The sequence below is a fragment of the Bos indicus x Bos taurus genome, chromosome 2, assembly GCF_003369695.1.
Source record: "Bos indicus x Bos taurus breed Angus x Brahman F1 hybrid chromosome 2, Bos_hybrid_MaternalHap_v2.0, whole genome shotgun sequence".
NCBI lineage: Eukaryota > Metazoa > Chordata > Mammalia > Artiodactyla > Bovidae > Bos > Bos indicus x Bos taurus.
In genome coordinates, this window is record NC_040077.1 from 124,905,582 (window position 1) to 125,160,969 (window position 255,388).

Below are 255,388 nucleotides of genomic sequence, written 5' to 3' on the forward strand. Positions count from 1 at the left end.
GGCAATTACACCTCGTCAAGAAGATCCCAAATATTAATACAATCCAGGATATGAAACACATATAATAAACTAGCCACAATCTTTATGAACAATTGAACCACATGCCAGGCATAGTTCTAAGAACTTTATAAGTATCACTTCTAGGTATCAAAACATATGATCTCCCCAACAACATTATGAAGAAGATACTGCTAAGTCACTTCAGTCGTGTCCGACTCTGTGCGACCCCATAGATAGCAGCCCACCAGGCTCCCCCGTCCCTGGGATTCTCCAGGCAAGAATACTGGAGTGGGTTGCCATTTCCGTCTCCAATGCATAAAGTGAAAAGTCAAAGTGAAGTCGCTCTGTCGTGTCTGACTCTTAGCGACCTCATGGACTGCAGCCTTCCAGGGTCCTCTGTCCGTGGGATTTTCCAGGCAAGAGTACTGGAGTGGGGTGCCATTGCCTTCTCCAGAAGAAGGTACTATTATCCCCATTAAACAGATGAGGAAATGGAGGTGCAGAGAGATGGTCAGTGATGGAACCAGGATTCTAAGCCTTCCAACCACCAACTGCACCTGTTACTTCACCAGCTGAACAATACGAAGACATAATTCCCTTCTTACAATGAGGAAAATGAGGTTCAGAGAGATAAAGTTAAAAAATGTACATAAAGCCACCTGGCTATAAAGTAACAAACCCTTGATTGCAACAGATCTACAACTCTTAGGCCAAACTTCCTCCATCATCCTGCCTATGACAGTGAAAAAAAAAAAAAAAAGCAGCTTTATTGAGATAGAATTCACATTCACCTATTTAAGGTGTACAATTCAATGGTTTCTAGTACGGTCACAGATATGTACAACCACCACCAAAGTCAATTCACCCACTATAACTTTCTGCATAAGGTAACTCTGTCCCTGAGAAGGGAAGTGACTAGCCAATAGTCACAGCGTGTGTAGTTGGCAGAACCCAGAATACTGTCACAACCATTATGACAATGTTTCTGGAAACCCCCACGTGAATAAGTGTTTGTTAGAAAAATGATGGCTCATTGTGGTGTGATGACATGGACAGCAGAGCTGGGAGGAGACAGGACAAGAAAGCCCCTACCCCATGGAGACAGGAAAAGAAAGCCCCTACCCCATGGAGACTGTGCAAAGCCTGAACTCTGGGCTCTGTGACCTCCCCTGCCTTGCCTCTTGTCTTGCTTCTCTTCTTTATTCCTCTGACAGATACCTACAGTCTTAAAAGCCTCAGATCAAATATTTCCTCCTCCAGAAAGACTTCCCTGATTCATACTCCAGGTTGGGCCACATGCTCTGCCATGATGCCAGCTGGACAGCTTTCTCTATCTCAGTAGTATAGCTCTTCTCTGTCTTGGCCCCTCTGCTCTCTTCCCCCGGTGCTAAGTGCAGTGACTTTGGACCCAAAAGGGCATGGATTTAAATCCATGCTCTGCTGTCCTACCTAAGAAACCTCGGGAAAGCACGTAGTAGGCCCTCTACAATTCTCAGGTCCTTTTACCCTTCCCTTCTGGTTTCTCAGAGGGTGCTTATTAAGCCTTAGTTTGACTTGGAATCCCAGCGATCATGGCATCTGGTCCCATCACTTCATGGCAAGTAGATGGGAAAACTGGAAATGATGACAGACTTTATTTTCTTGGGCTCCAAAATCACTGCAGATGGTGACTGCAGCCATGAAATTAAAAGACGCTTGCTCCTTGGAAGAAAAGCTATGACAAACCTAGACAGCGTATTAAAAAGCAGAGACATTACTTTGCCAACAAAGATCTGTCTAGTCAAAGTTATGGTTTTTCCAGTAATCATGTATGGATGTAAAAGCTGGACCATCAGATCAGATCAGTCGCTCAGTCGTGTCCGACTCTTTGCGACCCCATGAATCGCAGCACACCAGGCCTCCCTGTCTATCACCATAAAGAAGGCTGAATGCTGAAGAATTGATGCTTTTGAAGAAAGGTGTTAGAGAAGACTCCTGTGAGCTCCTTGGACTGCAAGGAGATCCAACCAGTTCATCCTAAAGGAAATCAACCTTGAATATTCATTGGAAGGACTGATGCTGAAACTGAAGCTCCAATACTTTGGCCTCCTGATGCAAAGAGTTGACTCATTAGAAAAGACCCTGATGCAGGGAAAGATTGAAGGCAGGAGGAGAAGGGGCCGACAGAGGATGAGATGGTTGGATGGCATCACTGACTCAATGGACATGAGTTTGAGTACTGGGAGTTGGTGATGGACAGGGAATTCTAGCGTCCTGCAGTCCATGGGGTCACAAAGAGTCGGACTGAGCAACTGAACAAAAACAACCCTCAGGCTAGCCTAAGAAATCGTCCGTTTTTCACTGTTACTCTTGTTTCTTTGGTGTTATTTTTCCTCACAGGCTCTCAAAGTAGTGATTCCTTCAATTCTCCAAGTAGTCCTAACACTTAGCAGGGTTTACTGAGGCTTTAGTGAAACAGAAGGAAAAGTTCAGCACAGTAGCACACCAACTTAAAGTTATTTACAAGACACCACTGTCCTAGAAGTTCATGGACCATTACTGCCAAGAGGAATTTCTTTCTGGCTCTATCCCTCCTTGGGAGTCAGCCTCACTCTAGCTTCATTCTAGTCTCCAGCAGTCTGTTCCAAAACTTTTCTTACTCTATGCTGCTGCTGCTGCTAAGTCGCTTCAGTCGTGTCCAACTCTGTGCGACCCCACAGATGGCAGCCCACCAGGCTCTGCCGTCCCTGGGATTCTCCAGGCAAGAACACTGGAGTGGGTTGCCATTTCCTTCTCCAGTGCATGAAAGTGAAAAGTGAAAGTGAAGTCCCTCAGTAAGTGTCCGACTCTTCGTGACCCCATGGACTATAGCGTTCCAGGCTCCTCCATCCATGGGATTTCTTCTCTGCTCTAGATTAAGCCTCAGGGTGAAACTGACCCACTGAATACTCATTAAAGTGCTCTTTGAAGGAAAACCCTGGTTGTCCAGTAGTTAAGACTAGGCACTTTTACTGCCATGGGCCTAGGTTGAATCCTTGGTTGGGGACCTGAGATTCCACAAGTTCCTTGGCATGGCAAAAAAAAAAAGGCCCTTTGAAACAAAGGGTACTTGAAAATTATAGAGTTCTTTTTTGTTTTTCTTTAGCAAAATTAAATTATTCAATTGGGCTCCCTTTCCACCAGTTTTGGGAAAGTTAAAGAGAATAAATAATTCTTCGATTCCAAGCATTATTCCAGGGATTATGGGATCCCTCCCACCACTTCCAGCTACACAATCACTAGTTGTCCCCATGTGTTTGTATGTATACACAAACACACACACACACACAAACACACACACACAGGCCATGCCACGACACATGCAGGATCTTAGTTCTCCAACCAGGGATTGAATCTGAGTTCCCTGCAGTGGAAGCGCAGAATTCTAATCACTGGACAACCAGGGAAGTTCTATATTTTCTAGTAACAATTTTATTTGAGGTAAAATTCACATATCACAAAACTTACCATTTTAAAATGACTAATTCTGTGGTTTTTAGTACATTCATGCAAAGGTTGGCAACCACTGTTACTAACTTCAGAACATTTTTATCATCCCCCAAAAAACCCTGTACCCGCTAGCAAATTCCTATTTCCCCCTTCCTCAGCCCCTGGCAAACAGTAATCTTAACAATTGATCTTAAGGTAAAACATTCAATTTTTACTATTAAGTACTATTGTGCTATCTGTGGGGCTTCTGTAGATGACATTCATCAGGCTAAGAAAGAGCCCTTCTATTCCTAGTTTGTTGAGTGTTGGATTTTGTTAAATGTTGGATTTTGTCAAATTTTTTATGCATCTGTTGAGATAATCATATGTTTTGTCCTTTATCCTGTTAATATGGCATATTACGTTGACTGTTATATAAATATGAGCATATTTTTAACACACTCCATGTTGCTATGTTAAATCATCCTATAGGCTTATAAGCTCAGGTGGTTGAACCTAATTTAAAGAAAATTTGATAGATAACAATACAGAGTTACACAATTATATGCTTGGGTACTTAGGTTATCATTTTTTTTTTTTTTCGCCATAGTTTTTCTGAAGGAAAATGTTCACTGTGAAAGCATATAAAATATACTGCAAAAACATGTGTTTAGTCTTCTTACAAACTATCTGTTTGGGGCTTCTCTGATAGCTCAGTTGGTAAAGAATCCGCCTGCAATGCAGGAGACCCCAGTTTGACTCCTGGGTCAAGAAGATCCCCTGGAGAAGGGAAAGGCTACCCATTCAGGGATTCTGGCCAGGAGAATTTCATGGACTGTATAGTCCACGGGGTCGCAAAGAGTCAGACACGACTGAGCGACTTTCACTATCACTATATATTGATGTCAGTCTCTCTGCGGCTGAGAAAAGCCACAGCACGCATGATGACAGGTTGTCCTGGGCAAAATGGTCCCCAGCGTAAAGTCTACTGCCTCTATGGGGCTTCTCTAAGTCACCAAGGCATCTGTGGGATATATTGCTGGCCTCTAGGGGGCAGGAGTCTCCTGGCTAGAAAATAGAATGAGGCTTGAATAAAGATAGCAGTTCAAGAGTCCACATTCTCCTTCTGTCTTTTCTTTTTAAAAAGTTCTCTCTTCTGAGACTTCCCTGGCAGTCCAGTGGTTAAGAATCTGCCTTCCAACGCAGGGGGACACAGGTTTGATCCCTGTTTGGGGAAACTAATCCCACAAGCTGTGGGCCGATTAAGCTCGTGCGTCACAAATACTGAGCCTGCACACTGCAACTAAGACCTGACACAGTCAAATAAATAAATAATTTAAAAATTCTCTTCTGGAACTTTCTGTGCTGAGAGAAGTTGTTATAGCAGATCTTGGGGCAGACGGAGAGAGCGGTGCATTCAGCTTGGCCAGTTACTACATTGAGGACATCTATTTTGTCCATTGTTCTTTCCTTTGGGGAACTTCTCTCCCACCCCCACCCTATGTGACACTCACAAGGCTGCCAATCATAGGACTACCTCTCTGACCACAGGAGTGACTCAACTCTGAGTCAACTAAACTTTCTCAGGACTTTGCAACCTTGAGAGGAAACACTTGGGGATGGAAGGTAGTTGGTGCTGAATTATTTGATGTGTTTACCTGGAAAAGTAGTTCTTATATGTGGTCCCTGGATCACCAGCATCAGCATCTGGGAACTTGTCAGAAATACAAATTCCCGGACCCCACCCCACATCTTCTGAATCAGAAATTCTGGGTGGAGGCCCCAGCAATCTGTGTTTTAACAAGTCTTCCAGGTGATTCTGACCTAGAAGAGACTAGATATTTCTGCTAGTGGGATTCCCAGAGTTGACTTGGATCTTGTCCTTTCCTAGAACTCGGCTGTAAGATCTTCCCTGGATGCTTTGATATCCTCGGTGTCCTTCTAATAAATTTCTTTTTGGTTTTGCTGTATTTAAGAGAGCCAGAGTTGCCTTCTGTCCAGGTTGCCTGTTTACAACCTAAAGACTCTGACTGATGGCCGTCTCACCTGATTCAAAGCTTCACAGACCCTTCTTCAACCATGGATCTTTGCATCATATACAAGGTTGCACTGTTCAGCTTCATCTTGGTATTTGTGTTTAGCTGCAGCCCCAATTCTAGCCAAAACAGAGCCCAGCAGGGCTTCTGACCGAGCTCCATCAATGCCCTGCCTGTTATAGTTCAGTTGCCTCCCCCAATAACACAGGCTTTTGTATTTTCCAAGAACTCTTTATAAAAACCTCTTCTCCCATTCCTGCACTTATTTGATTCCTCTCTTCTTTCATCTTAGCTCCTAACTCCCTTTCTAACTATTAATGACAACCATTAGTATCATGCAGTTTGTTTTCTGTATTAGTTGAGGAACAGAATAGCTGTTTTAATAAAGAGATTAAAAATACAGAATACTTTAAATATGTATATCTTGTTTAATAGTTGCTGCTGTTTTATCTCTTTAAGCCTCTGAGTGGATCAGAGTGAATTCAGAGGTGAGTGCTTCTGCCCCAGGTGTCACTGAAGGACACTAGTTCCCTCTCTCTTGTTGATCTGCCTTTTCCTAGGACTTTGTTATTTCTGTTTTCCTTTGTTTGTTTGTTATATATATTTTTCCTAGGACATTGCTGAAACAAGCTCTCTATTGCTACATCTACATTCCCAGCCTGTGGGAAAGGGGGGCAAAGAGGAAGTAGATGGCTAACAATTTCCTTTTAGGACATGATGTAGAAGAAGTGATGCTCATATCCATTCTAGTAAGTACCACTGACTTTCAGTACCACCGAATGTCCGTGTAACTCAGTCAATGAGAGGGTTAGAGAAGTATACTGGGGGACTTCTGGGAAAGCTTTTGCTTTCCTAGTAAAGAGTTAGCCGTGACTGGAGCTTCCCCTTAGCTGTTCTTCCTTCTTTGAAAGTGCATGTGAGGCCTGGAGCTGGGGCAATCATCTATGACTATGGGGTAGAGAGCATGAGGGAAAGGACAAAATTCCTGCAGTGGTACTGAGCCGGAGAGAACCAAGGCCAGAGCTTGCCTTAGCATCTTGTTATGTGAAAACAAGCAATCAAAAATCCCAGAAACACATACCTGCTTGTTTAAGCAATTTAAAATGTTCTTTTCACATCTTTTTTGATCCACTTCCTAGAGTAATGAAAATAAAAACAAAATAAAGAAGTGTGACACAGTTAAACTTAAAAAGTTTTACATAGCAAAAGAAACCATAACCTAAATGAAAAGACAATCCACAGAAAAAAATATTTGCAAATGAAGCAACTGAGCAGGGATTAATCTCCAAAATACAGAAACTGCTCTCATAGTTCAATATCAAAAAAACAAGCTGCCCAATCAAAAATGGGTGGAAGATCTAAAAAGACATTTCTCCTAAGGAGACATACAAATGGCCAAAAACCACATGAAAATATGCTCAATTTTTAGAGGAATGCAAATCAAATGGCCTTCCCTGGTGACTCATACAGTAAGGAATCCTCCCGCAATGCAGGAGACCTGGGTTCAATTCCTGGGTTAGGAAGATCCCCTGGAGGAGGAAATGGCAACCCACTCCAGTATTCTTGTCTGGAAAACTCCATGGATGGAGGAGCCTGGCAGGCCCCAGTCCATGGGGGTCACAAAGAATCAGATATGACTGAGTGGCTTCACAAATTAAAACTATAATGAGGTCAGAATGGCCATCATCAAAAAAAAAAAAATCTACAAAAAAAAATAAATACTAGAGAGGGTATGGAGAAAAGGGAATCCTCCCACACTGTTGAATGTAAATTAGTACAACCATTATGGAGAACAGTATGGAGGTTCCTTAAAAAACTTAAAATAGGGATACCATGTAATCCAGCAATCCTACTCCTGGGCATATATCCAGAGAAAACCATAATTCGAAAAGATACATGCAAAACGTGCACTGCAGCACTATTTACAACAGCCGAGACGTGAAGCAACCTAACGTCCATCAACAGAGGAATGGATAAAGAAGCTGTTGTACATATATACAGCAGAATATTACTCAGCCATAAAAATTAAATAATGCCATTTGTAGCAACATGGATGGAGCTAGAGATTGTCATACTGAGTGAAGTAAGACAGACAGACAAATACGTGATATCACTTGTATGTGGAACCTAAAAAAAAAAAGAACTTACAAACTTATAAAACAGAAACAGAGTCACAGATGTAGAAAACAAACATATAATTACCAGGAGAGAAATGGGGGAAGGAATAAACTGGGAGATTGGGATTGACATATACACACTACTGTATATAAAACAGATAATTAGTAAGAACCTACTGTGCAGCACAGGGAACTCTACTCAATACTCTGTAATGGCTATATGGGAAAAGAATCTGAAAAAGAGTGGATATGCGGATATGTATAATGGATGCACTTTATTGTACACCTGAAACTAACACAGCCTTGTAAATCAACGATACTCCAACAAGTTTTAAAAAATCGGTTTATCTGAACCTCATGGCCACTCAAAACTGATTAAATCCTTCCAGACTTTTTCTATATGTATAGTTACTTTGTAAAAATGTGAACTGCATATACTATTCTGTAATCTGTAGATGTACAACAAATACTGTGCAATATTATACGGTATTAAACTAATTGATGCTTTTGAACTGTGGTGTGGAGAAGACTCTTGAGAGTCCCTTGGACAGCAAGGAGATCCAACCACTCCATCCTAAGGGGAATCAGTCCTGAATATTCATTGGAAGGACTGATGTTAAAGTTGAAACTCCAATGCTTTGGCCACTTGATGTGAAGAACTGACTCACTGGAAAAGACCTTGATGCTGGGAAAGATTGAAGGTGGAAGGAGAAGGGGATGACAGAGGATGAGATGGTTGGATGGCATCACTGACTCAATGGGCATGGGTTTGAGTAAACTCCTGGAGTTGGTGATGGACAGGGAGGCCTGGCGTGCTGAAGTCCATGGGGTTGCAGAGTCAGACACGACTGAGCAACTGAACTGAACTGAAACTGAAAATAATGTTCAACATTGCAAGCAGCTTTTCCTGTCACTTAGTATTGTTCCATATTTTTCACTTTTATAACAATAGATTATCCACTGCAGAACTGTAGCATAATGCACTTAATCAGCCTTTATTTATCACTGGACATTCAGGTAGTTTACAGGTTAGCTGTTTTTGTTTTTGAGGGGGAGGTTTGCTATTATAAACAATTCTATAGAATATTCTTGCAACTAACTTACAAACTTCTGAATATATCCTTGTTATTATTTTTCTGATTATTTCCTTAATTTTCTGGAAATGAAGTGATAGGTGAAAGGGCAATAAACAGCCCTCTCTCTTAAGAAATGTGATACCGTTGCCCTTGGTTCCATTTCTGCTACAGTGAGTAACCAGTCATTCATTTATTCATTATCCATTCACTTAACAAGTTTGAGAGGCCTGGGCTAGTCACTGAGGAGTACTAAGATATGAATAAACTGTGCTCCCCATCTTCAAGGCACTCCTAAGGGTCTGGCAGAGACAGGCAGGACAACAGGCAGTGACAGGAAGGAGTAGGAGTGATATTTGTAGCTGGCAGCTTCTGACAGGCTTCCAAATGATCCTCACCTCCTGCTATTTATGACCTTTAGTGACTCCCTACTTATGAGTACGAGCTGGACCTAGTCAGTTGCTTCTAATGAGTGGAATATGACCAAAGTGCTGGGGTGTCACCTCTGTGACTAGGTTACAAAGGACTGTGACTTCTGCTTTGCTGCCACTCTCTCTTTTGCCCTCTAATCTGCTTGCTCTGATGAAGCCAGCTGCCATGCTTGCTGGCTGGAGAGGTCTATATGGCAAGGAACAGCGGGAGGCCTCCGGCCAGCAGCTCTTGAGGAACTGAGGCCTCAGTCCAACAGCCTGAGGAATCGAATCCTGCCAACAATCGTGTGAGCTGGGAAGCTGATCTCTTACAGCTGAGACAAGATGAAACCATGCCCGGATGCCTCATCTACAGTGAGATAATGAGTATGGTTTTAAGCCACTATATTTGGAGAAATGTATTATACAGCATTAGACAACTAATGCACAGGTGGAGTGGTCCATATAAGCACTGTGCGTGCGTGACAGGTGACAGGTGAGGTGAGGCCCGGAACCACTGCGGCAGGGGAAAGCTGTATCTGGTGACATGTCTGAGGAGAGAGCACGCTGCTGTTGTGTTTTGCAGGCTAAAAAGGCATTCGTTAGGGGAAGAAGGCGTTGCCAGGCAGAGTTTGCAGAACAATCAAGCTTTGGGACCATTTCCCAAATCTGTTAACAGCTCACCTGTCACACCATCGACTAGAGGTAAATTTACTTGATAGAGGTGAAATCAATAGAGCTTCAGGGTCCCTCACCTGAAGTCCAGAAAGGGCCCTACTAGTTTTGTGGGAATAATTTAGCATTCTTTTAAATTTAACTTTATATTTATTTATTTTTTTGGCTGTGGGATGTGGGATCTTAGTTCCCCCTAACCCTAACCTTAACCCTAACCAGGGATTGAAACCACACCCCCTGCATTGGAAGGCAGTGTTAACTTTTGGACAACCAAGGAAGTCCCTTGCATCCTTTTTCATAAAGAAATTCCCCAACTTCAGGTTACTGCCTCAGTTAGACCTGCCAAGACCCATCCATTGCCCTGTCCCAGATTCATCCCTCCCAATCTATACCATTAATCTTCTACTATATGTTTTTTTGTTTGTTTGTTTGGCTTCATCTCTTTGGAAACAGTTTTTCAGCAGCCCTGCCTCCCCCTCCTGCACCCTGCCTTAATCCAGGTTCTGTAGTCTTTCCTCACGGGCCCTTTGCTCTAACTCTTTAATCATCTTTACTGCTGTTTTTTAAGTCTCTCAGAGTTTTCCCTTAGGTAGTGGTGCCCAGAACGGATGTGTTTTTCTAAGCAGCAAGTCTAGTTCCTGACCAGATGGCATCTAAGCAGGGCCACTTTGGGGCTGGCTGAGTCCCAGGACCACCTCTCTTTCCTGTGTTGCCCCACCCCCAACTGCAGAATGACTGAGTTTCAGAGAAACAAAAGGTGTAAGGAAGAGGTAGAAGATGCAAGAGGAGAGGGGGAGCCTTGCTATTTTCTTAGAGGTGGGACCTCTCTGTTAGGATCCTCATGGCAGTATTTTAAGATGGTGATGGGGACATCCCTGTGGTCCAGTGGCTGAGAATCTGCCTGCCATGGAGACACGAGTTCGATCCCTGGTCCAGGAAGATTCCATATACTGCAGGGGCAACTAAGTCTGTGTGCCTCAACTACTGAAGCCCAGCAGAGCCAATTAAATTAAAATTTAAAAATACAGTGATGGTCTGCTTGAGGAAAGGAAACTAGCCTTATCCTTGCCTACTCTATGCCAGGCACATGGGTGTTACCGTTGCTCTCTTATGGATTCCTCATTACATCCCTGCAGATTAAGAGCCAGACTCTTCATTTTATAACTGAGGAGATTGAGGTTCAGAGATGAGAAGTAGTGTGCACACCTCATGGCCAGCAAGTGCAGGGTCAGGCACTGCTGACTTGAGGCCTAGGCCTCAAGGGGCCTAATCACCTACATTCAAGTTTTAGATAAAAACTGCTGGACATTGCAACAAAACTCTGTGTGTGTTAGTTGCTCAGTCGTATCTGACTCCTTCTGACCCCATGGACTGTAGCCCATCAGGCTTCTCTGTCCATGAAATTCTCCAGGCAAGCATACTGGAGTGGGTATCCATTCTTTTCTCTAGGGGATCTTCCTCACCCAGGGATTGAATGCGGGTCTCCTGTGTTGCAAGCAGATTCTTTATCATCTGAGCCACCAGGGAAGCACAAACTCTACCTGGAAATAAATTTTATAAATAAAAATGTCAGGCAGCCTAAATTCTTGTTCCTGAAGAACACCCACCAGTGAACTGGGACAAACCTGGGTTTGTATTCAATTCCAGAGAGAAAAGAAAACAATTGACAAGAGAAGGCAAGAGATTTAGGCCCCAAAAAATCAAGGTTGAAGGGCTGGGCAGATTACAATGTGGGGATAACAGTGAAAGTAAGAAAAAAATAACAATTATTGTTTATAAAGTGCTTACAAAGTGCATTGCACTGTACTAGATGCTTTTTATAGGCTAGTGCATGTTATCCTCACAACAGCTCTACTTTAAATGTAGGGTTATCATTCCTAACTTTAGGTTAGAAGCCTGAAGATGAAGAAATTTACACACGGGTGGGCAGCTGTGACAGAGAAGGCAATGGCAACCCACTCCAGTACTCTTGCCTGGAAAATCCCATGGGCAGAGAAGCCTGGTAGGCTGTAGTCCATGGGGTCGCTAAGAGTTGGACATGACTGAAGAAAGCTGAGCGCCGAAGAATTGATGCTTTTGAACTGTGGTGTTGGAGAAGACTCTTGAGAGTCCCTTGGACTGCAAGCAGATCCAACCAGTCCATTCTAAAGGAAATCAGTCCTGGGTGTTCTTTGGAAGGAGTGATGCTAAAGCTGAAACTCCAGTACTTTGGCTACCTCATACGAAGAGTTGACTCATTGGAAAAGACTCTGATGCTGGGAGGGATTGGGGGCAGGAGGAGAAGGGGACAACAGAGGATGAGATGGCTGGATGGCATCACCGACTCTATGGACATGAGTTTGAGTGAACTCCGGGAGTTGGTGATGGACAGGGAGGCCTGGCATGCTGCAATTCATGGGGTCGCAAAGAGTTGGACACGACTGAGTGACTGAACTGAACTAAAGCGACTTAGCAGCAGCAGCAGGCAGCTGTGATGCAGGGACTTGAACGGTGGTATATCTGGCTCCAAAGCCATTGCTTTTATCCATTCAGCTTTACAAGGTAAAGGCAAATGGGAGCAGGAGGAACCTATTTTCTGTGGATGAAGTTAACACCCTAAAGCAGGGGTTGCTGCTAAGTCACGTCAGTCGTGTCCAACTCTTCGCGACCCCATAGACGGCAGCCCACCAAGCTCCCCCATCCCTGGGATTCTCCAGGCAAGAACACTGGAATGGGTTGCCATTTCCTTCTCCAATGCATGAAAGTGAAAAGCTAAAGTGAAGTCGCTCAGTCGTGTCCGACTCCTAGCGACCCCATGGACTGCAGCCTACCAGGCTCCTCTGTCCATGGGATTTTCCAGGCAAGAGTACTGGAGTGGGGTGCCATTGCATTCTCCGAAGCAAGGGTTCAGATCAGATCAGATCAGTCGCTCAGTCGTGTCCGACTCTTTGCGACCCCATGAATCACAGCACGCCAGGCCTCCCTGTCCATCACCAACTCCCGGAGTTCACTCAGACTCATGTCCCTTGAGTCAGTGATGCCATCCAGCCATCTCATCCTCTGTCGTCCCCTTCTCCTCCTGCCCCCAATCCCTCCCAGCATCAGAGTCTTTTCCAATGAGTCAACTCTTCACATGAGGTGGCCAAAGTACTGGAGTTTCAGCTTTAACATCATTCCCTCCAAAGAAATCCCAGGGCTGATCTCCTTCAGAATGGACTGGTTGGATCTCCCTGCAGTCCAAGGGACTCTCAAGAGTCTTCTCCAACACCACAGTTCAAAAGCATCAATTCTTCGGTTCTCAGCCTTCTTCACAGTCCAACTCTCACACCCATACGTGACTACTGGAAAAACCATAGCTTTGACTAGACAGACCTTTGTTGGCAAAGTAATGTCTCTGCTTTTCAATATGCTATCTAGGTTGGTCATAACTTTCCTTCCAAGGAGTAAGCGTCTTTTAATTTCATGGCTGCAGTCACCATCTGTAGTGATTTTGGAGCCCAGAAAAATAAAGTCTGACACTGTTTCCACTGTTTCCCCATCTATTTCCCATGAAGGGATGGGACCGGATGCCATGATCTTCGTTTTCTGAATGTTGAGCTTTAAGCCAACTTTTTCACTCTCTACTTTCACCTTCATCAAGAGGCTTTTTAGTTCCTCTTCACTTTCTGCCATAAGGGTGGTGTCATCTGCATATCTGAGGTTATTGATATTTCTCCTGGCAATCTTGATTCCAGCTTGTGTTTCTTCCAGTCCAGCGTTTCTCATGATGTACTCTGCATATAAGTTAAATAAGCAGGGTGACAATATGCAGCCTTGATGTACTCCTTTTCCAGTGCGTTAACTTGGGAGGGTGTGGCACCTAGTTCTTGTGGGTAGCAGAGGTGACTCAGGAGACCCTTAAGAGCCAGGAATTGAGTGCTGTGGAAGATGTCCGCAGAGGAAGCTCCTTGGTCCAGAGTGGGTAGAGAAGAGTGCAGTCTTTCAATATCCATTGACTGCTCTCTGGATTGGCTCAGGAACTTGAAGGGGAGGGGCTTAGGCCTGTGGGATGCAGATCTGAACCGGAAGCTGGAGCTCACTTGCCCTCCTGGTGTTACTGCCCCTGAGCTGTAGTCACATGTCTGAGTTTGGATCCTGCTCCTCTTCCTGAGTCTTCAACTTAGAGATTTAACAATCTTGAGCCCCAGGTTTCTGTAAAGTGCGGATAATTAGAGTATATATAGTCAAATAACATAATAATTTTGCCGTTGGGAGAATCCAGTGAGGTGATGGATACGAAAACCTAACACAGTGCCTGGGGCTGTGGGTGGTTGGTAAATGCAGCCATATTATCCTGAGATTCCATCCTTGGCTGATGGAATCATCATTTTTCTGTTTTCAGCTTGCTTTCACTCCTATTGCTTACTGAATTTTTTAACTTGTCTTTATGATTCACAGCTCATTTCATTTCATAATTGCAACTTGTCTCTGGCCTGGAAGATACTAACCATCATATAAAAGCAGTAGCTTTTTCATGCTAGGAATTTTCTCTATGCGCTTTTTCTATGAGATTTTTTTCTTTCTTATTTTGTAGACAAAACATTGGATCAGTGTTAAAATGATTCACTGGTCAAAAACAGTGACCAATTTTGGTTTTCATGATAACAACAACAATATTTTATTTGAAAGAATGGAATAGCTCACTGAGGCAAAAGTAAATGTTAAGCCTCAGAAAAAGCACACAGGCTAGCTCTAGGGAGTTGGGAAGTAGGAAGTGATGAGCAGTACCTCCAGGTGGTATCAGATGTGCCTTGTGTTAATCTACCCAAGGTGAAATTCTTACAAGGGAGCATTTGATTGACTTGGCTTGTGCACCTACCCCCTTGTTCTGGGAGGGAGAGGATCCTTATTAACAGATTGAAATTTAGAATAAGTAAGTATACACCAGGGGAGGATAATACCCCAAAAGCAAATGCAGGTACTATTACAGGAAGAGGAGTTTGGATGCTGGGTGAGTGCAAACAGCAGGTGTTCCCTAAAAAGGGCATTCTCCCTGTGATGAAATATCAAGATTCTGAATTTTTCAAATATTTTCAAATAGGCAGGATAGTTGAAAGAATAAAACAACGAGCACTTATCTACACTTTAAATTCAACACCTGCTTCCATTTTGCTACATTTGCTTACATTTCTCCCTGAATTTTTAAAATTTTGTGAACTATTTGAAAGCCTCAGACATCATGGCCCTTTGGGCTTTAAATATTTCCTGTATCTCCCGAAGATAGAAACACTGGTGTACATAAATGCAATACTATTACTGTAACCAAAAGTGGGATCCTGCTGATTGCCACTCAAAATAGCCACTATAGAGGGCAGGTTGGTGGAAAGGAAAGTTTGCTTTATTTTGAATGCTGGTAACCCTGGGAGAGGGGTGGGGTGGTGGTGGATGCCTGTCCAAAGGCCAGGTCCCCCCACCACACACATAATCAGAGGGCAAGAGCTTTTACAGATGGAGGGAGGGTCTACATGTAGAAACAGTACAGTCAGCTCTGACAGTCATCTTGAAATTGGTCATCGGTGGTCTGACCAGCATCATCTTGATTGTTTAACTGCACTTAAGTACAGTTAAACTTCAGCTCCATGATTGTTTGTTCTCATTTCCTTGAGGCCAATTCTTGGAATTGTAGCAGCTTATATCATGACTACAGTATGGTCATCATGTAGTTAGCTTCTTCCACCTGGTGGAGGTTTCTATCTATAAGACAGTTCACTGGATATGGCTCAGAATATTATCCATAACCCTTGAGAAGGAACTAAAGGTCCTTGACTATGCCTAACGAGTACATTACTATTCATATTATTTGGTCTCCTTTGACTATTTTCCTTTGTTTCTGCAATTCCTTACTTTTATGATTAAACTTATTCTTTGGCTAAAGTTTTTCCACCGACAAAAGGCAGGCAGAGGACATAAGGGGCAAAGACCATAGGGTCCTGCTCTGTCTCATTATCAGACCTAAGAAAGTTAATAAATATTCCATAACATCATCTCATTGCAAATTCATGTTCAAATTCCCTCAGCTGATACAAGAATACATTTTATAGATTTTTTTTTCAGATTAGGATTGAATAAAATGTCACTCATTACACTTGGTTTTAGGATCTCTTTATTCTCTTTTAATTTAGAGCAATTCCTCTACATTTTTGGATTTTTTTTCATGTCATTGACATTTTAATCCAGGCTAGTTGTGTTACAGAAAATTTTACATTGTTTCCTCTGAATTGCTTTTTTTTTTGTATAGTATTTTTTTTATTTTGGTAAAATATACATAACATAAAAGTTGTCATTTTAACTGTGTTTCAGTGTACAGTTCAGTGGCATTAACTATATTGGCAAGGTTGTACACCATTACAACTATTTCCAGAACTTTTTCATCATCCCAAACAGAAACTCTGTACCGATAAATGAACTCTCCACTCTCCTTTTCCCCAGCTCCTGGTAACCCTGGTAACCTCCATTCTACTTTCTGACTCTATGAATTTGCCTATTCTAGGTGCCCCACCAAGTGGAATCACACATTATTTGTCCTTTTGTGTTTGGCTTATTACTTGGCATAATACTTTCAAAGTCCCTCCATGTATCCGAATTTCATTCTTTGTATTGCTTTTTAAACTTAATCTGTTAGAACTTTATATTTAATTTTTTATAAGATAACTTTTTATAACTTTTTAACATGAAGGAATATTTTTAGATGCATTATCAAATTTAAGAGAATCTGCTAAAATTTATACTGGTCAAGTTAATTTAGATCTAGATTAGTGGGGTCATAGTCAGGTGGTTAGTTTATCACCAAACTGGAATAAAATTAAACCTTCTATAACAAACATAATTTACAGCTTAGATTAATAATCACTTGTTTTCTACAACAAACAGTTTTTAAAACGTAGTTTTCTATATTAAGATTTATTAGCTTCAGGGCTATAAGCACTTACTGAAATTATTAAACTAAACATTCCAATATTACACAAAAGCTGTTTGTCTTTTTAATTAAAAGATGTAGACAGTCTATTTTTATAATTACATGATTCAGAAGTCATATGGATCTGTTAAATTTTATGGTAACACGTATGTAAAAATTCATTAGCCTTCTTCCTTATCTTTCTAAACAAAGGAAGATAAGCCTTCTTCCTTATCTTTCTAATCCAGTGCTTGGCATCCTCTAATGCACTTGGATTAATAGCTTCTCGTCTTCTCAAGTTTCCTGATAAAGATCAGGACTTTAGGATTTATTATCATTTTTGTTTCTGTATCTCTAAACTCCTGAAAGCTTCATAATGTACCTTCTATATCTTCATTCTATTCTGATTTTTAATCACTTATATAGATATGTATCTATAATAATTCTAAGCCATTTTATATATTTAATCCTCATACAACCCTCTAAGGGCTTTCTTCTCTCTCTGTTTCCCCCTCGTCCTCCTTCTTCTTCGATAAGTATTCTTGCAAGTTTCCATTTTACCAGATGAGAAAAGTAAGACACTGAGAAAAAGTATTGATACTTGACCTGCCCAAAGTCACACGACAGTGGGAGAGCCAGGGAGTTCAGAGAGAGCGGACACAATCTCCTTCCAGAGCCTTTGTTTTTAACCTCTACACATTCTCACTGCTGCTGCTGCTAAGTCGCTTCAGTCATGTCCGACTCTGTGCAACCCCAGAGACGGCAGCCCACCAGGCTCCCCTGTCCCTGGGATTCTCCAGGCAAGAACACTGGAGTGGGTTGCCATTTCCTTCTCTAATGCATGAAAGTGAAAAGTGAAAGTGAAGTCCCTCAGTTGTGTCTGACTCTTAGCGACCCCGTGGACTGCAGCCTTCCAGGCTCCTCTGTCCATGGGATTTTCCAGGCAAGAGTACTGGAGACACATTCTCACTCGAGTTAAAAACAAAAAGCAAAGTTTACAGATACATATAACATAGAAATGAATAGTCTCTTTAATCCTACTCACAAGAAATATTCATTGCTAACAGTTTATGTTTTAGTTTCAAATCTAGAGTACAAGTAACATAACTAACAAGGATAACCATAATTAAAAGCAAAAAATTAATCCATTTTCTGGTTGGCAGGAAGCTTCCAAGAGGCTTCAGTTTGACCCGGGTCCAGCTCTCCAACTGGACAGGGCTAAGGGGTGGGGATGACTCAGCTTGGTTGTGGGCAGCTGAAAATGACCCTCACAGCAGGTGGCCACCTGAACAGGAGGGGGACCACAAGTGGGTGAGATTAATGTTAAACAGGGTGAAAGCAGGGGCCGAAACCAGGTATCCCAGGCAAGTCCAGCCAGAAAGAATGACCCAGCAGCAATAAAACAAGGGACTGGATGGGTCTAGTGTTGCCCATGAAGACAGTTCATAGTTATGTGGAGTCCCAAGGCTGTGCCAAGACAGCTGCTACTGGACATCTGTTCCAGAAGATACTGTCTCAAGCATGTTAGTCAAAATAGAAAGGCATCCTCATAGACGAGTGTTGGACACGGCAGGGGTATGACCATGAGTGGGAATCAGGCATCTGGAAATTGTTAGAGTGGGAGCCATTATAGATAGCACCAGAATGGGTGTACACAACAGTTCTCAAATGTTTTTGCTTCAGTACTTAGCACTACTAAAAATCATTGAGGACCCCAAAGAGCTTTTGTCTATTTGGGTTATAGCTATTAATATCTTCTTTTGTAGAGATTAAAACAGGATTTTAAAATGCTATAATTTTAAAAATGAAGAATATACCAGCACATATTCCATTAGCCATCAGGGCAATGATGGCATCACAGAGTCTCTGGAAAACATGTTTTTGAGAGAATAAGGGTAAAAAAGTAAAATGCTGCATTAATATTATCATCATTATTGTTTAAATGGATTTTAATTACTTTACAATGAGGTGTTAGTTTCTGCTTACAAGGACATGAATCAGCTATATCTATGCATATATCCCCTCCTTTTTGGACCTCCCTCCCATGTCCCTCCCATCCTGCCCAACTAGGTCATCACAGAGCCCGGAGCTGAGCTCCTTGTGCTATACTGCAGGTTCCCTCTAGCTATTTATATTACGTATCTATATTAGAGTTTTTATGTCAAACTTGATCTCCCAATTCATCTTGCCCTCCCCTTCCCCTCAATCCTGTGTCCGCACATTTGCGTCACTGTTCTGCCCTCAAACAGTAGTTTGATTTCACTTACTCCTTGATAGGGGCTTCCATATAGCTCAGATGGTAAAGAATCTGCCTGCAGTGCAGGAGACCTGGATTTGATTCCTGGGTCAGGAAGATCCCCTGGAGAAGGGAATGGCAACCCACTCCAGTATTCTTGCCTGGAGGTATCTCATGGACAAAGGAGCCTGGTGGGCTACAGTCCACGGGGTCACAAAGAGTTGGCCATGATTGAATGACTAACACTACTCCTCCTCCTCCTCCTTGACAGAGTCTCAGAAAGCTCCACACTTTAAGAACAGCTAGTCTAGATACTAGATAGCATCTTATATTTGTGTAGTACTGTATAGTTTATGAAGTGCCTTGAATCAGGAAAAGTATTTTCATTCTCATTTTATAGCTTTAAAGCACACTGCTGGGAATTCCTTATGGTCCAGTGGTTAGGACTCTGCACTTTTACTGCTAAGGGTGTGGGTTCGATCGCTGGTAGGGGAACTAAGATCCCACAAGCAACAAAAAAGCAAAGAAAAGCACATTCCTGTGGAGCAGGGAAGGGACTAGGCTGGTCTGTCTCTCAAGATGAAATGCTGAGGTGGTACCCTGAGATCCTTCGCTTCCGTGATTGCATTCCCCAAGCTTCAAGTGATTCCTGGGACTTGCTCTCTGCTCTAACACTTGGCATTCTGCTTTTGGCTTTCTCTCTGCCAGGTGCCAGATCAGGTTCACCCTGTGCCTAGGAAGCTGTAGAGCTTTCTGGGAGGAGTCAAAGGCAAGAACATCAGATGCTCAGATTTCCACTTGGGGGATACTAACGTAACAATCAGATAAATATGGGGGGGTCTACCTAGAAGGCAGAGATAGTGGGTACTGAGTATTTCAATTTTAATATCATACCTTCTCAGTCAGTTTTTAGCATAGGCAACAGAAATCTTTCTAGGTGTTTAGGACAGTGAAAGTGAAAGTATTTACTGGTGAGTTGTGTCTGACTCTTCGACCCCATGGAGTGTAGCCCACTAGGCTCCTCTGTCCATGGGATTCTGTAGGCAGGAATCCTGGAGTGAATAGCCATTCCCTTCTCCAGGGGATCTTCCCAACCCAGGGACAGAACCTAGGTCTCCTGCACTGCAGGCAGATTCTTTACCACTAGCGCCAATTAGTTTCAGGAAATTGAATGCTTACAAAATCATTGTAAATCATTGAAAATCTGGAGAAAAGAGAATCAGAGGTCAACTCAGGAATGACTAATTTTAAGAACATATCTCTACAACTAAGACTCAGGGGTCAGGGGGTCAGAAAGCTAGAGCTGAGTAACTCTGCCTTAGTGGCCACTGTGGCAGCCATTGCCTTTCCAATTCATGGAGCTGGAGACGGAAGCAAAAGATTGCTGGAGGAGAAGTCCAGGTCTCCAGTGATGACCCTACTGGCCAGTAGACATGGTCAAAGCTCAGGAAAATGGTCTCTTCCTCATTTCCATCTTATAAATCTTACTCAAGTGCATCTAATTGGGAATACCTAAATTTCATCCAAAATCTGAGTTGTAAGGGAGCCTGAGAAATGCCATCTTAACATTCCCACTTCTGCAATATGGGAAGTCTCACTAGGAGAAAGTGGGAATGGATGTTGAACCCCAAGTGAACATACTCTACAAACACAAAATTTTCTGACTATGTCTTGCTTGGAATGTGAGCTCCGTGAAAGTAAAGGTTTTTCTCTCAATTTTTTTCTGCTGTGTCCTCAGAGTCTAGAATTTACAGAGTAGTTACTAACTAAACAGGTAGATACACATCAAAATGAATGTTTCCTCAGGAGCTCTTTGAGTGACCATCAGAAAGCTAACCATAGTAGCAAGAGGTCCAAGTTACTGTGCCAGTGTCTAGGGGCTCAGTTGCATTCCTTGAATCTAGATGAGCTTTATGATTGCTTTGATCAATGGGTACAAGTGATGCTGTGTCAGTTACCAGGCTGTTCTTAGGGGACTAGCAGCTTTCAAGACCTGTCTCTGCCATGTAAAAAGTTCAACTACCCTGATGGAGAGACCACGTGGAGAGGCTCTGACACTACATGGAGGGCAGCTATACCCAGGCATTCCCACCAAGTGCCAGGCATATGAGTAAGGCTGTGTTGGACCCTCTAGACCAACCTGCCAGTTACAATGTCATCAACTAACTCTGACTGATGCCATATAGAAGAAAGGAATCATCCAACTCAGGCCTGCCCAAATTCCTGACTCAAAACTTGTGAGATATGATACAGTGGTTGCTTTAAACCACCGAGTTTGGGGATAGCTTGTTACATAGAAATAGAAAACCAGAATACACTTCAAGTGTGATCTTAATGAATACATAGCTGCCTGCAGTAAGGATGAAGAAAATGCTCCATTTACTTCACTGCCAAAATCTTGGCTCCCTGTACACTAAGGACAAATAGAAATACGGAGACAGAGATCTAGAGGCGAGAGAAAGAGTAGCTATATTTCTTTGCCAGGCAAAGAGGGAATACAGCAAGCTAGCACCTCAAGAACTGTGCCCTACCCTCTTCCCTGGAGAATAGGAAGATAGTCTCAAAAGTAGGTGATAAGTCTCAAAGTAATGAAGGTCTTGCATTTCTTTCATCCTGCAAATTTACAGGCAAAGCTGGCATCAAAGCTGGCATCAAGTGGCTCAGCAACCTGCTCTTGTGTCCCTGAGGTTCTCAGCCTATGACCTTCTTTCTGAAATGAAGAATGCTGCAAGGGAGAGTGGTGGTGGTGGTGGTGGTTTAGTTGCTAATTTGTGCCTGGCTCTTTGTGACCCCATGGACTGTAGCCTGTCAGGCTCCTCTGTCCATGGGATTTTTCAGGCAAGAAGACTGGGGTGGGTTGCCATTTCCTTCTGCAGGGAGTCTTCTCAACCCAGGGATCAAATCTGTGTCTCCTGCATTGGCAGTTGGATTCTTTACCACTGAGACACCAGGGATTTCCCACAAAGGAGAGTAGGGGAAGGAGAATGCCGGGTGCAGAGTATAATTCATAAGGAGTGAGAGAGTTAATTAGTTTTATGAAGGACAAGTCTAGCTACAAGTGGATTTTAATGGTAACAGCTGAAGAATAACCAAGATTTGCTTAACTCTTTCAGGCTTGTTTATGCTGTTTCCCTAGCCTGTTTATTGTTTCCTTATTTTCTTTGTTTATTAGAAAAGTCTCATTTCCATTTTTGCTGCAGCACATTACCCACTGCTAGTTCACTCCCTTCATTTCAATGGAGAAAGGGAATCAAGTATTGTTCTCATCTGGCTGAGGACAAAGCTTCAGTTTTATTCCATTTGACAAACACCAGTTGTTTGGCCCGGGGCATATCTATCTCCTACTTCAAATTCTCATGTAGATTTCCAGGGCTGTAGTTTAAATTCTGCCTGGTGAGGTGTCCTAAAACACCTGAGTTTTGTTCAAAACTCATTCTCTATAGTGCAACAGATCTCGAGTGTTTCCAAATGATAATGATTTATTGGGGAGAAATATGAACAATAATAATAACCATGTGGAAAAGATGTCTGTGGTTAAACCGAAGATAATATGTGCAGGAGGCTGGAAATGCTTTGCTCTAAAGATAGCAAAGGTTACTGCATATCTTGGAAATGTGAATTTATCCCACTCCAAAGGCTTGTTACCTGTGTAAATTTGGACAAAACTGTGAAAACGACTCTAATAATGTCCACTCAGGGCCAAGTAGGCATAAAATGACCCACATCATTATTACAGTAATGACTAGATTACTGTAGATTTCTTTTTAAAAATTAATTGTTGTGGTAAAAACATATAAAATTTACCATCTAAGACATTTTAAGGGCTTCGCCAGTGGCTCAGTGGTAAAGAATCCACCTGCCCATGCAGGAGGCCAAAGAGATGTGGATTCAGTCCCTGGGATGGGAAGATTTCCTGGAGAAGGAAGAGGCAACCCACTCCAATATTCTTACCTGGAAAATTCCATGGACAGAGGAGCCTGGTGGGCTACAGACCATGGGGTCACAAAGAGTTGGACACAACTGAAGCACACACTCACAAAACCATTTTAAGTGTGCTGTTCAGTGTGCATTTAAACAGTTGGTTTAAGTATATTGATGTTTTTGTGAAACAGGACTCCTAAATCTTTTTATCTCACAGATTTGAAACTCTATACCCATTAAATAATTCCCCTTTGTTCCCTCCCTCCAGCCACTGGTATATTTAGGAATTTGACTACTTTAGATAGCTTAGATAAGTGGAATCACAGTATTTGTTCTTTTTGAAGAACAATTTGACTAACATTTCACTTAGCATAATGGCCTCAAAATTCAGTCATATTATATAGCATGTGACAGAATTTCCTTCCTTTTTAAGGTTGCAGAGTATTCTAAAGTATCCACATACCATATTTTGCTTATCCATTCATCTGTCAATGGATATCTGGGTTGCTTCCACCTCTTGGCTATTGTGAATAGTGTTGCTATAAACACGAGTGTGCCAATATCACTTTGAGACCGTGCTTTCAGTTATTTTGGCTATACACTCAGACGTAAGATTGCTGGATCATATAGTAGTTTGATGTTTAATTTTTTGAGGAATGGCTATACTGTTTTTATAAGCAGTTGCACCATTTTACAATCTCATCAACTGTAGATTGCTTTTAGAGGCTCAACTATCATGCACACAATAAGGTATTGCCTTAAGTACCTTAAGAGAAATAAACAGAAACAAAACCTAGACTATTATCCTCTAAGATCAACCAGGAGGGTTTAAGTTGATACCTATTCAAAACACTGATTCATTATGTCTTTTTTAGTGGAAATATATAATTTACAGACCTTATTTTTAGATAGTTGTAGTGTAATTAGGTTTGTGTTTTGATTTACAATTGGCTTTTGTTTAGAAAGACACAGCTATAATACTTTTGGACTATTTTAATAGCTTTCTTTTGTGTTAAAATTTGAATGAAATATTTCCAAATCTACAGAAAGAGTATCACAAATATCTAAATAGTTATAACTAGGCTTGAACAAAACCATATTTTTGATCTATTTCTTGAGATCTGTCCCCAGGAATAGTGCAGTAGGGCAGGGAATACAACTCAACAAACTTTTCCAGTCTTGCTGACCATCACAGCAAGCAAAATTGTCTGAAGTCAGAGAAAAGAAACTTGTAAGCAAATGAATCCATACTCGCTCTGCCTGTTATTTGAGAGGCATCCTGGACTCTGAAGTCCTGCAAACCTGGACTAAACTCCTGGGTTTACTTCTTGCCAGTTGGGTGGTCTTGAGCAAGTTGTTTAACCTACCCCTGCCTCAGTTTCCTCATCTATAAAATAGAGATAATCATAGTATTTCACAAGATCGCCGGCAGGATTTAAAAGAGAAACAGGAGTATTTATATTTACTGTGTATGGTAAGTAACACATAGTAAAGCTTCAATAACTATTAGTAAATATTTGTTTTGTTTATTGAGTACCTACTATATGCCATGAATCTTTCCCAGCATCAGGGTCTTTTCCAATGAGTCAGTTCTTGGCAAAAGAAGGGGGCGGTAGAGGATGAGATGGTCAGATAGCATTACCGACTCAATGGACATGAATTTGAGCAAATTCTGGGAGATAGTGGAGGACAGAGGAACCTGGCATGCTGCAGTCTATGAGGCTGAAAAGAGTTGGACACAACTTAGTGACTGAACAACAAGTCACACTTCTAGTGCTGTGCTGAGACTTCAGCAATGAATAAGAGTGAAAAAAGACCCCTGAGGAGCTTACTTTTCAGTGACAGACAATAAATAAACAAGGTCATTTCAGACTGCGATAGTGACCCTGGAGGAAAGATAAGGTAGGGGAAGGAAATGCAGGAGCTGCTTCAGACAGGAAGAAGGGGTCATGGGTGCGGGTGGGGGAAGGGGCTGTATGAATCTTTCAGAGGTGTTATTTCACCGAGAGAAACAGAAGAAACCATTCTTGGGAGGTTCGGAGAAGAGAGTTGGAGAGAGCAGGAATAGTATTTGTTTAGACCCTGAGGCAAGAAGGCTAGTTTTGTACAAGAAGCAGAAAGAAGAGAAGGATGGCTGTTCGTGAGGGTTGTTGCTGTTGCTCTGTTGCTAAGTCGTGTCCGACTCTACAAACCCCATGGATGCACACTCCTCTGTCCTCCACTATCTCCCAGAGTTCGGAAGTGGAAATTCGAGAGTAAGGGAGTTACATCTGAGAGTTAGGAAGGGAAGGCCAACAGGGCCTTGTAGACCATAGCAAAGAGCTTGGACCTTATTCCTAGGGGACTATGAAGACATTGGAGGGTTTTTATTAATAGTAGGTCCAGCACTCCAGTACTCTTGCCTGGAAAATCCCATGGACAGAGGAGCCTGGTAGGCTGCAGTCCATGGGGTCTCACAGAGTCGGACACGACTGAAGCAACTTAGCAGCAGCAGCGGCCAGCACTCTTTGCTCTGGGGAGGAGTTGGTGTGCTTTCTGATAGCTGTGTTATAGAGTTGCGTGGTGCATGTATGTTCAATCATGTCTGACTCTTCACAACCCGATGGGCCATAGCTCCCCAGGTTCCTCTGTCCATGGCATTCTCCAGGCAAGGATACTGGAGTGGTTGCCATTTCCTCCTCCAGGGGATCCTCCCAACCCAGGGATCGAACCTGAATCTCCTGCGTCTCCTTGCACTGGCAGGTGGATTCTTTACTACTGAGCCACCTGGGAAGCCCCACATTTTGGAGTTATGTGTAAATATATGCTTTAGGAAGAACTTCTCTGGGAGTACCACACTGGTTACTCATGGGCTCCCTCCTGGTGGAGTTGGTGGCTCAGCTTGTATGGTTTTGGATGAGCAAAAGCAAAGTAAATGAGCAATCTATCCTTTAAGCCAACAAACATTTATTGGGTGCCCTCAACATGCCAAATTCTCTTCTGGTGCTGGCATTTCTTCTGAAATACATCTGTGAACAAAACAGGAGCTCACATTCTGGTGAGAGGAGAATGGGGAGAGGAAGACTGAGGGGTGGGAGTAGAGATGTTAAACTAAATTCACTAGCAAATTGTTAGAATAACTGTTATTATAGAATAATTAAGTGAGGGAACTGGGCTAAGAAATTCAGGAAGGATGGTAATGTTTCAATTTTAAATACAGTGTCTGGGAAAGTTTTCATTTAGAGGGTGACATCTGAACAAAGATGTAAAGGTAGTGAAAGTGTGAATGATGCTGTTATCTGGAGGAAGAGCATTCTAGACAGAGGGATCAGCAAGCACAAAGACCCAGAGTGTATGTGCAGATTAGAGAAATAGCAAAGAGACCAGTGTGTCTTGAGAGGAGGGATAATGGAGAAAGTCAGAGATAAGGTTACTTGTACTGGGCAGTGTCAAATCTTGAGGGTCCTCTCAGCTTATATAAGGATTTTGGTTTTCATTTTAAAATAGGGATCCACTGGAGGAGGGACCTGGTATGATTAAGGCTTTAACAGAAGCCAACTGCTGCTGTGTTAATAGATCCTGGAAGGGCAAGGGTATAAAAACAGCAAATGGTCACACATTGACTGTAGCTCGTACCAACAGAGGCAGGAAATAGTCTGAATCTGGACAGATTTTTAAGACAAATTGTGTAGAATTTACAGATGAATTAGGTGTGCAGTGTGAGAGACAGGAGTCAAGGATCTCGGTAAATACATTCCTTAGTAAATTGCCATAGGAAAAGGAGATCAAAGAAGATACAGCCAAAAAACGTAGGAAAAAAGTAGTTCAAACATGCACGTAATAGTACTTGTAGTGCTTAATTCTTCCGGACTTTGTGTTATTTATGGAATTTTAAAAACTTTGTAATTTGCGATTTCTTTTCTCACATTAAACATTCATTTTTTATACCTAACATTGTTATTTGTAATTGTGGATTTCCCTAAAGAGGGAAATTGTGTTCTCTAAAGAGAGTCCTCCAATTGAATAAACTTCAGGCCCCAACAAAACCTGAAATCAACCATGCTCCTTGCCCATGATGGGTTAGTAATTTAAAGTTAACGAAACATGTAAAAATTGTTTCTGATAAAATTATTACATAAAATATTGCGCACAAAATAGAAATGAATTGTAACCTCAATACAATATTATGAATAAACTGATACTGGGAATAAAACCATCCCCTTGGTCTAGCCTCAAAAGTGTCTTCCAGCACTTCCCAGCCATTCCTCCTCCCACAATTTTTCTAAATCTACTAAATACATCCAATATTTCACGTTCGTTTTAGAGAGAGAGGGATTGCACGCATTTTAAAAGATCTTCTTGAAACCTGAGCGCTGTTTTTTTTTAAGCGGGCAGTTTGTGCCTCGGTGGTACCTTGGTCTGGGAGCTGCGTGAACCAACCAGCCTATCCACACACCAAGCGCCACCCAGACGCCGGGCGGGGCGTAACCAGGGGCGGGGTTCCCAGGACGGCCAGGTGGGCGGAATCTAGGCGTTTTCCCCGCCCCGCCCCCTGAGGCCTGACACATGCGCCCGAAAGCTTCTGGTGGAACGAGGTGTGGATTGTGTGATGACCCTGACCGCCAACTTCCGGTTCCTAGGGATGCGCATCCGGGTCACACTAACGCCGCCGTTTCCTCCAGCCGCTTGGTATTCCTGTGTGTTTGGACCAGTCCCCATGTCCTACTGTGGGGCCTCTGCAGCCTTTGGGTGAGTCTCCGCTGCGGACAGGGTCTGAGTGCAGCCGGTCGGGTAATGCCTGTAGAGGGACGGTCAAGACTTGTGTCCCGGTCCCTGTGGGTGGGGTTTCTCTTTGCTTGTCCCTTGTCCCTGCAGAGCCTCCTGAGCTCACTTGGTTCCTTTCTCCCACGCCGGCCTCGCCTCTTTCACCTCAGTTTCAGCCTGTGTCGTCGCTGCTCACTTCTCGCCTTGCTTTTTTCCCTCTGCCTCATCTGCCTTTTAAAAGCCTTGGTTTTCTTGCCTTTTGCTTCAGCCCTTCCCTAAGCCACTGCCTATCGGTTTTGCCCATATTCACTTTCGCACCTCTCCTCCCCGACCTGTGGTCTCAGGATCTTCCTATGTTTTCACCCATCAGGGCGGCCCACCTCCTCGTTGTGCTCACCCTGCTCCAACTACGAAACTGAGCCTCTCTCAAGGTTCCTGGGTCTGGTTCCCCAACTTTCTTCACCCTTGACGCCTAGCTCCTCCCGGGACGAGTAGGTGACATTTGTGTTTCGCTTGGGGTTCTCCCGCCTTTTCTTAGCTAGAGAAGGTCTTTGCCCAAGTCAGCATCTGGGCAGATTTACCCGGCCTGGGGCAAGTTTTCCTTAAGGCGCTAGGTTGGATTGAACTCTGGTAGCTTCCGTAGTTAGGAAACAACAAAGGCGTTCCCGGTTCTTCGCTGGAGCACAGTTTAGGGGGCTTCGCTAAAGCAGGCTAACAGGTGGCAAGCACGCGGAACTGCTGGCAGTGGGGCCTGTGTAATCTTGTTAATCGACAGGTCATCAGGACGTCCTGTCATTTTTGTGTTCTCTATCCCATGAGAATGGATATGTACAGCCGAGGCAAAAATGCGGATGTTTTGAGACGATCGGCTCTGTTTTCTGTACGAACTTTACTTATAGAACAGTTGCTGTGATGGAAGACAGAGTTTCTTGGGAGATTATTAGCCCGATTTATAAGTTTATTGCCAAAAATTTTAGTGTGCTCTTACTGAAAAATTTTATGCTTAAAGAATTCATTATAGTAATTTCAAAGTACCTTTTCTTTTGTTGAACTTAGCGTGCATATATCTTTGTCTGTTGTATATTGTCTCTTCATTTTACCATATTGACAAGTTTTCTGTTTTTCTTCTTGTTTCTTAATAAACCAGACATTACAGTATTTGATTACTTAGCCTGTTCTATTTTTTCTTTACTGTTTTCACCATAAACCATCTAATTTGCTAAACTGTTTCAGCCTTAGAACCATCTTTTTCTCATTTTTGAGGCTAAAGTTTCTTGTAAATTTCTTAAATGACTCTGTAGGCTCTTAGTCATCTCTGAATTGAAGGGTTGGTTTTAATAATAATTGTGTGGTGTTTTCCAAAAATTGTTATCTGAGGTATGTTTTGAGACAGAGTTGGATAATTTTTATTTTTGTCTTTCCAGTGTTTATGGTGTATGTCTCACACTTGATTGTAAATGTTTTGGTGTGATCAGTTTCTGTACTCATGTAAATTGTGCTCTCAAATTTAGTACTTCAGCAAGCAGAATAAATACAGCATTTAGCACCTGCTTTTCTTTTGACTAATAAGTTGTAGAAAAGTGTCCCTCATTATATGAGACATATGCAAGCATAGCATAGGCCTTGGCTTATTCCAAAATTGGGCTGATCCCTTAAGCTATTTTTAGCAAAAGACTTTGGAGCTTGGCCATATTAGTGCTAGAAGCCACAGAGAAGGACCCTTGTGGTTGGCTTGCAGGACTTTTTTAAATACTGAGGAAAGCTCTTTTGAAAGCTCCTTACTGCTACCTCCTCCGCAGCACCTAACACTGGAAAACTCTAGCTTCTGTTCAACCTGACCTCATCATTTCCCAGTCCTTAAAATCTAACCCCAATGAGTCTGGTCTGACATTTCTGTGTTTCCTTATCTCCAGGATGGTGGGCTCTTTTTTCTTTTGTACACACATATACCCATATTTGGATTGATGCAAGGCTGTCTTTCAACCTTTTTCATTTCTGAACTTTTTACATCTTCAGCATGTCTTGAGTTTAAAACCTTGATTGGGTACTGTAGTTTACAGCTGGAGGGGACCATAGAGTTCAAACTTACCCTTCATTTTACAAAATAAGGAAATTAGGGTTTATTGGTGATGTTTTTTCCAAGGTCATTTTTTGCAAAAGAAGTCCTCTTCAAGCAGCTAGAGAAATGGGTTTTAGTTCTATCAAAGCTGTAAGCTGGAGAGCACAATATTGTAGTTAGTGATTAATGTCAGTAAATTTATGTCTTAGGAATAAAAGTTTTGGGATAAGAAATCTACGATGTGGAATTTAAAATTCAAAGTGAAAGTTGCTCAGTTGTCTCCGACTTTTTGCGACCCCATGGTCTATAGAGTCCATGGAATTCTCCAGGCCAGAATACTGGAGTAGGTAGCCTTTCACTTCTCCAGGAGATCTTCCCAGCGCAGGGATTGAACCAGGTCTCCCACATCGCAGGTGGATTCTTTACCAGCTGAGCCACAAAATTGAAGACTTAAGTCATTTTTGCCTTCAAAGAGAGACTTCAGAAAGAAACTGTGTTGTATGGAAGTAGAGGTTGAAAAGTCTTAGGGAGTCTCTTTCTCTCTTTTCTCTAAAATCACTTTGGCTTATTATGATAGAAATTCTGCATGAAAGCCCTTACATGAAACGAACATCCTGTGGTCTCATTGGAGCAGTTGTGTTCACGGTCTTGTTCTTTGCACAGAATAGTGATAGACTTTCCATTTACTGAAAAGCCTGCCCCTCTTACCTGCCAAAGGAAAAAAATACCACTGGAGACGACTGACTGTGTGTGTTTTTAAAGTTGAGGAGCGGAATCACTGTTGGTTTTCCATAAAACTTTCTGCTTTAGTTTGGCAAAGTCCTAGTTTGTAAGCCTGTTCGCTTAATTTAAGATAACATTTCTGCATATTAGTTTTTTGCCTGCAGGGTTTTTCTGTTTGGATTTTGTTTGACTCTTTTTTGATTTTGATATTTTGTCATTTTACCGGTTACTGCACTTTGTTTTACATACTTTCATTTTTATCCTTGAATCCTAGGATATGTTTTAAGGAAAATACAGTTTTAAAAAATTTTAATTTTTACAATGTCCTGGTGATTTGTACCTTGCAGTGTGATGGTTCCTGTGATCTGCATAAGCCACCCCATGACTTCATTCTTTTTGTTTTGCTTACAGACAAAAGGCTCATAGATCATCTTTTTTGGTAGTTGTTTAAAAGATTTTTGTGTTCTGCATATAATAGCAAGATATTTTAACTTATGTGTGATTTAAATGGAGGAAGAACAAAAATAGTTCAACATAAAAATAGTTCAAAATGTATTTAAGGTTATTAGAAATAGTTCCCCCCCCACATTCATTTAATTGGTTTATACCAAGGGACCAAATTGTTCTATTTATAGTAAAGGGAAAAAATAGGTGGACTTTCTGTCTGCTGATTAACTTAATACAGGTTTATGTTCTTCCACAGAATATATGGCTTAAGCTATAAATTGTCTTATTGATATGTTTTATTTGCAGAGAACATAGCAAACAATGGAACAGCAGCAACATCATCATCTTGATATTTTTACTTGATCACATTAGCCCAAGTTCTAGAGCAACTAATTATTAAATGTAGAAATAATAAGGATATTTTCTCTATTATTTGTAATATATTAAAAAAGATATTTGAAATATGGGCTTCATCAAATTTATCTTTGCATCAAAGATACCCCTTTTAAATATGTGGTAGTGTTTTAACTCAGAAGAGGAATAGTAGTTCGTGCTGACCTATTGTAAGTTAACAGATCGGCCCAAGGCAGTCCGTGCTTAATATCTTAAAGATCTTGTTGCAGATTGTGTTGGATGCACTTTAACTTATTAGCTTGGTTAATATTTGTACTAGGTAGATAGGTTTTTGTTCACCCTGGAAAATAGTAACAATCTTTGTAAGACATTCAGCAAAAATGTTTGATACCTGCTGTATAGTACAGTTATATTACATATATAGGCAGTTCATCTGAAGTAGGTGACATTATACAAGGCTGACATTTACACTTAGATTCTGAATGTGCCTTTATTTGTATATATCTGAATTAAAATATAAGAGTAAACATAACTTATGGTGTAGAGGGGAAAAAAAATTAGAATCAAAATAAGCTTTAATCCATCTTAGGAAAGTGCAATTATTATTGCACTTATTAGTGCAATGGCATACGATTTTTTTTTAAGTATTTTTATTGATTTATTGGCTGTGCTGGGTCTTCGTTGCCGTGAGGACTTTTCTTTTTTTTTTTTTTTTTTTTATAAAGTTTTATTAAAGTATAAAGGAGATAGAGAAAGCTTCTGACATAGGCATCAGAAGGGGGCAGAAAGAGTACCCCGGACTTTTCTTCAGTTATGGTGAGCGGGGGCTACTGTCCAGTTGGAGTGCCTAAGCTTCTTATCACAGTGGCTGTCCTTGTTGAGGAGCACTGGCTCAAGGGCAGGCAAGCTGTAGTATTTGGGGCTCCCAGGCTCTAAAGCACAGGCTCAGTGGTTGTGGTGCATGGGCTTAGTTGCTCTACGGCACATGTTATCTTCCAGGACCAGGGATCCATCCCGTCTCCAGCATTGGCGGGCAGATTCTTTACCACTGAGCCACCAGGGAAGCCCCGGATTTTTTAAACTAGGTTTTATGATTTTTAATTTTCAAAATACTCAGTGATTTCACTATTTAAGGTTCTTGTATTAATCTTTATTACAGCTTAATATAAAGTCATGTTTTTTCTTTATACATATAATTAAGTAATTTTCATTTTGGAAACTTTTTCACAACTGAACTGTGAAAATCTGTATTAAAACAGTAATTTTTTTTTTTAAGCACATTTTATGTAGTACTTACTCTGTGCCAGAAATTACCAAACGGTTTACTTATAGTATTAACTCTTTTATCCTTACAACACTGTGAAGTAAGTACTATATTTATCTCCACTTACAAATGAGAAAACCAAGACACAGAAGTTACATAATTCACCCAAAGTAACACAGCTAGTTGGCAGGAGAGCTGGATTTGAATTTAGTTTTTGTAGCTCCAGAGTTCATGACCTTTTTGTACAAAGTTCCACTGGTTTAATGAGTTCTTCCTTCATAACAGTTAAAAAATCCAATTTTTCTGAAACACAGAAGAATACTGCTTTTGGTTGGAAACTTTACCTGGTCGTTTTATAAATGCTGGCTTAAGGTAAATTGCAAACCATTTACTACCTAGGTTTTTTAGATGACAAAAACCACAAATTGAAGCAAATCATTATCCGTATCCTTCCCTCTTAAAAAAGTACTATATGGAAGTTCATTACTTGTGAGGTGTTTGCAGAAAAGGGAGTTTAACAAAATGTATTTTCTGTTACTAAAATGTTTACCTCTTGACATTAATTTTTCACTTTCTCTGATTTGCAGAATATTAAATAAATTCATGTAATAGTCTTGAACTTTGAAATCTTACTGACCACAGTATGAACTTAACAACTTTGAAATATAAAACAGAAAACTAAAACTGAAATTTCTGACTTACCTCTAGTCTCATTTCCAGATTTGGAAATTTGTGCAAAATTAAGTGCACCCATCTGTTCAGGACTACAATATTTAGAGTAATACATTTAAATTAGTGTTTTTATTTTTACTTTAGAAAACTGTTTCATAAAACAGTTCCTTTTTTAATTGAAAATGCAAATAGTTATTTAGAATATTGTTAATCATATTACTACAACTTTTTTGTGTGCTTTTATTATTTCCAAATTTAAAAATTTTGTTGCCTCTCTAAGGGAAGGAGATGATTTAATATTAGTTGAGGTGCATCTGAATGCCAGAGCCTGAAACTTATATGTGATGAGAAGTTATTTTTCTGAGTATTTCAAATATAACTGAGAATCATGGGATCTGGTTAACAAAAAACTACATTGTTTCTGGTCAGAAGTGATGCTTGGTTACAGATACTGCTTATTTTAATTCTTATGTATTAATCCCCCTTATTAATTCAGACATGTTAATTAAGTATACTATTTTTCAATGGTGGCTTTTGTCTTGATTTTTTTTCCCTCTTTGTCAGAAAAGTATTATTAAGTGAAAAGTATAAGCATTGCTATGGTGACTGACTTACTGGTATTTAGAATGTTCTTTGATTTAAACGTTTGATTTTTATTTCAAAAGGGGCTTTCTTTTATATGTGGGTTTGATAATCAGTTTAGTTTCTAAAATTTCAATAATTTTCTTTCACCTGAAATTTAATAATGTAGCAATTACTGAATTTAGGAAAATTGGCAGTTTGTTGCTGTCAGTACTGTTACTATGGGAATAAATTAGAATGATTAACTCTTAGGTGAAATTGAACTTATTCTTTAGTTTCCATAGTAGTTGAAGAAGATTTAGGTCAGATTCACCTGTTCCTTTTTTTGAAAATAAGAGGGCATTTTAATTTAACACAATGATGTTAATTTTTTCCTACTAGATTGATGATATTTATGATAATCGCACTCTCTTTACTGACAGCATAATCCAAAATGTGTGTGTGATTTTCTTTTTTCTTGAAATATTTCAGAATTTAGAGAACAAAAGGCAAAAGGAGAAGTGGGCAGCAGAGGATTAGATGGTTAGATAGTATCACCCACTCAATGGACTTGAATTTGAGCAAACTCCAAGGAGGTGGTGAAGGAAAGGGGAGCCTGGCATGCTGCAGTCCATGGGGTTGCAAGAGTCAGACACGACTTAGAGACTGGACAACAACTTAGGATACAAAATAGCACACGTATATCTTATTAAAAAACATACCCTTGTAATTAACGTATTCACTGAATTTTTCGAATCTGTTTTTCCTTTTCACCAGTTCTTAACTTTGCTATAGGTTCAGTTCAGTTCAGTCGCTCAGTCTTGTCCGACTCTTTGCAAGCCCACGGACTGCAGCACGCCAGGCCTCCCTGACCATCCACACCTCCCGGAGTTTACTCAGACTGATGTCCATTGATTCAGTGATGCCATCCAACCATCTCATCCTCTGTTGTCCCCTTAGGAAGGAGTGATTAGATAACACTGAAAAATAAATGTTCTTGAGAGTGAGTTCTATAGCTTTTGCTTATCTGTCGTATTGGTGTGGTATTTAATAGCTAGACGAACTGAAACTATCTCATTTCTGTGTATCTCCTGTTAGTATATATTTAGCTCATTTCTGTGTATCTCCTGTTATATATTTATTCAGTGTTGGTACCTCTCATGCTGTGAAATTGTTGTTTATTTGGAATAATTATGATAAACTATTGATTATTACCCAGATGGTTTATTTTCCCCTTTTTGTTCATTTTCAGAGGCTTGCCTTAAAAAAAAAAAAAACTAATTTAGAGAATCATTAAAATTTTGAATGTTTTATCATGCGTAGCTTGAAGTGGATATTTTTCTCCTTTTTGACTAGTTTTTTTTTCCCTTAATCTTTGGGTAAAACGGCAAACTTTTTTGATCACAACCCACCATAAGATGCATTTTTCATTGTTATCCAGTACTTATACACATATATGTACATATTAATATTTAAAATTGAAAGAAGTTTCGTGAAACAATACTTATCTTTAATGTTGGTAATGCATTATAATGTTTAATTTAATTTTGTTTTAGTTTTGGTTGATTGCATTGGGCTTCCCTAGTGGCTCAGTGGTAAAGAATTTGCCTGCAGTGCAAGAGTCACAGGAGACACAGGTTCAATTCCTGGGTCGGGAAGATCCTCTGGAGAAGGAAATGGCAACCCACTCCAGTATTCTTGCCTGGAGAATCCCAAGGACAGAGGAATCTGTCAGGTTACCGTCCATGGGGTCGCAAGAGTCAGACAGAACTAAAACCACCACCAGTTGCATTTCACTCAAAACAAGCTATTAATAGCCACTAAATGGATATGATAATCTAATAATGAATTGAACCTACAGTTTGAAAAATTCTAGTGACTACTAGATTTTTTTACCAGTATAAAATTTTTTTGGAATTGAAGATGCTTGGATTTATTGGTTTTTTCACCAAAATGTATTTTGATTCTCTTAAGCTTTTAACTTAAATAATTGTGCAGAGCAGTTGATTGAAGGAGGCCTTGTTTACTGTTTCCGTCACCTCTGTCTTAGGCACATCATTTTTAAAAACTGCAGTAATATAGATTCATGAGGTTGACACTGCTTTGGTAGTATGTAGAGCTTCTATCATTAGAATCCTTTTTTAGTTTCCATCTAACAGTCAAAGTTTAGTTTGATTAAATTGCTTTTACAAACTTTACTTGTGCTCTTGGAAACTGGTCAGAAGGTTACAAAGGTGCTTTCTTCTGCCTTTTTCTGGCTCCCATCCAGTCTTTGGAAACCAAAACAGAGAACAGAGGAGCGAAGCAGTTTGCTCCTGTGTATGTAGTCATGTGAAAGCAACACGACTGGAAAGTCTTCAGGGTTTGTTATAGTGGATTTATTTATTATCCCTGTTCATTTCCTGTAATCATAAAGGGGAAATACAGTAGAGATAGCAACAGTTCCTAGCATATCACAGCTATTAGAATGAGGCAGGGTCAGCAGGCAGACTCTACTATTTTTACCATTATCGCCTCTTAGCTCATAATGAGCACTTACTATGTGCCAGGCACTATTTAAAGCACTTCACTTGTATTAACTCATATTTACTTAGGAGGCCTTGGGGAAGAACAAGAATGAGAAATGATAAAGAAGAAAACTGGCCTTCTTAGTATCTTCTCGTTATCTAACTTGTGAATTCTGGCTGTTTATGACTATAGCACAGCATAGCATACATTTTTAGCTTGATCAGCTTTTTAAAATCATTAGTCCTGTCTGTGGTGTTCTAAACTGAGGCACATAGCTGTGGTTTAAAACCTCAGGCTTTGAAGCTAGGCTGCCTGGGCTTGAATTCCAGGTTGATGAGTTACTGTCTGTGCTGCAGTTTTCTCATCTATTAAATGGTAATAATAATAAATAGTGCATATCTTAGAGACTTTTCAAGAGGATTAAATGAGTTGATATACATAAAGTACTTAGAACAGTGCCCAGCCCATAAAACAAATTACATAAATGTTAGCTATTAATAACACACAGTTGAATCTCCTGAAAGTGTTTGTGACCATGATGAGTTCATATCACTAAATAACAGGACATGTTTGACATTCAGTGTTCTCTTGCCCAGGAGCTTGACAACAGCTTTCCTTGAGGACTTGGAAGTTCTTGTGTGGTGTTGGAATCAAAGCCAATGACAAAGGTTATGAGCTGTAGACCCATTCTGTTGCCTCTCTTGCAGGAATCTCTTGTTACATGGACCTTTAATAATATTAATATTTTGCCCTTTGAAAAACTAAGAGAAACTAGTAATGAATTGACTTTCACCAAGACCAGTTTTCTGTCCTGAGTCTGTTAAAAAAAACTTTTTTCTTCAACACTTACATTATGCTAACTATGTGCCAGACACTGTTCTAAGAGTTTTACAGATACTAACTCCTTTGAACCCATGACAAGCTTTTGAGAAAGACACATTAGTATTTTTCCCATTTTACAGATGAAGTAAATGAGACTCAGGAAAGTTAAATAACTTGTCTAAGCTCCCACACCGCTCATCAGTGCCAGAACTGGGATTTGAAGATAATGGCACCCCACTCCAGTACTCTTGCCTGGAGAATCCCATGGACAGAGGAGCCTGGTGGGCTGCAGTCCATGGGGTTGCTAGGAGATGGACACGACTGAGCGACTTACTTTGACTTTTCACTTTCATGCATTGGAGTAGGAAATGGCAACCCACTCCAGTGTTCTTGCCTGGAGAATCCCATGGACAGAGGAGCCTGGTGGGCTGCTGTCTATGGAGTCGCACAGGGTCGGACACGACTGAAGTGACTTAGCAGCAGCAGCAGCAGCAGCAGTCAGACTCCATGGAGAAGGAAATGGCAACCCACTCCAGTATTCTTGCTTGGAGAATCCCGTGGACAGTGGAGCCTGGCAGGCCACATAGGTTCGCAGAGAGTCAGACACATTTGAAGTGACTAAGCAGGCACAGTCAGACTCCTGAGGTCATGCTCCAAGCTTGCCAAACCTGCCTCTTACAGAGGTGAATTATGTTGAAAAAGGTAAAATAACAAGTGTTAAAACTTACTTCACTACTCTTTACTCTCTACACTGAATGATTGGGTGATTATACACTGGAATTATGGTTGATGATGTTTGGTCTGATGGATTTTTGAAGGGGCAAATAAATTTGAAGTAAAATATTAATAAAAGATCTGAACCTAGATTTTATAGTTTTGACAGCTAAAGACTTATGTTTCAAAAGACTCAGTTCTGTTAATACAATGTGTAGTAAATTTTGTTTGAATACTGGAGAGCTGATTAATAGATGTGATGTGTAGATATATAGAATGCTATATAGGATTTTGAGTTTAGAAAATGGATAGTGTAAGGTATAAATTTTTCTATATACCTGGAAGCAACACATTTATAGAACATTCATGTTGGAGAATACCATGGGTCAGGTCAGAGCACCTATAGAAAAGTATATGATTCTCTTAGAAATGTTAACTTTAGATTAAGGGAGGGTAGAGATAAAGTGTTGGAGGCTGAGAATTCTGTGGAGTCTGGATCTCCACACATTAGAGAAACTCGTGCTTTGTGAATGACGTGACATGTTACTGAAAACTGAAGAGAGATTTGAAGAGGGTTGGAAGGAATGTAGTAGACCTGTGGGATTATTATTAAGGTCACTTTGACACTAATTCAGGTTGTCTCATCCCTTCTCAATACTTTCTACTGTGGTTTTGGAATTTTTCCTGTGGAATACTATCTCCCAATTTTATTGGAAGCTTGTGGGGAAAAGTTTGTGTTAATTTACAGACAACTTCAAAGGATGATTTTCCAAGAAGTAAGGTTAGAAATTGTGAAAACAGTTTTTCTTAGAGAATCTATTCCTGATAAAATATTTTTCCTAATAAGAATTTGGTACAGCCTAAATGTGTTTGTTTTTTTTTTTTTTTAATTCTTTCTCAGTAAGTTCTGATTAGCGTATTTAGTGTAAAAAAGTTACTGTAAATATTCCTTGGGCTGACAATACCATGATACATTAGTCAGTCATGCCTCCCAATAAAGTAGCCAGAAGAATTCACCAGCTTTACCACAGTCAGTTGACTGGGCTGTTTATTTACAGAAGGAGTTAACCAACGTGATGATGGCTTTTGTACGTCCACATCAAGTCCACAGGGAAGGTGTAGTTGTTTCCAGGTTTTTTGGCCACAGAAATGTGATTTGTGCTGATGCCTAAATTGTGAGAGCTGAAAGGCTGTCTTATGGTTACTTTAAAGGGAACCTTAAGGGCAGCTTAGTATAGGTCTGCTGGATATTTGTGTCTGCTTCAGCAGACTCCAGGGTACAGAGGACTCTTGAGTGGTTGTGTTAATGGGTAAGTTAGATAAGTATTTTTTATGAGGTAAGGCAATGGCACCCCACTCCAGTACTCTTGCCTGGAAAATCCCACGGAAGGAGGAGCCTGGTAGGCTGCAGTCCATGGGGTCGCTAAGAGTCAGACACGACTGAGTGACTTCACTTTCACTTTTCACTTTCATGCATTGGAGAAGGAAATGGCAACCCACTCCAGTGTTCTTGCCTGGAGAATCCCAGGGACGGGGGAGGCTGGTGGGTGCCGTCTATGGGGTCACACAGAGTCGGACATGACTGAAGCAACTTAGCAGCAGCAGCAGCAGTACTTGAGAAAGGTTGCCATCAGCTGGTGAGACTTTAGTGGATTTCTAATTGGATTGATAGGAGAAGAAATCATGCCATAAAGTATATGCAGAAGTTTCAGAAATACACCAGACTTCAAGTAAAAGAATATGGAGAATGGGAGGGGGCCTGGAGGTTCATCAGTTTCTTGGCTCTTACTCTTGATTTTGAGCATCTGGTGTTCGTCTCCTGGATAAAACCCAGAGAAATGCTTTCGAAACATATAAAACAATCTGCTCAGGGAGGGCTTACTTTATAGTCTCTCTTCTCCCCATGGCATTTGGCATATATAAATCAAAACACATCACTCTCTTGCTTGAAGCACCCATTACCTCCCCAAACTGCTCATCATGTGTTACAAGGCTCTGTGTCATCTCCCTGGTTGCCTGCTTCTCGGACTCATTTCCTGTCACCTATAATTTGCAAAAGTCAGCCTTTTTGCTATTTCTCAAAAGTGCTAGGTGTTACCCTGTTAGTTTCTTTACATTTGTTTCCTTCTGAAAGCCTTCCTGTACATCTTTTTATAGCTTTCTGCTTTGCATTATTCCCGGCTTTGCTTAAATGTTACCACTTCAGATAAATTATCACCTAATCTGAAATAGCTCCCCTGCAGTCATGCTCTATACTTTACTTTGTTTTATTTTCCAAAGAATTATTACTTTGTGAAATTATATTACCTTTTGCATTTGTTTTCTTCCTGTGAGAATACAAAATTCCTTGAGGCTGGGGACTTTGTGTTCATCACTGAATTCCCAGTATCTACAGTAGTGCCTGGCACTATAGTAGACACTCAATAATTATTTTATAAATGAATGAATGAATTTTGAGGTTAGAAAGAAGCAAGCACAGTCTGAAGCAACTATAGACTTCCACAACAAAAGCAGCAGAAGCAAAAAGCAAAGTGAGTAGCTAATTCCGGTGTTTCTTGCCCAGATAAAGCTATGATAGGTATTCTCTAGAGTAGAGTCCTGGCATGGGAGACCAGATATATCCGTGGTAATTTATGTGATATTCAGAAGAGGCAGAAATTCATATCCAGAAAGCAAGTGACCTGCAGACACTGCCTACCTGCCTCTTCCATAGTCACTAGAAGTCATTGTATATAACTAGAACCTGTGTATGATAATAGATGAACAAAGATTCTCGGCCACTCAGAAAAAAATGCTTAGTTGAAACTCCTAACTACAAATATGAACTAATAGTAACCTAGATGTATCAGCCACTTAAGGAAACTTAATACTGTGAAAGAGAGGTACCCAATGCATCCAGCACTAACGGAGATAGTGAACAGTGTGAATTTAGTATAATGTAATATAAATTAATATAAAACACTAAATTTAGTATAATGTAATACAGATTTTAAAGGTAAGAATTATTTCAGAGGAAATATAAAAGGAAATAAATATTGAAATTTTAAGAATCATAAAGGGTGAACAGCACATTAATAAGTGTAAAGATTGAGTGGAATTCAAATGCAGAGGATATCAACAATAATGGCAGAGTAAGAACCTCTGAAAATTCTCCATAAAAGCAATGAGGATACTGGCAAAAATAGTCAACGCTTTCAGGACTCTGAAAATTAACTACAGGCTTGCAGCAATCTGAATCTTTAGTCAAGAAAAATAGCTGAATCTCAGCAAAAGCAGTGAACTTTGTAGCATTTTAGCTTGCCTTGTGCCCATTCTCCTCTCTCTAGCTCCAGCCTTGGAAACCAACAGCCCACAGTCATGGTGAAAACTAGCATCCTGGAAGCCACTGGAAGGGGCAGAACAAGAATGGAGCTCCTTCAAAGCCCTGTTCCCAGAAAACATTATTATTTGACCTTCTAGTGGTTCCTTGAAAGACCTCATTTGCAAGACTGTATTTGACCTGAATGGGAACTCACCCTGTAAAAATAGCCTTTCCCCTCTCAAATTAGAGATAGTTATTGAACATCATGGATTCAGTACCAGAAAACAGATTCAACAGTACGTTAAAAATAATACTCTATAGTGCAAGAGGTTCATCTCTGAACTAAGTGCATTATGTGGTTCAATGTCCGAAATCTAGTAACATACTGTATTAATAGTAAAGAGAAAACCCATATGGTCATTTTTGTGGATGGCAGAAAATCACCAGTGTCACGCTTAGTAGTGGTATGCAAGATGTATTCTTATTAAGGTGAGGAAAAGAAAAGAATGCTCAACAGTTAGCAGTTACTTAATATTATAGTGGAGGTGTAAGAATATTATTAGGCAAGCAGAAGAAATAAAGAGGTTAATATTGGGGAAAGAGGAAGAACTATTTTTATGCAGATGGGGAAAATATATACATGAAACTCAAGAATCAACCATCTTATTATTCTCATTGTTAGAAACAATAAGAGACTTTGGTAACAGGGGAGATTACAAAATTAATGTGCCAATATTAACAACTTTCCTATATATAAAAAGTAACTTCTTTAGAAAATATAATGAAAAGTATAACAAAGCAAAAAGATAAAATGCCAGCACAAAGAAATGTAGAGGATCTGCTAAGAGACTAAAAAAAATATTAAGTAACTGGAAATACATACTCTGTTCTTAGATAGAACTCAGTATTGTAAACTCATCCTTAAATTAGACCTTCGTGGTCTAATGCAATTTAAATTACAATTTTTTTTTTTAAACAAAACTTTCATAATGTTATCCTGAAATTTGTTTGGTAAGCATATACTTTTCTTTTAGTGATTTAAGTTTAATTTGTATATCATCCTTTTTAAGTTGCTTTCAGAGAAGATTCCAGAGTTTGAGACTGCTGGCCTCTGTGGATTCGATTCCTTCATTTTAGAATAACCAGAAAATAATAGTCTCTGGGGAAATTATTTCAGTTAAGAGTCTTTATCCAGGAAAAGAGTAAATTCCTAAAATTTACTCTTGTTTACTTTGTTGCTTGAAGTTAACATTAACGGCTTTTACTGGTTCAATTAATGAAGCCTTTATATTTTTACTCTGTTTGATATATACATTTTAGTGTTTAGTTAAATGGCATTTTCAACACTGACATGAATTTTTGAAAGCAGGCAAAACACTCTAAGTAATTATGATTTCTTTCAGAATATGTCTTTAAATACCAGCATATTCTATCCTGTGTTCTACTTCAGTATTTTTCTTCTGGTTTCAGATATTCAATGAATATTTTATGTTGAGAAAGAATTCTAAGGCTGTTTCCAGGAAATACAAAAAAGGGAGTTCCAAAGAAAGAAATACATGCAAAAAACCTAAAAAGATATTTACTAAGTTATAAAAGTCACATTTTTCTAATGACAAAAATTTCTGATTATCTAGTATCATTCTGTATAATCTATTTATTAATTTTCTTGATACAGTGCTTAGCATAGTGTTACAAAATTTTAAATTAAATGTTTAGTAAATGCTTTTATGAAGAAGCATGCTACTCTCTGGGCTTCCCAGGTGGCGCAGTGGTAAAGAATCCACCTGCCAGTGCAAGAGATGGAAAAGATATGGGTTCAATCCCTGGGTTGGGAAGATCCCCTGGAGTAGCAAATGGCAACTGGCTCCAGTATTCTTGCCTGGAAAATTCCATGGATAGAGGAGCGGGCTACAGGTCATGGGGTTGTAGAGAGTCAGACATGACTGAGCAACTAAGCAGGCATGCACGCACGTACAAACCTTAAGACATCCAAATTGTATCCCTTTGTATCTGCTTTTGAGTCTTATTAAACTATTATTATAAGCTATAATCAGTGTAAAATCTTACCTTTTTTTTTTCACCTTTTAAATGGACCTGTATTGAAATAGGTTACAGCAAAATCCTTGGTGATCCCTTGGTTAAGACTCTACCCTTCCATTGCATGTGTGTTTGATTCCCAGTCAGGGAACTATTATAAGATACACCTGCCGCTTGGCACAGCTTAAAAAAAATTTACAATTTCGTTTAATACAGAATGTAGAATTACAGCTTAGGTAAATCTCTCCACATGTTGATTGTTTCTAATTTTTAATTTCTGTGAGCAAGAAACACTTAGTTTTTAAAATAAATTTAGCTTTTACCCCTGTATTTAATTTTGGGGGGGAAATCCAAGAAAAGTTAATCAGGCCACGGGCAATTTTATGACATCTTTTATACTCTAACCAGAGAACAGTCTGAAGATACATACAGTTTTACAACAAGGGCCTGAATATTTCTTTTCTTCTTATGTTTCAGATAACTTTAGGTTTTGTTGTTTAGATTATTTTTGTAGTTTAATATGTGTGAAGTGGTTTTTTTTTTCAATATTAAAATTTATTCAGTTAGTAGTGAGAATCTTTTTTCCCTGAGTGCCGACTTGATCTTTGTTGTTACCTAAGTTGTCTGTATCCTTTTGCCCCACATAGAAGATGGGTAAAATGGCAGCCCACTCCAGTGCTCTTGCCTGGAGAATCCCATGGACAGAGGAGCCTGGCAGGCTGCAGTCCATGGGGTCGCAAAGAGTCAGACACAACTGAGCGAGTTCACTTTCACTTTCTTTCAAATGTTGTAGACGTTAAGTTTTATCTGTCATAATTATTGCAGGTATTGCTTCCATTTGTTTATATCCTTTTACTCTTACAGTTGTTATTTTTCATTGTGTTAAAGTATGTTTTACAAAACCAGATCTATTGATTTGTTGCTTATGCTTTCTTTTATTGACCCAAATTTAATCTCTTTCTCACAGATGAGATAAATAGGCTATTCTGTTTTCTCCAGTATTATTTGAATGCTCAGTTCTTCATGTATTTAGAATTACTCATAATGTATGATGTGGATATGTTTTTCTCCACATTATCCTCAGTTTTTCTGACAATATTTAAATAAGGATTTTCTGCACTTTAAGCACTTTTGAAATTTGATCATTATTTTGGTCTTTCTAGTCTCGTGGATCTTCTTGTATTTTTTTTTAATTGTGGTAAGTATACATAACAAAATTAATAATTTTAACCATTTTCAGTATATCATTCCACAGCATTAAGTACATTTACAATGTTGCACAGCCATCCTTCACCACTATCCTCTACTATCCTTATTTGATATAGTTCTGCTTTAAGCTGAAACACGATTGCTATTAACCTCAGGTAGATTGTTTAAATTTCTGAATTCCACTTGTCCTGTGCCTAGGGGATATGAAGATATACCAATTGTGTTTTAAGATGGTTGTGGAGATAAAATTAAGACAACGAATGTAAAAATATGTAGTGGGTTTTACATGCTCGGTAATCAATAGGTCTCTTATCCTTCCCACTATAGTTGGTTTTCAAGACTGGTGTAGGACTGATCTTTCTTAACTGACTTTGTTATTCTCCTCCAAGGTACCCATCATTATTTTTGTCTAATTTCAGTAAGAAGTTTGTACATATTAGAATAAATCTTTGTTTATTTATTTGAAACATCCTGATAGATTGTATAGATTATGATACCCAAATTAGCATTTAGTATCATCCCACCGATACTTACTACTAAGTACTGTTCTGCAAGAGACCGTTGATATGTTTTCTTATGTTTTGAGCCATTTTCATTACATCTTTTCTGATTTTGCTTTATGAAGCCTCCTAGTTTATAAATTAGAATTTAATGAGATATCTTTAGGCTTTATCATGGTACTTTAGGTGTTAGGACACTTGTTTCTAAATTAATTGATAGATCCCCTTTAGAAGATTTCAGTTACTGTTGAATAATAGTACTTGAAGCAGTTTTCTTCAGGTCACATAGAAGAGGGTATTTCGCTATTTGTTTTCATTCTTCAATGTATATATGTAATTATATTTGAGGACAGCATGATAAACATTTGCCAGTTACCTACTTCTTGATAACTTCTTCAGGCTCCTGATGCTTATAACTATTATTGCTGAGATTTATTTAATTTTGGGAAGCAGGCTGTTCATTTTCCCCTGGGAAACTTCGATAGCCTTTTCTCCTCCAGGGGATCTTCCCGACCCAGGGGTCGAACCTGTGTCTCTTACGTCTCCTGAATTTGCAGGCAGGTTCTTTACCACTGGCACCACCTTTAGTTATAGTTTTTCCAGATTTCTGCCCATGAAGGCATGTGGATATAAACTCTCTCCAAAAATGGTGGTAAAAGGGTTTAATTAAAAGTCGATAGTAAGAATTGAAACTGGAAAATTATGAAAAGCTGTTACTGTCCAAATGCCTTGAAAGTACTTAAAACAAAAATGCACTCAGGATATGTTTTGTTTGGCTGTTTGAGTAAGTTGTAATTACATTCATTTACACTACGTTAAGAATCTGCTTTCCACTTTTAAGTCAAACCATTGTATATTATTGGATATTTTAATTCAGAAGATATTGGATATTTCAAAAGATGAGATGGTTGGATGGCATCACTGACTCAATGGACATGAGTTTGAGTAAGCTCCGGGAGTTGCTGATGGACAGGGAAGCCTGGCATGCTGCAGTCTTCCATGGGTTGGAAAGAGTCAGACACAACTGAGCGACTAAACTGAATTTAAAAAGATGAATCTCACTGAATGTAAAATAATGTCAGGTTATATTAATGGTTAAAAGAAACACCCCAAAACAAAAAGACAAAATATGCAGTTAAACTTCAGAGCGAGTACAGGAAAGCAAGAAAACTAAGATTTGTATGGTAATTCTGTACTTTTACTATTATCAAGTACTGGAACACCTTACAACACTTTCATTTGGTGGTTAGTAAGTGTGACTTTCTATTGTAAGCATGTGCCACTTGCTGAAAATGATGTAAGGTCTTAATATTAAAAGTTTTATTAGCACATTTATAAATGCTAGGAACATGATAAATACTTGTGTTCTTTTATTTAGTATAATTCAGATATTTAACAAATTATTGGAAAGAAGGAAGAATATTATATTGATGGAAAGTATCTTACATGGGGCTTCCCTGGTACTTCAGTTGGTAAAGAACCCGCCTGCAATGCAGGAGACCCCGGTTTGATTCCTGGGTCGGGAAGATCCCCTGGAGAAGGGATAGGCTACCTACTCCAGGATTCTTGGGCTTCCCTGGTGGCTCCAACAGTGAAGAATCCACCTGCAGTGTGGGAGATCTGGGTTCGATCCCTGGGTCAGGAAAATCCCCTGGAGGAGGGCATGGCAACCCACTCCAGTTTTCTTGCCTGGAGAATCCCATGGACAGAGGAGCCTGGCAGGCTATAGTCCATGGGGTCACAAAGAGTCGGACACTACTGAGCAACTAACCACAGCACATCTCAGTATCTTACATGCATGGTGTAATAGAATCACATATGTTATAGTCATTATTAATATATTTTATATACAAGTGTACCAGAGTGTATGTTTACAGACTTCAGATATATCACATGCCAGCAGAATCCCAGAAATTCTGCAGCACTAAGCCATATGCATCCTTTGTAGTTTGCTTTTTGTGTTAACTGTAAAATTATCAAAATTATTGGTGTTCATTGATTACTTGATCTTTAAAGTTTTTTAAAAATGTAAAAATTATCTATGATCCTTTTATTTTTCTCAGTTGAACAATGAAAAAGATAAAGGTAATTTTTAAGATGGAAACAACCAAGTGTACTTGTTTTCAAAGAAAAAAGTAGAGGTAGAAAGATTGTCTTCCAATTGTTCTTTTAACGAAAGTTTTCTTGCAACCTGCCATAGGATTTATCTCAAGAAAACTAGGAAGCTATTCCCTTTCTGTTGTAAAATCACTGTAGTATTACCATCTTTCTAAAAAACAAAATTCAAGATTTTACCATTTAGTTTTGTATGGTTTGAGAATCTATTTCCCTGCTATTAAGAGTAGTATCTCTTTTAAAACCCATGATCCCTTTGATCTATAAAAGAGATCTGTGTTCTCCTTTAACACTGTTCATATTTTTAAAATCAAGAAAATAAGGAAAGCACATGTTATTGAGTACCCTCTTTTTTCTTTAAAAAAAACACTGTTTTTCTTCCCTTCCTCTTGCTCACGAGTAGATTTATAACCCTTCCTCCAAGAGAAAGAATATCCGTTTACTCTCCTTTGCTGAGAATCTACTGATTAGAGATTCAATCATTACAGTTACAGCCTTCAATTAAGTAAGACATAGAATATTATCACTTTTTGTTTAGGTGAGAGCTGGTCACACAAAATTTTAACAAATAAGGTATTTAAAGGCATTACATTTCTCTAATGATTTGGTTCTATTTTCCTGTTTCGGGATAAAGTCATATATGTACATTATGTACATTGGCTCTGTAAAAATCCCATAGAGATAAGACACTTCATTTTAAAACTAAATCAGATATAAGCTGGTAAAACATGAAAACGTTTCATCTTTCATAATTGTGCATCAGCTTCACGTCACGTTGGTTATGCTCTCCTGAGTAGAGCAAAACAAGTGCAGGGAAGATAGCTCCTGTGAGCTTTGGTTATTGCGCACTGTAATTCTGCAGCACTAGTTATCTGCGTCATGTAGTTTGAGAACTTAGCTTTTGAGGCTCTGTGAATGAGCTACACGTGAGTGCATTGAGCATCAAGTGCTTCTGACCTTCAAACTTTTTTTTCTTTTGACATTTTAGATCAGGGCAGGGAGGAAAGCTGTGTCAGAGCTGGACAGTTGTGCATCTGATTGCATCCCTTACACGTGTTTTCTCTCCTTTCCCCATTCCAGAGTGTGCCCCTAAAGTATGTTGTATTGTACCAGGATAGAGCAGTAGAAGCGGAGTGGTGGTAAATGGGCACGATTGAAGCTTTTCAGTTCCCTTTTTATTCATTACATCTGCAACAAGATTCTCTACTCGCTTTATTTAGCTTTGTGTGTGAAGTTGGTTACAGTGGTTGGTAAAAAGTGAAAACAGGTGTGACCTTAATTAGAAGCACAAACAATCATGTGTTTTGGAGAAGTACTATTCTCATTTTTGTTAAATAGAAATGAGGAGTTTTTAGTTTTTATAATTATTTTGCTTTCTAACATCTTTCTGTTCTTCTGGCAGCAGGACACAAAAACGTGTTCTTACCAGTAAGTGTGGGTTTCCCTGGTGGCTCAGCTGGTAAAGAATCCGCCTGCAGTGCAGGGCACCCCGTTTGATCCCTGGGTCAGGAAGGTCCCCTGGAGAAGCGGAAGGCTACCCACTCCAGGATTCTGGCCTGGAGAATTTCATAGACAGTATAGTCCATGTGGTCGCAAAGAGTCGGATACAACTGAGCCCCTTTCACTTTCTTTTTTTTCAGGGGCTTAGAGTCCTGTTTTTCTTCTCTAGTTTGGAAATCCGAACAGGAAGAGCAGGGGCTGAGAAAGTAAAGGTTTTGCTTTAATAATTGACTAAGTGGTAAATTTAGTGGAGCTTGTTATTTCAGGATAAAATGGTTCCTAGCTTTCATTTTTATTTTCCTTAATTCTATGATTCAATATTTCACTTTATTTATTTGCATTATTAAAATAGATCCAAAAGTTTCCTTTGTGTTAATTACATATATACAGATAGTTGGTTGTGAAAGTATTTACTCGATGTTTCAGTTTACCTACTATTTAAAGTGATCCTGTGTGTGTTAGCAGTTATGTAAATAGTCCATGTTAAAGCAGGCTGGATGTTATCGTAAGTTATTGACTGGCTCGGCTAATGTTTAAAATTTTTAATATAACCCAAATTTTTAAACAATTGTGTCTTAGTTCATTTACATGGCTGTTACAGTGTTTAATGCCTTGGGCACTATAGCAACCGTGTTTTAAGTACAGCAGAAGTGGTTCCACGTGTTGGCTTTTGCAAGGTATTATAAAGTCGGGTAAACCTACCTGACTTGGTGCAGCATGTCAATTTTGAAAAGCCACGTGCAGATTTGAGATTAGAGCTCACGTAGAAAGACTGAGGTAGCAAAATATTTTAAAAATTATTCTCTGATGGCCTCAATGATAATGCTCTAAGAGTACATAAAGTGTTGAATCCCCGTTCTTTTTTAAACAGATTGTGAAGACTGCTGGGGGATACTTGCAATCCAGTCACAAAAGTGTAATAAAGAAATATTGGTCCTGATGGAAGAAGAGCAAGATTTACCAGAGCAACCAGTAAGTATTTCCTTTAACAATTTAAAGTTGATTGTAGAAAGGCTAATTTTAAGAAACTTTAAATATTATTCAGTTATACTACAGATTCTAAGTTAGAAATAAAATTGATGAAAGGACTCCTTAATAATATTCTTCTAAGAAAAGTGTACTTAAATTTATATTTTGCTGACTTAATGCCAAAGAGTCTGCTTAGAAAATTCAGCTTTACAAAGTAAGTATTGTATTTAGAAATGCCATTTTAAAAAAGCAGTGGCTAATTTGCAGCAATGGATGGACCTAGAGATTGTCGAATTGAGTGAAGTAAGTTGGACAAAGGAGAAATATCATGACATCCTTTTTGCTGCTGCTGCTAAAACATGACTGTCGCTTCAGTCATGTCTGACTCTTTGGGACCCTACAGACTGTAGCCTATCAGGCTCCTCTGTCCATGGGATTCTCCACACAAGAATACTGGCATGGAGTTGTCCTGTTCTCCTCCAGGGGATCTTCCCAACCCAGAGATTGAACCCATATCTCTTATGTCTCCTGCTTTGGCAGGTGAATTCTTTACCACTAGCACCACCTTGGAAGCCCTGACATCCCTTACATGTAAAATTTAAAAAGGAATGATACAAATGAACTTATTTATAAAATAAAACAGACTCACAGTCTTATGGTTGCCTGTAGTGAAGGACGGGGTGAAGGGATAGTTAGGGAGTTTGGGATGGACATGTGTACGCTGTTATATTTAAAATGGATAACCAACAAGGTTCTACTGTATAACTCAGGGAACTGTGCTCAATGTTAGATGGGAGGGGACTTCGGGGAGGAATGGATGTATCTATATGTATGGCTGAGTCCTTTTGTTGTCCACGTGAAACTATCACAGCATTGTTGATCGGCTATGCTCTAATATAAAATGAATTGTTGTCATTTTTAAAGCAATGGTATTCTTAAAGTTTATACAAAATAAAAGAGGACATTTACCAAACAGTATATATTATTTCTGCTGGAAAATCTAGTTTTATTTTTGCCTAAATTTCCCTGACTAAATTTTTTAAAGTAGTAATAGTTGAAGAAAATATAGTTTGACCACTGGCTAATTCTTTAAAATTGATAAGACCCTCGAGAATAAGTTGAATTCTTAATTTCTTTTAAATATTTAACATAAATTAATTTTAAATGTACTTGGGTGCTACAGATTTATTGCCTTACCATGGTTTCTTTTTTTTTTCTTTTGGTCTTTTTAAGTGTTTTTTTTTTTTTTCTTTTTTAACCCATAGCATTTAAAAAAGGAAGACATAGTAATCATTCTCTTAAAATACTTTTTTGTTAAAGAATCTTTTCCTTTTACTTGAGCTTCTTTTTCTGAAATAAGATAAATACTGATTCAATTTGCTCTCCTGAGTAAGCCTCTTGCATTTTAAGAGAATAGTGAGTGGTACATTTTTATCTCTCAGTAAAAGTCCAGCCTAAAAAACTTTGAATTTTGAAAGAAGATAACAGAGTATGTTTTTATGTTCTACATGTGTTCTTTACATCAGTGAAAGATGGTCACCTGCTTCCATTTAAATGATAAAGTCCTCTAAGTATTTTAAGTATTATACTTTATGTTCAGACATGCACATCAGTGATTCTTTTCCTATTACTCTTTTAGTCCCCTCATTTGAGTATAAAGCTAGGAAGACCTAAGCAGTTGGTAAAATGACCTTTTGAAACATTTAAAATGTCATTCCCCTATCCCTGGTGGAACATTAATAATCAAGGAAATGGTAGGGTTAAAAATCATCCTCAGCGATGTTTCAGAGATATACACTGTGAGAACAAATAGCTGAGTTAGAGACACTGAATGTACCAAGGAAGATTGTAAGACAAACGTCTAGTCATAGTTTCAAAAGGCTTATGTAAATGTTGACATCCTGCTGAAATGAGTATTGTTAGTTGCTCCTTACCTATTTAAGGTAGTGAGAATTGTGAAGCTGACCTGTTGGTGAGTCATTTTTCCCCCTCTGCTTCATCTCCTTGTCGTTCTATTTAGTTTCTATAACATGACGTGCAAAACCTGATTGTTATTTCAGAGAGAGGTGAGAAATTAAAGTGGTTTAAAAGCAGATTTTCTGGGAATTCCTGGTGGTCCAGTGACTGGGAATCTCCACTTACACTAACAGGGGCATGGGTGTGATACCTGAGACTAAGATCTCACAAGCCATGTGGCGCAGCCAAAAAATTTTTTTTTAATTAAAAAAAATAAAAATTTTCTGCTGACTGTAGATGGTGATTGTCATGGGACATCTTTTTTTTTTTAATTGGTTTGTACCAATTTATTGTCTTAATTTATTGTCTTAATTGTCTTAATTTATTTGTCTTAATTTATGAAGGTGACTGAGTGACAACACAAAGAGATCAGTGCCATTGAGAGAAAAGTTTACTGTTATAATTGTCTTAGAAATAAGAGACATAGCATGCCACAAAGGGTCCCAGGGAGAGCACCAGTGTCATTCAGGAGGCAGAGACACATAGAGCAATCCTAGAATGTATCGTAGGGGAATGCATAGGCCACACTCGTAATTGAGGTTTCTACAGGCAAGGTACAAAAAAGATCTTCACGACCCAGATAATCACGATGATGTGATCACTCACCTAGAGCCAGACATCCTGAAATGTGAAGTCAAGTGGGCCTTAAAAGCATCACTACGAACAAAGCTAGTGGAGGTGATGGAATTCCAGTTGAGTTATTTCAGATCCTGAAAGATGATGCTGTGAAAGTGCTGCACTCAATATGTCAGCAAAGTGGGAAAACTCAGCAGTGGCCACAGGACTGGAAAAGCTCAGTTTTCATTCCAGTCCCAAAGAAAGGCAATGCCAAAGAATGTTCAAACTACTGCACAGTTGCACGCATCTCACACGCTAGTAAAGTAATGCTCAAAATTCTCCAAGCCAGGCTTCAGCAATACATGAACCGTCAACTTCCTGATGTTCAAGCTGGTTTTAGAAAAGGCAGAGGAACCAGAGATCAAATTGCCAACATCCGCTGGATCATGGAAAAAGGAAGAGAGTTCCAGAAAAACATCTATTTCTGTTTTATTGACTATGCTAAAGCCTTTGACTGTGTGGATCACAATAAACTGTGGAAAATTCTGAAAGAGATGACAATACCAGACCATCTGACCTGCCTCTTGAGAAATTTGTATGCAGGTCAGGAAGCAACAGTTAGAACTGGACATGCAACAACAGACTGGTTCCAAATAGGAAAAGGAGTACGTCAAGGCTGTATATTGTCATCCTGCTTATTTAACTTATATGTAGAGTACATCATGAGAAATGCTGGGCTGGAAGAAGCACAAGCTGGAATCAAGATTGCCGGGAGAAATATCAATAACCTCAGATATGCAGATGACACCACCCTTATGGCAGAAAGTGAAGAGGAACTCAGAAGCCTCTTGATGAAAGTGAAGGTGGAGAGTGAAAAAGTTGGCTTAAAGCTCAACATTCTGAAAACTAAGATCATGCCATCTGGTCCCATCACTTCATGGGAAATAGATGGGGAAACAGTGAAAACAGTGTCAGACTTTATTTTTCTGGGCTCCAAAATCACTGCAGATGGTGATTGCAGCCATGAAGTTAAAAGACACTTACTCCTTGGAAGGAAAGTTATGACCAACCTAGATAGCATATTCAAAAGCAGAGACATTGTTTTGCCAACAAAGGTCCATCTAGTCAAGGCTGTGGTTTTTCCTGTGGTCATGTATGGATGTGAGAGTTGGACTGTGAAGAAAGCTGAGCGCCAAAGAATTGATGCTTTTGAACTGTGATGTTGGAGAAGACTCTGGAGAGTCCCTTGGACTGCAAGGAGATTCAGCCCGATCAGTCGTGGGTGTTCATTGGAAGGACTGATGCTGAAGCTGAAACTCCAATACTTTGGCCACCTCATGCGAAGAATTGACTCATTGGAAAGACCCTGATGCTGGGAGGGATTAGGGGCAGGAGGAGAAGGGGACGACAGAGGATGAGATGGCTGGATGGCATCACCGACTCGATGGATATGAGTTTGGGAGAACTCCGGGAATTGGTGATGGACAGGGAGGCCTGGCGTGCTGTGATTCAAGGGGTCACAAAGAGTCAGATACAACTGAGTGACTGAACTGAACTAAACTGAATAGGCAAGGTAAGGCAGGGTAATTGTTTATTTAGGATTGGAGATTTGAGGTACAGAAACTATCACTAGGTATCTGGCCCTGGGTTTATTTAGAGCAGGGGAATATAGTTCAGACTATGGTTCAAAATATAGGCTCTGGATTGCAGGGGAGATGTAAGCAACTTTGGCTCTTAGTTTGGCCCTGTGATTAATGGGTGTGAAATAGACAAATACAGAAAATGTAGAAGATGTATTAACTGTTAAAAATAACTAGGATAAGAAGAGTTAACATCAGATACTGAGGAAAATTTTCACAGACTGTTCAGTTCAGTTCAGTTCTAAAGCTTCAGTGGAAAGAATGGTCCTGTCCCAAGTTGATAATGATGAAGTCATGATTTTTTTAAAATTTTATTTTATTGAGGTGTGGTTGGTGTTAGTTTCTGGTGTACTGCAAAGTGATTCAATTATACATATGTATAATACTTTACATCTGCTAATCACCAACTCCCAGTTCACCCCTCTCCCACTCTCCTCTCCCTTGGCAACCACAAGTCAGTTCTCTATGTTTGTGGGTCTATGTCTATTTCATAGATAAATTCATTTGTATCATGTTTTAGATTCCAAACATATAAGTGATTTGGTGTCTGGTAAGGGCCTGCTTCCTGGCTCATAGACTGCTATATTTTTCCTGCATAGCAAAGGAGGTCTCCTTTATAAGGGCACTAATCGTATTTGTGAGGGCTCCACCCTCATAATCTTATCACCCCAAAAGCCCCACTTGCACATTTTATCATATTTGGGATAAAATTTCAAAATATGAATTGGTTTGCGGGGGGCGGAATACAGATACTCAGTCTGTAGCATCCTGTGTAACCAGGGAGAGGAAGAAGACTAGTGAATATTTATATGTGGATCTACCCTAATCTTTTCTTTGGGTCACCTGTTTGATTTTCTGATGTAAAAAACAATATGTAACTCCTTTCCCTATACATTTCTCTTAAGAGGAACAGCCCCAAATTCCATCCATTGCTGCATCCAGATCCAGTCCAGGTTCTGATGCTCACTAGTTTCTACTAGATCCAGTTGTGACCTCTTTTGAACTGGTAGCCTGTGAACTTAAAAAGACACATTTCTTGCCTCCCATTGCAAGTCATGCTCCGTATGCAGTGGTGGAACAGGCAGTTGTCTCTGCCACAGGTATTTACCTTTCTAGTCATTTGGAATGCTTGTTCTCACCCCCTGTATGCTGATTTCCTTATATCAAGTTCTGGAAGTCAAATTAATAATTAGGTGACTATTGGTAAGGGCTTCCCTGGTGGTTCAGCTGATAAAAAAATCTGCCTGAAATGGAGGAGACCTGGGTTTGATCCCTGGGTTGGGAAGATCCCCTGGAGAAGGGAATGGCAACCCACTCCAGTATTCTCACCTGAAGAATTCCATGGAGAGAGAGCCCTGGCAGGCTGCAGTCCATGGGCTTGCAGAGTCAAACACAGCTGAGCAACTAACGTTGCCACTGCCCGTTGGTAAGTGTGATCAAAGAAAATAATATTAAATTTGTGTGTGTGTGTGTGTGTAATTTCATCTAGGTTATGATCAAACTCTTTCCCCTACTAGAACATACAGTATTACTTTCTAGTAAAAAGAATGATATGCTTTGTTGGACAGTGGTGGATAAATTCTGACACAGACGTCTTCCTTTTTAAGACTTCATGCAGACTTCTGTTGGATTTATTATTCCCAAGATTACAGTTTATCAAGCTCTAGTATGACTTAGCCTCTTGTTAAAACTTAAGAAGCATAATAATTATATACTTGTAAGGCATCTCAGAATAATTCTGGAGTGACATTTGAGATGCATAATATAATTTTCTTATCTAGAAAGTGGTATTTCTTAATATAACAGTTGTATATCAGTTTGTCTTTTCATAAACTGCTCACTCATTCTTTCTCTCCCTATCCACTCCCTTTCACCAGTTTCATTTTCAAAGCAGGTCTTTGAAGTAGATCAGTTCAGTTCAGTCACTCAGTCGTGTCCGACTCTTTGCGACCACATGAATTGCAGCATGCCAGGCCTCCCTGTCCATCACCAACTCCCGGAGTTCACTCAAACTCATGTCCATAGAGTCGGTGATGCCATCCAGCCATCTCATCCTCTGTCGTCCCTGTCTCCTTCTGCCCCCAATCCCTCCCAGCATCAGAGTCTTTTCCAGTGGGTCAACTCTTCGCATGAGGTGGCCAAAGTACTGGAGTTTCAGCTTTAACATCATTCCTTCCAAAGAAATCCAGGGCTGATCTCCTTTAGAATAGACTGGTTGCATCTCCTTGCAGTCCAAGGGACTCTTCAAGAGTCTTCTCCAACACCACAGTTCAAAAGCATCAATTCTTTGACGCTCAGCTTTCTTGAAGTAGATAGTCATGTTGTATTTTCAGAGAGGTAGACACACAGTGAATTAACTCTCAGAACTGAGCCTTGAACCTGTATATTCTGAATTCATATGTTGTGTTATTTGTATTCCTTTGCTCTGCTGTATTTAAAGCATGATTTTGTTGTTATGTTTTTAAGCAGAGGCACAAATAGAACTCTGATTCATGAATTTGTCAGTGTATCTTCCTCTAGTAACCTTGAGTTATACCATGCCCATAAGATTATGTCATTTTTTAAATGACTGCTCTATTTATTGAGATATAATTCACATCCATTTTAAAGTGTCCAATTGGATGGTTTTTAGTATATTCACAGAGTTTTGCAGCTGTCACCAGAGTTGATCTTAGAACATTTTCATCAGTCCAAAAAGAAACTGTACCCATTAGCAGTCACCCCTCATTCTGCCCTCGCCGCAATCCTAGGCAACTACTAATTTACTTTCCTGTTGACCTTTTGTGAGTATTTCATATAAGTGGAGTTATAGTATGTGGTCCTTTGTGACTGGCTCCTTTCACTTAGCATAATCTTTTCAGAGTTTATCTGTGTTAGCATGTGCAAGTATTGATACTTCATTCCCTTTTATTGCTGAACGTTTGATTATATGGATTTATCATTCATCATTTTTATTTGTCATTATTGTGTTTATCCATTAATCTATTCATGGACACTGGGTTTCCCCTTTCTTGCTATTTTGAATAATGCTGATATGAACATTCATGTCCAGGCCTTTGTGTGGGTATATGTTTTCATTTCTCTTTGGTTATATAGTCAGAAATGGAATGGCTGGATTCTATGGCAGCTTTATGTTTAACTGTTTGAGAAACTGCTAGACTGTTTTCCAAAGTAGTTGCACTGTTTTACTTTTTGTCCATTTCTGGATTGTATTATTTGAACCCATCCTTTTGTAATCCAGTGAAATCTGTATCCTTTGAGATAGTTTAATTCCTCTATGCCAAGGTACCATATTTCCTATCCCTGACTTACAGGAGGACGGAATTGCTTAAATCAAAGTGACAGTGGGTCATGAAAGGTACAGAATTAGCTGGGAGCACATTTTCCACCCCCTGACTTCTTTGTTTGGTAGACATGTCTTTAGGTTCATTTTCTCTGTTTCTATTTGTGTGTATGTACTCTACTGAGGGAGAAGGCAATGGCACCCCACTCCAGCACACTCTTGTCTGGAAAATCCCATGGGCGGAGGAGCCTGGTAGGCTGCAGTCCATGGGTCGCTAAGTGTTGGACACGACTGAGCGACTTCACTTTCCCTTTTCACTTTCATACATTGGAGAAGGAAATGGCAACCCACTCCAGTGTTCTTGCCTGGAGAATCCCAGGGACAGGGGAGCCTGGTGGGCTGCTGTCTATGGGGTCACACAGAGTCGGACACGGTTGAAGCGACTTAGCAGCAGCAGCACTGTACTGAGCTGGCAATGTAGTAGATAAAAAATGAAAAAGCATAGTTCTTCCTTGAAAGGCCATTATGAATATATTTTAAAATTTCGCTCCAGGGCTTTTTTTTTTGAGAGTTTTCTAGCTAAATTTGTTACACTGTGGCTCTAATAAAATGAAGACTGTGGTAAGTTAGATTCTTCATTGCTCTAGTTTTCTTTGTGTAGGTTACTGTTTGTAAACCATAGACTGTTTTAACTTCATTTCTTTGATTGCAAAGAGAGTCTTTGGGTGAGCTAAGCATAAATTCATCACCACTATTGGAAAATTACTTTATTATCTGGCATTATGTAAATACTGTCATCTTCAGGTGGGAAGGACAGCACATTTTCTTATAAGAGCCTGTATTAAGTTGAATTTTTCTTGTCTTAAGCCTTGCAGTTTCCAGTCAAAACAGTTTTCCAGCATTATTACATGAGTGCATTTTTCTCCCATACCTTTCATTGAGGTTATGTCATGCATTTGTAATACAGTTAAATTCTTTTGTCACAGTGTAGATACCGTCCTGTAATTGCTTTACCTCCTGGTTGGTATGGTATCTTTTATCATATGGAAGTTTTGAATTTTTGTAAAATCAACCTATTTTCTCCTTTATGGCTTTTTAATTTAATATCATGTTTACTAAGGGTTTATCTACCTCAAAGGTTTTGTCTTTGTTTCCTTTTTCTTCATATACTTTTGTAATTTTGTTTGTAAACTTAGAGGATTTTTTTAATACCCCTTATTAATTTTATCTTTATTGGCACCTATGAAAGTTAAGGCAGCATTATATAATGTCAGTTGATATGCCATAAGCAAGGATCCAAGAGTATTTGGTTCTATTTATTTTGTCATGTTTTCTCATGAAGAATACATGTCCATGAGAAATTGAATGGACCTGGGATTTATGTTGTATTTATTATTTACTTTGAATTTTTAAATTTAATCATATTTAATAGCTATATTCCCACCTAATATGTTTGTTTAAAATTGTTTATTAGCAGGGACTGCGCTGGTAGTCCGGCGGTTAAGACTCCAAATGCAGGGGGCACAGGTTCAGTCCTTCGTTGGGAAACTAAGATTCTGCATGCCTAAAAAAAAAATTGTTGAGCAGAGTTTCTGCCTCTGTGCATACCTAACTCCTTGTAGTGGGTTGGCAGTACTCTTTGTACTTTGCGAACTTGAAATACTTTTTAAGTATTCATAATTTGTATTGCTAAGCACACTAAGCTTACTTCTGTAACTAGTTATTCTAATTCAAAAACTCTAAAATCAGATTCTTTGTAATATTTAAAACAACAACAACAGGGAAAACCATTAGTAATGTTAACTATAGATCTTCTATTTGTGACTTCTTAAACTGTTTCAATGGGAATACTTTTACCTTAGAAGGATTTAGAGAAGATGAAAATATGGGAAAAAAACAGAATAGTGTGAAGCATATTTTTTAAATTACTGGTAACTTGATAGGAATTTATTTTTATTTTTGGTATGTAATATAAATATAAAGGTATTTCTATTAAATAAATGGTTAGATGATTGCAAAATTACCATACTTACTGTTTGAAAATATATTTATATGTCTGTTAAAATTTTAAAGTAAGCAGTTTGATTTCAAGTTTGGATACCTTATCCTGGTAAACAGTCTGTGTTGAGTAAAAATCCTGGTAAACCTTTTATTTTACGTTGAGTTTAGAAGACACTGTTTTCATTAAAAAGAAAAAAGAGAGCCCTATGTGAAAAACAAGTCCATCTTTAAAATATATCAGGGGTTAATGAAATAAATCTAAGTCTAAGCAAGACAAAAGGAAACAGTTACCCTGTAATTTATTAGTTAATCTGAGGCTGCCATTTGAGTAGCTAGATGATTTTAAATACAGATCATGACATTGATGCTTTTGTATATTTATTTTACAGGTGAAGAAAGCCAAGATGCAGGAATCAGGAGAGCAAACTTTAAGGTATACAAAGTTGAATTTCTTTTTAATGACCTACTTATAATTTGTTTTTACCTGCTGACCAGTATGTGGACATGATTTGGATTGACTTACCCTCATTTTGGTTTTCAGCATCAGTTTTTATGTTTTGAAATTATTTGATTTAAGGTGAAAATTATCCTCTGAAATTTTGTCCTTAAAATAAAGTTTGTCCTTGAAACATGTAAGTGCTGAATTTTTCTCCTTTTTTATTCATTATTTATTCAGCATAATGTACCAATCTGATGTTATCACTCAGATCCTGTGATATGTGAAGGAGACACAATGGTGAATATTCTTCAATTACATATACATAATAGGAAAAATAGAAATAAAAAAATCCAAGAAGTTAATCCTTAATTACCAAATGGACATGGGACACCTTAATCATTAGCTCTGCTCCCCTTACAGAAAAGAGGCAGCTCCTTTGCATGTCATACTCTGGCTTCCAGAGCACCATGATTTTCAGTTGTCCACAGTTCTTACCTCCTGTTGTTTGTCAACTAGCCAGATGAACCAATAACACCCTAATATCTTAATTTCAAGAATCCTAATCTTGCACCTCACACACTAGCATTCCGGCTCATTTATTCTATTGTCACACTAGCCCTGTGTCTTACTCTACACTTCCACTTATAATGACAATGAACTATCATATTTTCACTGTCAGGCATTGACCCTTCCCTCAAAAAAGACTTCCATATCTTCCTGTGCTGCTCAAAAGATAAGATCTATTACTTTAATCAGTTTTTCACAAACATTCGTAACTTCCTCTCCCTTTTCCCTGTCATCCTTCCCTAGCCTAACCTAGTGTTTAAAAACCCTAGTTTCATCCTTATCCCAATCATCTGAACACTGATAGGAAAACATAAAACTGCTCACTGGTCTCAGTTTCCAGTCATGATTACATCTCAGTGGGCACTTAAACATTCTTGGTGATCTAGTCACCCTTCCTGGTTTATTTCACAGTGGTAAAATTGTTTCTCTTTCCTCCTTACCTTCCTTCATTCCTTCTCTCCTTTCCTCCCTGCCTCTCAGCCTGCCTTCCTTTCTTCCTGCCTCCCTCCCTCCCTCCCTCCTTCCCTCTTGCTGCTTCCTCTCCTCACCCTTCCCCTTCTATTTACTCAGCTGGGGATCTGACGCCCTACTCCAAAGAGAAATCAGAAGTGGATAGGAACTGCCTTACTTGTCTTATCACCGAATCTACCCCCTTAACTGCTTCAGTGCTTCTAATATTCTCTGCATCCCTTTTCTCTGAAGTTAATTCCCTTGCTCATCTCTCTCCAGTTATACAATGGAGCCTATCAGCTTCATCTTTTCCTGCTCTTATTCCATCTCCTTCAGCAACTGCTTTATTGGGATAAAATACAAATAACCTGAAATACACCATTTCGGTCATTTTTAAGCATATAATCCAGTGGTACTAAGTACATTCACATTGTTGGGCAATCATTACCATCTATCTCCAGAACTTTTTTTATCTTCCCAAACTGAAGCTTTGTATTCATCAGACTCTCCATTTCCCCCTTCTTCTAGCTCCTGGCCACCATCATTGGGCTGTCTCTATGATTTTGACAACTCTTAAGTACCCTATATCAGCACAGTCATAAATTATTTGTCTTTCTGTGACTTGTTTGTTTCATTTAGCCTGATGTCTTAATGGCTTATCCATTTGTAGCATGTGTCAGAGTTTCCTTCCTTTTTAAAGCTGACTAATACTCCGTAATAGTCCATACCACGTTTTGTTTATCCATTCATTGGTTGATTGTGTTTGTTATTGTCAAGAGTTTCATTGAGGTCTACGGCCATACCACCCTGAACGCGCCCGATCTCGTCTGATCTCGGAAGCTAAGCAGGGTCGGGCCTGGTTAGTACTTGGATGGGAGACCACCTGGGAATACCGGGATTAAAAAAAAAAAAAAAAAGAGTTTCATTGAATGAGAAAGAGGTATTTGTGATGCTTACTTTTGGAGTTGGGTGTTTTTGCTCTTTTTTTGGAGGAGGGAAGTTTTATTTTGGAGTATTTTTTTTTCCATCATACACATGTTAAGTAAATTTTATATAACTGAGGATAATCATATTTTGAGATAGTAATTTTTCTAGATATAATTTCAAATATTTAACAGTGCTAGAGTTAATTCACTGTCTTGGTGCTTTTGTTTCTGTTTAATCTCTAGATACTTAGTTGAATACATAGGAGACTTTGCTGTAAGAATCCAGGACCATAGGGTTTTAGGAACTTGTCCATTGTACACCAGATCATACAAGTATACCTTCTACAATACAAGATCTAGAAATAGTCTTTCAACAGTTGGTATAACAATGATCCCCAGACTTACTCAGACTAGTCTTACACATAGAAGACCAGTCATTATATTCAGAAATGTGAAGTTCTTGTCAGGGTTTATACCATTCTCCTTGGAATCCTATTTAATTAGGCATAAGATGGGGCTCAGAAGTCTGTATTTTTACCAATCATTCAGGTAATTATAAGAAATAAGCCATTTGGGAAACAGTGATACAATTATCTTTCAGTTCCCATAGTCATATCTTGGTTACTATATTAAGTGCTATTTTGAAAGTACAGACATTTGAGTAAATAGATTAAGATAAACTTCATCTGGAGATTTACTTTTTAAAATTAGTTACATCTGAGGAAAACTTTTTTGAACATTCAGAATATACCAGGGAAAAAACCTTTATTGATACTATGCTTGAATATTAAAGGTTCATTCAGAAAAGATATGAGAGCTTTAAGAATTTTGGTGCTTTGTACTTTTTTTGAATAAGTAACATTTCTTTTTAAAATTTTCTATGTAGAAACTATTCTTACTGTTTATTAGTTTTATCTTTCCAAAAAAAGAAAAACTGGAAAAAAATTTTTGATGATGGCATAGTGTTCCCTTGAATGAGGATATGTTACATATTTTTTACCCAGTTCTTTAACCAGTTGGACATTGGTTTCCAAAATTTTATGTAACAAATCATGTTGCAATGAAAATACTTCTTCATTAGTTTATACACACCAGTTCCAGTTACTCACCCACCATGAATATGTAACCATAGTTCTTTTCATACTTCTCCAACATCGTGTCACAAACTTTTTGTCTTTGCTAACTTAGTAAGTGAAAATAAAGTTTTATTCTAGTCTTTAAAAAAGTCATATCTTTCCCGGTATGTGGAGTATCTGCGACAGTGACCTCCGCTTCTTCCTAGAGTGTAGAACAGCAAAGCAAATTTCTTGCTGCAGGAACATGAATGTGGGAAGAATACCTGGACTGGGGAGAAGTTGTATTATAATAGTACTGGCTACAGTTACATGTGTTTACTCTCTTCTAGTCTTTGCTCTAAATACTTTTCATGTATTGACTCATTAATCCCTACAACAGCCCTGAAAGGTAGGTTCTCTAATTATCCCTCATTGACTGTTGCAAAAACTGGAGTACAGAGAAGTTCAGTGACTTGCCTAAAGCCATAAAGCTAGTTTTGACAAAGTGCAATATGAGCTCAAGCAGTCTGGTTCCAGAGTCTGCACCCTTAAGCACTGTACTATACTAGTGGTTGAGGGAATACGGGGAGAGTTGGAAAGTAAGGTAAGAGGAAGAGGGAGAACATTGTGAAAGTCAAAGGGTAATCTCCATTTCAGAATCTCACTGAGGATCTGCCCAACATTGAAGTATCTAACATAATGATTTATCCTCCTAGTTTATATGACTTAGTCTTTTTCAGTTTCTCTTAACTTGTGTTATAAGTTTTTTTAAAGAAGATTTTGCTCAGTTTGACGTATAAGAACAAAAATGTGTTTTTAATTGGGGGAAAACAGAAGTGCAGTGTAATGCACCATCTTCAGGTTCAGAACCCCTTCTTGTGTAAGCATGTGTAATTTGCAAAAGCTTTTCAAGTGATTGTGAGGACCATTGTCTGAAGTTAATCATCTCCCTACATTCCTTTGGTACTTTGGAAATAAAGTGAGAGCAGTTTTAGGTTGCTGTAGAGTTTTTCTTTTACCATGTGGTCTTTAGAGAAAATCTGAGTTGCCTGTTGCTTACATGAAATTTCCACGTGGTATAAAACCAGTCATGGTCTAGGGATGTGACAAAGAACTGGAATGCTGAAGGTACTAGGCTTGGCCTTAGCTGTTAGGTAGCTGATAAAAACCAAGAATAAGGACTTCATGAAGTAGACTTACCTTGCCCCTTATCTAGGAAGAAATTGATTTGATTTAATCACTTTTAGCAATGCAGCAGATCAACCAGAGGCTAATGTATTCATTTTGGTTTTCCCAGTCAAGTAAGCAACCCCGAAGTCAGTGATCAGAAACCTGAAACTTCAAGCCTTGCTTCAAACCTTACCATGTCAGAGGAAAGTAAGTACCATATTCTGTGCATCATGGACGTATTCCTGTGACCAGGTGATGCTGACCTTTTATAACTGGTTTTCACTGATTGCCTCACTTGTCTCAAGAGTATCCAGAATCCTTTCATTGCCTTGTATGTGTGTTCATCCTTATGCCCTCCTGTAAACTTTATTACATACCAGCTAAGGAGCAAAATCACATGGGATCCACTCCTAGGGATTGGTGATTGTGTTTTTGTTTTGAGATTGAATGTTCTTCTAAAGGTAATAAATAATGCTTTACTCAAAATCAGAAAAATTTGTGGGCCAGCCTCTGACTCCTTCTCTGGATGGCTTGATGTGTTTCCAGCTTTCTAATAACCGAATGATTCTACCTATCCATCTGGACAAAAAAAGAAAGAAAAGTAGTCCCCTGAGAGCCCAAGATTGATACTGGGCCCTGAGGGAGACCCATCTCAATAGGATACACCCTCTGCTTTCCAAACCTTAGCCAAAAATTTGTAGAATGTTCTTTTTTTTTTCTTGTGGAGATCTAAGTTTCTTTGGAATATCATGGTGGTATGCTCCATAGGGCAGATAGTCCTCCTTGAAATTAAATAGCTATGCCCTTTCATATTATACCACACACTTCAGAAGAATAAATTTGTGTACGTTGCTTTATAAAAAGACATTTGTTTAGGAGATATATCTTAAGATGCTTAATCTTAAATAATTCCCATGTAATAAAAGATGGTATGCCTTTAAAAAAAAATGGTTATGTCTTGAGTTGTATATATTGCTTCCTCAAAGATGCTGTTCCAGTAGTTCTCAAACTTCTAGCATACCTGAGAGTTACCTGGAGTGCTTATTTGTAAGGTAGCATTCTAGCCTCATCTTCAGTGATTATCATTTAGAAGACCTGTTGTGGATGAGAATCTGCATTTTCAAGAAGATAGCTAGGTAACTCTGATACATATGGGAACTGCTCTAATCAACGAAAGGAGTCTCTAATTGTTTTAATATCTCACTCCAGTATTCTTGGGCTTCCCTTGTGGCTCAGGGGTAAAGAATCTGCCCGCAATACTGGAAACCAGGGTTTGATCCCTGGGTTGGGAAGATCCCCTGGAGAAGGGAAAGGCTACCCACTTCAGTATTTTGGCCTGAAGAATTCCATGGACTGTATAGTCCGTGGAGTCTCAAAGAGTCGGACATGACTGAATGACTTTCACTTCACATCCCCAAGAAAAAGGTCTGTTCCTTATATACTTCAGGGCCCAGAAGTAAGTTGAGTGTTCTTCTTAAAAATTATTTCTCTTTTTTTCCTTCAAAAACTCTAGTTCCTTTGAAGTCTATATGTATGCCCCTTCCTCCAGCTTTCTTTTTACCTCAGACTGAACTCCTAGTCATTTTGCTCTTTAGAGACTAGATCTTTGTTTTCTTCTCCATCCAGACCTTTATTATTTTTGGTAATTTGAACGTCCGTGTAGATGACCTATCCAACACCCATAATGTCCCTCTTCTTTTCCTATCCCTTTTTACTCCACATGGATTCTGCAGTTCTTTATTACAAGTACTCCCTTACTAATTCCTTCAATAATTTTGCCTCTTGTACTGTCCTTGCTAAACCCCAATCCTGATTTAATCCAACTGTCCACGTTCTCTGTAAGTATTACATTAAATAGCTGAACATTACTGGGTAGTTTATACATTTAGCTGACTGTTTACTCACAGGGCCTCAAGTGGGCACCCTACTACTCTTTACTCATGAGTTTTACCTTTTACAATTTATTTCCTCTCAGAGCACGCATACTACTCACCTTTCTTCATATTTGACTGATGATTTCTTCTCAAATAGAAGCTGTCTGACAGGAGGTTCCCTTATTAACCTATCACCACCAAGTCTTCAGCCCTACTTGTGTTTGTACCCATGTTACCTTGTTTTATTCTTGTCAGAATGGAAATAGTATTCTTGTTCCCGTGAAAGGTAAGACCTTTTATTTGTGCTTCATATCCTGTCTGTTCTCACCTACCCCAAGGACTTTGGTACTGTGATTATCCTAATACCATTCTTGCATTGTCTTATTCTTCTCTTCTTAATCCATCCTGTCTGTGGAGACATGATCCAGTATCTTCCATCTTAAAGCACAAACAAAACCCTCCCTGAAGTCCGTATTCCCCACCAGTTACAGACCTTCTCTTTGTCCCATGACCCGCCTTGGAAACTCTGGAAAGAGTTGCCCTCACTTGTTCTGTCTGCTCCCATTCACTCTTCATCCCTCTCAGACTTAACTTTGTCACCGTTCTTCCAGTGAAACTGCTTTTGTCAAGGTCATTAGTTCCTTTCAATAGCTGAAAGTACTAGTTCCAGTGGGTATTCCTGTCTGCTTGTATCCTGCCCCTTACCACTCTTTCTCCCACCTTTCTTCTTTGCTGGCCTTTCTTCTGCTGTCTAATCTCTGAATGTTAGTGGGTTTGGTTCTAGTCCACCATCTTTGTTCTTTCTGAATTCTGTCACCCATTTCATTACTTTAAATATTTGATGTGTAGTTAATGAATTTCAAATTTGTGTTCCTAGTCTGACTTCTTGCTCTAATTTCGTTTTTGTATCCATCCTACTGCCTACTTGATATCTCCACTTAGATATCTAAAAGGAAAGTCATACTTAAAATATGTAAAAGCTTTCTCTGCCCTTCAGTTCAGTTCAGTTCAGTAACTCAGTTGTGTCAGACTCTGCGACCCCATGAATCGCAGCACGCCAGGCCTCCCTGTCCATCACCAGCTCCCGGAGTTCACTCAGACTCACGTCCATCGGGTCAGTGATGCCATCCAGCCATCTCATCCTCTGTTGTCCCCTTCTCCTCCTGCCCCCAATCCCTCCCAGCATCAGAGTCTTTTCTAATGAGTCAACTCTTCGCATGAGGTGGCCAAGGTACTGGAGCTTCAGCTTTAGCATCATTCCTTCCAAAGAAATCCCAGGGCTGATCTCCTTTAGAATGGACTGGTTGGATCTCCTTGCAGTCCAAGGGACTCTCAAGAGTCTTCTCCAACACCACAGTTCAAAAGCATCAATTCTTCGGCGCTCAGCCTTCTTCACAGTCCAACTCTCACATCCATACATGACCACAGGAAAAACCATAGCCTTAACTAGACAGACCTTTGTTGGCAAAGTAATGTCTCTGCTTTTGAATATGCTATCTAGGTTGGTCATAATTTTCCTTCTCTGCCCTTAGCCTTCACCAAAGCTGTTCTCTTCCCCAACTTCTTCATCTTTGGAAGTATTTTCACTATCCCTCCAATTTCCCAAGCTGAAAATCTAGAAATTATCCTGTATTCCCTGTTTTCCTTATTCCTTAATTCAATTCATCAGAGTCTCCTGTTAATTTTACTTTCAGAGTATATTTCTAGGTTTTTGCCTCGTTTCCACTGCTGTTACCTTTTTTTTTTTTAAACCAGTGCAGAGTTGAACACATCCAAATTTATTTACACAATGATAAAGAAATTTGAGTTCTATTTCCATTTTTTGGAATTTTATTCTGGGATCCAACTTTGTTGTATAACTGACAGAGGTCATTGAAACTTGATTATCCCACCTCACATGCAATTTTCTGTCTCAAGGGAACAGAAAACTTGGGTTTTTAATGCACATACAATAATGATCTTAATACTGCTTTACAATTTAGTAGGAAGGCAGCTGTCCCACAGCTTGAGGGGGAAGAAGGGTAGGCACAGAAGTTAAAATTAAGCAGATTATGCCTTGACTCTTTCTAATCTTTTCATAGTTCCCAAGTACCACAAAGATTAAGGCTCATTCATTCTCTAGAAAAGTAAAAATTGGCCTAGATCTCCTAGAATGTTTTGCGAATCTCTTCTCTGGTGGCTCAGACAGTAAAGCATCTGCCTGCAGTGCGGGAGACCCGGGTTCGATCTCTGGGTTGGGAAGATCTCCTGGAGAAGGAAATGGCAACCCATTCCAGTACTCTTGCCTGGAAAATTCCATGGACTGAGAGGCTCCTGAGAGCCTGGTAGGCTATAGTCCATGGGGTCGCAAATAGTCGGACACGACCGAGCGACTTCACTTTAACTTTTCAGTTTCTAGAATTAAATGAGAGAGGGAGAAGGATTTGGGTTTTTGAAAATACTTGTCAGCAGAGAAGGAACCATTATGTAGAAATCAAATGAACTTCTGTTCTATGTAATGGATGATAAGAACCTTGGATCTAACTGAGATTCCCTTCATTTTTGTCAAAGTGATTAATGATTAGTATAATCTACAAATTGCTATGAATTATTTTCAGAGACTGTGAACAGTGGCAATAGGCAATATCCATGATAAGCTCATTCGCAGATGGTTTGTGTTACTGTTGGGCATGAATTGACCCCACATCTGATCTCTATCAGTGTTCCCTTTGGGGGTAAGACACTTAGAAAACCCAGCTAGAAGAAAAAAAAAAAGAAAACCCAGCTAGACATAAAGTTAGTTGGTTCACCCTTAGTCCTTATTCACAATAGAGCAACCTCCCTTATAATAGATAGTGGAGGATGTTCTTGAACAATTTAGGAATCTGGTACAAGCTCTATGTGTTGTAGCTCTGTCTATAATATGGACTGAAATACTGCTAATGAAAAGGATTCTGCTACCTGTCAAACTTGAGTTGAATATTTACAGTATTTATCCCGAATGAAATCATGAAGATTAAGCCTCATGACAGTATCTATTCTAGATGAAATCATGAAGGTCAAGAGGGCAGTAGCTGTGAAAGTCCCTTTACTTGATGGTTTATCAGAGCGTTACATCAGTTCCTCAGGTCTGTCTCTGCATTACCAAACTTAAAGCTGTATTACAAAGCTGAAAAAAATAATAGTATAAAAGCATGCTTGCATCTTTCTGCTGCTGATTATATATAGCAGTAGCAACAGTTATTGGATACTTTTTCCAAATCTGTCTTCCTGCAGGTCATCCTTATGACCTTTTACTCAGAATAGGGTAAGCATCCAGAGAATGAATAAGCTGAAGAAGTATAATGTGGCTTCCTAGACATGGATCTTGCATTTTAACCTCACCTTTGAGCATAGATGAGAGCTTAAGAAGTTGCTTCATTTATGGTTTTAAAACAGTGATGGTGATGGTAAAGATCAATCGGTACTGGGAATTCCCTGGCGGTCCAGTGGTTAGGATTCCACACTTTCGCTGCTAAGGGCCCAGGTTTGATACCTGGTTGGGAAACTAAGATCCCACACACCACACAGCACAGCCAAAAATAGAGATCAGGTGGTACTTACCTTCAGCTCTTTTCTATACTGCCTTCATTCTAGATTCTTTTACTGTCTCTAAAAGTCTCTATAAACTCATTATTAGAAGAGTGAGGTATTTCTACTGTGTAGTCTTTTTAAATTTCTGATGTCCAAGCTTTATTCTGTTCCTTAGTTTGAAAGACTATACACACTGAGACATGAAATTTCTCCCTTTAATTTTTGGAATGTTCTAACTTTTTACCTGGTGGTATCTTTCTTTCAGTTATGACATGCACCGATTACATCCCTCGCTCATCCAATGATTATACCTCACAAATGTATTCTGCAAAGTAAGTTGAATAATTGTTTCAAAAATCTGTATGCTTTTTCTCTAGATTCATTGCAAAATGTAACTTGATATTTAAGCTATTAAGTTGACATTTATTTTCACCTCTCTTGTTCTCTCTGGCCCTACTCCAGTTTTTTTATTCCATGTAAATATAGTCTAGGTATCATCCTTTTAAAAAGTTAATGATTGTCTGAAATAGATCACTGTTACCCAGGGGCTTTCTCAAAGTGAATAGGCACTGAAAAGTGTAAAATACCATTAATGATGAAAATATATCACTGCTTAACCTCTCATTATTCTCTCTTTGCTCCGCTTTAAAAGAGAGATCAATTAAAAAAGCTAAAGCCAGCCTCAGACTGGGACTTCTGGGCCTAATCTGTGTTCATCTTACGGCTTTAGAAGCTTATTCTTTTAGAAGTGTACTCAAGTAGAAAGTTGGCTGAGGTTAGACAGGTTTAGTGAATTTAAATCACTGAGAGGCAATATTTTGGGCCTCATGAGATAAAATCAGCATTTAAGATCCACTAAGCTAATCATCTCCAAGATGAGTAGGTGCAGAACAGTGTATATATCAAGCTACCAATTGCACATTGATAAAGGTTGAGCCTGCATATATAGATGCGTACAAGCGTGCTTTATTAACCTAGGATAAATTCTTACGTACTTACATAGGCAAGTTACATAAAGAAATTGGTGACAGAGGTGAGTAATATGTCTGGGTCTCTTGTAAAAGAAAACTTTCCTTTTTGTGCCCATTTGTATTAAGTGCCTTTTGAATTTTGCATCAGTTTAAAAAAAAGAAGCTGATTGAAAAATCATCTCAATGAATTCTACAAATTCTAATCTAGTATTACCATTAACATTAATAACATCCTTGGGCCAGTCATTTTCTGTGTTTTTCTTCTGTGAAATGACTGAACCTGTTCTCTGAGGTCGTTATGAAGGTGATGAAATAATTTGAGCTATAAAGACACTAAATAAAAAAGATTTTATGATCTTTATCATATCTGGAGATTAATCCATTTGAAGTTACTAAGATTTTAAATCATTCCCACATGATTTGATTAACAGCTACAGCCTGAGCTATTTTCTGGTCTCAGGACTGGCTAAAAAGACTAGAAATTTTCAAATTCAGTCTTTTAGAGTCTACTGAGATGTGAATATAGCAAACTCCAAATTCATTCATTTATTCAAAAAAGTATTGTATACCTGTTGCACTCAGGACACCTTGTTAGCTTTCTACCTTAATGTAGACCTCCTTACCCAGAGAAGGCAATGGCACCCCACTCCAGTACTCTTGCCAGAAAATCCCATGGACGGAGGAGCCTGGTAGGCTGCAGTCCACGGGGTCGCTGTGAGTCAGACACGACTGAGCGACTTCACTTTCACTTTTCACTTTCACACATTGGAGAAGGAAATGGCAAGCCACTCCAGTGTTCTTGCCTGGAGAATCCCAGGGATGGGGGAGCCTGGTGGGCTGCCATCTATGGGTTCGCACAGAGTTGGACACGACTGAAGTGACTTAGCAGCAGCAGTAGCAGACCGCCTTACCACTTATCTAAACCATTGCATTTTTTAACTGTCTCTGTTTCAAGTCCCCTTCCCCCATCCATTTTTCAAAGAAATATCAAACTAATGTTTATTAAAGAACAGCTTTGATCTTGTCATCCTTTTCTCAACAATTTCAGTGACTCCTCATTGTTTCAGATTTGTCTGAACACTTTTAGCCTGGTTCAAGGTCTTTGCTGTCTGTCTTATACTTTCCCTTAGTATAATCTCTGCTCCTTGTTGGCTGAAGCCCTGTCTGTACCCTTGGCAGAGGCTTTCTCTTTTTCTAGAACACCTTTTCTCTCTCTCATTTTTGCACATTCTGTCTGCTCACAGATCACTTCTTTATGGCCTTCCTTCATTTTCTTCTCTCCAAAAACTGCAAAAAAAAAAAAAAAAAACTTTCCTCTCTGAAACTACCTCCCCCCATTATTTTATTGTTATGACCTACATGGTACATATGACACTTACTTTCTTACTTTAAAGTACAGGATAACTCACTAAATAAAATAACCCATATCTAAAAATTCAGTGCATAAAATGTGGCGCCATCTTATTCCATGGATGAAATGAGCAGGTCTGCTATCTGGTTTAAAATCCCGGAAGTGTCACTGTTGAATTCATCTCTAGCTAAACCAACTAGTGGCCGTATACGCTGGCTTAAATCCCAGCGGGGCAAGTCAGTGTCCTGTCTAGGACTTCCCGGATTTTATTAGTCACTTGACTCTTGATCTTATAGGCTCGATCTAGGGCCATTGGGCCACATGCCTGATCCTGGTTTTCTAATATGGTGGTTGCCTGCTTTTTCTCTGAAGGTCTCACCCTCTTTTCCAAGTTCCACTTTCACTCTCAAAACTTTAGTTTGGCCTGGAGGGCTCCATGGGGAATGGAGTCAGTTGCCAATCTGTTCTATCCAGTTGTGTGTCCTTCCAGGATTTTATTCTGTATTTAGACCTAAGGGCATAAATGAGCTTAGTCAGTACCTGTGTCTCACACAGGGCCTTGCACGTAGCACACCAGAAGTGTGTGTGGTGTGATTGGACCTTTGGAGGATGTTTGAAACTGTTGATTTTTCTATAAAATTGTTTGTTAGGTAGATGATAAGTAGACCTGAAAAGGAAAAAATAATTCTGCTTTCTGACTATAGTAAGAGGCATTTTATGTGACAGGTTAGTCTACTCATTATTGATTCTTTGCTGTTAGTGATATTAGCTGTTTTTTGTTTTTCTTATGTGAAATTTTTTGTTTTCTTGAACTTTTCTAGACCTTACGCACATATCCTCTCAGTTCCTGTTTCGGAAACTGCTTACCCTGGGCAGACTCAGTACCAGACTTTGCAGCAGTCTCAACCCTATGCTGTCTACCCTCAGGCAACCCAGACGTACGGACTACCTCCTTTTGGTAAGGCATCCTGTTGTAAGCAGTTTCTAAGAATATTGACTTTATCCCACAGAAATTTCCATCTTTCCCCCAAAAGCAAGCATGGCTAATCAGGAAGCTGAGAGAAAGCAAGTTGTTCTTGACAGCATCTGCTTGTTACAGGTGTGATAGAAGTTGGGTGTGCTTTTCCACAGTGTATTTGATGCATGTAATATAAAATCATAACTTTTCAGTACTCACTTATTTATCTGCCATAATTTAGATATTTCCAAGGTGCTAAGTCTTGACTGGAAAAGTTGGAATCTTCATGTTTTTGGAAACTGTTTGAGGCATTGCTATTGATTTGACTTACTTCGTGGAAAACATGGTACCATGACAAATATATTTTGAGGTGGCTAATTTCTTACTAAAACTAAGTAATCTACATATCCAGGTAGAATGTACCTCATAGTTCTCTCTCTCTCTGTCAGTTTCTCCCCTTCCTTCTTATCCCATACCACAAAGTGATCAGTTGTTGCTCTGCTGAACCGAAAAGTCATCTTAGAGGGGGAAATCCCTGATTTTGTACAGCCTTATCTTGTGCATAGAGAGTTCTGTTCTTTGGTTTTAGGTATCTTGGACTGAACTATAAATTAGAATGATTTCCTAGAAGTCAGTTTGAGGTTCTTTGAGCACTTAATATCTGCTGATTTTTCAGTGTGTGTACTGATATGTTCAGTGTGGTTTAGTGCTGCTTTGCTAGAACTGATGTCAGGAAATTGAAAGAATACTGTATTTTTTAAAAAATATTCAGTATGTTAATAAAAGTATAACTTGGTAGCCTTTATTGCAACTAGCTGGGAATTAGAAAATCTTTCTAACAGATTGCCACAGATTCTGGGTGTTGCTTGCTTTTGGTTTTGACATTCCTACTTTTCCTGGCCTATTTGGCTACTCTTTTATGGTAGTTACAACTTTCTCACTTTGAGACTTGTTAGCATTCCTTGGCTCTTGATAACTACTAGAAACAAAAATGGGAGATATGTTTAATGGTAGTGGTAGCTGATAACTTCATGAAAGAAAAGAAACAGAAATGCTCATTTTCCTGTTTGTACACCCACGCCTCAGTGCCTGTCAGTGTCAGCAAGGATACTAAAACCTTATGTTGCTGATATATTTAACCAGCCAAGACTGGGCAGTCCTTTCAGATGCAGAACTCTCTGTGAATATGTTTGTGTTTATTTCTTTTTGTATATATTAAAGCTAATTTACCAGCAGCTGGCTAATATCAATAGGCTAGCGAGTATAAAGCATTTCATGTTTTTTTTTTTTCACTCTCTGTTTTGATTTAAATTCTTTATTGGAAAGCCAAAAGCCCTTTATGACATTGTTGAACAACTGTTTATTCCTGCTGTTCAGTGTTGGGTAAAATTCTGGTTATGTCTCTAAACTCCGATTATGGAATACATAGCACAGTGCCATGTGCATGTAGGTCCTAGATATTATGGTATCTTCTGTAATCACTGCGTTTCCTTCATATTAAGGAAAGAAAATTTGTAAAGTAGATCCCTGTTAAAAACTTGAAGGAGACAGTATTTTATAAAGAAATATTGGTTATAATAGGCTTTTATTAATCTGTTTCTGTTTAATAATTGGGATGAAGGAAACTTGTTTCTTAAATTCTTAACAGTAGTTCAGAGAGACCTGTTCATTAGCTTAATTTGCCTTTGAATGATAGGTATGGCATATCCTCAAATTTCATAAAGGAAATTTCAAAGAAATACTTGTAATACTTTTTATGTGTATGTGTGTGATAACTTTAAGTGACTGTATTTTTAAAAGATATTTTCTTATGTTTTACCACCTGGCTTTTTTTGTTTTATATCACTCAGATATAAAGCACTCCATTTCTTCCTGTATAGCAGAGGGCATTATATCCAATATCTTAGAATAACTTGTGGTGGTGGTGGAATTGCTAAGTTGTGTCCAAGTCTTACTACCCTATGGTCTGTAGCCTGCCGGGCTCCTCCGTGCGTGGGATTTCCCAGGCAAGAATACTAGAGTGGGTTACCATTTCTTCTCCAGGGGATCTTTCCAGCCCAGGGGTTGAACCCAGGTCTCCTGCATTGCAGGCAGATTCTTTACTGACTGAGCTACCAGGGAAGCAAAAAAACTGAATCACTATGCTATACACTTGAAACTAGCATATATAGTAAATCAGCTACCCTTCAGTTAAAAAAAAAACAAAAAAACTCCATTCCTTTTCTTGTGAAAAAGTGAAGTGCAAGTTGCTCAGTTATGTCTGACTCTTTGCAACCCCATGGACTGTACAGTAGATGGAATTCTCCAGGCCAGAACACTGGAGTGGGTAGTCTTTTCCTTCTCCAGGGGATTTTCCCAACCCGGGGCTCGAACCCAGGTCTCCTGCATTGCAGGCGGATTCTTTGCCATCTGAGCCACAAGGGAAGCCCAAGAATACTGGGGAGTGGGTAGCCTATCCTTTCTCCAGTGGATCTTCCTGACCCAGGAATCAAACCAGGGTCTACTGCATTGCAGGTGGATTCTTTACCAACTGAGCTATCAGGGAAGACCTTATTCTTGTGAAGGTTTCAGTAATTTTATTCTCTTACCTTTAGCACTAACACTCAATTAGCTAGTCTGTTTTTTATTTCAGATGTAAACAGAGCTTTAGAAAATCTTATTGTAATAATATGACTTTATATTAATATATTTATGCAATAATAATAATAATCAGTTCAGTCGCTCAGTTGTGTCCAACCCTTTGTGACCCCATGGACCACAGCACACCAGGCCTTCCTGTCCATCACCAACTCCCAGAGTTTACTGAAACTCATGTCCATTGAGTCAGTGATGGTATCCAACCATCTCATCCTTTGTCGTCCCCTTCTCCCAGCATCAGGGTCTTTTCCAGTGAGTCAGTTCTTCTCATCACATGGCCAAAGTATTGGAGTTTCAGCTTCAGCATCAGTCCTTCCAATGAATATTCAGGACTGATTTCCTTTAGGATGGACTGGTTGGATCTCCTTGCAGTCCAAGGGACTCTCAAGAGTCTTCTCCAACACCACACACAGTTCAAAAGCATCAGTTCTTTGGCACTCAGCTTTCTTTATGGTCCATCTCTCATACATGACTACTGGAAGAACCATAGCTTTGATTAGACGGACCTTGTTGGCAAAGTAATGTCTCTGCTTTTGAATATGCTATCTAGGTTGGTCATAACTTTCCTTCCAAGGAGCAAGCGTCTTTTAATTTCATGGCTGCAATCACCATCTGCCGTGATTTTGGAGCCCAAAAAAATAAAGTCTGACACTGTTTCCACTGTTTCCCCATCTATTTCCCGTGAAGTGGTGGGACCAGATGCCATGATCTTAGTAAGTTATTAAATAAGCAGGGTGACAATATACAGCCTTGATGTACTCCTTTCCCTATTTGGAACCAGTCTGTTGTTCCATGTCCAGTTCTAACTGTTGCTTCTTGACCTGCATACAGATTTCTCAGGAGGCAGGTCAGGTGGTCTGGTATTCCCGTCTCTTGGAGAATTCTCCACAGTTTGTTGTGATCCACACAGTCAAAGGCTTTGGCATAGTCAGTAAAGCAGAAGTAGATGTTTTTCTGGCTCTCTTGCTTTTTCAGTGATCGAGTAGATGTTGGCAATTTGATCTCTGGTTCCTCTGCCTTTTCTAAAACCAGCTTGAACATCTGGAAATTCACATACTGTAGAAGCTTGGCTTGGAGAATTTTGAACATTACTTTGCTAGTGTGTGAGATGAGTGCAATTGTGTGGTGGTTTGAGCTTTCTTTGGCATTGCCGTTGAAATAATAACGAGTGCTTACTGCGCCAAGCAATATGCTGAGAATAAGTACTTCACACTTTACATTATTTTCTTATTTAATCCAAACCAACAGTCATAAAAAGTAAGTGGTAGCATTATCCCTGGTTATAGATGAGGAAACACATTTAGAAGGATTAAGTGACTAACCTGTAAATGCCTTGGATTAGAATTGCACCCCAATCTGTTTAAATCCAGAAGTGCTCATAAATTTAGGTCTGTATGAAAAAATTAATATTAGAGTTGAGATGAAATTAAAGTTTCCTCCTTTTAAAGAAGTGAGAAAAGACAAGGAAATCTAGGAAGCCCATATTATGATAGATATTTAAAAGTAAAGGAATAGTGGTCATCTTTTCACAGCTATATAGAAATGATGAGATGGCAGAATAAGGATTTGAGGTTTAACTTCCAGTGATCTGATTGAATATGTGTGAGGGAAAGGGTACTTATTTGTTCTTAGGAGCTCACAAAAGATTGGCTTAACCTCCATTGTTCTGCCTTCTTTTAAAAGAGGTTTAATATGAGATGGAGACTTGACAGTAGTATTAAGAGTCTGAAGGATGTTCATGTCATTTCCCTCAGTAATCCCTTCTAGGGATTTATCCTAGGAAATTAATTACAGATAACCACAAAAAATTACTGCCAAGATACTCATCACAGCATTATTTACAATAGCAAAAGATTGGAAACAACCGACTTATTGAATGGAAAGATGTGTGTTAAATTGCAGTGGATTCATAGAATGGAAAACTGTGTAGCCATTATAAACCATATTCTTAAAGAATACTTAGTTGTTGAGGTCCTTTAATGGACCGGAACCTGGTGGTCCGGAGTCCATCGGTTTACTTTAAGAAAGTAAAGGAGAGAGAAAGAGGCTGATATTCCTTGGTTTATGCAGAAAACCAATAAAGCTCCTGACACGGGGCTTGCGCTGTTCACGAAGGCACCTGGCGCCCTCTCGATGGGGGGAGGCACAGAGCGCCTTCTCGAGAGGGTCTTAGAAGCCCGGGCAGGAAAGTGAACACAGCAGGCTTCTGCGCTCCAGATATAGCCTGAGAGAGAGAGAGAGTGGGAGAGAGAGAGAGAGAGAGAAGACACAGGGACCCAAGCTCTGATGGAGCAAGGGTGTTTTATTCAATATTGTGTGAGTATTTATACTGTCTTACAAGGTAGCTATTTTCAGCAGAGATAAAATCAAAACTTACAAGTTATCAAGGAAACATGAGGTCATCCATATGAAAGAGAGAGGGTTGTAAATAATCACTTTTACCCTATGGTTCATAAAAAGGAAGAGGGTCGTAAATAGTTACTTATCACCGTGTATGGAAAAGCTACATTTTTTCCATATGTATAGAAAAACTTTATTTTTTGGGGCTCCAAAATCACGGCAGATGGTGATTGCAGCCATGAAATTAAAAACTGCATGCATTCCTAATTCCTGAATATTCAGAAATTAATAAGGGACAGAGGATTCATGACAGATCCAAACAGCACACAGGAAGCCTCCTGTTAAATGCTTCCTGACACTTAGTGTCTTGAAAATATAGCTCATTATTAATTAAAAAAAGCAGTATATAAAACTGAAAATACAATATACTAAGTAGTTTGTTAAAATACTACATAAAGAATAACTTGGAAGAAAAACTGAATGTTAACAGAACGGGCAGTACAGGTCTGATCTTAGTTACTGAAGAAGCATGCACAGTTCCACTGTGCACCGGTTTCAGTTAACACAGACCCGTGCAAAAAGTGAGAACTGCCTGTATTTTTTTCTATATGATGATACTATGCAGTATTTTTCTTTTCACTTTCTGTAGTTTCCCAATTTTCTGTGATATACATCTACTTATTTTATTATTAACAAAGTACTCAGATTACTTAGTATTTATAATAGCTCATCCTAGTGAGCTATTAAATCAACCAGATATTTTTTCATATATTTTTTTCCTAGCATGTACATGTACTTCAGTTTTTAACCAAACTAATCTTCTCTAACTTGGAGAAGGAAACCACAGCCCATTCCAGTATTCTTGACTGGGAAATCCAATGGACAGAGGAGCCTGGTGGTCTATAGTCCATCAGGTTGCAAAGAGTCGAACATAACTTAGCAACTGAGCTTGCACAGTCTTCTCTAAAGGTCCACTGCTCTGATATACGTTACTGCAGAGTGAGGTGCTCAGATTAGTTTGGTTAGTAACTAACCCATAGGGAAGTATTTGGGCTGAGAAACATGGGTAGAGTTAGTGATGAGACCCCACTGTGGGGCAGCAGGAGCATAGCACTCAGAGACAAAAATTCCTTTACCTTTTTTTGATCAGCTATTGCTCTACATCAGGCTCTTAAATGCTTAAATGACTTGAGAAAGTCTGAACTTATGGGCAACAGTGGAATAGGAGTCAGGAAGCCAGGATTTTATTTCTTTGATTGTTGGCAGTAGTGATCTGCAGTCAGACTGGTCATGCTACTTGTTACCTGAAATTCTAAGAAGAGCACTTTTAAAGGAAGGGCTTAAAGAGTAGGGCTACAGTGATGCCGGATGGAGAAGGCAATGGCACCCCATTCCAGTACTCTTGCCTGGAATATCTCACGGACAGAGGAGCGTGGTGGGCTGCAGTCCATGGGGTCGCTAAAAGTCGGACACGACTGAGCAACTTCACTTTGACTTTTCACTTTCATGCATTGGAGAAGGAAATGGCAACCCACTCCAGTGGGCTGGAGAATCCCAGGGACAGAGGAGCCTGGTAGGAGGCCGTCTATGGGGTCGCACAGAGTCGGACACGACTGAAGCGACTTAGCAGCAGCAGTGATGCCGGAAGCAGTGTCCATGTTGTCTTTTATTCCTTTATTCTTTATAAAACAGTATTAAATATTCTTCATGTTTATACTTCATTTTTCTGGCCCAGAACATTCAAAACTAGCTATTTCCTCTAACTTGTCTTGGACATTTTGCTCTAATTTTTGACTTTATAAGAAAGACCAATTTATAGAAATTATACATTTTGAAACTTTTTAAGAATACATACTAAATAATGAGACTAGCAAAACCCTCTCAGTTAATATTATTCTTATTTTAGTACAGTGTAATAATAAACATATTCAGAAATCCAGCACCCCAGGTTCAGAACCTATTTAGAAAAAAAAAAAATTGATTACAATAAATTTGAACGTTATTGTGACACTGGAATGGCAAGTTGTTTCTAAAAACTGTGATAGTCAATCACCAAGAGTCTTAGCACTGATATTCAAATTTCACATCATGAATGTTTAAAAAACTACATTCTGAAATATTTTTTATTGTTAAATGTCAACCATAACAAGGACTTTAGCTGTGGCTTACCTGGACAAGACTTAAAATCATCATAAACTAAGTAAGGAGGGGGACAGCCCTTCTAATTCATGCTAAGATGTTGGTGTTTCTTAACCTCTTCAAATAAGTTACTTGATATGTTTAATAGGTGAGAAAAGACTATGACTTTTTAATGCTTTAAGGGTTTGATAAATTAGGAGTTTGGGATTAACATATACACACTACAATATATAAAATAGGTAAACAACAAGAACCTATACTGTATAGCACAGGAAACTGTACTTAATATTTTATAATAACCTATAATGGAAAAGCATCTGTGTGTGTATATGTATATATACATGTATATATGAATCACTTTGTCATACAGCAGAAACTAACACAACATTTTAACTGTACTTCAATTAAAAAAATAATAGTTTGAGACAAGGCAGTTACCATGTTCCATTGTCAACCTTTTAAGATTTTCACATCTCCTTTTACTGTTCTTACATTTATTTATCAACAGATTTTATAGATCTGAGTTACACTAAGATATCTGAATGCCCTGGTGAAGCAGAGGTCTTTACTATCAAAGCATTATATATTTATAAATTTCTTACCAGATTAAGAGTATGTGAAATAAGGTAATACTGAATTTGAAGCTGTGGCTGACCTTCATACTGATTTCCTACCTGGAATGTGTTTCATTGATGAATCTTATTATTATCAGCTTCAACTATATTGATCCAGTAGCCATAACTATTCAGAGCACAGTGAGGTTTTTCATAGACTTTTGCATAGCCAAAATTATGACAGAAACAATTCATGCATAAAGGATATCCTGAGACTCTCATGTAGAAGCATGCTTTTCTTATGGTTTCCTAGTTTAGTGCAGATGAAAAAGGAGATACAGCCAGAAACAGAAGATTGTCAAGAAGTGACAGATCACAGAGGAAAGGCAAAGCGATATAAGAACCTTCAAATCATAGAACTGTAATTGAGTTCTCCTTAGTACTAAGCAGATGTTTTGACATATTGCAGTAGTCTCTGGGGATGTTTCTGTAATGTACATAGCACAGCACAGCACAGAAGAGCTCTTGGAAACAATAATTCTGGAAAAAGGTATGTTCCCCCTGCTAAGAAGATAGGAAAGGGTATGTATATATTTTTAAAAGATTACCACCTAGGAGCATTGTGATAAAAAAAAAAAAAAGTGAATAGCTGTGATATCTGTCAGTGTGAGGTGGATTTTTATGTTCTGACAGGGAGATGTGTCTCTCAGATATTACGTGGAAGAGCAAATTATGAACAGCAGGTAACATCCCATTTTTATTAAAAAGGAAAAACAAGATTGTAAACAGAAGAAATCTTAGTGGCTCTTATGCAAACTGAATAGTGGTTAACTTTGGATGATGGGGTTATATGTGACTTTATTTTTTCTAAAAAATTAGGAATTACATATTTCTGTTAATGTTTTCAATTTATGAAAGTAAGCAGGTATATCTTTCCTAATCAGAAGAAACAAAGGTAACAAAATAACCAGCTTAAGGAGGCAGAGAAGTATATAAACATTTTAGAAAAATCTGGTTCTTATTTAATGGGTAAGTGAATTTTAAACGTATGTGGAATATCTCCCACCTTGACAATGCACACAAATGATTTGAATGTCAGACACTCTTTACAACAATGCTTGGGTGTCAGTAGCTCTTTTTCTGACTCCTGATCAATTTCCCCCAACCATCGAGGTGAACTTATATATGTATATTACTATTGGGGTTTTTGACAGGATTTTAATTTCTATGGCCCCACTCCCAATTCTTTGAAATTGTATTTGCTTGTGGTATACTACAAGTGGGAGATTGAGTAATTTTCTCTTACAAGCAAATTTATTATTGTTTTAAGATTTAGATTTTAAACCTGCTGGCTGATATGCTCCTCAGTCCCAGTGTGTTGTTTGTAACTGGTCCAATTTATCTGATTCAGGTGCATTGTGGCCAGGTATGAAACCTGAAAGTGGTTTAATTCAGACTCCATCTCCAAGTCAACACAGTGTTCTTACCTGCACTACAGGGTTAACCACAAGCCAGCCAAGCCCAGCACATTATTCTTATCCCATTCAAGGTAAACAGGCATGGTTGTGTGTGTTTCATTTTTTTAAAATTATTACTGTTTTTTGTTTTTAATCTACCTGTATCTCCAAACATACTGGGTAATACAGGATATTTGCATTTGTGCATGCTTTTTGTGTTAGACAAACCAGAACTTAGGAGTGAGGTTCATAAGTAGTTTAAGCCTTTGTGAACTGCTTAATAGAATTGAAGATTCCTCTTTTGCATGTTGGTGTCCAGAAAACCTGTCTGATTTTGTTCTAGTCTGTCTTCCGTGACATCTTGTCCTGTAAATGAGCAGAAGACTGTAGGTTAGAGCTCTGCTGACTTCTTTTCTGTGCAGTGCAAATAGAATGGAACGTGAGATGAGTGCTCTGTAAGATGTGTGCTGCTTTTCTGCTGTGGTTTTTGTCATACCTCCTCCCCCATTTTGTACTTCTTGGTAAGCATTTTTCTTCCCAAAAAATTCAGTCTTGTTTCTATTTTGTGATGAAATGCATAGCATTAAAGCTTGAACTCTAAACCTCTCTGCCTTCCCGAATTTTTCTTCTGAAAGGTTAGCATTAAGACAGGACTATTAGGAATGAAGACAAAGAAACTCGAAAGGCACTATGGAGTTAATTCCCTATCCTTTCAAGTCCAATGCAGGGAATTTGTCATTGCTCCAAATAGGGAATTAACGTCCATCAACTTGGCTTCTCATCTGCCTCCTTTCTCCCAGCTTTTAAATATTATTCTTTATAAAATGGTGGTGCTAGAGAGATGAAGTTAGGACAGCGACAGCTGGTCTGAGGTATTCTTAAGATACACACTTTGAGGATAAAAAATGTTTTTATTTAGATTATGTTAAAATGTTTTGATTTTCAGTGTTAACTGTTTTCAATAAAATGATTAAGAACTACTTTTTCTTGGTCTGTTGGAAACAGAACTGGTTACGTTCCTAAGACCTTACTCTGAGCTACCTCTATCTCTTATTGCTTAGCAAGTCTCCTCTTTTCTTAATTATTTTACCGTGTCTCCTCTTTTCTTATTTTCCTTTCTTTTTTTTCCCCCCGTTTCCCCCTTCTTTCTTTCTAAAATAGGAACAAGCCAGAAGGGAAAAACTTAAGAGCATGACTTTATCTTCTCTTCTAACCCTCTTCATTTTTATAAAGTGTTTCTCTAGGTTGGTAGGCTTTGGGGTCCAACTACAGGCAAGTCTAGTAGGCAAGTCCCTCCTAAACATTTATATGTCTGATAACTACACCTTGGTCATGAAAGAAAAGCAAGTTCTCTTCTGTTACATTAATAATCCTCTTCCAAGGTGTAGAACCACCACTCCTGTGTAGTTGTATCTTGAATTTGTGGAACCTGGTAGCTGAGCTTAACTTCTCCCTCCTTGTAAAACAAGAACCACCACCTTGTGGGGGTCTTTTAAGACCCATTGCTTTAAAAAAAAAAAAGTCACAAAGCCATTCTGTGGCTTACTTTGCCACTATCCTCATTTCTTTACCTTTTATGACATTTTCTCCCTTTAGATCAGTTAACCCGGTTTCCTCCATTGTGCTAATGATTATTGTTGGTGTTTATTAAGTTTGTATTGTATGTTTAGCATTGTTTTAGCAGCAGATAAGTGTTACTCGTGTAATCATAACACACCTATGAGGGAAGTACTGTCATTAATCTCATTTTACGGATTTGGCACATAAGACACAGTGGATAAGTCAAGGATATAAGCTGGGCAGTCTGGCCCCAGCACATGAGTGTAATGTGTATGATTTTCAGTATTGAAGTCTTGGTATCAATATCAGCTCCCCAAACTGAGAACCTATACTAGCAAGTATTTAAATTCATTTCCCTTCCCTTTTCTGGTTAATCTATTGGCCCTTTACATTCTTCATTAGAGCTTTGGCACAGGGTAGAAATTAAGGCAGAAATTAACCATCAAGTTGTCAATTTTTGCTATTTATTCCAGCGAAAAAGAAAAAGTTGGTAGAAAGAAGGTAGTAACAATTGGCTGAAATGAAATATGGATGTTTTGGCACATTTGAGTACCTGAATTCTCCACTATCAGGATCACTCTTCTCACCCCTACTTTTCATTTCCGTTAGCTCGGCTAATGAATGTTATTTAGCTCTCCAGGGCTTCGTCTCCCCCCATTTCCCACCCACTCCCGTGTAACTACCCAGTCACAGCATGGAATAAAAGGAAGGAGCATTGTACTGATCTTTTTTTTTTTTAAGTAATCAAAATGGCAGTGTCCCCTCATCCCCTCCAAAAGCTTTCAACAGTTGACTATAGCCCATCTTCCCTGGAGAAATTAGAGAAATTATAGCAAATTCCACTTCTGGCTTGATCAATTCTGATCAAAACCTTTTGTTTAGTTTCTCCTTCAATGCTCATGAAAACCCTTTGATTAAATAGATTTGGATTCTTTATACCAACCTTTTTCTAAAGTGTCTGTGACTATGTGGCCAAGTCTCTGGTTATTATCTTGAGTTGAAATGGTTAAAATAATTAAAATTCAAATAGTAAATTTAGTTTTAGAATTTTCAAAATTAATTTTAACCCAGCCTTGATGTTCAGTGAATGTCTTTGGGCTCGACTAGTGTTGGTGACACATAATAGTCTTCTGTTGACTAGATTTGTTTTGTATTTTAATAGACCCTATTTTTTATTGATGACAGATGATAGTTATATATCCCCTTTCCTACACGCAGTTTTCCTTATTAATATCTCACATTAGAATGGAACATTTGTTATGATTAATGAACTAATATTGGTTCATTATTATTAATTAAATCATAGGTTTATTTAGATTGCATTAGTTTTTACCTGATGTCCTTTTTCTATTCCAGGATCTCATCCAGGACACCACATTTCATTTGATTATCATGTTTTTCTAGGCTTCTCTTGACTGCAGTTTTTCACACTTCACTTGTTTTTGATAACCTTGACATACTATTATTCATAAATCCCATGAGTATTTATTGAGCATCACTTATTACAGACCAGGCATTTTGCTAGATGTTGGAGGTAATGAATAAAATAGCAAGAATCTGCCTTCATGGAGCTTACGAACTAGGAGGGGAGGCAGAGAACAAAGAAGTAAAGGGAGAAATAAATTTTGAAAAGTGCTCTGAAAGGGGAAAAGAACTGGCTGTTGTGATTGGGAAGACAAGAAAGGAGTTCGTTCTAATAGAGGAGTCAGAGTCTCTGTGGATGTAGACATGCTGAGTGGAAACCATCAAGCTGGAGGGCAAGAGGGACAGGCCAGGGAGAACAATCCAGGCAGTGAGAGCGACATTGCAGAGGTCCTCAAGTGAGAAAGAGGGTCTTGTTTTCACTAACTCGAAAGCTGGGGTGAGCAAGGGTGGTGGAGAGACATATATAAAAGTAGTGAGGTGGGCAGGAACTAAATCTTGCACCAGCTTCTATGTGCCATTAACCCTTGGGTTACCCTCCAGCTGTGGGATAATGTCACATAACTGTGCCTTTCACAGTTCTGTAACCACAGCCTTCTCATTAAAGCTGTCTGTGTATCCTGACTGTTGCAGGTGGACCTTGAGTGGGGCATGGTTCTCAGAAGCTTATCGTCCTATGATTTCATAGTTTCATTGTCAAAACAAGAGTGGAAACTATCCAAAAACAGTTGGCCATCCCATTGGCATTGGGGAGCTAATAGTCTTTAGATATATATATCAATAGGAGTTACCACTTGAGTTTTAAATGATCCTTGAAATTTATTTTTTAAGTCAGCAGTTGAATTTGTTGTTGTTGAGAGGTACGTATATATTTCTGTGGGATGATCAGTGCTTTTTTTTTTTTTTTTTGAGGTGCCTGACTTTTTGTCATAGTGCAGGAGGTAGGGCATGTAGTGATTGTGTATATTTTAAGGTGAGTTTAGCTTGAGTTCACTGCTGGTTACAAGAACTAAATAAATATTGCTTAATAGTTATCTGACTTATATCACTAGAATTTAAATAACATGAGGGCAGGCATTGTCTTCACTCCTCTATTCCCAGTGACTGAAACAGTTTCTGGGCACATAGTACACCCTGGTTTGATGAACACATGAGTAAATGAATGACAGTTTAGGAATGATTTGATTGAGATGAGGAAAGAACTGTTAATAAGTCCTGTAAACTTTCTAGGTTAGCAGACCAACATTTTCTGTAATGGAAGCCACTATTGCTGAGAGGAGTTTGTGATGTTTAGTACTGTACTTGTTGAAAACTTGATATCAGCAATTAGCTAATCAAGACATTGAACTTCCTGTCACGGATAATTAGAGTGTGTGGCCAGTTGTTTTTTAGGTCTACCTTTTTACCTCCAGTGAGCGATCTGAAAATTGTTAAATTTATAAAACTACCTTGTCAGAATACCTTTTTCCCTGTGCGTGTGTAGGGATCAGATATGAATAAGTTGAACCTCTAACCATTTATAAATTATTAAGAAGGTAGAACAGAATTAAAGGTAAATAGGAGGAACAGATATAGAAGGCAATGGCACCCCACTCCAGTACTCTCGCCTGGAAAATCCCATGGGCGGAGGAGCCTGGTAGGCTGCAGTCCGTGGAGTCATGAAGAGTCGGACACGACTGAGTGACTTCACTTTCACTTTCCACTTTCATGCATTGGAGAAGGAAATGGCAACCCACTCCAGTCTTCTTGCCGGGAGAATCCCAGGGACGGGGGAGCCTGGTGGGTTACTGTCTATGGGGTCGCACAGAATCAGACATGACTGAAGTGACTTAGCAGCAGCAGGAGGAACAGAGGAGTATATGCTAGGACTAGAGCTAAAGAAAAAGTGATCTAGAAACAAACTTTGCTGGAAGAGATAACCTTGAGAGATTAAGTAAATTCTTCATTTTCTTCCCTACATTAAATCACCTATGTTCAGCCAACAGGCCTGCCTAGCATAATGTACTAGTAATAGAATCTGGAATGTACCCAAAATTCTTTTCCTTCAAGAATAATTTAAAAGCTACTTACAGAATCATCTAGCTTATATACAGTAATTTCTTAGGACTTCCCCTTAGGAAGAAAAATATTGATGGGAAGAAAATATTATCTATAAGACTATAAAATCTGTTTCATTTAGTTGTTGGGTTTAAGAAAGTAAATAATCCTTTCATTTACCTGAGGGAGGGAGTACCATAGAAAAGGAAATGTCCCTGAGTAGTGAGGAAATCTGATCCCTAACTCAGGAAAGAAAGGGCACTGAATGAAGAATTGGGAGATCCCAATTATCGTTTGGCTATTTACCTTGAACTTCGTGACTGTAAACAAATGAACTCCTCTTTGTCCCAAGTCTTCTGAAGCTACTGTTGCATCAGTAGCTGTTCCTTATGTCTAACTTGCTTCAGTCTCTTCTAGACTTTAAACAGAGTAGCCTTGGGGAAAGGGATAAAAATTCCCTCTGATTTTGACCAGTACTCAAGTTTCTGCCACATTTGTTCGCCTGCACTACTGTTAATGGAGATTTTCCTAATACCTTTCCCTCTGAGGACTTTGTCACCAGTGGGGTAGGTAGTCAGACAGTCTGATGGTGAATGTGTATTGTGTGTGTGACTGCAGTAGGAACCAAGTGTAAGTATGTTTATGATGAGTGAAGGAAAAGTCCAAGAGCAGTGAGTGCCTCACAATTTCACTTATATTGTCTGCCTGGAAAAAAAATAATCAGTGTGGCAAATGCTAGTCCCTGAGGATTTGATTAAAACGCAGGTGGAATTTGTGATAGAAGGGTGTGAAAAACTTAACCCAAATTCCTTGTCCTGACACAGGCAGCCTAAGTAGCTTAAATTTTTTACCTGACCAGAATAGTGTTGAATACTTTCCGAGTTTTTCTGGGCTCATTGGTGAAATCATTAAATGCCAGAAGCTGGTGTTTGTTGGAGCAAGCCCAAACACTTTAGAATTTGGAGAGCTACCTCAGTTGCTCAAAGTAATTGTGTTGCATCAGAAAAGGCATCATTTGGGGCAAGTGACAGTAAATATCACAGTATAGGAATTACATGTGGATTTGCCAGAGCTTTTGTTGTTTTTACTGGTGTCAGTAGGTCACACTGCAGGTGAGTTATTTTGCAGCTGCCAGAGAAGATGGACTGGAATGATTTGGTTTAGCTTCTTATTTCCTTAGTATCATTAGCATGAACCAGGGCATTGTGTTGTGTCCTTCTAGGACTTTAGTAGGAATAGTGACTTTAGTAGGAATAGTTGAAGACTCAAGCTGAAACAGGAAAAATGTGTGAACTGCTTTATTTCTAATTAAATCTCAGTTAACGTATGGCATGCAAAAGAGCAAAACTGGTATCTAGTATTTATTTCCTTTGCCAATGTTTCTTATCTCCTTGTCAATCTGTTTACTTAGGACAGAATATATTTTCAATTTCTTCGAGCCTTTCGCATAATATCTTTTAACACTTTCAATCTTATAGCTTCAAGCACAAATGCCAGCCTGATACCCACTTCATCTGCTATTGCCAATATTCCAACAGCAGCCGTTTCCAGCATCTCAAACCAGGTATGGTGCTCCTTTTGTTCATCCTACTTGATACGGTTCATCTAACTAGCTCTTCCCTTCTTTTCATTATCAGTTTGCCATTTCTAAGAAACAACCAGTATGGGCCATGGAGAGACCTTTTCCTGGATGCTCCCAGAGCTAGGACCTAAGATGGTTTCTCAGGCTACTATCTAGTCTCTCTCATTCCTCTGCTAAGACTGAATGATACGATTGTATCTGCTCCCTGTTTAGCCACTCATTTCATTGTGAATTCCTTGTGGTCTGGTCTTGATCACTGTTGTGCTAACTTTATGTTTAGATCACTGGTAACATCTTCAGTGTTTTAGAAGTTTTTTGGTTGTGTTATGTTTTTACTTGTTTTATCTGTAGCAATTAGTATTATTAACCACAGTCTCCATGGATCTTTTCTCCTGGCTGCAGTTAACTATTCTGGTTCACATTTTATGTTTGACTTCTTTTGTATTTGTTCATTCTTCTAGTCCCCAAGTATTTATTGAGTTCCTGCTGTGTACCTGGAACTCTTCAGGGTAACGTCTCTCTCCTTTTCATATCCTAGCCTCGGTCATGGACAGTCTGTATTTAGGTTTCCACATGTTTACTAGTTCATCCCCAGGAATGTTTACACAGTCACAGTGTCCATTTACTACTTCCAAAATGAAGAGTCTAGTCCTGACCTCATGATATCTACAGGCTTCCTGCTGATTGATTGGCTTTTTTCCTTTAATATCCTGTTGTTTCCCTAAGTTAACCATATCTAAAACCAACGTTTCTTTCCACCCTTTTGCTGTTCATTATCTTCCAAAAGGAATGCCGCTTTTTCCTACGGTGTCTCAATTCTTGTCACTTAACTACCTGTCAGTGCAGGAGACATAAGAGACACATGTTCGATTCCTGGGTCGGGAAGATCCCCTGGAAGAGGGCATGGCAATCCACTCCAGTATTCTTGCCCGGAGGAGCCTGTCAGGCTACAGTCCATAGGGTCATAAAGAGTTGGAAACGACTAAAGCGACTTAGGATGCACACTATTTTTTAATATACCTACACCTAAAACCAGACCAGTCATTGTCAGTTTTTTTTTTTCCTTACCCAGCCCTGATCCAACCATTCCTGGAATTCTTTCTTGCTTTTCTTTTTTTTTTTTTTTGGCCACACCACACGGTATATGGATCTCTGACTAGGGATTGAACCATGCCCCCTGCAGTGGAAGCTCAGAGTTTTAACCACTGGACTGCCAGGGAAGTCTCAGCTTTTTTGTTTTTTATCGCTAACTTGTTGGAAGTATTTTTGCTTTATATCCTGCTAGATTTTTAACTCCCTGAGTTCGGCTAGTATGACTTACTCTTTTCTTTAATATTTCTTTTTCCTGTCCATGCACCCCCCCACACACACCCACACACACACAGAATTATATTTGGCTTATGGTAGATGCTCAGTACTCTTTATAAATAATCGATCTGATCAATTAGCATCTTCCTACTTGTCATCAGTATCAATATCAGTGGAATTTTTTTAAGGTGTGTTTGAGCTGTGCATCATATCCATTTTTTACAGCTTTTTAAAGGTTTAATTGACATACAGTAAACCACACAGGTTCCAGTGTATGACCTGATAAATTTTGTCATGTGTGTGCCTATGTAACTACCAAAAGTTCCCTTCAAATATTTTGAAATAACTTTATTTTTAAAGAAAATGTGATTTTTTTTTTTTTTTTTTAAAGAGAGATATACTCAGGTTTTGGAGAAGGCAATGGCAACCCACTCCAATACTCTTGCCTGGCAAATCCCATGGACGGTGGAGCCTGGTAGGCTGCAGTCCGTGGGGTCGCTAGGAGTCAGACACGACTGAGCGACTTCACTTTCACTTTTCACTTTCACACATTGGAGAAGGAAATGGCAGCCCACTCCAGTGTTCTTGCCTGGAGAATCCCAGGGACGGGGGAGCCTGGTGGGCTGCCGTCTCTGGGGTTGCACAGAGTTGGACACGACTGAAGCGACTTAGCAGCAGCAGCAGCAGCATACTCAGTTTTTAAACTGGGAAACTGTGTAGGATATGTGCTTTTTTTTTTTTCATGCTCATCTGTCCTTAAAAGCACTACCGTCTAGTGCAGTGGTATATAAACTTCTTAAAGTGTAGAATCTTTCCTTCAAAAATTCTATGCAAATATTTATGCAGAAATTCTGTACATAAAGTAGGAGAAAAAGAATATTATAGTAGAAAATGGACATTGTGTGTACAATGCATGGGATACTTCCCTCTCAGCCTTACCCTAGCATCTTCTCTTTACTTTTGGGTTTCCACAGAATGCATTTTGAAAATCACTGGCTTAGGTGGAAAACTATATAGGTACATAAACGAGAAGTCAAGTTAATATTTTAAGGAAATAATTATGAGACAGAGGGACATGAAAGTCTTTGGTGTTGAAATTCGTGTTTTTCTCTTTCTGAGTCTTGTTTTCCTCCCTTATTCCCTTTGACCTACAGGACTATCCCACCTATACCATCCTTGGTCAGAGTCAATACCAAGCTTGCTACCCCAGCTCCAGCTTTGGAGTCACAGGCCAGACTAACAGTGATGCTGAGAACACCACCTTAGCAGCAGCCACATACCAGACGGAGAAGCCCAGTGTCATGGTACCTGCAGCTGCAGCACCCAGACTCTCCTCTGGTAAGCTCTGCAGCTCTAAAAACTTTGGCTTAAGGACATTTCATCCAGCCAGTGATGGTGAAGATTATTTTGTTCTTATCTAAGTCACTGTTACCATGCTCTTAGCTTTCCCTCTCAGGTGAGAGGTATTTTTAACACTTATCCAGACTGTGATGAGTCATTGGCAGACTGAATATAAAACTTGATGTTGTGAACAGAAAAGGACCAAAAATGAAAAGACTTTATTTCTGACTCCCACTCTACCCTCCCTGTAGCTTGTCACAGAGAACTTCAGAATCTTAGCACATTTTGTAATAGCTGGAGAAGTCCAGTTTTAGTCTGTGCATCATTTGGACTTCTGGTTACACCTCAGGGTGGTAGCTCTTAACTTTTTCTATATCATGGATCCTTTTAAGATGTTGAGAAAAGCTGTAGTCCTTTTTCCCCAAAGAAATACATAGAATTTAACCTACAAATTTAAATTTCTACCTTGGCAATGAATCAGTGAATTATGATGTCCAGATTTTAATATTCTGACATAAAGACGTAAACTTTCAGTAAACATATGCACATACTTTTTATTTATCTCTATTTTTCATGAAAATTTGGTGGTTTGCTGTTACATCCTATAACTTGAAGGAAGACTGTTTATCGTTAACACTGACGCATTTTTAAAACCAGTGGTCTGCGTCTCCTAAAGCAGTCTTCTGTGCATCTTGCCTCTACTAGTCTTCTAAGTAGATGGGCGTACAGATGGTCACTGCTTCAAACCTGCATAACGTTGCAATCATTCCATGCGTTAATACCTTAGTTTTTAATTCATTTCTCTAAATAGCTTTGTCCTTCATAACAATTTTAACTTTTTAATAATGGAGAATTTCAAACATAGGCAGAAGTTGTCAGAATAGTATAGTGAACCCTTATATATCTGTCATCCAACTTCAACAGTTAACAACTTATAGGCAGTCTTGTTTCAGCTATGTGTGTACTAAGTCACTTCAGTTGTGTCTGATTCGTTGTGACCCTGTGGACTGTAACCCACCAGGCTCCTCTGTCCATGGGATTCTCTAGGCAAGAATACTGGAGTAGGTTGCCATTCCCTTCTCCAGAGGTCTTCCTGACCCAGGGACCGAACCTGTATCTCTTATATCTCCTGCATTGGCAGGCAGGCTCTTTACCACTAACATTACCTGGTGACCTCAGTTCAGTTCAGTTGCTCAGTCGTGTCCGACTCTTTGCCACCCAGTGAATCACAGCACACCAGGCCTCGTGTACGTCACCAACTCCCAGAGTTCACTCAAGCTCATGTCCATTGCGTCAGTGATGCCATCCAGCCATCTCATCCTCTGTTGTCCCCTTCTCCTCCTGTCCCCAATCCCTCCGAGCATCAGGGTCTTTTCCAATGAGTCAACTCTTCACATGAGGTGGCCAAAGTATTGGGAGTTTCAGCTTCAGCATCAGTCCTTGACCTGGCATGTTTCAACTATACTTCTAATTTCCTCCTAATTTCCTCCTCAAATTCCAGGTCTCACGTCTCTAAAAGATAAATGCTTAATAACATAACCACAATGCCATTATCCCATATAAAATAATTCAACAATAATTCCTTAATGCCTAAGGGTATTCATATTTCTAGTTTTCTCATAAACGTTAAGAGTCTTGTTTTTGTTTGAAGTCCAAGTAAGGGCTTCCCTTGTGGCTCAGCTAGTAAAGAATCCACCTAAAGAACCCACCTGCAGTGCGGAAGACCTGGGTTCAATCCCTGGGTTGAGAAGATCCCCTGCAGAAGGGAAAGGCTACCCACTCTGGTATTCTGGCCTGGAGAATTCTATGAACTGTATAGTCCATGGGGTCGCAAAGAGTCAGACATGACTTTCACTTTCAAGGTCCATACATTGTGATTGGTGGATATATATTTTGTTCTAACCTATAAATTCCCCATCTCTGTTTCTTTCCTGTGTAATTTATTTGTTGAAGAAAGTAGATTGTTTTCTCAATATCAGTTCAGTTCAGTCACTCAGTCCCAACTCTTTGCGACCCCATGAACCACAGCACGCCAGGCCTCCCTGTCCATCCCGGAGCCCACCCAAACCCGTGTCCATTGTTTCAGTGATGCCATCCAACCATATCATCCTCTATCGTCCCCTTCTCCTCCTGGCCTCATCAGGGCAGCATCAGGGTCTTTCAAATGAGTCAGTTCTCCACATCAGGTGGCCAAAGTATTGGAGTTTCAGCTTCAACATTAGTCCTTCCGGTGAACACCCAGGACTGATCTCCTTTAGGATGGACTGGTTGGATCTCCTTGCAGTCCAAGGGACTCTCAAGAGTCTTTTCCAACACCACAGTTCGAAAGCATCAATTCTTTGGCTCTCAGCTTTCTTTATAGTCCAACTCTCACATCCATACATGACCACTGGAAAAACCATAGCCTTGACTAGACGGACCTTTGTTGACAAAGTAATGCCTCTGCTTTTTAATATGCTGTCTAAGTTGGTCATAACTTTCCTTCCAAGGAGCAAGCATCTTTTAATTTCATGGCTGCAATCACCATCCGCAGTAATTTTGAAGGCCAGAAAAATAAAGTCAGTATAAATTTCACCAATTAAAAGCTCAGAGGGTAGCTTGCTGCAACCTACTGCTTTCTGTATTTTATTTAAATTGGTAAATAGATCTAGGGTGGTGGTTTTCAACTGGAGGTGGTTTTGTGCCTCCTGCTTCCACCCTAAGGGCCCCACACCCAGGGATATTTGGCAATGTGTGGAAGCATTTTTGGTTGTCACACTGGGAAGGGGGTGCTACTGGCATCTAATGGGTAGAGGCCAAGGATGCCGCTTAACCAAACATCCTAAAACGTACAGGATGTCCCCTCACAACAAAAATTGTCTGGACCAAAACGTCAGTTGTACCAAGTTGAGAAACTGATTGCAGGCTTAATTTTTTGGGTGGGGCAAAATGACTTTATAGGTAAGTTTTTTCATTGCAGAGGCAGGCATGCAAATGCTAGTTATGGCTCTTCATGCTGTTAGGTCTGAATTTCCAAATTCCCAAAGTAAAGTTTGGTTTCCCAGCCTTTATCCCTGCAACATGATTCTTAAAGGCAGAGAGCCTGCCCTGGTTTTTAATAGCCTGTGACTACACTGGCAATAGCAGTGTCTTACTTTTCCTTTTCAGGAGACCCTTCTCCAAGCCCATCTTTGACCCAGACCACACCAAGTAAAGATGCTGATGACCAGTCCAGGAAAAACATGACTGGCAAGAACCGGGGCAAGAGGAAAGCTGACGCCAGCTCTTCCCAGGACAGTGAATTAGAAGTATGGAAGAAACTCATTTGAGTTACCACCTGCTTTTTTCTTTTCTCTTTTCTTTAAGTTTGTCAAATATATTTCTGAAACTCATGGATATTATGTGGTTCTATGTTGTGTATCATTTAATTCCTGAGCAGTAGAAAATGAATTGGCCAAGTGTGAAAAGAGAAGTGTAAAAACACATTTCTCTGTGCCCATATTTTACCATATCACTTTCAGATCCTTTTAACCAACAAATTTGAAAAAGCTTTTTCAAATTTAGGTAGCCAGGTAACTTTTTAAGGGAAAGAACAATCGGGAAAGAACAATCTGTTCTGTATTCCAGGTTAGAACAGAAAGAACATTGCATCATATTCAAAAAGCAAAGGGTATCACAAACAATGTCATACTGTTCTCCATTTCAAAATCTTAGAGTAAAAGGACAGAACTGAAGTGCTTTAGGCCAAGTTTCTGTGAAACCTGCAACCAGATCTGGTAACTTGTAAATGAGGTAGATTGGCTCTCACTTACTGTGTAAACCCTATAGAAATTTATTATGGATATACATTTGGCTTCATTATTAAAAAGACTAGAAAGCCATACAAAATTCTAATAATAATGGAGTTTTGATACTAATCTTTTTGTTTTCTTTCTTTAATTTTTCTATAATGTGATTGTTTAATGAGAAGAAAAAGCCATATTTAAAAATGAGTCCATTGACAGTTGTTCATAAGACATTGGTAAATTGAGGCTATGTTTGGAACCTCTCTTTCCTTTTGTTACTAGGAGGATGGGAGTGGGCTGGGAGAGAAAGAAAGAAAATGTAAAGACCTGATATATTTCATGGGAAAAACTGAGAATTCACTTATTTGTTTTAATTGTGGTAAAGTATATATAAAATTTACCATTTTGTAAGTGCAGTTTTAAGTACATTCACAGTGTTGTTCAGAAGTTTTTCATGATTACAAACTGTGTACTCATTAAGCAATAACTTCCTGTTCTCCCCTTCTGTTAGTCCTTGGTAACCTTTTTTCTACTTCCTGTCACTGTAAATTTTCGTGTTGTAGGTATTTCATAAAAGTGGCATCATACCAAACCCTTCCTTCTGTGTCAGGCTTATTACTTCCCCTAGCATAATATTTTCAAGGTTCGTCTATTCTGTAGCATGTTTCAGAACTTCATTCCTTTTTATGGCTGAATAACTCCATTGTGTATATATAGCACATTTTGTTTATCCATTCATCTGTGATGGACACTTGGGGGTTTTCCACCTTTGAGCTATTGTGAATAAAGCTGCTATGACACTGCTGTCCTCAAAAATATCACTTGGAGCTCCTCTTTTCAATTACTTTGGGTATAAACCTAGGAGTAGAATTGCTAGACTATATAGTAGTTCTGTGTTCAGCTTTTTGAGGAACCACCAAAGTGTTTTCCAAATGACTACACCATTTTACATTTCTACCAGCTCTATACTAGGGTTCCAGTTGCTTCCCTTTTCTATGCATTCCATCCTAATGGGTATGAAATGGTGTCTCGTGGTTTTGATTTGCATTTCTTTTCATGTGTGAATTGGTCATTTGTGTATTTTATTGGAAGTAATGTCTAAATCCTTTGCCCATTCTTTAAATCAGGGGGTTTTGTTTGTTTTTGAATCTTAGGAGTTCTTTATTCTAGAGTTTAATCCCTTAGCAGATATATAATGTGCAAATATTTTCTGTGCACTGTCTTTTCACTCTCTTGATGGTTTCCTTTGATGGTTAACAGTTTAAAATTTTGAAGTTCTGTTTTGATTACTTGTGCTTTTCGTATTATACTTAAGGGTTTAAGGTTATGAAAACACCTATATTTCTTCTAAGCATTTTATTGTTTCAGCTCTTAAGTTTAGGTCCTTGATCCATATTGAGTTAATTTGTACATAGTGTGAAGTAAGGATCTAATTTTATTTTTTTGCACATGGACCTTGTTTTGGAAATGGTTTCCTTTCCCCTTTGTTCATGGTATCCTTGCAGAAATAATAATCAATTGACTCTCTGTCTCTCTCACTTTATATATATGCTATGCTAAGTCACTTCAGTTGTGTCCAACTCTGTGTGACCCCAGAGATGGCAGCCCACCAGGCTCCCCTGTCCCTGGGATTCTCCAGGCAAGAACACTGGAGTGGGTTGCCATTTCCTTCTCCAATGCATGAAAGTGAAAAGTGAAAGTGAAGTCGCTCAGTCGTGTCCGACTCTTAGTGACCCCATGGATTGCAACCTAACAGGCTCCTCCGTCCATGGGATTTTCCAGGAAAGAGTACTGGAGTGGGGTGCCATTCTGGGCTCTCTCTGTTCCATTGGTCTGTGTGTCTGTCTTTATGCTAGTACCACACTATTTTGATTACTGTAGCTTTGTAGTAAGTTTTAATATCAGGAAATGTGAGTCATCCAACTTTGTTCTTTTTCAAGACTATTTTGGCTCTTTAGGGCCCTTGCGGAGAAGGCAATGGCACCCCACTCCAGTACTCTTGCCTGGAAAATCCCATGGACTAAGGAGCCTGGTAGGCTGTAGTCCATGGGGTCGCTAAGAGTCGGACACGACTGAGCGACTTTGCTTTCACATTTCACTTTCATGCGTTGGAGAAGGAAATGGCAGCCCACTCCAGTGTTCTTGCCTGGAGAATCCCAGGGACGGGGGAGCCTGGAGGGCTGCCGTCTAATGGGTTCGCACAGAGTCGGACACGACTAATGCGACTTAGCAGCAGCCGCAGCGGGGTCCCTTGAGATTTCGTACAAACTTTAGGTTAGTTTTTCTATCTCTTTAAAAAAGTGTTGGAAAACAACAACAACAAAAACAGTGTTGGAATTTTGATAGTTCAGGACTTATATACTAAATACCTATCAGTTAAATTTATTCCTAAATATTTTATTATTTTTTATGCTTTTGTTTAATTCCTTTTAGGATTATTCATTTCAAGCTTATAGAAACAGCTGATTTCTGAATTCATTTTAGTAGCTATCAGTAATTTTTTGTGGGTTCTTAAAGGTTTTCTCTGTGTGAGATCACATCATCTGTGAACAGAGATAATTTTACTTCTTTCTTTCCAGTTTGGGTACCTTTTTTACCCTTTTCTTGGGTATTTCTTTTACCCTTATTCTGGCTAGAATTTCCAGTACCATGTTTGAATAGAAGTGATGAAAACAGAGACATACTTCTTTTATTCCTAATCTCAGGGGTAACACTTTCAGTTTTCCACCATTGAGTATAATATTAGCTGTAGGTTTTTCATATATGACCCTTATCATGATAAGGAAGTTGGTAGTATATTGAGTGTTTTTATCATGAAAGTGTGCTGAGTTTTGTCAGATCAGTTTTGTCAGATCAGTTTTTTCTACATCAGTTGAGATGACCATGTGGGTTTTCTCCTCTGTTCAGTTAATGCAGTATATTACATTGATTTTTTTTCCCTACACTGAACCGTTCTTACATTCTGGGAACAGATCCTACTTGGTCCTGATGTATAATTCCATATGCTGCTGATCTTTGTTTGCCGCTGTTTTGTTGAGGTTTTTGCATCAGTGTTCAAATGAGAGACTGGTCTGTAGCTTTCTTGTCTTATCTTTATCTGACTTCAGTATCAGGGATTTGCTGGCTTCACAGAGTGAATTAGGAAGTGTTCCTGCCTGTTCAGTTTGGAAGGTCTGAAGGATTGTGTTTGGTAGAATTCACCAGTGAAACCATCTGACCCTGGCCTTTTCTTTTCTTGGGATGTTTTTTGTTATTGATTCAGCCTCCTACCAGTTAAAGGTCTGTTCAGATTTTCTTTTCCTTTTTGAATCAGTTTTGGCACATTGTATATTTCTAGGAATTTGTTGTTTCATCTAGATTGTTTATTGATGTATAACTCTTCATAGTATAAAGGATTATAAAATCTTTTTTATTTCTTCAAAATTGGTATAATATCCCCACTTTCATTTCTGATTTTATTAATTTATGTCTTCTGTCTTTTTTCTTAGCTAGTCTAACCAGACGTTGTCAATTATATAGATCTCTTCTAAGAACCAACTTTTGGTTTTGTTGATTTTCTCTATTTTTTTCCTATCTTCTGCTTTTTCCTACCCTTTTCTAACTTTATTTTTTCCTTCCTTCTACTGGCTTTGTCTAGCAGAGTAAATTGTGCAGTTTGGTTATTGATTGAGATCTTTTTTAGGGTACACATTTGGAACTATAAATTTCCTTTGGGACTTCCCTGGTGGTCCAGTGGTTAAAACTCCCTACTTCCAATGCAGGGGGCCCAGGTTTGATCCCTGGTTGGTTGGGGGACTAAGATTCCCCATGCTGTACAGTGTGGCCTTAAAAAGAAAAGAAAAAAAATGCCTTCTTAACTGTTTCCACAGCATCCCATAAATTATGGTACATTGTTTTTTGGTCTTCATTCCAAGGTATTTTCTAATTTCACTTGTTATTTCTTTTTTATCCATTGGTTGTTTAAGATTATATTAATTTTTACATATGTGTGAATTTCTCAGTTTTTCTTCTGTTATTGATTACTTGTTTCATTCTACTATGATTTAAAAAGATGCTCACTCATTTTTTAAAATATTTCCCTCATTCAGCGGGTATTTCTGTGGGACTTAGATGAAACCATCATCATCTTCCACTCCCTTCTTACTGGATCCTATGCCCAGAAGTATGGAAAGGTAATTTGAGTCTTTCTTCCTTTGTTATAACTGTCCCTCTCTATGCGTGCAGGTAGCCAAGATCACTGTCTCTGTTATCTCCATCTTACCTATTGACCTTTCACTTTTCACATAGAACTTCACCTGGTGGCTTATAGCAGGCAGACTACATGGTCAAGCAGAGTTTATAAAGCTGGGAACTAGACCTTGGACTAGTACTGAAAGCTGAAGTTGGTGAAGGGTGGTAAAGACTAAGTATGGGACTGAACTCAAAACAGAGTGGAGTCTCAGGATTACATGCTCCAAAGACTGATCTGTTGTCCCTTACATCACATGAGACAGTCCCAACTGAGCATTTCATTTAGCTGAGAATCTGCGAGATCTGTACATTTAAAATATTAAATAACTTTCTAAAATAGATTATATAGCTTCTTAAATGAAAATGTACCGAGCAGAATTTAAGTTTAATCATCAGTAGTAACATCAGTTTTGATAGAGGGATGAGCTGTTTTTGAGGTATTGTCGGTATATTTCTATACTAAATTACCTCCAGTTTCCTTTTTTTTTTTTTTTTTAGTTTCTGTGAATAAATTTTATAAAAATATCTGCCTCATTTACCATCCTACTTTATCTACCCCTAATTAATTCTTATTGTCACTGTTTGTTTCTAGTAGAAGTATTTTCCGTAGGCTTTTAGTATCTAGGCTGGTAAACTAACATAAGCTTATATACTCTATAACAAGACTGGTTATGGAAGTATACAAAATAAGATCATACCACCTCTAAGTGAAGGTCTGATAGTTCCTTTTAAAGCTATGTGCATTGGTTTTCCTACAAATATTTCTTTACTGATTTCCTGGTTGTTTAGATTGTCAGATTACTGACTTCCAGCGTTATACTGTGTGTGTGTGTGTGTATTTGTGTGAGTGTGTGTAAGATAATGAGTATTATAATAGCAATATTTTAGCAATAGTTAGAATTTCTGCTGAAGCAGGGAATTTTTCCGAAATTTGTTTTCTTTTTTTTTTTTTAAGTGGGTTAAAGTCCTGAAATTTTTAACTTTGCACAATCTAAGCTTCTTACACCTGTGAATGAAATTGCATCAGTAATAGTGAGAAGCACTGTTGTGGGCCAATGTTGTTTTGGCCTTGACCTCAAATAATTTTGAAACATTTAGAGGTAAGAACTGGTGCTGTAAGTGCCAAGTCAAACAAATTCTCTTATTGCCTTTCAGGACCCAACAGTAGTGATTGGCTCAGGTTTAACAATGGAAGAAATGATTTTTGAAGTGGCTGACACACATCTATTTTTCAATGACCTAGAGGTATGCATTTTAAATTGTTTCTGTGCTTCAGTGAAACACTTTGTTCCATAACTTATTTATTGAGACTGTGATTTTTGCATTTAGAGGAAGTGTGGTTAAACAGGGTAGGTATGGTAAGGCCAGCTGGGCACTTAGGTATACATAGTCTTGAAGAAATAGTTCCTTGGTTAGGTCAGCACAGTCTTGTTTCTGGGCTTCAGTTTTATTGGCTCAAAAATTTGATTTTGTTAGCATATTTGGAAGTGATCTAGCTCTAGGGGCAGTGCCATCCCGTCAGGTAAAGCACTGATACATAGACCAATATTCTAATTTACTCATCTATATTAAATAATATATAGAATGTGGCATTGGTTGTACTCTTAATTATATTTTGACTGTTCTTCAGTTTTACCTTCTTAAAAGATAGTCTCTTGATTTGTCAGATCCGTAGAGGGCTACTCTTAACTTGTTGTATTTTGTACCTGCTTATTGTCCATGTGTAAGCCGTGAAGTCCAGATCATTTTATATTTAGGTGGAGGGAAACCTGGAAACCCTGAGAGCTTCTTGGTTAATTGTTTTGTTTGACATTTGAGTTCATCTTTGAGGTAAACATGGTGTAGTGGAGAGAGCACAGGACCAGGAGTCAGAGGACCAGACTCGAGTACCAAGTTAGGAAAGTTATCTCCCCATTCTGGGCCTCAGTTAAGCAGTTACCCTATACAAGGAACTAGTAACAGTTGTTCTGTTTGAAGATAAGAATGCCTTGCCAAGACACTGAGGTGGGAAGGAGCAGATTTGTCACTTAATGTCCTTTTGAATTTTGAACTCTGTAAGACATGTATTACCTACTTTTTTAAATAGTGGAAATTTTAAAGTAAAATAAACACAAAGTAATCCTCTCTCTTTTCAAACACAGTCTAGTTCTACTCAGCAATTCTCCAACAAGTTAAATTAGTAGGGCTCTAAACTCCAGTACTTTTATGTAAGCTCCACAGTGCTTTAATCTTCCATCAACTTCACATGTTGATAAATTGGAACATTATAGTTTTTATTCAGCAAACATTTATTGAAAACCTACTATGTGCCAGTAATTGTTGCCAAATTGTATTTGTAATGATTTTCTAGACATAGTCCTCACTCAGGACTGAAAGTTCTGTGAAGAATTTGACCTGAATGTGTTCCTGCCCCCCAGGTCAGTGGTTCTCAACTTTAGGGGGCATAAGAATCACCTGGGGAGCTTGTTAAAAATGAAGACTCTAGGACTTCACTCACAGAAATTCTATTCAAAAATATGCATTTTAAAAAATCTTCCCCAGAGGATTCTGATGCAGGTGGACACCATGGCACCGCCCTAGGTGGTGTCAGAGGAATACATCTGTCAGTTAGGCAGTGGGTGGTATTTTACCTCAGTAGTAGTGTGGGCTTAAAGAACCCGTGCATTCAAATCGAAAGACCTAAGCTCCTAGTTTCTTTCTACCACTCACTAGTTTTATGACCTTGGGCCAATCATTTATCTCACTTTTAGAATATGAGGAGATTGACTTAGGTGACCTCTTCTAATTCTGAGTTTGAATTTACAAATTTCTATTTCAGTCATTCTCGGTTTTGATACTGCACACACTCTACCAGCATCTTTTTTGTCTGCAAAAACTTACTGAGTACATGCTACATAAGGGCACTGGACTAGACTGGAGGGTTCAAAAGGAGATGTAAGATATGGTTGTGCCATAAGAGGCCTACACTGTGATAGAACTTAGCCTAATGTAGGACATAGGCACACCTGACAATATAAGGGAGCTTGTGCTTATACCCATGGGCTGTGGGGAAAATGAACTATTGAGATAAGAGTAGAACTGCGGGCTGGTATGGCTAAGGAAGATTGCATGAAGACTGAGGAATATAAATTAGGCCTTTAAAGAAGGTGGACAGCAACGGGGGTGAGACTGATCCTCCACACATAAGAAACCATAAGGTATTTCATCATCCTGCCATTGTTTGTGGTATTTTTACAATATATCATGGTGATAATAGAACTGCTCTCTGGGATGAAATAATGGGTGGTTTTGTCTTTTAACAGGAGTGTGACCAGGTGCATGTGGAAGATGTGGCTTCTGATGACAATGGCCAAGACTTGAGGTAATAAAAACAATGATATCTTAAACATCAGTATACCTGTTATGCACGAGACACTGACTAGGTTCAGAGGCAAACAAAGGTGATTAAGACATGGCCTAAAGGAGCTCACAGTCTATTAGAGAAGATAGAAACAAAGACAGCTGATGATGGCATGCGGTGAGAGAAGGTGACCGTAGAAAATGTGAATGGGATATAGAGTAGAAAGTAATTCCAATGGTTGTGGGAAGCCAGTGGTGCCAACACTGGAGTGGCCTTCTCAACACAGTAGACTTTGAGTATAATCTTAGAGATTGGGGAGCATGATGGAATGAGACAAAAGCATTCCAAAGTAAAGGATATACTAGTTTCTCTTTGGCCAGATTTTCAGTCAAGAAAAGTGTGCTTCCAGATTGGTTAGTCTTAGATAGAAATAAGCATCAGGTAATTTCACCAAGGAAGTTATACGGTAGGGGTCTGGTGGTGTCAAATGACCGTATGGAAGACAATCTTAAACATTAATATCACAGTGAACACTAAACCAGGGAGGTCTCAGTGGCAAAATGCTTGCTCAGTCCCCTCCTGTCTCTCTTGGCTACGGTCTTCTAGCCCAGTAGTTTTAGCTAAGAATAATCCAAAAATTTGTCTCCCTTATATCTAAAGACTTTTAGAAAAAAAAAATTGTCACATCTTTTCATGTTAATTTATTTTATTAATGTTTATCCCTTTCCATAGGCAAAAAGTTTTTCCATGTGTCTACCCTAAAATTGTTTCCTCTGTGCATTCTCAACTCTAGAGCAGATCTGGACACATCACTTAGTAAGGACACAGACAGCCCTGAGGCGCTGAGGAGGAGGAGAGGTTTCCCTTCGGGAGCAGCATCCAGCCGTGCGTGTTGGGTCTTGCACAGCTGTGAAGGGCACCATTCTTAAGAGATTTTACTTACTTTAGGAGAAAGCTTGGTCTGAAGCAGTTTACAATCCACTCTGAGCTCTAGTGCTCTTTTGTTTCTCGTATACATATGTCTGGGCTTCCCTGGTGGCTCAGACGGTAAAGAATCTACCCACAATGTGGGAGACCCTGGTTCGATCCCTGGGTGGGGAAGATCCACTAGAGAAGGGAATGGTAGCCCACTCCGGTATTCTTGCCTGGAGAATTCCATAGACAGAGGAGCCTGGTGGGCTACAGTGCATGGGGGTCACAGAATCAGATAAGGACTGAGCAACCAAGCACAGCACATACATATGGCTAACTAGTAATGGCCTATCTTTTTATTGGCAGCTTTTCCTTAAATATAGAATCTCACACTTAGGGAATTCTGTTTTGATTTTTGAACCAAGTTGTCCCTAATCCCATCAGTCATTTTTAATCTTGACTTAGGAAGTAGCCATCCCGCCCAGGCTTTAACTGTAACACCTGTCTATGGCTGTGTAACAGATTACTCCCAAGCCTAGTGGTTTAAAGCAATGACCATGGATCATCTCAGTGTTTCTGTAGTTTGGGAACTTGAAAGTAACTTAGCTGGGTAGTTCTGAATCAGGGTCTTTGAGGTTAAAATCAAGATAGCTGGAGTTAAAATCATCTGAAGGTTTGAGTGGAGCCAAGGACCTGCTTCCAACCTGTTGTGTGTGGCTGCTAGCAGGAGGCCTCAGGCCTCACTGTGCCCCTTCACGGAGCAGCTTGAGTGTTCTCACGTGACATCTGACACTTAGAGCAAGCCCTGTAAGAGAAGTCTGGTCTCTAAAGCCTGACACCATCAGTTCCACCACATTCTATTTACATTCATATACAGTCTGTACCCGAAGGGAATGGAGTTAGGAGAGGAGTAGTGGCCCATGAACTTAACGAGTCGACAGATCCCTGAAGGAGAACATTCCCATTTTCTTACTGTTGCTAGAACTTGGGGTTCATTCCTCCCATTAATTTTTCACATTTCTCCTTTTTACATAGTTGCAATCATATTGTGGGTGTGTACAAAAAATTTTATATTCTGAAGGCTTTTTTTCACTGTAAGATGTCATCTATCATTAGTGAAAGGATGGTCTATCTGGAGCCAGCCTCTAGGGGATGCTGACGCTCAAATTGTTCCTGCCCCTCTTGCTCTCCCTCTCCATCCTTTCTCTGATAGAAGTAACAGGGGTGAGATGGCGGACCGATGGAAGATAGCCTCTGACATACAGAGATTAAGGAAGAAGAGTCTCACGGCTTTGATGTCAGATGCCTGTGGATTAGGACAGAGAATCTCAGGTGGCCTTCAGCTGAAAACTCTGTGCGGTATAGATTTTCATTTTCATCATCCTCTCTCTCTGCAGCAACTACAGTTTCTCGACAGATGGTTTCAGCGGCTCGGGAGGCAGTGGCAGCCATGGTTCGTCTGTGGGCGTCCAGGGAGGTGTGGACTGGATGAGGAAATTGGCTTTCCGTTACCGAAAAGTGAGAGAAATCTATGATAAGCATAAAAGCAACGTGGGTGGTAAGTGTGGCATATAACCAGCTAATTTTCTCTTTTGTTCTGATTTCCTGTTTTCCTTTCTAGGGTTTATCTTAGAGCTCCTGGATTATGAATTTGTGACACAGGGACATTTTAACTCTGTATTTTAAAAATGGGGTTTGATTGAAACCCTGTGGGGAGGAAGCTCTGCATTCCTCATGGACTCTTAGCATAACTTCACCAAGTTCTCTTGTTCTTTTTAGACAGCTTTCCTTTTTAAAGGAAATGTGTTCCATAGATCATGTTTAATGGCATGTGTTTTTTCTGGATTCACAATTACTGTCAGTAATATTTAAGAGGTTGCCATATTTTTGGACAGATTTATCTAGCCATCAGGACAAGTCAGGTAGAATTAGCGACCAGGTTTATAGTGGATGGAAAACTAGGTCCAGCTTGATAGGTTGGCAGTATCCATCCATGCATCGTGATTTGAAGGACCTTGGACTTCCTTTCTGCCCAGATATGTCCCACATATCAGGTGCCATTATGCCTAAAATTCATATATTTGGAATTAATTAGCCATAGATTGTTTGGATGAGAAGAGACATTAGTAGAGAACTAATCTAAATCCTTCATTTTGCATTTGAGAAAACTGATGGTCCATGATGAGGATCACAAAGGCCTGTCACGTAGCAAGTTAGTGGCCATACCATGACTGGACTCTTGGTCCAGTGCACTTTACATTCATACAGACCCCTCTTCAGTGACATGCCCTTGTGAGAAAATATTGAAAACTGAACCATCACCCTCAAACACCTACATCCACACAGAACGTTGCGTGGTGTTTCAGGGATTCCCTGGACTGCCTAGAAATATATGACCCTGGGTAAAGAGAGGCCCCAGTACTTTTTATTTTGGCAATCAGGTCATTTTGTTTTTTCTCTCTCACAGATATTAGCCTTTCTTTTATTAGTTTTCATATACAACCTCTGTGTCTGGTCCATTTTCTGCCCAGTGAGTGTCTCGACCTGGTTTCCTGAAGTGCTTTATAACCCTCTGTGAGAATCCTTGGAGCCTACCCTGGGAAACATATTAAAAGTAATATCCACCTGTATTTTTTTTTTAAGTGAATTAACAAAAGTGCTACATCCTAGTAGTTAAACCTGTGACATAGGCTTGCTTGTGTATGTCATACATGACATGTATTTGTTTGGTTTTTGTTTTATCAGAAATATTGAGAGTCATCAAATTGCAGGCTTACATTGTGAAACCATCTGTCTGAAAATAAATTATAAACAGTTATACTAGATTTCTGTTTTTATGGCGTACTGGTAGTAGAATTTCTTTTTACCTTCACCGTAGAAAAATTAGAGCCAGATTTATTATTTGAATATACTAACTCAAGCATCTGATAACATGTTCCAATCAGATGAACTCTTTTTTGTTTTGTGTTTAGTTATCTGATCTTAAAGCAGTGCTTCAGTCTCTAATCAGCTGAAGTTGTTTCAGAAGTAAGTACAGTACAGATGATCAGAATTTGGTGATTCAACCTGGAATCTCAGGTTGATGTGTTCTGAAGAAGGTGAAAGCACCATCATCGCCTTGGGAGCAGTGTATGTCAGTGGGAAGATTTCTGAGACCAAAAGACATCAGTTGCTCTGTTGTTTTCTTTAGAAAGAGACTGAAAATGCCGTGGGCTTTTCCATCTGTAATTGTTCCCCCTTTTTTTGCTTCTTGATGTCATGTCTATACCAGTGCTACTCAAAGTATGGTCCACCAGTCTGCAGATGATGTTACTGGTTGGTTAATGAAAGAATGAGCTTGAGCCAGATCCTAATCACAGTGTTTCTCTCAGCTGATTTTGTTGTGGTTATGCCACACCAAGCGAAAGACTCTGGTGGAAAGAGTCAAAAAGGCATGTTGAGTAGACTACTCCAGGGCCTTATCAAGGAGAGAGAGGTGTTAGCTCAGTAGCTACTTCAGTAACACACTATTTCCAAATTAAATGTAGAAGTTGCTTTCTCGATGCCAGCACGGATCTTGTCAAATGATGACTGTGTCTTCTTTTATTCCCAAAGGGCTCCTCAGTCCCCAGAGAAAGGAAGCACTGCAGAGACTAAGAGCAGAAATTGAAGTTTTAACAGATTCCTGGTTAGGAACTGCCTTGAAGTCTTTACTTCTCATCCAGTCCAGGTATGGAAATGCTTTTTCTAGGTCTTATCCTCTCAGAGAGATTCTTTCTCCCACCCTGGTCCAGGATAAGGCCATTCCCGAAAACAGGCTGTGGGGAAGGGTGAGAGGAGTTCAGTGATGCAGGCAAGGATTCACAGATGGGAGGCAAGGCCATTTTACTCTATCAGCATGCCTTAGAGTTTTGAACATCTTTTTCTTTTCTCTTAACTTTTTGCTCACAAAATTATACTCAGTAACCCAGAGTGTCCAGCACTGGAGGTGGATGCGCCTGATAACATTGAAGAGTACATGGAGGAGACTTTACAAATACCCTGAATACAGGAAGCTCCAAAGAAATGTAGCGCAGCCTACTCAGAAAGGCAGGATTCAAAAAAAAGGGTACATTAAGCAGATTAAGGAGATTTGAGCTCAAAGCTTAGAATGGGAAATAAAAACATAGCCTTATTCATCCCTCCTCCAAAGCAAGAATTCCAGACGAACAGCCTAGTAGAGTAAACAGAAACTGACACCCACGGATGGATATCTGTGAAGGGAAAAGACTTGTGAAAAGAAGGTATATTCTGACCTGTGTGTCGCCGTTGTGTGCCGAGCAGAGAGGACTGAAGTCGCGTCTCCTTTAAGGGCTGAGCTGCACTGAGATGAAGTGCCACTGCTGCTGAAAGCCTTGCTGTGTTTTCTGTGGTGTGGTGTCAGTGCCGTGGGCTCGTGGAGTCTGCCAGCAGTGCAGTGAGCTAGAATGCAAATGAGGGGAGAGCAGAGGGCTGTTCTGTGTCCACCACAGAATCTCTGCCTTTTAATTTGGAAGATGAGTAAACCTGAGCTGGAGCAGGAGCTGAGCGTTGGCGCTGAGCAAATGCCACACCAGGAGCTTTGAGGTTCATTTTGCACAAGTAGATCCTACAGAGAAGACTCATTTGAGTTCTTGTTCCCAGGTTGGTTTGATTTCACTTTTTTATTGTCTTTTTCTCCCTTACAGAAAGAATTGTGTAAATGTTCTGATCACTACAACCCAACTGGTTCCAGCTCTGGCCAAGGTTCTCCTATATGGGCTAGGAGAAATATTTCCTATTGAAAACATCTACAGTGCTACCAAAATTGGTACGGTGTCAATTCTGTTTCTTGTGACTGGCCTTACAGTAATACTTGCTACTTAGGATGCTCTTATTATTTACCAGTCCTGCTGTTAGACACTTTACATATGGGTATATCTATAATCCTCTGCTTTCTTCTGACATTACTGATGAGACAGTTCAGGTTGACTCAGGACTTCACAGCTTCACAGGATTCAAATCCAAGTCTATCAGACTTAAAATGTATTGTGCTCTTTTCTTTTCCATTTGAAAGAACATAATACCTAGTTTAGAAATCTACCTGTGCCTCATTTCAGATTTATCTTTCATAGAGTGCTGCAGTATAGTATAATCAAAAAAACCAGATTAAAAATCAAGGACTAAGCTATGTACTTTAAAATAATTAAATCCCTCACACCTGTTAGGACAGTTGCTATCAAAAAAACAAACAGAAAATAATGTGGCAAGAATGTGGAAAATTTGGAACCCGTGTGCACTTGTGGTGGGAGTGTAAAATGGTGCAACTGCTGTGGAAAACAGTCTGGCTGTTGCACAGAAATTAAAAACAGAACCGTCAGGTGACCCAGCAGTCCCACTGCTGGGTACATAGCGAAAAGACTACAAAGCAGATCCCAAAGAAATATTTGCAAGCCTGTGTTCATAGTAACATTATTCTCAAAGGCCCCAAGGTGGAAGCAACCCCAAATGTCCATCAAATGAATGGATAAATGAAAGGTGGTATATACTTACAGTGGGATAGTAGCCAATCTCAAAAGGGAAGGAAATCCTGTCATATGGGTATGTATGAACCCTGAAGACATTATGCTAATAAGTCAATCACAAAAAGATAAATACTGTATATTTCCACTTATATATAAGGTTCCTAGAGTAGTTCGATTCATAGAAACAGAAAGTAGAATGGTGGTTAACAGAAGCTTGGGGAAAGGGAAAATAGGGAGTTGTTGCTTGGTGGGTATAGAATTTTAATTTTGTAAAATGAAAAGTTCTGGAGAACTGTCACTCAACAATGTGAGTACGCTTATTATTACTGAAAAATACATTTTTAAATGGTTAGAAAAAGAAAAAAAAACTGAGGACCAGGATAGAGTCCTAATTCCCCTGCTTATTAGCTCTTCGGGAAATTACTATATCTCCTGAGCCTCAGTTTCCTCATGTAAGATGAGAAACTAACTACCAGAGAGGTTTTGAAAATCAAACCAGACTCTGTATGAGAAGGTATTTTTATCCGCTAAAAATGTATTCAGTACTAAGTATATGAAATAGTAAGTACTTGATAAGTATGTGCTGAATTGATAAAACTAATTGGCACCAGGTTTGAATAAAACCACCTTGTTCTGCTGAGAAGGCAGCGCACTCTAATCGTATGTGCTGTACAAGGCCCAGTGACAGCCGTCTCCTGCCCCTGCAGACGCTTCAGTCTGTGTCTACAGTTCCTGCTTCCCTGCCACAGCAGAGGAGACAGCTCTAGTGTGAAGGTGAACTCTAGGTATCCGCTAGATTAAAAGATGTCAGGCATTGCCAGGGCACCAGGAATATAGCCGTGACAGAATCCTCTGTCCTCATGGGACTTACCCTCAGTCAGTGGTGCTAGAATAATTGGTTTTCTGTATGGGGGGAAAAAGCAGAATTGGATTTCTTCTTTATGCTGTTTGCAAAACTAAAATTCCAGGTGGATAAAAAATGTAACATGAAAAGCAAAATTTGCAATTTTAAAGAGAAATATAAAACTATCTGTATGACCTTGAGGTAGGGAGGGATTTCATTTAAGAGACCCAAAAAATAGTGTTAAAAAAACAAAAAAACCAATCATTTTGGTTGCATGGAACTTTTATATACAGTGAAAGATGACATAAAGTGACAAGCCAAGTCACAGACTGAGAGAAGATATTTGTAATACATGTAGTTATTAATTAGTAAAGAACTCCTGCAAATCAATAAGCAACATAATTAAAAAAAAAAAGTAGGCGTAAACCTTGGAACAGCCAGTTTGCAGAAAAGGAAACCCAAATTGTTAGTAAATGTGTATGAGAGGTTTTTTGACCTCATCGATTAAGGATCTGCAAATTAAGAAAATGCAAATTAAAATATGATAGGTTGACAAAAACTAGGTTGACAAAAACTACTTTGAGGGTCTTGGACTACAGCCACATACTGAATTCTGCCCACTGCCTGTTTCTGTAAAGTTTTATTGAAACAGAAGCCATGCCTGATCATTTCCATAGCTGCTTTCACAGGACAGTGCAGACTTGAATAGTTGCAACAGAGATCATATGACCTGCAAAGCCTAAAATATGCCAGCTCCTTCCCTTGAGTGATTCTCATTTGCAAAAGGAGGTACATGTAAGGACTTTTTTTTATGCAGTCTTATTCATAGTAAAAGATAATGAGAAACAGCAGGTGAACCTGTCTGTGAACAGAAAATAGACATGAAACAATGGAATACTATAAAGCACTTATAAGTAAGTGAACTAAACCTATATATATCCCTAAAGATTAGTATTAAAAAGTGTTGAACACAAAAAAACGCATTGCAAATAGTATGTACAGTATGCAAAATTTACATAAAAGTAAAAAAAAATTCAAAATAATAACCATACACTGTTTATAGATATATAGAGAAAGGAGGAGGAAGAATAGCGTCAAGTAAGTAGGCATACATCAAAAATTTCAGATTGTATGATCTCATTCTTATTCCTTTATATATATAATTCTTTTTACTTTTGGCTGTGTTGGGTCATGGTTGCTGTGTGGGCTTTGCTCTGGTTGCGGCCGGCACATCTCCTCTGTAGTTTCGGTGCTCTGGCTTCTCATTGCAGTGACTTCTCTTGATGCGGAGCACAGGCTCTAGAACACAGCCTCAATAGTTGTGGCACGCAGGCTTCGTTGCTTTGCAGCATGTGGGATCTTCCCAAACAGGGATTGAACCCATGTCGCCTGCATTGGCAGGCAGATTCTTTACCACTGATCCACCAGGGAAACCCTCATTCTTATATTTTTTTTTTATCTAAAGCAACTCTATAGTGTTAAGGTTTGACAAAGCTGGGTTGGTGGTAGATGTACAGGCATTTGTTTTTTTTTTTTTTTTTTGGTTTTAATTTTATTTTATTTTTAAACTTTACATAATTGTATTAGTTTTGCCAAACATCAAAATGAATCCACCACAGGTACACATTTGTTTTTATTGTTCTTTTTTTGTGTGTTGAATTATTTCATTTACAAGGGCTTTGATAGGGGAGATACATCTGAAACCTCCCCTCAGAGCTCGCTCCTGCTGCTGCTTTACTGCCTGTTTTGTAAGAGCTCTGATCATTCACTTAGGTTCCCACACCTGAAAGGGGGATTTCTGTGGTGCTTGATTCTGCTTCCTGGCACTCAGAGGCTCATCAAACTAATGGACGTGACTTTATTCCTTCTGACAATAAGTGTGCTTATTTGGTGATTTTCTCATTTCGTCCAGAGCTCATTAGCTGAGCTCCAGTGGTACCTGGCACCATGGTAACCACAGTGAGAGGCTTGAGGCTTGCCTTCACAGAGCTGTAAGATGAGAGTGGGCAGAGGAAATGTTTGTTCAGTTCCTCTGAAATTATTTCAGAATTGCAGTTCTCTGCGTGGCCACTCTGTGATCTGGACATTAAAGAGAATTCTCAAGATCATTTCTGAAAATGTCAACAGTATTTCTAATAGAGGAAGCCCAGGAACCTAAATCTCCACAGGCCTGGGCGTCTTGCAGTTACAGCTTCTATTGCTTGACATTTGGTAAGCTTATCACTCATTGGTCTCATCCTCCCGAACAGGAAAGCTCATCTCTAGGATTATTTTGAAAGTATAAAATGAAAATGTATTTACCAACTATGTTGGAATTATTTTTTCAAATGGCTACTACTTTACTCTGAGTTGTTAATAGCTCATTCTTAATCCTTTTAGAGGAGACATTCCTAATTGTATTTCTTCCTTGATCGTTGCAGGCCAGGACAATGAAAACATCTCAGTGTCTCTGACTTCTAAATATAAGACTTTCCCTTTGTTAGGTCTTAGGAGAAATTTCTAAAATTCTACTGATTTAGGATCCTACTAAAAGTTTTTTCTCTAAATCATAAATTTGACTGTGGCTCTAGCAGAGGTTGGATTAGGTAGTAAGGACATAATGGTTGGAGTGGGATTAGACACACAACTTTTAGCACTTAATAAGAACATATATTAACTCATTATTAGTTGAATCATTTAATGCTTAAATTGGGGCTGAAGATCTGGACTAGTGTCATCCCCTGAATCATTTGTGAAATTAATGTGTATTTACTCAGCAAACATGGTTTGAATGCTTGATATCAGAGTAAGGCGTGACAGTGCTGTTGTAGTGGGAGCGTTGAAAAGGACCTAAGTGCGTCTAAACCAAGCCTTGTATGCAGTGGGAGGTTGAAGCCCCTTGTATTAAGAGTGCACCAGAGTCGGGTCCAGGTTTGAGGTGCCCCCTGAGCTAGGCTTGTCACAGACTTGCGGTTGCTCAGCTGTACCACCCAGGATTTCTGAGTATGGGTGTAAGGTTCTTGTTACTTATGTTTTAGTCATCTGAGCTTTATGTATTTCCTGTATTTGTATATTTTATTACAACAGTTTTCCAGCAGATGGCATTCAAGTGCCTTGAGGAAGAGGCACCTTTTTCTTATTCACACAGGAGCCCTGATGTTAAGTCACTTGAATCGGGAAGGACAAGAAGGTTAATGGAGCAGAATAAAAAAAGGAAGCAGAGTTAGGGCCTTACTTAACTGAAGAATATGGCAGAAATAGAAATAAAGCCTAAGAGATGGTGAAGGGAGAGCCAAGAGAAATAATTTTATTTACTGGTGCAAATAGTGTCTTTGCCATAAGCAGTGTCATGTGTGTGTTTAGATGTTGGTTCCAGGTGAGATTTGAGCTCGGATACATTACTGTGTTTCCAAGAACTGTCTGCAGTGGGTTTAAATCACCCGTTTCCCAAGGTCACTGAAAGTGATACAGGGTCTCAGTTGTAGTTACACAGTATGAGGGAGGGAATTCCAGCTGTGACAGACGTCGCTGCCGTATTCACTGCCATATTCATCTATACTCTGGCTCCTCCCCTCCTGAGAGACAGAAGGCCCATGCCTAGAACTGTTTCTCTCGGAAATGTAGGGTTGGAAGGAAATGCCTGTTTGTCCCATTACTCACCAGGAATCAGGGACTTCCTCATCTTTTTCTTTCACTAATGGTGTCCCCTCAAAAATCATCCTTTCTTCGTGGCACAGTGACCAGAGCCTAGACTTAGAGTCAGAGGCTCAGAGTCTAGCTACTGGCTTGTTTGTAATCTGGGGCAAGTTGGGTGTATTTCCATCTACTGAAATAGAGGATGGATCTCATCTCACCAGATTATCTTAAGTGGAAGAATTACTTGAAAACTGCTCTGTATGCCGTGAAGTCCAGGAGCTGTGGAAGAGGGGGGAAGTGTGCACAGCTCTCACCCTGTGTTTATAGAAACCCCCACTCTCAGATCTTCGGGACTTCACCCTCACTGCTAAAGTGAGAACCTAGAGAGCCAGTGCCTAAAAAGTCTGTGGTGTGAATGGAACTATTGCACACTCTTTGGGCAGAGGGCCTGCTGGGTCTCTAGCTGCCACCCTGATTTTGTCTAAGCACAGGCAGGTGAACCTAGCAGCATCCCTTTTCTTTGATATTGAAAAAAAGAAGGAATGTCTTAAGAGCAAATGTCTTTTTCTTATCAGGTAAGGAGAGCTGCTTCGAGAGAATTGTGTCGAGGTTTGGGAAAAAAGTCACATATGTAGTGATTGGAGATGGACGAGATGAAGAAATTGCAGCCAAACAGGTAACCATGGCAAAAAACATAGTCTATATGCGAATACGTTGAACAGTTAGGAGAATCCTAAAACTCGGAAATTATACAATCTATTGTGCACTTACACTGTTTCCCTTCCTCTCCCATTTTATCTTTTTTTTTTTTTTTTTTTAATTTATTTGGCTGTGCTGGGTCTTAGTTGCAGCATACAGGGCCTTTTAGTTGTGGCATGCAGACTCTTATTTGTGGCTTGTGGGATTTAGTTCCCCGACCAGAGGTTGAACCCAGGCCCCTGCATTGGGAGCATGGAGTTTTAGCCACTGAACCACAGGGAAGTCCCCATTTTTCTTTTATCAGAAAAAGCAAAAGGGTCATTTTTCCCCCCTCCGTGCAGTTTTCCCTATAAGTTATTAGATCCTCCCTTTCTCTCTCCTCCCTGCCATGCTAAAAATCTTAAAATCTTTGAGCCCTCCTACAAGGAGCCCACATGATTAAACCTGATGTGGGCCTCATCTTCATCTTACAGGGCAATGCTTTCTCAAGAGGGTGAGACTCCACTACCAAAAAGACCAATCATTCAGTCTTTCCTAGGCTTTGGATTCTCAAAAAACCAGTGTGATCAACTGGGAGTTGTTTAGAGAAAGTCCTGCCTGCTCCTGAGCCCTGGAAAAATTATCCCGATGTTAACCTCCTTGCTAAGCAGTCCCAACTCCAGGTCATCCCTTTTTAATACAGGGAACAGCAGATGAAAAAGTCTTGGCTATGAAGACACGTTCACGTCTCATTGCATCCATTTAATAGCTCTGTGACTTTGGACAGTTTACTTAACTCTCTTTGAGAGTTTTCATCTGCTAAATGGACCTACAGAAGTTCTTTCCCTCTCTACCTCAGTTTTCTTCCAGCAGTTTCTTAGACATGGAGGTGCTGGGTTGCCAGCTAGAACCATTTGCCCTGAGTTTTTTCCATCTAGTTAACACACAAACCTTCAGCAGTGGTTAATGAACTACGTTTGGTAGTCAGTGGCATTATTACCTAATTATGTTTTCATTTGCCACTCTAGGTAGCAATTCAAGGACTTTCTTCAAGGGTTTGTTTTTGGGTTTTTTTTTTTTTTTTTTTTTTTTCATATGTTATCTCCAAAACTTTAATTTTAAAGTGCTTGTTGCCCTCTGGGGAAGTCACTAGTGGATGTAGGCGCTGCTGCTTCTTGGTCTAAAGAAGGGAGTGGGGAGGATAACAACTCAAGTGTTATCAGACTTCATGTCTCCAAGTAGATGCCCTAGACTATAGCCATTGGAAAATGTCTTAGAGCTCCATCCAGGTCAGTCTCCTCCCTGTGAGGGATCTTTTCTGCAGCCTCTTTGCCAGAAGACTTTCTGTCAAGTCCTTGTTTGAGTATACCTAAGGATGAGGAAACTGCTTCTCAGGTATCCTGTTCCACTGTGGAGTCGTTCAGGTTCTTAGAATGTTCTTCCTTCCATTGAGCTTAACCTTTCTCCTTTGCTTCCTGGTCTTAATCTTGCACTGCTGAGCACAAGTCTTCTTCCTCTTTTTTTTCTTTTTCTTCTTTTTTTGCTGTGATGGGTGTTTTTGTTAAAGTGTGCAAGGGCTTCTCTGTAGTTGCGATACTCAGGCTTCTCTTAATTGCTGAGCACAGGCTCTAGAGGGTGCAGGCTTTAGTAATTGCAGCATTTGGGATCTTAGTTCCCTCACCAGGGATCGCATTGGAAGGTAGATTCTTAACCACTGGACACCAGGGAAGCCCTCCTCTTCTGTATATTAAAGACCTTTTAAAATATTATATGTGAGCAGTAGGCTTGAAAAAGCACTGAGCTCCATGCCAAAAGAACTGTGTTCTCGGGACTTTCAATATTCCAGGTAACTTGCAACCAGTCTGAACAAGATGATTGGTAAGGCTAACCACCATCGACTTTATCGGAGAAGGCAGTGGCACCCCACTCCAATACTCTTGCTTGGAAAATCCCATGGATGGAGGAGCCTGTTAGGCTGCAATCCATGGGGTCGCTAAGAGTCGGACACAGCTGAGCGACTTCACTTTCACTTTTCACTTTCATGCACTGGAGAAGGAAATGGCAACCCACTCCAGTGTTCTTGCCTGGAGAATCCCAGGGACGGGGAACCTGGTGGGCTGCCATCTATGGGGTCGCACAGAGTCGGACACGACTGAAGTGACTTAGCATAGCATCAACTTTATAGAACATGTTTTCTACCACTCACATTTTTCAAAGCGTTTCTTTAAAATGTGGCTTCCAGAATGGCACACAGTATTCTGTACATGACTGATCACCTAAGATAGTGGGATTATTATTTCCTTTTCTTTTAATATAAATTTATTTATTTTAATTGGAGGCTAATTACTTTTTTTTTTAATTTTTTAAATTTTATTTTATTTTTAAACTTTACAATATTGTATTAGTTTTGCCAAATATCAAAATGAATCCGCCACAGGTATACCCGCGTTCCCCATCCTGAACCCTCCTCCCTCCTCCCTCCCCTACCCTCCCTCTGGGTCGTCCCAGTGCACCAGCCCCAAGCATCCAGTACCGTGCATCGAACCTGGACTGGTGACTCATTTCATACATGATATTATACATGTTTCAATGCTATTCTCCCAAATCTCCCGACCCTCTCCCTCTCCCACAGAGTCCATAAGACTGATCTATACATTGGTGTCTCTTTTGCTGTCTCGTACACAGGGTTATTGTTACCATCTTTCTAAATTCCATATATATGCGTTAGTATACTGTATTGGTGTTTTTCTTTCTGGCTTACTTCACTCTGTATAATAGGTTCCAGTTTCATCCATCTCATTAGAACTGATTTATTCTTTTTAATGGCTGAGTAATACTCCATTGTGTATATGTACCACAGCTTTCTTATCCATTCATCTGCTGATGGGCATCTAGGTTGCTTCCATGTCCTGGCTATTATAAACAGTGCTGCGATGAACATTGGGGTACACGTGTCTCTTTCCCTTCTGGTTTCCTCAGTGTGTATGCCCAGCAGTGGGATTGCTGGGTCATAAGGCAGTTCTATTTCCAGTTTTTAAGGAATCTCCACACTGTTCTCCATAGTGGCTGTACTAGTTTGCATTCCCACCAACAGTGTAAGAGGGTTCCCTTTTCTCCACACCCTCTCCAGCATTTATTGCTTGTAGACTTTTGGACCACAGCCATTCTGACTGGCGTGAAATGGTACCTCATAGTGGTTTTGATTTGCATCTCTCTGATAATGAGTGATGTTGAGCATCTTTTCATGTGTTTGGGCCAAAGAACTAAATAGACATTTCTCCAAAGAAGACATACAGATGGCTAATTACTTTTCAATATTGAATTGGTTTTGCCATACATCAACATGAATCCACCACGGGTGTACACGTGTTCCCCATCCTGAACCCCCCCTCCCACTGCCTGTCCCGTACCATCCCTCTGGGTCATCCCAGTGCTCCAGCCCCAAGCATCCTGTATCATGCATTGAACCTGCACTATTATTTCCTTGATCTCTATGTTGTGCACCTTGGTCATGAACAAGATTTGGGCCTGAAGCTCTGCACCTAATAGAAAATAGACTATTTGTAAGAAAATGTTCAGTTCAGTTCAGTCGTTCAGTCATGTCTGATTCTTTGTGACCCCATGAACGGCAATACACCAGGCCTCCCTGTCCATCACCAACTTCCGGAGTCCACCCAAACCCATGTCCATTGAGTCAGTGATGCCATCCAGCCATATCATCCTCTGTCATCCCCTTCTCCTCCAGCCCTCAATCTTTCCCAGCATCAGGGTCTTTTCAGATGAGTCAGCTCTTTGCATCAGGTAGCCAAAGTATTAGAGTTTCAGCTTCAACATCAGTCCTTCCAATGAACACCCAGGACTGATCTCCTTTAGGATGGACTGGTTGGATCTCCTTGCAGTCCAAGGGACTCTTCAAGAGTCTTCTCCAACACCACAGTTCAAAAGCATCAATTCTTCGGTGCTCAGCTTTCTTCACAGTCCAACTCTCACATCCATACATGACCACTGGAAAAACCATAGCCTTGACTAGACGGACCTTTGTTGGCAAAGTAATGTCTCTGCTTTGTAATATGCTGTCTAGGTTGGTCATAACTTTCCTTCCAAGGAGTAAGCATCTTTTAATTTCATGGCTGCAATCGCCATCTGCAGTGATTTTGGAGCCTAGAAAATTAAAGTCAGCCACTGTTTCCACTTTTTTCCCATCTATTTGCCATGAAGTGATGGGACTGGATGCCATGATCTTAGTTTTCTGAATGTTGAGTTTTGAGCCAACTTTTTCACTCTCTTCTTTCACTTTCATCAAGAGGCTCTTTAGTTCCTCTTCGCTTTCTGCCATAAGGATGGTGTCATCTGTATATCTGAGGTTATTGATACTTCTCCTGGCAATCTTGATTCCAGCTTGTGTTTCTTCCAGTCCAGCATTTCTCATGATGTACTCTGCATATAAGTTAAATAAGCAGGGTGACAATATACAGCCTTGACGTACTCCTTTTCCTATTTGGAACCAGTCTGTTATTCCACGTCCAGTTCTAACCATTGCTTCCTGACCTGCATACAGGTTTCTCAAGAGGCAGGTCAGGTGGTCTGGTATTCCCACTCTTTCAGAATTTTCCAGTTTATTGTGATCCACACAAAGGCTTTGGCATAGTCAATAAAGCAGAAATAGCTGTTTTTCTGGAACTTTCTTTTTTGATGATCCAGCAGATGTTGACAATTTGATCTCTGGTTCCTCTGCCTTTTCTAAAACCAGCTTGACCATCTGGAAGTTCATGGTTCAACGTATTGCTGAAGCCTGGGCTTGGAGAATTTTGAGCATTACTTTACTAGCATATGAGATGAGTGCAATTGTGCGTTAGTTTGAGCATTCTTTGGCATTGCCTATCTTTGGGATTGGAATGAAAACTGACCTTTTCCAGTCCTGTGGCCATTGCTGAGTTTTCCAAATTTCCTGACATATTGAGTGCAGCACTTTAACAGCATCATCTTTTAGGATTTGAAATAGCTCAACTGGAATTCCATCACCTCCACTAGCTTTGTTCATAATGATGCTTCCTTCCTAAGGCCCACTTGACTTCACATTCCAGGATATATGTGAAAATGTAATATTATAAAATAATATTATATTAATACTGATTTCTTACATGGGTCATCTTATTTGATCTGAGTGTCCTACATAGTAGCTAACAAGTATATCTCAAAGCACAGGGTTACCACTGAAACCTAATTAAAATCGCTCACATATATAAGTGTATACAAAGTCCCTGTGTGCATGCTCAGTCACTCACTCATGTCCAACTCTGCAAGCCATGGACTGCATGCAGCCCACCAGACTCCTCCGTCTATGGAATTTTCCAAGTAAGAATACTGGAGTGGGTTGCCATTTCTTTTCCAGAGGATCTTCCCGACACAGGGATCAAACCCATGTCTCCTACACTGGCAGGTGGATTCCTGACCACTGTGCCACACGGGAAGTACAAAGTCCTTATACATATTTGATGAGTATAATGATCTCACAGTGTAGTAGCAGTAGAGAGGGCTCCGAGTACTTTGGGGAGAGGTCTGTGGAGGAAGGGGTATGGATGAATACGAGCTCCCGGAAGAAGTTGAGTTAACCAGTTACCCCTGCTCCCGCTTCCAGCACAACATGCCCTTCTGGAGGATCACAAACCACGGAGACCTGGTGTCCCTCCACCAGGCTTTGGAGCTTGATTTTCTCTAAAAACTGGAATGAAGAGCCTTCCCCATGAGCTCCTTTTCACTCCTTGAAGGGAGCCAGAGACCGGAACCAACTGGGAATTCTCTCTCTCTTTCTCCATGGAATGCTGGCGAGAACACAATCAAAACCAACAGCTGCAAGAGATGAAGCTGATTTTTGCTGTGCGTGAGCTGCAGCCCCGTGTTCATCCTTGCACAGGAGCGGGAGATAGTTGGATTGAGAGAACAATAGACTCACCGCAGCTACAGTGCTTTTAATTCTTCTGGTTTTTTGTTTGTTTGTTTGTTTTATCTTGTTTCAAAAAAAATGAAGAGAAGGAAATCCTTGGGGCAGAGTTGCACTCTGCGTCCATGACCAGATTGAGAACTGCTATTAACTTGTGGTGATAGGATAAACGCAGCAGACTTTTATAACATCTCTTGCAGTCTTTGTAATCTCCTTAGCTGTAGAACATACTCCCAGTGAATGTATATGTTATTTTTATAGGTAAGGGTCTGGTCTCTCTGAAGCAGATTCCCCTCCCCCTTTCTTTTTCTAGCAAGAAAGGGGTGTGTAAAGTTTCCTTGGAAAATCGTAACTGAAATATCTGAGATACCTCTCTGTGACAGTAGCACCTCCTTAGCTGCTCCAGTGGTCTGCTCTCAAGGGTGGGCTCCTTCCCACGCTTCCACCTCCTGGTTGGCTGAACTGTGGGGCCTGGGACACTGATTAATTTTAGACTTTGCTGTTTCCCATCCTAGAAGCCTTAGTCCCCTTCCCAATCCCTCTCCCTTTTTGACCAAATGGCACAATCCTAGAAACTCTTCTTAGTAAATTTTCAGCCTTCAGCTTGACTCTTTGTCAAAGCTAACGAGGGCTTACCTTCAAACTGGAGAGAAGACCTAAGGCTTCTTAGGAATTTCCACTTCTTTGGCCCTTGAAACAGGAAGATTCCAACTTTTCCTCCTGCAGGAAAGCACCCTTCCCCAACAGAGGCCATCCCCACCGGGCCTCCCCCTTCTTAGTCATCAGTGCCAGGCTAGTCCACCCTCTGCACCTCATATCTACCCCCACACAGCTCTGGCCTATCCCCAGGCTTTGGACCCAAGTAGTCAAATCAAGTCTGAGAAGAGGCTCATAACCGCATTTTGGCCAAAACTACTAAGGAATTGGACTTCATGCTCTGAATCCTTTAAGCCCTGTGAGTGGTGTTCTGGGCATGTATTTACCCAGATCTCGGCCTGAAACTGAAGACCAGATGGCTGTGATCAAAGCCCAGTTTTCCTACGGGATCCGCTTCCCACTTCTCAAGTCCCTTTCTAAAATGGGAAACTCGAAAGCCAGAAAGACTCACCTGATTTAAATGAGGTTGTAGATCCCCTACGCCATGCCTGAAAACTCAACCGTGGGCCAAATGCGGGAACATCTCCCAACCTGACCTCTGGGAAGTTGGGTGGGTGCCCAGGTACGAGTCACAGCCTTCAGTCCAGCTGTATTGGTGGATGCCCCACCCTCCACAAGCAGCCTGGGCACGTGCTCAGGCCGCATAAACTTCCTTAGAGCTCAGGAAGTTTAGCTTCTCCCAGGTTGCACGGAGAGAGGTGATTTTATAAGCACCTCAGAGAGATGCAGTCTGGGTCCTTAGCAGGCGGAGTCCTTGACCAACAACAGCCATCACTGCTTACCCTCAGAGGTTTAGCGTATCCACTTGCAGATGGTCCCAGCACAGAAGGGGCCAGATTCCCTCTAATGCCAGATCACCCAGAGAAAGGCTGGTGTACACATTCCTTCAGAACGAATTGAGAAGGTGCTTCATAACTCAGTTGTAGGTAAGAGGTGTTTGGAGAGGAGCTCAAATCAGTGCTTATCACCAAGCTGCCTCTTCGGGCTGTTTCCTTTGGATGGGGGAGGATATATAGTCTGAGGCGGACCTTCTTGGTCCGAGTTCACCATAGTTGCCCGGATGCTGCTCTGTCTTGCTTGATAATTGATCTTAGCGTGCTCTAGGGTGCACGGTCGATCTTTACTTCCAGGCCCCTCCACCCCACCCCATCCTGGCAGTAGGGCTGTTGGTTTCTTGCCCTGCTCCTAGGCCACCCGGTTGGTGCTGTGCTTCAGGCTGCTGAGACTGCAGAGCAGTCTGCGCATCATGCTCACAAGTACGCGCACGCACACACTCACATACTTTCCTCTGCTTGCCTGCTGGGAGTTCTTTACTCCTAGAGTATGAGTTGGGACTCCTTTTCCGATGGCCTTTTCCCTCCTGCTCTGACTGCATAGCTTAGGTCTTTGCAAAAGGAACTTGAAACTGGCTAAGAGAGGTGAGGACGCTCCCTGGGCAGTGCCGTCTTTGCTCTTTTCTGGTTGATCAGAGGGCAGACAGGAAATGGGAGCTTCCTGGCTCCTCTTTGCCAAAATGAATCGTCCAGGGAACCCAGTGCTCTTCAGTAAACCTGCTTTCCTCCTCCATGGCACAGAGATCCGGAGAGGAAAGCAAGTGGGCAGCGCAGCAAGCTCTTGGAGGCTGAGGTCCAAAGGATACTATGGGTCCTTCTCGTTTAGGGGAAAGCCCTCTACCAAAAAGAGTCCCCACCTGATGAGTCCCTTTCCCAGCTGGGCACCATGGGTTCTGTAAGATGGGTCTGCACATTTCATGGTGAGAGCTGGGCCATCTGTAGTAAGGGATCTGGAATTGCCAGCCGTGTCCTGGGTCTAAGAGGTGGTTTTCCTTTCGAATGTAAAACTGACTGTGCCTTAGCATCACCCTGTCCGGTGCCCCTGGGGCAGCAGGTGGTGGCCAGGAGAGTGGATGCCTGCTCCAGATCTAGATGCCTAGTGGGGCTTTTATTTGGTTTGGGGTATTTCTGTCTTCTGCTCTGCAACTGGGAGGAGCAAACCTAGTGTCCCAGGAGACTTTGTGCCACAGCTTGTTCGCAGTTTACACAAACTAGTTCGCGTTAAAGCTCCAAGCAGAATCTGATGGGCCAACTCCAGCTGCAGCGTATGGAGCTTCTCAATGTTCACTACCTTGAATGGGTGTCAGTGCCACTGAACCAAGAGGGAGAGGGGTTTAGGGGTGGAGCCACACACTCCCTCTCCCTGGGGGAGCGATGGCTGAAACCATGGGGTGGTGAGCTTCGGGCCTTTCTCTCCTTGCTCCTGCAGAAGCGGGCATTAGGAGCCCTCTTAAGCCAAGCTTCTGTTTCTCACCACTAAATCGGTTTCCCTTTTCATTCAAAAGTTGAAACTTCCCAAGTACTCAAGCTGTAGAAGCCAAATCGAAATTCTTAGATTTTGAAATATCTTAACCACAAGACAACATCTAATTCTGGCCCACCTCTGATCAGCAGGCCCTGTCCCTTCCTCTCCCGAGTCAGAGAGCTCTAGCATGCAAGGTTACTTGGCTAGTTCCTAATGCACTGATGGGAGCCATCCCATTAAGGACGACTTCTACTCGAAACATGACCCTCTGGACTTCAGGTGCCTCATTTATCAGGAAAAGGCATTGATTGGATATATTTATGTGACTGCGGGCATTTGTGGCTGTCGAGTCCTTGACCATAATGTTATATGTAATGGGAACTATCTTATAAACTTGAAAAAATAAAGTTTTTATTTTCTATATGGTTTGCTCCTGTGTCTTTTCTGAGTAGGATCAACCCAGTTGCCTAGCTGAGTATGCTCCTGAGTCAGGCTTCAAAAAAAATATGCAGAGCTCATTAGAAAGATGGCACCCTTTCAATAACTTCATCATTAATTTCACCAAAAAAAAACAAAAAACACTAGCCGTTCAGTACAGATAAATGAGAAAATAAATATTTTAAAATAATTTTCAAAGGGAAGTCTCAATTGTTTCTAAAAATATTGCTTTTCAAAGTTTAGGACTGGAATGCCAAGAGATTTCATTTGCTGTCAAATGTGCTGAAATTTAATTACTAAGAAATCAATACCTTGCTGTGCTGAGCTTCAAATGCAAAAGCAATAAAGCCGACAAATTGATAATCAAACTGTTTGATTGGCTTGTTTTCATGTTAAATTAGCTACTTTTTCTCTTGTCATTTTTTTAGATTTGAGTCTGACTTTTCATTGGTCTGGAAAACGAGTCCTTTTGCCTTTTATTCCAAATAAGATTAGAATTGGATTCTAGCTTCCAAATACCATCCATGTCAGACTATAAGATATATTTTTCCCCAAATAAATTCCCCCAGAGAAGAGGAGGCTGCCTTGTATACTGGGGCACTAAATCTTTTGCTCAGAAGGTGCATATTTTGAGCCACATCGTGTAGCTGAAGTAACCTTGCTCATTGGTCAGAAGTACATCAGAGTATCAGTTACCTTTTGAGCCCAAAGAGCAAAACATCTCCTCTTCCAAAAGGTGTAATATCTGCACATTTCTCAAGAACCTTTCCAGTGGCAAGTTAAAATGAGCAAATCAAGAGCTGCTTTATTCTTCAAAAACAAGTTTCTTAACATTTAAAAAAATAGAAGTCTTTGAAAGAAATTTTTAATTGCAAGTAATAACAGTCATCTTTTTAAAATTCTTGACTCTGTACTTATTTACAAATGAAACCACTCGATTCCACAGCTTTTTAAGCTACAGACCTATTAGCCTCATTTGACAGTTTCATCTAAAGGGAGTCTATGCAGATGAGAGCTTAGCCGAGATGATCTCCCCTGAGCCTAGTCTTTTCCACATATCACAGGAAGAAGTAGAGAAAAGTAAATGAAGCAAGTATTTCTATTTTACTGAAGTATAATTGATAGCAAGTATTCGTTTGAGTGGACTCCTTAAGAACCTCATGTTTGCGGCTAGGTTGGCCACTTAAACCAGGAATTTCTAAAGGTCAGGCCTGCCCTCTTGAGGTCTCACCTTGATATTCCCTCTGAATTGAGAAGAAAAGCAATTTTGCTTTTGTGTGTGTGTTTAAATATATTCAATTAAAAGAATGGTCTTTTTTTGAAGTTATATCCTTTCATAAGGTAATATAGATAATAGATGATGGTAGTTTTTACTGCCCTTTTATATATATATATATATATATATAAATAATACATGCATAGTATTTTTTAAATATTTTATTATTTGGCTGTGCCAGGTCTTAGTTGCGGCATGAGGGATCTTCAGTTTTCATTGCGGCATGTAAACTCTTAGTTGCAGCATATGGGGTCTAGTTCCCTGACCACAGATTGAACCCAGGCAGGCCCTCTGCTTTGGGAGCACGGAGTCAGCCACAGGACCACCAGAGAAGTTCTTACTACCCTTTTTTATTAAAATTAACTTGGCAAACATGTTGGCCATTTTACTGGTTCATGAAATTCAAATGTCTGGAAATCATTGAACTATGTGATCCTGGAGATGCTTTCTGCCTCTACCATTCTGTGTGTGTAAAAAGCACCAGCATCATCTTCCCAGAGCCTCTCTGCACCCAGCCCTCATCTCCGTCCGCCTTGGCCCCAGACCAACATGACTGCTACAAGCCCTCCTTCATCCAGGCACTGCTGACTTGGCATCCAGGATAAAGCACATGTGCACCCTCACCTCCTTTCAGTTCAGTTCAGTTGCTCAGTCGTGTCCGACTCTTTGCAACCCCATGAATCACAGCATGCCAGGCCTCCCTGTCCATCACCAACTCCTGGAGTTCACTCAGAATCATGTCCATCGAGTCAGTGATGCCATCCAGCCATCTCATCCTCTGTCGTCCCCTCTTGCTCCTGTCCCCAATCCCTCCCAGCATCAGAGTCTTTTCCAATGAGTCAACTCTTCGCATGAGGTGGCCAAAGTACTGGAGTTTCAGCTTTAGCATCATTTCTTCCAAAGAAATCCCAGGGCTGATCTTCTTCAGAATGGACTGGTTGGATCTCCTTGCAGTCCAAGGGACTCTTAAGAGTCTTCTCCCTTAGGGCTCATCAGTTTCTCAGGGAGGCCTTCCCAGCCATTCTATATAAAATTATATCAATAACTCCCACCCCTAACACACATACTTCCCCTACCTTTTTTTTCTTTAGCACTTAACACTGATACACTGTTTATTGTGTCTCCACCAGATGAATGAATAATAGACTCTCCTAGGTCCCCTCCCAGTGTGATGAACCTTTCCTTCTGTCTCCAGCACCCTTTTCCTACTCCTTGTTTCTCCAAACCACAGACCTCCCAGAACAGCAAAAAGTTCCACCTCCCCGACACCATAGCCCATATCCACATCCCCTTTCATCACTACCACACTCCCACTGAGCTCCCAGCAAAAAGGTCTTTCTTCATCTGCGCTCCTGTATTCACTTCCTGGTACCAAGTGTTGTGGCTACTCCTCCAGGCCCAGCAGAGCTGATTAAGAGCACACAGATCTGCGTTCTGATGCTCACCTGAATGGTCATCCCTACACTGGCTCACCAGCTCTTGATGCTCAGAAGACAAGGTGGAGAGGTCTTAGCTCAGCCAGCCCTCCTCTCTGGCCCCAGGGGCTTTACCATCTTTGAGCGGTGGATTGTGTGTCCCTGACCCCTTTTTTCCAGGCAGCTTTGAACTTGGCAGTAGATTCAATGACACAATTAGGCTGGAAGATACCATGAGGTTTTAATAATAATCTAATAACACTGTTCAACCAAAACAACATACATGTGTCTCTCATAGAGACATAGAAACACACACCTCTTCCTCCCGCACAGACTCTGAGGTAGAAAATAACACCGCCTGAAGTATAAAAAAATACTCAACAGGCTGAGCCATGGCCCAGACCACAGGTTCACAAGGCACTTGGCTGAAAGGTTGCCCCTTGAGAGCGGGGGGCAGAGGCTAGGCCAGCTGCACTCCAGGCAGCTGGGCATCCCTGGCTTCTAGCATGAAAGCCTGCTCTGGGGAAGCTGGAGAGGGTTAGGGGCTGAAACGAATGGCAGCTGATCTGCGAAGAACAGAATGATGCTCCTGGCGCGTAAAAGGCCTTTGGTAAACATCTGCTGAATGAACTGAATGACTGGAGAGGAACAATTCCAAATACATCCTGGAGGTTCTGGGGCCTTTCAGCCCTGGGCAGGGCAACCAAGGGTGAAACAGCACCTCCACGTCTGAAAGGTAGCCAAGGTGGCAGAAATGCCAACACTGGGATGCTTTGGTCTATGTGGGTGGGGGAAGAGTGCAGTGGAGGGTCTCTTCTTTCTTCCCAAAGTGTTTCATACATAACTGGGGCCCTCGACCCAGCAGGGCCCAGCCCTTCTCATCTAGTTCTCCTCCTTGATGGCAGACCTCTGTCTTAACTCTGGTTTCCAGTACCTGGCACAGATCAGGCATCAAGGGCTCATTGAGTGAGTCAAGGCCCATAGCAGCATTAGTAGCTTATCTTCATTCTACCAACTGATTCCATCTGGCCTCAAGTCTCCCTGGCTGGGTCTGACCCTGCCTTAAGGATACCATTCATCTCTCCCTTCCATGGCAAAACAGCTTCATCCCTCGCCTTGGGGAAAAAGTTCTTAGCCAGGTGGGCCATGCGTCTGTTCTGCAGGAGCTGACGCTCCTCAAGGGAGTGGAGACCCCAGGTCCCGTCCACCTGGTCAGGCTCCCAGCGGCGGCTAGGGTGCAGCCAGCAGTAGTAGGCCAGCCGCAGAGCCAGCCCCAGAAGGAAGCAGACGCCAGCCGCAGGCAGCAGGCTCTGCAGCAGGCGCCCGCTGGGCAGCCAGGCGCTCTGAGTCGCCCAGGCCACCACCAGGAGAAGGCTGTCGTTCAGCAGGAACACCAGGTGGATGGTGGCGCGGCCTCGGGTGTGGCCCTCAGCCACGTTGAACCAGGAGAAATACAGGATGGTGGCCACGGTCGCCCGGTACAGCCACTCAGAGTGGGGACCTGGCATAAAGTCCGTGCCCTGCAGCCAGACCCAGAAGAGGAACACCAGCCACAGGCCCAAGAAGTGCAGGGCCACGTAGCGGGGGAAGAGGGCTGAGAAGAGGGCCACGACCAGCACCCGGGGCCACAGCAGCAGCAGGTTCCACAGGAAGTAGATCACGGAGGCGCCCGGTCCCAGGAGAAGCTTGGCGGGGAGGCAGGTGCGCAGGGCCCGGTGGTAGTCGAGCAGCGCCCACGAGATACCCACGAAGGACGTACAGATGCTGACCCCTGGGAAGAAGAGCAGACAGGTGAGCCCTGCGGGCAGCCTGCAGGCGTCCCCCGAGGTGGTGGGCACTGCGGAGGCCTTGTAGCCATGCTGCAGTGGGTATTAGAGCTCCCAGTTTGTTGAAAAGTACAGCTGGAGCACAGTAAGTTCACACAACCCTACCAGAGCTCCCATCCACATGGAGTCTGTCCTTCACCACAAACCTTTCAAGTGCTACCCCTGTTACATTTTTCAAGGGTGAGACTTTGTGACTTAACACTCTCATCAGCACCCGTCGCCCAGCATCGGGTACCCCCTGGGCCTTGGCCCCACCCCGAGCACATTCTGAAATCCTTCCTTTCCTTAAAGAGTCCATGCCTTTCTTGAATCAGAACCCCAGTAGTCCAGTTCCCCTTTTCTTAACCTCAGAAAGGGAAGCAGGAAATCCCACAGGGTGACGACAAAGCCTCTAGCTGAAGCCACCTCCTGGGGGCCAGAAGGGATGTCCCCGCTACGCGGCTGGAACAGCCCCTACCCGTCTCCCTTCCACCCTCGGACCAGGCTTCCAGTTTTGATTTTCCAAGACATCCGCCTCCCACCTCCTGGTTGCCCATCCTAGACTAGAAGCACCAGGCCCTCCAAGGAGGGCTGGAAGCATCTCTAGACAGCTTCCTCCCTGCCCGCCTTCCTACCCCATTCGGTCAACAGATGTTCTCTGGGAACCTGCTGTGGGTCGGGAACCCACTCCCAGCCTGGAATCAGCTCTGTGGCCTCTCTAACTACCCCACCCTCAGGGTCTCTGCCAGCCTGATGTTCCTCCAGCTGCCCCACGTGCCACATTCTCTGACCTGACAAGCTGCGCCCTTGCTTATTAGAGAGACCCACTCCCTGTTTCCTCTGGCCTACTCCTCCTTACCCTGCAAGTTCTGGCTTGACTATCCCCTAGAGTCACCCATCCTGACACCACCCCACCCACCGTGAAGGTCCTATAACACCCCACCTCTGTCTGGAGTCTTATTTCCTTATCTCTGAGCTCCTTCAGGGTAGAAAACAGATTTTGCCCCCCGGGGATCCCTCAGCAGCCTAGTAGCTGGCATATAGCAGCAGCTGAAGAAATGTTTGCTGAACAAAAGTTGGGAAAGTCCACTTCTTCCCTCAGTTTCCCATCCCCACCGGTCCATACACACAGGGCAGATGGTCTCCACGTAGCCCTGGTCCTGGATACCCACTGGCCTCAAATAGACAAAAACACAGTCATCCCTCAGAATCCACAGGGGATTGGTTCCCCAAGTCCACAGGCGCTCAAGTCCCTAATATAAAATGGGGTAATGGGGTTGGCCCTCTGAATCTGCGGGAGCAGAATCCACAGAGAGGGCTGACGGTATGCGCCCAATGAGTGCTGTGTGTCCCAGGGAGAATCCCGGCACCTCAGCCCCTTTCCTCGCGTGTAAAATGGAGATAGAGGGCGCTATGAATGTAACGATGACGTAGCACTTTGCACCCGTGCGGACCAACAGCAGGGGCTCAATCGTGGCAGCTGCTGCTGCTGTTTTGTTTTTCCCCAATTAATATTGCAGAACCAGATGAGCAAATGGAAAGGACCCTTGAAGATGGAGTCCAACTCGCCAACTTGTACGACCGTGGAAACTGAGGCCAGAGAGGAAAAGACTCTCCAAGTCCCACAGCGAGTGTGGCAGAGCTGGGACTGGTTCCTCGGGAGGCTGTGCCATGTACGGCAGCAGGTGTGCGAGGGTAGAGACGGGAAAGTGGAGATCCTGAATCAGATGTGCACGGGAGTCCTAACTTGACGGCCAGCTGGCATGTGACCTTGGGCAACTCACTTCCCTAAAAACCCCTCAAAGCTGCTCATTGCACAAACCTCTCCCGTGGTTTATGAAGCCACCCGCTTTCTTCCTTCTTAGATCGCTCCACTGGCTTTACTGTAACTGCACGCTTTACAGTCTGTGGTCCTGGCAGGCCAGGGGCCGTGTCTGTCTGCTTCTCCACTGTGGTGTCCCTAACGCAGACAGGCCTGTATGGAGGTGCTCCATAGAGACTTAAGTGTACAAAGGTGCTCAATAATTTCTCTGTTGATTAACTGATTCCTTATTAGACATTAGACACCCAGCATACATTATCTGTTATGTTCAAACTAGTAAAAATTATACTGTAGAATTATCAGGCACTAGGCCTTCTATGCATCACTTCACTTAAAAACTTTTCATTCACCTTATGAGGAAGGATCATCGACTATGTCCATTTTACAGATGAGAACAATAGCTCAGAGAGATAGAGTCCTCTTTGTCCAAACTCAAGGCTGGAGCATGACTTTGGATTGGAACCCAGACCTGCCTCGCTAAAGGACGATTCCCCTATTTCCTAAACAGCCTTTATGAAAAACAGAAAACCTTTCTGACGTTTGTGGGCAACTTTCCCAAGGCGTGAAGGTGCGGAGGGGTGTGGGGGAGTGGTGGGCAGGGGTGGCTGGCCTTGGGCCCGACACTTACACTGGTAGTACTCAGCGCTGCCGCTCTGCAGTATGATGGCCAGCACCAGGGTGAGCTGCGGCGTCGTCTCCAGGAAGGTCTCGAAGAGTCGCAGCATGCTGATGTCCAGGGAGAGGAAGTCGGCGTAGGCCAGGTCGAACTCAGAGGGGGCCTCCTGCCGCCACACCAGCAGCCCCTGCTGCAGCCCCTGCACACACCTAGGCAGCACACGCGATGCCCCAAGGGCCCCAGTTAGCATCCAGTGGCATTCTTCCTTCCCTCCCCACTGAACAGATGCAGACAGCCTCCAATCCTGGCTTGTCACGTACACACAATGAGACCTTGGGCAAGCGACTTAACCTCACTGAACTTGTTTCTTCATCTGTGAAATGGGGATAGATTACTGCTCCTGCTCCTACAGTAGCCACCATTCCAAGCTCATCACTAACCTTGTCTCATTTCCTCCTTTACAACATCCCCATTTTACAGATGGGGGAAACAGGACCAAAGAGCGAATGAGCAGTGGAAACAGGATTTGGACTCCAAGCTGTCTGAAGTTGAAAGATGTACCATGAAAGTGCCTAAAGTGATCATTCTCAAATTTCAGCAAGCCTAAGAATTTCTCATTGGAAAAGGCCCTGATGCTGGGGGGGTTGGGGGCAGGAGGAGAAGGGGACAACAGAGGATGAGATGGCTGGATGGCATCACTGACTCGATGGACGTGAGTCTGAGTGAACTCCGGGAGTTGGTGATGGACAGGGAGGCCTGGCGTGCTGCGATTCATGGGGTTGCAAAGAGTCAGACACGACTGAGTGACTGAATTGAACTGAACTGAAGAATTTCTTAGGATCCTGTGGGAAAGGGGAGCCATGGAGAGCTTCTGAGCACAGATGAGACAAGTCCTACTGTGCTATAGAAAGAGCACACAGGGATCCATTGGAGAGGCCTGTCCAGAGTGATGGGAGCAGAGACAGGGCGGAGTTAAGAGGGTCCAGAGAGGTCTTCCCTCGTGGTCCAGTGGCTAAGAATCCGCCTGCCAATGCAGGGGATACAGGTTCGATCCGTGGTCCCAGGGAAGCTGCCACATGCCTTGGGGCAACTAAGCCCACGCCCTGCAACTACTGAAGCCTGTCTGCCTAGAGCCCGTGCTCCACAAGAGAAGCCACCGCAATGAGAAGACTGTGCACCGCAACGGAGAGCAGCCCCTGCTGGCTGCAACCAGAGAAAACCCACACAGCAAGGAAGGCCCAGCACAGCCAGAAATAAATAAAAGTTTTTTAAATGAGAGAGAGGGTCCAGAGGTTGGACAGACGGACCTGAGTGGCCCGTTGGCCTGAGGGAGGTGGAGGATGCACCAGGATCTCGCCTGCCCAGAACTGATCTCACTTGGCTCTTGGAAGGCGAACCCACTCACTCATTTCTAATTCATTCATTAGACATTTACCCTCGCTTCCCCTGGATGGTCTTGACAACATGCTAAGAGAACAGACAGGCACACCCAGGTTGGGGGTTGTTCCCCAGTGCCCCGGCAGGGGCCTCGGCCTAGTCACAGGCTAGAACAGAGACCCTGTTTTCTCAAGCAAAGCTCAATAGTCTGTCCGACCCGTGCTCAGCAAAAATAGAAGATACATGATGCAGTTATCGATTCAGGGCTCATTGCAGGCTGCCAGGACTGTAATATCTGTGCCCCTTCGTGTTCATCCGATGCCTGGCCAGTCCCTCAGGCGAAACTGCAACATTCAAAGCTCCTCTCGCCCAGTCCTGGAGACTCAAGGCAAGATCTGGACATCCTGACTTTGTCGCATGACTCTGACCCCTTCGTTTCACTTTCCCCATCTCCTGATGGTCCTGCCACTTCTGAAAAGCAGCACAGCCCACACACAGATTTTGTAGGCTCCCCCCACCCCCACAACCCCTGCGGCCAGCCCTGTTTGGCTCCAGGAACATACATGAGTCAGACCCCATCTCTGCCCTCTTGCTTGGTCCTAGGGGTGAGGGGGTGGGGTGGGGAGCAAGTGCTCATGGAGAAGGCAGCTGGGGAAGATAAGGCGAGACCAAGTGCTTCTCTGGAGGTCAGGGCTGCTCAAACTGCTAGGTGACCCAGCTAGCTGATCATGAAGCGAGCTGAAAAAGCTGCTGCTCAACCTGCACGGGGGCAATTCACAGGTCTCATTCCATTCAATCCTTACACTGGGAGCCTCTGGAACACTGAGTAAACAGATCTGGAGGGGGGTCAAGTGACTTGCCCAAGGCTCCGACTACAGCTAAAAAGAACTGCTGGGTTCCGTTGCCCTTAGAGCAGAGTCCGCCCTGGCCAGGCGCTGCGCCCTTCACAACGGGTTTGCCCGCCACGCCCACCTCCGGATGACAACCTCCTTTTAACAGAGGAGGGAACTGAGGCTCTGAAAAAGCCTGGAAGGAGGCCACAGATGGTAAAGCCAGGAGTGGATCCCAAAGGGCCTGACTCCCAAGTCGTGTGCCTCAGTTTCCTCTCTAGGTCCCCGTTTCTTCACTTGTGCCAGGAAGCTCGAGTGATGAGCTCTGAGGGCCGTCAGCCGGAATTTTCCTCCATCAAGGGTCAGGAGTTCAACTGGTGGGAGGGGCGCCCTCTAAACTAGGAGGTGCTTAGCTTCCTTCCACTCCTGGGTCGCAGTCCTCTCCCCTCCGCGCCCCCGTGTCCTAGAGTCAGCCCAGCAGCAGGACGTGACGTGACCTCCGTTCCCCCCTCTCGCTCCCCAGGGGCGGGGCGCTCACCTGTACAGGTAACCCAGCTGGAGGAGATGCAACAGCGCCAGGTGCCGGCCAGGGGGCTTCGGTGCCAGCGGGCTGGAGACGTCGGAGTGCAGCCAGATCCAGCTGAAGAGCTGCAGCGCGACCGAGGCGAGGCCTAACAGCGCCAGCACCAGCGCGGCCCACAGGTAGCGACCGCTGAGCACATACTGGCTCGCGGCCCACAAATCGGCGCCCAGGTCGATCAGGAAGGCGAGGGTGCCCAATATTCCAAGGACCAGGTCCCTTAAGAGCACGGCGCGGGGCGACCAGGGCATGACCCGCGAGCCTCTCCCCCCTCTACTCTTCTGGGCTCAGGCCCGCCCTCCCGGCCCAGGGTCGCAACCGGCCCAGAGGCGCAGTGGCAGGAAGGAGGCGTGCACAGCCCTCGGAGCCGCCCAGGACCAGACCGCTAGGCGGGACTTCCCTGTCCCGCCCCGTCCGGGGAGGGGCGAGGCCCGCAGACCCCGCGGTTGGGGCGCCCGCGGTCTCAATGCTTTCTGGCCCGGCAGCCTGCCTAGGGGTTCCCCGCCCCCGCCCCCTCCAAGCCTAGCTGAGCCCAGAGGGCCGCGAGAACCCGAAGACGCACCGTCCGAGGTGCAGTGTAGCAGGCTTGTTTTATCCTGGAGGCCCAAGGAGGAGAATATGGCCCGCAGATGAGCGCCCCGGTTAGAACTGCCTTGTCTCACGTCCGCACTGCTGCAAAACCAAACCCCAAAGCCCGATCCGATCCCTGACTGGATACCTCGAGGCCAGGCCATGTGCCAGGGGAGACCGAGGGCACTGGGTCCACCAGGCGCATCTTCCTGGCATCTCATTTTACTCGGATTATCCGAATAGGAGGAGGGGAGGACGTTCAATAACAGGGCAAGGGAGTTACTTTTATAAACATGATTTATAAATTAATAACATGCATGACGAGCAGAGTGTTTTGGATAAAACATGAAACGTGAAAGAAATGTGCTCCTGATGGGACCTTCGGGGCTTCATTTCCTGATCATCTGCCCAGTCCCAGTTCATTCTGCTGTCGCGGGGAGGGGAAAGGGTGGGAGAGTCCAGCTCTCAGGGGTGATGCTGCCTCCATTTTACCAAGCGCGTAGGCCGTTGGTCCCCCAAGGTCAGGACACGAGCAGCGCGCGCAGGCCCAGTAGCGCGGCGGGCAGGAGCGCGAGGCGGGGCGCGGGCGCGACGCCGGGGGCGCGCAGGCAGACGGCGTACCCGTCGAAGGCCACCTCGCGCAGTGCGCACACGTGTTCGGCGCGGCACGCCTCGTCGCAGGCCCGCGTGTCGTAACTGACTGAGTTGTAGACGTAGTAGCGCTGTAGCGCGCCCTGGTCGCTAGCGATGCGGCCCAGCGCCGCGTGCATGGAGCGGGCGCCTGCGTCCGGCACCCCGTAGGCCTCGGTCACCCGGTACTCGAGCTCCCAGCGTGGCGCCCCCAGCGCGTTCACCTGGCTCAGGTTCAAGAAGTAGGTCACCATGTCCTGCAGGGGAGCGCGAGGCGGGCGGGCCGTGAGCAGCTGTCCACTTCCGCCCCCAACCCTCCACCTTGCATTTGATCCCGGATTCTAACAGCTGTAATCAGGACCACTCTTAGTATGCTTGGCAGACATCAGCTGGTCCAAACTCCTGAGGTAACTGCATTATCATTCCCATTTCACAGATGAGGAAACTGAGTCCTAAAGAGGTTAATTCATTTGGCCAGTCTCACAGGTGCCTGAGCAGGATTGGAACCCAGGTTGTTTACTCCATGGCTTGTGTATTTTCTGTTCAAGCAAGTTCCCGGGTGCACAGAAGATTCTCAGTAAGTATTTGCAAAAAGAACGGATAAAATGAAATCGAAAAGTAGAGGAATGGAATGCCTGGCTGAGAGAGGTTATAGAATTGTGTTTTGATGGGGGCTTGGGATCCACCCAAGACATCTAGAACTCAGGTGCATTTTCTGGACTAGAATGTGGAAGGCTTATCTGTCCAATACTTTCCACCTAAGTTTGAGGATCTGCTTCAAGTCAGCAGAGGTTGGGTAAGAGGGGCTGCCATGTATGGATGGCAACTTTCTGCTAGGCATCTACATTATTTCATTTCACACCCACCTTCGGGCCAAGTGCCCATGTGGACAACAGACCATACTCTTAAAAATCCTCAGCCTGCTTCTACTCTAGAGTCAAGGACCTAGTATCTCAGGCAGTCCCTGGTTTTAAATAGCCTTTCTCAACACTGAGGTTAAGTCTCTGCACCCACCTCTTTCTGGAACTCCAACTTGAACATTCAGCTGCCTCCTCCCTTGGCATTTTCACTTGGATGCCATATAGACATCCCAAAGTTAACAGGAAAGCCAGGGTTCTGATCTTCCCTCCAAAACCTGCTCCTCCCGCAGTGACCCCGTTTCAGTAAATGGCAACCTCTTTCTTTTAGGTGCTCTGTTCAAAGCCTTGGAGCCCTCGTTGCCGCCTCACTTTCTCTTCCACCCCTCATCCAGTCCACCAGCAAATCCTGTCCACTCTGCCTTCAAAATATACCCAGGACTTCCTTGGTGGTCCAGTGGCTAACACTCCGTGCTCCCAATTGAGGGTCCCTGGGTTCAATCCCTCGGAGAAAGCAGTGGCACCCGACTCCAGTACTTTTGCCTGGAAAATCCCACGGACGGAGGAGCCTGGTGGGCTGCAGTCCATGGGGTCGCTAGAGTCGGACAGGACTGAGCGATTTCACTTTCACTTTTCACTTGCATGCACTGGAGAAGGAAATGGCAACCCACTCCAGTGTTCTTGCCTGGAGAATCCCAGGGACGGGGGATCCTACATGCTGCAGCTGAGAGTTTCTTCCATGCCCCAACTAGAGATCCTGCATGCCACAACTAGGACCTGACGTAGCCAAATAATAAAATTAATGCTTTGAAAAATAAATCTATCCAGGATCTAGCTCTCCTCATGAGCTGCTGCAGCCACCCTGGCTCATACCACTGTCACCTCTCAGTGGTTGTAGTCGCCTCCTCACTGATCCCCCCGTTTCCACCCTTGCCCCCTACAGCCTGTTCTTCACCCAGCAGAACAGTGATTTTTTTTTAAAAATTCCAGTCTTACAGCCTATGTGACATGATTTCCACTGTGACCCCGCAGGCCTACTTGCCCCTCCCCACCCAACACACCCAGTTCGTGCCTTCCTCCTCATTCCGCAGACATTCACATGGCTCACTCCCTGACTTAACTCGGAGTTCAGATGTCATCCTATCAGTGACACTTCCTCACCCCATCTATCTGACACCACACACATATGCACGTGCCCCGTAACTGTCACCCACTGCCTCCTCACCCTCTTCTCTTTTCTCCTTAGCACTGATTTCATGCCGCACTTAACTTTACTGTGTTTGTTTATTGCCTGTCTCACTCCGGTAAGGATGTTGGCTCTGGGAGAGCGGTGACTTTTGTTCACGTCTGTGTCTCCTGAGCTTAGCACAGGGCCTGGCACATGGCAGGTGCTTAACACATTTTGTTGCCTACATTAAGGGATCGTACTCCTTTGTCATTTCTGTAGTCACCAGCACATCCCAGGAGGTGGGGGATTGCTCGATGAGTAGGGGCCTGCTTGGCTGCAACCCAGCCGGTGTAGAGAAGACATGGGCAGCGGGCCTGCGGTCACACTGTAAGAGACTGTGACCGCCAGGCCAAAGAGATCCGACTTGTCTGGGGGGCACTGGGGAGCCACTGAAGGTTTTTGAGCAGGAGAGAGACAAGAGTGCTTAAGAAAGATTAATCCCTTCTGCTCTGCTGTACCAGATGAGCTCCAGCGGGGCTGGGCGGGAGGCAGGGAGACCAAATAGGAGGCCCTGACAAGGACTGGGGCAAAGGGAGATTTGGGGGAGAATTGATCTGACCTGGTAGCAGGATTTGGAGGTAGCTCCAGGGTTCTAATGCTGAGCTCTCAAAGGGTGGAAGTAACTTGCCCTTCCTGAGGCTCTGGTGAATTAGCTGGGGAAGGTGGTGATCCATTTAGGTCCCTCCCCCACCTTCTCTGGCCCCAGCAGACCCAAGGCTCCTGACCTGCAGGCTCAGCGTAGCTCGGTCGTACTCAAACACCCGGATGCCTGGATTGTTGGCTCCGTTGATCACTCCAGGTAACGTGGTTTTCCACGGGGTGACCCCAGGTGTAAGGAACATGACACTGATGGGGGTACCTTCCAGGAAAGAGACAGTGGGGCTGAGAGTTTGATGACAGAGGGAGGGAAGTGGGCTGGCCGTTGCCTTCCAGGGTGGGTACCTGCCCCATCATAGAACATCCGAAAGCTGTCGGTGTGGTGGTGCCCGAAGAACTGCCCTGCGATGACTCGATGATGCCTCTGGACCACCTTCAGGTACGCCTCGTTGAAGCCCTCTCGGAACCACGCTTTGTTCCGTGTCTTCTCAAAGAAGCCCGGGGGCACGTGGCCAATGATGTACACCTATGAAGAAGGGGTACCCAGCGGGGGTTCAGAGCTGCTTTCCCCAACTCCTCTCCACCTCTCACAGTCTACCCATCTCCCCAAAAGCAAGCAACAGGCTCCAAGGGACCCCCTCCCCCTTCCCTCTCCCAGGTGATTCTGGCATCTCTCTGTACTCAGCAATGAAGGTGCTGCATTTGCCCATACTATGCCTGCCACCCAGACCACCATTCTTCTGTTCACTTCTGTAAATTCTGACTTTACTGTTTAGTCGCTCAGTTGTGTCCAGCTCTTTGTGACCCCATAGACTGTGTAGTCCGCCAGACTCCTTTGTCCGTGGGATTGCCCAGGCAAGAATACTGGAGTGGGTTGCTATTTCCTCCTTTAGGGGACCTTCCCGACCCAGGGATCGAACCCATGTCTCCTGCACTGGCAGGCAGATTCTTTACCATTGAGCCATCTGGGAAAGCGAAAGTGAAAGTTGCTCAGTCATGTCTGATTCTTTGCAATCCCATGGACTATACGGTCCATGGAATTCTCCAGGGCAGAATACTGGAGTGGGTTGCCATTTCCTTCTCCAGGAGCCATCTGGGAAGCCCTCTGTAAATCCTGCCCATGCTTCAAAACCCTTCTCATGAAATCTTTCTGATCCTTCAGATGAATCTTCTGTTGGAGAGCTCACACGCTGTAACCAAAGCTTCCTTACATGGTTTATAACCTCTGCTGTGTAGCAGTAATGTGTGTTCACATCTTACGTTCATTGAGTCACTCAGCTGTAATGACAGTGCCTGGGCCCTTGGCCCCCACTGCGAGAGGTGGAATGGCGGGGTGGGGCAGTGGTGGCTGGTAAGGAGGGCAGTGAAGAATGTGAGCTTTGGAGAGAAACCATCGCTGAATACCAGATGCGTGTCACCTCTCTGAGCTTCAGTTTTCTCATCAGGAGGGCTACCTAACTGGTGCGGTTTTGAGAGTTCATATATCCATATAAAGCACTTAGCAACTTATCTGATGTATAGCGAGGACTCAAAAGCACCAGCAATGAGATCCTGCCGGGATACACTGGCCAGAGCAGGGACTCAGGCAAATGAGACACAATGCCAGTCGTCGGGGGCTGCCAGCCCAGCAGACTAGAGAGACACCTCACAGAGGACTAGATGGGCACCCCCAAGGGCAAGGCGTATCTCTGAGGTCTGGCCCACACTGTGGCTGCAGCCAGACTTGGCTTCTGGAGACTGAGCTTCTAGTCTCAGCGAGTGAATGATAGTCTCTCAGGTGTGTCCGACTCTTTGCGACCCCATGGACTGTAGCCTGCCAGGCTCCTCTGAATTCTCCAGGTAGGAATACTAGAGTGAGGAGCCATTTCCTACTCCAGGCGATCTCAGCCCCACCACTCATTGTGTGACTTGAGACCGTCATTGCCCCACCAGGAACTTCACAGCACAATCGGTCCCAGCCTCAGAGGCTGTTGTGAGGATGGAAAAAGCCCTCTCAGGTGTCAAGCTGATGAAGGACCCTCTGTGTCGTGAGCATCTTGAGTGAGTGGGTGTGTGTCTGTGCCAAAGTGGGGAACTTGTTCAGGAAGAGACCCCAGGGAGGGAGGAGAGGAGCAGGGAGTCCTTACCATTTCCCCAGCCAGGGATGCATTGGTCAGCACGTCGTCCAGCCACTGGAACTGCTGGCTGGGGTCCGCCATGCCGGCCGTCTGCTCATTGCTGGTGTAGTACAGGTTGGTGTTGAGGACCACGATTCTCCCAGCCCCGCTCAGCCCCGGCAGTTTCTCAGAATAGAAGGCACCTAGGACATCACAGCCATGGGGGATCTGAAGGGGTCTCTTGCCTCCAGGCAGACACACTCTGTCCCCTGTTACTTCACTTGCCCACCTTGTCCTTCCTTGGCATCCCCCCTTCCCTTCTTTCCCACAGGATGAGCATCGTGGGTAGGACCAAAGGCTCTGGAGCCAGGCTGCCTGGGTTCAAGTCCTGGTTCTATCCCTTACTACCTGTGCCACTTGGGCAAAGTTCCTTAAGGTCTCGATGCCTCAGTTTCCTCCTCCATAGAATGGGAATAACATGGAGGTGTGTTTATCCCTCTGGATTCACTGTCAGCCCTTCTCAGCTCTCTGCCCCAGGAGCAATGGATTAAATCAATGGGTTTCTGTGCTACTGAGGGAAGGAATGAGAGGAGGTCAGGTCTCCTTGGGATGCTGTGTCCCCCATACCAGTGATTCTCAACCTGGTGATTTTGTCCCCAAGGGGACACTTGGCAATGTCTGGAGATGTTTTGGTTTTCACAATGGGAGATGTTACTTGCAACTAGTGGATAAAGGCCAGCGATGCTGCTGAACACCCTACAATGTACAGGACAGCTCTCCCGCAAAGAATTACCCCTCCCCAAATGTCAACAGTGGCAAGGTTCAGAAACCTGGCTTGAACTGAAGGTCACTGCCCCTGCAAGGGCTGTTGTGAGGAATCTAGCAGTGGACTGAGGGCAGTGCCAGGCACACAGAAAATGCTCGAGGAATATTCACTTCTGATTCTCATTAGTGCTGCGTGGTTAAGAAGATGGGCATTGGGATCAGCCCTGGATCCTGCTCCTGAGGTGGCCTCCTCTGTTGCCCTAATGGTCCAGGAGCGAAGAGAATGAAGACAGAACACAAAATCTGGTGCAATGGCTCAGGGGACCTGCAGCCTCTATTGGACTGAGGTGCAGAGTCTACTCTGAGTCCAGCTTTTATTCCTAACTGCAGACTACAAGACTTTCTCAGATCTTATCTTTCTCAAGACACATGCCATATCAGTTGAAAGTGAAAGAAAGTGAAGTCACTCAGTGGTGTCCGACTCTTTGTGACCCCATGGACTGTAGCCTACCAGGCTCCTCCATCCGTCCATGGGATTTTCCAGGCAAGAGTACTGGAGTGCCATTTCCTTCTCCAATATCAGTTACATACTCCTAAATATCATGGACTTGGACTTCCCTGGTGGCTCAGATGGTAAAGCGTCTGTCTAAAATGGGAGACCTGGGTTCGATCCCTGGGTCGGGAAGAATCCCTGGAGAAGGAAATGGCAACCCACTCCAGTACTCTTGCCTAGAAAATCCCACTGGCGGAGGAGCCTGGTGTCCATGGGGTCGCAAAGAGTCAGGCACGACTGAGCAACTTCACTTCACATTGACATAGTCCAGATCTCCTTGTGTTTACCCCATGTCATTCCCTTCTGGGCCAGTCTCGGGAACAATTAGCAAGTGCACAGGCAGCATTCATGCCTGACAGAGACGGAGGATTCCAAGGCCCATGCTTTTATGATCCCTGTCATAATCCCTTCTGGGTCTGGCCCTGGCATTTTTAACATGGCTATAATTCTAAGACATGAAAAATAATCATCAATATAGTTTCTCTGTGAAATTTCTCAAGGCTGTGAAAGTACCTTATTATGAATTCCCACTGATCCTCTAAGCTAGGTGATCTTGGCCAAGTGACTTAGTATATTCAAGCCTCAGTCTCCTAATCTGTAAAATGGGGATAAAATCAGTTCCTATTTCATGGGGGTGTTGTGAAAATGAAATTAGATCCGACTTTGGCATAAAGGGCTCCTTACAGTAGCAAATGATGTTAGTACCTTCTTTGAAGAGAGTGACAGATTCGTTTCTGAGCCAGGGTCGCCACAGCTCTGCCACCTGGTTGTAGATATTGTTGCTCCCTGCAGGTAATTGGTTTTTGGGGTGAAAGTCATGATTTCCCAAAGCAGCATAGACTTTAGTATCTGGGAGGAAAAAAGAAATATAAAAAAATATATGGGGGACTTCCCTGGTGGTCCAGTGGCTAAGATTCCACGCTCCCAATGCAGAAGGCTGAGGTTCGATGTCTGATCAGGGACCTAGATTTCACATGCCGCAACTAAAAAAAATCCTTCATGCTGCAACTTAAGATCCCACACGCCGCGATGAAGATCAAAGATCCCTCATGCTGCAACTAAGACCCAATGTAGCCAAATAAAATCTGGAAACACTGAGCTCTGCCAAAGGAGGAGGTCGTAGAATTCCCATGAGGAATTGTCCACAGAGCCAGAAGTCATACCTATTAACTGCCTGGGAAAAGAACCTCCTCTGTAATACAGATGCAAGCAGACATAAGCATTCATGTAAGAGAAAACACAGATCCTTGGAATCCCAAAGACAGATGAGAAGGGAGGAACCCTGTCCAGTTTATAATCAGATAAGGTGGGGGTCCCCAGAGAAACAGGACCAGACTTGGCTTTCTTGACCTAAGAGAAGGTATTTTGGGCCTAAGCCATTCAGGGATTTAAGCCTGGCCACAAGGCTTGCCCTTGAACAGATCTCAGTAATAAAGATCTTAAGGGAACAAAAGGACAGACCCCGTTAAGAGGGAAGAGAAGAAACAAGAGCAAGATAATGAATCAGTTGTAAAGACTCTTGAGTTCTGTTTCAAAGGTAAACACTAGCCTGAAGCACTTTCTCGAGCTGTTTTACAGAATTTAACCCCTGCAGTCTCAAAAATGACAGAATAATCTCTGTTCATTTCCAAGGCAAACCATTCAATATCACAGTAATCCAAGCCTATGCCCCAACCAGTAACGATGAAGCAGCTGAAGTTGAACGGTTCTATGAAGACCTACAAGACCTTTTAGAACTAACACCCCAAAAAGATGTCCTTTTCATTATAGGGGTCTGGAATGCAAAAGTAGGAAGTCAAGAAACACCTGGAGTAACAGGCAAATTTGGCCTTGTAATACGGAATGAAGCAAAGCAAAGGCTAATAGAGTTTTGCCAAGAGAACACACTGGTCATTGCAAACACCCTCCTCCAACAACACAAGAGAAGACTCTACACATGGACATCACCAGATGGTCAACACCGAAATCAGATTGATTATATTCTTTGCTGCCAAAGATGGAGAAGCTCTATACAATCAGCAAAAACAAGACCGGGAGCTGACTGCAGCTCTGATCATGAACTCCTTATTGCCAAATTCAGACTTAAATTGAAGAAAGTAGGGAAAACCACTAGACCATTCAGGTATGACCTAAATCAAATCCCTTATGATTATATAGTGGAAATGAGAAATAGATTTAAGGGACTAGATCTGATAGAGTGCCTGATGAACTATGGACAGAGGTTCATGACATTGTACAGGAGACAGGGATCAAGACCATCCCCAAGAAAAAGAAATGCAAAACAGCAAAATGGCTGTCTGAGGAGGCCTTACAAATAGCTGTGAAAAGAAGGGACGGGAAAAGCAAAGGAGAAAAGGAAAGATATACCCATTTGTGCCGGGAGCCGGCGAGAGACATTCCACTCGTGACAAACGTCATGAGGAAGGAGGCTCGGCATACGCAAAGGCAGGATCGAGGCTCAGGAGTCCCCCCGGATATTCTCGAGCATTTAACCCCAAAAAACCAGAGTCTGCCTACTTTATTGCTTTGTGCTCTCACCTCTGACTTTACTGGGGGCTGTCCCCCACCACCATCTCGCTCTCTCTGTCAAAGAGTTAACTTACAGCTCCAATTAATAAAGTTCCTGGGCAACTAGGAGTGTTTAAATCCAAACCCCTCAGATGGCTCTCTAACTCGCCTGACAAGTTTACCTGGACTCCTACAGCTATGCATACGATTGTTTACAGTCTCCCAGCCTGGAGAGGCACGGGAAGCTTAAGATATTCGAATAGCTTAGAGCCTCTCAAAGAGTTAGAAACTGTCAGAATAAAACTAGTAAAAGATTTCATTGATGAGCCAATGCTTGTTGCCAAGTTTTCACATCCCCTGAATTGTATCCTTGAATATGTATTAATTAATAGTTGGTATGTAGAAAAAATAAGTAGTGGCCTTGGTGTTAGTAACTTTAGACCCTTAAGGTAATAAATTCTTTCCTTTGTTGTAAACCCATTACACATCCGCCCTATAGGAATGCAATTTTATCTTCGGAAGATGGCGCCAAACCTTAAAATAATTACTCTTAGAGAAAATAAGTCTTACGGTTGATAAGTCTTTGTCAAGAGTCATAAAATGTTGATAGGCCTTCTGGCCAGAAGATGATGTAAATCACCTAAACCATTTGTATACAATAAATTTGCAGGAAAGAAACCCTGGTTTTTGATAAGGATCAAAAACTGCTGACTTTGCATCCCCTATTATCCTCTATGTGTAACTTAGGGTATAAAAGCTAGTGGAGATGATGGAATTCCAGTTGAGCTATTTCAAATCCTGGAAGATGATGTTGTGAAAGTGCTGCACTCAATATGCTAGCAAATTTGAAAAACTCAGCAGTGGCCACGGGACTGGAAAAGGTCAGTTTTCATTCCAATCCCAAAGAAAGGCAATGCCAAAGAATGCTCAAACTACCGCACAATTGCAGTCATCTCACATGCTAGCAAAGTAATGCTCAAAATTCTCCAAGCCCAGGCTTCAGCAATATGTGAACCGTGAACTTCCTGATGTTCAAACTGGTTTCAGAAAAGGCAGAGGAACCAGAGATCAAATTGTCAACATCCGTTGGATCATGGAAAAAGCAAGAGAGTTCCAGAAAAACATCTATTTCTGCTTTATTGACTATGCCAAAGCCTTTGACTGTGTGGATCACAATAAACTGTGGACAATTCTGAAAGAGATGGGAATACCAGACCACCTGACCTGCCTCTTGAGAAATCTGTATGCAGGTCAGGAAGCAACAGTTAGAACTGGACATGGAACAACAGACTGGTTCCACATAGGAAAAGGAGTACGTCAAGGCTGTATGTTGTCACCCTGCTTATTTAAATTCTATGCAGAGTACATCATGAGAAACGCTGGGCTAGAAGCACAGCTGGAATTAAGATTGCCAGGAGAAATATCAATAACCTCAGATATGCAGATGACACCACCCTTATGGCAGAAAGTGAAGAACTAAAGAGCCTCTTGATGAAAGTGAAAGAGGAGAGTCAAAAAGTTGGCTTAAGGCTCAACATTCAGAAAACTAAGATCATGGCATCTGGTCCCATCACTTCATGGGAAATAGATGAGGAAACAGTGGCTGACTATTTTTTTGGCCTCCAAAATCACTGCAGATGGTGATTGCAGCCATGAAATTAAAAGACACTCCTTGGAAGGAAAGTTATGACCAACCTAGACAGCATATTAAAAAGCAGAGACATTACTTTGCCAACAAAGGTCTGTCTAGTCAAGGCTATGGTTTTTCCAGTGGTCACGTACGGATGTGAGAGTTGGACTGTGAAGAAAGCTGAGCGCTGAAGAATTGATGCTTTTGAACTGTGGTGTTGGAGAAGACTCTTGAGAGTCCCTTGGAGTGCAAGGAGATCCAACCAGTTCATCCTAAAGGATATCAGTCCTAAATATTCACTGAAAGGACTGATGCTGAAGCTGAACTCCAATACTTTGGCCACCTGATGTGAAGAGCTGACTCATTTGAAAAGACCCTGATGCTGGGAAAGATTGAAGGCAGGAGGAGAAGGGGATGACAGAGGATGATATGGTTGGATTGGCATCACCAACTCAGTGCACATGAGTTTGGGTAAATTCCGGGAGTTGATGATGGACTAGGAGGCCTGGTGTCCTGCAGTTCATGGGGTCAGAAAGTGTTGGACACAGCTGAGTGACTGAACTGAACTGAACTGAACCCCTGCAACCACTAGGTCCTGGGGTCACTAAGACAGGACTTAGCGACTGAACAACAACGATCACCAGATCTACTGAAACCTAAGGGATGATGATTTTGACCTTTTCTGACCCTCATGACTTCAATCAACCAAAGCATGGACTCTGTCAACTTTGCCCTAATTCTGTATTGAATTCTCCTCCTCAGGCCGCTTCATGAATATATGCATATATATGAATATATGCATATATCCCTCCCTAGCTTACAACTGCCCCAATTTTACTGTTCAGGGAACCACTGATTTGGGAAAGATTCATGGTGTTCTCCTTATTTGGTGCAAGTAGTAAATCCTTCCTTCTCCTGATGTTTGGCTTGGTTGTGTCTTTTGGCCTAACACCCACCAAGAGTCGAACCTTGTTTTGGGGTAACAGGTTTTTGCTGTGTCTATGTGTTGGGCACTTCTAGAAGCTCCTTACAAGCATAAACTCCATGGGGGCACCACCTGGCATCATGTTCATGACCAAGTTCCCTATCCCTAGAACGCTGTCTCACCCATACTAGACACATTTGTTGACGGACTAAATGAATGAATGGGTTACCTTATTTAATCCTCACAACAGCCCTCTGGGCAGGTACCATTATTTTCCTCATGTTGCACAGGGAGAACACCGAGTGTCCAGGGCGTGGCCCACCTGGAGCGTGGCAGAGCCTGAACTGGGGCCCGAATCAGTTTGCCTTGCACACCCATGTGCCCCATCGGCCACAGTGGAGAGGCAGGGGCCAGTGTTCACAGCGACTCTGATGAGGAACCCAGGTGCATGTGGCGAGAAGAACTCACGACATGGAACCAAAATCTCAAATTTCAGCCTCTTCCTCCTCTCCAACTTGTTGCTTCAACTTATTTATCTTTATAATGGGGAGTGTTCTGCTTGACCCACGTCACTACCATTCTCAAATAAGATAAGGCCTTGTTTCACCTCTTCCAGTTTGTTCTCATTTTAACATCTCTACAAGTGGGCCGTGTCTTACCATTGAGGCCAGGAGAAAGCGCTGTGTCATACTTTAATGGACAGCATTTTTTTTTTTCTTAGCAATACATAAAACAATGAAACATCCTACAGTCAATGGTATCTCAGATTTAGGAAATCCAATGCATATGCAAGCATGTTATGAACTATAAAATCTTATCATTTATACTTATATGTTAAATCATAATAATAAAACATTTTCTTATCCATTATTTCACTTTTATTCCTGAAGCCACATGTGGAGCAAAGAAAAGAGCGCTCAGAGTAAGATCTGAGTTTGAGTCCCTCCCTAGGAACTGACTAGCTTTGCCCTATAGATTTGTTATCTATACACTGGGAATAATACCTATTATTACCATGGGGGAGAGTGCCCTAGTTTGAGCCTGTGTGCCTATGTGTTAGTCGCTCAGTCATATCCGACTCTTTGCAACCCCATGGCCTGCCAGAATCCTCTGTCCATGGAATTCTCCAGGCAAGAATACTGCAATGAGTTGCTGTTCTCTTCTCCAGGGGATCTTCCTGACCCAGGGATGGAACCTGGGTCTCCTGCATTGCAGGCAGATTTTGTTTTTACCGTCTGAGCCACCAGGGAAGCCCCAGTGATTTCTGCTGGAAGATTAACTAGCCCAAGCATGTCTGAGTTGGTTGAGTTGAAGTACGTAGATTGGAAGTGTCCTGTCAGCTTCTCTGCACAAATTGATTTACATTGAGGGAAGGAGGTGTCAGAAAGGAGGTTGCCTCAAGGACAGATGTGGGAATTGGGGGGCGGGGGTGGGCGGGGGTCCCTCCTGGAGTGGGAGTGGTGGGTAGGAGATGTCCTCAAACCAGGATCTGCATCCCAAACCTTGCCTGTTTCCTTGACCACAAGGGTCACGTTTGTCTTCAGTAAAACTGAGGCAGTAATAACACCTCTCTCTAGGATTATCCTGACAGTGAAGGAACTAGGCATATATACAATATTCTCAGAGGAGTGCCTGACACTTAGCACTTAATACATAGATACAGGACTTCCAGGTGGCGCTAGTGGTAAAGAACCCGCCTGCCAATGCAGGAGACTATGAGAAACGCAGGTTTGAGAAACGCGGGCTTGATCCTTGGGTCAGGAAGATCCCCTGGAGGGCATGGCAACCCACTCCAGTATTCTTGGCTGGAGAATCCCCATGGACAGAAGCGCCTGGGGGGGCTACAGTCCATGGGGTTGCAAAGAGTCGGACATGACTGAAGTGACTTAGTACACACACACATAGATACATATAATTGTTCTTGCTGCTATTACCTATTTTTGTTATCACTATTCTGTATCTGGGTCCTGAGAGACCCATGATGAAGACCTTCAGCGGAAACAGCTGTACCAGAACCCCAGGGCGATTGGGGTAGGGGTGGGGGTTGGGACCTAGGATCTGCTTTCACAGGTCTCCCGCTGGGAGAGCCTGATTTAGACTCCAGGATCTTGTGTTTGGCACAGCCTGCTTAAAGCCATTTCTAAGGACCATTAGATGGGGCCCTCCACCACAGTCTCCCCGTCACGTCCTGCGGGGCTGTGGCCATAATCACTCACAGTCCTGGCTGCTCGCCCAGGCTCTGAAGGCCTTGGATGCACCACAAAGCAGCACTTTGGCCAAAAATCTGCATCTCCCAGAAGTCCCAGCAGCCAAGATGGTTTGAGAAGAGTAGATGGCAATTCCAGGGCCATAGCAGGACGCAAAGGCTGTGTGCAAGCCCACATGAGACTTACCAGGGACGATGCCTAAAAGTAACTGTAGACACCTTGAGAAGGGGCTGTGAGTCTGGTGTTATACAGGCAGGACGGAAACCAGTGAAATGTCAGGCATTTCCATTAATAAAAAAGAAACAGGTCCGAAATGGAGTTACTTGTGCTGAACCCTAGGTCAGCAAACCAAGTGTTAACCAAGTTAATACCTAACCTAACTGAAGTTTCTGCCTCTCCCAAGAATGTGACCTTTACACAGTCAATATGGAATTAACACAGGGGGCACTAATGAGGAAATCTGTTTGGCAGATCCCACCTTTCCCCTAAAGGAAGGTGACTTTGCCCCAAACAATCCCTTTTTGCTAGAGTCTTTCTTTCTCCACCCTCTTCTGTCTGTAAAACCTTCCATTTGTACAGCTCCTTGGAGCCCCTTTCATTTTTTTTTTTTTTCATCTTTTTTCTCTTTTTGGCTGTACCACACAGCCTGTGGGATCTTACTTCCCTGACCAGGGATCAAACTTGGGTCCCCTGCATTGGAAGCACAGAGTCTTAACCACTGGACTGCCAGGGAAGTCCCTGGAGCTCCTTTCTGTTTTTAAGGTGGGATGCTGCCTGAGTCATGAATTCTTGAATAAAGTCAAATAGATCTTCAGATTTACTCAGTTGAATTTGGTTTTTAACACCATTAATAGGATTCTGTGTGTATTCACAAGCGGACTGGCTCTCATTCATGTTCCCCACAGTGTTCCTGGAAGTAAGACCTGATTGCTGTGAAGTGCCTGGTACGGGACCTGGCTGGCAGCCATCATCGTCGTGGGGGAAGGTCATTCCTTTGCACTTTGGTGCTGTTTTCCTCCCGCTGTGCCAGGCACTGCCTGGGTGTCAGGGAACATTGTGGGGACCCAGGGCACAATCTTACCTGGAAAGGCCTCCCTGATGAGCTGAGTCAGCTGCTTCACAATTTGCAGCACGGCCGCCTCACTCAGCCTCTCGTTGGGCACGTGTGGTGTGTCATCACTGCAAAACACAAGCGGCTCGGGAAGTGGCACAAGGAAAAGAAGGGACAGCTCCCCGTGAGAAACCAGCTCTACCCAGACCCAGCTGCAGGACTGGGACTCAGACAGCTGCTGAGAGGGAGGGACCAGGCTGGAGTTGGGAGTCACCCGGACAGAGTTCAAGCCCTTGCTCTGCCATTAACCTGCTGTGGGTCTCTGGGCTGGTTGTTTAACCTCTCTGAACTTCCACAAGCTCATCTGTAAAATAGGGACAATATGGAACTTCAGAGGATCTGTGGGACTTCAACAAAAAAGGTTCCAAAATCACTGTGCAGAGCGACTGCAGCCACGAAGTTAAAAGATGATTGCTCCTATGAAGAAAAGCTATGACAAACCTACACAGAGTATTAAAAAGCAGAGACTTCACTTTACTGGCAAAGATCCATATACTCAGAGCTATGGTTTAGTCATGTACTGATGTGAGAGTTGGACCATAAAGAAGGCTGAGCGCCAAAGAATTAATACTTTTGATCTGTGGTGTTGGAGAAGACTCTTGAGAGTCCCTTGGACTGCAAGGAGATCCAACCAGTCCATCCTAAAGGAAATCAACCCTGAATATTCATTGGAAGGACTGATGCTGCAGCTGAAGCTCCAGTACTTTGGCCACCTGATGCGAAGAGCCGACTCATTGGAAAAGATCTTGATGCTGGGAAAGATTGAAGGCTAAAGGAGAAGGCAACAGAGGATGAGACGGTTGGATGGCATCATTGACTCGGTGGGGTGGAGAAGCTGATCTGAGTTCATTCCTTGCCCCAAAGGTTCTAAGGAGTTTGGACCTGCCTTCATAATAAAGCATCTGGATGTATTCTGGCAGGTCCAGGGCCTGCCCCAGGACCATTTAGCCCCCACCTGACCCCTCATTTGACAGACCTAAATTCCTGGATCCATCTTAGAAAGGTGCAGCAAGAAAGAGAAAGAGGGAAGGGAGGTTTGGGGAAAAAAGGAGGAAGGGAGGTTTGTGAGTGATAGGAGCCCCCACAATCTAAAGCCTGAGGATTCTGCTGGACTGAGCGCAGCAACTGTGCCCCGAGACTCCCTGGGGAAGTTAAGTAGCTGAATCATACGGAGACCACTACTGGCAGTCCACGCTGGCTCACTTTGTGCCGGGTACTTGCCGTGTGTGGAACCCATATCCACTCATTTATTCTTCATAATAACCCTACAGTGGAGCTTCTATTGTTATCCCATTTGACAGATAAAGAAACCAAGGCAAAGAAAGGTGAAGAGTCCTGCCTAAGACAGTGGTGGAGCCAGGGTTTGAACCGGTCAGCCCGGCTCCAGGGTCTATGCTCACATCCATTACATCCTACAGTGTCTCTGATGCCCTCGTTAGGACAGCAGGAGTGGCCCTGGAGCCCCATCCTCCCTGGGGACAAGCCAAGAATCTGAAGACATCAGAACAAAACTCCATTTTCCCCTAGTCTGGAGGATTGAATTCTGTGTGATAGAAAACATATTCAATTGCTACAGGTTAATCCCCAAGGGATTGTGATTCTCCCAGGAGAGGCCAAATTTCTTAGAAACCGAAGAATTAAAAGGGGGGGGCCCTAGAGGTCTTCTCATCCAATGTCATAACTTCTGCAAGTCCCAGAGATTTCCCAGAAAAATCATGCTTTTCTGTTAAAGGATGGTGAATTTCTCAGAGGGATCATGTCTTTTAGAACGTTACTCATTTCTCAGGGAGCAGGGGGCCGGAGTCATGGCCTAAAACTCACTTTCTCCTTGGACTGATTCCTGAGCCCTGGGAAACCAGAACTGCCCAGGCTTCTCTGAGAGACGGTCACATTTCTTAAGGGTCCAGCCTTACTCCACCCACTACTGTCCATGTGAGGGTCATTCTGGTCACTCCCATGTCACAGTGAGGGACAGCTAGGGCCGTCGTGGGTTTGCTCCACCTTATGGAAGTGTCTATAGAGACTAGAAGAGGGCGCAGGAAACCAGAGCTCCAGCCAGCCCTCTTCACCTGCTCTCTAGCTCACCACTTCCTACAGGAAGTCCTCCCAGTTTCACCAGAGGGAGTCAGGTGCCCTGTGAAACTCCCCCACCCGCCCAATGCCCCTCTCTCCTCGCTGGGATATCATGGTCAGTGACCACATCTATATCACCCAGGAAACCTTGAGCTCCCTGAAGGAGGGTCGGGGTCCCTATTATCTCTGTTCCCCCATGTCTACCCAGGGGTGAGCACAGGGCAGGCTGATCTACCAGGAGAGGGAGGGAAGGATCAAGTGAGTGAAGTGGGGACTATGAGCGCTGAGGAAAGTTGAAGGACTTACAGCAGTATCCTTGGAGGAGCAGCAGAAATGGCATCGCTATGGCTGAGCTGAAATTGCCCCTCAAGCTCTCTCTATGCAGGCCAAGCTCTGGCCAGGGAGGACCCGCAAGGCCAGGCAGCCAGGGGTGGCCCACAGCTGGCCAGGACACTTGGTCCCAATGCTGGCCCACCTTCAGCCCGCCTAACTTTCTCCTCTCCCTGCATTTGGGTCTCTGGGGCTTGCAGTCCCTAAACTCTGGTGGGAGTGGCAGCAGGGTTCATCCCCCGACTTGAAATCCAGGACTTCCCCACATGCTCAAACATGCCATGACCATGTCCCCAGCCTCAGTGAGTGCCAAGTTCTGCTGAGTCTGGGAGACACGAGGTCAAGGGCACAGACCCTGGAATCAGCCAGGCCCAGGCTCCCATGGACAAGCTTTGTTTCAGGTTCATCCTCTCTGCAACAGGGCTGGTGTGAGGACTAAGGGAGATGGTTTGGGGCAGGTGCCAGGAGGGCAAGGGGCATTCGCAGTGGCTAGGGAAGGGTAGCTGTGGTGACGGCTCTCACCCAGTCCAGAGGATGAAGTCTGGCTCTGGCTCGATCTCCTTCATGGCGTAGATGGAGGAGTTGATAAGGATCCAGGGAGAATCACAGAGGTAGTCGCCCCAGGGGCCTGCGTTGGGCACCGGCTGGGAGCCTGCAGACGGGCATACCTGGAGAGGGTCTTCAGACACCTTGTAGTCAGGGTCCAGGTGCAGGTCAGAGATGTGCCAGAACTTCCCTGCAGGGACAAGGAGACCCCTTTAATACGGGTTCCTCCCTGAGCATGGCTAGGGAGGGATCAGGAGAACCCTGGGGTAGGAGAGGGGAGTTTACACAGGTGAAAGGAAGTTTTCTCCAAATCCAGGGCTGGGCTTTGCCCAGGGAGGCACTGAGCAGAGCAGAAAATAGGCTTGGTTCTGTCCCTGACCTCTGACCTTTGACAAGACCCTTTCTATTTCCCCACCTCAGTGTTCCCAGCAGCAGCAGGAGGGATTGGACTGTGTGACCTTCAGGAATCCTTCAGGAGTTCTATGTAGAACTTTGTTTTAAAGCAAAGATGAGTTAAGCACCCAGGTTCTGGAACCACATACTAGCTGTGTGACTCTGGGTGAGATGCTTCACCTCTCTGAGCCAATAACTAGAGCTAAATGTTATGCTCTAGGGAAATATATACAAAAATCTGGGAGAAGGCTTACACACCAAAGGCATCATAAGATCTTGCTAATTAATACCAGCAAAAGGCTGGGGAATATGTGTGGAAATAAAAAGGAAAGAAGGCTGAGCACTGAAGAATTGATGTGCTTGAACGGTGGTGTTGGAGAAGACTCTTGGACTGCAAGGAGATCAAACCAGTCAATCCTAAAGGAAATCAACCCTGAATATTCATTAGAAGGACTAATGACGAAGCTGAAGCTCCAATACTTTGACCACCTGATGCGAAGAGCCGACTCACTGGAAAAGACCCTGATTCTGGGAAAGATTGAAGGCAGGAGAAGGGAATGACAGAGAGTGAGATGGTTGGATGGCATCACCAACTCAATGGACATGAGTTTGAGCAGGCTCCCAGATATAGTGATGGACAGGGAAGCCTGGCATGCTGCATTCCATGGGGTCACAAAGAGTCAGACATGACTGAGCTACTGAACAACAAAAATGTGTGGAAATGGTGTTTATGAGTAGTAGACCAGAAAAGGTGGAATGTCATTTCAGACTGGCTTGAATTTCTCATTGTGGGCCTACTTGTTAGTGACTCTGGACGTGAGGTGAAATGCCAAAAATCTCTAGGTGTAACACAAAGAAGGGAATCTAAAGAAACGGGCTTTGGAGTGGCTTTCTCATCTGCATCCAGCACAGGGCCTGGTACACGTAAGTGGTTTCAATGATGCCTATTGAAGGAGAGGTTGAACAGGTTTGGCCTCTCCCCTAATTCCTGTTTCCAGAATTTCCTCACTTTCCATCATTGCTCTCACTTCCTCCTCCACTTCCTGTGTCACTTAGCGCCAACAGTCAACACCCACCCATCCCAGTAAAATGGGCCTGGGCCTGGGAGTCTGCCTTCTATTGCTTTCAGGGTTGGCTAGCCAGTCCCCGACTCTTTCCACCCTCCCTTCCCCACACCCCCAGTGACTCCAAGACCAAAGGTAAAGTCTGGACTCTGATCTCACTCTTTGATGCTTCTGAGCTTTGGCCCACCTCTCCTGATCTAAACCTGGTCTCTGGAAAGAATCAGAAACTTGTTCATACCAAGGTACACACGACTGATTAAACAAACCGTGGTCCCTCCCACGATCATTATATAATCACCCTCCTCACAGCCCTGAAGGGATTGACCATTATCCCCTTTCCATTTTGGTGATAAAGAAATGAAAGTTCAGAGGTCAACATGCTTGAGATCACATGGTAAATGCTGGGGGTGGGGTGGGTGGGAGTCCTCTGGCTCCCTAATCACTCCCAGGAAAATGTGATTGCTAAGGGGGTAAAATCAATGCCTTTTATTTTAACTCTTTTTGTAGATCGTCTATGCATGCATTTTAAGTTTTTACCCTAACTGAGACTCTTTGTTTATACTGGGGGAATTAAAACTTTTCACACGAACTGTGGTCACTAACATATTTGACTGCAGCCATGAAATTAAAAGACGCTTACTCCTTGGAAGGAAAGTTATGACCAACCTAGATAGCATATTCAAAAGCAGAGACATTACTTTGCCAACAAAGGTCCGTCTAGTCAAAGATATGGTTTTTCCAGTGGTCATGTATGGATGTGAGAGTTGGACTGTGAAGAAGGCTGAGCGCCGAAGAATTGATGCTTTTGAAGTGTGGTGTTGGAGAAGACTCTTGAGAGTCCCTTGGACTGCAAGGAGATCCAACCAGTCCATTCTGAAGGAGATCAGCCCTGGGATTCCTTTGGAAGGAATGATGCTAAAGCTGAAACTCCAGTACTTTGGCCACCTCATGCGAAGAGTTGACTCATTGGAAAAGACTCTGATGCTGGGTGGGATTGGGGGCAGGAGGAGAAGGGGACGACAGAGGATGAGGTGGCTGGATAGCATCACTGACTCGATGGACGTGAGTCTGAGTGAACTCCAGGAGTTGGTGATGGACAGGGAGGCCTGGCGTGCTGCGATTCATGGGGTCCCAAAGAGTCGGACATAACTGAGCGACTGAACTGAACTGAACTGAAGTGAACATATTTGAAATTACTCCTACAGGGGCAACATCCTAAGGCAGAGAAAAGAAAGCAACCACCCCATTTCATCAGGAAAGTGGGCAGAGTTGGGGGGCTTTCCTGCCAGCAGCGGTAAGTGGGTCATACCAGCTTCCAGTCAGGCCGGCCGGGTTGGCTATGGAAGCTTGAGGAACTTTTCCCTTCTCTCTGGCATGTGGGCCCCTTGCTTCCTCTGCAGACCACACAGAGGTCATCCCTTTGCCTCAAGCGGGCACTTTCTCAGCAAACCACAAACATGGAGCAGCTCTTCCCCTTTGATGTCAGCCCTCAAAGTTCTCAACAAGCATTTCTTCACCTCAGAAACTCCTTGTCTGAGGCTCGAGTGTCAGCTGTTGGTTTCTCTCTTCCGGCAAGTTCCGGACTAGTCAGTGTAGAACTGGAACTCCTTCCATGCTCCCTTGGGCTTCCTATGACCTCTGAGTGCATATGTGAGTGTGCGTGTGCGTGTGTGTGTGTGTAGATGCTTGTCTTTATGCCCACGGCCTCAAAGGCCTGACTCTGGGAGAGGTCAGAAGAGTGGAAAGAATGGCAGAGAGGGCCAGAGGTTCAGACATGGGCAGCCTTAGGCTCCAGTCTCCTCATTGTGGAGGCCGACCATAGACCTCTCCTCTTCTCCTTGGCCCGACCCCACCCCCCACTCCCTCTCCTCACAGGGCCTCTTTTCTGACTCCTCTGCCGCTTTCCCCAGTCCTCTCGGGTCATTGCACGGCTGCTTCTCTTCTTCATTGAGGTCTCAGCTGGAGAATCATCTCCTTAGATAAGACTTCTCTGACTGCCTTTGCTCAAGTTCCACTTCTTCCCACCCATCTGGTCTCTAGCTGGGTGACTCCACATGACTCTCCCATTTTATTTTTTCAGAGCACTCTCACACATGAAATTATCTTGTTGACTTGGCTGTTGGCATCTGCCCTGTCTACAGTGTCAGAGTGCTTGATCCCAGAATGCTTTCATAATACATCTGTGCTACCCATAAGAGACGGGAGCCACAGGCTTCTATGGAATTAGTCACAGACTATAAGGAATTGAGGTCTAATTATCATGTCATGGAGAAGAAGGTGAGCACAGGGACCCTGAAGAGGGAGGCAGGTTACTGGGTTTCCTCATCCAGGGCCCCTTGAACTGCAAGGAGATCAAACCAGTCAATCCTAAAGGAAATCAATCCTGAATATTCATTAGAAGGACTGATGTTGAAGCTGAAGCTCCCATACTTTGGCCACCTAATGCAAAGAGCCCACTCATTAGAAAAGACCCTGATTCTGGGAAAGATTGAAGGCAGGAAGAGAAGGGGATGACAGAGGGTGAGATGGTTGGATGGCATCGCTGACTCAATGGACATGAGTTTGAGCAAGCTCCGGGATATGGTGAAAGACAGGGAAGCCTGGCATGCTGCAGTCCATGGAGTTGCAAAGAGCTGGAGACGACTGAGTGACTGAACAACAGCAACAATCCAGGCTGAGAACTCTGAGCAAGCCAGTTGGACTGAGGGTGTTTGACATCTGGCCTACTTCTCTATAACCATCAAATAAGACAGTGAACAAGAAAGGACCTGTCCAAAGCACATGAAAAGATGCTCAACACCACTAATTATTAGAGAAATGCAAATAAAAACTGGTCACACCAGTCAGAAGGGCCATCATCAAAAAGTCTACAAACAATAAATGCTGGTGAGGGTGTGGAGAAAAGGAAACCCTCATACACTGTTGGTGGGAATGCAAACTGGGTACAGCCACTATGGGGCAGAGTATGGAAGTTCCTTAAAAAACTGAAAATAGAACTATTATATGATCCAGCAGTCCCACTCCTGGGCATATACCCAGAAAAAAAGATAATTTGAAGAGATACATGCACTCCCATGTTCACTGCAGCGCTATTCACAAATGGCCAGGACACAGAAGCAACCTAAATGTCCACCAACAGAGGACTGGGTAGAGAAGATGTGGTATATATATACAATGGAATATTACCCAGCAATTAAAAAGAACAAAACAATGCCATTTGCAGCAACACGGATGGACCTAGAGATTCTCATTGGAGAAGGACATGGCACCCACTCCAGTATTCTTGCCTGGAAAATCCCATGGACGGAGGAGCCTGGTGGGCTAAACCCCTTGGGGTTGCTAAGAGTGAGACACGACCCAGGGACTAATACACAGAGGTTCTCACACTGAGTGAAGTCAGATAGAGAAAGACAAATATCATATGATATCACTTATATGTGGAGTCTAAAAAAAAAAGGGTACAAATGAACTTATCTACAAAACAGAAATAGATTTACAGAGGTAGAAAATAAACTTGTGGTTGGGGGGAGGTATTGAGAGGGGGAGGGATAAACTGGAAGATTGGGAATCAACACACACACTACCGTATACAAAACAGATACTAATAAGGACCTGTGCTCTGTGGTGGCCTGTGTGGTAGGGAAATCTGAAAAGGAGTGCATTTATGTGTTGGTATAGCAGTTTCACTTTTTCCCAGATTCACACCTGGGATTGGCACAACATTGTAGATCAATCATACTTCAATAAAAAGTTTTTAAAAAGGAAAATATGATGTTTAATTTCTGTACATATTTTATTCATGTGAAAGTCAGTGGTGTCCACTCTTTGTGACCCCATGGATTATACAGTCCATGGAATTCTCCAGGCCAGAATAGTGGAGTGGGTAGCCTTTCCCTTCTCCAGGGGATATTCCCAACCCAGGGATCGAACCCAGGGTCTCCCACATTGCAGGCAGATTCTTTATTTCTATTGAGGTGTTCCATTATTTTTCTTAGTTTGTAAGAGCATTTGTCTGTATAATATTAACCCTTTATCTATCATATATGCTGTAACGTTGGAAGGGGGGATAAAGACTTCCTTTTCTGCTTCTCCTGGTAAGTAAAATTAAGTCAAAGAAGCAGACTACAAAACTATGTATGTAGTGTGGTAGTCATTTTATTTTTAAAAGCACATAAAAATGAAGAGAAATATTTATAAGGAACCCGATGAAAAAGTTAATGATTTTCTTTTTTATAGTTTTTTCTATTTTTCCTTTTTTTTTTTTAATCAGTGAAGATATTTAAATTACAATTGGTGTGTGCTTTTCCTCCCAATTAGATTTTAAGCCTAGGGGACAGAGATAACGATGCTTCACTTGTCCCCTGCAGTGGCTTACAATTGTCTGACAAATAAATACAATGGCGAATTAACATTTTTATTTTATTTGTTTCTTGTTACTTTCACTGTGATCTTGGTTGGTTGCCCTGGGAAGCAGAGGAATTAAATAGTTGTTTAAGAGGCTAATTTTAGAAGAGGCAGTGTGTGGTGCTCAGGATATAGCTATAGGAAGCAACCTTGGAAGCTGTCAATTAACATCTTCAGTTAACCTCCTTGCCTGGTCCCTCAAGCTCTCTCCGAGTCTTGCTCATGAGGTATAGAAACCCACTGACACCAGCCAGACACAGGTATATCTGTCACTGTGTCACTCAGACCCCATTGTTAGACAAAATCCTACTAAAATAAAAACTTCCGTCTCTACTTTTTTTTTCCCCAAGAGATCTTTTTAAAAATATTTGTTTATTTGGCTGCATCAGGTCTCAGTTGTGGCACACGGGCACACTCTGAGGTATGTGGGATCCTAGTTCCCCGACCAGGGATCAAACCCCTGTTCTCTGCATAGCAACGCGGATTCTTAACCACTGGACTACCAGGGAAGTCCCTTTACTTTTTAATAATTAAAAAAAAAAATCAGTCTCAGAGCCATCCCTATAGTCACTAATGATCTAATGATGAAAAAACACAGGACTTTAGATTTGTGAGAAATTGGCACTTGACACCACCACCCTCCTGGTTTCCCACTGTCACATGGTGTTTCCAATACAGGGTAAAAAGGGCATTTCTGGGATTATTTTGCACCTAGGCTTGGTACAAGCGCACCAAATAGCATCCCATCATAGTCTGAGGAGGCACTGAGTTATTGCAGGGGGTGGTCAGCGTTGGTTTCAGCTGAGTTTCCTGCAAATGGGCAAAGGCTAACGAAGGTTAAGTAATATGGCAAAGTAGCTGAGAAATGATATTTCATTTTATAAAGTTGGGGTTCACAGTTGCTAGCATATTAGGATCAACTCTCCTAATGTTTTTGCCTCAAATGAAAATGAGTCAGAAGTCAAGCTCTTGGAGGATAAGCTCCAAGTGAGGACAGTGAGCTACTGGACGTTCAGTGGCCTTTGTGCTTTAGGAAGCAAAGCTGGTCACTGGAAGACTGGTGTATGGCTTCACCTGGAAGAGCCATCTCTCCTGAATAACAGATTATGGCCCTGGTAGAAAAGTGCTCCTTGGGACTTCCCTGGTGGTCCAGTGGATGAGACTCCACACTCAGGCGGCCCGAGTTCAATCCCTGGCCAGGGAACTAAGATCCCACATACCACAGTTAAGCCCATGTGCCACAACTACTGAGCCCGTGTGTGCCAGCAAAGACCCAGCACAGCCAAAATAGATTTTAAAAACTAAGTATTTTTTTAAAACAGAAGAAAGAAAAGTGCTCCTTGACATTATTAATTGGTCAACTCTCAAAAAAAGAGTAGCATGGTGGGGAAGAAAGGTGGAGTCAGTCAAAGCCTAGACAACTTCAGAGGCAGTTGGGGACTTCTCCAAGTGCGCCATTCAGCAGGGAGAGGCCCTGTTTATCTACTTTCAATTTTTTTTTTAAATTTTTGGCCACATTCCACAGCATATGAGACCTTAGTTCCCTGACTAGGGATTGAACCCATACCCTCCATATTAAAAGGCAGACGACTGGGGAAGTCCCTGCATGCTGGTAAGTTGCTTCAGAATGTGTCTGACTCTTTGCACCCTTATGAACTGTAGCCCGCCAGGTTCCTCTGACCATGGGATTCTCCAAGCAAGAACACTGGAGTGGGTTGCCATTTCCTCCTCCAGGGGATCTTCCCAAACCAGGTATCCAACCCAAGTCTCTTATGTCTCCTCCATAGGCAGGTGGGTTCTTTACTACTAGCGCCCCCTGGGGGAAGTCCCTGCTGCTGCTGCTGCTGCTGCTAAGTCACTTCAGTCGTGTCCGACTCTGTGCGACCCCATAGAGGGCAGCCCATCAGGCTCCCCCGTCCCTGGGATTCTCCAGGCAAGAACAATGGAGTGGGTTGCCATTTCCTACTCCAGTGCATGAAAGTGAAAAGTGAAAGTGAAGTCGCTCAGTCGTGTATCCACCTTCAGTTCTAACGACACACAATATGGTTGCCTGACCCTTCTGGTGGGCTTCCCATAATGTTTTTCCTCCTTCTCCTCCTACACTTTCCCCTAAACATCTCCCTCCATATGACTTGCTGGAACCCCTTCTATTACTGTATTTGAAAAAAAAAAGTATAATATTTTCAAATAAATCACCGTGTTCAATCAGAAAAAAAAGGGAGGAGGGGTGTTTGTCCAGAGGACTCTTCACACACCACTGTCCCTGGCAATTACCCCCAGGACCCAGAGTGAGACTCAGAGGGTATGGGGAGGTGGGCACTTTTAACACTTTATCCTTTGGACCAGAGATTCTCAAACATTACCATGAAGACACCTCATCTGGGGAAATCTCATGAAAATTAAGAAACTCTATATCCATACTGCTTGGAACTTTTACAGTAAGAGTGTATTCTCAAAATCCTTGAGTTTTAAGAAAAGGTACCAATCTTAGCTATCATGATTATTCATTAATCATGGAGACTATAAATAAACTTGGCATCAAGTTACAGTGAGTGTTGAGGGCACAGACCTGGTTGGAATTCCAGCTCCAGTGCTCACTAGCTGGGTGAACTGACTCTCTGCCAATTTCTTCATCTGTAAAATGGGGACAACAGGGCCCCCTACCTTTTACAGTTATTGTGAGGTTTAAAAAGAGAGAATATGAGAATGCATAAGCCCTCATCAATGCAAAGCAGCAGTTACTCTGAATTTGATCACTGGGGATCCTGCAGTTCTGCTTTCACCACGGAAGGGAGATGGGATGAGAGGGGTGGCTGTGTCCTTCTCCTGCCTGCTCCAGCATCCACTCAGCTGCTGTCCTCTGCAGGTAAAGGTCCAGGGCCAGGAACAATATGAAGACGAATGCTGTCCTCTCCTGGCTGGTTCTACTTGAGCAGAGGGCTGGCGGGCACAGCGTACCCTCTAGCTTTAATTCTGAGAGCTCAACTCTGCTCCCTGTGCCTGGGCAGGCAAAACAGTCTCTTGGCCCTCCTTCTTCACCAAGGTGTCACCAGGCTAACTTTGTACACTGGGGACAACAGATACAGAACCCAGAGCCTAATCCCTCTGTAAGACCCATGGAAATGTCTAAGACCTGGAAAAAAAAAATGTATTGGTTCCAAAATTGAGGGGAAAAAATCTGTGCCATCAAAACCAACAATTTATTTCAAATGCAACATTTATAAATGTCATTAAAAATTAGGGACTTCCTAAGACTCTGAGCTCCCAATGCAGGCGGCCAAGGTTCAATCCTTGGTCAATGAATGGGATCCCACGTGCCGCAAACAAGAGCTCACCTGCCACAACTAAAGATCCTGCATGCTACGACAAAGATCGCAGATCCCTTGTGCTTCAACTAAGGCCTGGGGCAGCCAGATAAATGAACAAAATTAGTACATTTAATATATTTTTAATAATTATTTTTAGAAGTCATTAAAAATCGTATATAATGTGAGATCCTTTTACTGATTCATGTTGGAGTGGAGGAAACGAAAAAACCATTCCTAGAGTCTAAGACAGTCTTAAAATGTCTGAAAGGTGAGTTTGCTTATGGTCAGAGACAAGAAGAGGAAGGCAGGAAAACACCTGCCATTTATTTAGCACCTACTGAAGGCCGGTTGCTGTGCCAAGCCCTCTGCCTATGTAGCCTCACAGCAAAATGATGAAATATGTTCTATTATCATACCCATTTTACAGATGAGAAAACTGAGCTAGTTAGTGGCAGACCTATGATTCATACTGTACCTGAAAAGAAATGACCACAGTGCACTTTGCCACTAGCTAGCCATGTGACCTTAGATATTAAAAAAAAAAAAGGTCTTAAACTTTTACAGCACATTGCAGTGTAAGTGCATGAGCTCACCTGATTTAATCTCTCCTCCTATAGTGTTATCCTTATTTTACAGATAGTGAAATAGAGACTCAAGGTCACATAGATATTAAAAGGTACTACCTAGGTTTTCTGGCTTAAGGCAGTGGATTATTTTTGAAAGGACATGCATGAAATTTGAAATCAGAGAAATCTTGTTTTGAATCCTGGCTACACATTCAATGGCAACTTGAACAAGAGATTTCCTCAGCTGAGCCTCAGTGTCCCCATTTCTGTAAAATGGGGATAACGATACCAGTAGAAAAGGGGTGGATGGCCATAGAGTGGACAAACCAGCCTGAGTGCTTAATCCCTGGGCTGCTCTGCCCCTTGGACCTCAGGTTTTCTTCTCTTCTGGAGCCTCTTTTTTCTGAAGCATTAAGATTTGTGTTTTGCACAAAGGTTATCTGTTTTATCAGTTTCAACTGCCTATGATTCCGTGACTTATCTGTTATGCATACAACCCACCATAAAGCAATATCGGTCCCAATTTCAGTCCTTTGTGGGGATTTTTTTGTTTTGTTTTGTTTTGTTTTTCTGCTTTGGTTTGGTTTTACAGTAGGTCCTTGTTAGTTATCTATTTTATTTCTTATGTTTATTATTATATATATATTTTTGGCTCCACCACACTAGATCTTAGTTCCTTTGACCAGGGATCGAATTCATGACCCCTGCATTGGAAGCACAGAGCCTTAACCACTTGACTGCTAGGGAAGTCCGTGATTTTCTGTTTTAAAAACAGCAGTGTATATATGTCAATCCCAAACTCTCAATCTATCCCCCCCTCCCCATTCCCCTGGTAACCATAAATCCGCTCTCTGTGAGTTTGTTCTTGTTTTGTAAATAAGTTCATTTGGACATTTTTTTTTTTTTTTTAAGATTTGCATACAAGCTATCGGAGAAGGCAATGGCAACCCACTCCAGTATTCTTGCCTGGAGAATCCCAGGAACAGAGGAGCCTGGCGGGCTATAGTCCATGGGATCGCAAAGAGTCAGACACAACTGAGTGACTAACAATAATAAGCTATCATTTTTGATGCTAAGCAATGATCCCAAACACTTCAATTATAACTCCTCCTCTGTAAACCACTGCCCTCCAAAACACAAAGGGTTAACTTGTTAAAACTGACCCCTTGTGTTAGCTGGTAAATCTGCCTGGAGGAAGGGATAGGCTACCCACTCCAGTATTCTTGGGCTTCCGTTGTGGCTCAGCTGGTAAAGAATCCGCCTGCAATGCAGGAGACCTGGGTTTGATCCCTGGGTTGGGAAGATCCCCCGGAAAAGGGAAAGGCTACCCACTCCAGTATTCTGGCCTGGAGAATTCCATGGAGTATACAGTCCATGGGGTTGCAAAGAGTGAGACACGACTGAGCGCCTTTCACTTCACTTCACTTCACTTCACTTGTGTTAGCTGTGTGGCTCACCATCGCCTCACAGCAGCTCCAAGAGGCAGGCTCGTCATTCTTCAAGGAAATGTTTGCCTCCCACACTGGCTCCCACAGAAAGAACTTGTGGGCTTGTCTGCAGTTAGAGGTTGAGGGATAAATGCTGTGTAGCCTCCGGTTTGTGTGGGAGGAGATGAATCCAGCAAGTTGGTGCCCCACCCAAGTTCTTGGCTAAGGATGGTGCAGGTAGAAACTCCACGGCCTTATGCAAAGCAAGGGTGATGGCTATCTGACTGGGTGTCTCAGAAGTCTGCACTTCAGGAAGAGACTCAGATTCTGAAAAAACTGACAGGTGCTATGGAATTCTTTTTAAATTTAACTCCAGTTTTAGATTATAGATGTATACAGTCCAGAAAAGTTTGAAGAAAAGAGGGGGAAAAAAGTAGTACCCACAATCCCAAGAGGACCCATCCAAGTGTATGGTGGATAAGGTGGCTGAGTACGAACTTGGTCTTGCCACTTCCCAGCTGTGGGATCTTGGGGAGTTTTGTGTTCCCTCTGGGTCTCATTTCCTCATCCACAAAATGGATGTAATGGTAATAGTACCTACTTCACAGGACTATGTAAAGAATCTCCCTGCAGTGCGGGAGACCTGGGTTTGATCCCTGGGTCGGGAAGATCCCCTGGAGAAGGAAATGGCAACCCACTCCAGTATTCTTGCCTGGAGAATGCCATGGACACAGGCGCCTGGCAGACTACAGTCTGTGGGGTTACAAGAGTTGGACACAACTTAGCAACTAAACCACCACTACAGGGACTATAAAAATCAGAGGAGACGCGCACGCGTGCCTGCGTGCAAGCCCCGCCCGGGAACTGCGGCGGACGCTGCCGCGGCACGCCGGTGCTGCGTGCTTGGGTGCGTTTGCCGGGCGTCTGAGGGGGCCGCGGCAGGGTAGCCTCGGGCGGCCATGAAGTTAAATTTAAAAAAAAATCAAAAAAAAAAAAAATCAGAGGAGGTGTTTTCACTTCATTTTTCAAATGGTTTTAAAAGGACAATATATGTCAAGCACAAAGCATAAGCACAGTATATAGTAAGTACTCAGAAAATAAATGTTAGTTCTTCTTGACTATTTTCCTTTGTTTGCATGTTTTTATATACTTTTTCTTTTTTTTGGCTGCACCTCCCAGCTTGCGGGATCCTAGTTCCCTCACCAGGTATTGAACCCGGGCAGTGAAAGCGTGGAGTTCTAACCACCAAACAGCCCATGAATTCCCTCACTTGGTGTTCTTAAAATTGTCTGCAAGTTTACACATGAGCTGGCACCAGCCGCTGGCCCCACCCCCGTGATCTCCCAACATCCACATCCCCCTGCCCCACCATCCCCCATTCTCTGAGCTCCAGCCACCCTGGCCTCAGGCTTTAGCTCGCACACATGGCCTGTGCATCCAGCTCAGGGCCTGTGAACTTTTCGTCCTCTGCTGCTGGAATGTTCTTCTGGATATCCACATAGCTCTCTCCCGTGCTGCCTTAGGTCTCTAGTCAAATGTCACTTTATTTGACAGTTCTTCTCTGCTACCCCTTAAGTAGTCTTTCTCCCCCATCCTCTCTACTCCTTTATTCTGCTTTGTTATTCTCCATAACCCTCGTTATTTCCTGGAATATGTATTTCTTTGTCTATGTGTCTTTTAGTCTGTTTCTCCTGAGGTGAAGGGAGGCTTCTCCAGCACTGGAATTTTGTTTCTTTTCTGCCACATCCCTGGTTCCAAGAATAGTGCATGATTCATTTTTTGGTTCAAAATAATTTTTTAATCCCCAGGACATTTTAGTTCTTATGTCTTGTTTTTGTTTTGAAGAACTATAAATTCAAGCTTAGGAAAGCTTGCCTTTGTCTTAACAAAACAACAAAGCGTTTGTATCTTTTGCTAATCTAATGTCCTTTTAAGAGAGAAATGGGAGTAATCTGGCAAGGATAAAATTTATACCATGTATGATGCGGATCCATGTAGTGTGTGCGTGCACATTGTTGACAGAATTATAATCTGCTGGTGGCATTTGCAGAAAAGAAACCCTTGCAGATTTCTGAGGTTGTGGATTATTCGCAAAGTCATGTCTGACTCTTTGCAACCCCATGGTCTATAGCCACCAAGCTCCTCTGTCCATGGGATTCTCCAGGCAAGAATATTGGAGTAGGTTGCCATTCCCTTCTCCAGATGCAGATTTCTAAACAACAGTGAACTCTGTTAGGAAATTCCAAAATGTGTTACAGATCAAAAAGGGAATGAGGTTAGTAAAATGCTTCAACAGAGTTCCAGTAAAATACTAGATTTGACAGCTACTCGACCAATATTTGTTGAATGAATTCATGAGTCTGCCTGCTACCTTCTACCTCTACCAGCTGGCTGGCTCTTAGATACCGACAGCTCTGAACAATGTCCATATTCCTCCTGTGGCCAGCCATCACCTCCACTTAACAATCTTAGGCTCAAACAGCACACCCTCTGCCCACTAACTCTCTCACCCAGCCTCCCCAGCTGAGCTCCCTGTCTTGCTATTCTTAGCAACATTTTCAGCTTTCCCTGAGCAGCTTCCAGCAGCCCTGGACTCGGAGTTCACAGCGATCCCAGGCATCCTCAGTGCCTACCTGGTACAGCCCTGGCGACTCCCCAGGAGGCCAGGAAAATCAGCACCTCTGGCAGCCTCATCCTAGGGTTTCGCCTGATGGGAGCCGTCAGGTTCTCCCTGAGCTTTTGTTCGAGCCACAGGCTTCCTAGCTAGGTGTGGATGGCCGCGTGTCAGAGCAGAACTTCCCGTCCAGTCACCAGCTGTTCCCAGACACTCGGGGCATCTGGCTCCTCTGGCTTTTCTTCCTTTGCCCAGGGGAGTGTGAGCGGGGTTTGCCCCGGGAGTTGCACTTGCCAGGCCTTTGACCTCTCACGTAAGAAGCAGCACCAGTCCTGCCAGTTCCTCAGAGCGTGTAGGTCGGTCCAGTCAGCAACTGGATTCCCCAGGAAACTCACTCAGCCGCAGTCACCAACCAGCAAATATCCTCTTTCAGAGTTTTCACGCTGCCCCACCCCAGGAGAACAAACAGACAATGTCCAGCCTTTGCCATCAAAGGAACTTAAGTGCTTGTTGGAGATTGAGCTGCTTGACCACAAATGAACCCAGACCAAGAGTCTCATTCTTGCCGGAAACCCTGTCCTGGGGAGATGGAGGGACCCAAGGCCACCACTCTGCCCTCTAGAGGAAGAAGCAGGCCACTGGACTGCAGTTCTGGGTGGCAGGTGGCTTGACAAGCCCAGAGGAGGGAGCTCACCCTCTGAGGAAACTGAGAGGGCTTCTGGGAGGAGGTAACATGGCTTCGTCTCTTCTTTGATTGTGAAAATTTGCCAACATAAACAGAAGTAGAGAGAACAATGTAAGGAGCCCCAGTACCCATCCTCCTGCAAGAGCAATTATGAACTCAGAGCCAATCTTACTTCATCTTTACCCCCACCCCAACCCCAAAGGATTATTTTTAAATTCCAGAGATCATATCATTTTGCCCATAAACACTTTAGTATACATCTCTAAAAGATAAGAACTTTTTTTTTTTTTTTAGAACTTTTTAAAAACAGCATAGAGGATCTAAAAACAGTAGTGTTACTGATCCTCCTCCTTGGACTCATTTTTCTTTTTTTAAATTTATTTATTTTAACCCAAGGATAATTTCTTTACAAATTGTGGTGGGTTTTGCCGTACATTAGTATGAATCGGCCATAGGCATACACGTGTCCCCTCCTTCCTGAACCCCGCTCCCACCTTCCTCCCTTGTTCATTGTTCAGTCACTGAGCCATGTCTGATTCTTTGCGACTCCGTGGAGTAAAAGCACGCCAGGCTTGCCAGGCTTCACTGTCCTTCACTATCTCACAGTTTGCTCAGTTTTAGCATCAGTCCTTCCAATGAATATTCAGGGTTGATTTCCTTTAGGATGGACTGGTTGGATCTCCTTGCCATCCAAGGGGCTCTCAAGAGTCTTCTTCAGCACCACAATTTGAAAGAATCAATTCTTTGGCACTCAGCCCTCTTTATGGTTCAACTCTCACATCCGTACATGACTACCGGAAATACTATAGATTTGACCATATGGACCTTTGTCGGTAACGTGATGTCTCTGCTTTTTAATACACTGTCTAGGTCTGTCATAGCTTTTCCTCCAAGGAGCATGTGTCTTTTTATTTAATAGAAATTGATAAGGGACCAGACGAGAGATTCAAGCAAGGCTTTACTTGTGCTGCATCACAACAGAATGAAAACAAGACACCAGTGCCCTGGCTCTCTCTCCCAGGAAGGTGGGCTGGTTCTTTAAGTGGGATGAAGATAGGAGCAGATGGTTGGACTGGAGGGGTAGCTTAGACGGTCTCCCCACCCCTTGGTGGTGCTGTGTGCAGGGGTCCTACACAGTACCCAGCTTTTGCTCCCAGCACCTCAGAAGTCTGTGGCCTTTTTGTATCTTATTTTCATAATTGGCCCAACTGCTCCTGCTTGCAGTTATTTTTAGCTGCTTATAGTTTCTTTGTATTCTGTTGCTCAAGGAGGCATTTACCCAGGTGAAAGTGCAGGCACTCCAGTAGAGGGTCCCAGGTTCCAGCCTATCTCAGGAGTAATTCCTAGTAACCATACCACCAGGGAGATACTTGGTCAGTGTTTAAACTTTCCTGATTTTCTCATAGTATTTTTTAAAATTTAATTAAAATTTTTGTTTAACTTATGGAAAAACTGGAACAAACTTTTTGGCTAACCAAATACAATTGATTTGCTCAAATCAAGATCCAAATCAGGCCCACACATTGCATGCAGTTTATCTGTCTCTTTAAGTCTCTCTTAATTTTAGACTTTTCCCCCTCCCCGCTTTTTTCTTTTCCCTTCTTAAGGAACTAGGTCATTTTTCTTGTGAAATTTCCCACATTCTGGAGTGTTTGGCTGATTGCCTCTTGGTGGTGTCATTTAAGTTGTTCTTCTGTTCTCCATACTGCCTATAAACTGGTAGTTAGATCTGAAGTTTTGATGACAGTTAGCTTTGAATTTTTTGGCAAGATGACATCTCATGTGGTCTTGTGTCCCACCTGTTGCATTGCAGAGAAAAGGCGCATACTTGTATGGTGTCCCACCAGCTTAATCCTAATGTGCAGGCGTGCCTGCGTGCTCAGTTGCTCAGTCAGTCTGACTCTTTGGGCTTTCCAGGTGGCTCTAGTGGTAAAGAACCCGCTTGCCAATGCAAGAGATGTAACAGATGTGGGTTTGATCCCTGAGCCGGGAAGATCCCATGGAAGAGGGCACTGCAACCCACTTCAGTATTCTTGCTGGGATAATCCCATAGACAGAGGACCTGGGTTGCTGCAGCCCATAGGGTCACAAAGAGTTAGAGACAACTGAAGCGACTTAGCACACATGCGCGTCTGACTCTGAGACCCTGTGGACTGTGCCACACCGGGCTCCTCTGTACATGGGAATGGGTTGCCATTTCCTCCTCCAGAGGATCTTCCCAACCCAGGGATGGAAGGATGGAACCTGTATCCCTTGTGTCTCCTGCATTGGCAGGTGGGTTCTTTTTTTTTTTTTAACCTTATTGAGAATATTTATTACAACTGCATAAAACCTATGGGCCAATTCTTCTCAACTTGATATTTTTATGATATTGAATTTTTCTGCCCATGAGTGCAATCTATTTCTTTACGTATTTATATCTTCAATGTTTTCCTTCTTTTAATTGAGTATTGTTGGTTTACCATGTTGTGTTAGTTTTAGGTATATGGCACAGTGATTAAGTTATGCATACATATATTCTTTTTAGATTCTCTTCCCTTATAGCTTATCACAAAATATTGAGTATGGTTCCCTGAACTATGCAGGAGGTCCTTGTTGATTATCTATTTTATATATAGCAGTGTGTTTATGTTAATCGGAACTCTTAATTTAGCCCTTCCCTGCCCTTTCCTCTTTGGTAACCTAAGTTTGTTTTCTAGGTATGTGAGTCTGTTTCTGTTTTGTTAACTAGTTCATTTGTATCTTTTTTTTTTAAAGGGTCCATATATAAGCTATATCATACTTGTCTGTCTCTGTCTGACTTACTTCACTTAGTATGATAACTTCTAGGCCCATCCATGTTGCTGCAAATGGCATTATTTCATTCTTTTTTATGGCTGAGTAGTATTCCATTGTGGGGTGTCTGTGTGTGTGTGTGACATCTTTCTCCATTTATCTGTCAATGAACATGTAGGTTGCTTCCATTTCTTGTCTATTGTAAATAGTGCTGCAATGAACCCAGGGCACTCTTTAAAATTGCGACTATGTTTGAGAAAAACAAGAATAAGCTCCTTTCCCCTCTGTTTAATGTGACTAGACCATCAAAGCACTAAGCACTTAGGGTAAAGAAGAGCTGAAAGGGTGAGGGAATGGGCAATAAGGACAAAGCATCATGATTAAGAGCTGGGCTCAGGAGTCACATGGAGTTGGGTTCTATCTGGTTTCTCTTTTTACTAGCTCTGCAACCTCAGGCTGATTACTGAGCCTCACATGGAATATCCAGGCACATCAGTACATCACTAGCAGGTCACAGGAGCAAGGAGATATTCATACATAGGTCAGTCAGGCAGGCTGGGCTTGACCAGAGACCTCTGAAGCATGATTAAGCATCTTGGTTTTACTGAGACTGGAGGGGTTTCCAAGACAAGAGACCTTTAGTTTTAAAAATGGGAAATTCTTGTGACATCCCTGGCAGTCCAGTGGCTAAGACTCCATGCTCCCAATGTAGGGTACACGGGTTTCATCCCTGGTTGGGGAACTAAGATCCCACATGCTGTGCAGCCAAAAAAAACGGAAAAGTCCTGGACAAACTGGGATGAGTGCCCCTTTAGCTTCTGCACCTCTGGTGCCTGCCAGCCCTAAGTGTTTAGTCCAGCACACCACACAGGCCCCATTTTCTTCATATGTCTATGACATAAAAGCAGGTTGGGAAGCTCAGTTTCCTCATCTGTAAAATGGGGACAACATTTTGACAGCGCTTACCTCACTTGGTTGTTGTGAAGATGAAGTGACTAAAGCAGGATATTTGACCCTGCCTTCCCAATCCAGAGGCACACCCAGGTCCTATGTCTTTCCCAATCTAATGCCTTTTGGAGCGCCAAGGCATCTAAAAAAAACTATCCACAATGTATTTGTCAGCATAACAAATGTAAGGTACAGCAACATGCTCTGTTAAACTGGAAAAATAAATGTTAACTCCTAACTTGAAGAGAAAAATGCTTCCACTCATGAGTGACTACTAAGAAGGCTCCAACAGCAGGGTCCCTCTGCATCCTTCTCCATGCAAAGGAAGAGAACTGAGTCTGTGTCTTAGGAAAAGAAAAAAGTCAGACTGGATGAGGTGGAACGTGCTCCTGCTTCCAGAACACCAGAAGGCTTTAAGAAGCATTAGCAGTGCAAGTATGTCTAAGGAACCAACCTCTAATTGGCCAAGGTGTGACAACTGCAGCATTAATAACAACATAATTATTTTCCTATTGTTATTGTCACAATTATTGGAGCAAGTCGCATCTGTGAAAGGCCATGAGTTCATGTTGTTGTTTAGTCGTTAAGTCATGTCCAACTTTACAACCCCATGGACTGCAGCATGCTAAGCTTCCCTTCACTATCTTCCGGAGTTTGTTCAAAATCATGTCCATTGAGTCATTGATGCCATCCAACCATCTCATCCTCTGTATCCCCCTTCTCCTCCTGCCCTTGGTCTCTCCCAGCATCAGGGTCTTTTGCAATGAGTCAGCTCTTCCCATCAGGTGGCCAAAGTATTGGAGCTCCAGCTTCAGCATCAGTCCTTCTAATGAATACTCAGGGTTGATTTTCTTTAAGATTGACTAGTTTGATCTCCTTGCAGTTGAAGGGACTCTCAAAAGTCTTCTCAAGCACCAAAATTTGAAAGAATCCGTTCTTCGGCGTTCAGCCTTCCTTATGGTCCAACTCTCACATCCATACATGACTAATGGAAAAACCATAGCTTTGATTATATGGACCTTTGTAGGCAAAGTGATGTTTCTGCTTTTTAATATGCTGTCTAGATTTGTTACATCTTTCCTTCCAAGGAGTGTCTTTTAATTTCATGGCTGCAGTCACTGTCTGCAGTGATTTTGGAGCCCAAGAAAAGAAAATCTATCAGTTTCCACTTTTCCTCCTTCTATTTGCTGTGAAGTGATGGAATTAGATGCCACGATCTTAGTTTTTTGAATGTTGAATTTTTAAGCCAGCTTTTTCACTCTCGTCTTTCATCCTTATCAAGAGGCTCTTTAGTTCCTCTTTCCAAATAGAAAAAGTTAGTTAAAACACACAAGAATGGTGACTAGTACAAGATATGTTTAATTTTTTTATTTCCATAAGAAAAATTAGCACATGTATACTTTGCTTCTTTTATTAACTGAATTCCTATTTATAAAATATACATATATACTCTTCCCACTTGGGTATAAAAGCAATTCACTGACCTGTGAGGAGTCAAATAGTCCCAAACAATGGGAATTTTGTGAAGAACAAGATAGGCTGACAGGCTGGATTGCTCACACACAATAATTAAGAAGGGGCTCCAAGAGCTAATTAGCCAACCTGAGTCCTGCTAACCCCAAGGACTCTATTCCTCCTCCTCTAGGAAGTGAAGATCTCAGGTGGCTCTATGAATATCACAAAATAATATATCAGTAGGAATAAATGAACTTGTTAAAATCCCCATCAATGTATCAAACAGGACATGTGTGAATGTGTTCACTCAGCGGTGTCCAACTCTTTGCAATCCTATGGACTGTAGCCTGCCAGACTCCTCTGTCTGTGGGATTTTCCAGGGAAAAATACTGGGGTGGGTTGCCATTTCCTTCCTCAGCGGATGTTCCCAACCCAGGGATTGAACCCACGTCTCCTGCAACTCCTGCTTTGGGCAGGTAGATTCTTTACCACTGAGCCACCTGGTAAGCCCATGAGACAGGACAGCAGTTTATATAATGCCACCCAAGTGAGACTGAAGGCTCATGATTTTAAGGGACAATATCACATTACAAACAATGAAAACCTAAGAGAAAGGTATGATTTTAAAACTCTTATAGACATTATAAAAAGGGAGCTCAGCTTGATCATCAGTGGCCTGATGACAATCCCCTTGGATCACACAAGCAGATCTTAAGACTGACCAAGAATCAGTTGATTGAAGACCCAGATCTAATTACCTCAACTGAACTAAGATGACATTTCTCTTTCTTTCCAGTCTGATCGGATTTTTGAAAGCCCAGAAAGGAATATGAATAATATTACAGAAACCATAGGACGATAACAAAAGAAAGCAATGGTCCAAGAAAGCAGGGGGCAAGAAGCTCCAGATTTTGTGGGGCCCATGGCTGAAACAATTTGTGTGGCCCTACTTAAGAAAAAAAATGCATAGTAAGGTATTAAAGAGGCATACAGACAAAAGAAGGGCCTTGGAAGAGGCTATGCAAGCAAAGAGCACTGAAATTTAAACTTCATTTCTTTCAGTTATCATTTTTGTTTCTGATCTCCTCTTGAAGATGTTTGAAGAATTCATAAGCATCAGCCAAACCAGCACTTTAATTACAGTTTAAAATTTTAAGGAGGATTTCCCTGGTGGCAGAGTAGATAAGAATTTGCCTGCCAAGGCAGGTGACACAGGTTTGATCCCTGGTCCAGGAAGATTTCTCATGCCTTGGACTACTGAGCCAACTCTCTAGAGTCTGAGAGCCGCACTACTGAAGCCTGTGTGCCCTAGAGCCTGTGCTCTTAACAAGAGAAGCCATCGCAATCAGAAGCCAATGCACCCTGATGAAGAGTAGCCCCTGGCTCACCACAGCTAGAGAAAGCCCGTGTGCAGCAACGAAGAACCAGTGCCATCAAAAATAAATCAATAAATAAATTCTTAAAAAGGATCCTGCAAGCTGAGTGGCACAGCCCACCAAAAAAACTATTTTAAAAATTTAAGAATAATTAATTAAGTTTGTAAAAGATGATGCTGTGAAAGTGCTGCACTCAATATGTCAGCAAATGTGGAAAACTCAGCAGTGGCCACAGGACTGGAAAAGGGCAGTTTTCATTCCAATCCCAAAGAAAGGCAATGCCAAAGGATGCTCAAACTACTGCACAATTGCACTCATCTCACGCGCTAGTAAAGTAATGCTCAAAATTCTCCAAGCCAGGCTTCAACAATATGTGAACCGTGAACTTCCAGATGTTCAAGCTGGTTTTAGAAAAGGCAGAGGAACCAGAGATCAAATTGCCAACATCCACTGGATCATCGAAAAAGCAAGAGAGTTCCAGAAAAACATCTATTTCTGTTTTATTGACTATGCCAAAGCCTTTGACTGTGTGGATCACAATAAACTGTGAAAAATTCTTCACGAGATGGGAATACCAGACTACCTGACCTGCCTCTTGAGAAACCTGTATGCAGGTCAGGAAGCAACAGTTAGAACTGGACATGGAAGAACAGACTGGTTCCAAATAGGGAAAGGAGTACGTCAAGGCTGTATATTGTCACCCTGCTTATTTAACTTATAAGCAGGGTGTGTGTGTCTGTGTGTGTGTCTGTGTGTGTGTGTGTTAGTCGCTCAGTCATGTCTGACTCTTTGCGACCCCACAGACTGTAACCTGCCAGGCTTCACTGTCCATGGAATTCTCCAGGCAAGAATACTGGAGTGGATTGCCATTCCCTTCTCCATATATGCAGGGTGAAAAGAAAGTGAAGTCGCTCAGTTGTGTCCGACTCTTTGCGACCCCATGGACTGTAGCCTACCAGGCTCCTCCATCCATAGGAATTTCCAGGCAAGAGTACTGGAGTGGGTTGCCATTTCCTTCTCCAGGGGATCTTCCCAACCCAGGGGTCGAACCCAGGTCTCCCACATTGCAGGCAGACACTTTACCCTCTAAGCCATGCTGGGCTGGACAAAACACAAACTGGAATCAAGATTGCCAGGAGAAATATCAATAACCTCAGATATGCAGATGACACCATCCTTATGGCAGAAAGTGAAGAACTAAAGAGCCTCTTGATGAAAGTGAAAGAGGAGAATGAAAAAGTTGGCTTGAAGCTCAACATTCAGAAAACTAAGATCATGGCATCCGGTCCCATCACTTCATGGAAAATAGATGGAAAAACAGTGGAAACAGCATCAGCCTTTATTTTTTTGGGCTCCGAAATCACTGCAGATGGTGACTGCAGCCATGAAATTAAAAGACGCTTACTCCTTGGAAGGAAAGTTATGACCAACCTAGACAGCATATTAAAAAGCAGAGACATTACTTTGCCAACAAAGGTCCATCTAGTCAAGGCTATGGTTTTTCCAGTAGTCATGTATGGATGTGAGAGTTGGAGTATAAAGAAAGCTGAGTGCAGAAGAATTGATGTTTTTGAACTGTGGTGTTGGAGAAGACTCTTGAGAGTCCCTTGGACTGCAACCGGTCCATCCTAGAGGAAGTGGGTCCTGAATATTCTTTGGAAGGACTGATGTTGAAGCTGAAACTCCAATACTTTGGCCACCTGATGCGAAGAGCTGACTCATTTGAAAAGACCCTGATGCTGGGAAAGATTGAAGGCAGGAGGAGAAGGAGATGATGGAGGATGAGATGGTTGGATGGCATCACTGACTCAATGGACATGAGTTTGAGCAAACTCCAGGAGTTGGTGATGGACTGGGAGGCCTGGCGTGCTGCAGTCCATGGGGTCACAAAGAGTCAGACATGACTTAGAGACTGAACTGAACTGAAACAATGTTTAAATACCAAAAAATTGACTTCAAGGTTTATCACCTATAAAACTTCGATAAATTGAGCATTAAACAAATAATTCTAAGTGTTCTTCTTCACTTATAAAAGCCTCTTTAATATGAAAATGAAACCGTTAGTGTCATTTCCAGGGCTCCGAAGAGCTCTGGTACCACAGTCCTCTATGTCTCAACACAGGAAGGAATTCTGCAAGAGGCAAAGTGATAGACAAGAAGTGATTTGTTAGACTAGGACGCTTGTAAGTTTCACAAGGGCTTCTCTGGTGGCTTAGACAGTAAAGAATCTGTCTGCAATGTGGGGACCTGGGTTTGATCTCTGGGTTGGGAAGATCTCCTGGAGAAGGGAAAGGCTACCCACTCCAGTGTTTTTGCCTGGTGAATCCCCATGAACAGAGAAGCAGGCAGACAAGTGTTGCACTGCCCAGAGTACTCAGTGGGTTACATTTTTATAATCAAAGGAAGAGAGGGAAAGGGGAAAAGATCTTTGTCTTTCTTAAATAGATGTCAGGTTTCCTTCATCGGTTTCTCCCGCAAGTAAGGTAGGGAAGTTTTCTTGTCACTATATGGTCAGGCCAAGACTGTCATAACATTTTGGAATAATATTTTCAGGTCTCAGTACAATGAAGGTCTTTCATTTTGAAAATTCACCTTTCCATAAATGATTGTTTTTTTGTGGGCACAGGGCATATTTTGGGAGTCATTAACTTGATGACACCACTGGGCAGGTTGTAGGCCTTATTCTCTACTATTGTTTTATTGTTTGGGGGGCATTGTGCAAAGAACACGTCTTTGGGGCCAAAGGGCATGTTTTGCAGGTTATTAACTTACTGAACTTACCGGGCAGGATATAGGTCTCATGCTACCATTGTTGTATTGTTTTGGGGCATGTCTAGTGCTTCTGTTGCATGGTTTTGTCACTAAGCAAAGTTAGCTTGATTTTGTTAAGCCAGCCAATCTGGTTTTGATGCTAAGCAACTTGTTTGCTTCATGAGTCAAGCAAGCCCACATTGTTTCAGAACATTTTCATTACTTTCTTGAGTGATCATTAGTCTTATTGTGGTCTCCCAACCCCCCTAAAGTTCCCTATCTACAATTCCCTAATGGGGTTTCTAAGCTACTTGATTATCCTATGCTATTCCTGCTTATTTATGCAGAGTACATCATGCAAAATGCTGGACTGGATGAAGCACTAGCGGGAATCAAGATTGCCAGGAGAAATATCATTAATCTCAGATATGCAGATGACACCACCTTTATGGAAGAAAGCAAAGAGTAACTAAAGAGACTCTTGATGAAGGTGAAAGAGGAGAGTGAAAAAGCTGGCTTAAAACTCAACATTAAAAAATAAAAGATCATGGCATCCAGTCTCATCACTTCATGGCAAATAGATGGGGAAACAACAGAAACTTTTTATTTCCTTGGGCTCCAAAATTACTGAAGATTGTGACTGGAGTCATGAAATTAAAAGACACTCACTCCTTGGAAGGAAAGCTGTAACAAATCCAGACAGCATATTAAAAATCAAGACATCGCTTTGCTAACAAAAAGGTCCATATAGTCAAAGCTATGGTTTTTGCAGTAGTCATGTATGGATGTGAGAATTGGACCATAAAGAACGCTGAGTGCCAAAGAATTGATGCTTTCAAATTGTGGTGCTGGAGAAGACTTTTGAGAGTCCCTTGGACTGCAAGGAGATCAAAACAGTAATCCTAAAGGAAATCAACTCTGAATATTCATTAGAAGGACTGATGCTGAAGCTGAAGCTCCAATACTTTGGCCACCTGATGCGAAGAGCCAACTCTAGAAAAGACCCTGATGCTGGAAAAAACTGAAGGCAGGAGGAGAAGGGGACAACAGGGGACAAGATGGTTGATGGCATCACTGACTCAATGGACATGAGTTTGAGCAAACTCCAGGAGATGCTTGAAGGACAGGTAAGCCTGGTGTGCTGCAGTCCATGAGGTCTCAAAGAGTCAGACATGGCTGAGTGACTGAACGACAACAATCCCTATCAAAAAGAATTCTATCAATATCAACCAATTCATAATGACAATTACTAGTAGAAATAATCAGTACGATATAAAACTGAAAATGACTACTCCATCCAGTAAAATTATCTTAGAAAAAAAGAATCATATTTTGCATATAACATTGAAAACTACCAGGAATCCCCTTAATCAAATTGTATTCGATAGAAATCAGCACCCATGAAACTATAGTGGCAGATGTGAAAAAAAATTAAAATTTTGTATGGATCAAATTTAAAAGATGAATTTAACCCTCATTGTAAAGTTTACCCAGGAAAGAACTGATTCACAGTGATTTCTGCAAAATTGAAAATAGAAAAAAATTAGAAATGGCTAAATCTCACCGTACAAAAAACTGAACAGGAAATCAAGTCTAAATGAAAGTTCATTGATGTTGAGACAGTTCTTATCAAAATATGTTTATTTATGATGTGGAGGAAAAATGAACTTGGAGGTTAAAATGGCAGGTCAAAAACTTTGGGAGATAATGCATATGAAGCATTTAGTAGAGATAATGCACATATCTGGCATGTGGTATATACTCAAGAAATACTAGGGTTGATTAATTTTTTTTAATTGTGGTAAAATAGAAACAACATAAAACTTGCCATTTTCTTTTTTTTTTTTTTCTGGGCCTGCGGGCCGCGTGTGCCCACCGGGGGGCGGGTGGGTCGGGAGACACGCTGGGGAGGGGGTGGGCTGACGCCCCTGCCCCGGGCCGCGAGGAGAGGCCGGGCAAGGCCAGGCGAGGCTCCCACTCTTTTCTCCACTCCCTCCTGGAAAACCAAAACTTGCCATTTTCAAGTATGGTTCAGTGGCATTAGCTACATTCCTGTTATTGTGCAACCATCACCACTATCCATCTCCAGAACTTCTCAGTCTTCCCAAATGGCAACCATACCCATTAAATGATAACTTCCCATTTCTCTCTCTCTCCAGCCCCTGATAACTGCCATTTACTTAGGGGTTCATGTCCCTGTGAATTTGATTCCTCTATGTACATTATTTAAGTGGAATCATACATTTGTCTTTTGTGACTGGCTTATTTCCTAATGTCTTTTATGAAAGACATGATGCCATTTTTGTCATTAGCATAGTCTCCTACGTTCATTCATACTGTAGCACGCATGTATCAGAGTTTTCTTCAAGACTAAATAATATTCCATTGTATATTCATACCACATTTTGTTTATCAATTCATCTGTCAATAGAGACTTGGTTTGCTTCCACTTTTGACTTTTGTGAATAATGTTGGCTATGAACACTGGTGTAGAATTATCTCTTTGAGTCCCTAATTTCAGTTCTTTGGGGTATACACCCAGAAATGGAACTGCCAGATCAACGAGGGATTGGACCTGTGCCCTCTGCACTGGAAGGGTGGAGTCTTAACCCCTGCACAACCAGGGAGGGCCCACTAGATCGTTTTTAAACTGTAGTTTTTCCTTTTCTCAATCTGGCTGTGGATTTCCCTGATAGCAGTCTACCTAGACAGGGAAATGAAAGACTTCTCAGAAATCCCTTCCATGTGACAGGAAGACTTCAACTTGATAAAACAAAACCTTGACAGATGAATTCACTGCCCACCATGCACAAACAGAAAGTAAATACTAATCATTTTATCAATAATTGAGAACTGAGCCCTCTGCTCAATTTATCAGATCACCAAGCTCTTGAAAAGAGGTGCAAAAATCTTAGTTTGACGTTTTGCATTCTTATATTTAAAACAGTAATATTCCATTTTATTTATTTAATTATTTCGATTGCTCTGGGTTTTTGTTGCTGCCCATGGGCTTTCTCTAGTTGTCACAAACAAGGACCCTTCGTTGTGGTGCACGGGCTTCTTGTTGCGGGGATTTCTCGTTGCTGAGCACAGGCTCTAGGCTCCTGGGCTTCAGTAGTTGCAGCACACAGGCTCAGTAGTTGTGGCGCACGACTCAGTTGCTCCACAGCATGTGGAATCTTCACGGGCCGGGGATCAAATTCACATTCCCCAGCATTGGCAGGTGGATTCTTATCCACTGTATGACCAGAGAAGTCCATCATTTTATTTATTTTAAAAAATATGATCTTAGGTTTCCCTGGTGGCTCAGTGGTTAAGTATCTGCCTGCCAATGCAGGGGACCCGGGGTTCAATCCCCAGTGTGGGAAGATCCCATATGCCTTGGAGTAACTAAACTCGTAAGCCACAGCTACTGAGTCTGTGCTATAGAGCCCAAGAGCTGCAACTACTGAAGTTTGCTCGTGCTATGGCCTGCACTTTGCAACAAGAGAAGCCACCTCAATGAGAAGCCCGTGCTCTGCAACGAAAGCAAAGCCCTCGCAGCAGTGAAGACCCAGCACAGCCAAATATAAATAAATAAAAGAAAAAATTTTTAAGTATGATCTTCTCAGCTAAATTTATAACTAGGTGCACCCCAAATGAGGGTGACTACCCCAAATGAACCCACATCTTAACTTTTCCAAATACTCTTATTTGCAAACATGTTATTCTACATATCATAAATATGTTCTTCCTTGTTACACTGTAAGTTTCAGTCACCTGAAGCTTAACCTAATAATGTTATCTTGGTATGACTTTTGTTCTTGGTTGTATCTTGTGTATTTCTCAGCAATGATTTTGAGGCTAATGGAATTTACATAGGAAAGAAATGGCACACAAGCAACATCTGGCCCACAGATACCTTTTCTTTGACCTAGGTAGCATTTTGCAATTTTTAAATTACTTACAAACACTCGAAATTTGCAAATATTTACATAAAGTCACAGGCTTCTGGCACCTACTAAAAAAACTTAAATGACCTGGCAATGCTGAGCCCTGAGTCTTTGTTGCTGCGTACAGGCTTTCTCTAGTTGCAGTGCAGGGGCTTTTCGGAGGGCTTCTCTTGTTGTGGAGCACGGGCTCTAAGCGACTGAGCTTCAGTATTTCAAGCGCACGGGCTCAGTAGTTGCGGCTCTCCGGCTCTAGAGCACAGGCTCCGTAGTTGTAGCGCACAGGTGTAGATGCTCTGGAGCATGTGGAATCTTCTCAGACCAGGGATCCAACCGGTGTCCCCTGCATTGGCAGGTGGATTCCCAACCACTGGACCACCAGGGAAGTCCCACTGAGCCCATATTCTTTATGTCAGTCAATATTTATCATTATGCTTGTGTGGTTGTTTTGGTTACTGAAAAGAAAAAGTTTTAAAAATTCCACTCTATTATCCAATCTATTATGTTTACAGTTTTCCTGCCTGATCCCCTTATCCAACTGAGTTTGTGTCCCAATTCTAGGATGTCCAGGAAGGTATACTAACTACTTTGGTTGATGGACTCAGACGTCCTGGACTTGAATGTAGACTCCCACAACTGAGTTTCAGTTTTTCATCTGTAAAGCGAGGACAACAGCAATATTATGTTTAAGACAGTCCCAGCAGTTTTATCAAAAGGAAATACAATGGCCCAGAAGCCCAGGGACTATGACTATCTTATTTACCACTGAATACCAGCGGCCAGCACAGAGCTTGGAAGGTCAATGCTGCTGCTGCTGCTGCTACGTCGCTTCAGTCGTGTCCGACTCTGTGTGACCCCATAGACGGCGGCCCACCAGGCTCCTCTGTCCCTGGGATTCTCCAGGCAAGAATGCTGGAGTGGGTTGCCATTTCCTTCTTCGTGGAAAGTCAATAAATATTTTTAAATAACTGGGGGCGGGGGGCAGGGGAGGAGGGAGGAGGAGTCCCAACAACGTAGTAGTACTTAAGGCAGAGGACTGCCACTCTCTTTGGTAGGGACAAAACCACGTTATACGGAGCACTTGAAGCAACCGAGGACACTGAGCTGAATTAGATCAGGGTCAGGAAAGACTGGTTGGGGGGATGTCATTCTCATATTTTTTGCCATTCTGGGAAAGTGTAACTTTCTCACAGCCTCACTGGGGAAAGTAAGGACGAGGAGATAGCAATAAGAAATGAACTTGGCTCTTTATGGAAAGGTCTTCCCTGGCAGCTCTGGTAAAGGATCCGCCTGCAATGCAGGAGACCCCGGTTCGACTCCTGGGTTGGGAAGATCCCCTGGAGAAGGGAAAGAATACCGACTCCAGTAATCTGGCCTTGAGAATGCTATGGACAGAGGAGCCTGGCAGGCTACGGTCCATGGGGCCGTAGAGTCGGACACGACTGAGCTACTAACAGTTTATGGAAAAGGATACGCAGCCCTACTAGGTACCGTGAAACTAGTACTGTGACTTTCCCGGATGCGCAAATAAAGCGCGATCACCAGACGGAGACGCAGAAGCAAGAATTGTACCGTAACGTTTTAGATTGGGGATTCTTTTGATTGGTGAGAGTTTGGCGGGAGAGGAGGAGGCCGTACAAAGGAAGTGATGTAAGATGTCACTCACTTGACGCGGGTGGGATTACACGGTCTGAGATCGTGAAGTATCAAGACGTATCATCTTGATTGGTAATTTCCTTGAGACATCGTCCTATCTCAGTGGTTCTCAGCCTTACTTTCGCTTGCGCAGTTTATTTTGCCCTTTTCAATGATGGCCGCCGGGGCTTCTGGCCCTCACGGGATCAGAGTGCGAGTTTTCAGGAGCTTGGCCCGAGAAGACAGGAAAAGGCGTAGATTCGTGAGCATTGATTGGCTGAAGCTCGAAGCATTCTTGTTGCTGATTGGCTCTGTCCATCGCGGGAAGGAGTTTGTGGCGCCAGCGAAAAGTAGATACTGCGCAGCGGGAGCGGCAGGGGTCTTGAAGCGGTTCGGCGAACCCTCCAGCGAGAACCTTCTGGAACTCTCTCCTGAGGGAATCGTGTCGAAGATGTGGAATAGTATGATGAGTGGGGCGCGTGATGAGAATCGCAGGAAAGATTTAGCAAGGAGCGGGGTGGGCGAGGCCTGTGGCGGCGAGGGTCTGGGAGGAGCAGGGGACTGGCTGATGGGGCGGGGGACGGTTAGGAAGACGCTGCGAGTGGTTAGAGCGAAGTCTAGGGTGGGGGTCCGGTGGGTTGTTCAGAGGCTTGGAGGGCAGCACAGATGTTTATACTGTTGTTGTTTAAAACCAGGTGGATTTGAAAGCTATAGCACCTCCTCTTTCGGGGGAGCCGGCGGCTACACACAGTCCCCTGGGGGCTTTGGATCTCCGACAGCTTCCCAGGCCGAAAAGAAATCCGTAGGTCGAAAGCGTACTTCGGTTTATGTTATCCTTTCCTGAAGTTCTTAACTCATCTGTGAGAGAAAATTTATGAGAGAAGAGTGTTAAACCTGAGCTGTAATTGTCAGTTATTATCGAATTTTATAATTGAATGCTGTTAGTATTGAAAAGTGATGTTTTCCCTAATTTTGCATCCACTGTTAACTTGGCTTTATTTTGAAATTTACCAGTAGAACTCATGAGTCAGTCTTGTGGGAAAAAACTTGTTTGTTTAGCCTAGTTTGCATTCTTCATGTACTGAAAGTCAGTTTTCAATGAAATTTAATGAGGTGCCCTGAAAAGTGAAAGTTGATCAGTCGTGTCCGACTTCTTGCGACTCCATGGAGTATACAGTCCTTGGAATTCTCTAGGTCAGAATACTAGAGTGGGTAACCTTTCCCTTCTCCAGGGGACCTTCCCAACCCAGGAATCGAACCCAAGTCTCCACATTGCAGGCAGATTCTTTACCAGCTGAGCCTCTAGGGAAGCCGCAATGAGGTGCTTCCCTGATAGCTCAGTTGGTAAAGAATCTGCCTGCAATGCAGGAGACCCGGTTTGATTCCTGGGTCCGGAAGATCCGCTAGAGAAGGGATAGGCTACCTACTCCAGTGTTCTTGGGTTTCCCTGGTGGGTCAGCTGGTAAAGAATCCGCCTGCCATGTGGGAGACCTGGGTTCGATCTCTGGGTTGGGAAGATCCCCTGGAGAAGGGAAAGGCTACCCACTCCAGTATTCTGGCCTGGAGAATTCTATGGACTGTATAGTTCATGGACTATAGTCCATGGGGTTTCAAAGAGTTGGACGAATGAGGTGCTCTAATGCAGTGGAAAGAGCTTGGTCTTTGAAGTCTAGTGGATATATTACGTGTTGAACTGTTGCTCTGCCACTCCTTGTAGAGTATCATAGGACAAATTTCTTAAAATTGGGAGTCCGTTTTGCACCTGCTAAATGGGATTAATAATACATACTTTACGAAGTTGGTGTGAGACTTAATACTATAATAATGTAATTACGCCTATCCCAGAATTGCTTTCAATAAATGGTCCCACAGAGTATTACTGAAAACAACTTGAGTTTTGGAGTCAGAATACACAGTGTCCAGAATCAACTTTGCCTTTTAACTGTTGGTGTGAGTTTAGTGAAGCAACTTACATCCTTAGTTTTGGTGACCCTTGATTTTTCTCATTAGATAATAGTACTAGTACTATTCATGTCACAGAGTGGTTCTGAGACTTGATAAATAAAATAATGTATAGGAAAGTGATCTGTAAAAACCTACCCAAATGCTTATTATTCACTCTTTCAGAAATAAGTTTGCATTTAATAGCTGCTGTTGATTTCATCTTTTTAAAAATACAGAATTTGGTGTTAAGATTCAATATTAGTCGGTTCTATATTTTTTGTCCAGGTTTGATAAGGTTTTACCTGAGCTGTTGATTCACAGGTGTATATCAGTAGGAAAGAATTCATTGATAATTCCCATACATTTGGGCATTGCTTTATATTTTTCATATGATTATATAATCCTGTAAGAGACTTATTATTTACTCCATTGTACAACATAGGCTCAAGGTGATTCAGGGACACCTGAACTCGCATAGCTAGTAAGACAGTGCACATATGATGCTGCACAAATCCAAAATCTGGTGAGCAACTTCTGTCTATTATATCTTTCTTTTTCCTACGAAGACCAGAGGGAATTCCAAGTCCTCTAAATTTGTCTTCTTTGAGGCTGTAAAGGAAAAAATAAAAGATAGACCATTAGTTCTCATCTTTTCTTCTTAAGCTTAATATTTTTCTTCATTTCCAGCTGTTAGAATTTTTATCTCAGAATCTCCACCTGACTGGGGCTGTATATTAAGACCACTTCTCAGAGAAGTGATGGTTGTAACCTGGAGTCTCAAACCCAGGTCTTTTATGTTTAAATCCAGTGCCTTTTCCATAGTAAATTAAGTTAACATTCTATCTAAAACATTTCCTATTGATTATAAACCTGTTATGTTTGATCAATTCATGTGAAATTTCCAAAATTGATCATGTTTTGCCTTTTAAAATGGTGGGGTATTTTTGTTTTTTGGATTTTTTTACAGATTCATAGTCAACTAAAAAATAAATTTTTTTTTTTTTCCAAAATTAAACATGCTTGTGCTTGCACTCTCTCTGAGACTCTTTGGAACAAACCAGGAACTATTTGTGATCGTTCCTGGCACATAATAGGTGTTCGTTAAAACACAAGAGGGCTTCCCAGGTGGTTCAGATGGTGAAAAATCTGCCTGCAATGCAGGGGACCAGGGTTGGGAAGATCCCCCGGAGGAAAGAATGACTACCCACTCCAGTATTCTTGCCTGGAGAATTCCATGGACTGAGAAGTCTGGTGGGCTACAGTCTGTGGGGTCGCAGAGTCGGACACGACTGACTGACTGACTGACTAACAAAACACAAGAATCCTCTATGATTTGAGGTGAATTTGAAGGTTTACTGCTGCTGCTGCTAAGTCACTTCAGTCATGTCCAACTCGGTGTGACCCATAGACGGCAGCCCACCAGGCTCCCCCATCCTTGGGATTCTCCAGGCAAGAACACTGGAGTGGGTTGCCATTTCCTTCTCCAATGCATGAAAGTGTAAAGTGAAAGTGAAATCGCTCAGTTGTGTCCGACTCTTAGTGACCCCAGGGACTGCAGCCTTCCAGGCTCCTCCGTCCATGGGATTTTCCAGGCAAGAGTACTGGAGTGGGGTGCCATTGCCTTCTCCAGAAAGTATTACCAACACCTCAGTAATTACCCATATATAACATTTTTACCTGAGGAATAATAATTTTTATTGAATGCATATGACTATATATAGAGATTGATATTAGCAGTTTTAAATACAGTATATGTTTTGTTAACAGCTCCACAGGTTGATATCCTCATTTTACAGAATAGGTGGCAGTGTGTCGAGGGCTGTGGAGCAGAGGTTTGAACACAGGTTTATAGGACTGTCTGGCTCCAAAGCCATGTTCTTGCTGCTCTTACCATAGTGGCTCTTAGTTTTCTTATGCTGAAGATACAGTGAAAATCTCAAGTGTGATAGATGAAAACAGAACCTCAACAGATTTTAAATGTATAAGCACTAATATAGCATATAAGTTCATTTACCAATACCATAAAATTGGAAAACATAGTTGGTTCCTTTACATCCTTATTAAAAGCTATTGCAGATAGAAAGAGTGAGGAATAATAGCTGGCCTAATAATTGCTAATATTTCTTGAGTGTTTATAGTGTGCCAGATAGTCTATGTACTTCACCATATAATTACTTCTCATAATTATTTTTAGTGATTTTATCATTCCTTGTTTTATAGATGAGGAAACAGAGGTAAACAGATGAGTAGAGAAATGTGATCAAGGGCACAGTACTGAGTGGTGGAGCTATAATCTTTACCCTCAAGCTTGGCTGCCACCTTGTGTGACATATGTGCTGGTAGTTGGCTGGGCTTACTTTCTCCTATCCTGGCAGTACTCACCATTCAAAATTATGCTTCAGTAAGGTGAAATGTTGCTAGTATCATGTATCTTCAGAGATAAGCTTTGACTTCTAAATCAGTTTTACATATAGAACAGTTACTGGTTTACACCTTACTGATTTCCAACAGGAAGAACCCTCATCTTTAATGCACCATGCTTTTTCTGTCTTGTACATAGTTCTTCCTAAGAGTCTATGAAAGTGCATATTTGCTCTCAGTCTATAATGAGTGTTCCTTACCCACTGTTTTTTCACCATCAAAATTTTTGTGCTTCAAGGTCCAGCCTAAATGCTCCCTCTTCTTGAAATTTCCAATAAATTTTTCTGAGATTCCACATAGAGTTTCTCATTCTGTAGTGTACAAAGATCAAGATTGTTGCTTACATTTGTACCTCCCCTAAGTTAGGAGTATGTTGAGGGCAAATCCTATTCCATTATACTCATCTTTATGTCCTCTGACCAGTGGTAGGCAAAATAAGAGTTTACACTGTTGTTAGGTTGCTTCCAGATGTGAGTTGGGTGTCTGTCCTCTTCTGCCCATTGCCTCTTGTCCCTTTCCTTTAGGATGTCCAGTGTGACCAAGCCTTTATCCCATTTTCCCCATACTCATGTTTGATTGTCAGAACATCTGTCCTAAAGCTATATGTCTAAATTTTTGTTATTTATCATGAGACTTAGAACAACTCCAGAGTTCTTTCTCTGCTGACCATTTCTCAGACCCCTTCCAATACCCATCTCATCAGTGATGAAAACCCAGCTCCAGCTTGCCTTCATCCTAAAGCTGGAGTTTCTTCTTAAAAGTCTATTCCAGAAGCAGGTCCTTACACTGTCCACAATCTGGCCTACTCATTTTGGTGATCCCTAGTGCAGCACAGACTTACCCATTCATCAGGAACTTTGGAGTCAGACAAACCTGGGTTTGAAGTCTAAAGTATGGCATTTGTTAACTATATAATCTTGGTTTTTACCTGTATGAAGTAGAGATAGGATCATATTGAAGATTCAGTGTTATATGTATAGCGCTTGACACATAGCAGGTGCTAAATGAACAGTGGTTAATTATTTTCTTGATTGAATTTATGCATACTTTTTTTTCAGAGAGCTCGAGCTCAGCACATTGTACCCTGTACCATATCTCAGCTGCTTTCGGCTACTCTGGTTGATGAAGTATTCAGAATTGGAAATGTTGAGATTTCACAGGTATGGAAGAGTGCAAGAGTCACTTAACATGAAGAATGAAATAAAACTAACATCATTTAAAAATATATAAATGTTACTTTGGTTTCCAAGAAAACTAAACTTTTTTCCCTTCTGGTCTAGGTCACTATTGTGGGGATTATCAGAAATGCAGAGAAGGCTGCAACCAACATTGTTTACAAGATAGATGACATGACAGCTGCACCCATGGATGTTCGCCAGTGGGTTGACACAGATGTAAGTAGTTGTTTTGGAATCCGGGTGGGGTTACTTTGGGACTTTGGAGATGTCGAACTTGTTTAGTTTTACTTTTTAAAGGTGGGTCTTATTATAAAAATAAAATATAAGCAAGACGTCAAACACAGAAACCCTAACATGAAAGGCCAGTACATTTTATTTCATAAAAATTTAGAATCTTTGAAGCTTCCCCAAATACTATAAACAAAGTTAAAGGGCAAGTGACAGGACATACTAGAATATAAACTTTGTGAGTACAAAGATTTTTTTATGTTGGCATCGTATCCCCAGCACCTAGAATAATGCCAGTTACATAGTGGGCCCTGAGTAAATATTATTCAAGTGAGTGGGGACATATTTTACAACATATTACAAACATTTTAAATTTTTAATTAAAGTTCTTACAAAGGAAAAAGCACTGCACCTTAGGAAAACAAGGAAAGAAATGCACAAGTAATTCATAATAGGTGAAATACAAATTGCAACAATTAGAAAAGCAGGTTTACTAAACATTAAGATACCATTTTTAACTTATTAAATTGACAAAGGAAAAAAACAAAGAATAGCAACATCTACTTCTGTTGAGAGCAGGAGGCACTTAATTTGGGGAATGGTTTGTCAGTGTTTGTCTGGGAAAGTGGATACCATCCTACCTTGATGTTATGAGTATAACCTTTCTCAAAAGCCGATGATCAAGATCACCCATCACAGAAATGTTGATCTAGCAGTCCACTGCTGGAAATTTACATTAAGAAGATAAAGATGTGTGCAAAGATTCAGTTGTAAGATTGTTGATCATCGCATTATTTATCATAATGGAAAACTAAAAGGAATCTCAATGTTAGCAATAGGATATTATTAATTAAACCATGGTATAAAACACTGCAAATGATGAAGAGATGTATGTATTGTCACAAAGAAGTGTTTACCATAAATGTTGAGAGGAAAAGAGGTTGTTAAAGATAGTATGCGTGATGTGGCCCCATTTTTGCAAAGCACCATGTATATGAGTATATGTATAAACATGGAGAAAATAGACCGAAAGAAAATATATGCTTGTTCCCTTTTATTTTTTAGTTGGGCAGAAGGTGTCTTGGTTTTTGTATTTTCTGCACTGTGCAGCTTTTGGGATCTTAGTTCCCTGACCAGAAATCAAGCTGTGCCTCCTGTAGAAGCATGGAGTCCTAACCACTGGACCTCCAGGAAATTCCCAGCTTCTTCATTTTTTAATGTTTTTAAAGTGCATTCATTTTAGAAAATTTGGGTAATACTTTGTATGCTATTTTCATTTCAAAACCCACAGTCATCTGTGAAGAGTTAACTTGATAGTTATGTGTTCTTTATTTTTTGCACCTCAGAAAAATATAGGAGAATTTATTGAACAGTTATAATTGGAATGCCAATTGGAACAGTTATAATTGGAATTCTGAACTAGACTGCTTGATTCCAGGTAGACAAAGAATGTAACCACACAGTCCCTGCCATCAAGTGGGGAGGTAATTACTAGAGATGCCTAATACTACATACTCATGCAAAATGTATGGTGCTTGCTTTTATAATAAGTGAGCATTTAAAGATTACCTGAAATCCCACATCTCCAAGATGATTACTGTTACAGTACATTTTGATAAATACCCTTTTAGACATTTCTCTCTGCATATTTGTACATTTAATGAGAAGGATGCCTACAGTTTTACATAAAGGATAATATGATATGCAACTGCTTCATAATCTGCCCTTTTCACTCAGAACTCTCCCATTTCTTGTGACCACCTGTTGTATTATAAGGATACATCATCCCTTGCTTCTAGACCCAATCAGGGAACATTTGGCTTATTTCCATCATTTGTTATTACAGAATATGCCCCAGTGAGTGTCTGTGTGTACATCTCTTCATGATTATGAGATAATCTCTTTACGATGAATTAAACTACACTTTCTGGAGGAAATATACATTTTAAAATACTTTCTTTTTTGGTTGTTCTTCCACTCACGATTTTACATTTTTTTTATTTAATTAGTGCATGAGAATGTCCAGTTAGTTCCCCACACCCTAACAGTAGTTTTTATGAGTCTTTAAGTTTTTGGATGATAGTTTAAAAAATAGAATCTTGTCATTGAGAATGTTATTTTTTTATATGTAATTTGGTTCTAGTGAGATTGAATTTTTTTTTAACTATATTTAAACAAGACTGGGAGCTGACAGTGGCTCAGATCACGAACTCCTTACTGCCGTATTGAGACTTAAATTGAAGAAAGTAGGGAAAACCATTAGGCCATTCAGGTATGATCTAAATCAAATCCGTTATGATTATACAGTGGAAGTGACAAATAGATTCAAGGGATTAGATGTGATAGAGTGCCTGAAAATCTCTGGATGGAGGTTCATGACATCGTACAGGAGGCGATGATCAAAACCATCCCCAAGAAGAAGAAATGCAAAAGGTAAAATGGTTATCTGGGGAGGCTATTTGTAAGAATAGCTGAGAAAAGAGATTCAAAAGGCAAAGGAGAAAAGGAAAGATACCCATCTGAATGCAGAGTTCCAAAGAATAGCAAGGAGAGATTAGAAAGCCTTTCTAAGTGAACAATACAAAGAAATAAAGGAAAACAACAGAATGGGAAAGACTAGAGATCTCTTCAAGAAAATTAGAGATACCAAGATGGGCAAATAGAGATGCAAAGATGGGCACAATAAAGGAAGGAAACAGTATGGACCTAACAGAAGCAGAAGATATTAATCAGAGATGGCAAGAATACACAGAAGAACTACACAAAAAAGATCCTAATGACCCAGATAACCACAATAATACGATCACCCACCTAGAGCCAGACATCCTGGAATGCAAAGTCAAGTGGGCCTTAAAAAGCATCCCTACTAACAAAGCTTGTGGAGGTGATGGAATTCCAGCTGAGCTGTTTCAAATCCTAAAAGACGATGCTGTGAAAGTGCTGCACTCATGTGCCAGCAAATTTGGAAAACTCAGCCACAGAACTGGAAAAGGTCAGTTTTCATTCCAGTCCCAAAGAAGGACAATGCCAAATTGAACTCAAACTACTGCACAGTTGCATTCATCTCACACGCTAGCAAAGTAATGCTCAACATTCTTCAAGCTTGGCTTCAAGAGTACGTGAACTGAAAACTCCCAGGTGTTCAAGCTGGTTTTAGAAAAGGCAGAGGAACCAGATACCAAATTGCCAACATCCATTGGATCATAGAAAAAACAAGAGAATTACAGAAAAACATCTACTTATGTTTCATTGACTGTGCTAAAGTCTCTGACTGTGTGGATCACAACAAACTGGAAAATTCTTAGAGAGGTGGGAATACCAGACCACCTTACCTGCCTCCTGCATAACCTGTATGCAGGTCAAGAAGCAACAGTTAGAACCGGACATGGAGCAGAGGACTGGTTCCAAATTGGGAAAGGAGTATGTCAAGGCTGTATACTGTCACCCTGCGTGTTTATATGCCAAGTACATCATGAGAAATGCTGAGTGGGATGAAGCACAAGGTGGAATCAAGATTGCTGGGAGAAATATCAATAACCTTATATATGCAGATGACACCACACCTATGGCAGAAAGCGAAGAAGAAGAACTAAAGAGCCTCTTGATGAAGGTGAAAGAGGAGAGTGAAAAAGCTGGCTTAAAACTCAACATTCAGAAAACTTAAGACCATGGCATCTGGTCTCATCACTTCATGGCAAATAGATGGGGAAACAGTGGACACATGAGAGACTTTTATTTTCTTGGGCTGCAAAATCACTGCAGATGGTGACTGCAGCCTTGAAATTAAAAGACTCTGACAAATGAGTCTATGACAAATGTAGACAGCGAATTAAAAAACAGAGACATTACTTTTGCTGGCAAAGGTCCGTCTAGTCAAGGCTGTTTTTTCCAGTAGTCATGTATGGATGTGCGAGTTGGACCATAAACAAAGCTGAGTGTCAAAGAATTGATGCTTTTGAACTGTGTTGGGGAAGACTCTTGAGAGTCTCTTGGATGGCAAGGAGATCAAACCAGTTGATCCTAAAGGATATCAACCCTGAATAATCATTGGAAAGACTGATGCTAAACCTGATGGGAAGAGCCAACTCAGTAGAAAAGACCCTGATGCTGGGAAAGATTGAGGCAGGAGGAGAAGGAGACGACAGAGGACAAGATGGTTGGATGGCATCACCAACTCAATGGACATTAGTTTGAGCAAACTGTGAGAAATAGTGAAGGATAGGGAGTCCTGGTGTGCTGCAGTCCGTGGGGTCGCCAAGAGTTGGACACGTCTGAACAACAACAAAATGTTAATTTGTGGGAAGAGTTTTTAGTTGTCTAAGTGCTTTGATTCCCTAGGAGTGTTTATTTTTGTTTGTAAGAACCTGGAAAGTAGTAATCTCTTGTCATATTATTTCTCTAGTTTGTCTATTGACTTTAAAAAGCTTTTCCTTGTTTCAGATTATTGTTTTTTAATTGTTGGTGTTTCCTTTTACAATTTCTATGGTTTCTTTTCATATTTCTATATATGATTAAGCCTTTTTATAAATTTTGGTAAAAGGAAAGAAGTATAGATCCAGCTTCACTTTTTCCAAGTGGTTTTAAAATGTTCTTTGTCTTTTAATTTTGTGGCTGCAGTCACCATCCATAGTGATTTTGGCGCCCAAGAAAATAAAATCTGCCACTCTTCCATGTTTTCCCTTTCTTTGCCAGGAAGTGATGGGAGGGTTTGTTTGACTAGTCCTTCATAACCCAGAATCCCTGTGATGCAGATGTCTTTGGATGAGGCTTACTTGTGTCTATCTCTCTCTGGAAGCTTGGGTGATCCAAAATGTCACTTAGCTAGTGTGAGGGAACCTGGCCAACAGAGCAGCAACCATATCAGAAGGGGATTTTATCATTCTCTACTGTCTTTGTGTCCACATTCTACTGGGTGGAGTCTATACTCTTGGATGTTCACATATTGAGGGTTCTGGGAAGTCTCCAGTTATCTCCTGCCTCTTGAAGTCAATCACACAGACAGGCACCTTCACTGCCCCATCCTACCCCTCCACCCCCCAGCAGAGTTCCCTCATATCTTTGCTAACGCCTCCTGCCTGCTCAGCTTCCAACATAACTCAGTCAGCCATACTCTCTGCTGGATTCTCTGCTGACAATCCAGCTTTGTTTGTGCTCTCTTTAGATGGGCTCCAGGGAAGAGCTTCTGTTTCTCAGTGCTTTCTCAAGATATGCACTCATCTTAGAACTTTTCTCCCCACTTCTTGAAAGATTAACCCTATTGTTTCAGGGGATAGGAAACAATGAGGATAACTGGGGATAGGAGACAATGAGGATAACTAACTGGGAAATATCAGCTTAGGTCCTGCACAGATCCAATACTTTCAAAACACTCAGCACTCTCAGGGGAAAAATCTCAGCCCTGTGATTCCCACAATCAACCCTGGCCTCTGTCTCAGTATCAAAGCAGAGGTGGATCTACTGTAAAGCAAATGAAGCTCTGAGATCCACTGACTCCTCTTGCACTCACTCCTCCAGGCTTTTGAAAGGCCCTAGCAATGGGATCATATAGCCATATATTTTTGTAAAATTGGCAATATATATATATGTGTGTGTGTGTATATCAATTTATATGGTACATGGGGAAACAGTGGAAACAGTGTCAGACTCTATTTTTCTGGGCTCCAAAATCACTGCAGATGGTGACTGCAGCCATGAAATTGAAGGACGCTTGCTCCTTGGAAGGAAAGTTATGACCAACCTAGATAGCATATTCAAAAGCAGAGACATTACTTTGCCAACAAAGGTTCATCTAGTCAAGGCTATGGTTCTTCCTGTGATCATGTATGGATGTGAGAGTTGGACTGTGAAGAAGGCTGAGGGCCAAAGAATTGATGCTTTTGAACTGTGGTGTTGGAGAAGACTCTTGAAAAAAAAAAAGGAAAAAAAAAAAATGTTCTTTGTGGGAATACAGAGTTTTATCTGTGGTATAGATTCAGGTATATAAAGTAATAGAATGAAATGCAAATAGTTGATAACCTCCAGGTGATGGGAGTTGGAATGCTTTTTATTTTTAAACATGCAGATTTTCTATTCTAGCTTTTTATTGTTGTTATTCTAGCAACATTCTCTAAGTGGGCCTCCCAGATGGCGCTAGCAGTAAAGAACTCACCTGCTGCTGCTAAGTCGCCTCAGTTGTGTCTAACTCTGTACGACCCCGTACACGGCAGCCCACCAGGCTCTGCTGTCTCTGGGATTTTCCAGGCAAGAACACGAGTGGGTTGCCATTTCCTTCTCCAGTGCATGAAAGTGAAAAGTGAAAGTGAAGTCGCTCAGTCATGTCCAATTCTTCGCGACCCCATGGACTGTAACCTACCAGGCTCCTCCGTCCATGGGATTTTCCAGGCAAGAGTACTGGAGTGGGTTGCCATTGCCTTCTCCAGGAGACATAAGAGACGTAGGTTTGATCCCTGGGTGGGGAAGATCCCCTCAGGAGGGCATGGCAACCCACTCCAGTATTCTTGCCTGGAGGATCCTGTGGACAGACAAGCCTGGTGGGCATAGTCCATAGGGTCACAAGGAATTGGACACAGTTGAAGTAGTTTAGCAGACACACATGCGTTCTATAAGCAGAAAATAATTTTGAGTCAGCTTATACGTTTTTCTTATAAATAATAGGTACATAGTCTAGAAAACCCACAAAGAAATATTAAAATCATTTATAATTATCCCAGTTAACTTTTGTTAATATTTTGACATGTATGTTTCCCCTCATGGGATATAAGCTTTTTTCCATGAGTCACAAATGATATTCACAGACAGTAAATAGAATTCTCCATTTATCCTTTGTAGTAGTGTAAAGTATCCCATTATATGAATGTATACTTTTTGTTGAATATTTAGGTTGCTTTAAATGTTTTAGTAGTATTCAAAACTATGCTGAGATGACTACTCTTAAAGCTAAATCTTTTTTTTAAGCTAAATCTTGATTACATGTTCTCAGTAATTTTCTTAAATTTCTAAAAGTAGAGTTGCTGTATTGAGAAGTATGTCTACCAGAAAGTTGTGTGCCTAAGAGCACTGCATGAAAGTGCCATAATTGCTTGCTGGTTTGTTGTGGTTTTTTTTTTTTTTTTTTTATGCATGATGTAGAACTTAGAACTGGAACTTACTTTTAGAGAGATTATCTTAATTCCTGATTTTATTTTTTAAAATATTAAATTATAAAAGGCAGGGAAAACTAGTTAGTGCTACATTAGGATCCTTTAGCTCTTACTTTGTAACTTTCTCTACATAAATTAGAAATTTTAAAGAGGCTTTTACCAACATCACTAAAACCTAAGTGTGTGTTTGTATTTTTTCTGTTAGGATGCCAGCAGTGAAAACACTGTGGTCCCTCCAGAAACATATGTGAAAGTGGCTGGTCATCTGAGATCTTTCCAGGTAAAGTCAGAAAAAAACAAGAACAGTTAAAATGTATTTGCATGAAGCAGTTTCTGGAGTCATGCCTACATTTGGGATACTTAAGACTTAACTAAGTCTCTATGTTTAATGGGAATTATATTGAAGTTATTTTGTTATTTTCTTCTTCAAAAGGAAATAATGAGTTTTTTCAGTTTAAAATAGGAAGTAGAGAAAGAACAAGATCTCAGCCTACAGTTGCCAGCTATGGCATTTATTAGATGTGGAAGGGCAAACACTGGATTTAGAGACTAGACTGTTTAACCTTGGGAAAATCATTGAACATCTCTGAGCTAGTTTTGTTTTTTGACTATATTTCAATGACTATATTTGAATTAATTTTGAGTTGAAATTTTTCAATATATAGCACATTTTCCTCATTTAATAAAATACTCTAACCAAGAAAAGAGCCAGTTGACTTGAATGTACTTATCCTTTGTTCACATTTTTCTGTTTATTTTAATAGAACAAGAAAAGCCTGGTAGCCTTTAAGATCATTCCCCTGGAGGATATGAATGAGTTTACCACACACATTCTGGAAGTGGTCAATGCACACATGATGCTGAGCAAGTCGAACAGCCAGGTGACCAGTTTCACTCTCTTCGTTTTTTTCTCTTTCCTGGAGGAACTCCTTCTGTGCTCAGGCTTTGATTTCCTAAACATTTTGCAGATCGAGCCAGAAGACAGGCATCATTCAATCCTCAAAAAGTCTTCTCCGTGAGCTTTGTCATGTTACTTTATTCCAGATGAAACACTCACATTCCTCTCATAATACCTCTCCACTGTCTTGAATGGCTGAGGCCCAGACAGACTTCAAGTGTAGACTCATCATTATAGGCTGAGCTTTACTTCAGGATTTTCAGTCCATATTCAGAGAAAAATCCCAACTAAGACAGCATTTTGCTGCTTCCCTTTCAAGCTATTGGCTAAATGAGAAAATTTATTCACCATTATTTTGTCCTGAGATTATACTTCTTGTTTCATGTGCTTCTTGTTTCTCAACATCTTTTTCTGTATGAATTCTAATGAATTTAGTTTGACAAGTCCATCTAGGACCACACAAAAGGTTTGTTGATCTGAGTATTAGAATGCCCTTAGATGATTCTGGTAGCAAGGTGGAGGACTGGTTACAGTAGGAGGGACTGGAAAACTGATTTGCTTTTGCATCCTGTTCTTTGCCAAGCACTTTGCTAAGCACTGAGGATACAAAGAGAAATTCATTCAATTTATTGAGCATAGCGTATGCAAATCATTATTCAAGGTCCTAGGAATACAGCAGTGAACAAGATGGATAAAGTATCTGCACTCAAACTTACATTCTTGAGAAAGATGAATCATAAACAAGAAAATAAATATTGTTATAGATACTCTAGTGGAGGTGATAGAATTCCAGTTGAGCTGTTTCAAATCCTAAAAGATGATGCTGTGAAAGTGCTGCACTCAATATGCCAGCAAATCTGGAAAACTCAGCAGTGGCCACAGGACTGGAAAAGGGCAGTTTTCATTCCAATCCCAAAGAAAGGCAATGTCAAAGAATACTCAAACTACCGCGCAGTTGCACACATCTCACATGCTAGTAAAGTAATACTCAAAATTGTCCAAGCCAGGCTTCAGCAATATGTGAACCGTGAACTTCCTGATGTTCAAGCTGGTTTTAGAAAAGGCAGAGGAACCAGAGATCAAATTGCCAACATCCTCTGCATCATCAAAAAAAGCAAGAGAGTTCCAGAAAAACATCTATTTCTGCTTTATTGACTATGCCAAAGCCTTTGACTGTGTGCATCACAATAAACTGTGGAAAATTCTGAAAGAGATGGGAATACCAGACCACCTGACTTGCCTCTTGAGAAACCCCTATGCAGGTCAGGAAGCAACAGTTAGAACTGGACATGGAACAACAGACTGGTTCCAGATAGGAAAAGGAGTACGTCAAGGCTGTATATTGTCATCCTGCTTATTTGACTTATATGCAGAGTACATCATGAGAAACGCTGGACTGGAGGAAGCACAAGCTGAAATCAAGATTGCCAGGAGAAATATCAATAACCTCAGATATGCAGATGACACCACCCTTATGGCAGAAAGTGAAGAGGAACTCAAAAGCCTCTTGATGAAAGTGAAAGTGGAGAGTGAAAAAGTTGGCTTAAGCTCAACATTCAGAAAACTAAGATCATGGCATCCGGTCCCATCACTTCATGGCAGATAGATGTGGAAACAGTGGCTGACTTTATTTTTCTGGGCTCCAAAATCACTGCAGATGGCGATTGCAGCCATGACATTAAAAGACGCTTGCTCCTTGGAAAGTTATGGCCAACCTAGACAGCATATTAAAAAGCAGGGACATTACTTTGCCAACAAAGGTCCGTCTAGTCAAGGCTGTGGTTTTTCCAGTAATCATGTATGGATGCGAAAGTTGGACTATGAAGAAAGCTAAATGCCGAAGAATTGATGCTTTTGAACTGTGGTGTTGGAGAAGACTCTTGAGAGTCCCTTGGACTACAAGGAGATCAAACCAGTCAATCATCCTAAAGGAGATCAGCCCTGGGTGTTCATTGGAAGGAGTGATGTTTAAGCTGAAACTCCAATACTTTGGCCACCTGATGTGAAGAGTTGACTCATTGGAAAAGACCCTGATGCTGGGAAAGATTGAGGGCAGGAAGAGAAGGGCACGACAGAGGATGAGATGATTGGATGGCATCACCGACACAATGGATATGGGTTTGGGTGGACTCTGGATGTTGGTGATGGACAGGGAGGCCTGGCGTGCTGCAGTTCATGGGGTCACAAAGAGTCGGACACAACTGAGTGGCTGAACTGAACTGAACTGATATACTCTGCAGTAAAGCAGAGTAGGACAGGACAGTGATGAAGAAAAATGTATGGTATAATTTTAGATGAGAAAAGAACATTTGAAGCTAAGGAAATAAAAAATGAGAAGCCACAGTATTGGAACAAGCTTGGCATATCTGAGAACATTAAAAAGCCACACTGTCTGGAGTGAAGCAAATGACAGGAAGATGGTAGAGGGATGTAGACAAGGAAGCGGGACCCAGAGGAGGTAGGGCTTCATAGGCTGTAGTAAGAATTACTTTCTTCTGATAGTAAACTTTTAGAAGATTTTGACTAGGGAGTGATGGGGTGTGATTTACCATTGCAAAAGCTCATTTGAGCTCTTGTATGGAGAGAGATTGAGGCTCCAGCAATAGCAACAGTAATTTGGGGGAATGGTAGCAGCAACTGGGAGAAGAGGTTGGATTCTAACCTATTTTGAAGGTAGAGCCGCAGAACCTATTGATAGTTTAGAAACAGGATCTAAAGAAAAGGGAGGGTTCAGATATAACTCCTAGGTTTGGGACTTGAGTAACTAGATGAAGCTAGCAGGTTTTGGGGATAAAATCCAGAATTCTGTTTTGGATTTAACAAATGTGACGTGCCAGTTAGACACCCAAATGGAGACCGGAGTGGAAGGTTGACTGTATAAGGCTGGGACTCAAGGGAGGGATCAGGGCTAGAGGAAGCACTTTAGGAGTCATTGTGTGGATGGTATTTAAAACTTCAGATGAGATGGGATAACTAATGAGTTATTAGAAACCTGAGCTCTGGACACTAACCTTTAGGAGTGTGGAGGCACAGGAGCCAGAGAAAGTCAAAGAAGTTGTCAGCTGGACAAGAGGAAAATTGGGGAATGTGATTCCATAGGATATTCTGAAAAGTATTTTAAGGAAGGGATGGAGTTCAACTGGAGAGTGCTGCCCAGAAGTCAAGTAAGATGATGAGAGGGGTCTGTTGAATTTGGAAACGTGGATCTTCAAAAGAGTGGCTTTAGTAACGGTTAGGGGGAACATGGGTTAGAAAGAATGGGATTGGATAGAAAGATTAGGGTGTTTATTTTATGACTGTGCTTCATAACATATGTATGTATGTTATGTATGTATAACATAAAATGTGTATCATATTTTATGTGTGATACATAAAGTATATCAAATGTTCTATGATAAAAATGGTTTAAAGTTAGAATAGGTGGAAGTTGTGAGCATAGACAATTATATTGAGGAGTAAATAAAATAATCCTTTCTCTCAATGAGTTGCCTCAAGCATTGCAGGGGCGGGGGGGTTCAGATCACTTAAGCAGTGGAACCAGCAATGAGTGGCAAGTGCAGTATACATGGAAGCACAGAGAGGAGTTGCCCATCCTGACCCAGACATCAAGAAAGGCCTGCTGGAGGAGATGATGCCTAAACCTAGTCGTAAAATGGGAGGTAGGGGGGATATCTGAAGCAGGTCATATAAGCAGAGGTATCCAGGGAAGAAATAGCGTTCAGGTCAGTATTATCATAACATGAGATTTCTGTTTTCCCAGAAAGCAGTGTGAAGGCATCTAGCTTGAAAACAAGAGGATCATGACTGATTTTTTTGTCTATTTTTTTATGACCTCAAAGCATTGGCATTTAATGGATAAATGTTGAAGGAATGCGTCTCCTGCCTGGATGGGAGTTCCCCTGATGAGCTTCCACAATGCTCTTTTACTTGTAATGAGTACTTAACATATTTGATCTTTTGTCATCTTTATTCAGTTCAATAAACATTGACTGAGCACCTGCTGCCCACTGGGCACTGCAGAGCTGAAGGGAAGTGACAAACCGAGATGGCTGCTGAGAGAGGGAATGGGGCGAGTGCTGTGAGACCAGAAACAGTACAACTAACCTGGCCTGGGAGGGTGTCAGGGACGGCTTCTTGAAGGCAGTGGCAATTAAGTTGGGCTTTGAAGGATAAGAAGAGTGTTTCCCACGCAAATGACAAGAGGAGCATTCCAGACATGGAATAAAGTGTCAGAGGCATGTGTGAATGGCCAGAAGTCTCTGTGTTAAAAGCTAGTGGTCAAGAATTAAAAAAAAAAAATGAAAGACTGATGTCTAATTGTGGTAGGTCTTGAATGTCAGGAGTTTTCATATTATTTTCACAGGCAGGGGGAGCCAGCTGAAAACGTTTAGGTGGAGGAGAGACGTGATCAGAAATTATTACTCGGAGCAGTAAAGAGGGTTGATTGACGTAGGAGAGACTTGCAGCTGAGACACTAGTCAGGAGACTGGGGGTGATGAGGATGGACTGGAACTGTTGAAGATCATATTAATAGGCTGTGGGCAGACTATGGGAGATGAGTGACGAGGCACAGATGGCTGACTTCTGCAGGACTGGGCTTGGGCTTACTAACTGAGATGGAATGCATAGCAGAGTAGGCCAGTTCGGGGAGGAAAGTAGTGAACTTTATTTTGAAGTGCATGGGACATCTAAGTGGTGGTCTTCAGCTGATGGTTGGGGACAAGGATTTGTGGTCTCGAAGGAAGTCTGGGAGGAAATCCTGGGGGAACTATCAGCCTTTTGAAAGAGAGGTAGACAAGGAGACTGAGAGGAGATACTGAGAAGGCAGAGTTCAAGAGTTAAGTGGACAGCTAGAAGAACATGGTGCTAGGAAGCCCAGGGATAGGTCCCTTTCGAGAGGAGTGTGGTCAGCAGTGTCTGCTTCTGAGAGGTCACTTGTTATGAGGGACTGAAAGGGATTACTGGTTGTGTTGGTTGAAAAGCATTGATGATTTGGTGGGAACAGTTTCAGGGGTATATTTGGGGAGAATCCAAATAGGGGAGAAGTGAAAATAGTATAGTCTATTGTTTTTTAGAAGTTTGGTTAAAAAAAAAGAAGTGGGTGATGAGAATTGCGTCTCCTTTTCTCTCCTTGTAATGCTTAATGGCTAGCTGATGCTTGGTAAGTGCTTGCATGATTTAGCACCAAAGATAGATAGCACTGTAGCAGAACTCATTAATTTTCTTTGTGCTCTTTTTCCTCTGGTTTCTCTCACATTGCAAAGAAAAGGGGAAGCCAGGAAGTACCTTTCTTTCTGTTTGATATGATATATATATTTCAGAGAATGACTTTATCTTATGAAATACTCATTAGATAATAGCTATCCTTTCCAGTCTAAGCAATTGTTATTTGGAAAATTCTGCTTAGGACATTACCTGGCGATGCAGTGGTTAGGATTCAGTACTTTCACTGCCATGGCCTGGATTCAGTCTCTGGTTGGAGAACTAAGATCCCATAAGCCATATGTTGTGGTCAGAAAAACAAAAAAAAATTTGCTTAAATTGTTTTTTGTAAACTACTTATTAAGCTATTTAAAAGAGTTAAGAACTATGTTTAAATTGGTAAACTTACTACTGTTGTGAACTTCTTAATTCAGCCTTCAGCAGGGAGAGCACCTATCAGCAATCCAGGAATGGGTGAAGCTGGGAACTTTGGTGGGAATAACTTCATACCAGCAAATGGCCTCACTGTGGCCCAGAACCAGGTAAACATTGGAGTGGCTCCAAATTTTGCAAGACACAGAGCTGTAAATTGTTACTTTCTTAATGGTGCTAAGTATCTGACTCATTTCTTTCTTACAAAGAGATTCTTGCTTGATAGGGGAACTGATTCATAGTAGTTACTGAAATCCTTCTGATTTGAATCTTCAGGTGCTGAATTTGATCAAGGCTTGCCCAAGACCTGAAGGATTGAACTTTCAGGATCTCAAGAACCAACTCCAACACATGTCCGTAGCCTCAATCAAGTGAGTATTTGGTTTCTGTGAGCTAGGGTTCCAGAATTATACCCATTTTACCTCACCAAGGTTTCCTTTAATGAGAAGTGAGTTTAAAAAAAGAACAACTGTTGACTGATAAGAGGGAAGTTGTTCAGTCATGGAAAAATAGAAAAAGGACTCATAAAGATGGTGCTGCCTGTCACTTCCCTCATTCATTGTTTCATTCAACAAATAGTAAGTCCAGTTACGTGTGAAGTATGTAATTTTGAGCGAAAATTGACATGATACCTCTTGCGGAATTTAGTCTGGAGGAATGAGATCCTGACTCCTGGTCCTCAGGTGTACAGTCTCATTGGTGTTACTGTCCCAGATGTGGAGAGTGTGCCACACGCTATCTGGACCTAAAGCCGTTAGACAGTCCTTCTAGCATCATTGTCCTGATAACCTGTTAGATGAGCAGCTTCCTGATTCTAATGAACTCGTATTGTGTTCAAACAAACAGAGTATTGTGTTTGTGATCACTATTACTATAAATCAGTTGAAATTTTAGATCTTGATAGAGAAAAATGCTCATGTCTCATTCCATTTCCTGTCCTATAAGATGAGGATAATAATTCCTGTCTTAAAAGTTACTGTTATGATGAGGTCCAGAATGGTGGTCACAATAGTAGGTGCTTTCTAAGTTGTTACTATTATTAAATATGATATTGACACTGACCCAGTTCAGTGCAGTTCAGTCACTCAATCGTGTCTAACTGCGACCCCATCAATTGCAGCACTCCAGGCCTCCCTGTCCATCACCAACTCCCCAAGTCTACTCAAACTCATGTCCATTGAATCAGTGTTGCCATCCAGCCATCTCATCCTCTGTCGTCCCTTCTCCTCCTGCCCTCAATCTTGCCCAGCCTTAGGGTCTTTTCCAATGAGTCAACTCTTCGCATCAGGTGGCCAGAGTATTGGAGTTTCAGCTTCAGCATCAGTCCTTCCAATGAACACCCAGGGCTGATCTCCTTTAGGATGGACTGGTTAGATCTCCTTGCAGTCCAAGGGACTCTCAAGAGTCTTCTCCAACACCACAGTTCAAAAGCATCAATTCTTCGGTGCTCAGCCTTCTTCACAGTCTAACTCGCACATCCATACATGACCACTGGAAAAACCATAGCCTTGACTAGAAGGACCTTTGTTGGCAAGGTAATGTCTCTGCTTTTGAATGTGCTACCTAGGTTGGTCATAACTTTCCTTCCAAGGAGTAAGCGTCTTTTAATTTTATGGCTGCAGTTACCATCTGCAGTGATTTTGGAGCCCCCAAAAGTAAAGTCTGACACTGTTTCCCCATCTATTTCCCATGAAGTGATGGGACCAGATGCCATGATCTTATTAGTTTTCTGAATGTTGAGTTTTAAGCCAACTTTTTCACTCTCCTCTTTCACTTTCATCAAGAGGCTTTTTAGTTCCTCTTCACTTTCTGCCATAAGGGTGGTGTCATCTGCATATCTGAGGTTATTGATATTTCTCCCTGAAGGCCTTAAAACCATTTCTGGAAGACCTTTTCTTTCCCTCCTGCAACTTTATTTCCCAGAGGGAAATTGGAGGGCCCATGGATGGATGAGGAGCTTTTTTTTTTTAATAGCTATTTCTACTAGGAAACATTATGTGCAAGCTGAACAACAGCTTTAGATCCTAGTTTCAGATGCTCGTTTAGACTGGTGTTTAAGTGAGGTCCTACTTTCTTTGCTTTATACAATCTGGGAGAGGGATCCAAGGCAGCCCTAAAACCATTGTCTCCATGGATTACCTCAATTTTGCAATTTAACTGATGTTTCTCCCTGCAAGAGCCTTCTCTGAGCAAACAGCTGTGAATTGGTGACTCAATGGTAAAGAATCAACCTGCCAATGCAGGAGACATACGTTTGATCCCTGGGTCAGGAACATCCCCTGGAGAAGGGCATGGCAACCCACTCCGGTATTCTTGCCTGGGAAATCCCATGAACAGAGGAGCCTGGTGGGCTACAGTCCATGGGGTCACAAAAGAGTGAGACACGACCTAGTGAGTAAAACAAGAAGATAGAAAGTTGGGAAATGAGGGAAGTTTACATTTTCAGCCGTATCTAAAAGGGAGTTTCCTATCTTCTGCATTTGGGTGTTTTCTTTCTTTCTAGGCTAGCTGTGGATTTTCTAAGCAACGAGGGACACATCTATTCCACCGTGGATGATGATCATTTTAAATCCACAGACGCAGAATAACTGGATCTAATTGGGTACCCAAGATATTTTCCAGTTGGACCTTTTTTTGCAACCTCTTGTCTCCAGCTGTCCATATAATTGGCAAGTTGACTTCTAGGAAGTAGATTTCATCTATAAAAGATCTCAACTGACATCCTTTTGAAACTTATTACTACTCTTCTGTGTTTTTCATGGACTTCCCTGGTAGCTCAGACGGTAAAGTGTCTGCCTACAATGTGGGAGACCCGGGTTAGATCCCTGGGTCAGGACGATCCCCCGGAGAAGGAAACGGCAACCCACTCCAGTATTCATGCCTGGAAAATCCCATGGACCGAGGAGCCTGGTGGGCTACCATCCATGGGGTCGCAAAGAATCAGACACGACTGAGCGACTTCTGTGTTTTTGAAGCTCAAAGGGATATGGGTCACTGAAAAGGATATAAACCAGGGCAGAATTTCTTAAAGAAGTAACAGATTAGTTAGTTACAACATCAAGATAAATGGAATTGAAACAGAGATGCTACCAAGAGAGTTGGGCAGTACTGCTTAAATAATGCTCAAGAGTTTCTATTCTTAAATTGTTTCCTCTTGAGAGAAGATGAGCAGCCCTGGGCCCACTCCCCTCTGCCTTTTCTGTTCCCCACTTTGGTTGTGTGTTGTCACTTTCAGAATTGCACTTTTTTCACCTTGTCATAGTAGCTGCCAAAGTGTGTTTTTATAAACATGGGGTTCTAGAGCGCTGGCTTCCTGGGGCAGAGGAGAGAAAGAAATGTGTGTTGTACAAAATCAGTACGTTCATATGTTTAATAAAATAGTTCTGTTATTGAAGTAACTTGTAAAAATGTTATTTCTTTATGCTGCAGTAATTAATACTTTATCATCTCAACCTAATTCTTAGATAAGTTAATGAGCTGTAACATGCAAATAGAAGTTCTGTAGCTGCTTTAAGTGTTTCTAAATGAGACCTACCAGCAGCTGTGTGGAGAAGGCCCCACCCCGCCGTGGTTTCTGACAGCGAACAACAATGTGGTTGCTCTCTGTGCTCGCAGGATACTTCCCACCTGGGGAGCTGTGCAGATGTTTACAAGCCAGTCAGCCAGTGTGCTTATTTGCAAGCGTGTCCATTCTTGTTTCCTAAAAGAACAATGGCTAAAAACAGGTTTAAAAAAATGTATTCATTTGAATATGGAATGCATGATAGAATACTTCCATGGGTGGTGGACTTCTCTTTCTAGTTACCATGCTGATGCCCTCAAATGGGCAAGGGGACAAGAGCAGTGGTTTGGGTTTTTCTTCTTTTCATTTTGAATTTGATTTAGCAATCAAAAACTGCTTGCTCATTAACCCAGCTAGTGTTTATTCAGTACCTACTGTGTCGGCTCATTTGCCAACTTCCAGGAGTATAAAGCAAGAGACTGGCGTCCCAGGTGTTGCCGACTCCACATTCCCAGTAACACAGAGTAGCTGCCCAGTGATAGAGTTCCCTGCCGTCTCGGCATTGACATGATCTTACAGGAGTTCTGTAGTTCCCGAGCACCACAGAGGCCCTTGGGGCTGAGCAGAGGCGGGCCACTCCTCAGCAGAATGAAACCCCAGCCTCTAGAGCTTCTGCCTGCTCAGGCTGGGGGCACGCACACTTAGATGTTTGTGGTTACCTGGGACGTCGGGAATGCAGTGTTCCCTTGGCACACTGTTGAGACAGCAGAACAGCACAGTGACCCAAGCGCTCAGAAATCCCGTGTCACGGCCAAGCCATGAGTACAGCCTCCTCTCAGGAAGGTCTTACTAGATGTACAGGTGGGAAATGTTGAGAGAAATTAAAAACTCTTGATACATTTTTGAGCATGCACCTCCAAGTTACATTCCTTTATTTAACAGTTATTTATATGTTACTATGTTAGTTTGTTACATATATTACAAAACATTCAAAAATTAAAAATGAAAAGATATTAAAAATAAATATAAAGGGATACTATTACAGAACATCACGGTTTGAACTGTGCAGGTCCACTTATACTCAGATTTTTTTCAATAAGTACATACTACACAATCCACAGTTGGTTGCGGTTGCATCTGCGTATACAGAGGGCCAACTGTAAAGTGATCTGAGGATTTTTTGACTGTGGGGGTCAGCACGCTAACCCCCTTGTTGCTCCAGGGTCAGCTGTAATTCTTTTGTTTCCCAGTCAGTCATCATGCGCACTCACTTTGGAGATCACTGCCAGGGGGTGGGGGGACTCTAACCTCACTATAATACCCTCCTCCCACCCCGTGGTTTATCATGGAGGGAAGACGACACAGGCACCCTGAGGGTGGTGTCTGCCTTTGCTCCGTTCCCTGCCTGACCCCGTTGCTCTGGTAAGACATTCACAATGTGGTTTTCAAGCATGTTTTCCTTGTAAGCCCAGCTTTCCCTGCTGGGAAATCACTGCCTTTCTCCTCATAGTAGCATTTGGCCACTCAGAAATCCCCTTTTGTGGAAACTGGTGGTCCTCTCCTGTGCCTCCCTTTTGTGACCTTACTCAGTTTGGTGCCAAAATCCAGTGCAGACATGAAAGTGAAAACTGTTGCCATTTTGCATGTGCTCTTGACCCCTAGGGGTTCTGTACCCAGGAGGAACTTTTTTTTGCTTACTGCTTTTCCCAGAATGCTCTCTCCTCAGGGTCCGCTGTGTAGTACAGACTGTGTCTGCGAAGGAGGGCATGGGAACTGGTGTGAAGACAAGGATGAATGCTAGGTACTGGAGACTGGCCCAGCAGCAATAGTCACCGTGCAGTGGTCACCTGAAGAGCTCCGTGCTGGGGTGTGGCATGGGTCCAGAGAGCCGGAGGGATGGTAGCAGGCAAAGGAAGGACACTCAGGTGTAATGCCTAGAATCAAGGAGTGGAAACTGGACCCTCTATTCAGCTCCCACCTCAGCTGGAGACTTCTACCATCTATTTGTCTATCCTGTCCTCTGCTGACAATCCTGCCATTGTCTGCCTCAGAGAGTTGAGAATTTAGGTAGGGCTTGTAAAAAGTCTGGCACACAGATGCAACTTAGTAAGTGATCATGATTATCATTCTTCTAGAAGCTCAGATGTAATTTTTATTCTCTGGTTTTATAAAATAATATTGGATAGTCACCTCTAGCTGTTCATGTGCTGGGTGCTGCAGAGATGAGGAAGACAGTCCTGGTCCCTCAGAGGCTCAGAGCTGGGGATGGGGAGGGGGAGACGAGAGTGGAGCAGGGGTGGTATGGGTCTTAAAGAAACTCCCACTGCAGCGTGTGATCAGGATTGAGTCCCCAGAGGCAGGAGGCACTGTGCTGCCACATCCAGGTGGGCAGTCTCTTGGATTCCTTCCTGCACTAACCAGTGGGGCAGCTGGTATTACAGATACAGGATTGAGTAGAACCCAGTCGGCTACTTGATACCAAAGCTCTGAGGCTGAGAGAGCCGAATGCAAGATGCTGGGCCCAGAGAAGCCAGCTCCGGGTGGTAGGAACCTGGAACTGAGGGGAGCTGGTGCAGGTTTCCAGTCAGGCCTCAGACGGCCATTCCTCGTCCACAGTCTGATTTCTGAGAGGTCTTGTCCAAGGTCCTCTAAAAGCCTGTAACTGTTAGCTGGTATCTCCGATTCCCTGAGAAGCAACAGTTAGGATGTAAGGTTCTTCCAGCGCCTAGAGGGTTTTCGAAAACTGCTCAGCTATTTCTTCGTAATCATGTTCATCATCTGCAAAAGAATCCAGGTCAGTAAGGATCTTCGGCCTTAGGTTGCTTCCCATCTTTAGGGCACTTCCACCCCCTGGACAGGGGAGGGTTTGGTCTGGATGCTCTAAGGTCCTTGCTAGCCCAGAAGCCACAATTGGTTGTGTCTGCACACTTTGCCAACCTTCCTGTGTGCGTTGGGGAGGGTAGTTGGATGAAGTCATTTTGCCTGCCAGGGCCCTGGAGCCCCTAGGTGAAGGACAGTAAGGATCCTTCAGCCTAAGCTCACCCCATATAAGCCTGTGCATCCAACTAGGACTGCAGAAGGGTCTGCCCACAGGCAGGGCCCTGCTGAGGGTATGGCTGGTGCCCTCAGAGGCAAAGCAGCAGCAGAATGGTGTGGGGGAGGGGAGAAGCAAGGATTGGATGAACGGGCTGAGGGAACTCACCTGAATCTTCAGTGATGGGCACAGCGGGCCTGCAGCCCTTCTTGCGGCCAGGAACCTCACTGTATAAATTGGAACTGTCCTGGGTGACCTTCGGCAAGGACTTTGTCCTGAGTTTAGGCAGCAGAGGTGGTTCCTGCAATTCTGAGACTTCAGAGGACTACATGGGAGAAAAAGCAGAAGTCAGCAGGGTCTCAAGAAATAGGGTGGCAGAGTCCACAAAATGCAATTTCCTCCAATTGTTACTTCCTCTGCTCCCCTCTGAACTTCCCTTTCAGAGTAGCACATCTCAGAACACCAGGAGTTTTTGCTACAAGCATTTGAAATGTTCTTTGGCAGGGGAAAAGGGGGTCAGGATTAGGGATGATGGGACTGGGGGCCAGACAGGAAAATGTCCCTGCATTTTTCCACGGGGATTTGGTCATCGTCCTTCAGATCTGTCACCGAAGGAACAAAATGTAGTCACAAAGCCTCAGAGCAAGAGTGCAGGGCTGAGGAGCATCCCAGGAGGAAGAGGACTTTTACTGAACTCCCATGTGCCAAACACCATGTGCCAAACACACCATGTGCCAAACACTGTATGCATGTCAGCCCATTTCACTCTCTGAGGAGCTGTTTGAGCCCCCAGTTTGTAGGTAAGGAACCAGGCTCAGTGAAATTGTGCCACGCCACACCTCACGCGGGATTTCTGGCTAGGTCAAGCTTGGGGCCCAGAACAGGTCTGTGACCTCTAAAAAGCTGCTGCTCGGGACATCCCTGGTGGTCCAGTGGTTAATAATCGCCTGCTAGTGCAGGGGACGCAGGTTCGATCCCTGGCCTGGGAGGATCCCACATGTCCTGAGTCTGTGCTCTAGAGCCCACGTGCCGCAACGAGACGCCACTGCAACCGCAGCGAGAAGCAAGCACACCGCAACAAGAGAAAGCCCACGGCCGCAGTGAAGACCCAGCGCAGCCAAAAAAGAACAAAAATAAAGCCACCTCTTTTCCCGCCATGCTTTCAAGGGCAAACAGTACAGCGCCCTGGTGAGCAGCAGAGAACACCCGTGCCCAGGGAGGGAAAGTTGCTGGTTCTAGGACAACAAGCAGGGAAGAGGCCCAAAGAAACCAAGGCTGGGGCGGAGGTCTCGGATCTGTACCACATTCTTTCCAACACTGTCACAGGCCTGCGTTTCAGATGTCCTAGTCTATTCTTTTTTTTTTTCCTAGTCTATTCTTGATTCTTGTCAGAAAACAGCTACCCTACCTGCTGCCCCACAGATTGGAGTCCCTTCTGGGGCTGAGATGGTTCGGGGTCATTTTTCAACTTCCACCACCATCCCACTACCTCCCCACATAGTACAAATACAAGTCTCTCCACATCCCAAGATAATAGCTTGTTAACAGTTTACAAAGTGCTTTTTATACAACTCATTCCCCAACACCCTTTATCAGCAAAGCATGGCAGGTAGGTGTTCAGGCCATGTGGTCGGACCCAATTTCAACCTCCAGCCTGCCACTTGGCAGCTGTGTGTGTGTGTGTGCGCACATGTGTGTGCGCTTAGTCGCTCAGTCATGTCTGACTCTTCATGACCCTTTTGGCTGTAGCCCTCCAGGCTCCTCTGTCCACGGGATTTTTCAGGCAAGAGTACTGGAGTGGGTTGCCATGCCCTCCTCCAGGGGATCTCCCCAATCTCCCCAAACCAGAATCTCCTATGTCTCCTGCATGGCAGGTGGGTTCCTTACCTGCTGAGTCATTGGGGAAGCTCTAACTGTGTGATCTGAGGTAAACTCCTTTACCTCTCTGTGCCTCTTGTTTTCTCAACCATAAAAAGAACTGCCAGTGCCCACCTCAGAGGGAGGTTGTGAGGGCTAGGTGGGGCTGCATATAAGGTGCCTGCCCCAGAGTAAGCGCCCAACAAGTGAAAGTGAAGTGGCTCAGTGGTGTCCGACTGTGACCCCATGGACAATACAGTCCACGGAATTCTCCAGGCCAGAATACTGGAGTGGGTAGCCTTTCCCCTTCTCCAGGGGATCTTCCCAACCTCGGAATCGCACCAGGGTCTTCTACATTGCAGGCGGATTCTTTACCAACTGAGGCTAACAAAACCGCACTGAGAATTAGCAACGTTCTCTCAGGCTCACTGGTGAGGAAACGTGCCCAGAGCAGGGGTCCCTGCCGCAGAGTGAGGAAGCTGGGATGTGAACTTAGTATTTCTGACTCTTTGGTTCCTTCCCCCTTGTGATTCAGTCTGATTCCATTCAGACTCACTGACAGTGAGTTTTTCTCTGGAGAAAGTTTTTCTCACTTTCTCTGCCTGCCTTGGAGTCGGCAGAGCCTGCCCCACAGAACTCTTGTTCTAGCCCCAAAGACCAAATACAACTGATTAAAACTTCATGACTGGATGTCCCTGGTGGTCCAGTGGTTAAGAATCAGCCTCCAATGCAGGGAACGTGGGTTCAATCCCTGGTCCGGGAAGATTCCACAAACTGCGAGATGGCTAAGCCCGCACGCCTGGAGCCCATGCTCGGCAACAAGAGAAACCCACACACCGCAACTTGAGTAGCCCCCGCCCGCTGCAACTAGAGCGAGTGCACACAGCAGTGAAGACCCAGCGCAGCCAAAAAGAGAAAAAACGACACAGCCCCCCACCTCCAGGCTACATACAGCATGCAGGACTATCACTGCCTTGGAAGAAATCTAAGCGGAGCCTTGCCCAGGAGTCTGAAAGGAGGAAGAACGTTCCTGGCAAAAAGACTGGCTTGCATGAAGTGCTGAGGCGGGAATCTTGGCATATTGAGGGAGCGTCAGGAGTTGGAGTGTGGGCTGCTGACACGGAAAACAGGCCTGGGAAGGCGAGGCTGAAGTCAGCTCTAAAGGACCCTGGATACCATGTTAAGGGATTCCATCACCCCCAGCAACGGGGAGCCACTGAAGGGTTCAGAAGATGGGGCTGAGGCCCCTCAGCGACCAGGAGAGATGTGGGAGGCCGTTCCGATATCAGTGGGGAGGGGTTGAAGAGGCTGCTCTAACGGTTCAGGTGAAAAATGCTGCAGCGTGAGCTGGGGAGTGACAGCAGGGTTAGCAGAGACAGGAAGAGCCCCGTGAATTTGGAGGTGCAATGCCATGCTCCAGTTCAGGGCCACTGAACTGTGTAACTTGGGGCACATCTCAGAGTCTCTGAGACCTCATTTTCTCAACCGTAAAATACGGATAATCACACTGATGTTAGGGTGGTCAGGATGGAATAGTGGGTACCCGGTGTGCACGTTTATAAACTCTAGGTTCCCTACGACTGGAAGAGAAGTGCCATGCCAAAGAAGGAACAGCAGGACTCGAACGATCCCAACAGAGGGCCCCTCCCTGCCCCCTGGGGTTCTCTTGGTACCTTGATGCCTTTCTCCTTGCTCATCTGCTTCTTCTGCTCACTGAGGCCCTTACTCTTTGGAGGCCTGGGTGGGGGAGCTTGACTCTCAACGGCTGGTAGCTTCCGCAGGCGATAGTAGAAGGCCTCCGTCAGCTCCTCCACTGTGGCCATGGGGAGGGCCCCAGACGGCTGGCCCGGCAGCTCCTTGACCTCCACGACAGTCAGGTCCAGCCACCGGGGAGGGATCTCGAAGCACATCTCGGGGTCGGAGTCCAGGCTGACCACCAAGAAGGGTTCCAGGATCTTCTCTTCCAGCTGCAGGCCCGGGAAGGAGGGCAGAGGGTCGGCGGGGTGCCTGGGGTCCTTGGCTACCACCTTGACCTCACAGGGCAGTGAGAACTGGGCAGTCAGGTCCTGCAGGCTATAGCGCCGGGCATCGCTCAGCTCCTCCACAAAGCCGCCAGAGAAGTAGAGGGGCAGCAGAATCTGTTCTTGGTCCTCCACTTCTTCATCCTCCCCAGCCTCTTCCTCCCCAGTCGGCTCACCTAGCCGCTGACACACCAAGACATCTATGTCCCTCTCATGTTGCCCAAGGGCCTGGCCAGACCCCCGCACCTCCAGCCTGTCACCCACAGCCAGGGATGCAAACCCCAAGTTCTCCAGCTCATCTCCCTCACAGTCCTTTGTGGCCACGACCCGGAGCGGCTGGCCCGGCTGGAGAGCACCCAGGAGGTCGTAGGCCGTGGGGAACTCTCTCGGCCGCCGCCGCAGCTTGCCCCGGTAGGCCCCGGAGATCATGAAGTGTCTGGGTACCTTCCGGCCCCTGGTCGAGGCCAGGAACCGCCAGGGCGGTGAAGCCACGCCATGGAGGCAGAGCCTCTGGCCCTTCTGTAAGGAGCTCAGCCACGGGCTGAGGAAGTTGGGGGATCCCTGCGGAACTTCCAGGATCTCTGTGGCCAGGGGAAAGGGGCCTCCCCGGGCCAGGGCCTCGCTCAGCAGCAGCGGTTGTATGAAGTGAATGTGCTGCGAGGAGGTGGTGACGTCCTCCACGTCGACCTCCAGGGTGGAGGGGATCTTGACGACGGTCCTGCGGACTGTGGAGGGGAGAGGTCAGCCCGGGCCCACGCCCTCCTCCCCTCAGAGGTCTGGGTCTGCTGACCTCCTGCCTGTCTCTGTCTTTTCCTTCCTACCAGCATTTTCCTATTGTGCCAGCTTCCTCGCCCACTCCTTTCCTTGTACCTCTTTTAAAAAAGTTGTTATAGGGACTTCCCTGGCGGTCCAGTGGTTAAGACTTCGCCTTCCAATACAGGGGGGTGTGCGTTTGACCCCTGGTCGGGGAACTAAAACCCCCACATGCATGCCTAGTGGCCAAAAAAAACAAAACATAAAGCAGAAGCAATATTGTAACCAATTCAATAAAGACTTTTTAAATGGTCTACATTAAAAAAAAAACTCTTTAAAAAATTAATAAAAAGTTATTATAGAAAGTTTTAAATGTTTACAAAAGTAGAATAGTATTGTGAACCCTTATGAACCTGTCACCCAGGTTCAACATTTAAACCCGTGGCTCATCTTCTTTCATTTATACCCCCATCTATCCATTCCCCCTCCACTGGGTTACTTTGAATCAGAATAATCATATCTTGCCATCTGTGACCATTTCAGTGTGTATTGCTAAAAGAAGGGATAATTAAAATTTTAATAACAACTAGGCAATGATCACATTGAAATAATAATTTGGTAATTCCTTAATATCACTGAATATCCAGTTTACTTTTAAAATTTTAATTGAATTTTGAATATAATTGTGCATAATTAAATATATCAAATTGTATACATTCAAATTTGATATAATTTTGAATATAAGCTGTCTTTCCAAATCCTTTCTGGATTTGAATAAATAAAAGTCAAATCAAGAAAAACAGTGACTGCGTGACTTTGGATAACATCCTGCCCTGGTGCTGAAAGTGCCAAGTGCATAAACTCTAAGAGAATGAGGAAAACTGGCCTACCCACTGTGTTGTGTGAGTCATACCACATGGAAATCGGAACAGGGAATGTTCCCATTTTGCAGATGAGAACACTGAGACTCCAAAGAATGGTGGTGACTTCCCTCAGGTCACATGGTTGGGATTTTTGCTCTGTGCCAGACGAGCTGATAATTGGTTGAAGCTGGGAGATGGGCAGATGTGGGCTCATTATATATATATATATTTTTTTTTTTTTTTTCTTTTCTTTAGAATGTTTTCTAGATTACCTGAGCTGCCTTATTCTCCAGGGCAGCCAACTCATTATTTAAAAAACAAAAACAAAAAAACTAGTAAACAAAGCATAGGCTGTTTCTTAAGACAGTCCTTAATGAGGCTTCTGGTAGCATCCAAAGCAGGGTTGATGAGGCAGGGGTCTGCCCAATCGGAGGCCAAGCCTGAGTGGAGGTAGAAGAATGGGGTGGGAGTGCCCTGGGAACCTCGACAGATACACCCATTCTTCTACCTTTGCTCCAGTGTGGCCGCCGACCAGCTAGACCTGGCAGGTTCTGCCTCTGCTTCACCAACCCTCTGTGTGCAGCCACCAGCCCGCCTAAGAAGTGACCTATGAAACAGCCGGGGGACTCAGCCAGACAGTGCCTTCCCCAACAGGAGGCCCTTCACCAGCAATCCTGCTCCCCAGAAACAGGAAAATACATTTCTCCAGAGCAAAGGCTCAAGGTTTCACTTTGTAACACTGTTTCTTTGTCCTAGCAGTGGACAAGCGCACAACCCAACTTTTGCCCAATTTTATAAACTATATGGGATCTCACTCAAGTTACCCTGTTTTCCTATCTCCTTTTGCACCCAACTTCCACTGCTGGGGAATCTTAACTCCGTTACATTGTATATACCAGGTAAACCACCCAGAATCCCTGGTTTATCCATCAAAGCAACTCCCCTGGGACCCCTCTGTCCCTCCCGCCTCCCACCCCCATCCTCCTGCCCAGGGAACTCACAGTGCATGATGGCTTCGACCTCATACTGGGGCTTCAAGGTCAGGCAGCGCCAGGGGAAGGCGGAGCAGGTGAGAAGGGTGTCCCTCACGGTGGGGTCCTGCAGCACCTGGAGCAGGGTCCGAGGGGGCCCGGGCTCCAGTTTCCAGAAGGGCCCCTGCTGGGACAAGGGCAGGTGCAGAAAGCCCTGCTGGGCCCCGGAGTCCAGCACACAGCGGGCACAGCAGGCCCCCTGGTGCATCTCCACAGCCTCCAGCTTGAGGGGCTGCTCTTGAGGCACCACCCTGGCCTTGGTGGCGATTCTGTGGGTCGACATGAAGCGGATGGGCAGTGACTTGGAGCTCTGGGTTGCAGCATAGACCAGCTCCTCCAGGGTTCCATAGCTCTGGGGGCCGGTGAGGGGGCTGAAGAGGCCTGTGGGGGCACAGCAGGGGGTGTCAGGGTGGGGCAGGCTTTTGCTCAGCCTAGGGCCGTGAACCCCACACCCAGGTCTGGCTGCAGAGAACCAGGCAGAATCCCAAGGACAGGGGTCAAAGGTGGGCCAGTGCTGGCATATCTGGGCTGCAGGGCTGAGGGACTAGAGGCAGCAAGTGACCGTGTGCGAACGGACAGCGAGGGGCAGGGCTGGGGACGGTTCCTTCCAACACAGACACAGAGGGACTGTCACCAGAGACGGAACAGGACAGACACACTGACTGCCACATTTTCCCGCCTCCCAGCCCGTCCTGCCTCTAAAGTTTTCCATCTTTGCCCCCAGACACCTCAGCACTGCTCTGTTTCCACACACCAGCTCCCATCACCCTGTCCTGGGTGGGCGAGCGCCATTGTCCCTCCCAAACTAGAAACCCAAGAGCTACTGGCCAGTGACCTCTGACCAGCTCTTTCCCCTTCCTCCTGCCGCCCTGTCCATTCTTCTGCTACCAGACTGGCCTAAGATATCTCATGTCTGGAGGTAATACCACTTCTACATTTTCCTGCCGAAACCCTCCACTCAAATCTATTCGAGGAAACACCACACAAACTCGGTCTGAAGGACATTCTGCAAAAGTACTGATCTGGACTGTTCAAAAAACGTTGATATCAAGGCAAAGGCAGGCGGAGGAACTATTTCAGCCTAAAGGAGACTAAAGGAGGCTAAACTGAATGTCATGTGTGATCTGAGGCTGGATTCTGAATCAAGGCAAACACCAGGCTATCAAGGATATATTATAGGGCAGCTGGTGAAATTTGAATACAGACTGTGGGCTAGACAGTAGTATTGTATCAATACTGGATTTTCTGAATTTAATCACTCAACTACAGCTTTGTGAGTGAACGCCTTTGTTTTCTAGGAGATACACTGAATTAGGAGTAATATTTAGATGTAATGGGGCATCATGTCTGTAACTTACTCTCAAATGGTTCGGAAAAAGATACATATATATATACATACACACACACATAGATATATAAAAAGATTATATATATACACATATATAATAGTAATATATGTTCATATGTATGTATATGTATATATAATATACAGAGAGAGAAAACAAACGTAACAAAATGCTTAATAATTGGTGAATCTGGATAAACAGTATATAAGAATTCTAGAAAGTCTTCTGTAAGTCTGAAATTATTTCAAGTTTTTAAAAAATCCTCAAAATAGAAAATAAAACCTATCACTTCCCTTTTTAAAACCCTCTTTGGCTACTTAATGCCTTCAAAATAAAGACTGAAATGGATCAGTGCCGCACAAAAGCCTCCCCCAGTGGTCTGGCTTCCACTCACCTCCCCACCTCTTGCTCCTCACCTGGAACCCAAGCCCTCACCAGGCCCCTTATAGACCTGATGCCCCATTATATCTAAATATTACTCCTAATATTTGGTGCATCTCCTAAGAAACAAAAACATTCACTCACAAAACTGTACTTCAGGGATTAAAATCAAGAAAGCATACTGAGAACAAGCCCTCAGAGGGCGCCTGCTCTGAGCCCAGTCCTGTTCTAAGCACATCGTATGTGGCAACTCATTTAATGCTCACATCAACCTTGTTGCTCAGCCGCTCAGTCGTGTCCGACTCTTTGAGACCCCATGGACTGCAGCATGCCAGGCTTCCCTGTCTTTCACTATCTCCCGGAGTTTGCTCAAACTCATGTCCTTTGAGTAGGTGATGCCCTCAAGCCTGACTCCCTCATGACAGAAGACGGAGCAGAGGCAGAGAGACCGTGGGAACTCACCACAGCCACAGCTAGTAGCCGGCACACCTGGGGATTCCCACCCAGGCTGCTGGGTTTAGCGTCTGGGCCTGTGGTCCACCACGCCGCACGCCTCCTGCAGTGACTATGCTATGTGAACGTGCCACTCCCTCTAGCTGGGATCCTTGGTCCAGCTCAGGTGCCACCTCCCCCAGGAAGCCCGCACAGACCTCTGAGGCAGGCCCCTCATGCCCAGAGCCCTCTCTAAACGGGTGCCTACCTCTGCTGTCCTCCTCCCTGCCATCCTGGAAGCTCCCCACTGGAGGAGGCTGTATCTGATTCATCCTGAGCACACACCCCCCAGCCCCTAGCACAAGGCCTGGTGAGCAGCAAGGGTCAATACATGTTTGGTGAGTGGATGTGGGAATGAAGACAAAAACAGGCACGTGGTCAAAGACACAAAACAGGAAAAGTCCCCGCCAAGAGGCAGACGTCATCAGAGATGGACAAGGAGAGCACACAGCCACGCCGGCTGCGGGCACTGTCAGAGCGCTCAGGGGTCATCTGTGCTTCGGGGCTGGGTGGCGGTGGATGTGAGGGCCGTGGGGGCCAACCCAGAGGGCTGGGGGTTTGTGTGGGGAGTCCAGTGGGTCCAAGAGTGTGCCTGGAGGGTTCCGGGGCACTCAGGGAGGCAGAGGTGCCCGCCTTACCCTGGAAATTGGGAGCGAGCTCGGTGGTCTGGCCTGTCCCTGGGTTCTCACAGACCACCTTTTGGAGGCGAACATGGGTGACCTTGATCAAGTCTCCTGTGGAGAGGCAGCACTCGTTCCCAGAGATCTCGTAGATGGAGCCTGTGGAGACACAGCAAGCTCAGTTTCGCCCATTCAGCAAATGCTAGTCACTGGGGGCCAGGGCTCTGTTCCCCCAAGACGTCACTCACCACACCTTGGCCCTCATTGTTCCCGCCACCTGGAATGCCCTTCCCTGTCTTCCCTGCCCAGCATCCACAGGCTCAGCTCTCCTCAGGCAGCATCGATGCCACTTTGCCTGCATTTAGCACTGACTGTACCCCTCTGTGGTCACAACCCCCAGCCTCTGGAACTTAACTCATACAGCAGGACTGATCCAGCTCACCTAGCACAGGCCCAGCCTCGAACAGGGTGTGTAAGTCATGAATGTATAAACCACCCAGTAAATCCCAATTCCCTTATTTCGTACTAAGTCGCTTCAGTCGTGTCCAACCCTTTGGGACCCTATGGACTGTTAGCTTGCCAGGCTCCTCTGTCCATGAGATTCTCCAAGCAAGAAAACTGGAGTGGGTTGCCATGCTATCCTCCAGGGGATCTTCCCCACCCAGGGATCGAACTCAGGTCTCCTGGATTGCAGGTGGATTCTTTACCATCTGAGCCACTAGAGAAGCCCAATTCCCTTATTAGACAGCTGCAAAGTCAAGCCCAGAGAGGCTCTGAGATCACACACAGCCAAACACCCACCCTGGCACTTTCTTCTTCAAATGACTTGTTTTTAAAGGAAGCACAGGAGAGAATGGCAGTCCACTGAGAGGGTGGGCCCTGTAGGCAGGATTCCGGGTCCCCACTTTCAAGCACAGTAGCCCCACGTTTCCTGGTTTCAAGAGCTTAAAGCCGCATCCAGAACATGGAAGGTGCTCGATAAAGATCTTTCCACTCGGGCAGTGCATAGGCCCCCACCCCGCCATCCTGCTGAAGGAAGGACAGACACTGCAGGTGGGCAAACCTCGAGGCCACCTGACTCTACCTCACACCGAAGGTAGCCCCAGAAGGGCCCGAAAAATCAATGAAAACCCCATCCCTTACCCCCAGGAAAATACACTCAGGCTCCAACACACAGTTCAGGCTCCAGACCCTCGGGGCTGGTAAGAACAGCCTTGGTGCTGGAGATGGACTCGATGCCTGCTGCTGTGCCCAGTACTGCAGGGGTATCACTGTGCTCAAGACCCATGGCTGTCCTTGGAGGGAAGGACTTTCTTCCTATATAAGGTCTTGCCAAGACTAGGCAAGGATGAATGGGCAGCCAAGATGATCAGGTAATCAAAGGCATTACCAGGACTCAGGCCCAGATGTCTGCCTCCAACCTGGGGCTCCGAACCACGCAGGGATCAGAGCCACCTGTCCCACCAGGATCATCACTGGCCCTTCTCCAGCTCACCCCCACCCCCACGCTGTCACCCCATCGGGTTCTTTTCTTACTTCCTCCACTTCCCGCCTCCCAGGGTGGGGCTGGGGAAGCAGAATGAGGAAGCGCAAACATTGTGACACAGTGTGTGAGGGGGGGGTCCAGAGGAGAGCAAACAGCACAGATGCCTGCAGGAAGCCCCCAGAGACAGGAAGAGTGAGATTTGAACCCAGATCCCTCAGATTCCCAAGCGGGCCTGGCGGCGGGTCCTGCCCCGGGGGCCCTCCAGGTGTCTCACCCTTGATCTGTGACCCCACTTGGAGCCTCAGAACGCTTTCCTGTGCGGACCAGGAGCAGGTTGAAGGAACAGGATGGGTCAGGGCACTCGGGCGGAGTTTGCTCTCTAAGGAAGGAGCCTCCCCCACCCCACCCAGACTCTCGCTTCCCTCTCTCCGCTGCCTCCTCCTTCCCCACGCAGCCGCCCACAGTCCCTCCCGCCCGCCCCCGCTCAGAGCTGCCACCTTCTTTTCACCTTCACGGCCTGTCAATTCTTCCCCTCTAGATCTTTCAGGCAATGACTACTGAGGAAGCCCCAGCTGTGTGCCACCCCTGTGAACCAGGCGGGCTGCGGCCAGGTAGGCAAATGTGCGGGCGTGCAAGGAGCCAGGAGGGCTGCCCGGAGGAGGAGTCATTTCAGCTGCGAACCGAAGAGCTTGTCGAATCAAGTACTGCCCAATGCCGAGCAGAGGGGCAAAGGCGGGACTAGAGGGACGGAATAGGACACGTAGACAGGTGTCAAGGTGGGGCAACGGAGGGTACACGGAGGGGAGGGCTGACCCGGCGTTTCAGAATCATCAAGCAACAGCTCCGCGTCGCGAGCGCCTGAGTGCCGAGACCCCGCATGGTCGGACCTCCTGCAATGCGCCCGACGGTTCCATCCCGCTTGGCTCGGTTCCACTCACCTGAGTATCTGAGCTCAGTGACTTCTCGTTGCCACCCTGGGAGGCAATCAGCGACCCCCCACCCCCAATTCCACGGAGGCAAAAGCCGTGGCCCGGAGAAGTTGGGGCGCAGGCCCCAGGTTTCCAACGTCCCGGTCGGGAGAAGCCGGTCCGCGGCGGGGCCGTGAGGTCGGAGGGGTCTCGGCCCTTCACTCACCCTGGAAGTAGACCCCCGAGCAAACCCGCAGCACACGCGGGAGGGAGGCGGGGTCCAGGGCGCACACGAAGTCTTGCAGCGACACCGGCTCCATGGCCCGTGCGGCTAGCGGGACGCGGACTGAGCTGCCTCCGCGCGGTCCAGCCCGGCCCGGCCCAGCGGGGCGGGGTGGGCCGGAGGCCCCGCCCAGGGGCGTTCCAGGACGCCCACCCTCCCCTGCCGGCCCTAGTTCCCGGGTCTCTACACGGGGGTTGCAGTACCCACCTCGCACACTCGTGGCGCTATTGTAGAAGGTCAAGACCAGGACCTGACACCGGGGAGTTCAGTTTCAGTTCAGTCGCTCAGACGTGTCTCTTTGCGACCCCATGGACTGCAGCACGCCAGGCTTCCCTGTCCATTACCAACTCCCGGAGCTTACTCAAACTCATGTCCATCGCGTCCGTGATGCCATCCAACCATCTCATCCTCTGTCGTCCCCTTCTCCTCCCACCTTCAATCTTTCCCAGCATCAGTGTCTTTGCAAATGAGTCAGTTCTTCGCATCAGGTGGCCAAAGTATTGGAGTTTCAGCTTCAACATCAGTCCTTCCAATGAACATTCAGGACTGATTTCCTTTAGGATGGACTGGTTAGATCTCCTTTCAGTCCAAGGGACTCTCAAGAGTCTTCTCCAACACCACAGTTCAAAAGCATCAATTCTTCTGTACTCAGCTTTCTTTATATTCCAATCGTCACATCCATACATGACCACTGGAAATACGATAGCTTTGACTAGAGGGGCTCTTGTCGGTAAAGTAATGTTTCTGCTTTTTAATGTGCTGTCTAGGTTAGTCATAGCTTTTCTTCCAAGGAACGTCTTTTAATTTCATGGCTTCAGTCACCATCTGCAGTGATTTTGGAGCCCCAAAAATAAAGTCTCTTACATATCCATTGTTTCCCCATCTATTTGCCATTAAGTGATGGGGCTGGATGCCATAATCTTAGTTTTCTGAATGTTGAGTTTTAAGCCAACTTTTTCACTCCCCTCTTCCACTTTCATCAAGAGGCTCATCACTTTCTGCCATAAGGGTGGTCATCTGCATATCCAAGGTTATTGATATTTCTTCCAGCAATCTTGATTCCAGCTTGTGCTTCATCCAGCCCAGCAATTCTCATGATGTACCCTGCATATAAGTTAAATAAGTAGGGTGACAATATACAGCTTTGACGTACTCCTTTTCCTATTTGGAGCCAGTCTGTTGTTCCACGTCCAGTTCTAACTGTTGCTTCCTGACCTGCATACAGATTTCTCAAGAGGCAGGTCAGGTGGTCTGGTATTCCCATCTCTTTCAGAATTTTCCACAGTTTGTTGTGCTCCACACAAAGGCTTTGGCATAGTCAATAAAGCAGAAGTAGATGTTTTTCTGGAACTCTCTTGCTTTTTCCATGATCCAGCGGATGTTGGCAATTTGATCTCTGGTTGCTCTGCCTTTTCTAAATCCAGCTTGAATATCTGGAAGTTCACGGTTCATGCTTTGTTGAAGCCTGGCTTGGAGAATTTTGAGCATTACTTTGCTAGTGTGTGAGATGAGTGCAATTGTGCAGTAGTTTGAACATTCTTTAGCATTGCCTTTCTTTGGGACTGGAATGGAAACTGACCTTTTCCAGTCCTGTGGCCACTGCTGAGTTTTCCAGATTTGCTAGCATATTGAGTGCAGCACTTTCACAGCATCATCTTCCAAGATTTGAAATAGCTCAACTGAAATTCCATCACCTCCACTAGCTTTGTTCGTAGAAACGCTTCCTAAAGCCCACTTGACTTCACATTCCAGGATCTCTGGCTCTAGGTGAGTGATCACACCATCATGGTTATCTGGGTCATGAAGATATTTTTTGTATAGTTCTTCTGTGTATTCTTGCCACTTCTTAATATCTTCTGCTTCTGTTAGGTCCATACAATTTCTGTCCTTTATTGAGCCCATCTTTGCATGAAATATGCCCTTGGTATCTCTAATTTTCTTGAAGAGATCTCTAGTTTTTCCCATCCTATTATTTTCCTCTATTTCTTTGCATTGATCACTGAGGAAGGCTTTCTTATCTCTCCTTGCCATTCTTTGAAACTCTACATTCAAGTGGGTATATCTTTCCTTTTCTCCTTTGCCTTTAGCTTCTCTTCTTTTCTCAGCTATTTGTAAGGCCTTGTCAGACAACCTTTTTGCCTTTTTGCATTTCTTTTCCTTGGGGATGGTCTTGATCACTGCCTCCTGTATGTCATGAACCTCCGTCTCAGGAGGCTCTGAGTAAATAAAAGCTGGTCCCCACGTTCCTAGGCTTCAGTGATGTACTCCATCGTGGAGCGGGGGAGGAGGATAAAGATGAAGGAGAAATCCACTACTCCCCCCCCCGCCCCACCCTCGTTATTCTACCACACACCGCCCCCCACATCCCCTGCCCTGGTCAATTAGAACTCCTAGTCCAGTTCTGAGTCTCACAGGAGGCACACAGCCCTGCCCTTTGGCTTTGAGGAGGAAGATAAAGCATCAGGTCTCCTGAATCCCTCTCAGGGACACTTCACGGTCCTTGACCCACAGGGAACTCATTAACTTTCCAGGATGCTCCTTCCCGCTGGACAATTCTCCTGAAAAATTCTTCCTTGGGCTAAAGAGAAATCTGCTTAGGACAGAGACCAACTATTTCTGGAGACCGCAGAGAGATGGATAAGGATTTTCCATCTCCCTGTCCCTCAGCAGTTAGACCAACTAAGCTTCAAATCCAAGCTCCTTCTCTTGCTTATTGTATCATTTTAGGCAAATCACTTTGATTTTGAGTTTTCATTTCCTTACATGTAAAATGGAAGAAAGAATCTTTTCTGAGCTGGTTGTGAGAATTAAGTGAGATAATATAGATACTGTGCAAAACGCTTTGTTTTGGTTTTTGTCACTATGAGAGTAACAGAAGACTTCTAATCGAAATCATAACCAAAGTTTAAAATAAAAATAAAAAGATATTTGACAAATAAAAAGAGGACATTCTTTTCTCACCACCCAAATATAACTAACATTTTGCAGTGTTCTGTCTACTCTTTATGCTGCTTGGGAGTGTGTGTGGTGGTTTGTTTATTTGTTTTTAATTTTTGATTTACTATAAAGTTGCAAAAATAGTAGAGATTTCCCATATATCCCTCAGCTAATTTCAAATTCCCCTGTTGGTAGCATCTCACGTTACCAGGGTGCATTTGTCAAAACTCAGAAACCAACATTGCTGCATTGCTGTAAACTGAACTACAGACTTTATTTGAATTTTATCTATTTTCTCACTGATGTCCTTTTTCTGGTCCAGGATCCCAACAAAGATTCCCTGTTGCATTTAGTCATAACGATTCCTGTCTGTGACACTTTCTCAGCATTTCTCTGACCCTGTTTTTATAACCTTGATTGTCTTGAAGAGTACTCGTCAGATATTGTCCCTCAATTTGTTGTTATTGTTGTTGCTGTTTTCTGATGTCTTCCTATGGCTAGACTGGGGTTATGAATTTTAGGGGAGTTTACTTCCCAGGTGAGGTGCCCTTCTCATCACATCCTCTGGGGCGTACATGACATATCCACATGACTTCTCACTGTGATGCTAACCTTAACCGCTGAGGTGCAGCATCCACATAAATTATTTGGAATTCTTCTATAAGAAAGATTTGTCTTGGGCTTCCCTGGTGGTCCAGTGGTTAAGGACCTGCCTGTGCCAATGCAGAGGACACGGGTTTGGTCCCTGGTCCTGGAAGATTCCACGTGATGCAGAGCAACTAAGCCTACGCGCCACAACTACTAAGCCTGAGCTCTAGAGCCCCTGCTCTGCAACAAGAGAAGATACCGCAGTGAAAAGCCTGTGCACCGCAACTAGAGAAAGCCCTGGCTCAGCAAGAGAGACCCAGGGCAGCCAAAAATAAATAAATAAATGAAGTTATTATTATTTTAAAAAATTGTCCCTCCCCCTCATTTAATTATTTATTTTATTTCATTTATTTTGGTTGCTCTGCGTCTTTGCTGCCACACCAGGGCTTTCTCTAGTTGCAGTGGGTGGTGGCGACTCTGTTGCCGCGTGCGGGCTTCTCACTGCGGTGGCTTCTCACTGCGGTGGCTTCTCTCGTTACAGAACACGGGCTCTAGAGTGCGGGCTCCGTGGCTATGGCGCGTGGGCGTAGGTGCTCCCTAGCATGTGGAGTCTTCCTAGATCAGGGATCAAACTTGTGTCATCTGCATTGCCAGGCAAATTCTTAACCACTGGACCGCCAGGGAAGACCCTCCCCCATTTATTTATTCAATTATTATGTCAGTATAGACTCTTGTATATTTATTTTATACTTTGACTATAATCTAATACTACATTATTTAGTTGCTCAAATTCTTCCGGCTTTGGGAGCTCCTCCAGTCTGGCTCCTGGGACCCTTTGCCATAGCCCCATTGTTCCTTTCTCTAAGCACGTCCTTACTGCCTGGTGCTATCAGATGCTCCCGGGTCATCTTGTCTTCTCCCTGCCCTCATCATACAATCAGCCATTTCTCCCAGAAGCCAGTATTTCCTTTTATCGGAGAATGGTGTTTAGAAACCACACTGTGGTTGCTGAGAGTCTCCTTGCTACTGCATTGCCTGTTTTTTTGTCTTTTTTTTTTTTTTTTCCCCTTGCATTGACATTTACAGACACCACCTCCTGCCCCATGACCCAGCTGATGTCAGGTCCACCCCTAAGTTCCAAGAAGAAGCTCCTCTGGTACAAACTTCCACTTTCAAAATAAATGAGTCACAAGAAAGAAATATACAGTGTGGGGAATAGTCAACAATTATGTAATATCTTAGTATGGTGACAGATCATAACTGGAATCACCGTGGGGATCATCTTGAAATGTATAGAGATATTGAATCACTGTGCTGTGTGTCAAGAACTAACATAGTGTCATAGGTCCATTAAACCTCAAAAGGCAAACAAACTCATAGGAAAAGATATCAGACTTATGCTACTAGAAGTAGGGGTGGGGGAAGGGGAAATTGGATGAAGACAGGCAAAAGGTACAAAATTCCTTATAACTACGACTGAGCGACTTCTCTTTCACTTTTCACTTTCATGCATTGGAGAAGGAAATGGCAACCCACTCCAGTATTCTTGCCTGGAGAATCCCAGGGATAGAGGAGCCTAGTGGGCTGCCGTCTATGGGGTTGCACAGAGTTGGACACGACTGAACCGACTTAGAAAAAAAAAGTATTAGGGTATAATGTAGAACATGATAAATGCTATTAACAATGCTATATGTTACATATGAAAGTGGTTAAGAGCAAATTTAGAGTTCTCGTCACAAGGAAAAACATTTTTTCTGTTCCTTTACTTTTGTATCTATATAAGCTGATGGATGTTCACTAATCTTCATGATGTGTGTAAGTCAAACCATTATACTGGCACCTTAAATGTATACGGTGCTGTACATCAGCTATTAATATACATCCATAAAACTAGAAGACAGATAAGTAAGTAGATGAATAAATACAGCTGCTGAAGAAGGAGACAAAGGAGGAGCAGAAGTTGCTCCTGAGTAATAATTCTCAACAGAAATTTTCAAATCCTCCCTTTTCACTTGGTGTTTATTTGTGAGCGTTTTCCTGGCGCAGAAGTGGGATTACCAAAACTGAGTAGGCAAAGCGTACTACTATTGACATATAGAAACCATCTCCTTGCCAGTACAACTTAGTTGTGTATTTATCTGTGTAATTATTGGCTTGGCCGAAAAATCTGTCTAGTTTTTTCTGTGAGATGGCTCTAGTAGCACTTGGTTGCCTTTAACCTCATTCGAAACACTGTTGTTAGTTTGTATTGTGACAGCTGTCATGTCAGTGTGTGTTTTAAAAAAAAAAAAATTGGTGAATTTTTGTGTAGTCATTTAAATATTGAAGATGGAAGAAAAAAAGCAACATTTTTAGCATATTATGTTTTATTATTTCAAAAAAGGTAAAAATGCAAAAAACAAACCCACAAAGATTTGTGCAGCGTATGGAGAAGGTGCTGTGACTAATCAAATGTGTCAAAAGTGGTTTGCAAAGTTTCGTGCTGGAGCTTTCTCGCTGGACCAGGCTCCAAGGTCAGGTAGACCGGTTGAAGTTATAGTGATCAAATCAAGACAGAAATTGAGAACAATCAGTGTTATACCATGCAGCAGATAGCTGACATACTCAAAATATTCCAATCAAGCATTGACAATCATTTACAGTAGCTTGGTTACGTTAATCATTTTGAGGTTTGGGTTCCACAGAAGTTAAGTGAAAAAAAACCCCTTGACCATATTTGTGTATGCCATCTCTACTTAAGTGTAACGAAAACGTTCCATTTTTCAAACAAATTGTGACAGGTGACGCAAAGTGAATGTGCTAAGTCACTTCAGTTGTGTCAGACTCTTTGCAACCCTATGGACTGCAGCCCACCAGTCACCTCTTTCCATAGGATTCTTCAGGCAAGAATACTGGAGTGGGTTGCCTTTCCCTCCTCCAGGGGATCTCCCGACCCAGAGACTGAACCGTCATCTCTTGTGTCTCCTGCATTGGAAGGCAGGTTCTTTATCACTAGCACCACCTGAGAAGCCCAACATGTCTACATACTGATAGTTTTTGCATAAAAGAACTCAATTCTCACTACCCTCATGTTGAATTCCAGTATTATTAAATTGAAATAATGTGGAATGAAGAGATCATGGGGCAATTGAAGTGAACCACCGCCAACCACACCAAAGGCCAGCCTTCATCCAAAGATGGTGATGTTATGTATATGGTGAGATTGGAAGGGAGTCCTCTATGCAGAGCTCCTTCCAGAAAACCAAACAATTAGCTTCAACAAGTACTGCTCCAGATTAGAACAACTGAAAACGGCACTCAGCGAAACACATCCAGAATTAGTCAACATAAAACGTGTAATCTTCCATCAGGGCACTGCAAGACCACATATCTCTTTGAAGAGCAGGCAAAGACTGTTAACAGTGTGACTGGAAAGTTCTAATTCATTCACCATTGCACCTTTGGATTTCTATTTATTTCAGTCTTTACAATATTCTCTTAATGGACCAAGTTTCAGTTCCCTGTGTGTATGCTCAGTCGTCCAGGTGTATCTGACTCTTTGTGACTCCATGGACTGTAGCCCACCAGGCTCCTCTCTCCATGGAAATTTCCAGGCAAGAATACTGGAGCGGGTTCCCATTCCTCCTCCAGGGGATTTTCCCAACCCAGGGATCCAACCTGTGTCTCTGAAAGACTGTAAAATGTACCTGGAACAGTTCTTTGCTCAAAAAGATTCAAAATTTGGGGAAGATGGGATTATGAAGTTGCCCAAGAAATGGCAGAATGTAGTGGAACAAAATGGTGAATATTTTGTTGAATAAAGTTCTTAGTGAAAATGAAAAATGTGTCTTTTGTTTTTACTTAGAAACTGAAGGAAATTTTTGGCCAACCCATTATTTGCTTAATTGCTTTTAAGCAATTAGGTAGCTTCTGAGGGGGCAGAGACCACGGTACCAGTCTGTCTTATCCCCTCCCATTGTACCTCCAGCATACTGAACAGGGCCTGGCACACAGTAGGTGCTCAAGATCAGCATTGTTATTGATGGGTGGAAACTACTTTCTTAGGATAGATTCCTGAGGTGGAATTTCTGGGTCAAATGATGTGCTTGTTTCTACAGCCTCCAATGGTGTATTTTAGTCCTGGTGAGAGGCTGCCATATCTCTGCTGGATGCAGTAAGGCAATGAAGGAGAGAGACGTTTTCAAGAGCTGAGGCACCCAAGAGGGCTCCAGACCCAGGAGGAGGCTCTGCTAAGCAGAGGAGATGGGATGGAGGGGACATTTCCACATGTTTCCAGAAACACCATCAAGGGTGTTCGCTGAGCCCCTATTCCGGGCAGGCCCTATACAACGGTTCACTCAGTTAATCCTCCCTATTCATAAACAAGACAAAACTAGTAAGCGAGACAAAACACAGTCCCACTTTACAGATGAGCAAGCTGAGGTTCAAAAAAGTGAAAGGACTGGCCTAAGACCGGGCAATGAAAAAGGGGAGATGCTTGGATTTTAGCCCAGCTCTGCTGCTCCTTCAGCAGGCCACAGAAAATGGCAATTCTTTTTTTTTTAATATATATGTTTACTTATTTTATTATTTATTTTTCTATTTGACAGCACTGGGTCTTAATTGCAGCATATGGGATCTAGTTCCCTAACCAGGGATTGAACCTGGGTCCCCTGCATTTGGAGCACAGAGTCTCAGCTACTAAACCCCCAGAGAAGTCCCGAAAACAGCAGTTCATCTCTCCGCTGTTGGTTCAGGGGACCACATAACGTAAGTCTGACAGATTTCTGCACAGCCCAGTCTTGCCTAGGATTGCAGGAGAGGTCGGTGAATAAAAAAATAGGCTTTGGAGATACAGCTGGGCTTGAATCCTAGCTCCATCGCTTAGCTGTGTGATCTTGGGCAAGTTCCTAACCTCTCGGAGTCAGTCCCTTCTGTACAGTGGGGACTGGCAATGGGAGCATTGGTGAAAATGAAGGTGGAACACAGGCAAATGGGCGCCTGCCAAGTGCTTGCTGTTATCACTCTCGTTTCCCAAGGGCCTCTTGTATCTGAGACATTTCTCAGAGACCTCAGCTCTTATTTCCTTCTCCCAACCTCCTGCTTTCTATTTTTGAAAATGAGATTCTGACTGGAAAACTGTTCTTTGCTGTTACACAATATGCAAATGGAGGATCTGGAATTTGAAGCCAGGCCTGTGGTTGCCATCATCTGAGCCCTTTCCAGATGGGAACACCCGCCTGGACCTCCCCTAGTCCCTCAAGAGCTGGGTGGGTTGTGGAGGGGGAAGCCCAGGCTCACAGAGAGGCTGGGGAGGTGCTGTGGGAAGGAGCCCTCAAGGAGGGTGCCTGCTAGGACCCAGGGCGGAGTTTTCTCCATGGCCTCTCTGTCAGGTTTTTGGAGTCCGAAGGTGACGGCCTGCTGTGGGCCACCGCTGGTCAGAGTGATTTGGGGTGACCGGGGCCCTTGCTGCTGCGTTTGCACCATCTACTCTGGCATGTGATGTCCTGTGGCCTGGGGTTATCGGGCCACATTCAAGGGGGCGGGGTGGTCCTTTCCAGGAAGGGAAGGGCATGCTGAGGCAGTGCTGGACATGCTGGGTCCAGCTGTCTGCTTCAATGGCCGCCAGCGTGGCGAGCTGGCCCAAGGTGACGGAAAACACGCCGGCCATCAGGAGGGTCCAGGCCGGTGTGGACAGAGCAGGAGGATGCCTCTGCTCAAGGGTGAGCCAGCCGGCAGAGGCTGGAAGCCCTCTGCACACTGGTTGCTAGGTTAGAAGGCTTCTGTCCTGCAGCCTGAAGCCTTCCCCGGGCTCCTGTGGACTTCCTCCTCAAGCACAAGCCCTGATGGTCGTGAGAGGTGTGCGTCGAGGAGGAGCCATGTCTGGTGGTGAAGTTTCGAAGGTCTGATTCTGCTGCTCCATCTTGTGTGCAGCTCCGAAAGTTAGCTGCAAGCCCTCTTCAAGTCCCAGGACCTTGGGGAAGGCATGGGGGATATTGGCCCTGGGGGTGGGGATAGTGGGGGTCCCAGGACCCAGATCAGTAGGGGCGGCAGCTGAGGAGGCCTTTTTAGGCCTCGGAACAGGTTAGGTTCCAAAAGGAGAAGCTGGGGTGGAGCAGAACGGGAACAGAGAAAGTAGAAGCAGGGGCCTTGGGCCTGGGGAAGTGGGTGTGAGCCCAAGAGCATTTCCCCTGCACGTCCTAGCTGGGAGGGGATAGAAGCCGAAACTCCCTGCTCTCTGTGGCATCTACTTCTGTCCCAGAAGGGACTGCAGTGCCTGCGTGGCTAGCAAGCAGAGGGAAGGAAATGGGCTCAGTTCTGGGAGCAGGAGTCAGGCTTTGGGCTTCAAACACCACAAAAACCTCTGTGTAGTTTCTGGGTTTGGGGAAACAGCTGGGTCTGCAGTCTCCTCTCAGCAAAGATAAAAAGAAGTTCTCTATCTCAAAATACTAAAAATACAGTTATCATGTAATCCAGCAATAATACTTCTAGGTATAACCCAAAAGAACAGAAAGCAGAGACTCAGACAGAAATTCAAATACCCACCTGTTTATAGTAGTATTATTCACCATATCCAGAACGTCGAAAAATCCGTGTCCAGCAACCGATGAATAAACAAAACGTGGTGTGTATGTAAAATGGAATATTATTAAGTCTAAAAAGGAAGGGTAATCCGACATGTGCTACAACATGGATGAACCCTGAGGATATTATACTCAGTGAAATAAGCCAGTGACGAAAGGACAAATATCATGTGATTCCACTTACGTAAGATTTCTAGGGGCTTCCCTCATAGATCAGTCAGTAAATCATCTGCCTGCAATGCAGGAGACTCGGGTTCAATTCCTGTGTCGGGAAAATCCCCTGGAGAAGGAAACGCCAACCCACTCCAGTATTCTTGTCTGGAGAATCCCATGGACAGAGGAGCGTGGCGGGCTACAGTCCACGGAGTCACAAGAGTCGGACACGACTTAGCAACTAAAACCAAACCAAGGTATCTAGAGTAGACAAAACCATAGAGATGCAGAGTAGACGGGTGGTTGCCAGGGCCTGGAGAGAGGAAAAATTAAGAGTTATTACTTAGTGGGGATCAAGTTTCAGTTTCGTAAGATGAAAAATTTCTGGAGATTGGTATTACAACAACATGAACATACATTTTAAAAAATTAAATGTTTCTCTTTAGCTGCACTGGGTCTTCATTGCTGCGCACAGGTTTTCTCTAGTTGCCAAGAGCAGGGGCTTGCAGGCTTTTCACTACGGTGGTGTCTCTTGTGGAGCACAGGCTCTAGGGCATGCGGGCTTCAGCAGTTGCAGGGCAAGGGCTCAGTCGTTACAGCTCATGGGCTCACTCGTTTCGGCTCATGGGCTCACTCGTTGCGGCGCATGGACTCAGTCGTTACAGCTCAAGGGCTCAGAGGTTGCGGCACGTGGGCTTAGTTGACCTGCAGCACGTGGAATTTTCACAACCCCAAGATCAAACCCATGTCCCCTGCGTTGGCAGGCAGATTCCTAACCACTGGACCACCAGGGAGGTCCAATGTGAATATACTTAACACTCCTGAATATGCCCTTAATGGTAAATTTTGTTATATGTGTTTTATTATGATCTTTTTTAAAAAGTTACTTCATAAAAAACAAAAAGTTATCTCAGACTGTTTCTAAGCCTAAATCTAATGTACAACGTTGTTTATTCTTCAGAAACAATCTGCCTGACTTTGAGGTCCAGGTTGTATTCAGTATTCCCTCAACCTTGGAACATGGCTCCGTAGTCTCGGAGAAACATGTTTGCTGTTGGGAGTCCCGGGCCACTCTCATCCCAGACCCCTTGCGTCTGAAGGTTGAGAGCCTTCTCTGTCCCTGGTGCTCTGATTTTTCATGGGCTCAACCCTCTGCAGGGCTTTCCTTCTTGCTTCTGGGCACTTGTGAATCTCGTTAATACAGAGACTCTCGTTAATACAGAGACTCTCATTCTCAGTCCTAGAAACTTCCTTGTTTTGATTTTTTGTTGTTGTCTGTTTTTTTCTTTTGCTCCTTTGGGAGTGACTTTTAGTCATATACTATAGCTTCTGGGCCAGTTCTCATCTCCTTGAGCTTCTTTGCTACTTTCCAGATTTCATAGACTTCATCTTCTAACCATTCCACCACTTTTTAAATTTTTATGCTTTTATATATTTTTAATTTTCAGGAAGGACCTTATGGTGCCTTCTTGAGACAGAAAACACCCTACCCAAGTCCTCCACCTACCACTTGTTTGTGGAAAAGCTTTATCCTCCTAGGCCTTCCTCGAGTTCCAAAGGATAAATTTAATCAGAGAAGTGAGAAAATGGAGAAACAAAGGAGAATAGTCAAGCAAGACAAAATAGTAATAGTTTAACCATTAAGCAAACTCAAGGACATTTAGTTACTCCTCAAGGGCTAGGGATAATATGCTGAGCCATATTCTTTGAGCTGTTTTTCAAATACTGAAACATTCATTATTGGAAAAAGTTAATTGTATGATGTCCACAAGCACATAGATCCCCAAAAGGCTGGAACCAGAATGTTGATGTTGACTCCTGATTTTCTCATCACTGACCAATCAAGAGAAAGTCCACATGCTAATCATATACCCCACAACCCCCCTCCCCTGTCTGTAAAACTTTTTCCCTGAAAGTCATCAGGACGTTTGGGCTTTTTGAGCCCTAACCCCTTGGCCTCCTTGCTCGGTGCCCTGCAATAAACGTTGTGCTTTCCTTCCCCATAACCCAGCATCAGTAGATTGGCTTTATTGCACACAGCGCAAGTTTGCTTTGGTAATGCTTCTTTAAAATTCTGCTTTTAATTCATTCTGTTCTTATTTCATGGATATTACATATCAGGAGGAAGAGAGGGAGGTGTCAAAAAATTGTCTTCTGCTTTGACTCACTCTTCCAGAGAAAAAACCTTAGAAGTAATTAAGAGATGACTGTTGGAGGATGGAGGAAATGAAAAGTTCCCACCAAACTGAGGCAGTCTCTGGAGACTGAAAATCGAGGCAAGCAGCTCCATAAATAGATCAGTTTATTAGAGAGTAACTTACTCACAGGGTGGGATCTGGTGGGCAATGATCCAGAAGCACAGAAGCTGCACTCTGCACCACTGAGGGGACACTGGGCAATTTAATAGTTAACCTAAGGGGTGGGGGTAGGTGCTTGGAAACAGGAAGTGCATTCCCAGATCAAGATTTATGAATGGGCAACTGGTCTGGTGGGCACTGGGAATACATCATGGACGGCCCTCATTAGTGTTTGGAGACTAATAGACCATAGAGGCTACCTGGTCATTAAACAGGATCTATCTATAATGAGGCTAAGGATTGTTAAACAGTATCTATTACTACAAACCTCTTGATGACAGAGAAGTTATTTACTGCACCGTCCAGTCCTGAGTAGGGTCAGTGGAAAGACAGCAGGAGCTGAATGGGCACAAGATGGTGTCAGTTATGCCAGAAGCCATAGACTCCAATCCTGACATCTTGATAATGTCTTGATGGCCATCCAGCTTTATCCATCATTGTTCTACAGCAGCCACACTAGGGTCAGATCTTGGAAGGTGTCTTTCGTTTCTCATTGGCAGCAAGAACAAAGGATTCCTACTAAACATAAAAACATACTAAGGACATACGGTTCCCCATTTACTCAGGAGAGAAGTAAGCCAGTGAGTAAAAGCATCAGCAAAGGAAACTTTGATTAATGACTGTTTTCATATGAGAAAGTGAATCAGTTATGTTGGATTCAGATGAAATTATATAAATGGACAGCATTGCTGCCCAGTAAAGGCACAAGCTCCTCCCTGCCCAGCTGTCAAACGTCTAAAACTGTATGGTTTGCATCACCCCTTTTCTCTTTCGAACAGTTTCCTGGTTTAATAAACAGATGCTCTGGAGGGGGTTATTCAAAGCTGATGTGGGGAACTGTGCTTATGCCTGGATTACCAGAATGGCATTTACACCTGTGTATTGGGGAAGGAAAATAGATTTGGCCATTCCCAGCATGACATACTATGATGGACCTGCCACCTGGACTTCATAGTAGGAAATTATGGGGAACTTCCAGTAAGAACATGTGTATATACACATGGCCCGAGAGGGAAGGAAACCCCAAGGTGCATTACATCATTCTCCCACAGGGCAGATAAGCCACAAATAGGCTCCACATATCCAGATCCCTTGTGTGGGTGTCATAAAGTGGCCCCCTGTAGGAAGCTGCTTCTTTTCCTATCTGTTCAGTATTTCATGCCTATGGGTCACCTGCAGACTTCATTAGGAAGCCACCTATGTCTGTGATTTGTTTGGACATGGTTGGTCCTTTCTACGCACATGTGAAACTATTTACTTCTCACTAGGACTTGAGCCCATGTGCCAGGACTCAAACCCAGCCAAAACCCACAGTCTTCCAACTGAGATCATAGACCTGCTTTCAGGACCTAATGAAGCTCAGGTTCCTGGTGTCTCATTGCAGAAAGAATTCAGTGAAAGAAAAAGTAATAGGTAAGAGGTGGATTTATTTAGAGAGAAACACACTCCACAGACAGAGTGCGGGCCAGCTCAGAGGGCAAGAGAGGGCTTGGGAGAAACATATTGCACAGAGTGTGGGCCATTGCAGAAGGCAAGTTTGGCCTCAAAATGTGGTGTGGCTAGCTTTTTGTTGTTCAGTTGCTAAGTCGTGTCTGACTCTTTGCAACCTGCCCCATGGACTGCAGCATGCCAGACTTCCCTGTCCTTCACCATCTCCCAGAGCTTACTCAAACTCATGCCCATTGAGTTGGTGATGCCATCCAACCATCTCATCCTTTGTCTCCCTCTTCCCCTCCGGCCCTCAATCTTTCCCAGCATCAGGGTCTTTTCCAATGAATCGTTTCTTCACATCAGGTAGCTAAAGTATTGGAGCTTCAGCTTCAGGATCAGTCCTTCCAACGAACATTCAGGGTTGATTTCCTCTAGGATTGACTGGTTTGATCTCCTTGCTGTCCAAGGGACTCAAAAGAGTCTTCTCCGGCACCAAAAATTCAAAAGATTTTTGGGCTGAGTAATTTCATAGGCTAATAAGTAGGAGGGTTATTCCAAGTATTTTGGGGAAGGGGTAGAAATTTCTAAGAATTGGGCCACCTCCCACTTTTTGATCTTGATGGTTGGTCTTGGAACTGTCATGGTACCTCTGGGTGTGTGTGGCCAGTCGCTCAGTCATGTTCGATTCTTTGTGACCCCATGACTATAGGCTGCCAGGCTCTTCTGTCCTTGAAGTTTTTCAGGCAAGGATACTGGAGTGGGTTGCCATTTCCTTCTGCAGAGGATCTTGGACTGCAAGAAGATCAAACAAGTCAATCTAAAGGAATTCAATCCTGAATATTCATTGGAAGGACTGATGCTGAAGCTCCAATACTTTGGCCACCCGACGTGAAGAACTGACTCATTGGAAAAGACCCTGATGCTGGGAAAGATTGAAGGCAGGAGAAGGGGACAACAGAGGAAGAGATGGTTGGATGACATCACTGACTCAATGGACATGACTTTGAGCAATCTCTGGGAGATGGTGATGGACAGGAAAGCCTGGCATGCTGCAGTCCACGGGGTTGCAGAGTCAGACACGACTGAGCAACTGAACTACAATAGTGACTCCAAACAATATGCTAGTTGTCCTGGTGCAAAACTGGTCAAATGATTCCTAGATTCCCGGAGCTTAGCGTATGGGATGGTTTCGGGTACTTAGGAGCTGAACATGGACTGCTGAGGTCAGTAGCCCATCCGAAACAGGAGGAAAGGGGGCAGAGCACACCCTTTGAAAGAATGTCATAGCCTGAAGACACAATGTAAACTGATTAGAATTAAATGGGTCCAGGATGGCAGACAAGCCACCTTGGACTAGGCCTGATCCTCAGTATATACGCTCAGCTGTAATAGTGCAAAAGTAAGACCTACAAGACCTTTTAGAACTAACACCCCAAAAAGATGTCCTTTTCATTATAGGGTACTGGAATCCAAAAGTAGGAAGTCAAGAAACACCTGGAGTAACAGGCAAATTTGGCCTTGGAATACGGAATGAAGCAGGGCAAAGACTAATAGAGTTTTGCCAAGAAAATGCACTGGTCATAGCAAACACCCTCTTCCAACAACACAAGAGAAGACTCTACACATGGACATCACCAGATGGTCAACACCGAAATCAGATTGATTATATTCTTTGCAGCCAAAGATGGAGAAGCTCTATACATTCAGCAAAAACAAGACCAGGAGCTGACTGTGGCTCAGACCATGAACTCCTTATTGCCAAATTCAGACTGAAATTGAAGGAAGTACGGAAAACCACTAGACCATTCGGGTATGACCTAAATCAAATCCCTTATGATTATACAGTGGAAGTGAGAAATAGATTTAAGGGCCTAGATCTGATAGATAGAGTGCCTGATGAACTATGGAATGAGGTTCGTGACATTGTACAGGAGACAGGGATCAAGACCATCCCCATGGAAAAGAAATGCAAAAAAGCAAAATGGCTGTCTGAGGAGGCCTTACAAATAGCTGTGAAAAGAAGAGAAGTGAAAAGCAAAGGAGAAAAGGAAAGATATAAACATCTGAATGCAGAGTTCCAAAGAATAGCAAGAAGAGATAAGAAAGCCTTCTTCAGCAATCAATGCAAAGAAATAGAGGAAAACAACAGAATGGGAAAGATTAGAGATCTCTTCAAGAAAATCAGAGATACCAAAGGAACATTTCATGCAAAGATGGGCTCGATAAAGGACAGAAATGGTATGGACCTAACAGAAGCAGAAGATATTAAGAAGAGATGGCAAGAATACACAGAAGAACTGTACAAAAAAGATCTTCACGACCCAGATAATCACGATGGTGTGATCACTGACTTAGAGCCAGACATCCTGGAATGTGAAGTCAAGTGGGCCTTAAAGCATCACTACGAACAAAGCTAGTGGAGGTGATAGAATTCCAGTTGAGCTATTCCAAATCCTGAAAGATGATGCTGTGAAAGTGCTGCACTCAATATGCTAGCAAATTTGGAAAACTCAGCAGTGGCCACAGGACTGGAAAAGGTCAGTTTGCATTCTAATCCCAAAGAAAGGCAATGCCAAAGAATGCTTAAACTACTGCACAATTGCACACATCTCACACGCTAGTAAAGTAATGCTCAAAATTCTCCAAGCCAGGCTTCAGCAATATGTGAAGCGTGAACTTCCTGATGTTCAAGCTGGTTTTAGAAAAGGAAGAGGAACCAGAGATCAAATTGCCAACATCTGCTGGATCATGGAAAAAGCAAAAGAGTTCCAGAAAAACATCTATTTCTGCTTTACTGACTATGCCAAAGCCTTTGACTGTGTGAATCACAATAAACTGTGGAGAATTCTGAAAGAGATGGGAATACCAGACTACCTGATCTGCCTCTTGAGAAACCCCTATGCAGGTCAGGAAGCAACAGTTAGAACTGGACATGGAACAACAGACTGGTTCCAAATAGGAAAAGGAGTACGTCAAGGCTGTATATTGTCACCCTACTTATTTAACTTATATGCAGAGTACATCATGAGAAATGCTGGACTGGAAGAAACACAAGCTGGAATCAAGATTGCCAGGAGATATATCAATAACCTCAAATATGCAGATGACACCATTCTTATGGCAGAAAGTGAAGAGGAACTAAAAAGGCTCTTGATGAAAGTGAAAGTGGAGAGTGAAAAAGTTGGCTTAAAGCTCAACATTCAGAAAACGAAGATCATGGCATCTGGTCCCATCACTTCATGGGAAATAGATGGGGAAACAGTGGAAACAGTGTCAGACTTTATTTTTCTGGGCTCCAAAATCACTGCAGATGGTGACTGCAGCCATGAAATTAAAAGACGCTTACTCCTTGGAAGGAAAGTTATGACCAACCTAGATAGCATATCCAAAAGCAGAGACATTACTTTGCCAACAAAGGTCCGTCTAGTCAAGGCTATGGTTTTTCCTGTGGTCATGTATGGATGTGAGAGTTGGACTGTGAAGAAGGCTGAGCGCCGAAGAATTGATGCTTTTGAACTGTGGTGTTGGAGAAGACTCTTGAGAGTCCCTTGGACTGCAAGGAGAGCCAACCAGTCCATTCTGAAGGAGATCAGCCCTGGGATTTCTTTGGAGGGAATGATGTTAAAGCTGAAACTCCAGTACTTTGGCCACCTCATGTGAACAGTTGACTCATTGGAAAAGACTCTGATGCTGGGAGGGATTGGGGGCAAGAGGAGAAGGGGACGACAGAGGATGAGATGGCTGGATGGCATCACTGACTCAATGGACGTGAGTCTGAGTGAACTCCGGGAGTTGGTGATGGACAGGGAGGCCTGGCATGCTTCGATTCATGGGGTCTCAAAGAATCAGACACGACTGAGTGACTGATCTGATCTGATCTGATCTGATGATCAAACATAGAACTTTCATCAATAGGAATCAGATCACCAAGGGGATTTGGGGTCACCAACCCAAGTCATTATCCCCATTAGGTTCGGATGAACAGATGCACTGTCCACAACTTCCTCTGGGCTCTGGAGAGCAACAGGTTGCAGACCCAGCAGGCAAAACTACTGTGGACTTCCATGTTTGGGGGGCCAGGGAAGGGAGACATTTCCCGTAGCTGGAGTCAGGAAGATCATGAGGCAAACACCCGGTGGTGAAACAGATTCCATAAGGGAAGAAGATAAGGCAGATCCTCACTCACTGTAGCCATTTGATCTCTGCCGGCTAAGACCACCCCTGGTTTCGGCATTTTTCGCCATGGTGCCATGATGCCACATGTTTTGTCCTTTAATGTCTTCAGTAGGTAAACTGAAATTACACAGGGGCCTCAGTGGGAACCCGCATGGCTAACCCCACTTCAACTCCTGGGCTATTTTTCAGAAGAGATGATCTGGGTCTGTGTGGGGCCCATTCCCGTATAAAATCTCAGAATGAAGGCAATACCAAGACAAGTCCCATCACCCAAGGGCTTAGGATAAAAGTCACCCAGGAGGTGAGACCAATTTAAATACCAGTGAACTAAGTAACACCAGGCGGGAAGTCCAGGAGCAGCTGCAAAGCAAACAAACAAAAACAAGACCTTCCTCCCAGTGGACAGGCAAAGACATCCCTTTTGTACCTGCTTTCTCAGCGCCCTGGTTGTCCAAGCTGTTCACATGCAGATTGTCAGATCCAAGGGGATCAACCTTGCAATGTGCTGTCGAAGATACGCCTGTTAAGGTGGCTTTTAGCATTTAGTTAGGGGCAACCCACTTCAGTATTCTTGCCTGGGAAATCCCATGGACAGAGGAGCCTGGCGGGCTACAGTCCAGGGGGATCACAAAGAGTCAGGCAGGACTGAGCACGAGCAAGATAGGGACTTCCCTGCTGTCCCAGTGACTCAGACTGCACTCACGATGCAGGGGGCTGGGTTCCATCCCTGGTCAGGGAACTAGATCCCACCTGCGGCAGCTAGATCCCATATATCACGGCTAAGACTCTGTGCAGCCAAATAAATAAATACTTAAAAAAAAATCCAATTAACCAGTCTAGTTGTAGTGGGATTGTAAAGAAAATGTAAAGTCCAAAAACTTCGTCAGGCTTCTGCCCACTCTTGTATTTCATGTCCACTGAAATGAGTTCCTTGATCACCATCAATATGGGCCAGCGTTCCTTATCTTAACTTCCAATTTTGACAGTCCTTTGATTGTAATGGCCCGATTGGCTCTTACTGGCAAAGGTCTCCACTGATCCAGTGGCAGTATGGGTACAGGTTTAAAGCACGTGGATACCCTTCCAACACCCACTAAAACCCTATGTAATCCACTCGCCATCTGGGAACCAGATGGTCAGAGCATCTGATGTTACCTGCTGGGATGTCTCAAGGGTCAGCACCTCAAATGATCTACAGCTTGGGAATCCATATATTTGAGGATAAACAGAGCCTTTTTCCTTTGAGTGGAGCCATTCTGCCACATCAGAGGGGGTCTATAATTCCTCCAGTAATAGGGCTCTTGATCTGGTTAATGCACCAGCTACATGGCTGCCAGGTAGAGTGAAGGGTGAATGGGCTGAAATGAGCCACACGGGCACATTGACACCTGGTTGCCTGCAGGCAGTCCAAATACCAGCCCATAATTCAACCCCTGCAGAGGTTTATTGAATGTTTTCCAGTTATCTCGATGCCACTGAGACATCCACATTGTCAAGCCTTTCCACACAGCCTAATTGCCCGTGGCAAGGTTGAGGGGCACTGGACTGGTGAGTAGTCACCACCTTGAGTTCTGCCCACCGACTGCTTTGTCTACTCCCTTCCCGAACCAGATGACGTCAGAATCCAAACGAGTTGTCCAGTATGGAGGTGGGTTGCCCCTACAGCTGCCTTCCATGTGCCATGCACGAGCAGGGGGCGTTCCACACCTTCTCATACCTGTGCTTTACAGAGGGCGCCGCAGAGGAGCGGCAGAGCGGCTCTGGTGGCCACTGGGCCTAATGAAACCGAAACACCTGAGAGAGAGGATCGGTGTAAAAGGTGCTTCTCTGTTGAAGGTATGAATGCACTTGTGTAAAGTACTCAGCTGTGCACGGGCACACTTAGGTTTTGAAAGCAGGTCCTTAATCCATCAGCCCACAGGCAGAGGAGTCAGTAAGCTGAAGGGTAAGCTGGCGGTCAGATCCTCGGTTTGTTGTAAAGCTAGGGAAACTGCTATGAATTGAAAATACCTCCTGCCATATCGGGGCTTCCCTGGTGGCTCAGTTGGTAAGGAATCCACCCGCAATGCAGGACACCTGGGTTCGATCCCTGAGTTGGGAAGATCCCCTGGAGAAGGGAACGGCTACCCACTCCAGTATTCTGGCCTGGAGAATTCCACGGACAGAGGAGCCTGGCAGGCTACAATCCATGGGGTCGCCATATCTGTAAGAAATGACACAGCCATCAGCAATTTCTGCCAACCAGCAGATGCTGCCACTCCCTACGGTGACGGCTGGGGAGCTGGGGGAATGCAAGAAGCAGCCATCTGCCATTCCTTTAGATGAACAAGGAAACAGGATTGGCCCCAGATAGCTGAGGTGCATATGAAGGAATGAGGAATGAATTCAGTGAGCCCAGAGACTTGCATCTTCCCATACATAGAATACCAAATTCTTTAACTTGATACCTGATCTTTGTTGTTCAGACTGCCTGCTCCCTTTGTTGCAAATTTGTATATAGCCTGCCTCCCCACCCTCCAGCCCCCACCTCCTTGGAGCAGAGCTACTGAGATGCTGTCTCAGAGCTACTGAGCTACTGAGAGCTACCAAGATGCTGTCTCCCGGGTTCAGAGTCCTAAACATTCCCACCAGATAAAATGACTCTCCACTTTCAGGTTGGGACCGTATCTTTTAGTTAACACTGCTATGGATTGTTTTTCTATAGGACTAGACCAGTTCTGTGGGCATCACCGAGGCATCTCTGACACAATGGACATGAGTTTGAGCAAGCTCCAGGAGTTGGCGATAGCACTTCTGGCGTGCTGCAGTTCATGGGGTCACAAAGAGTCAGATACGACTGAGCGAGTGAACTGAGCTGAACTGAGACCAGTTCTCTGCCCCTTTCTGTAACTGAGACCAGAATCCCGGCAGGGCTCTTTTCCCATTTTGTTGCTGTCAAACAGTTCCCATTCAAAGCCTTCCAGATGTACACTTATGTCCAATTCACTCCTTGTGTTCAGCATTAACATGCTCTGTCCTTGGACGTGTTTGACAACCCATTTGGTCTTTTAAAAAGGCTCTTGTTGTGGGATATTCCAGTCCCAGATTGTCACTTTTTAACTAAAGCATATAGGGTCTTAATATCTGGGCAAGTGGGGATGGAGGAAAAAAAGGCCCCCTCAGCCCTATAAAGGCTGGTAACTCTTACATTACAGGATGTGGATACGCCTGTGTTTTTATCAAAGACAGTCTCAGGCATCCCTTTGGTCTCACCAGACCAGAGAACACCCAAGAACTTGACCCACTGTCCCGGTCTTTGCGTTTACTTGTCAGCGTTTACTTCTCATCTTCAAGATTTTAAATGTTCCTGAAAAGATGCAGTGGCTTGGGAAAGACAGCAAGTCATCACAGGTTATCATGATATCACCAGTGTAATAACAGAGAACAAAAGAGGGAGAAAGTCCTGGGCCACCATCCCATATAGCAGGACTGTGCTGATAACCAGGAGTCAGGACAGTAAAAGCCCATTGTCTCCCTTCCCATGGGAAGGCACATTGGTTCCAGGACTCCCTGTCTAAGGGTAAGCTGAGAAAGGCATTAGAAGAATCCAAGACACAACATTATGTCTTGAGAGACAAGATCGTATCCAAGACTCTGGCTGTGTTTGGAACTCTCACACAGAGGTGGGGTGTTAGCTGTTAAAGTCTCTGTAGTCTCCGTCATGGACCAGGTGCTGTTTGGTTTTTCATCCAGCCACGTGGGGCTACTGAACGGGCTTTGTGCCAGTCTTATAAAGCCTGTGTGCAGGCGTGTTAGGGGAAGCACACTGACTGAAACTGCCCACCCTGGCCAGGCACCATAGCAACCATTTGCATGAGCTGTTTTATGACAGGAGGCCCTGGTAAGGAACACGGACCTAATAAGCCACCGCCAACTGCAAGTGTTCGGGAAAGGTCAAGAGGAGACACCACCACCTCCCAGAATCCTTCTCTCTGGCATCCATCTTGGCTGAACAAGGCGTGCACCACCAGGAAGGACTCTGAGTCAGGATGACTGGCTAAAGACAACCCAGAAACTAATCCCATCACATAAAACCCGAGACTGCGAGCCATGAGCCATGAGGCAGAGCTCTTCTCCTGGGTTCCCTTACTCTGCTGCTCTCCACTTGGGTGCCCTTTCCCAATAAAATCTCTTACCTTGTCAGCACGTGTCTCCTCAGACAAGTCATTTCCGAGTGTTAGACAAGAGCCCAGTTTCGGGCCCTGGTAGGGGTCCCCCTTCCTGCAGCAGGCGTGCTAAGTCACTTCAGTCATGTCTGACTCTTTTGTGGCTCCATGGACTGTAGCCCTCCAGGCTCCTCTGTCCATGGGATTTCCCAGGCAAGAATGCTGGAACAGGTTGCCATTTCCTACTCCAGGGGATCTTCCCAACCCAAGTATCAAACTCGCATCTCTTACATCGCCTGCATTGGCAGACGGATTCTCTACCACTAGCACCACCTGGGAAGCCCCTTATAACCCCCAGCTTCTCTAATTCCTTGATGGTGGCCTGTTCTCCCTGTCCCCCAGGTAGGCGATATTGTTTTATTCACCACTCTCCAAAGGACAGGCAGTATTATAGGGTCCCCTTTAGCTTGATCGCTGGCATCTGTAAACGGAACTCACCCATGGTGGTTGCAAGGCCCAGGCTCTGTAGGTCACCCACATGCACCTTATTGGGTATGGACGAAGTAGAAACCAGAAAGGGACAGGGAGGCAGCCTTCTGCTCTGTAAATACGAGTGCGTTTGTTTCACTGTTTGGCCTTCATGTCCATCAGTGGTTCGAATTTCCCTTTGGAACTTGGATGGATTCCCATGAATCAGGGTACATTCAACACCAGTATCAGCTAAAGCCAGAATAGTCTGTTTATTGATGGAGGATAAAGAAATAGTTCAACAGGGGGCCTCCACTTGCCTCCTATAGCCGGCACCAAGGACCAAGCTTGACCCCACACCGATGTCTAGAAGTTGGGGTACCCACCCCTGTTCTTCATGTTCCCACAGCAATGGGACACAGGGGTGTGCTTCTTCCCCTTTTACTCATGCTATTAGGGGGGTAAGCTAGTTTTGTTTGGGTAATGCTTCTCATAGGGCGAAAAGGACTGAATTAGGGTGTTTATCCATATTATCCTTAGAGGGTCCCAGCTAATACAGTTATTGAACCAAACTTGGGTCCACTTGCCCAAGGGCAGTAAAGCCAGTCTTCTGACACCAGGATGTGGTAAAGGCAAGTGCAGTGTTTACTGCAGGGTGCCAAGCAAGAAATCCAGGGCAGCTGATGCTCAAGAGACCCAAACTCCCCAACGGCTATTAAGGAAAGGTTTTTAAAGACCGGGTGAGGGAGAGGGTTTTGAGGTGTGTGATCAGCGCATGGACATTCTTCTGACTGGTTGGTGGTAAGGTAATCAAGAGTTAACATCAGCTTTCTGGTTCCAACTGATCTGGGGTCTACGTGCTTATGGGCAACATACAGAACTTCTTCCACCCTGTGGGCTTTCAGTATTTGCAAAACAGCTCAAAAGACGGGGCTCAGGATATTATCTCTAGCCCTAAAGGAGGAGCTAAAGGCCGTTGACTTTGTTTTATGGATAAACGATTATTATTTTGTCTTGCTTGACTCTTTTCCTTTGTTCCTGCATTTTCTCAACTTTCCTGAGTAAATATATCCTTTGGAACTTGGGAAAGCATAGGAGGCTAAAGTTTTTCTACAAACAAGAGGCGGGGGAAGTGCATGCTGGGGTTCTGTCCTGGGAAGGCCCCATAGCATCCTGCTCACTTACCATACTAGATATTGTCATAATTGTTTGCGAGAAATTCTAGTTGGGCCTCTTTCTTAGTTGCCTCACTTTTTGGTTTTTTCTCTTTGGCTTTATCTACCCACCTACTTCCCTTATGTCAGACCTTTTCAGATTCACTCAGATCAGCTGTCACAGCTGCCATCATCTGAATGTGTTGATTAACCATGGGGCCAAACCTGAAGCCACGGTCCAGTACCAAGTTCCTGGAGCGGACTGCAGGATACGATCCTTCGTGCTTGCTGTAGATAACTTGGAAATTAGGAGCACAGATGGCACATTTCACTTCCAACCCCCTCACTATTTCCTGTGTGTCTTCCATACAGACCCATCGTAAAGGTGAAGGTTACACATCCCCCTCATTTGGCCAAGCCAGGTGTATACCTGCAGGTACCCCTTCAATCCAGTTGGCGAGGCAACCCTGGCTTTCTCCCAGCCCAGCTGCACACGAACGTTGCCAGAGGGCAGCCTGCACTGCTGTCGTTCAGTCGCTCAGTCATGTCCGACTCTCTGTGACCCAAGGGCCTGCAGCACGCCGGGCTTGCCTGTCCTTCACCATCTTCTGGAGTTTGCTCAAACTCATGTCCATTGAGTCAGTGATGCCATCCAAACATTTTATCCTCAGTCGCCCCTTTCTCCTCCTGCCCTCAATCTTTCCCAGAATCAGGGTCTTTTCCAATGAGTCAGTTCTTCGCATCAGGTGGCCAAAGTATTGGAGCTTCAGCTTCAGTTTCAGCCCTTCCAATGAATATTCAGGGCTGATTTCCTTTAGGATTGACTGGTTTGATCTCCTTGCTGTCCAAAGGACCCTCAAGAGTCTTCTCCAGCACCACAGTTCGAACGCATCAGTTCTTCAGTGCTCAGTCTTCTTGATGGCCCAGCTCTCACATCCATACATGACTACTGGAAAAACCATAGCTTTGACTAGATGGACCTTTGTAGGCAAAATGATGTCTCTGCTTTTAAATTCGCTCTCTAGGTTTGCCATAGCTTTCCTTCCAAGAAACAAGCATCTTTTAATTTCATGGCTGCAGTCACCATCTGCAATGATTTTGGAGTTCAGAAAAATAAAATCTGCCACTGTTTCCATTTTTCTCCCTTCTATTCGCCATGAAGTGGTCTTTATTTTTCAGCCACACGTCACAGCTTGTGGGGTCTCCTTTCCCCAACCAGGGATTGAACTCAGTGAAAATGCTGAATCCTAAGCAGTAGACCATCAGGGAACTCCCGCTTGGGTTTTAGTTTGAATCAGAGGTCATTTTCGGGTCTCCTTCCTATATAATTATGTCCTCATCTTCTGATGAGTGTTTATCCCAAGAATCCCACCTCTTGGGGTTCCAGTTCTCTCTTTCACTTCTGTGTGCTTCTCCTGTTGTATTTTCTTTGGCAAAACGTCTGAGGTGGGGAAGCAGCGAGGTGTCTGGATGTCCCTCTCTAAAGCCCGAACCTCTTTTGTCGTCTCTCGTACCCTGCTGAGCTGCAGTGCCTCTTCTGTGCTAATCCTCAGGGCCCACAGTAAAGGCCATGCAAAGCTGATAGCTAGCTCACTTTCTTTTTTCCACTTTTGCTTTCCCACCGCTTGGGTTAATACTCCTAGTAAGCCCTCTGGCATTTTCCTGGCACCCTGTGCTCACTCACTGGCCTGGAAGCATTCCACAAACCTCACCAGGTCACCCTGTGTGGGAGTAGCTTGCCAGCCTGGGATTCCCCCACCAACAACAGGCTCCCTCACCCCAGCCCCCTACACTACCCCTTTGCCCATTTCTGTGTCATTTTCAGTCTCCTAGCTGGTTTGCCAATTGTTGGCTACAGGAGGTAACAAAAACCAAACTGAGAAGTATCTTTTTTTTTTTTTTTTGGCCCTGCCTCAAGGCTTGCAGAATCTTAGCTCCCCGACCAGGAGTCAAACCCAGGGCTATGGCATTGAAAGTGTCGAGTCCTAACCACTGGACCTCCAGGGAAGTCCCTGAGAATCAGGCATCCTGAGATCAAAAAAACAAGGCAGGCTGCTTCATATAATTGGTGGATCGGTTTTTTCTAGGGTCTCTTCCTCACAGGGTGGGGACAGACAATGAAATAGAAACATTTCCAGCTGCAGTATTCACTACCGAGGACCCACTGGGGATAGCCTTATGGTTAACCTAGGGGGTGGGGTAGACGCTTGGAAACAGGAACTTTTTTTAAAAGTTACCCATGTATAAACCCAAGTCAAGGTTTATAAGTGGGTAGCTAGTCTCATGGGTACCAGGAATAGTCAGCAAAGGTCTTCATCACTGTTTGGAGACTAACAGAGCATAGAACCACATAAGCCTAACAATTATTAAACAGCATCTATTACTACAAATCCCTTGATGACAGAGAAGTGATGCGCCACACAGTACATTCCTGGCTAGGGTCAGTGGAAGGAAGGACAGGAGAAGCTGAATGGGCCCAAGATGGTGTCAGTTATGCTAACAGTCATACTGTTATAACATGACAATTATCATGGTACCGAAAGAGTGCGGGATCTGGCTGCTCACTGCTCAAAAGCCGATAAACAAGCTGAGTTGGCGGAAAGGTAAGTTTGCTGTATTTAAGATGCTGGCAACTGGGGCCGGGGGTGAGGGGCAGAAGTCTATTCAAAGGCTGACTCCTCACCACTGGCAGCCAGTGGCAGGAGGTTTATAGACAGAAGTATAAGTGAAGTCATTCAGTCGTGTCGGACTCTTTGCAACCCCGTGGACTGTGGCCTACCAGGCTCCTCCATCCATGGGATTTTCCAGGCAAGAGTACTTTATAGATAGAAGGAAGGGGCTACCTGCAGAAACAGCACAGTCAGCTCTGACAGTCACCTTCATATCGGTCATCAGTGGTCTGACCAGTGTCATCTTGATTGTTTTAGGGACAGTTAATCTTCAGGTCCAGGGTTGGTTTGTTTCCCTTTCTTTGAGGCCATTCTCGGAATTGTGGCCGCTCATGTGGTCAAGTGGTGCATTCTGGTCATCATGTAGTTAACTTCTCCACCTGGGGTTTCAGCATCTATAAGACAGCTCACAGGATATGACTCAGAATATTACATATAGCCACTGAGCAGGAACTGAATATTATGTATAGCCACTGAGCAGGAACTAAAGATTCTTGACTATGCTTAATGATACATTATTACTGTTTGGTCTCCTTTGTTTTTCACATGTTCTCATTTCTCTGATTGAATTTTTTCTTTTTTTTTTCCCAAATCACCACCAACGCATTTATTTGTGGGAGAAAGGGTCAGATCTTATTAGGTACTTTAAACTGGATATGACTAGAGACATGGGTCTGCCTAACATCTGAGAGTTCACGATTGCACAGATAACCATATCCTGCATGTGAGGCATCACCGTGGGGCATCACCCAACCTTGACCTTGACCAGGATTGGCTGGGGGTGAGGGGGGATACATTCTGAGCAGTCATACGATTTCCCATTTAGAATGTGCTGTCTTCTCAGACAAGTAGTGTTGAGAAAAACAAAGATAGGCTCCTAGCCAAGGCCTGGACATGATGGCCCTGGTGAAAGGGGCTCACATCCTATTTACAAAGCAAGAGGGCGAAGCTCCCAGCTGAGCTGCACGATGAGAGCAGGGGTGACTTGAAAGGTGTGAGTTGGGGGTGGGACCTGAACTCATGAGCCTCTGCCCATGCAACGTGGGCCTCCACAAGCCTGTCTCTGGCCCCTGCACGAGGCAGACTCGGGAAATCTGCAGAGTAAGAGTAATGGGGGAAATCTGCCCCCATTCCCCAGCTCCACCCCACCTTCCCTGGGTCTAAGAGTGCCCAGTCCACTGGACACAGCCTCACCCCTACCCAGTCCCTGCTTCTGGACAGACGCATGGGAAATATGGAAACACGCCCAGCCATGCTAGAGCACCTGTAGGTGATTCTGGGGTGGTCGTCTGACAGGTGCCCCAAGATGATCAGACCTCACCTGCGGTGGCCAAGGTGAGACAGCGTGGTTTTGCTTTTTTAGGTGATTCAGCTTACCCCAGGGCAAACCACGCTCCTGATGACACCCAGTGGAAAAGCAGGCTGGAGCCTTGGAAGAGCTGGCCCTGCACACTCAGGTACTTCCAGAGGTGGATCCAAGATTTGAATACTGGGGACCAAGGAGGGAGCCCAGCCTGCAGCCCGCAGTCCTTCCTGGCCAAGAAATCACCAACCAGCAGGAAGGAGGAGGTCAGCAGGCTCACTGCAATCCCCATCAGAAATTTGGTGTCAGCCCAGATGGCCAGCGCCTGGCTGAACTGGGAACCTAGATTCTGGTCGTTCCCCAGCCACCCCCCCAGGGCATCACTCACGCTGTCATCCACTAGGTAGGCACTGATGAAGTGGGCCAGCAGGTTACAGCCCCACAAGAAAATCTCCCAGGAGGTGGGGGTTTAAGCATATAAAGAATCCCAGCAGGCCCTCTTCTTTAAAAATCTTCCCAGTGGAGGTCAGCACACCACTGGACTTGGCCTCCCATCCCACAAACTGGACTATGCAGCGTGCCGAGACGACTTGCAGGGGGAGGGCCAGCATGTGCGACCACCCATGGCATCATCATCGCGTAGGAGGTCTCCTTCAGCACCTTCTTCAGAGACGTCTTCATGTCATCCTTGTTGGAAACCTGCTGGATCTCATCTGGTACCTTCTTCCTGCTGCCCTGGGTCACTGTGGAGAGGGCATTGGATGTCAGCCTGGGGGCTCAGGCTAGGAGCAGCCCTGTCTTTCTGTCCACTCGCACGATGTGCTTGGCATGCGAGGTAGAGGACCTTCCTCCCCAGCACATTGGTCCCAGTGGTGGGGGGCCTCGTCTCATGACCCACCTGGATGAGCAGCAGTCACGCCCAGTGGTGACTGAGCACCATCACTTCTGCACCCAACGCCACGAAAAGAGCCCCAGTGGGCAGGGCGTTGTCCCCGGAGCCCAAGTCCCCAGACACGCCGTCCGTCCTGTGGGCAGAGGGCTGCGCTGCAGGCTGAGGGGGGCACAGAGGTGCAGGCTGTGGATCCCTGAGCCCAGGCCTCGGCTCCCGCCGCCCCACAGCGAGCTCCGGCTCCAGCTCTGGCTCTTGCCGTCCCCGCGGCACCGCTGGGAGCCTAAACTTATTCTTTGAACAAGTTGTCCACAGACAAAAGGCAGGCAGAGGACCTGGTGGGGAAAGACCATAGCACCCTATTCCCTTTCAGTGATTCAGTCCAGTTCAGTTCAGTTCAGTTGCTCAGTCGTGTCTGACTCTTTGCGACCCCATGAATTGCAGCACACCAGTCCTCCCTGTCCATCACCAACTCCCAGAGTTTACTCAAACTCATGTCCATCAAGTCGGTGATGCCATCCAGCCATCTCATCCTCTGTTGTCCCCTTCTCCTCCTGCCCCTAATCCCTCCCAGCATCAGGGTCTTTTCCAATGAGTCAACTCTTCGCATGAGATGGCCAAAGTACTGGAGTTTCAGCTTCACTATCAGTCCTTCCAATGAATACCCAGGACTGATCTCCTTTAGAATGGACTGGTTGGATCTCCTTGGGACTCTCACACATCTTCTCCAACACCACAGTTCAAAAGCATCACTTCTTCGGCACTCAGCTTTCTTCACAGTCCAACTCTCATATCCATATGTGACCTCTGGGAAAACCATAGCCTTGACTAGACAGACCTTTGTTGGCAAAGTAATGTCTCTGCTTTTGGATATGCTATCTAGGTTGGTCATAACTTTCCTTCCAAGGAGTAAGCATCTTTTAATTTCATGGCTGCAATCACCATCTGCAGTGATTTTGGAGCCCAAGAAATAAAGTCAGCCACTGTTTCCACTGTTTCCCCATCTATTTCCCATGAAGTGATGGAACCAGATGCCATGATCTTAGGCTTTCAGTGATCATCCCAGCTCAAATGATCCGTTAAAGTAGCCAGTTGCCATCCCAGTCTTAAGTCTGAAATTTAAAAGTTACTTGAATACAATGTTGAACAATCTGAATCCTGGCTGTCTCTCAAAACTGTGAGAAGAACCCTTCCCAGGATTGATGTGCATTAACAGAGCTAACTAATTTCTCATGCATAGCCCCACAGTCTCTACAGTTCAGTTCAGTCGCTCAGTCGTGTCCGAATCTTTGCGACCCCATGGACCACAGCACGCCAGGCTTCCCTGTCCATCACCAACTTCAGGAGCTTGCTCAAACTTATGTCCATCGAGTCGGTGATGCCATCCAACCATCTCATCCTCTGTCCTCCCCTTCTCCTCCTGCCTTCAATCTTTCTAAGACATTGGACAGGAAAACAAGTTGGACATGCTCATGAAATTTCTTGCTTTCACCTCTATCATGTCTGATCCTTAAATTCATTTTTATGATGGAGTATAGTAAGTATTTCTGTTCCTACAGCTTCAGGGGAGAAAAGACAGGTCCTCCCCATCTTTCTGAGGCTTATTTTTACAGAAGTTGAGATTTTCATTCTTAGGGCCAGGCACTGGAATTTTGTTAGTTAATGCAGTGAGAAAGAGAAGGGTTGAGGAGGCCAAGTTCTAGAGGGAGAGAAGAAAAAAAAATTGTCTAATAACCATTATTTAACCGTACTGGAATCTAGAGTATTTGGTTGTTTTCTACAGTATTTTAGTTTGAGGTCAGAAATATCTTCTTAGAAAATGGAGTTCTTATTTCTTGCTCTCCTCAGTGTGCGTGCATGTGTGTGTGTGTGCGCGCGTGCGTGTGCGTGCGTGCGTGCGTGTGTGTGTGTGTGTGTGTGACGGGGCAGGGTGATTTTCAAGAAGAAAAGAGGAAGAAGATGCCTTCAATCCACTGTCTTGAAAAGACAACCTTGGAGCACTTCCTCCCACCACAGGACTTTGCATATGCCATTCCCTCTGCCTGGAATACACTCCACCCTCATGCCTGGGTAACTGTGTCAGGAAAACCCCTATCTTCCCAGGGAATTTCCTCCATGCCAAGTAATTCTCTGTGATACCAACTAGAATTATGCCCTAGAATTCAACTGCATTCTGACACAATCACCCCAGAGATATAATCAGATTCTACAGGTTAAGGGCTCAGTCCCATAAGACTGCCCCTCTCCACACACTTCAGAGGCTAGTCTGACCAGCCGTCTATACATCAACAGTTCCAATGACCCCCTCCTAGGGTTCGATCAATTTGTTAGAGTGGCTCACAGAACTCAGGGAAGCACTTACTTACCTTTAGCAGTTTATTAAAGGTTATGACAAAGGATACAGATGAACAACCGGATGAAGAGACACATAGTGTGAGGTCTGGAAAGGTCTCGAGCATGGGAACCTCTGCCCTGTGGCACGGGGGTGTGCCTCCCTCCCACAACATGGATGTGTTGGCTCGTCTAGAGCTCCCCAAAACCCATACTCTGGGGATCTTTATGTGGACATAATTAATTACTAACCTCCATCTCAAGCCCTCTCCCCTGGAGAAGTTGGCATGCGGTGTGTGTGTGTGTGTGTGTGTGTGTGAAAATTCCAAGCTTATAGTCATGGTTGGTCTTCCTGGTGACCAGCCCCCAGCCAGGATCCCAGCCCCACCCCCCCACAAGTGACTACAATAAAATGAAAGATGCTTCTAGTGCTCAGTCAGGAAATAACAAGCTTATAGGAACTCTGTGCCAGGAGCCAGGGGTGGATATCAATATCGATATATAATTATTATCTCACAATGACCTTTTTTATTCTGAGTTTCAACTTAAGCATCACATCCTCAAAAGACCTTCCTGATCCCACAGATGGAGCGTCCTCCCTAGCTACACCCCTGCACAGTTCCACGAACCCCTTCTCCACAGCCCCCTTTACAGTCATACTCTAATATTTGCTTGTGATTTCTCAGCATCTCTTCCTTAGTTGGCTATATGCTCCCTGAGAGCTGGCTGTGTCTCTCTTTCTCCTATTTTCACAGAACCTGGTGTTTGTTGAACAGATGATGGGAAAATGCTAGAAGGTGGGATCTACCCTCACTCCCTGACCTCCTTGGGGTAGAGAGAAGGGTCCCAGGGAGTTGGCAGCCCTGAGTCCCTGGCTTGTCACAACCTTTCTTGTGACCTTTGCTTTATTTGTTTATTTTGGGCCCTGCTGGGTCTTTGTTGCTGCTCTGGGCTTTCTCTAGTGCCAGTGAGCCGGCTGTGGTATGCGGGCTTCATTGTGGTGTGTGGGCTTCTCATTGCGGTGGCTTCTCTTGGCGAGCACAGGCTCTGGGGTACATGGGCTTCAGCAGGCGTGGACAAATGGGCTTAGTTGCTCTGCAGCATGTGGAATCTTCACGGATCAGGGATCAAACCCGTGTCTCCTGCATTAGCAGATGGATCCTTAGCCACTGGACCACCAGGAAAGTCCTTCCTTGTGATCTTGAGCTAAATAATTGTCTGTGTCTAAAGCATGTGCCCTCAAAGCCTACATTCAGCGTGGTAGGTTCAGGAGAACTGCAGTACCAACCTTGGCTCCAGGCAACACTCTGACAGCAATTCCTGCCACCTCTCAGCCTCAGTTTTCCCAGATGCAATGACAAGGTGTTGAAGGAGGCCACAGGTCCCCCTGCTTCCTCCTATTAGGACTTTCTGGTCTGCTTCAGCCCCGGGGCCCTCTCCCACAGCCCCTAGTCAGCACATCTGCCCTGATGTCCTCTGTCCCCTCTGCTGGGTCTGGCTCAGCCATCCTCGGCCAGGACGTGGCACACACTTGAATTTTCACACGCAAGAAGGTGATGGGAAGGCCTGGGAAGAACTTGGCTTCCCATGCACCAGGCGCTGTGCAAAAGGCTCTTGGTGCATGGCTTCACTCAGCTCACCATACCCGAGATGGGGTTATCTGGTGCTTTCTGTTTTGCAGGGGAAAGGTGAAGAGTGTGCCCAAGGTCTGCTGCTAGGAAGGGACGGAACCAGGGTCCCAGAATCCAGCAGCCCTTCCGCTGCTTGCTGTTTCAGGCAGGACACCCCGAGCAAGTTCCCTTTCCTAGGGGCCATCTGGAGCTCTCCCACAGAAGCTCTCGATCTATCTCATTACCCTTACTTCCCCTAAGGGACTGGGAACTTTGATGAAACGCAACTTCAGTTGCTGGTGTCTCCTCCCAACACTCTGCCAGGTCACAAGGTTCACGGCCGAGACTCTCCGGGCGGCACTGAAGGGGTGGCAGTTTCTGGATTCAGCTGCCGCTTGTTGCTGGGATGGAGGGTAACACCGCCTGCTGACCCGATCTAGTGGGGCAGGACCCAAGGATCTCGGGAGAGGAGAAGGTGGAAGCGCTTCATGATACATTTCAGTTCAATGCCATCCCTATTGGCTGGCCCACTGTGGGTTTACTGGGAAACTGTGGTCAACACCACAGACCCAGACTCTGCCTTCCAGAAACCCTGGTAGAAAAAACCCAGTGAGGTTTATTCAAGCTGACCTTCCTCCAGCAACCTGGGGACCAAGGAAGGTCATTCAGAGGAAGTGATGTGAGCCAAGGGTGAGTGGGAAATGAAGTGGGAGGGCACGAAGGAGGATGCACACTGAGAACTGACAATAAAAAAAAAAGTGTCAAGTGGCAGCCTGGGAGGCCCAGGAGAGTTTGGCTTCTGATCCAAAAGCTTTGGGGACAAGTCCCTGCTTGAGGGACAACGGAATGAGGAGTGATGTGCTGTGAACTGTATTTTAAGGAGATCACAGAAGAGGTGTGGGACATGGCTTGTTAGGCAGGGAGGGACACTCAGGGGGCTGCAGATGCTGGTGCTCCAAGGAGGCAGGAGGGAAGCCCTGCCCTGCTGGTTGGCAGGCGGCAGGGGGAGGCAGAAGGAAGCGGGACGGAGCCCAGGGAGCCTGGGTTAAGCCTTCCCATCTGAACAGGATTGCCTCCAGCTCTAGTCAGAGTCTCAGGGGCAGGGGGCTGGGGCCGTTGGGGGTGGGAAGGGAGTGTGCCAGCCTGTGCCAGACTTGCTTCCCAGCCCTGCTGTCTGGGAGCTGCTGATGGTGCCATTGTGCCCAGACTGCCTCTGGTTGACCCCTGATGTGGCCCCACTTCTGAACTGTCCCAGAATAATGAGGGCTTGAGTCCCAGGGCGGTCCAGGCTGCCATCTCTGCCCCCAGGTGGGGCTTTGGTTCCAGAGCGTGTGCGCTGTGTGCAACACAGAGCCTCTTCCACTTCCTTCTGAACAAGCCAGGGGTGGTGAATTATTAGGAGAGAGGATTCTTCTGTCCTAGCAAGTGATTCCAGGCATGGGGGCCAGGGGGCTCCAGGGAACAAAGTGAGACCTAGAGACGCCAGAGAGAGTGGAAAAGGGGTGGTGGGTCTCCTTCCACCTTTCCTGACACCCTTCCTGCCCTGAGCCCCTGGGGCTGCAGCTGCTCAGGCAGAAGTCTTCAGAAATCTCCGCCAAGGCTTCATTCCCACTGTGGCCGTCTTCTGAGCCTGAATCTCCAGTCCGACCTTGAGCTCCAGGTATATGTACAGCCCACCTGACATCTCCCCTGATGTTCCCCTGAAGGTCCTCACACTCAGCGCCTTCCCAAAACCCGTTCCTCCACGCCCCCCCTCCGCAGTGAATGGCACCTCTGAACGGCGGGGTGCCCAGGCCAGGGGTCTTCCTTCTCCCAGGACTCCGCCCCCTCTCTGCAGCTGCCACCTCGACCCAGGTGCCTTCAGTCTTGCCGCTGGTCTTCAGTCTCTGCCACTGCCTCCAGCCTCACCTCTTCCTCAGCACCGTCCTGCCATCTGCCCTTTAAATGCTGCCTTCTGGACTTCTCTGGTGGTCGAGTAAGAATCCACTTGCCAATTCAGGGGACATGGTTTTGATCCCTGGTTCAGGAAGATTCCACCTGCTGTGGAGCAACTATCCCCATGGCCCTTGGGGTGAAGTCTGAGCTCCCAATGACCCAGCTCTTCTGGGCCCTGACAACTCTGCAACCGCATCTCTTGCCCTCCCTTTCCAGAACTCCCCCTTCAGCCACTTCGAAGCGCTTGCTCTCCATCAATCCTGAAATACCCCTTGCTTCCCCAGGCCTTTTGCACCTGCTGGGAAAGCTCCTCCCCATGTTCATGCAGGATCACCTCTATTCCCCTATCAGATCCCAGCCTTCACACTCCATTTCTAGGGAAGCCTTCCTGATGACCAAGTTGGTTAGGAGTGCCTGTCCTAGCAATGGTTCTTTCATTCAGCAAATATTTACTGCTTGTTTAGATGAGCTAATCCCGGTCCCAGCCATTTTGAATACATCCAGAAACAATCCCAACCACCATCCATGCCTCTAGTACAGCTCACATTCAAATGGGGTTGGGGATGGGTGAAACAGACCATAAACAATACCAAGTGAATAAGCAACTGATCCAGTGTGGGTGAAGGCAATGGGTGCCATGAAGAAAATGGAGCGAGGGAAGCGGGAGGTAGAAGGCAGGTGGGGCGACTGCAGTCCTCACTGGAGATGGTAACCTTTGGGTGAAGACTTTGTCAACAATCTCCAGCCAAAGACTACCAGGAAGACAGGAAAATTATCACCTTGGGTTTCTGACTTGTAGTGAGGGACAGCACCCTCCATGAGGAGCATGGGGACCATGGGGCCACTCAGAGAGTGTTAGAAAGGCCTTACTCTAGGATTTGGACTTGGGTTAGATGGTTTAGAAGGGCTCCAGGAAGCAGGACTTTTCCTATGGATTGGATGCTGTCAAGAGCGGGGGCAATTCTATGACTGGGGATCTTATGAACCTTAATGAGAAGGAGGGACGACCAGCCCCAGGCTGTTAACATCAGCATGACACAAGTTTTCCTTATGAACTGTAGGGGGATAGCCGTAACAGATTACCACAAACTTGGTGGCTTAACAGAAATTTACTCTCACAGTTCCAGAGGCCAGAAGTTTGCTATCAAGATGGCAGCGTTGGTTCTTCTGGAGGCTCTGTTTCATGCCTCACTCCTTACTTCTGGTGGCTGAAGGCAACCCTTGGTGTTCCTGGGCTTCCAGATGCATCATTCCAGTCTCTGCCTCTTCTGCACAAGTTTCCCCTCTGTGTCTCAATGTCTTTCCCTGTCTCTTACAAGGACATTTACCATTGGACCTAGGGCCACTCTTATCTAAGATGATTGCATATCAAGATGCTTACCGTAATTACATCTGCAAAGACTCTTATTCCAAATAAGGTCACGTTCTGAGTTCCAAGTGGACGTACCTTTTGGGGTCACGAGTCAACCCACTAAAGGATGGCTGGTCCTTTTAGTGGCTTGAATGCAATGTCCTGAAAATACCAATCAAGTCTAACCATTCTATTGTACCATTTAGGACCTCCGTTGCCTTATTGATTTTCTGTCTAGATCTGTCCATTGATGTGAGGTGTTAAAGTCTCCTCCTGTCACTGTTTTCCCATCAGTTTCAACCTTTATGTCTTAGTATTTTAGATATTTGGGTGCTTCCGTATTAGGTGCCTATATGTTGAGTGTAAAATCCTTTCTTGTATTGATCCTTTTACCATTATACACTGTCCTTCCTTATCTTTCCTTAACAGCCTTTGCTTTAAAGTCTGTTTTGTCTGACTTGAGTACTCAACTCCAGCTTTCATTTGTTTGCATGGAATATCCTTTTCCATCCCTTCACTTTCAGTCTCTGTGGGCCCTAAGGTGGGTCTCCTGTAGGTAGCATTATTCCTAGGCTCCTGTTTTTTCATCCTGTCTGCCACTCCGTCCTTTGATTGGAGCATTCAGTCCACTGACTTTAAGGTAATTATTCCTTTTTGTAGTTTGGATAACGTTCACGTTTTGTCTGTGTTCAGACATGATGGTCTTGACCCATCATGGTCACAGAGTGGTCTTGTCTGGACACTGATGTTCTGTGAAGCTGTTTATGTGCAGGAGAATACCAAGGCCCAGCTGTGGGAGCCAGGTCAGCCACTGGAGGCCAGGGCCTGCTGTCCTCTTGTTCAACTTGAAGGCAATGAGGGAGGGAGCCATCTGGGGGCAGAGTTCCAGCCACAAGGGCA

At 43.3% G+C, this 255,388-nt stretch overlaps 5 protein-coding genes, 1 long non-coding RNA gene and 2 pseudogenes across 12 annotated transcripts; 4 read left to right on the forward strand and 4 right to left on the reverse strand.

Annotated features, from left to right (window-relative positions):
- The first annotated feature begins 27,374 nt into the window (after positions 1-27,374).
- EYA3 (EYA transcriptional coactivator and phosphatase 3) lies at positions 27,375-122,717 on the forward strand. 5 transcript variants are annotated; one of them, XM_027518953.1, is made up of 19 exons: positions 27,431-27,556; positions 27,942-28,062; positions 49,229-49,329; positions 59,214-59,257; positions 63,559-63,638; positions 69,123-69,189; positions 72,001-72,137; positions 81,219-81,356; positions 87,762-87,847; positions 90,328-90,511; positions 93,662-93,801; positions 98,367-98,450; positions 99,664-99,753; positions 101,811-101,869; positions 104,158-104,318; positions 106,355-106,469; positions 107,446-107,567; positions 113,296-113,396; positions 119,037-122,717. In XM_027518953.1, the coding sequence occupies exons 3-19, from the start codon at positions 49,297-49,299 to the stop codon at positions 119,115-119,117; spliced, it is 1,722 nt and encodes a 573-aa protein (XP_027374754.1). In that variant the 5' UTR covers positions 27,431-27,556; positions 27,942-28,062; positions 49,229-49,296; the 3' UTR covers positions 119,118-122,717. The 5 variants fall into 5 exon arrangements, with proteins under 5 accessions (XP_027374749.1, XP_027374754.1, XP_027374762.1 ...); XM_027518948.1 differs by lacking the exon at positions 27,942-28,062 and having other exon boundaries at positions 27,375-27,556; XM_027518933.1 differs by lacking the exons at positions 27,431-27,556; positions 27,942-28,062 and adding an exon at positions 40,103-40,226.
- LOC113881409 lies at positions 61,070-61,187 on the forward strand (annotated as a pseudogene).
- A 2,928-nt stretch (positions 122,718-125,645) lies between the features above and the next one.
- Positions 125,646-133,132, reverse strand: XKR8 (XK related 8). Its single transcript, XM_027518985.1, has 3 exons — positions 132,412-133,132; positions 129,679-129,875; positions 125,646-127,194 (listed from the first exon to the last, which is right to left on the reverse strand). The coding sequence occupies exons 1-3, from the start codon at positions 132,702-132,704 to the stop codon at positions 126,455-126,457; spliced, it is 1,230 nt and encodes a 409-aa protein (XP_027374786.1). The 5' UTR covers positions 132,705-133,132; the 3' UTR covers positions 125,646-126,454.
- Positions 132,486-136,536, forward strand: LOC113878127. Of its 2 annotated transcripts, none has more exons than XR_003506916.1 (3): positions 132,486-132,575; positions 134,090-134,230; positions 136,448-136,536. It is a non-coding gene; the product is annotated as an uncharacterized LOC113878127 (long non-coding RNA). The 2 variants fall into 2 exon arrangements; XR_003506915.1 differs by having other exon boundaries at positions 136,445-136,533.
- SMPDL3B (sphingomyelin phosphodiesterase acid like 3B) lies at positions 133,230-165,416 on the reverse strand. The gene is made up of 8 exons (XM_027518973.1): positions 164,875-165,416; positions 151,056-151,269; positions 148,101-148,198; positions 140,455-140,598; positions 138,462-138,634; positions 136,681-136,861; positions 136,464-136,597; positions 133,230-133,910 (listed from the first exon to the last, which is right to left on the reverse strand). Exons 1-8 carry the CDS (start codon positions 164,933-164,935, stop codon positions 133,545-133,547), a joined length of 1,371 nt encoding a protein of 456 aa, XP_027374774.1. The 5' UTR covers positions 164,936-165,416; the 3' UTR covers positions 133,230-133,544.
- A 15,097-nt stretch (positions 165,417-180,513) lies between these two features.
- RPA2 (replication protein A2) lies at positions 180,514-203,249 on the forward strand. 2 transcript variants are annotated; one of them, XM_027519022.1, is made up of 9 exons: positions 180,514-180,870; positions 181,105-181,211; positions 185,833-185,934; positions 186,055-186,168; positions 193,525-193,599; positions 194,084-194,200; positions 199,854-199,961; positions 200,128-200,222; positions 202,355-203,249. In XM_027519022.1, the coding sequence occupies exons 1-9, from the start codon at positions 180,582-180,584 to the stop codon at positions 202,437-202,439; spliced, it is 1,092 nt and encodes a 363-aa protein (XP_027374823.1). In that variant the 5' UTR covers positions 180,514-180,581; the 3' UTR covers positions 202,440-203,249. The 2 variants fall into 2 exon arrangements, with proteins under 2 accessions (XP_027374823.1, XP_027374831.1); XM_027519030.1 differs by lacking the exon at positions 181,105-181,211 and having other exon boundaries at positions 180,756-180,870; positions 202,355-203,245.
- A 1,001-nt stretch (positions 203,250-204,250) lies between these two features.
- On the reverse strand, positions 204,251-218,507 carry THEMIS2 (thymocyte selection associated family member 2). The gene is made up of 6 exons (XM_027519011.1): positions 218,372-218,507; positions 215,770-215,910; positions 212,883-213,293; positions 209,918-210,990; positions 206,556-206,712; positions 204,251-206,131 (listed from the first exon to the last, which is right to left on the reverse strand). The coding sequence occupies exons 1-6, from the start codon at positions 218,463-218,465 to the stop codon at positions 206,079-206,081; spliced, it is 1,929 nt and encodes a 642-aa protein (XP_027374812.1). The 5' UTR covers positions 218,466-218,507; the 3' UTR covers positions 204,251-206,078.
- An 8,814-nt stretch (positions 218,508-227,321) lies between these two features.
- On the reverse strand, positions 227,322-253,392 carry LOC113900455 (annotated as a pseudogene).
- Between the last annotated feature and the right edge of the window lie 1,996 nt (positions 253,393-255,388).

Coding starts and splice junctions, on each gene's coding strand:
- EYA3 (XM_027518933.1), top strand. CDS start 40,142: ATGAATTTTGAGGTTAGAAAGAAGCAAGCACAGTCTGAAGCAACTATA. Junction 59,258..63,558: donor TCAGGAGAGCAAACTTTAAG/GTATACAAAGTT, acceptor TGGTTTTCCCAG/TCAAGTAAGCAACCCCGAAG. Junction 90,512..93,661: donor AGCACCCAGACTCTCCTCTG/GTAAGCTCTGCA, acceptor TTTCCTTTTCAG/GAGACCCTTCTCCAAGCCCA.
- XKR8 (XM_027518985.1), bottom strand. CDS start 132,704: ATGCCCTGGTCGCCCCGCGCCGTGCTCTTAAGGGACCTGGTCCTTGGA. Junction 129,876..132,411: donor CAGCTGGGTTACCTGTACAG/GTGAGCGCCCCG, acceptor TGTGCTGCCTAG/GTGTGTGCAGGGGCTGCAGC. Junction 127,195..129,678: donor CAGCGCTGAGTACTACCAGT/GTAAGTGTCGGG, acceptor TCTTCTTCCCAG/GGGTCAGCATCTGTACGTCC.
- SMPDL3B (XM_027518973.1), bottom strand. CDS start 164,935: ATGAGGCTGCCAGAGGTGCTGATTTTCCTGGCCTCCTGGGGAGTCGCC. Junction 138,635..140,454: donor TGTCACTCTCTTCAAAGAAG/GTACTAACATCA, acceptor GTGATGTCCTAG/GTGCCTTCTATTCTGAGAAA. Junction 133,911..136,463: donor GAGCTACGCTGAGCCTGCAG/GTCAGGAGCCTT, acceptor GCTCCCCTGCAG/GACATGGTGACCTACTTCTT.
- RPA2 (XM_027519022.1), top strand. CDS start 180,582: ATGATGGCCGCCGGGGCTTCTGGCCCTCACGGGATCAGAGTGCGAGTT. Junction 186,169..193,524: donor GCCAGTGGGTTGACACAGAT/GTAAGTAGTTGT, acceptor TTTTTCTGTTAG/GATGCCAGCAGTGAAAACAC. Junction 199,962..200,127: donor TCACTGTGGCCCAGAACCAG/GTAAACATTGGA, acceptor TTGAATCTTCAG/GTGCTGAATTTGATCAAGGC.
- THEMIS2 (XM_027519011.1), bottom strand. CDS start 218,465: ATGGAGCCGGTGTCGCTGCAAGACTTCGTGTGCGCCCTGGACCCCGCC. Junction 206,713..209,917: donor GCAAGGAGAAAGGCATCAAG/GTACCAAGAGAA, acceptor TCTCCCATGTAG/TCCTCTGAAGTCTCAGAATT. Junction 206,132..206,555: donor GCCCATCACTGAAGATTCAG/GTGAGTTCCCTC, acceptor ATTCTTTTGCAG/ATGATGAACATGATTACGAA.